Raw genomic sequence first — 236,075 nt, forward strand, 5'->3', positions numbered from 1 at the left:
GACGAAAGCACGTTTTAAAACTATTAATATTATATAAACAAAGAAGAATAAGAATTGAATCATCCTAGGTTGGATATTGCAGTTGCTTCCAAACCTAACCGGTCCACATAAAACTGTCTGTTTTTATGTATATGAGAAAGAATATTATGACAATTTGATGAATCAAGAAAATAAAAATAAATTTATGTTTAAAAAAGTCTCATCCGCCAATGGAGTTCGACAAAGTCTCACCACTAAAGGAAAGAAGAGTCACACTTCAAAAAGAGAAGTCTTATCTCTAACAAGAGTATTTCACCCATAAAATATAAATTTTCATTCATTTCTAAATTGTTAGAATAGTTCACTTAATTAAATAGATGATTTGATTGAATTTGGGTCAAGCCCATTATTAAATTACAAAATAAATTAAAATATAAAAACTAAATACTCATAACCTAAATAAAACCGATAATAATCTAAATAAAAAGTTTTAACTCTTTATTTTTCATCCTGCATCACAATTTATCTTGGAGGATCCTTAAAGACGAGTTATAATAGTGAAGATCTTAAAAATAATCTCATGTTAGGACAATTTTATTGAAGATTTACATGTTGATGAGAACAAGACCTGGTTTGTCGATCCTTGTGGTTACCACAACAGGATCTGCTCACTTGGCAGTTGGCACTATAAGTGTTTCAACTTTTAGTGGGGACACCGCTAAACTGGGTTGTTATTTCATACGTCACGAATGACGTCATAAACACAAGAGGCATGATGGTCTCTTAGACTAAAGGAAGGAAGTCAACCGAAGGAACCCCACGTCCCACCCCCCCCCCCCCCCCCCCCCCCCCCCCAACGTGATTTGAAAAGATATTTACGTGGATTGTGATTTGTGAGTGAAAACATTAAAAAAAAAAAAAAAAAATTGATAATATAAGAATATTAAATAATGTAGAGATAATATAAGATTTAGAAGTTTATGAATGCTTGTTTTTGACATCTTTAAAAAGTGTTTTCGAAATCTCCGTATTTAGTTTAAAAGCATATCTATCAGTAATGGCTATTTTAGTCACTCAAAAATCAAAATACATAATTTTTTTTTAAAAAAAAGATTTGCTTCTTGTTTGACTCTTTATTTTTCATCCTGTATCACAATTTCTCTTTGAGGATCCTTAAGATGAGTTATAATAGTGAAAAACTTAAAAATCATGTTGGGACAATTTTATTGAAGATTTACATGTTGATGATAAAATCGTAGAAGATCAAAATGATATAAAATTGTCTAGGAATGATTTGAAGCAACCAACTTTTAGGTTTTGTTTTGTTTTTTTTTTTTTTTTTTTTGATTTAATGGTCCTTTGAAACCATGCTTTGACTTGGAATTCGACGAGTTAGAAGATACTCATACATGTTATAATGCTTATGCAATGCAAAAGGGTTTAGCATTAGGATAAATGATACTCGATGATCAAAGGAAGACAAGTTATTTATTGCCAAATGGAATAGATTATGTTTGTTTAATTAAGGGAAGGATTTCATTGTAAGAATTATCAAAAGAAAATCTATATAATTCTGAAGCCCTTAGAAACAATGATAAGATGTAAAGTAATGATGGGCTTAAAAAAAACAATGATAAAGATGGACTATATGTAATTAATAGTTCCTATTCGAGCATAATCATGACCTCCCAATTCTTAAAAGTACAAGTTTTCTTCGTGGGCATAAAGTGATAACACGTGCCCAAAGAAATCTGATAAATACATAATTAATCTGTTTTACCTCCAAGAAAAATAATGTCGGCATTGAGTAAAGAATCCGACGGTGACTATAATGTTGGTTGTATTGTTAAAGATGTTCAAACTTATTTGAGCAATACCAGAAGAATTCTTCTTGAAAAGAGAGATGCACAAAGAATGTATAATTATTTTTTTGAGAGCCAAAGCAAAAACCCAGATTCACAATCGAAGTCGATGAAAATGGATGCATGAAAAATTGCTTTTGAGGAGATACTAGATCACGAGATGCATAACAATACTTTGGACATGTTATCTTTGATGCTACCTACTTGACAAATTGCTATAAAATGCATTTTATTCCTTTGACTAGAGTTAACTATCATCACTAGTATGTGATATCTAGATGTGCTTTGCTCGTAAATGAAACGGTGAATCTTATACATGGTTGTTGAAAACTTTACTTTTTTTAAGTAGCTTACATGAAAAACTACTTAAAACACACCACTTCAACCGATGTAAAATATGTGTGATAAATGGGAATACTAAAGAGTTACATTACTCTTTCATAATATACAAGTAAATATACATGGTTACATGATAATTTTAAGAATTAATTATTCAAAAAGTGCGACTTTGTTTTGTTCATCTTTAATTTGAGGCGACATTGACTCAATCAATAGTTTTATGGGTAGTTGAAAACGGAACGGTACAATTTGATGAGCGTAATTTTTTCTTATTTTTATAAAATCCCTTAAAACAAATATTGCAAATCATTTTCGGAAAAATGATGGCATGTTAATAACAGCTAAAAAAATTGGTGCACATGAGCATGGTGACTAATAATTTAAGATCTTCATGGATTCTCAGCTGACATCATTTGATTAACCATTTTAGACAACAGTTTGGTCAAATATATATGTTGAATTTTGTTTAATCAAAGGATGTAACTCATTAATCACGTGGCTAAGCATCATTATTTCTCAACTAATCATTGATGGCTTGACATGGAACATATATACAGTTGGCAACTTGGTCGTGTATTCCCACTACTAAAAGTCGAGGAATGGAGAATAACCTTTGTGTTTTTTTTCTTCTAAAGCAAATAATTTTCTTTGTTTGACTCAAAATATCAATATATTAATCAATTATTCTGGCTGTGACTTTCTCAATAACGGAGAAGACGACTTGAATTTCAACCTTTTGTTACAGATTCAGGTCTCCGCAATCCCATATGCATGCAACTCTTAATATTCAAATTGGGTGGCCGATCATCGATCTCAAAGAGGTGGAAAAAAACAAAAGAAAAAACTAAAAGAGATTTCACCTATAAAATATAACTTTTTATTTATTTCTAAATTGTCACAATAGTTCACTTAAATAGATAAGAAAGACCGTAACCCTGATTTGATTGACTTTGGGCCAAACTCATTATTAAATTACAAAATAAATTAAAATATAAAAATTAAATACTCATAACCTAAATAAAACCGATAATCTAAATAAAACTAAAAGATTTAACTCTTTATTTTTCATCCTTCATTACAATTTCTCTTGCAGGATCCTTAAGATGAGTTATAATAGTAAAGAACTTAAAACAATCTCATGTTGTGATGATTTTATTGAAGATTTACGTGTTGATGAAAAAATGGTAGAAGATCAAAATGATATAAAATTGCCTAGGAATTTTGGCCATATTCTTAATTTCTTTGGGCCATATGCAGTAATTTTTTTATTTTTTTTTATTTTTTTTTTATTTTTTTTCAAATGCCCACTTTTTTTGGCCCTTACTAGTCTTTAGTTCATAAAAAAGGACCAAATTTTTTTTTAATAAAAAAATTCTAAAGAACCAAAGGAAAAAAAATTAGCTGACCCTCCCATAAAATTTCCTGGTTTTGTCTCTAAAGACAAGTCATTAATTGCCAATTGGAATAGATTATGTTTGTTTAAGGGAAAGATTTCATTGTAATAGTTATCAAATATATATATATATATAGTTATATATATATATGGAGCCCGTAGAAACAAGGATATGATGTAAAGTAATGCTGAGTTTAAATTGAGCATAATCATGAGTTCCTTACTCCTATAAGTACAAGTTTTCTTTGTAGACATAGAGTGATGTGCCCAAAAAATGTCTTAAAGATACATTTAATGAGTTTGTTGTACCTTGAAGGAAAATAATGTCGTCCTTGAGTAAAGAATCCAATCCGATGGTGACGTCCTTGAGTAAAGAATCCGATGGTGACTATACTGTTGGTTGTATTGCTAATGATGTTCGAACTTATTTGGGCAACCAAAAGAATTCTTCTGGAAAAATGAGATGCACAAAGAATGTATAATTTTTTTTTTTTTTTTTTTTGAGAGCCAATGCAAAATCCATATTCCCAATCGAAGTCAATGAAAATGGATGCAAAAAATTGCTTTTGGGAAAACGCTAGATCACGAGTTGCATAACAATATTTTGGAGATGTTACCTTTGGTGCTACCTACATGACAAATTGCTATAGGATGCATTTTATTCCTTTTACTGGAGTTAGCCATCGTCTGTGATATCTAGATGTGCTTTGCTTGTAAATGAAATAATAAATCTTATGCATGGTTGTTGAAGACATGACTTTTTTTTAAAAGTGGCTTACATGAAAAATCACTTAAAACACACAACTTCAACTGATGTAAAATATGTGTAATAAATGAGAATGAAGAGTTACATTACTCTTTCATAATACACAAGTAAACATACATGGTTACCGGATAATTTTAAGCATCTTAAAAGTTAGTCAATTTACCTTTCACCACAGGAGGTACAATGCACAAGTTTGCTAATATATATTGAATGCATTTATGCCCTTCGACTTGAAAATTTTGTACCAAGTGTACAGGCTGATTAAAATTATCCAATGCATGACATGAACAAGGATCAACATGGTCTGATTTCTAGAGAATATACAATTACAGACAAAGATATGTAAACTATCCAAGACACTCAACATCAAAATGAGGTGACTAAACAGGTAAAATCTTTCTATGAAGCAGACTTCTTTTTCATTTACGTTTTTCTTTTTTTATTTGTGGGTTGTGGTTGCTAGAAAAGACAAGGTCTTTTTTTTTTTTTTTTTTTTTCAAGAGACAAGCTCCTTGGACTCCTGAAAGAACAATGCCAAGATATATCTACTTGAAAGCTTTTGATGCAGCATAAAGAAAGTCCAAGAAGCCTGTTCCCTTGAGAAGACCTTTACCAGTCAAGAGTTCAAAATCTAACAATAGCAGGAAGCCGATTACAGCTGCCTTCCCATTTATAATCTCGTTCTTCCCAGTAAAACCGAAACCCTCCAGATCCTCATCAACCACCATTCTGACCTAAAACACATCATAGAGCAAATGAATCAGAAAAACATAACCCAAAGTAGAATCTGCTTAATTTCTTGCCCAAGGGGATCCAAAGGAGTTTTTAGTTACCTCATCCACATTGACATCAGATGCAGTTAGACCGGGTTGAGCCTTCCCGCTAAAGACGATCTCAGCAGATGCATCTGATTTTACACCTCCTCTCATGCTGATGTAAATATTTTCTTCATCAGTTTTCACAGGATAAACAAAAAGCTTCCTCAAAGCAGGGGTTAGGACTCTCAGCACAGGATTTTTTGGATACCATTCCTTGATTTCTCCAGTTTGGAGATCAAATGTGCTGTCGGTTGTTGGACAAACTATACAGCCATCCTGAAAAAGAAAAGAGTGAAAAATAAAATCAGCTTTTTAAGCTTTCCATCATTTTATAGTAACTGAAGACAGTTCTTTGTATATACCAACACAAACTATGGGTGTTACATGTATGTTACAGACGTTTCTAATAGTGTTGAAAGAATTCATACTACTGTATACACATTCTTTTCATGGCACATCTGAGAAACAACAGCATTCTAGAAAAAGCAGAATTCTACCAAGGCAGATGGAATGAGCTCAATCGAGCTACGATTCTCCTTAATATTATATGGCTGTTTGCATTTGTTAGAGAGAATTTTAAATCGAATAAACTTTAAATGCTCCTAAAACAAGGCTTAGCAAATCAAGGTTGCTTGGCATCATTAATGCAAGTATTTAACGAAATAGTGGAACCCCTTTCAGTAGCATAGGCCAATACCTCTCTCCAATGCTAGATTTCAAGTTGTAATGGAAATTAAAACTTCCCGCTGATAAATAAAACTAAAGACATTTTTGCATAGCTAAGATTTCTAGTAATTAATATTCAAGAATACTTGTTTAGGCATCAAGAGTTAAGGGATCTACACGGGTTGTCACAGAGGTGACAAAAGGATTGTACTCTAGACCAAGGCCTACAAGAAGATAAGAGATAAGTTTGAAATCCTGGAAGAGCTGGCCAGTAGCAGCCAAGGTGTCAATAATGCTCTTGAGGCACTGATAATAATCGGTGACGGAGGAACCACCTATCTTGGAGAGAATCTCTTCAGATAACTCCTCCCTTGAACACAGCTAATTACAACTTTCATCGTACTGTACTCTCAGAGATGAGAACAACCTGCTAAGGATCGACTGATCCTGTCAAGCCTAGGTGCCTAGCAATGAAACTCGGATTTGGGGTCATGGTGAGTGGATTGTTGATGGCATCAAAGGTGGAGAGGAACGGGCGGGGTGGAGAGACAGAGCCATCAACAAAGTGGAAGAGCTGAAACCCAAGGAGGTAAGGTTCTATTTGAGCTTTCCAAAAAGAGATTATTCTTGGTATGTTTAACGGCAACGATGTGGGAGAGGTTGGGGATTGTTAGGGTCATGGTGTGTGGCAGTTGTGTAACTTGTGTTGCTGTTTGGGTTTTGGTGGTGTGGGTTAAGGGGAAGTGGACGAAGATGAGGCACTGGCCACGGGTGAGACTAGGCAGTTTGATAAAATATGTGAAAGAAGGCAGCAGCAGCACAAAAAACAACCAAAATTGGTCGTTTAAGACTCTTATACCATACAAAAGATGAGATTTTTTTTGGTGAATTATTTTTCCACCCTTTTCATTATACATGAACATGACAATTTATAGGCAATAAGGTTACAAAAATAGTATGATGTTAGATGAGATTACACAGTAAATGTATAAGCATAAAAGGTAAGTTTTCAAGATGGATTTTGGTGTGGTTCATTTTTTCCTTGTGGAGAAGGTTTGGTGAGATTTGCAGCTGGTGTATGAGCTGGTTCCTCTCCTATGGGAAACATAAAGACATTCTCTAAGGCGACACCTACATAGCTCATAGGGGACATTTTCGTCCAATGTAGGGGCTTTTCTGACTTCAGGCACTACGGATTCCGATCAGAATTTAGTTACTGTTCACATAAAATGGCCATTTGTACTTGAATTTTTACGGTTTCCCAATTCAGATTAGGTAATATTCACATCAATGAGCAACAACCCTTTCTTAAGCAACAAGTCAATACACATTTCGAAGTCTGAAATTCGCATTTTTATGGGCTTTCAGTTCATCAAACAATTCGCGAAAATAATGTTACAGTACAGAAGTGCGAGGGTGTGTGGATAAATCCCATCTCTATAGCAGTATAGAAAAAGAGTAATTAAAAATAACATATTATATACAAAAAGAAACAGAAAGAGAGACAAAATAGAGTGAGATTTATGAAGGGAAAAGAACCTGGGTGAGCTTGGCATTGAGCAAGCCTTCAGTGTAGGCTCCTTCGGCAGGAGACCTGTTCTCAATGGCAAACACCTTGTTCTTATACCACAGCAGCAGAATGGTCTCCCCGTCCTGGACAATCACGCGCCGCTCCCCTCTCGGCAGCGCCCCGAGCGGCACCACCGGCACCCAGTTCTCTCCTCCGCCGCCGGAGGCCGAAGGTTCTCCTTCCGCCAGCGACACCTCCGTGGCCTTACATGCAGTATTTCTGCGACCGCATAGCTTAGGCGTGGAGGTCTGGGCGTAGTTTATTGCGGTGCGGTGGAGGGTGGTGGGGGTGAGAGAGTAATTTCGGTGGAATGCGGGGGCCAATGGTGAAGTGAGGTTGAAGGGTGATGTGGCGGCCATTGGAGTCTCTGGGTGAAGAGAGAAAGATGTGAGAAGAGAAGAGAATGGAAAGAGTGCGAGAAAGGGACAAAGGGAGAGAGTGCATGGCCATTGGCCGCAGTCCACAGGATTTGGATAACGAGAGAGGGAGAGAGTGGGAGAGGAACAAAGGTGTTGTGGGCTTTGTGAAACCACAATTTTATAAATTTATCTTTAATTTATTCGGGTAATCTTTTTTTAGTTTTCTAAATTTATCTTTAATTTTTATTAAAATAAAATAAAAATAAAATAAAAAAGAAGACCTCTAGGCTTACAAACAAATTTTACAAAAAAAATTTTACAAACTGTTGTGGTACAACATAATTGGATATGAGATAAATTCAAATTTTGAGAAACTTAATCATGTTGTGCCACATCAGTTTATAAAATGTGCTTGTAAGCTTAACATTTTTCATTAATATGACTCCCGGGGGAAAAATTTGTTTGCCTGTTGACACTAGCCGCATGCTATAATTGATTTTACTGGGCCCAAAAGACTGAATTTGGAGCAGTTACTTGATCAAATTATTAGGTAATGCGAGAGGCTTTATATTGAATTCACCCGTTTTAATAAGTTTTGGACTGTTTGACCACTTATTCGAAGAGGTGGGGGTTCCATATATGGTTTCTCACTTTCCCAAATTATTAGCAATTCGTGCATGTAATCGTCGTGAATCCTTATCTAGGCCCAATAGCATTTAGGGTTGGAATGAAATCCTATGATCCTATCTTCAACTTAATTTTCATTGGCTTAAGCAAGTAGTGAAGGAAATTGAGGGCTACAGTCTACTGAAATGGAGGCTTATATTTCCCACTGGCCCAATATCCAAACAGCCCAAGCGTGATTTTAGAACCACTTGCGGACCCATGAGCCCAGCAAGCACCTGACTTTAGGCACACACCATCAAAGAGATAACAAATCCACCATGACTATGAAACAACAAATTGCTCTCTTAAAAAAGGAAAGAACGCCCACCAACAGGAATCACCTAAAATAAGAATACTCCATTAAAGGCAAGGATACTCATAAGTCATAAGGAATGTGAGTGCTAAAGGAAACTCACAACATAGTCAAAGGCCCAATCAGCTAAATAAAATCACTAATTAAAGATACTTGTCGTATCGAGGCATCCCATCAAATCATGATCACATTTGTATACCGATGGCTAAAGACAAGAACCATATATGCTCTCTTTCTCTAATCTTTATTTCTTAAGCACGAAGGTGGTGTCGGCACCCTCTATTAGAATTTTTTGTTAAATCTTATCAAAATTCTCAAAATTAAAAATATCTCTGCACTCGATGGGATTTCCATGGCCGCATACAAATTGGGACCCCTAGGATTTAAACTTTACACTATGTGGCTCAGTAGTGGTAGAATCATTGATATGCATTTGACGTTAAATCAAAAACGAAATCCATTTGGTTTGGGATAAGCATGCTTTTTTTTCCTCTTCTTTTCTTTTTCATCAACGATAATCATTACTCTAAGTTGTCTCCACTCTGGAAACAACCCAGACCTAGTGGCTTCCACACCCCATTTCAATCGCAAAAACGACAACGTCTTCGATCATTCAAGTATAGATTTGACACTACTTACTTTCAAAGGCAAATTATTGTTGTATATTCCAGCTTCCAATTAGTCCGTTAATTAAAAAGTGTTCATTGCACTTAATTTCTGTAATATAATTATTAATTAAAATATCCTACTACCACACCATTATTAGTTTTTTGAATTATTGTCCAAGTAACGAATGCTAAGAAAAAAAGGTGGAAATTAAGGACCTAATATTCTCATTTTCCTTCCCTAATAATTTTATTAAACTCAAAAATGTTAAACTAATGATTAAGTGATTAAAAATTTACCTTTTCTTATCAGCTTAAGCTTTTGAGATAACTGGTAATTTAACATGGTATTAGAGCCTACTATAGGACGAATGGGGGCCCATATTACTTACTCTGTAACAATGACCAGGAAAAATACACGTGAGAGAGGGTGTTGAGAAATAGTCTCACATTGTCTGTGGACAAGATCTTGGGCATGTTTATAAAGAATGGGCAACCCTCTCTTATTGAACCGGTTTTATAAGATGAGTAAAGTCCATAAATTTCTTCATGGTATCAGAGCCAAAGGTCCTGAGATCGAACATTGACTTCATTAATTCACCCCACATTTAAATTACGTGAGAAAAAGTATTAAATTAATAATTAATTACATTTTCTTATCAATTTAAATTTTTAGAATAACTGATGATTAAAAAAAAAAAAAAAAACCACCAAAGGTAGTGGGTGGAGTCTGGGACGGCCATTATTTCTTATCCTACTCGACAAGACCTCATGGGTACATGTTTTTTTTTTTTAATCACTTAATTATTTCATTTGTGCATGTTTCACGTTTTTTGTGCCCTTTTTTTCCTTTTGTGTGTGTGTTGTTTTTAAGCATGTGCTTTTTTTCCCTTGACTCGAAAATGGAAGTCTCTCGTTTTGGAGCGAGTGGGGCTAAGTTGGAATCGTGTTAGTGGCATTGTTGTATCTTATAATCATCCAAGGCACTCACAATCCAAGAGAATATATATATATATATATATATATATATATATATATATATATGGTTGTGGTAATATTATGAAAATGATAATTCAAAAAAAAAAAATGATAAAGTTCTTGTGAATTTGCTTGAGAATTACATCAAGTCTATGCAATGGCATACGCTTGACTAAGTTAAGCCTCTTTGTGAAGCTCTATCATCTTAGGATGCGTTCGATGTTACGATTTTGCAGATCAAAAATGTGATTTTAAATCAAATCGTAAAAATATATGATTTTGGATTGCATTTTTAAATTGTGATTAGAAAACTTATAAAATTTGTATTTTCAAATCGCAAGTAATATAATGTTTTTTTGAAAATACATAATTTTAAAAGTTAAACTGCGATTTTAAAGACTAGGTTGAAGGAAGTTCCTTCCTTCCTTCAATCCAGTTTGAAAGAAAACTTTGTCTCGATTAAAATGTCTTCTTGTACACCTCTTTCATGTCAACTATACTAAATCACACTAAACTTTGACAATTCCAAATTAAATGGATTGGAAACGTATCTTAAACATTGCATGTGCTCGCTCACTACTAAACGGCACAAATTTGTGTTGACTAGGACTTGTCCAAAATTTTCAACTTTAGAAGCATTTGCGGAAGAAATCCAACAAAATGACCAAATGCTACAATTAGACCTCTTTCATGTCAACTATACTAAATCACACTAAACTTTGACAGTTCCAAATTAAATGGATTGGAAACGTATCTTAAACATTGCATGTGCTCGCTCACTGTTGAACGGCACAAATTTGTGCTGACTAGGACTTGTCCGAAATTTTCAACTTTAGAAGCATTTGCGGAAGAAATCCAACAAAATGACCAAATGCTACAATTAGGCCTTGGTGTGAACCAAAACGTCTTTGAAATGAAGAGCAACCGATTAGGCCAAACAAGAGGGCAAAATGGTCTTAAAAAATTGAAAAGACTATTTTACCCTCTTATATTGCATTAACCATTCCCAGTGTGAAATGGTTATGGTAGTACCTAATTAATGTTGGCCGGCCTATTAGATCAACTGGTGGTCCAAATGCCATTTAGGCATAATCAAGACTGTAAAATGGTGTCCCCAAGTGGCATGGTAGCTCAATCAGCTGTGAACTACACCTAATGAAGTGGAGGTCACTAGGTCGAATCCTCCCCTTCTCTTGTGTAGACATGTCAAAAAATAAAAAATAAAAAGACTGTAAAATGGTATTTCATCATTATTTTTTTATATTTTTATAACATATATATATACCGTATTGAACTGTGAGTAGTGTGTTGACAGACTCCAACAGAAAGAGATACAGGGAAAACTATATAATAAATTTAGGTTAAATAAAAAAAAGTTGGTAAACATCTCTTTTTTCCTAACTTGCCTGAAAATTGATATCGACTCAAATTATATTTTAAGGTAGCTCCAAAAAAAGGTTTGGTTGGTTTCAGAAATAATAAAGTCTAATTAATACAGAATGACGTATGATCGATGAAGACTCACCACTGCAAATTGTAATTAGGATTATCTTTTGCTAATTAATTTACGTTATCCTTCTGTTTTATTTTATTGGTTTCCCTCCCTTTCAGCTGAATTATTTATATTTATATAACTCTTTTTGTATATTTGTATTTATTTATATAAATATCTTACCTACATATCCAATGTCCATCACTCCTTGATGCTAACTATTTAATTGTTTAAAATAAACTATCAGAAAGCAGGGAGATGATGATGGATAAACCTGTCCCACCCTGCCTGATTGCCATCCCTTTAATTTCATGAATTTAACCCAAAAATATTATTTATTTATGAAATCAAATGTATATATATATGACAAATTAGTTGGCAATTACATAAAAAGCTAGAATTTTATAGAGGCATAACTCTTAGGTTATTTGGTTAATTTTAAGAATGGACAACATAATATTAATATCCAACCAAGGTTTGTAATATAGTATAATTCACAATTAATTATCTTTTAGGTAATTAAAAGGTTGCTTAGATTTGAGGTAGGTTACTTTCAAATTGCATATATACAACAATAATATTTATAATAATATTGATGATGATCATTGACTTAATCTTAGCCTTTTCTAAAGATTTTTCTAATTTGAATAATTTTTTTTTATTCTATATAGACGTATGTTGGAATATCGATCATCATAATTTGATAAAGAGAATGCTACGATTTTTTTTTGGTGTTCTCTTGATCCCATATATATATATATATATATATATATATATATTAAATGAGGGATTGGTAGAGTAATTTTTTTTTTCCTGTTTTTTTATAAAACAATATTTATGTAAGATCAAAGGAACACCGTGAAGAACCGTAGCATTTCTCATTTGATAAACTATATCACTTGACAGTTAAAACATGATTTACTATTCAGGGGTTATCTCTAATAAACTTAGAAAAATATTAATTTCCACTTTTTCCGGAGTTTTTTTTTTTTTAACGGAAATTATTGATGGTTAATTATAAACCTCCAATATTGCACTAATTATCTCAAACTATTTTGTTGTTAAGAGCTTGTTACTCTACCCCTTTATTTCCTCATGTTCCAGAGATAGAGGTGGACCAAATATGAAGAAAAAAAGATATTGACCCCTATCATTTCTCTATTAAGTTTAAGATAAAAGATAAAGATGAAGCCCTCAGCAACAAAATGAAAATTACCAAAATTAATAACAAAAAGAGAAATTACAAATTAATTAGCGGGTGGATTAAACTAAAAAGTCAATAATTCACTAAAAAAGGGCATTTGAATTTGACGCAGCAAAACTCATGAATTAATTGTCAAAAGTCTCAAATCTATTTTAGGGTTAATTAATTGCTTTTTTTTTTTTTTAATATTAAAGCTACAAAATTTTATAAATGGAAAAATAAAAATACCTCTCAATTATTATTATTATTTCCCATTTGTGACGTGGCGCGGGCCTATATATACTCACCCCAACCCATGCTTATTTTCTCGCAAGAGCCTTTTCTTTCTTCTCCGCCATTTGCTCTCTCTTCCCGTTCATGTTGTCTGTCTTCCTTGCTGAGCACAAGGAGATGGGTGTTCCTCTTGAACAGAAGGCTCTTAGCCTCGAAGAGAAATTAGTTTCTGTGTTTTTCGGTGAAGATGTCGGCGACTCATCAGAACCCGAAGAATATCTTGAATCCGACTGCAATGGCGACTCGTCCGACCCGCTTGAGAGGAACTTGTACTGGGAATCACAAGAGGCTTTGCTTCAGGTATATATTAACACAATCTTTATATATATTGAGGATTTTCTTATTTCTGAACCTATAAATTTAATTCTATTGGAAGTTTTTATGATCATAATTATCGTTGTTATAAATTAAGTAAGATTACGGCTTATATATATATATATATATATATTTTGATTTAATTAGCACTGTACTGGGATATATGGAGCTGAATTAGTATTTCTATTTAACAAACAAAATTGAATTTTGTGATTGATGCAACTAAAATAGGAATTGGCCGTTAGAAAATTATGAGATCATTTTATTACGGGGAATATAATAAATGGCTTTTTAAATTGTAATTAAAAAAAAAAAGTAATGGAAATAAAATATGGAATTTATTTTTTGTTGTGAGTTTCAGAATATCATTTTGAAGAGAAAGAAATATCTGAACAGTGTCTGGACAACAGTGGTTACCGTCGTTGGCACGACATAGAGATATTTTTTGTCGTCAGTGACTTCGTGATAAATGGTTGTATTCATGACATGTGTCTTGTTGCAAGTGTCACGTAATTAAATTGTACGTTTTGTTTTGTTTTTAATCTCAGCCTTTAGTTGACGGTCCCCCATGGAAATCTCCCGATTTAAGACCACCATATTAACGTGGTTATTTTCGGCCACATATGCAGATTACTTTCATCGTTAAATTATAAAACGACACAACGGAAATTGAAAAAACAAGAAAAATATCTCTTGCACCTCTTAATAATTATAAACTAATTTAAATTTGGAAAATAATAGTTAAAATTGATTTATTTATTTTTTTTAATTTATTCAGGAGATTTTAGAGCACTATAACTCAACAAGCTCAAATGTGCGGCAAGAGATATTCCGAATCATAGAGATTGCTGGAAAGGAGGACTTTTGCAAATGCTCAAAGCCAAGCTTTGATGGTTGCATCCACTGCTTTCGACGAGGAGTTGTCAATTTGCTTTGTGACAAAGGCTTCAGGGCCACTCTCTGCACCTCAAAATGGACACACACTAAAAAATATCCTGGAGGTAAATTAAAGTTTCTTTAAATTTTCTCTTTTATATATATATATATATATATATATATATTATAAGTAAGGAAAAAAGTCTTATCTCTTGAGCTAGTTTTTGGGGTTGAGGAGGTCCAAGACCAACCAACACTGGTATCAGAACTTAGGTTCAACTAACAAGTCTCGACCCAACAATCTATGGTAAATATGGGTTGTCTCTACTCAGACTTAGAGCCCGTTGTAAGAGGGAGAGATTATTGGAGATATTTCACATTGGTTGTGAAAAAAACTGGTGGTCAGTTTATAAGTATGAGGAAAAAGTTTCACCTCTTAGAACTAGCTCTACTAAATAATAATATTATTTAATAAACTGTTATACTATTACATGCAATTATTTGACAGTTGTATAATACTTATTGTAAATGTTTCTAAATTTGTTCATTTTGTTCTTGGGATTTAGGGTCACACGAGTACATTGAAGTGATAGTAAGCACACCCTCTCGAAAGAAGCAAATGCCATTTCTGATTGAATTGGAGTTCCGGGACCAGTTCAAGATTGCCAAAGCCTGCGACAAGTACCACAAGCTTGTGAGCCAATTGCCAGAGTACTACATCGGAAAACCAGACTACCTCAACGCCATTGTTCGTGTCGTGTGCGATGCGGCCAAGAGGTCGATGAAAGAAAAGAAAATGCATATGGGCCCGTGGCGGAAAACAAGCTTCATGCAAATGAAATGGTCAGGTTCTATTGAGAGGTCTATTTTGGATGAATCCCTGCACCACCAAGTTCCGTCCCTTTTGCTTAGGCAAGCGAGTGAGTCGTCATGCTTACGCTTCGCGGCCGCTCCAGCCGTAGTTGTCACCTAATTTCTCTGGCCGGTCGCCGTCCACAATTTTGTCTCTCTTTCCGGGCTGCTACTATATATGTTAGGTAGCATATATATATATATATATATATATTGCTAGAGTTCTGTAACTTATATATTTACTGCGGTTGATGAGACTCTAGAAGAGGTCGCAGTGCACTAGATTACTAGTGCATGTAGAATATGTACGAGTTCCTAAGGGGTAGTTTAATCGGTCGTGAACCACGCTTCATGAAGTGGAGGTTACTAGTTTGAATTTTTCATTTCCTTTCTTTGTGTGCCATTCCCTTGTGTGGACATGTAAAAAAAAAAAGGGACAATGCTTATAGAAGGCAATGAATTGAGTCTTTATATATATACATATTACATGAAGGGATTGAACATTAATTAACAACTGTTTCAAATTGTCTGCATGCATCAAATGGCTGAACTATATATTGAAGGTTTGCCTATTCTTCTTGGCTTCTTGCCATATGAAACGCGGCTGTTTAGAGAACCGAAAAAGGAAAGATATTAATTCAAGGTTTATATGTTCAGTTGGACAATGATGTTCTAAATAATTTAATTGATAATTAACTTAAATTATGAATAAATTTGTAAAAAAAAAAAAATAGCCAAGTTTACTACAAAAATGCAAAATAATTTAATTAACACAACTTACAAGACAATAACAACAAAGCATATATATATATATATAGAAGCAACATTACAATAATAATAATAATAATTCCTTGAGTACAAAATATAAAAACACAATAAGAATAATAATCACTTACAAAGCATAAAGTCAAAAACAAGCAAAGAAGTTCAATTGTGCATGAAAAAACTGCAACAACAATAGCAAGTCAGCAACAACCACCGCCAACAACAACCAACCATACGTATAATTCTCGAGTCTTGTCGATAATCAGTTAATAATAAAATGAAGCTTAACCATACCAAAAAAATTAAAAACACCTAGAATAATCAGTCATAATATTATCGGCGTTTGAACAAAACGCCAAGAATGATTTAGGTGAGCCATGTGTAAAATAATTCTCGGCGTTTCCGAACTAATTAAATAGCGATAATTGTGTTAAATATTTTTGGTGTTTTGCCTAATATGCGAACAACAGCCTCTGAAAGGAGGGTTTAATTGTTTCAAAGCTAATCAGATCTTTTGATTTGCTCAAAACACTATTTTGTTGGTGTCATTTCTTAGTTTGTTAACCAAGATCTAAAGGACCGGACCATTTTTGGCCCATTTCCTATTTATTTGTATTTTCTGCATTATATTGTTGTTTTGAGTTTATTGTTAGAGAGCCCAACCATTTTTCAGTTTTTTTTTTATTTTTTTTTTTTTTTTTATTTTATTCTTGTACCCTATCCTTATTTGCTCATATATATATATATATATATATATATATATATATCTATATATATATATATATGCCACATATTCAAAGGCGTTTTCGAACACAGGCCGCATGGCCACCCCATCCCTCAACAAAACAACTCCCCGTTCTCCACCACCTTTTTTTTTTTGTCCTATTATTATTATTAGAGAAATGCTATGGGTCAATAGAGATATGTTACACATCATTCTTTCACCCATCTTTTTTTTCAAATCTGATAGATCCACCATTGATTTGTGGACTCCTGTGGGTCTTACAAAAATTTAATGGTAGATTCACTCATTTACTATAGGGAGATTGTTGAAAGATGGTTGAGAGAATGATTTTTATAATTTCTCAGGTCAATAAGTTCATATTGAGAAATGCTAGGAGTCAATAAGTTTTCCAAGAGGTAGTTTAATCGGCTGAGACCATGCCTAATGAAGTGGAGGTCATTAGCTCGAATCTCTCTCCCCACTCTTGTGTGAACATATCAAAAAAAAATCATAATAATAAGTTCCCCATATTCCCTTATAATCAACTATTGGATTTATAGATTTATGTAGATCCTATACAAATTCAAAAGTGAATTCATTCATTCACTTCACTTATTAAAAGTTAGAGATAACTTCATTTTAGATCCCTAAATTACCACATGATTTGACAAGCCTCCCAAACTTCAGAAACCTAAGAAAATCAAAATATCCCTATTTTTTTTTTTTTTTTTTAAAAAAAACATTTTGAAATTATGAGTAAATTTAAAATTTTATAGAAAAGTCATAGGTATAAACGTCATTGTCTCATTTTTAACGTTTTAAATCTAATGGAGGGGTTCAAATTGACTGGAATTAAAAGTTCATGAGTTTAAATTAAGAGATTTTGAAGTTTGAGGGGCTTATCTAATGTTAAAAAAGAGGAGAGAGACATATTTGACAAAGGTTTTCCCCTCAGAACCCCAGTGATCTTACGCTCGACACTTTTTCGGGAGACGAATATGACATGCAACCCAATATCCAACTGGCCATCCTGTTTTTATGTTATTTTGCCAAAAATCATAGTTTAGGTTAAATAGAGCGCCAGACACGGAAAAAGTGGCAGAAAAACTTGTATCTACACAATTGTAATGATAATAAGAACTAGGGAAAAAGTGAAAACACTGAAGGGAAAAAAAATAAAAAAAAAGATATACAAAATTTTTATAATACAATAGATACATAAGATCTTGTTATAATCTTCAGGTACTGTACTAGAGTAAAAGGAATACATACTAGACGTATCTCTGTGTTTCAGGGCAAACTATCCTTAAACTGAAAGTGAAACTAACGTTAGGATCCCCCCTTAGCTTTTGACTCCCTCAAAAGAAGATGAAAGAATCCTAAAGAGCCCATCTGGGTTGTCAGTGTGTACCTGTCAAAACATCAATAGTTGATCACTACTGAGAATGCAATGCAGATAAAGCGTTTGAAAATGTAATTCATTACACAAATTGCACTCAACATTACCATTTGATGCAATGCTTGAACCCCACCAAGAAACATATGCCTTTTTAACAGTATTAACGGCATGTGCTTTTTACATACCATTAAAAAAGCGTGTGCTTCTCACGTATATCTAAACAAAAAAGTTGAACCTCCAACCAGACAGAGCAAACCATGTGTATCACCAGAAAAAAAAAAAAAAGTACATGAAAACAACATACCCAATGGCCAGCATCTTCAAGGACATGCATTTCAACTCCACCTCCCTCTTCAGAAGCAAGTTCCTCAGCAGCATGAATTCTCTGAAGATCTCCAAGAGCCCACCGATGCAAGCTTCTTTCAGCTTTCAAAAAATTAACATGCACACCTCGAGGCACCACCTCAACAATTTTCCTACAATTATTCAGAGAAGATGAAAAAGTCAATTGTGCTCAACTCATAAATGAACTTCCGGTACAAGTGGCGTCAAGTGCTAAAAGAAAATGAATCAGAGGCTACATAATGCAGCGTATCCAGAACTACATAAACTTATCCAATTGGCCCTAATTGTTATATTAAAGGCAAGTATGGATATGAATCAAACAGATGAGAAGTAGTTACAGGCATTTTATGTATATAAGGGGCAACTTCTTGATATAATCCATGACATTAAGAAAGTAACAAGAGATGAGTACCATAAATTTGTTTCTTCATAGGATTGATACATTTCAGCTATTCCCTTGAGGTCAAACACCCATGAGAAGCTTGATGATGACAATGAACCAGGAGGGCTAGTTGGTCGAAGGTTAGTTACCACCCACTGCACATGAAAAAAAAAGAAACTTATTTTATTGAGGCATCAAAAAACCCAAAAGCAATAAAAGAAATTAGGAATTAAATAAGGGATGCAAACGTAATTCTTTTTCTTCTAAAAACCCTTACAAAGCTTGTAACATGACTCTTTAACATTGTCACAATTTAAATACAATCTAAAAATAAAAACTTGCATTACAGAGAAACTAAGGGCGATCAACCTGAAAAACAAAATCTCAAATATAAGAAAACTGCATTATTAGTAAGCATGGATACTATACCAAGGAGCTCTAAGCTCTAGGATACTTGGATGCTTTCTAATATGAATCTGCACCTCTTAATTAAATACAAAACTTAGAATAAAAATTGAAAAAAGTTTCGGGTCCGTCAAGGATACTCCTGGGCACAATATAAAATACACCTTGAACATTAGAATTACAACTTTTTCTTAGTAATGAATAGAATAAGAAAGAATTGCAATAATTTCAAGAATTGCAATAAATCACAAGCTTCAATTGTCCAAACTTCAAGTTGATGCACTTCAGATATCACAATTATGTTTCCTATATACCTGTGCCACCTCTTTGGAAAATCCTTCTTGAATGAGAGCTTTCAGAATATCCCTCTTTGAGGAGACCTTAAAAAAAAAAACACTATAGCATATTAAAATCATGCTTACAAAAAGGAAAAGAAGAAAAGGGGTGGGGACGGACACTCTCTATAATGTACTCCATATGGTAAGCATAACAAGCCCAAACTTTGTTCTTGGCAACTCTAAGTATATCAACAAAATAATAACAATAAAAATAATGAAGAAACAATACAAATATATATATTGTAACAAATAATACAACCAACCAGAAAGGAAACAGCAAGCAAAGAGAAATGAAATGCAGCTTTTGTTTTGGGGGGGGGGGGGGGGGAGGTCCTTTCCACTGTCAGTTGGATAAAGAGACGTAATTGAGAAGTGATGAGAATGCTGCCTGAATGAAGTTTGGTAGCTGCCCAATGCACCACATGGTGGGCACAAAAGTTCCTGGCTTCCCACTGACAAGAGGGAAAAAGATAGGAAGTAATGTCGGAGATTATTGGAGAAATTTGCCAATCAATGGTGAGGTGTGGGTTTTTGATAGCTAGCACCACAACCTGAGAGTCCCCTTCCAAAATAAATTTACTGAAGCTTGAGAGACATGGCCAATTGGGCTGCAAGAAGGGCAGCAAGGGCTTCACCTGTATTGGGGTCATGGGGGCCCTATACTTGATCGACCTTTAATAATGTGGCTGGTAGAGTCCCAGGCAGATGGCTTTATTCTAAGTGGCACGCAAATCCTATTTAGGCTTTTCAAGGCTTATCCATGTTAAATCTAAACTATCCAAATCTGTAACCATACACAACAGATTATGAAGCTCCTAAAATAAGGTTAAACCTCATTGAAACTAGAAACATTTTTACTTCAGTAAAAATTTCAAAAAGTTAGTATGTAACTTTCTTCAATTATTCCCCCGTCTAGTAACCTCTTTTAAAGAGATTTTAGTGACAAGGTTAGATGCTTATGTGCGGTGAAATGCCTAGCTAAACCCTGTTCCAACCTATTTCTTGACAAGTGAATAAGTTAGTAAAGAAGGAAAAGTAGCATTAGAACCCAACTTGTATCTATAAGTGATCCATTTATATAAAGTGACTAAGCTTTAGAATGTCCATCAACCTCTCACAACTCCAGGAGCTAAACACAAATGATTTTATCTCCCTAAAAGTAGACAAGTAACAAGTTCTACTTGATCACTTTCACATTTTCATTTGATTGCTTCCATGAACCGAAATAAACTGAAGTCAATGTGACTTAACCCAATATCTGATTATATTAACCAAAGCTGACTTAGATCCCTCACCTGAAACAACAAGCATTGATCTGAAACCACTAACTCAATCAACAAGCAGGCCAGATGCAGCAATATTCCCAAGAAACATTATTTAACTCAAACCCAATCATATGCAAGTTCTCGATCATGAATTTCAAGTCAAACATAGTAAAGACTGATATACAGTAGATGTCATGAAAGGGTCAAAGAAGCATTCAACAATTGACTAAATTCTCACCTCCTTTGGCAATGTACTCAAGAAAGATATTAGTTCTGCTGGATGGTCTTCTCCATCTCCACCAGATCGAACCTTTCCAGGAGTAGCATCTAGAACCCAAACCTATAGAAATAAATTTGTAAGCGGAAAAGGAAGATGGGGTAAATTGGAAAAGCAAAAGGAGAAAAAAAAAAAGAAGCATAACATTCAAGAATCATGGATCAAATGTCAAAATGACTTCCAATTTTCAAATAACCTCAGTAATTTCAAAATCAAAATTTTAAAAATTTCTAGACATGAATTAAAATCCAAGAAAAATTACTTTACTAAATAAACTTCTAAGTTTCATAAACTACCATTTTTCTTGTCAAAACAAATTAAACTCCCTTAGCATATCTAGTGGATAAAGAGCTTACTCTAACTGGTCGTGCAAGAGGTTTTGCAGCTTGTTCAACCATACTCAGTACAACTGCGTAGAAAATTAGAGAGCATACTAAGCACAAGTATCAACTGGAAAATATGTAAATAAACTGCCATACTACCATGTATATATCTCAAGATGGGTATATTACAAGTCTACATAATTGACCGTACCTTTCCCTCCAAAACTGTGGCCAACTAGAACTCGGGGTGTTATTTTTAGCTGTCCAACCTAGCGAAACATTTGAAGAATGAAAATCAAAAAGGAAAATATAAAGATATGCTTACATTTAGTCAATTAAATGTGATTAAACATAACCGATTTTCTCTTTAACATACATGAATTGCTACAAATTCTGAGTGCTCATAACCATCATGCACATCAAGGATCGTACGAATATTTTCATTAAGACAGTCTGATCACCATATCTCATCTAACCACCTATCTTTTAATTTAAAAGAAAACAAAACCACCTGGCTCGTATTGATTAGCCTCACACCCATGCATTGCAATGCCAATGTTGAGGGCATATCGGATTTCTGATTTAGCTAATGCACAAAATCGAAGAGATTGTCTTCCCTAGAAATGATGGCCAATACTTAAAAAAGTACTCACTAGCTTTAAGACATCAAGAGCAGTGGATGCAACACTATGGGGACCCCTTCTCTTAATTGATGCTGAATCACCGTGACACCGCAGGTCTACTAAGAGAAACTGTCAACAAAATAATAAGGAACAAATAGGATTCTCATGATGTCATGGAGCAAATGGCTTCATCTTATCCAGTTAAAATCAACAAACTGAAGTTATTCTAGTAGAAATATGACAAATAGATTACTAACAGAAATAGTAAAAAATGACTAAATAAATTTTTCTATAGATTACAGGTAACTATGATTTATTAACAAGTAGGAAAATTAGTAGCATTAGAACCCAACATAAATTGTGTTTTACGATGCCGAAGTAGGAACATCAACAAAAACTTTTATGGAAGGAAATTTCATGTGAGGAACTTAACCCCTTACAAGCTTGAACAAAATATTTACACGTTTCACCCTTGTAATCCGTAAAAAAGAAAATAGTACCAGAAATGATGTGAAACAAGCACAAATTCACACAAAAGTACCTGCCATGTTGGAAATTCTTTGGCCAATCTCCGTGCAAAGGTACCTGTGATATTAGCCATTAACCAATTACTCTCAAGCTATTTATGTACAACAAGAACCTAAAAATTAGTTTCCAACAAACTAACTTTAATGATAGAATATGCTACAGATTGAGAAAAATTAGAAGTAAAAAAAAAAAAAAAAAAAAAAAACAATACATAAGAAAGATGCAGAAGAAAAAGGAGATCCTATTCTCCACTAACACAAAAAACAAAGCAAATGAAACATATAATAGAGGACGCTGAAGGTACCCCAAGCATGGTGAATAGTAGTGTATTGTTGCATTGTCTAGGGTTTAGGCACAAATCAAAACATGTTTTATAAACATGAATGCATCTAAGATGCACCTCGTCCACACCCAAGGATGAATACCCCCAAAGATTTTGAAATAAAAAAGGCCCCCTTCATTTATTTAAGGAGCTTATCACCTCTCCTCAGCAAGGAGTTAAATCAGAATGTGTTCCTTTCCCAAAGTTAAAACAGATTGTGTTAAGTTTGAAACTCTAGTCAAAAGAAAAGTTCAGCAGAAAAAATAATTTAGTTCCTCAGCTGGTGTACTTTTCACCATTTTATTGTTTTAATAAGCACAGTAGGGGATACAGAAACTATGATAAAATCATGGAACACCATACCAAGTTGCTCACCACTAATCAAGACATCAGATGCGAAATTGTTTTTATTTTTTCATTTTTTATTTTTTATTCTTTCTTTCTTTCTGTTTTGGAGCAAATTTAGGTGGAGAATCGAAATAATCTGCAGCTGAAACAATGTACGAAGTACCCACCCCAGTTCTTCCTGCAACCTAGAATGCCATGCAGAAAAACAGCTGTTGGCGGATCAGGTAATGATCCAGCCACAACAGAACTCCATCTTACCTGCAAACCAAAACATTTTCCATACAAAATTACACCCATTGGAAAAGATCTAAGAAAATATCCCAATGTATCTGCCGCCATATCTCCTTAACCAATAATGTTTTCTGACATTGAGATCCCATCATAACATTTGGATGCAAAAATTTTATATCAAATATTGTTAAAAGCTCTCCTAACTTCTTACAAAGGCTAATATATATATATATATATATAACTTTCTGATTAATGAGACAATAGTCTCGCATGTGAACACAAAATTGAAACAATGAGGACATATTGAGGGATAACATAGTTACAAATACATGTGAACAATTTATCGAATCAACCAATCACTACATCAGGGTTCCTCACGATTATACATAAAGGAAGGCAATATAGTTTTATGAAACTGGACCAGCTAAGCATATTGAGGCCTCGAAATATCTAGAAAATAGCATAAGTCTAAGTACTAAAGAACCAGAAATCAAGCAATCACCACTAAGGAAAGCTACAGAAATTAGTACAACAATTACCAAGACTATCGAGAGACATTTAGTTGCTCAGCAGTCCACTAATATCTAGGCAACTACTAATCGATGCAAGACAGCAACCATAGGTGCTAACAATCATTTTTTTTGATAAGTAAAGGTGCTAACAATCATTACAGAATAAACAACACAATATCAGAGACAACTAATGTCAAATCCACACTATATTAACAAAATGTGATAATTTAAGCACCTCTGCACATAGTTTGACAAATAAAAAGAATATTTGAAATTATAACCATATCTCATAAGAAGATAAAAAAATATAAAAGACTTACAAGTGCTCCTTGAACGAGATCATATGCCTGCATACAAAAACATAACTCAGCACTTTTAACAGTATCAACTATATATTACACAACAACATTAGCAACATCTGTCAAGCTTCGCCACAGCGTTCACTTTAGAACATCAGATTGGTAAAAAAACAATTTGAGTCAAAAAGACAGTTCAGTTACCAAGATTTCAGAAGGCTTGGCCACATTTCCACTTCGAGCAAGCCTCTCATCTACTAATGCCATACGTATCCTTGGAGATTTACTTGCACTGCCAGAGCGACCGAGAGCTAATTGAGGGATGCGGAATGTGTCGTTCTACAATAAGCAGGAAAGATGATACATTGAAACAACAGTTGCCAAAATCACTTATAAAGGCCATATCTCGTTTTAGCATCAATGTTAGTCGTTAGAGTTGAACAGAACCGCACACTGATCACATACACAAGAATGTCATTGATTAAATAACACAAACTATGGCTACGAAATTCAAAATGACAACATTACGCTAGCATAATTTATGTATAATCGTAAATGCTTACAAGGATACTTTTCGTCGAACAAAAATAGAATCACAACCACACCTGTCTAATTCTACGAGAGAGAGAGAGAGAGAAATCCGATTCTGAAGAGTTACCTGAAAAGGCCACGAAATCCGAGCTGTGATCCCCGGGCTCGACCGGAGCATCGAGTCCCTCCCTACAGAACTGACCGATCTCCCGCCGGAACTGCATGGTGCGAAATTCGAAACCGCCGACATTTTAAACGACGGCGATTATGCTGGAACCGTAAGATCTTCCAAAGGAAACGCGAATTGATTTGAAACAAAAGATCCAAACGATAATTTTGTTTTGATGAAGAGAGAGAGCGAGAAAGAGAGGGAGATGGAGAGGAAATAGATGGAAGAGACAAATTAAAAGATTGTGATAAAAGAAAAGGGAGGCGGAGACACCGAGAGGGGACTGCTCGGGGCCTCCCGTGGGGAAACAATTACTGTTACCCTCTCGTTCCACTTTGTGGTCGGTGCGATTGTGCGAATACTCGGTGCGCTCCAAATTGACCAAACTGCCCCCGAAATCAACGGTCCTGACTCCTGACTCCTGTCTCCCTAGCTCTATGCAACGAGTTTTCGGTTTTTCTCGACAAAAATGTCAAATGTGTAACCGTCTTATAAAATTTATTATTTTAAAAAATATGTTATTAACTCGTGAAATTCTAACATTTCTCTTTGGATTTACTTGTTAGCTAAGAGTAGTTTGAATTTGCCATGGTCCTCGACTCGTTTAACTCTTGTAAATTCACTATTGAATTTGCTATAAGCAAAGTATCATTAGACCGCCAACACCTTTTGTGGTAATGAGTTATGATTTTTTTTTTTACATGTCTATACAAGAGAAAAGAAATGAGGGAGGTGGATTCGAATTAGTAATCTATATTTCATGAGGTGTGATTTTCAGCCAGTTAAATTAAGTAATTCTAGGAGGTTTATTTATGTCCTACTAAGGATGATGTGACTATTAAAATCATCATTGGGCTTATGATTGATCATTATTAAGTTTTGATCCAAGGTCCATTTAGAATTGCGGTTTCAATAAGTGCGATTTTAAAAATAGCATTTTTGAAATTGCCACATTTTAAAATTGCAAAGGTGTTTGGTAAAACATGTTAAAAAAAACTTTTTAATCAAATATTTGTTATGTGAATTCATGATTTAATTTAAATTCGCATTTTTTCAAATAAGCACCTCCTAGTCTGGTTATTGAAATCGCAGATTTTTTTCCTATTTTAAGTTAAGTGCTTTTTAAATCGCAATGTCAAACACCTTACGTTTTGCGATATCTTTTAAAAACGCATATTATTTTTGCGAAATCGCAATTTCAAACGCACCCTTAATAGGATACAAGTAGGTCATTTAGAATTACTTAGTTAAACTACGGATTAAGGATGCTTATTAGTCCTATTGATTTCAAATCTTTTGATTATTTATTAGTTATCATTAGTTAACATGTTATATGTTTTTAATTAAAAATATTTTTCAAATTAATTTTTGTGATTTTATATTAATATTTGTATGTTGTAAATGAAAGTTGTTATTTATTTTTAATATGCTCATCTTAAACTATATAAGTAACAATATATTTTTCAGATTTTTTTCTTTTTTGGATGAGTATTTTCAGACCATTTTTTAAGTTAAAATCCGAAAATAACCGGTTTTTCTAAAAATAATTTTCGACGGAAAACAATTTGGACAAACGGTGCCTGAAGAACCCTTCCAGGCCTTTCTTTCATTGAGCCGAGAAAACTCGCCGACGAAAGTGTTCTGGTTGTTCCCGAAAAGCTCAGGAAAACTGAAGGGAGAAGCCATAGAACGAAAACTGTTAAGAATAAAAAGTTTGCATCTTTGGACAACGCATGGGCTTCGGTGAGTCTGCTTGTTGTCAATACGTTCTTTATGATTGAGACTCTCTTGGTCTTAGCGAATACTTTGTTTGGTTGCTGAGAAAAGCTAGGGAAATATTATTGAAAAAAATAAATAAATTTAGTAACCTTGTTTTTGCCACGCGTTTGCTTGCCTAAAGAATACTTGCATAAAACTGGGCGAAAATGTTGGTTACGCTAAGCTCAGAGGTGGTTGTTTTCTGTAGTTTCTAAAGTTTTTTCTACCTAACCTGTTTGGTTGCTGAGAAAATGGTTCATACAAAAAAGGAAGAACGCACAATTTTAAAACTTTTTTTTTTCTTAATTTCTTGGTGGTGATGTTTTTTTATTCTTCCATGTTTCTTTATTAGAATTACCTTGTTCATAAGTATACTCTTAAGTCTCATGCTTTGACATTTGAATACCACTGTGAGCATATGGAACTCAGAAGATTATATGTTTATTTTCTTGTCGAGAAAAGGGAAGAAAAGAAAAGAAATCTATCTCCTCTTCTAATATCCATCCCAGATATGGGAAACTCAACTGGATGTACCCAATTGAGAATTTTTTTTAGCATAATATGGGAACTAGAGCGTGGAGTGCTTGCTTTGACACTCATGGTTAACTCAGTGCTTACATCAGCTCTGTTTTTACAGGGAAATTATTGCCTTCAGTTATGGACTAGGCATTGATCCTCACAAGCAAAGATTGAGTCACTTGATAGCCAATTTTGCCGAGCCACATATTGCAAATGTGGGTGAAGCCATGCAGGCAGTTCTCACCGACCATGCTATGATGCTATCACATACATTTATAATGCATGCCGTCTTCTCCATTACGGGTTATCCCAACAGGACTCTCTATATCTCAACTTGAAAAATTCATTCCAAGAAAATGGAAACAAGGTACAAAACCATATAATAAGCCACCGACATCATGCACGTCCAATTATTCTATCCTGGACACAGACACAAGTAGTGATGAATCTATGATTAATTCTCTTTTTGCATCTCTCAAGGACTTTGTGAGCCAGGCCCATTTATCAAAAGCATTCAAAACCTTCTCTCTTATCCATTTACGTGCCTCTTCTGTTGCTTCTTTCGATGTTATCGTACATCCCATCTCTTCTCTTCTTCTATCTTGCACCAGCCTTAAATCATTCCCACAAGGTAAACAGCTTCATGCCCAGATTATTTCCTTGGGTCTTGAACAACATCCCATTTTGATGCCCAAACTTGTAACATTTTACTCAAGCTTTGATCTCCTTGTTGATGCCCGTAATATTACTCAGAATTCAAGTATTTTGCACCCTTTGCCTTGGAATCTTCTTATCTATTCTTATGTTAGAAATGGATTTTTTGGGGAGGCTCTCTCTGCCTATAAGGAAATGGTGGATAGGGGGGTTCGCCCAGATAATTTCACTTACCCATCTGTTCTCAAAGCTTGTGGCGAAAAACTGGATTTGGGTTTTGGCAGGGAGATTCATAACTCTATTAATTCTAGCTCTTCTGGGTGGAACTTGTTTGTACATAATGCCCTGGTCTCTATGTATGGGAAGTTTGGGCAACTTGATGTCGCTCGTAGCTTGTTTGACAAGATGCTAGAGAAGGATGTTGTTTCTTGGAACACGATGATCTTTGCTTATGCTTCCAGAGGAATGTGGGAGGAAGCATTTGAACTTTTTGAAACTATGAGGATGACGGGTATTGAAGTTAATATCATAACTTGGAATACTATAGCTGGTGGGTGCTTGCGGATGGGCAATTTTAAGGGAGCACTTGACTTACTTTCTCATATGAGAACTTGTGGCATTCATTTGGATTATGTGGCAATGATTATTGGTTTGGGTGCATGTTCCCACATTGGGGTCATTAAATTGGGGAAAGAAATTCATGGTTCTGCAATTCGTAGCTGCTGTGATGGGTTTCATAACGTCAAGAATGTATTAATTACTATGTATTCCAGGTGCAAAGACCTTAGACATGCCTATATTCTGTTTCGATTGTTAGAAAATAAGAGTATAATTACTTGGAACTCCATGCTTTCTGGCTACAGCCACATGGATCAATCTGACGAAGCATCATTCCTATTTAGAGAGATGTTGCTTTCTGGAATTGAACCAAATTATGTGACAATTGCGAGCATTCTTCCCCTCTGCGCTCGAGTGGCAAATCTGCAATATGGGAAGGAGTTCCACTGCTACATTACAAAGCACGAAGGGTTTAAAGACTATTTGTTATTGTGGAATGCTCTTGTAGACATGTATGCAAGATCAGGCAAAGTTTTAGAAGCTAAAAGAGTGTTTGATTCATTGAGCAAAAGGGATGAGGTGACTTATACCTCTTTGATTGCTGGATATGGAAAGAAAGGAGAGGGGCAAGCTGCACTAGAAATATTTGAAGAGATGAGAAGGTCCCAAACCAAACCAGACCATATAACCATGGTTGCGGTTCTATCAGCTTGTAGCCATTCCGGACTTGTAATCCAAGGCCAAATGCTCTTTGAAAAGATGCTATGTTTATATAGTATATGTCCTCATTTGGAGCATTATGCCTGCATGATTGATCTCTTTGGTAGGGCTGGCTTGTTAAACAAGGCAACAGAGATTATCACTACAATGCCATACAAGCCAACCCCTGCCATGTGGGCCACTCTCATAGGATCCTGTCAGATTCATGGAAATACAGAGATAGGGGAGTGGGCCGCTGAAAAACTGTTGGAAATGAGGCCTGAAAACTCAGGTTACTATGTTTTGATTGCTAACATGCATGCTGCTGCTGGCTGTTGGAACAAGCTAGCGAAGGTTAGGACTTCCATGAGGGACTTGGGTGTGAGGAAGGCTCCTGGTTGTGCTTGCGTTGATGTGGGCACGGGATTTTTCCCTTTTGTGGTGGGAGACGCATCAAACCCCCATGCACAGGAGATTTACACTTTGTTGGATGGATTAACTGAGGTAATGAAAGATGCGGGTTATGTTGCAAGTGTGGATTTTGGTTCAGAAGACGACATTATTGAGGAATTGGATCAACAATGGAACTAATACTAAACAAAGGACTACTAACAGATTTCAAGTGGATTTAGACTGCCATTGAGAGAAGCGCCAAAAGAACCATAATTATTGAACTAATTTGAAGCAGAGATATTGTTTAGAAGGAGAGTGCATAATGGGTTTAGTAAGCCGAAAGATTGTGTTTGAGACTGGAGACCTTGGTTGCACATGAACTCTTTTCATAAAAGACATCTATTTTCATCTGTTTTGATTTTGAAGCAGATTTGAGTTCATTACTTAAAGGCTTGTATTTTGATGGCATTCCAATCTTACCTATTTGCATTGCCAATTTTTGGAGAAAATGGCTAATGCACCTCTAAACGAAATCTGGTGTGCATCTCTGAACTACTAGGGCATTTTTTGTTGGTGAGGAACACCACACTACAGTCATAATGCAACAAAACTGAATGAAGGATTCACATTGTTATGTTTCAAAACATAAGAGTACAGATTTCAATTTCTTGTCGCTTTCTTATGGAAATTTTAATGCTGTGAAGTTAATAATTGGATACCACATTTTTTTAACTTGTCATGGATCAGTTACAAGGAGTTTTCCTCTGTCAGTGAACCATACAAGTTTTCTTCCTGTTGGAGTTTAAAGATCCAGTTTTTTGTTGATCAGATGAGTGCACATTCTACTGACGTTCTTTCTTCTATCCGGTATGTTAGAAAGAAGGCAACATTTGATATATTTACTGTCCATTATTCTGTTCTCCACTTTTGCAAGGGCATGGCCAGAAAGTACAACTCAGAATATCAGTCCGGAGGGAAGAGCTCAGAAGTAAGTAAATCCCCATACCAGATTCAGAATGCTAATGGGGAAGGCTTTACCACGGCTTGTTAATTGAAGCAAACATGCCAAAAAATCAGGATTGGGATGGGATGCCATAGATTTGCAAAGACTGGTGCAAGGACAAACAAATATTTCAGGTGTCAGAGCCATGGCAATTAGAGAGCCTCTGGCCAAGAAATTGTTGCTCAAGTAAGGCTTCATCCTCAGTGCCATTGCTCTGAAGCTAAATTCTAGCAGTACAATCACTGGAATCTATTTCAAGCATAAAGATGAAGATGTATTTATTCAGGACAGGAGTTGACCAAACAAGATGCTTTTAGGTGACAGCTTGGTCAAAATGAGAGATTAATTCCAAAAGAAACTGAGATTACACAATTAGTCTATTGATAACAACAGGGCATTTGGTCTAGTGGTATGATTCTTGCTTTGGGTGCAAGAGGTCCCGAGTTCGATTCTCGGAATGCCCCAAAATGAACAAATCTTAACGCATGTCTTTTTGTTATATCATTTTCATTTCATTTCATATCGGTGCCGCAATGCCGTTCTTCATTTTTAAAACTACCTCCCCTCTCTCTTAAAAACTCTTAACCTTCCCCCAGTCAAATCTCAGTCAGCGCTCTCCCCACAACCATTATGATTTATTTTTTCTACCATCTCCTCTTTGTAACTTTTTTTTTTCTTAAGTATTTTTAGTCTTTTGTTTGGTTTAGATGATAGATCTACTCAAAACCCATTGCCTTCATCACCCAGGACCTTCTTCTCTGTCGCTGGCTGCCGCTGCCACTCATCCATCCACCAGCCCCCTTCCTCATGCGTGTACCTCACTCGCCATTGTGGCGTGCATAGGTTATACACGCCGCCACTTCTTTTGTTCTCTTGTGGCAAATCTTAATCACAACACTTTTGGCTCTCTTTTGTCGAGCTCTTTTGATTCACAAAAAATTTCAAATTTAGATCTACATCTCAAAAATATTCGATCTTGGTAATTCTCTATCCCAATGCCTCAAGTGGTATCTCATCCACCACTATACAATTACCTCTTAGTCTCACGATGTCCACTATGGGTTTCCTTTGTTGATACCCACGACGTCCACTATGGGTCACTACAACCAGCTTCATTGGCAGCATTTCTAATTGCTTTCTCTACCTTTGATGATCCCTATGAAGCTATAGCCGGATTGCTCTCAAGATTAAATTTTCTTTTTGATTTTTATATTTTGAATTAGGTAATTTATTGTTTTTGTAATTGTGCTTTTTTATTGTACTTGTCCTTACTCATCTACAAAAATAAATAAATAAAAACTTCATTCTACTCAAAAGACAATATAAGTACTTATCTGTAGTACTGAAATGGTAACTGCATATGTTATATGCCATTACAGATCAATATAAGTATTCTAATTAGAAGACAATATATAAGTATTGTTCTCTTTAACAATACAAGGAATCAGTCTAAAGGGTGTGATGATTTCTATCACATCCATTACCACCACAATTAGGAAACAGCTGGCGCTGCTACCCATACCCAATATAACTACTTTCCTTCCATTTCTACAAAGGGGGAGTCAATTGGATACCATTGCAGAGATGCATATACTATAAAAAATGTCTATGCTCTCAAAATGCATCTAAAGATTATAGGAACTTTGCTATGGAAACACAAGGCTGCACAAAAAAAGTTGTTGCAGAAAATCAAAGCACAAAAAAAGCTTCAGTAAGATGGAAGACAGTCTGTTGAGGACCACATGGTTATATGCCATTACAGATCCCAACACTCAACAGTCCTTCAACAGCTCCAGCGACTAGCAAAACAAACCACCTAAAAGTCAAAGGCTGTCGGCGCACAAGCAGGAGACTATTCCATGCTTGTTTAAACGTTCTAAATTTCACTACTCCAATCACTGGAATCTATTTCAAGCATAAAGATGCAAAAATTTCTGCTGCTCATTGTAGTTTGTGTTCATATGCTGTATTTTGTAGCCACAATGTTATTTTTGTATAAACACATTAGATAACTTAGAAGCAGGAAATACCAAGATGTGTGCCAGCACGCATAATCAATTGTTCAAACTAAAAATGGGAGAAAGTGACTCACACACACACACACAAAAAAAAAAAAAAGGGGGGGGGGAAAGTGAGAAAAGGATAAGGGGGCATTCCGAGAATCGAACTCGGGACCTCTCGCACCCAAAGCGAGAATCATACCACTAGACCAAATGCCCTACCAGTAGTGATTATTAACTCATTATGTAAAGTCAGTTTCTTTCGGAATTAATATCTCTCATTTTGAACAAACTGTCACCTAAGCATCTTATATTCAGGAGTTGACCAAGCAAGTAAGATGCTTAGGTGACAGTTTGGTCAAAATGAAAGATATTAAATCCAAACGAAACTGACTTTACATAATTAGTTAGTAATCACTACGGCAGGGCATTTGGTCTAGTGGTATGATTCTCGCTTTGGGTGCGAGAGGTCCCGAGTTCGATTCTCGGAATGCCCCTATCCTTTTCTCACTTTTTCCCATTTTTGCTTGAACAATTGATTATGCTTGCTGGTACACCTCTTGGTATTTCCTGTTTCTAAGTTATCTAATGTGTTTATATAAAACGAACATTGTGGCTACAAAATACAGCATATGAGCACAAACTACATTGAGCAGCAGAAAATTTTTCACAGTAATAATTTAGTTGAAGAAATGTAGCAACAAATATTGATACATATAAAATAAACAGCACCATAAAGAATAAAATCCATCATTTACTTAAATTTTTCTTCAGCAGGGGCAGAATTTACCATACAATTTGGATATTTATCAAACTTTATATAACAAATAACTATTTCCACTAAAGATGGAAGGAAAAATAGCTCAATGGCTTCTATCATAACCGGTCCGCCAGCTGTGAAAATTGTTGCAAAAGCCATGTAACACCACTAATAGCGACCTATAGTCTCATAAAATTTAACTCAGACCAACAGAATTGAACTCGGGACCTCTCGCACCCAAAGCGAGAATCATACTACTAGACCAAATGCCCTACCTATAGTGATTATTAACTAATTATGAAAAGTCAGTTTCTTTTGGAATTAATATCTTTCATTTTGACCAAACTGTCACCTAAGCATCTTATATGCAGGAGTTGACCAAGCAAGTAAGATGCTTAGGTAACAGTTTGGTCAAAATGAAGGATACTAAATCCAAAAGAAACTGACTTTACATAATTAGTTAGGAATCACTACAGGCAGGGCATTTGGTCTAGTGGTATGATTCTCGCTTTGGGTGCGAGAGGTCCCGAGTTCGATTCTCGGAATGCCCCTATTCTTTTCTCACTTTTTCCCATTTTTGCTTGAACAATTGAGCATAGCACACTTCTTGGTATTTCCTGTGTCTAAGTTATCTAATGTGTTTATATAAAAAGAACATTGTGGCTACAAAATACAGCATATGAGCACAAACTACACTGAGCAGCAGAAAATTTTTCACAGTAATAATTTAGTTGAAGATATGTAGCAACAAATAAAATAAACAGCACCATAAAGAATAAAATCCATCATTTACTTAAATTTTTTCTTCAGCAGGGGCAGAATTTACCATACAATTTGTATATTTATCAAACTTTATATAACAAATAACTATTTCCACTAAAGATGAAGGAAAAATAGCTCAATGGCTTCTATCATAACCGGTCTGCCAGCTGTGTAAATTGTTGCAGAAGCCCTGTAACACCACTAATTGTGACCTATAGTCTCATAAAATTTAACTCAGACCGACAAAATTGAACTCGGGACCTCTTGCACCCAAACCGAGAATCATACCACTAGACCAAATGCCCTACCTATAGTGATTATAAACTACTTATGTAAAGTCAGTTTCTTTAGGAATTAATATCTTTCATTTTGACCAAACTGTCACCTAAGCATCTTATATTCAGGAGTTGACCAAGCAAGTAAGATGCTTAGGTGACAGTTTGGTCAAAATGAAAGATACCAAATCCAAAAGAAACTGACTTTACATAATTAGTTAGTAATCACTACAGGCAGGGCATTTGGTCTAGTGGTATGATTCTCGCTTTGGGTGCGAGAGGTCCCGAGTTCGATTCTCGGAATGCCCCTATTCTTTTCTCACTTTTTCCCATTTTTGCTTGAACAATTGAGTATGCTTGCTGGCACACTTCTTGGTGTTTCCTGTTTCTAAGTTATCTAATGTGTTTATATAAAAAGAACATTGTGGCTACAAAATACAGCAAATGAGCACAAACTACATTGAGCAGCAGAAATTTTTTCACAGTAATAATTTAGTTGAAGAAATGTAGCAACAAATATTGATACATATAAAATAAGCAGCACCATAAAGAATAAAATTCATCATTTACTTGAATTTTTTCTTCAGCAGGGGCAGAATTTACCATACAATTTGGATATTTGTCAAACTTTATATATAACAAATAACAATTTCCACTAAAGATAAAGGAAAAATAGCACCCAAAGTGAGAATCATACCACTAGACCAAATGCCCTACCTATAGTGATTATTAACTAATTATGTAAACTCAGTTTCTTTTGGAATTAATATCTTTCATTTTGACCAAACTGTCACCTAAGCATCTTATATTCAGCAGTTGACCAAGTTAGTAAGATGCATAGGTGACAGTTTGGTCAAAATGAAAGATATTAAATCCAAAAGAAACTGACTTTACATAATTAGTTTGTAATCACTACAGGCAGGGCATTTGGTCTAGTGGTATGATTCTCGCTTTGGGTGCGAGAGGTCCCGAGTTCGATTCTCGGAATGCCCCTATCATTTTCTCACTTTTTTCCCATTTTTGGTTGAACAATTGATTATGCAGGCTGGCACACTTCTTGGTATTTCCTTTTTCTAAGTTATCTAATGTGTTTATATAAAAAGAACATTGTGGCTACAAAATACAGTATATGAGCATGATCTACATTGAGCAGCAGCAAATTTTGCACTGTAATAATTTAGTTGAAGAAATGTAGCACCAATATTGACAAATATAAAATAAACAGCACCATAAAGAATATAATCCATCATTTACTTAAATTTTTTCTTCAGCAGGGGCAGAATTTACTATACAATTTTGATATTTATCAAACCTTATATAACAAATAACTATTTCCACTAAAGTTGAAGGAAAAATAGCTCGATGGCTTCTATCATAACTGGTCTGCCAGCTGTGGAAATTGCTGCAGAAGCCAAGTAACACCTCTGATAGCGACCTGTAGTCTCATAAAATTTAACTCAGAATGACAGAATTTATGGACAAGCATGTAAACTATTTGCCTTTCAACAAAAAAATTATTTTGATTTCAATTGGTTGCCAGGAAAACCATAAGAAATCTGAAACCTAACAAATTGGCCTTTTGCGAGTTATCCAAAAAAAACAAAAGCCACCTTGCAGAGTACATGGGTTATCAGCAGAAATTATGAGTATTCAATGGTGATATACAAGCAGTCTCTTTCCATTTCTTTTGTCCATTGGGTGTGCATGTCTCTTAATTCATGCAATCTCAAACCACTTAGTGGAGTTGAGCATGGTTTGTATTGGAAATACAAAGAATACACAAGTCAATTTATCTTCATTTTCTTTTTCTTGTTTTGCAGTCTCTATGTAAGACATTATTGTATGACTTGTCAGTTGTCATCTGAACAATAATATGTGCACATGCACAATTCACTAAATTACATACCAGAGCCGTCTCCCCAGGTTTGATCGCAGGTTCTACACTGTCTCTCCCATAACTGTTTTTTTTTTTAAGAAAAAAAAAGATCAGTCTCCCAACAAATATGTGCATTCCTTGCAGATTGCTTGCATGGTACATAAAAGTCATAAGCATCTCTTCAACTAAATAAACTGGTATTCTTCAGATGAAATATGGAGATTATGATGGTAGTTTATTATTGAAACAAGTTTTGAGCATTAGTGAAAGAGTTGCTCCTCATACGCAAGTATGTTGTAGAATTTTCATTTTAAATTTGCAGCTAAAAATTCAGTATATAAGCTTTCATAACAGAAGCAAAAATCTAGCTTTCCTTCATTTATCTTTCCTACTTTTTTTCCCCCTTTTTTAATTAAGAAAAAGGGGGGAAATTGTCCATTAATGTAGCAGTATTACCCTGATCATGTTCTAAATTTCTCATTCAAAGAAGAGATTTGCACCCTTGAAACTAAAATGGAAAATCAGAGTGAGATCATAGCCACAAGAAGTGTATTCTGAACAAAAAACATGGCTTCAAATGTTCAGCACAGATCATAATGCAGTTTTCTTTTTCATTACAGACTAGTTCATCAAGCAATATGATTAAAATTGTAGCTTAAGTTATTCAATGAGAAGGCAAGCACCACTGAAGTTCTAAAGCACTTAACCAGAGAAAATTTTCAAGTAAGTTTTCCTCTTAACTTTTAATCGCTTAGTGAGAAATATTGGACTCTCACAACCAACAACTTATGTTTTCAACCCGGAATATTCATATATTTGCAAAGAAAAACTTTAAAATTAAGGCTTAGAGAAATTATCTGAAGGCAGATTCTTTCAACAAGGTTTAGATAATGCACTGCTAATACTTGTAAACTATAGATTCAACAAAAAATTTTCACTTACACTATTTGCCTCTTATTATTCTCGACCTCCAACCGATAAAAGCTGCATCCTTTGCTAAAAGGAAAAGGCCTTCTCTTCCATTCTGAAGTTATTTCCTATATATTAGTCATGTTGAAAAAAAAACAAACAACAAACAAAAACAAAAATCTAAACAGGTAACTGATAATCACTATATAAGAAGATGAAAGGGGTTAAAAAGCATAGAATAGTTTCTCAACATACCTAAATGCCATGTCACCCCAACTGCTGAGGAATCCTCAGTAGACAAATCATCAATAACAAATTGGAGGTCTCTGCCAACAGAACCAATGAACTTTTTGAAGAACTGCAGGATTTCCTGCATAATAATTGAAGCACAAACCAAATTATGAGAGACATAAATAAACCACTTTTTCATAGCAACTTGAAGCCATGCATGAAATTATGATATTGTTGTGCTTGTTAAAAAACACCAGATATTTCAAAATTAAAAATTGGGAATTTAATTATTTACTCAATATTCTAGGACCCACGTAGAAAAAGTTGCGCCCAATTGAGCGTATTTGAGACCCGAATGAAACCGTACCTTGCGACCAACGAAAGGACGAGGAAAGATAAGGTCCTCGTAGACGCAGTTGTCGGCAATGAGGTCCTCCACGGAGGCCAAATCGCGGCCGTTGATTCCCGCGTAGAAGTTCCTCACAACGTCCGCCGCGGATTCTACCACCACACTCTCATCATCACCAACAGGTGGCGGCGGCGGCGGCGACGATGCAACGGCTACCGTCGGATCGTCTGACGATGAGACCCTGGTAACGGTCAGTGGAAGCCATGTTCTTCTACTAGCTCTTGCGTTCCTAGTAACGAATTTTTGATTGGTTTTGGTTGTGTGGCAAGGAAGAAGAGGTGAAGGAGAAATGTGAGATAAAGCAGAGTTCGTAAGCATAAGCATGGTGGTTGGTGGGTTTGTTGGTCGGTTGATTTAATGTTTATTGCTCTTTCAGACCTTTGGTTGATGTTTTAAATTTATTTTAAACAAATAAATGTTTTCTCACTTTAGTATTTACAATATTTAAAAATAGTATTAAGTCGTGATAAATATGATAAACAATAAATTCGTTACTTTCTCTGTATTCTTAATCACATTCCCCCTGCATATCTAAAATATTAACAATTATATTTGATTAAATAATTAAATTCATTATTTTAATTTTCCATTAGCTTAATACATTAATTAAATTGTATATATAATAGAATCTAAATCATTTCATTGAGTTATGAAATGACTTAAAAATATACACATTTAGTTTTTTTTTTTTTTTAAAAAAAAAAACAGGGTTTATTTAAGAACTAATGAATTTTATAAATCAGTTTTGTGAGAAATTTGTATGGTATACAGTTTTATTCTATAAATTATATGTATTCTCTTAAGATAAAAATTAACTTAAAAAAACAAAGGATCCTTCTCCTTCAAGGTGGCTTGCTTATGCTATGTTATCTAAAATAACTTTTAGCTATGAGCTTAGTGCACATCTCTTGGTATTTCCCGATTCTAATAAGTTATCATAAAGCTTTGCAAAGCTCTCTCTCTCTCTCTTCAAGAGCATGAGAATTATGGGACTTCTTTCAAATGATTGCAGGAAGGGATTTCAGTGCAACAAGCAAGCGAACTCTTATCTGAAATGGCAGGCAACAGGTTTTAAGCCACATTGTCTCACCTTCTCTGCTTTTGTCCGAATTAAGTAGTCTATTGATCTTTAATCAATGGATTTGCAGAGTCCGGCAAAGTTGAACATGCTCTTCAATACTTCCGCCGGATGGAAAAATCTAAGATTTCAGCAAATCGAATAGTAGTGACATTTGGAGGATCATATTACACATTAACAGGCCTCTAAGGCTAAGTAAGCCTAAGATATGTTTGGATCAGATCGAGTGGCTAAGTCCACACCAGGCTTAAAACCAGCAGTTAGATGCACTTTCATCTCCATGAAATGCACCATAGAGTATAGACTATTCTCTCTATGGCCTAGGGTTTTAGGTAAGGGCGGCAACCGCAAAATTGCCCGAGAGCTTAGGGGTATAGAAGTCCCCAAAAATTTTAAAATCTTATGGCTGTAGAATAGGGGTGTCCCAAAAGCTTAATCTTAGTTAGAGATAAAAGCCCCCCTCCAGAGCACCACCGCCTCAAGGAAGGAGGGATGCCCGTTGCCTGCATCCCTCCTCCCCTCGACCTCTCCTCTTCGGGTTCTAGTATTTTACTTGATGTCCCTAGTCCCGGTGCCCCCTCTCTTCCCCCTCCCCGCCTCTCCTTTCCCCCCTCTACTTTTTCTCCCTTTTTGCCTCTGGTCTTGCCGCTCCCCTGGCCGCTCTTTTCCCCGCCATCTCCATCTGCAGCGCTCCCTGCTTGGGTTGAAATGGGTTGACTGCTGGATCGGCTTGCCTTTGCCCGATCCTCCGTCCTCCACCTGGCTTCCCCCGATGCTTGCCCACCTCCTTGCTTTTCGGTTCTGCTGTGCCCATCCCATCTTTTGCACGGGTTCCGTCGATTCGGCTAGGTTTGTTTTTTGTTTCTCCCTGATTGTGCTTCTTTGCTTTCATTCTTTGATTTTGCTTCTTTGCTTCCCGGTTTTGTTTTTAGGCTTGTTTCTGTCTTTGGTGTTTTTTGTTCTGTTGTGATTGTGTTCCCTCTCGGTGGGTACTGTTATTGGGGATTTTCACTCAAACTCTCCCCCTCCTTGTTTGTTTGTGTGTGCCGTCGATCTCCTCCGTGCCTGCTTCGCCGCTCACCGCTCACTGTCAGGTCTTTTCACGCACTCCTCCCGCGCCAAGCTTTTTGTTCTACCTTCCGCGGTAGTTTCTGGCCAGCTCGCGATCGGCCTCCTCCGGTTGCTGTGACCCGCTTTGTGTGGTTTTTTCGCGTTTATTTCCTTGCATTGTTGTTTTTCTGTTTTGTATTTCCTTTGAGTTTCCCTGTATTTTGTTTTCTTTGCTATAATTTCTTTTTCTACATTTGTTTTGTTGTTCCCTTTATTTTCCTGTATGGTTTTTCTTTTTGCTTGTAATAAGGCTCTCTCCTCCTGTTTTGTTGCGCCCGGTTGCTGCCCGTTATTACTGGTCCAAACTTTTGGGTTATGGATGTGAACTTTATCCTGGCTTTCGGGTCGAGGAGGATGAGTATCGACTTGGGGGTTTTGCTCTCAAGGCCGAGGAATAAGTGCTACTTATGCATTAGATGGTGTCTGTTTGATGCAGATCTGATTTTTAAACCTAATGATTAGTCATAAGTTAGCGGATGCTTTGTTATGGTTGATTTGGTCTGTTATTGTTGACTGTATCTTTAGCTTTGGCTATGATTTATTTCAGAGTTTTTTGCTCTGTTTGTAAGAGCTTTATGCTCGTGACTTTTATCAATGAATGAGTATGGTATACTTCAAAAAAAAAAAAAAAAAAGTTAGAGATAAATTTAATCACTTAATTTAAATGGTGGGTAATTTGACGAAGTAAATGTTTGATCTCATGACCTTTTGACTCTGATACCATGTTAAATCACTTAGGCCTCTTTTGGTTCTTGAAATGTCTAGTCCATTGGAAAATTAATAGCTACTACTAGGAAAAGAATAGTGTGTAATAGAATGATTATTCCTATTCCTTAGTTTGGTAACAACACACATGCAAAAATTGGAATTGAATCAAAATTACGAAAAATCCCATATTATTATTATTTTTTCAAACTCATATTAAAAAAAATAAAAAATCCCTAAAATAAAACAGGTGGCCACCTCTGAAGCAAATCCGCCACCCCAAAATGCGATGGGGGGTGGTCCTCCGAGGTGTTTAGGGGTGGTGCGACCACCCCCAACCTCTTCTGTGGAAGCCACCCACTTTATTTTTCATATTTTTTTTATTTTTTTTATTTTTGTTTTAAATTTAAAAAAATAAAAACTTATATGGATATTTTTGAAAAATGTATTACATTCCTTAAGGATTAGCTAAACCATTCATTTTAGCTAATCCTATTTTTGAGTGGCTTAGCTAATCTTGAGTATATGAGTTAGTAGTCTCATAAAAAATTAAAAATAAACTATTCCTAAGAATAGTATGTTACCAAACAAAGGAATAACTATACCTAGGATTAGCTAGTCTATTCCAATAGTCTATTCTGCAAACCAAACGAGGCCTTAATTATTACTTTAACATTTTATATTATGACAGAAATTTCTTCCAAACGAGTTTGGAGAAAATATCTTTCAACTCATTTTTAAAATAGTATCATGTGTCTATAAACATTTAAAAGGCACATTAAATTTAGTCTAAATTAGTAAACTGCTATTAATAACGTTAAAAATTTAATGTGCCTTTTAAATGTTTATAGACATATGACACTGTTTTAAATGAGTTGAAGAATATTTATTTCAAATTGATTTGGAGAAAATTTATGTACTTCATATTATTAACTTAGTAATTATCATAAATCAATAATATTTTAAGAGTTATATATGTTGAATGGCAAAACTTTATTTATTTAATTTAAAAACATTATTTGACATTTTTTAAGAACGTACGTACGCGCAAAATTTTAAAATCCTTATCACAGATCCTAATCTTATAAAACCCACTATATAATCAAGCGGATAATAAACAAACACGAATACCCGATTCCCATTCTTCTCGTCAGATCCACACAACTCAGTGTTGTGTCCGAAACGACACATCCATGGAAGGCACAATTTCATGGACTCTACCTCTACACCTTCACCTTTTCCCCTCAAATCCCTTCACTAACAACCACCGCCACTTCAGAACCAAAGCCTCAGCAAAATCCCCACCAATTCGAACCCATAAACCACCGCCACCGCCAACCAAAAACACCCGCCGCCACCAAAAAACATCTAAATTTCTGGCGAAAAGAGCTCCGAAACCATTTGGCCAAAAGGATGCATTCCCAGAATCCTTACCACTCCACACCAAAAACCCACATGCCATTTACAAGGACATCCAGAGATTCGCTAGGGAGAACAAGCTCAAACAAGCGCTCACCATCTTGGACTACTTGGACCAACAAGGCATCCCTGTTAACCCCACCACATTTTCCGCTCTCATCGCCGCATGTGTTCGAACCAAATCCTTAACCGAAGGGAAACAAGTCCACACGCATGTACGCATAAACGGGCTTGAAAAAAACGAGTTTTTACGTACGAAACTCGTGAATATGTACACGGCTTGCGGTTCAGTCCAAGATGCACATCAGTTGTTTGATGAACGTTCTATAAAAAGTGTGTATTCCTGGAATGCATTGCTTCGAGGCAATGTGATATCGGGTAAGCGGCATTATGGTAATGTGATTTCGACTTATATGGAAATGCGAGAATTGGGGGTCGGATTAAACGTTTATACTTTCTCTAATGTCATCAAGAGCTTTGCAGGCGCGTCAGCGCTTTGGCAGGGTTTAAAAACTCATGCCCTTGTGATAAAGAATGGTTTTATTGATAGTTCGATTCTTCAGACGAGTTTGATTGATATGTACTTTAAATGCGGAAAAGTTAAGCTTGCCCGTCGCATATTTGAAGAAATTGGAGAGAGAGATGTTGTTGTTTGGGGAGCGATGATTGCGGGTTTTGCACACAATAGACTGCAAAAGGAAGCTTTGGAGTATGTCAGGAGGATGGTAGAGGAAGGAATAAGACCGAATTCAGTTATACTTACTACAATACTTCCTGTTATTGGAGATGTTTGGGAACATAAACTAGGCCGGGAGGTTCATGCTTATGTTGTAAAGGCGAAGAGTTATTCAAGGCAGATTTTCATTCAGTCTGCCTTGATTGACATGTATTGCAAGTGTGGGGACATGGGGTCTGGGAGACGGGTCTTTTATGGATCAACGGAGAGGAATACTATTTGTTGGACTGCTTTGATGTCGGGTTATGCCTTGAATGGGAGGCTCGAGCAGGCTGTGAGATCAATAATTTGGATGCAGCAGGAAGGGTTTAGGCCTGATGTTGTGACAGTTGCCACTGTTCTTCCAGTTTGTGCAGAGTTGAGGGCTCTAAATCAAGGGAAGGAGGTTCATGCTTATGCTTTGAAGAATTGGTTCCTACCTAATGTATCTATTGTTTCCTCTTTGATGGTAATGTACTCAAAGTGTGGTATCTTGGAATATTCTTTAAAATTGTTTGATGGTATGGAACAGAGGAATGTGATCTTGTGGACAGCCATGATTGATTCATACAGAGAACATGGTAATCTAAATGAAGCACTTGGTGTGTTTAGGTCGATGCAGTTGTCAAAGCATCGGCCAGATTCAGTTACAATGGCAAGGGTATTGAGTGTTTGTGGTGAAGTAAAAATTTTGAAGCTTGGGAAGGAGATTCATGGACAAGTCTTGAAGAAGAATTTTCAGTCTATCCATTTTGTTTCTGCTGAACTTGTGAAAATGTATGGGAGTTGTGGAGCAATTGATTATGCAAAGTTGGCTTTTGATGCAATCCCCGTTAAGGGTTCAATGACATGGACTGCAATTATAGAGGCATATGGATATAATAACCAATATCAAGATGCAGTGGATCTTTTCGATCTGATGAGATCGGGTGGCTTTACTCCAAACCATTTCACTTTCAAAGTGGTTCTATCTATTTGTGATCAAGCTGGATTTGTTGATGAAGCTTGCCAAATATTTAATTTAATGCATCGTAGATATAAAGTTAAGGCAGCTGAAGTACATTATTCTATAATGATTGGACTTCTTACCCGTTTTGGTCGCACCAAGGAGGCTCAAAGATTTGTACAGATGAGTTCTTCCTCATTATAACTAAGAGGCGAATGGGGCCTTCACTCTTTTGTTTAGGTTCATAAGGTTCGTTCCTGAAACTTGCTTATGAATAACCCATATTCCATAACACGTTATAATGTGCAAATGTATAGTCCTGTTGTAACTTAATGTATGGCATTTTTATCTATCAGTATCCAATGAAGCAAGATGTCATTTTATCTTTTCTGAAAATATAAGGAGACATTTCTGAAAAAAGAATATATTTTGTGTATGTAGCATGGATGAATAAGAAGTTTGAATCTCTCCATCCCTCTCTTCATCTGACCTGTAGACAATTTGGGGTTTTATTTATTAGCAAGTGTATTAATTTCTATATTATTATAAGAATAATGGAGTGTGTGTTGTAAAATTAAAGAAAATAACAAGACAAGATAAAAGATTGCAATATATGAAACTAGTTCTTCAGGAACTATGTATTATTCTTCTCTATTATTGTGTGATCTACATACAACTCAATACTCCCTTTTATAGGCATGAAATCATAATGGGAGGTTAATGAATATGAAATGGGGAATATGAAACAAAAGGGTTAATCAATTTATTACATGGATGTTATAGGAATTCTAAAAGATGACATGAATGTGTAGAATTCCAAGAGATGGAACTAAATGGTCATCCACCTAATGCATGAATGCATTCATAACACTCCCCCTTGGATGACCATACACTAAGAATATGCCTCGTTAAAACCTTGCCAAGGAAAACCCAGTGGGAAAAAACCTGTGGCGAAGGAAAAAGAGTACAATATTCTTGTGTGCCTTCGTATGCTTTAAGATTGCCTCATTAAAACCTTGCAAAGGAAAACCCAGTGGGAAAAACCTTAGCGAAGGAAAAAGAGTACAATCAGCATAATCATTTTACTCCCCCTCATTAGCATGAAGAGCTTCAATTGTTTATGATGAAAGATCCTTCAGTCGGCGCATTCCAATGTTATTCACCAACTTCTTAAATGTTGCAGTTGGTAATGCTTTGGTAAATAAATCTGCCAAATTGTCACTTGATCGTATCTGTTTAACATCAATATCACCACTCTTCTGGAGCTCATGTGTATAAAAGAACTTTGGTGAAATGTGTTTGGTTCTATCACCCTTAATATATCCTCCTCTGATCTGTGTGATACAAGCAGCATTATCTTCATATAATATTGTCGGGCTATCTTTGATTGTGGATAAACCGCACTTTTCTCGAATGTGTTGAATTACTGATCTTAGCCATATGCATTCCCGACTTGCTTCATGAATTGCAACAATCTCTGAGTGATTTGAAGAAGTAGCAACAAGTGTTTGCTTGACAGATCTCCATGAAATAGCAGTACTTCCACTTGTAAATAGATATCCTGTTTGAGATCTACCTTTATGCGGATCAGAAAGAAAACCCGCATCTGCATATCCAATTAATTGTGAATTTGAACCTTTTGAATAAAATAATCCCATGTCAGCTGTTCCACGAAGATATCGTAGAACATGTTTGACCCCATTCCAATGCCTTCGAGTTGGTGCAGAGCTGTATCTTGCTAATAAATTAACTGAAAATGCTATATCAGGTCGTGTGCAATTTGCAAGATACATCAAAGCACCAATTGCACTAAGATATGGTACTTCAGGACCAAGAATTTCTTCGTCATCTTCTCGAGGGCGAAAAGGATCTTTTTTCACATCAAGTGACCGAACAACCATTGGAGTGCTCAAAGGATGAGCTTTCTCCATGTAAAAGTGCTTCAGGACTTTTTCTGTGTATGTTGACTGATGAACAAGAATTCCATTTGGAAAATGTTCAATTTGTAAACCAAGGCAAAATTTTGTCTTTCCAAGATCTTTCATCTCAAACTCATTTTTTAAATACGTGGCAGTTTTTATGAGCTCTTCTGGAGACCCAACAAGATTTAAATCATCTACATAAACTGCAATGATAGCAAATCCGGATTCTGATTTCTTAATGAAAACGCATGGACAAATTGGATTATTCTCAAATCCTTCTTTCAATAGATATTCACTAAGACGATTGTACCACATGCGTCCGGATTGCTTTAACCCATATAAAGATCTTTGTAGCTTGATAGAATAAATACTTCGGGATTTCGAATTATATGCTTCAGGCATTTTATATCCTTCAGGGATTTTCATGTATATATCATTATCAAGTGATCCATATAAATATGCTGTAACCACATCCATTAAACGCATATCCAAACTTTCTGTAACTACCAAGCTAATCAAAAATCTAAATGTAATTGCATCCACTACAGGGGAATATGTTTCTTCATAATCAATACCAGGTTTCTGCAGGAAACCTTGTGCAACAAGTCTTGCTTTGTATCTCACAATTTCATTTTTCTCATTTCGTTTTCGTACAAATACCCACTTGTATCCAACAGGCGATACACCTTCAGGTGTTTGGACTACAGGTCCAAATACTTCACGTTTTGCTAGTGAGTTCAATTCTACCTGAATTGCTTCCTTCCACATTGGCCAATCATTTCTACGTCGACATTCTTCGACGGTTTGTGGTTCAATATCATCATTACTTCTGGTAATGTCAAATGCAACTTTAAATGAAAATATGTTGTCGACAATAATTTTGTTTCTATCCAATATTTCTCCTGTACTTACATAATTTATTGAGATCTCATTATTTTCAGGTACCTGTTCCTCTTCAGGAGGTAACTCTTCAGGAGATTCCTCTTCGGGGGATTCCTTTCCAGGAGAATTTTGTACAGAAAGTTTGGATGGATCAATTTTTGTTGCCTGTTTTGTGGGTAAGGCCTCTTCAGGAGCGCCGATTTCATTTCCTTGTGCTTTTCTCTTCCGGGGAATCTTATCCTTTGCACCAATAGGTCTTCCACGCTTCAGGCGCGCCTTAGACTCATTTGCTGCTGTATTAATTAATTGTCCTACAGGGACTTCTATCTTCGCTGGAGTATTAGCAGCTGGAATGTGAGACTTAATTATTTTCTTATTGTCAGTAAATGCATCTGGCAATTGATTTGCAATACTCTGCAAATGAATGATCTTCTGAACTTCTAGTTCACATTGATTTGTACGAGGATCAAAATGAGATAACGTCGAATTATTCCAAGTGATTTCTTGTCGTGCTTTTGGCAACGACTTTTCTTTCCCTAGTGATGGGAATATGTTTTCATCAAAATGACAATCTTCAAAACGTGCTTTAAAAACATCACCAGTTAAAGGCTCAAGATATCTAATGATAGAAGGAGAATCAAAACCAACATAAATTCCAAGTCTACGTTGAGGTCCCATCTTAGTGCGTTGAGGTGGCGCAATTGGAACATATACAGCACAACCAAAAATACGAAAATGAAAAATATTTGGTGGTTGACCAAATGCAAGTTGCAAAGGGGAATATTTTTGGTAAGCTGTTGGTCTGATCCGAACTAATGATGCAGCGTGTAATATTGCATGTCCCCAAGCAGAAACAGGTAATTTTGTTTTCATAAGCAAAGGTCGAGCAATTAACTGAAGTCGTTTAATAAACGATTCAGCTAAACCATTTTGAGTATGAGTATGAGCAACAGGATGTTCAACATTGATTCCAATTGACATGCAATAGTCATAAAATGCTTGAGATGTAAATTCACCCGCATTATCCATCCGAATAGATTGAATTGGATAATCTGGAAATTGTGCTCGTAATCTAATTATTTGAGCAAGAAGTCTAGCAAATGCAACATTACGAGTAGAAAGCAAGCAAACATGTGACCACCTCGATGATGCATCTATTAAAACCATAAAATATCTAAATGGTCCACATGGAGGGTGAATCGGCCCACATATATCTCCTTGAATTCTTTGTAAAAATGATGGAGATTCAACAATTACCTTAGAAGGAGATGGTTTGATAACAAGTTTACCTTGAGAACATGCAGCACAAGGATAATCACTTGGTAAAAGAATCTTCTGGTTCTTTAAGGGATGCCCATGAGAGTTCTCAATTATTCGACGCATCATAATTGTTCCCGGATGTCCAAGACGATCATGCCAAAGCATAAACATCTTTGGATTAGAGCACTTCTGGTGCATCACAACATATGATTCAATTGTTCTTATTGTTGTATAATACAACCCGGAAGAGAAAGCAGGCAGTTTTTCCAATATGAGCTTCTGGCCCGAAATTGTTGAAGTAATATAAAGATATTCATCACTGCCTTCATTAGTGGTTTCAACATGATAACCATTTAGACGAATATCCTTAAAACTAATTAAATTTCTTCTAGATTTAGAAGAATACAAAGCATCGTCAATACAAAATTTTGTTCCTTTTGGCAATATAATATTCGCTCTTCCAGAGCCTTCGATAAGGTTTGATGAACCTGATATTGTATTGACACTAGCTTTGTTTAATATCAAATATTGAAAATATTTCTTATCTCTAAGAATTGTGTGCGTTGTACAACTGTCTGCTAGACACAAATCTTCACCAATCATTTTGGAATTAATCATTCCATCAATATGACCCATACCTCTATATATAAACAAAATATATATTAAAATTTCATTAATCAAAAAGAAAATAACAAAATACAATGAAATTTGACAATGTAAACATACTATAATTAAGACATAAAGAAAACATATTAATTGTTATAGACATATTCATCACCAATCAGAATATCAGTATTTGTGTTAGAGTCTACAAAGAAATCAGAAACATCAAGATGAGTGCTACCCTCTCCATTTAGAGTATCAAGAAAAATTGGAGAATCTTCAGGATTATTGTGATTAGCAAAATTCATTTCAATCCCCTTTTCTTTTATGGAGGCTTGATATAGATCTACCAGATGTTTAGGCGTACGACAGGTACGCGACCAATGTCCTTTCATACCACACCTGTAACATTTATCTTCGTAGTTCTTTGTAGGTTTATTCTGTAAACCTTTGTTTTCATTTTGTTTTGCCTCAGTGTGGTTCCACTTCTGGTGGTATGGGGTATTTCTTTTGTAAGAATTATGAGTACGTTCCCCTTGACCTCTATAATTTTTTCTACCACGTCCACGTCCACGACCACGGTTTCCTTTATTACCATGAAATGAGGTTCCATTTGCTTCAGGAAATGAGGTTCCATTTGCTTCAGGAAATGGTGTAGAACCCGTTGGACGAGATTGATGATTTTTCATTAATAGCTCGTTGTTTTGCTCAGCCACTAGAAGACAAGATATCAGTTCAGAATATCTTGTGAAATTACGCTCTCGATATTGCTGCTGCAGGAGCACATTCGAGGCATGAAATGTGGTATATGTTTTTTCTAACAAATCCACATCAGTGACTTTTTCTCCACACAATTTTAATTGTGAGCTGATTTTAAAGAGTGCAGAGTTATAGTCACTGACACTCTTAAAATCTTGCAACCTCAGGTGCATCCAATCATAGCGAGCTTTTGGGAGGATAACTGTCTTCTGGTGCTCGTATCTCTCCCTTAAATTATTCCACAAGGTCAAGGGATCCTTTACTGTAAGGTACTCAATTTTTAATTCTTCATGCAGATGATGGCGAAGAAAAATCATTGCTTTAGCGCGATCCTGCTGGGATGCTTGATTATCTTCCTTAATAGTATTTCCAAGATTCATAGCTTCAAGATGTATCTCAGCATCAAGGATCCAAGATAAGTAATTTTTGCCAGAAACGTCAAGAGCGACAAACTCAAGTTTTGTAAGATTTGACATTATAATGAATTGAGAATAGCTCACGGATAGCTTTTGATGTTGAAGATCAAAAGAACACAACAATTGGCTAGAGCTTCGTGCTGATAACGTGTTGTAAAATTAAAGAAAATAACAAGACAAGATAAAAGATTGCAATATATGAAACTAGTTCTTCAGGAACTATGTATTATTCTTCTCTATTATTGTGTGATCTACATACAACTCAATACTCTATTTTATAGGCATGAAATCATAATGGGAGGTTAATGAATATGAAATGGGGAATATGAAACAAAAGGGTTAATCAATTTATTACATGGATGTTATAGGAATTCTAAAAGATGACATGAATGTGTAGAATTCCAAGAGATGGAACTAAATGGTCATCCACCTAATGCATGAATGCATTCATAACAGTGTGATTGTATTAATGCAATAGTTGGAAGATTAGATATTTTATTTTTTTTAATAAGTCAACGAAAATTCTTTATATTTTATAGGAAAGTAAAAAATAGTTTTGTTACTTTTAAAAAATAAAAAATAAAAGAAAGCTGCTCTCGTGCGGACAGCCATCTGCTCATCCCACTTGTTTTTTTTTTTTTTTTTTTTTTGCATTATTGACCATGCTTTTCCTTTTGCTTTGTTTAGACCCACGCACTACTCTTTTTTTCTTCATTTTCTTTTTCCTTCCTTTTCTCTTTCGGCCAACAGCCTTCCTTCCTTCTTTCTTTATCTAATCGCTTTCTTCTCTCCATCCAATTTAGAACAAAGATAAGATAGAATGAGCGTGACTGTGAGAGAGAGAAGGAAAGGGAAAATCTGATAGAGAGAGAGATACCTACGGAGAGAGAGTGAGACCGTAAGAAAGAGGGAACCGAAACCCATTCTCTTCCTTCCCTCTTTTTTTCTGCACTTCGTACCTTTCCCTTTCTCCTCTTCAATGAACGAGAGAGAGAGAGAGAGAGAGACGGACTGAGTGAGATTCGGAGGAATCAGTGGGTTCGGCTGGATGAATCGACTAGGTTCTTCAAAGGTAAAATTTATCCCTTTTGCTTGTGATTCTTGATTCTAGTTAGGTTTTCAAAGGGTTGATTTGCTGAAGGTTTGGTCGGTTATGGGTACTCTAAGTTGGGTATTTAATTTTGGTAATTTCCTGGTTAGATTTCTTGAGGCTTAGCCGAATGGGTTGTTCTTGGGTTTGCTGGGTCTCAAACCGAATGTGTGTTGATTTGTAGATTTGAAATGGTTTTGCTGGGTATTAAATTCTGGAAGAAACCGTGAGTAATGTTTTGGGGGTTTGGATTTTTAGGTCTCATTATTGGTTGATTTCTTGGGTAATTTAGTTATTAATTTAGTTATGGTTATCCAGAGTGGAACAACAAGATGATTTATTAACAGTTAAAGGACTACTCTTAGCTGCAGGCTAGAGGTAACTAACTTCTATACCCCTTCTAAAAATATTTCATGTCTTGCTATTTATATATTTTGTATCAAACTGTAAATAATTATTTTATTTACATATTATGGAATTATATAACATGCATGACAGATTTCTAAAAGAAATTTTGAGAAAATGATGATTATAAGAAATAAGAATAATGATAAACCCTCGTACATGTTGCCCTAAAATGTATTGAGAGAAGTATAAGAAATAGGATAAAAGTTATCAAATGAGGGCACATGTATGGACGAGAATATTTTTGGCCCCAAGAGAACCAAGAAAGAACAGAGATCGGTATCGATGCTAAGGATGAAGGCACAACCACTAAAAGAGAGAAGGTGATATTCTATCATTTTTGCCATATTTAGTGCACCTAGAATTAATCGACCAAGAGGACGGGACTGTGGCCACACTCTCTGCAAGGGTCGCAAGGGCCGCACAACCCTAGAACACGGGGGTAACAGTGTACAAGGGCCCTATTATGAAATAATGACTATAACCAATTGATGTTGATGATTTATGATGTTTTATTACTAGACGCACCAGTATGCATATGTGATTGGTATGGGACGGATGCATATGTATATTGTTATGGCTGGTTGCATATATATTTTGATTTGCTTTATAATTTCAAAATAAAACATTTTTTCAGAAAACAAAAAGTAAAACTATTTATGATTGTGGATTTACTTACTAGGCCCCCTTTGGACTCATTCAGTTTTACTTATTGTTTTCAGGTAAAGAGCAAGCTGAAATAGAAGGCCGGAATGGGGGCATAAATAATTTATCCAATAAAATTGTATTAAGTACTCTGATAACCTTATAAATTTTTGCAATTTCTTTTGTTGTAAAAGAGGAAAAGTGACAAACCTAGCATTATCGTGTTGGGGGTGTTACAAACAACAACAATAGAGATTTTGCTACAAACTCAGTACTGCATGGGAGAGCCAAACACCAGCTCCAGCCATGGCGCTGCCAAGTCTACCTACAGAGGAGTGCACAAGCGAAAAGGGGGCAAATGGGTGTCTGAAATTCGCAAGCCCCGCAAGAGAGGCAGAATTTTGCTGGGGATGTTTGAGACGCCTGAAATGGCTGCTGCTGCTTCTGATGTTGCTTATTTACACTTTCGAGGACGTGACGCACACCTCAATTTTCCTGAATTGATCAATAGCCTGCCGTGCCCAGCAAGTTCGGATGCCAAAGACATTCGGGTGGCGGCTCATCAGGCGGCGTTACGGCTACGATGCCCAGCAGGATCGGGTGAGGGCGGCGGTTCCGGGTCGAACATGGTGCCGGTCACGGTGAGGCTGTCGCCGGTCACGGTCTCGCCGAGCCAAATTGAGGCCATCAACGACGGGTTGGGGGTGTTGCAAACAACAACAACAGAGATTTTGCTACAAACTCAGTACTGCATGGGAGAGCCAAACACCAGCTCCAGTGGCGCTGCCAAGTCTACCTATAGAGGAGTGCGCAAGCAAGAAGGGGGCAAATGGATGTCTGAAATTCGCAAGCCCGGCAAGAGAAGCAGAATTTGGCTGGGGATGTTTGAGACGCCTGAAATGGCTGCTGCTGCTTATGATGTTGCTATTTTACACTTTCGAGGACGTGACGCACACCTCAATTTTCCTGAATTGGTCAATAGCCTTCCGCACCCTGCAAGTTCGGACGCCAAAGACATTCGTGTGGCGGCTCATGAGGCGGCATTACGGCTACGATGCCTGGCAGGATCGGGTGAGGATGGCGGTTCCGGGTTGAACATGGTGCCGGTCACAATGAGGCTGTCGCCGAGCCAAATTGAGGCCATCAACGAAGTCCCGTCACTACAAGAATAAGGAGAATTAGGGTCCTTTTTTTTCATGCCTTTCGATCAAAGTTGTAGATTAACCACCTTTTTTAATAAAATGACTGTATATACACTTTAAATAAATGACTCTAAAAGCAAGAAGTATTGTGTCATTTTGAATAGAAAGTTTAGAAAGGTATGTGCTCTCTACTTCCTCTGTTTTACCAGCTATGTGGAAGAAAATTTGGAATATTCAAGGTTCACGTGTGGTTAAAATTTTCCTTTGGAAAACTTGTAATAATATTTTGCCTACTAAGGAAAATTAATTTCATAAGGGAATTGTCTCTGATCCTAAGTGTCCCATTTGTGGTTTGGAGAGGGAAGCTTTAGGCCATATTCTTCGGACTTGTCCTTCTGCAAATGATGTGTGGATTTAATGTAATAAGAAATTTCGTAAGTGTTCTATTGTTTCTGACAACTTCTCTCATATTGTTGAAATTCTTTGCGAGCTGTTGGATGATGAGGAAATGCAAATTTTTGCTGTTGTGGCTAGACAACTTTGGTGGAGACGAAATAACTGGTTTTGTAAAGCTCAACTGGGATGCTGCTCTTAGCACGACAGAGCAAAAATTGGGTATGGGATTTATTGCAAGGGATCAGACTGGACGGGTTTTAGTTGCTCATTGTGCTTCAAAACTATTATATATCTCGGATCCAGGTATAGCTGAAGCTTTGGCTGCTTGGAAAATGGTAGAAGTTACTTGCTGCCAGCCTGGGGTATCGTCATGTTATCTTTGAGGGGAACTCGTTGGAGATTGTCCAAGAACTCAAACGTGCAGGTGATTGCCGGGGACGTTATGGGCCGGTGATTAATGAAATTAAGTTTCAATCTTGGAATGTCTGTCATGTGAAACGTGTTTGTAATAATGCTGCACATGGCGTCGCAAAATTTGCTCTTACTCTGTATGTGGATCAGCTTTGGAGAGATGCTTATCCTAGTTGTATTCAGGATATTGTATTGGCTGAGAAACAGTCTATTTGATTAATGTTATGTTTGGATGTTTTCAAAAAAAAAAAAAAAAATTATATTTGATTAAATAATTTAAATTCATTATTTTAATTTTCCATTTGCTTTATATATATATATATATATATATATATATATATCATTTCGAAATGACTTAAAAAAATTACACTTTTTTTTTTTTTTTAAAAAAAGGGGGTTTATTTATTTATTTATTTTTTCTATTCAAAGTGGGGAAGGAAAAAGGGAAATTACAAGAACACAAACAAAAACGATAGAGAAATATTAGTAACAGTAGGGAATGGGTCAAATAAATGACCCGGCCCATCAAGCGAACCAATATGGCCTAAATAGGCTGTTCAATATGGCAACGACCATCAGTAGTCGGAAAAGAAGAACAAAGCCGACCATTAGTAGTTTTTTTTTTTTTTTGAAAATCAAACTTGATAATCTTTCATAAAATGGATTATTGATAGAGCAACTGCTCTGTCAATATAATATCTCTGATACAAGATGGACACTCCTCACTCCATCAAAATCTTCCACCGCAAAGCCCTTCGAAGATCCAAGGTCTCCCCTCCAATACTCGTTATTTGTCCCATGAGTGCTCAAATTCAATCAGGAATAGATTGTCTCTCAGAACTTTAAACGATAAAGAACCTGTTGGTCTCCACCCCTTAATTATTTTCGATTTGATTATTTCCTTGCTCACCAATCTTTTAGACACCAGTTTGCCCACCAAACATAATTGACCCCGATTCATAGAATTTATCATAGAATGGGGCTGAATCTCCATCTCTGTACCTACCTCGTCAGATAGGGAGAAACTCCCCCACATCTTCTGTAGTGCCCCAGAATTTTCAAAGCTATTTAAATAGATTATTTTGATAATGGTGTTATTTTAATATCCATTGTAGCTAAGGATTTTAATTCTTGGGAAATTTATGAGAGTGGTAATTAGAGAATGGTAATTGGTGAAATAATAGGATAGTAAATGGTAGGTATAAGGATGGTAGAATAAGAAGGTAGAATAGTATAGGGTAGGTAGAATAGTATAGGGTTGGTGAAATAGTATAGGGTTGGTGAAATAGTAAAATGAGGGTATAATTGTAAATTGAAGGTAGAATAGTGTTTGATTTTCTCCTATAAATAGAGCTCTTCTCCTTCACAATTTTCACCACTCATCTCCTTTCCCATCTCTTGCATATATTCTTCCTTCTTCCGCTTTTTACTCGGTCTTTCTTCTTTCTAAGAGTGTTTACTCAGAACAGAGAGAGAAAGGGCGAGACCAAGCGCTACAAGAAAGAAAGAACACAAGAGATAGCGGACTTTAGAAATTAGTTTCAAAAGATATACTAGTGGTGTTAGTCATATTGGAGCAACTAGATTCCTTCATACCACTTTTAGCTTCAGTCTAGAGGTAAGTAAATTCACTACCCCTTCTAAAGTTACTTCATGTCATGCTATTTATTCATTCTTTAGTAAATTGTAAATGATTATTTTATTTACGTATTATGAAGTTATGTTGCATGCATGAAAGATTTCTAAAAGAATTATCTAGAAAGTTTCTATTTATTTAAACGCTTTCTAAGTACAACAAGTTTATATTTGAAAAGGTTTCCATTTTGAGAAAAGAAAGTTGAGAAATGATGATGATTATAATAAAGAAAAATGATGATAAACCCTCCTACATGTTGCCCTAAGATGCATCAAAAGAAGTACTAAGAAAAGTACAAGAGATGAGATAAATGTTTATGAAATAAGGGCACATGTATAGAGGAGAGTATTTTTGGCCCCAAGATAAGTAAAGATGAGAGTTCGGTACCGATACTCGGATGGAGGCGAAACCACTGAAGGAGGCTATGCCAGAAGGTGGTATTCCATCAACTAGACCGTTGAGTGCACCAAGAAAGAGTTAATTGACGGTCGGGCATGGCTGTGGCCACAGTTCAGTGCCATGGTCACAGGACCCGCAACCCTCGTGCACAGGGGTAATAGTGTACATGGGCCTTATTATGAGAAAATGATACTATATTTTCAACGAAGATATGCTAAGATGATTTACAAAGATTATTTATAATGATGCATTATGATGATGATTTATAAAGATGATTTACAACGATGATCTATTACTAGATGTAATAGTATGTATATGTTACGGGAGATTCAACCGTACGTACATATATTATTATGGCTGGATGTATATTTATTTGTGAAAACGATTTTCAAAACTGAGAACAAGGAGTAAAACTATTTATGGTTGTGGATTTTACTTGCTGGGCCCCCTTTGGGCTCATTCAGTTTTATTTCTTGTTTTCAGGTAGAAAGGATGCTGGAATAGGAGGCCGGAATGGGGTGGGAATAATTATTAATTTTCAAAGTCTTTTCATATAAGTTATTGTAATGATATGATATTCCGCAACTAAAATCTAATGTTTTCTAATTTCGCTTGTAATAAAATCTCTTGAATAATGTTTTACGCATTTATTGTATCCTTTAAAATCAAGTACTCTGATAGACCTTATAGATCTTTGCAAGAACTTTTGTTGTAAAAGAAGAAAAGTGGCAAACTCAGCCTTAACGGGCTGGGGATGTTACAATTTTGGTATCAGAGCAAAGGTTATAAGGTTCTGGCAGACTTTTCAAAAAAAAAAAAAAAAAATTTGGAGGGTTAATGAGAAGCCACATTCCGGCCAAGTAGAGTGTGCATTGTTGTGTGGTCTCTAATAAATGATGCATGAGCATTTTTCTAATGGTTAATTTTTTTTGTTAAAAAAAAAAAAAAAATCATCTTAGTGTGATTAATTTGGAGGATTTTATTATTGTGATCAAGTTAATGACAGAGATGAATTTTTATTTTATAGATAGATTGTGATCTATAGTATCTGCCTATTTGGATTTGCGGCAGTTTTCTAGAATATCGATTGATAAGGGTATATTTTAAGGTGTCTCGAGGATTTAGAAAAGATTATTGATCATGATTTAAAAATCGTATGATGATTTTATAGATTTAGGTTGCGAGCTAATTTGTGAAATTAATTTGGTGACAAAATGGTTTTATTGATTTAGGTTGTGAGACAAATGATGTAAGTGACTTAGTAACGAATGGTCTTATGGATGTCGGTTGTGAAATGATTCTTGAACTGAATTAATGATATAAGAGTTTATATGAGTTTTTGGTAATGGCTAAGGTTTGGTCGATGACAATAATGATACTATGATTGATGTTATAATATATGGATTGATGAATAAGGATTACGTAGTGGCATGAAGTGAATGCCTAAGTATTGCAGGGATAAATGCAAATAAGGTATACCCTAGAATCTATAAGATATTTTGAGATATAAAGTTGTGGTTTAAGGATTTTGATATTTTCAAATGATTGTGATGACTTTAAGGTACAATTCACGAAATCTTTGAGGTGATTCTTAGAATTTGAGGTGCTAGGTTTTCTGTAATCGAGGTAAATTATATTGAAGTGATGCTTAAAGTTTTGAGGATGAATTAGTGCTCCTAGGTTGTGGATAATATTTAAATTTTGAGGCATTAGTGGATATGAAATTATGAGAAATTTTAGTTATATGCCAAAGCTTTTGATATAATTTTCTTTTACTAAGTAAAGATAATGGATTATTATTCTTGAGGTAAATTGAAGCATAAAGGTAAGAGTTGAAAGACAATATAATATAGTGATATAATATAGTGACATGATCTAAATTTTCTCTTATAAGATATATGTTCAATGATATTAAGGTATTTTAGAGGTTGATAACATGTGATGGTGCATACTTAGATGTTTTATTGAGTGATTAACTTTTTAAACAGATTGTTTGTTTAAAGGAAGTTATTACAATGACAGAATGATTTCATAATGAATATTGAATGAGCACTGAATGATTACGAAAAGAAATGTTTGGAGAACAAGCTCCTTATAATATTACATACCAGTGTCCATAAAAAAAAAAAAAAAAAAAAAAAAGGGAATTTGTTGCATAAAGAGACACGTGGTAATGATGAGCAGATGATTCCTCAGAGCTGCTCCAGGAAAATTATTTCTGCATAGAGAAAACCTAGTATGAGCAGAATCGTATATATTTATATAATTGAATTATCAAAGAGAATATTTATTTATAATGAGGTACCTGACTAGAGCGTGTGCGGAGAGACTTGCAATACCCCTGAACATCGACCCGGAGTTTTTCGTGCTGTCGCTGGAGACGTTCGGTATTCTTCTCCATTTCTAGCATCTTTGGTCCCCAGTATTCTGCGTAAGATAACATCATCTTTTTCAGCTGAATATTCTCCTGCTTCAAATCCACGTGTTTTCGTTTGTAGTATTTGAGCAGTCGCTGTAAGACCCCGATTTGGTTTCTTGAGACTTTCAGCTCAACATTTCTGGCACTCAAACGTTGTGCCATGTCAGAAACTGAAGCAGCACCTTGTGTAGCAACCCAGATTTTTAAAGTTCTTATTTTAGAGATATTAAATTGATGCTATGATTATATTAATATTCATATTAGGTAATGGCATTTACTTTGAGGTTGAGATATTTATTGATGATATTAGGTAATAATATTTATTCTTGAGGAACTTATTAGATCTTATGAATATTATTGGAATGAATATTGATTTGAGGTTATTATATCATGATGATGATTTTATATTGATTATTTTATTGGGAGATTTAAGAGATATGATAATTGATGATTGATTGGTATAATTTGGAGTGTGATTGTAATAATTGGTGATTGATTTTATGAGTAAGGAATTTGTGGGATTCAGATTATTAAGGGAAATTAGGTGAGAATAATATTTAATATTTTATTAGATCTGTTTTTAATATATTGGAGTGAAACCTAACTTTCACGCCTACTTTTCCCCATTTTTTTTCTTCACAGCAGCCCCACACCCACTTATTCTCATACTTTGAATTATTAACTGATGCTTGTTTTTTCTTTATTCATTTTTCACCAACCCAGCCGAACAATGATCCCACCTTTTCTTTTTTTTTATTCTTTTTATTCAAACCTAAACTTTGAGTTCACACTTAAACTTCTTTCTTAATCCTTTTTATATTCTTATTTTATATTATTTTATTCTTATTATATATTTTATTCTTTCTTCTTTCTTTTCTTCCCCGACACTCTCACTCACCTACTCCCACTTTTTCTTTCTTATTACTATTTTATTCATATTATATTATTTTTCTTTTCTTCTTTCTTTCCACTTGCCGAACAACACACCCACTCTTTCATTTATTTAATATTTTTTTCTTTCCTTTCTTCTTCTTTCTTCATTCCATCTTACTTTATTTCGTATATTTAATTCCTCTCCCCTGCTCAACATATTGCTTAATCATAGAATTTACGTGAGTAAGAGAGGAGAGAAACCGAGAGTGAGATGGAATTTAAGACAGAGAGCTGAAGAGGAAGAAAGAGAGTTTAGGCGAGAGAGAGACAGAGAGAAAGTCAGTGAAGGGATTGTTATGGGTATGGATCAACTGCAGCAGAACGGGTTTCAAGAAATTACCTTTGATGATCCATTCATGTAATCCACTGTAAGTATTCTTACTTACTGAGTATGATATTGATATCCAATAATACGGATTTTTGTGGTTTTATAACTTGTCTAGCATTTTACTATATATGATTCAACAATGATTTATATTATCGGAAATCAATTTGTAGTGCCCCAGAATTTTCAAAGCTATTTAAATAGATTATTCTGATGTTATTTTAATATCCATTGTAGCTAAGGATTTTAATTCTTGGGAAATTTATGAGAGTGGTAATTAGAGAATGGTAATTGGTGAAATAATAGGATAGTAAATATGTAGCACCTCAGATTTTGAAAGTCTTATTTGAGAGATATTAATTTGATGCTATGATTATATTCATATTAGGCAATGATGTTAATTCTTGAGAAATTCATGATATTGTATGAATGGTAATTGGAAATTGGTAGGTAGAATAGTAAGTGGTAGGTGGAATAGTAAGTGGTAGGTGAAATAGTAAGTGGTAGGTAGAATAGTAAGTGGTAGGTGGAATAGTAGGTGGTAGGTGAAATAGTAAGTGGTAGGTAGAATAGTAAGTGGTAGGTGGAATAGTAGGTGGTAGGTGAAATAGTAAAATGAGGGTATAATTGTAAATTGAAGGTAGAATAGTGTTTGATTTTCTCCTATAAATAGAACTCTTCTCCTTCACAATTTTCACAACTCATCTCCTCTCCCATCTCTTGCATATATTCTTCCTTCTTCCGCTTTTTACTTGGTCTTTCTTCTTTCTAAGAGTATTTACTCAGAACAGAGAGAGAAAGGGCGAGACCAAGCGCTACAAGAAAGAAAGAACACAAGAGATAGCGGACTTTAGAAATTAGTTTCAAAAGATATACTAGTGGTGTTAGTCATATTGGAGCAACTGGATTCCTTCATACCACTTTTAGCTTCAGTCTAGAGGTAAGTAAATTCACTACCCCTTCTAAAGTTACTTCATGTCATGCTATTTATTCATTCTTTAGTAAATTGTAAATGATTATTTTATTTACGTATTATGAAGTTATGTTGCATGCATGAAGGATTTCTAAATGAATTATCTAGAAAGTTTCTATTTCTTTAAACGCTTTCTAAGTACGACAAGTTTATATTTGAAAAGGTTTCCATTTTGAGAAAAGAAAGTTGAGAAATGATGATGATTATAAGAAAGAAAAATGATGATAAACCCTCCTACATGTTGCCCTAAGATGCATCAAAAGAAGTACAAAGAAAAGTACAAGAGATGAGATAAATGTTTATGAAATGAGGGCACATGTATGGAGGAGAGTATTTTTGGCCCCAAGATAAGATAAGATGAGAGTTCGGTACCGATACTCGGATGGAGGCGAAACCACTGAAGGAGGCTATGCCAGAAGGTGGTATTCCATCAACAGACCGTTGAGTGCACCAAGAAAAAGAGTTAATTGACGGTCGGGCATGGCTGAGGCCACAGTTCAGTGCCATGGTCACAAGGACCCGCAACCCTCGTGCACAGGGGTAATAGTGTACATGGGCCTTATTATGAGAAAATGATACTATATTTTCAACGATGATATGCTATGATGATTTACAGAGATGATTTATAAAGATTATTTATAATGATGCATTATGATGATGATTTATAAAGATGATTTACAACGATGATCTATTACTAGATGTAATAGTATGTATATGTTACGGGAGATGCAACCGTACATACAGATATTATTATGGCTAGAATTATATTTATTTGCGAAAACGATTTTCAAAACTGAGAACAAGGAGTAAAACTATTTATGGTTATGGATTTTACTTGCTGGGCCCCCTTTGGGCTCATTCAGTTTTATTTCTTGTTTTCAGGTAGAAAGGATGCTGGAATAGGAGGCCGGAATGGGGTGGGAATAATTATTAATTTTCAAAGTCTTTTCATATAAGTTATTGTAACGATATGATATTCCGCAACTAAAGTTTAATGTTTTCTAATTTCGCTTGTAATAAAATCTCTTGAATAATGTTTTATACATTTTTCGTATCCTTTAAAATCAAGTACTCTGATAGACCTTATAGATCTTTGCAAGAACTTTTGTTGTAAAAGAAGAAAAGTGGCAAACTCAGCCTTAACGGGCTGGGGATGTTACACAATTGACTCACTACTTCACAGTTTTTGTAGTGCTTGCAGGAATGGAAAATCAAGGTAATTATGCAGTTGTGATTAGAGATTCATATTGAGATGTACAGAGATTCCAAGTTGGTTAAGTTTTGTCTAGAGTTTAGACTGTCGGATAGATTTGTATAAATGCCTTGTACGACATAGCTTTGGGTATTTTTGTATAAAGAAAAGTATTTTAACAGTATTTTTTTTTGTATTGATAATTACAGTTTTTTCCGCTATATGAGATGAGGTTGTTACAAAAATGGTATCAGAGCCACCTAGTAACGCCAGGTCATGTGGTATTGAAGCACTGCATGACGTGACCCGGTCCCATATTGGGAAGATGAGAAGAAGCCCACATTGAGTGGGTAGTTTATAGAGATAGTCATGGGTGCTAAGTCCCACATTGCCTAGTTACTAGGTGAAACTGGGCTAGAAATATTGGGATGTTACAAATGGTATCAAAACATTACCCAGCCTGAGATGGTGGGAGTTTGCACAAGCCTATGAGGGTCGCTAGTGGACACACGTTGGTGATGCCAAAAGTGGGTTATATTATAATGGTGTCAGTTAAGACACAATGAAATGTATAAGGGCCAAAAGTTAAGGGCCGAGAATGAAGAAATTCCCTGAGGATTGCCAACGGTGACACTGGTGCCCAAGAAGAGTGCTTGTAGAATCTCACATCGCCTGGGTATGGAATATGTTATGATATTTATTTATGAACAGATTGAATTTAAAAATTTTTATAGTAACTTGAGTAAGTTATGGTTCAAGTGTGATTTGTTTTTAATTTGGGTTGCTCAATTTGGAGATAGGTGGTAATTTATGAGCTTTAATTTCGAGGACGAAATTCTAATAAGGAGGAAAGATTGTAGCAACCCAGATTTTTAAAGTTCTTATTTTAGAGATATTAAATTGATGCTATGATTATATTAATATTCATATTAGGTAATGGCATTTACTTTGAGGTTGAGATATTTATTGATGATATTAGGTAATAATATTTATTCTTGAGGAACTTATTAGATCTTATGAATATTATTGGAATGAATATTGATTTGAGGTTATTATATCATGATGATGATTTTATATTGATTATTTTATTGGGAGATTTAAGAGATATGATAATTGATGATTGATTGGTATAATTTGGAGTATGATTGTAATAATTGGTGATTGATTTTATGAGTAAGGAATTTGTGGGATTCAGATTATTAAGGGAAATTAGGTGAGAATAATATTTAATATTTTATTAGATCTGTTTTTTATATATTGGAGTGAAACCTAACTTTCACGCCTACTTTTCCCCATTTTTTTTCTTCACAGCAGCCCCACACCCACTTATTCTCATACTTTGAATTATTAACTGATGCTTGTTTTTTCTTTATTCATTTTTCACCAACCCAGCCGAACAATGATCCCACCTTTTCTTTTTTTTATTCTTTTTATTCAAACCTAAACTTTGAGTTCACACTTAAACTTCTTTCTTAATCCTTTTTATATTCTTATTTTATATTATTTTATTCTTATTATATATTTTATTCTTTCTTCTTTCTTTTCTTCCCCGACACTCTCACTCACCTACTCCCACTTTTTCTTTCTTATTACTATTTTATTCATATTATATTATTTTTCTTTTCTTCTTTCTTTCCACTTGCCGAACAACCCTCCCATTCTTTCTTTCTTATTACTATTTTATTCATATTATATTATTTTTCTTTTCTCTTTCTTTCCACTTGCCGAACAACACACCCACTCTTTCATTTATTTAATATTTTTTTCTTTCCTTTCTTCTTCTTTCTTCATTCCATCTTACTTTATTTCGTATATTTAATTCCTCTCCCCTGCTCAACATATTGCTTAATCATAGAATTTACGTGAGTAAGAGAGGAGAGAAACCGAGAGTGAGATGGAATTTAAGACAGAGAGCTGAAGAGGAAGAAAGAGAGTTTAGGCGAGAGAGAGAGAGAGAGAAAGTCAGTGAAGGGATTGTTATGGGTATGGATCAACTGCAGCAGAACGGGTTTCAAGAAATTACCTTTGATGATCCATTCATGTAATCCACTGTAAGTATTCTTACTTACTGAGTATGATATTGATATCCAATAATACGGATTTTTGTGGTTTTATAACTTGTCTAGCATTTTACTATATATGATTCAACAATGATTTATATTATCGGAAATCAATTGACTCACTACTTCACAGTTTTTGTAGTGCTTGCAGGAATGGAAAATCAAGGTAATTATGCAGTTGTGATTAGAGATTCATATTGAGATGTACAGAGATTCCAAGTTGGTTAAGTTTTGTCTAGAGTTTAGACTGTCGGATAGATTTGTATAAATGCCTTGTACGACATAGCTTTGGGTATTTTTGTATAAAGAAAAGTATTTTAACAGTATTTTTTTTTGTATTGATAATTACAGTTTTTCCGCTATATGAGATGAGGTTGTTACACCTTGGATACTGAATGCCAATGAATTATTAATAGCATCAGTATCCGACCTATCAGCTAAGAACGTTTGATCCCGTGGAATTACGAAACCTTTGGCCACTGCTACAGCAGTAGAATCATGGAGCATAACAGAATCGTGAATAGTGATAGGACGATTGTCAAAGACAAAAGTTGGCTGCCATACATCAGGATAGGTAGCAAGTTCATTAGGGTGTGCAACAGGTACAACGGGAGGTATAGCAGGCACTTCAGGGGGAACAACAGGCACTTCCGGTTGCACGTCAGGCATAACAATGGGTTGTGCTGCAGGAGCAACATTCAAATCGAGGTTGTTAACGGATGATGATGATGCTCCCATATTTAGGAGAGTAAGGAAAAATAGTTGAGAATACGAAGAAATTGGGAGAGATGAAGTACTGAGAAGAGACTAAGCGTTAGGAACTGAAGAAATTTTTGTGAAGTTTCTGGAAGCAGCAGACGAGTGGCTTTAAAGGAATTTTTCACTTCAGGTGAAATAAACAGTAAACAACAAAGCGTTAGGCGACCTCGGGCCGCGATGGAAATTTTGTCAAAAGATCCCGTGGAAGTAGGATCTTGTCTCCTGTCATAAATTCGACTGAGCTCATTTTTCAAACCCACTGTTCAATCAACGACTTCGAATACCATGCGTGGGCAACTGAATGAATTGTCATGCCAACGCGCACCACGCGCTCGTTCATTACCAGAAATCTTTCCTATAAATTCCCACCTCTTTCTCCATTGCAACACATGCCTTCTGATCATACCCCTTCGCCTGAAATCTTCTGTTAATAGCCTTCCATACAATGAAAGCTCGACTTTTCTCCCAGTTGAGCATATCCTCAAGAGAGAGAAAAATGCAAGCATCACGATTTGATTCACAAACCCAACACCTTATACTCTCAGTAGTAAACCATTGAAGCAAGATTATCGTTGATCATGTCCTGAGGAAGCAAGATTATCCTTGATCATGCTTCTCAGGCTAAATATCTCCCTTTTCTTCTCAGTCTCCATACATGACAGAGGAGAGGGAGCATCCGATGTGGGTATTTTGAAAGTCTCACATCAATGCCATGTCCTGAAATGCTTTTCAAATCTTCATTTCTAGAAAGCAACAGGACTATCTTTCTCTCTTTTCTCTTCTTGACCTTGCAAGACCCAAGGGAGAGAAATTATAGCATGTGTACTTTGGAACTTCCAGCCTGGAAACTTACCCATATCCTACTTTGCTTGCTTATCAATTTCATCTCTAGAACGCAGCAAGCACAATATGTATTAGTCAAGAATGGATGAGAATCTTACATTTGATGTAATCGTGTATTTCGTTTGAGTTGAAATCATAATTACGAGTTTCTATTGTTGAGTTATGATTTATCAAGTAAAGATGTAGTATTGAAAGATTTTCGCTGATATTGTAGCATCAACACAAAAGTTGGGATGAGAAAATAGAAACGGTTGTGTATTTAGAATGAATCGAATTATGATGTCACTTCTGAGGTATATTGTAACATCCCCAGTCCGTTAAGACTGAGTTTGCCACTTTTCTTCTTTTTCAACAAAAATTCTTGCAAAGATCTATAAGGTCTATCAGAGTACTTGATTTTAAAAGATACAATAAATACGTAAATCATTTTCTTCAAGAGATTTTATTACAAGCGGAATTAGAAAACATTAGATTTTAGTTGCGGAATATCATATCATTACAATAACTTATATGAAAAGACTATGAAAATTAATAATTATTCCCACCCCATTCCGGCCTCCTATTCCAGCATCCTTTCTACCTGAAAACAAGAAATAAAACTGAATGAGCCCAAAGGGGGCCCAGCAAGTAAAATCCACAACCATAAATAGTTTTACTCCTTGTTCTCAGTTTTGAAAATCGTTTTCACAAATAAATATAATTCTAGCCATAATAATATCTGTATGTACGGTTGCATCTCCCGTAACATATACATACTATTACATCTAGTAATAGATCATCGTTGTAAATCATCTTTATAAATCATCATCATAATGCATCATTATAAATAATCTTTGTAAATCATCATAGCATATCATCGTTGAAAATATAGTATCATTTTCTCATAATAGGGCCCATGTACACTATTACCCCTGTGCACGAGGGTTGCGGGTCCTTGTGACCATGGCACTGAACTGTGGCCACAGCCATGCCCGACCGTCAATTAACTCTTTTCTTGGTGCACTCAACGGTCTGTTGATGGAATACCACCTTCTGGCATAGCCTCCTTCAGTGGTTTCGCCTCCATCCGAGTATCGGTACCGAACTCTCATCTTTACTTATCTTGGGGCCAAAAATACTCTCCTCCATACATGTGCCCTCATTTCATAAACATTTATCTCATCTCTTGTACTTTTCTTTGTACTTCTTTTGATGCATCTTAGGGCAACATGTAGGAGGGTTTATCATCATTTTTCTTTCTTATAATCATCATCATTTCTTAACTTTCTTTTCTCAAATTGAAAACCTTTTCAAATATAAACTTGTTGTACTTAGAAAGCGTTTAAATAAATAGAAACTTTCTAGATAATTCTTTTAGAAATCCTTCATGCATGCAACATAACTTCATAATACGTAAATAAAATAATCATTTACAATTTACTAAAGAATGAATAAATAGCATGACATGAAGTAACTTTAGAAGGGGTAGTGAATTTACTTACCTCTAGACTGAAGCTAAAAGCGGTATGAAGGAATCTAGTTGCTCCAATATGACTAACACCACTAGTATATCTTTTGAAACTAATTTCTAAAGTCCGCTATCTCTTGTGTTCTTTCTTTCTTGTAGCGCTTGGTCTCGCCCTTTCTCTCTCTGTTCTGAGTAAACACTCTTAGAAAGAAGAAAGACCGAGTAAAAAGCGGAAGAAGGAAGAATATATGCAAGAGATGAGAGAGGAGATGAGTGGTGAAAATTGTGAAGGAGAAGATAGAATAGGGTTGGTGAAATAGTAAAATGAGGGTATAATTTTCACCACTCATCTCCTCTCCCATCTCTTGCATATATTCTTCCTTCTTCCGCTTTTTACTCGGTCTTTCTTCTTTCTAAGAGTGTTTACTCAGAACAGAGAGAGAAAGGGCGAGACCAAGCGCTACAAGAAAGAAAGAACACAAGAGATAGCGGACTTTAGAAATTAGTTTCAAAAGATATATTAGTGGTGTTAGTCATATTGGAGCAACTAGATTCCTTCATACCACTTTTAGCTTCAGTCTAGAGGTAAGTAAATTCACTACCCCTTCTAAAATTACTTCATGTCATGCTATTTATATATTCTTGTATTAAATTGTAAATGATTATTTTATTTACGTATTATGAAGTTATGTTGCATGCATGAAGGATTTCTAAAAGAATTATCTAGAAAGTTTCTATTTATTTAAACGCTTTCTAAGTACAACAAGTTTATATTTGAAAAGGTTTTCAATTTGAGAAAAGAAAGTTGAGAAATGATGATGATTATAAGAAAGAAAAATGATGATAAACCCTCCTACATGTTGCCCTAAGATGCATCAAAAGAAGTACAAAGAAAAGTACAAGAGATGAGATAAATGTTTATGAAATGAGGGCACATGTATGGAGGAGAGTATTTTTGGCCCCAAGATAAGTAAGAATGAGAAGAGTTCGGTACCGATACTCGGATGGAGGCGAAACCACTGAAGGAGGCTATGCCAGAAGGTGGTATTCCATCAACTAGACCGTTGAGTGCACCAAGAAAGAGTTAATTGATGGTCGGGCATGGCTGTGGCCACAGTTCAGTGCCATGGTCACAAGGACCCGCAACCCTCGTGCACAGGGGTAATAGTGTACATGGGCCCTATTATGAGAAAATGATACTATATTTTCAACGATGATATGCTATGATGATTTACAGAGATGATTTACAAAGATTATTTATAATGATGCATTATGATGATGATTTATAAAGATGATTTACAACGATGATCTATTACTAGATGTAATAGTATGTATATGTTACGGGAGATGCAACCGTACATACAGATATTATTATGGCTAGAATTATATTTATTTGTGAAAACGATTTTCAAAACTGAGAACAAGGAGTAAAACTATTTATGGTTGTGGATTTTACTTGCTGGGCCCCCTTTGGGCTCATTCAGTTTTATTTCTTGTTTTCAGGTAGAAAGGATGCTGGAATAGGAGGCCGGAATGGGGTGGGAATAATTATTAATTTTCAAAGTCTTTTCATATCAGTTATTGTAATAATATGACATTCCGCACTAAAGTTTAATGTTTTCTAATTTCGCTTGTAATAAAATCTCTTGAATAATGTTTTATACATTTTTCGTATCTTTCAAAATCAAGTACTCTGATAGACCTTATAGATCTTTGCAAGAACTTTTGTTGTAAAAGAAGAAAAGTGGCAAACTCAGTCTTAATGGGCTGGGGATGTTACATGTTGCTTTCTAGAAATGAAGATTTGAAAAGCATTTCAGGACATGGCATGTATGTGAGACTTTCAAAATACCCACATCGGATGCTCTCTCTCTTCTGTCATTTATGGAGACTGAGAAGAAAAGGGAGATGTAAATTGAAGGTAGAATAGTATAGGGTTGGTGAAATAGTATAGGGTTGGTGAAATAGTAAAATAAGGGTATAATTGTAAATTGAAGGTAGAATAGTGTTTGATTTTCTCCTATAAATAGAGCTCTTCTCCTTCACAATTTTCACCACTCATCTCCTCTCCCATCTCTTGCATATATTCTTCCTTCTTCCGCTTTTTACTCGGTCTTTCTTCTTTCTAAGAGTGTTTACTCAGAACAGAGAGAGAAAGGGCGAGACCAAGCGCTACAAGAAAGAAAGAACACAAGAGATAGCGGACTTTAGAAATTAGTTTCAAAAGTTATACTAGTGGTGTTAGTCATATTGGAGCAACTAGATTCCTTCATACCACTTCTAGCTTCAGTCTAGAGGTAAGTAAATTCACTACCCCTTCTAAAATTACTTCATGTCATGCTATTTATATATTCTTGTATTAAATTGTAAATGATTATTTTATTTACGTATTATGAAGTTATGTTGCATGCATGAAGGATTTCTAAAAGAATTATCTAGAAAGTTTCTATTTGTTTAAATGCTTTCTAAGCACAACAAGTTTATATTTGGAAAAGTTTTCCTTTTTTAGAAAAGAAAGTTGAGAAATGATGATGATTATAAGAAAGAAAAATGATGATAAACCCTCCTACATGTTGCCCTAAGATGCATCAAAAGAAGTACAAAGAAAAGTACAAGAGATGAGATAAATGTTTATGAAATGAGGGCACATGTATGGAGGAGAGTATTTTTGGCCCCAAGATAAGTAAAGATGAGAGTTCGGTACCGATACTCGGATGGAGGCGAAACCACTGAAGGAGGCTATGCCAGAAGGTGGTATTCCATCAACAGACCGTTGAGTGCACCAAGAAAAGAGTTAATTGACGGTCGGGCATGGCTGTGGCCACAGTTCAGTGCCATGGTCACAGGACCCGCAACCCTCGTGCACAGGGGTAATAGTGTACATGGGCCTTATTATGAGAAAATGATACTATATTTTCAACGATGATATGCTATGATGATTTACAGAGATTATTTATAATGATGCATTATGATGATGATTTATAAAGATGATTTACAACGATGATCTATTACTAGATGTAATAGTATGTATATGTTACGGGAGATGCAACCGTACATACAGATATTATTATGGCTAGAATTATATTTATTTGTGAAAACGATTTTCAAAACTGAGAACAAGGAGTAAAACTATTTATGGTTGTGGATTTTACTTGCTGGGCCCCCTTTGGGCTCATTCAGTTTTATTTCTTGTTTTCAGGTAGAAAGGATGCTGGAATAGGAGGCCGGAATGGGGACGGGAATAATTATTAATTTTCAAAGTCTTTTCATATAAGTTATTGTAATAATATGATATTCTGCAACTAAAGTTTAATGTTTTCTAATTTCGCTTGTAATAAAATCTCTTGAATAATGTTTTATACATTTATCGTATCCTTTAAAATCAAGTACTCTGATAGACCTTATAGATCTTTGCAAGAATTTTTGTTGTAAAAGAAGAAAAGTGGCAAACTCAGCCTTAACGGGCTGGGGATGTTACAAATTCTTGCAAAGATCTATAAGGTCTATGAGAGTACTTGATTTTAAAGGATACGATAAATGTATAAAACATTATTCAAGAGATTTTATTACAAGCGAAATTAGAAAACATTAAACTTGTTGTGCTTAGAAAGCATTTAAACAAATAGAAACTTTCTAGATAATTCTTTTAGAAATCCTTCATGCATGCAACATAACTTCATAATACGTAAATAAAATAATCATTTACAATTTAATACAAGAATATATAAATAGCATGACATGAAGTAATTTTAGAAGGGGTAGTGAATTTACTTACCTCTAGACTGAAGCTAGAAGTGGTATGAAGGAATCTAGTTGCTCCAATATGACTAACACCACTAGTATAACTTTTGAAACTAATTTCTAAAGTCCGCTATCTCTTGTGTTCTTTCTTTCTTGTAGCGCTTGGTCTCGCCCTTTCTCTCTCTGTTCTGAGTAAACACTCTTAGAAAGAAGAAAGACCGAGTAAAAAGCGGAAGAAGGAAGAATATATGCAAGAGATGGGAGAGGAGATGAGTGGTGAAAATTGTGAAGGAGAAGAGCTCTATTTATAGGAGAAAATCAAACACTATTCTACCTTCAATTTACAATTATACCCTTATTTTACTATTTCACCAACCCTATACTATTTCACCAACCCTATACTATTCTACCTTCAATTTACAATTATACCCTCATTCTATCTTCAATTTACAATTATACCCTCATTTTACTATTTCACCAACCCTATACTATTTCACCAACCCTATACTATTCTACCTTCAATTTACAATTATACCCTCATTCTACCAAAGCTATGTCGTACAAGGCATTTATACAAATCTATCCGACAGTCTAAACTCTAGACAAAACTTAACCAACTTGGAATCTCTGTACATCTCAATATGAATCTCTAATCACAACTGCATAATTACCTTGATTTTCCATTCCTGCAAGCACTACAAAAACTGTGAAGTAGTGAGTCAATTGATTTCCGACAATATAAATCATTGTTGAATCATATATATCAAAATGCTAGACAAGTTATAAAACCACAAAAATCCGTATTATTGGATATCAATATCATACTCAGTAAGTAAGAATACTTACAGTGGATTACATGAATGGATCATCAAAGGTAATTACTTGAAACCCGTTCTGCTGCAGTTGGTCCATACCCATAACAATCCCTTCACTGACTTTCTCTCTCTCTCTCGCCTAAACTCTCTTTCTTCCTCTTCAGCTCTCTGTCTTAAATTTCCCATCTCACTCTCGGTTTCTCTTGTGTTCTTTCTTTCTTGTAGCGCTTGGTCTCGCCCTTTCTCTCTCTGTTCTGAGTAAACACTCTTAGAAAGAAGAAAGACCGAGTAAAAAGCGGAAGAAGGAAGAATATATGCAAGAGATGGGAGAGGAGATGAGTGGTGAAAATTGTGAAGGAGAAGAGCTCTATTTATAGGAGAAAATCAAACACTATTCTACCTTCAATTTACAATTATACCCTCATTTTACTATTTCACCAACCCTATACTATTCTACCTACCCTATACTATTCTACCTATCCTATACTATTCTACCTTCTTATTCTACCATCCTTATACCTACCATTTACTATCCTATTATTTCACCAATTACCATTCTCTAATTACCACTCTCATAAATTTCCCAAGAATTAAAATCCTTAGCTACAATGGATATTAAAATAACATCATTATCAAAATAATCTATTTAAATAGCTTTGAAAATTCTGGGACACTACATATATTCATGTAATGATGTTTGAATGATGGTGCTATTTACTTTTACAGGTTTATGATGGTGAGAAGTTAATAATTATTAGAGCATCATATTAAAATTTCGTATGCATGATTTGGAATACTGAGATACTAAAGAGAATATAGGCAGGGAATGATTTTTTTTTTACACCTTTTTGATAAAATTGATTAAATTAGATCGAGAAAATTATTGCAGGCTTGAAATGAGGACTATGATGTTTGGAGGTATGAACTATTGATCACATGATTTATTAATTTGATGTTTAAACCTTGATTGTAGACTGTTGATGAATAACTCGATTGTTGTTATTGAGGTTGGAAAGAAACAATGGAAAAGATTTTGAGGTAAGATTTTAGTGTGAATTGATGAATGATTGCAGAAATCAAGACTTTAGACTGTGAATAAGATTTACTCCTAGTAGAAGGAGATAAAATTTCAATATGATAAAAGAGAGTAGGCTTTGATGAAGGATTGAAAGGAATATTTTAAATCTGAATCCCTCAACTTGAAGATTGGACGATAATATTATAGGTTTTAATTTCGAGGACGAAATTCTAATAAGGAGGGAAGATTGTAGTGCCCCAGAATTTTCAAAGCTATTTAAATAGATTATTTTGATAATGGTGTTATTTTAATATCCATTGTAGCTAAGGATTTTAATTCTTGGGAAATTTATGAGAGTGGTAATTAGAGAATGGTAATTAGAGAATGGTAATTGGTGAAATAATAGGATAGTAAATGGTAGGTATAAGGATGGTAGAATAAGAAGGTAGAATAGTATAGGGTAGGTAGAATAGTATAGGGTTGGTGAAATAGTATAGGGTTGGTGAAATAGTATAGGGTTGGTGAAATAGTAAAATGAGGGTATAATTGTAAATTGAAGGTAGAATAGTGTTTGATTTTCTCCTATAAATAGAGCTCTTCTCCTTCACAATTTTCACCACTCATCTCCTTTCCCATCTCTTGCATATATTCTTCCTTCTTCCGCTTTTTACTCGGTCTTTCTTCTTTCTAAGAGTGTTTACTCAGAACAGAGAGAGAAAGGGCGAGACCAAGCGCTACAAGAAAGAAAGAACACAAGAGATAGCGGACTTTAGAAATTAGTTTCAAAAGATATACTAGTGGTGTTAGTCATATTGGAGCAACTAGATTCCTTCATACCACTTTTAGCTTCAGTCTAGAGGTAAGTAAATTCACTACCCCTTCTAAAGTTACTTCATGTCATGCTATTTATTCATTCTTTAGTAAATTGTAAATGATTATTTTATTTACGTATTATGAAGTTATGTTGCATGCATGAAAGATTTCTAATAGAATTATCTAGAAAGTTTCTATTTATTTAAACGCTTTCTAAGTACAACAAGTTTATATTTGAAAAGGTTTCCATTTTGAGAAAAGAAAGTTGAGAAATGATGATGATTATAATAAAGAAAAATGATGATAAACCCTCCTACATGTTGCCCTAAGATGCATCAAAAGAAGTACTAAGAAAAGTACAAGAGATGAGATAAATGTTTATGAAATAAGGGCACATGTATAGAGGAGAGTATTTTTGGCCCCAAGATAAGTAAAGATGAGAGTTCGGTACCGATACTCGGATGGAGGCGAAACCACTGAAGGAGGCTATGCCAGAAGGTGGTATTCCATCAACTAGACCGTTGAGTGCACCAAGAAAGAGTTAATTGACGGTCGGGCATGGCTGTGGCCACAGTTCAGTGCCATGGTCACAGGACCCACAACCCTCGTGCACAGGGGTAATAGTGTACATGGGCCTTATTATGAGAAAATGATACTATATTTTCAACGAAGATATGCTAAGATGATTTACAAAGATTATTTATAATGATGCATTATGATGATGATTTATAAAGATGATTTACAACGATGATCTATTACTAGATGTAATAGTATGTATATGTTACGGGAGATGCAACCGTACGTACATATATTATTATGGCTGGATGTATATTTATTTGTAAAAACGATTTTCAAAACTGAGAACAAGGAGTAAAACTATTTATGGTTGTGGATTTTACTTGCTGGGCCCCCTTTGGGCTCATTCAGTTTTATTTCTTGTTTTCAGGTAGAAAGGATGCTGGAATAGGAGGCCGGAATGGGGTGGGAATAATTATTAATTTTCAAAGTCTTTTCATATAAGTTATTGTAATGATATGATATTCCGCAACTAAAATCTAATGTTTTCTAATTTCGCTTGTAATAAAATCTCTTGAATAATGTTTTACGCATTTATTGTATCTTTTAAAATCAAGTACTCTGATAGACCTTATAGATCTTTGCAAGAACTTTTGTTGTAAAAGAAGAAAAGTGGCAAACTCAGCCTTAACGGGCTGGGGATGTTACATCTTCGTAAGATCATCAGCCATTCTCCACGTACAGGATTCCCCCACAGACTGTCAAAGGCTTGGGATTTTGTTTTCTTCTCCTCTAGGGTTTAGAAGCTAGAGAGAAAATCTTATTTCCGACCATTAGTAGTTCGAAAAGAGAAGAAGAACTCTGTCAAAAATAGAAAAGAAGGCCAATTCAAGAAACTAGCCAAAAAAGGAAGCACAAAAACATAAAGTTACATGAAAAAAATAAAAAGACAACAAATACAATAAAGCGACAGCGGCACAGGCGGAGGACATGGCGGTGGAAGCCACACGTCAACGCGTGGCTTTCCATTTTAATAAAATCTTATCTCACATGTTAAGATCAATTCTCTATAAAAGTTATCTTTTAAACAACTTTCCATTTTAATAAAATTTCACCATGCAATGTTATATATATGACAGCATTGAATTAATACATTTATTTCCATCATTGATCAAATTAATTTATTCTATTTACTTCAAATATATCTTTATAATTTTCAAAAGCACTTTTTTTTTTTATTAGATTTTTCTTTTCCATTAAAACTCTAGCTTCTGAATGTCACTTTCATATAAATAGTATGATGTCTCTTTATAAATGAATAGTATAATGATTAACTCCTTATATATATATATATATATATATGGCTTGCTTATTACACTTTTGGAATCAATCTTTTCTTTCAAAACGTTTTGTATATATGGCTGCTTTAATATAATATATAGTTACTAGGAGATAATCTCCCTCACTTGTTCATTTTGACAAGTAACTTGGGTTTTGCGACAAATCAAAGGTTACATAAACTGATAAAAGACCAAAAAGAAGATGCTTTGAAACCTTCAGACCCTATTCAAAGGATATTACCCGCACCAAAAGTCACTTATTTAAAAAAGTTCATAAGTATGACCTTTAATAATGAATCAAAATATTTTACAAAGTTATTAGCTTCCAAGAAAGTGTTCAATTTTTTGTTTTCCTTTTTATTTTGGTCGTCTTTCGAAAGTGTTCGGACTCGGAGTCTGCAAGTGAAGATAGAGAATTGACGGCCAGTGTTTGGGTCAACGCTGAAAAGTTGTTTAAAGCCCAAATATAGGTTTGGGCTTGTCTCGGACTTTTCCTCATAAGCAGCCCAACTAGGATGTTCTATTCGAAATCTTAAACTAGCAAGCCTCGTAAGCAGCATGGTCTTGTTGGGTGTAATGTAGGCCCAACCAATATGTTTTAGCCCAACCATGTGAGAGACAGAGAGAGAGAGCCTCACAAGCAACATGTAAAGGATTTAATAGTAGTACTTTATATTTGGGTATTTTAGTTAGGAGAGTTGGTTAGTAATTAACCGGATAGCTGTTAGGGATTGAAAATAGTAGATCTTTCAGTATAATTCAATTCGGTTCACATTTATGAGTATAGGTTTCATCGCTAACTTTTTTTTTTTTTTTTTTGAAGATAATAGAAATTTCTCATTAAGTAATCAATCAGACGAAATAAAGAGCTCCGATATCAAAGCATCGCGAATACATGCAAGCGGCACAACTAGTAATGAATTATTCTCACAATTTTTCACAACAAACTGCGCAAGGAGATGAGCCACTGTGTTCCCCTCTCGACGAACAAATGTAACCTGCCATTGATTAAGGGTACTTAGCTCCACTTTTATATCCGCAATCACATGCCCCATCCAACTACCATCATCGCTAACTTTTTAACATTAGGCAAATGACGTCTTGATTTCTCTTTGATAGCTATATAATGTTGCCAAATAGGCGCTTTCAGATCTATCAACATTATGACTTATTTATGACGTTGTGAAATAGGTTCTTTCGGGTCTACCAACGTCATGACTTGATTCTAACGTACTAGGAGAAGCACAACAAAAGCCTCTAAATCTCATATTTTTGACAATAAAACACTTAGATGATAAAGTAGAGAAAAAATGCTAGAAGTCAATATTTTTTTTTATATTTACCCCATCTCATCTTACAAGTAAAATTTTGAACGCCTAATAATTCCAATTTTCTAGGACCTAATTAATACATATAACAAATGTATTTAACACTTAATTTACAACAATCTGGTAAATTCATACCATTACGTATTTATCATTTTTTTTTCCCATTAAATTACACTTTTAACTAGCTTCACTTCCAATAGAAGGAGTTTACAAAAAAAAAAAAAATTCCAATAGAAGGAAATTGCAAGCTAGCTTGACCATTACCATTCTAGCTAGGTTTATAGCTTAAAACCACTCGAATCTCATTTTTGTCCCACAAAAAGGTTAGTGGGTGGTCGGGTGAGGGGAAAAAGCTTAATTGATCCCCCCCTTCCCTCCTGTTGTCTTCCCTCAGGTTGTTTTAGTTCAATCTTGGTCGGTCCTTTTGTCTTCCCTAGGGTTGTGTGATGGACTGTTGGTCAAATCTTTTGTGGGGCTACAGTCACGTACAGTAGAATCTGACTCTATCGAGCCACCGCCCTTCTCAACGTTGCCCCCACAAAATCCATTAGATTGCGCAGATGGACCATTTCTCCATTGAATTCGAGTCAAAAGGAAAATAATTGGCTTTGCTACAACTTCGACACGAGACCTCCTTTTATGTGTTGCAGCTGTTTTCCTCTCTTTGTGCTGATGTTGTTGTCTTAATTAATGCTTTATAAATTACATTTTTATTTATTTATTTATTTTATAATTATTACGACTACGACGTTGATTTTGTGAAAATAGTAATAAAATAAATCAGGATTTTTATATAAGGTAATTAATGCTAAAAGTTAGTACGATAAATTGTTTGTTTTGCAACTTTGATTAAGAAGCTGACAGCTAAGCTTAAAACACAAAAAACTAATATAACTATTCACACTAAATAATTTTACTTTTCTTGACAAAATACTCATTGACAAAATCACCATAATCATAGTTTTGGTTAGTTTTGAAAACTCTAGTGTCAGGAGTTTAGAGGTGAGTGGGAGGTTTGGAGGTAGATGGTGGGCGTTGAGTTATAATGAATAAAAAAGTCTATCGAATTGATTTGAATTAAAGATTTCGGTGTTTTCATCTCTGTATTTGGTATTTTTAACTGACGTGTCAAATTTTTATTGAAAGCTGTAAAATTGAGTTTTACACAACATCCTAATATTACTACTATATTAATATTGTAAGATAATTATAAAATAAAAATGTGGTATATAATTTACACCTTTTTATCCCTAGTTTTCCCATGAAGTAGGACTGGTTCTTCCTAAGTCCTTAACCTAGATTCGAACACTTACTTTATGGTTTTATCCAAAACCTATAAAATTAATGTCGGTGGACAAAAGGATTCACTCTTCATTCAGTGAACGATGACTGGGTAAATATTGATGTGATTAGGAACCCTGAAAGTCGCACCCCCCCACGTAATATCGCATTGTTTGGCCGCAGTGTAAGGTGTCGGTCCCCATTAAGTGCAAGATCATCATAAGCTTTAGGGCAATGTGCTCAATTAATTATTTCGTGCTTTTTAAGCATTCAACCCATATTTGATCACTGGATAAGGTGGACTAGCTAGATAAATTTGTCTCTCAAATATTTCGGTAATTACAACTGAAATCACATAAATAATAATAATAATAAGTACACAGTAATAAGTTCATGTAATTTGATTTACAAGCAAGCTAGCTTTGAAATTACTGCATGCAGAAAATTTTTCACCCCCCAAACAAATTAAAAAAAAAAAACAAAAAAAGTAAAAAAAGAAAAAGAAAAGGGGAACACGTGGCTTTCACCATAATAGCTTTCTCATGTGGGTCAAGCAGCAGCTCCTGGTGAACGCGGAGGTCGTACATGTGTACATGGAGTCAAGTATAAATAAAAAAGTTTTGACAAAATATTGATGATAATGTTAATTATAAGTACGAGAAATGTTCAAGTCCTAAATGAGTATAAACTTTTTTTTTTTTTTTTTTTTTTTTGAAGGAAATGAGTATAAACTTATTCATTGGAAATTATCAAAACAATTAACAAAAAGAATAAATGCTACGTGTATCAATGAATAAGCTTAATATCATCTTAACATGCATTCACCTCTTAGTAAAAGATTTAGTATTTCTAGCATTTTTACTGTTCTTCCTCGTGTTCTTCTAGTGCTCTCTTGGTCCTACATGGATATTGTTTTTTAAAAAGGCAGAAAAAAAAAACTTACTCCACCGGTCTCTCAGATAAAAAGCAAAAACTAATATCAAGGTAGGATCAGAAGAACATTAGGAGGAACCGTACCATTTATTTACTTTGATTATATTGATTTCTTTTAAAGATGGTTTAGGCTTGAGTTAGCTTAGCCGATTTTTTAATTATAGGTAGAGATGGTTGAAGCTTAGCAAGATCCAGCTGTTCCCAAACTTTAAGGTTGAACAAATCAACTTTAAACCAAAAATAGCATGCGCTGCAGGCACATTGGAAATGCGATTGAGTTGGTGCCCGCAAAAAAACATATGGAAATTGACCAGTGAACCAAGAGTTTTGTGGGTAAGCCAATAACAACCACCAAATTATAATTCCCTAAACCACATATATTAAACAATTAACCTCTAAATTCTTGACGAATGGATTATGTCACCCACTCAAAATGGACCCTACATAATGGGCTTTCGTGGCTTAATGTTGATGGATGATATTTCAGTAAGTGTAAGAGGGGTATGAATATTAATTATATATTGAAATCATATTATATTTTGTATATATAGCTATATATTTACGATATATATATTGTTTTATTTATTTATTTATTTATAATTTAATCAATATTTTGTTTTGTATTCTGTATCCAGCTAGCCTGGAGGCTCAAATGGTTGCTCAAAGGGAAAAAGCCAGAAGCTTGCGCATGCTGTTGTTATACGTGTGTTTTCATGCAGGGGCTACGTGTTCTGATCTCCCTTTTTTTTTAAAAAAAAAAAAAAATTTTAAATCTCTATAACTCTTTTAAAATCAAATTTCATCACGTGAATATAGTATGAACAGCGAGCTCTTTCATTCACATTTTTATGCAAAATGGCTCTTCAAAACTCACTTTATCTAATTTAGCTAATGAATTTTTAAAGATCCCCTATATCTGATTAGCTATATTTTTATCTATATTATTTAAATATTATTTTTTTACTCTTTATTGGGAAAAAGTGTGAAAAGTTTTTAGAAAAAGAGAAAACATGTGAGAAATAATAAAAAATAAAATAGTTCCCTTAAAAAGTTCTGTTACATTAGCTTTATTTTTTTTGCTCTTCCAATCAAATATCCATTTTGTATTTTTTTTGGCTAATCCAATATAGGGTTTTTTACAAATTTGATTAGCCATTTTAGATAAAAGTAACATTTAATTAACTCTTCTACTGTGAATGCTCTAACAGGTCTAGTTAATTACTAAAACTTAATTATATAATTAAACTTCAAAGCATATGTTCTCATATGTTGCAATATTATTCATCAGTGAAATAATTATTGCAGATATCATCAAGCATGCATGTACATGTCCCCTTTAAGAAATATTTTCCACAACATGACAGGAGATCACACGTAGATTAAAAAAAATTAATTAATTAGAATTTTTTTCTTCTTCTTTCTAATAGATAAATAGAAAAAATAATAATAATTAATTTCCGTAGACTAAAATATTAGCATAGCACAACGCATCATTCTTATTGTATGGCTAAAGCTGAAAGTTTAGGATCCTATAATTACCTTTTTATTGAATAGAAAAAAACAAGGAAATCCGATTCTTTGTTTTTATATATTTGTTTTTTGGGGTAAACGATTAATCAATCATCTGTCGTTTCTCTCTGGAAGGAAACAAATATTAATTAATATGTTTGTTCTTCAAATCTCTCTCCGGATAAGAAAAGAAACCCTCTAATTTTGTTTCACTCATTGATGGATGAGTAAAAAGGAAGGTCTTTATGATTGAGCTTTAATTTGTTTTAACAGGCCTAGGCCTCACCAAACGGAACAAGCCAAGATATATATATATATTATTTCTTTCAACCAACCACGAACAAACTTGGAACCTAAAATTATTAGTTAATAAAATTTATTTATGAATTGCACCTTTCTTTCTTTCTTTTTAATTTTTTTAATTTTTTTAATTTTTAATTTTTAATTTTTTAATTTTTATTAAGTCACTACTTGTCTTCACCAAACACTAGTAAAGAAAGCTTTGGTCAATCAATAATTATTAAGTTTGCTATCAATTGTTTTTATTTGCAAGACTTTAGGACTTTTTGAGAGATCGATATCCTAGAAATAGGAAAGATTTATTTTGAAGTTTCAGTCTTGTTTTTATGTTTTTTTGGGGTAATGAAAACAAATTAATCCTTCTAGCTAGCTACATCTTTGCTCCACTAGGGGTTTGGAAGGTTTCTAGGGTTGGCGAAGATTGGAGTAGGGTTACTATGTTTAGGTAAAAATGATAGAGGAATACCTGTCAATTTAGGTAACTAACATAACAACAATCCACTTTCATTTTTTTTTTTTTAAGAGAGAAGTTCTCAACCTAATTAGGGTTTGAGTCTTTATTCCGCCTTGTGCGGTTGCTTGGGGGACGAGGGATCTCTTCCCTCCTCCCTCTAGATCGAGAAGTTCTCAACCTAATTAGGGTTTGAGTCTTTATTACGCCTTGTGCGGTTGCTTGGGGGACGGGGGATCTCTTCCCTCCTCCCTCCCTCCTACTCTCTCTTCTTCTTCTTCTTTTTAAGTATGATTGGCCGTGGATGACAAATCTGGATTGGAAAAGGTACAATATTACAAGTCTAAAAAAGCAAAGCAATTACAAGGGATAAATCCATAGAAGTTGTGGGCAGCAGCTCATTTATAGCATGTTTGAGATTGCAAATACATTTAGTGTTTAAAAAGCCGTGCCAAACAAAAGCTGACAAGTTTCGTAAAAAATTTCAAAAAGTATTTTTTTTTTTTGACATTTTTATTTTAAAAATGGCCAAAATGCACTTTTGGCAAAAACTTAAAAATGAAACTTTTGTCAAAAAACACTTTTGACTTAAAAGTTTTATTTCTCAAACGCAATCCCAAACAGTTTCTCGGCTAAAGAATTGGCTTTGTAATTAGCTTTCCCTCAATGATATCCTTGATAACAGGCTCTTATTTATTTATTATGAACGTCATTACCTACTAATGGTTTTGTCTAGTATTTTAAAAGAATAAATTAAAATGAAGAAAAATTAAGAACCCTGATTGTGTTTTGCATTTCTTATCTGTATTATTAAAGTTTAAGCTTGTTAATTAGCATTGGTTTGGATTTTCTTCTATTCATCTTGACCAGTAAAATAGTTATAAATTTTTAAATATATGACTCTTTTTTTTTTTTTTTAATATATATAAATTTTCTCCATTCCATCACCTCTTCTCAAATTGTCACATATGAAAATGAGTAGCATGTGTGGATTGTCACATAAGAGTTTACAGTTTAGTGTCTGACATGAGAGGTGCTACAATATTGACTATCAAGTTAGTTTGTAAAAGTGATAGGAGATACGTAGACTACCATATAACTGTCTACATCAATTTTTAAAGGATTTGTAATAAACATTATACTATTCTTAGACGCGTGCACTCGTGCGTTATTTGGTATTATTATTTTTATTTTTTTATACCATTGAAACCTTAGATGAATAAGCATATCAGAAAAAAGAATCCTTAGATCAAATCACACAGGAATCTGCAGATAAGGGTTGGATGTGATGTGATTGAAACAAACCTCTAACTTTAGCATGTGCAATAGGGAATCAAGAGCAAATTATTTGCAGGATTAAATCATCTCCATATAAGATTAAAGTATTTGGCGCAGTATTTTACAATCTGTTCTTTTGTACTTCTTCCTTCAAGTGTCCTCAACTCTTTGAAGATTTTGCAGAAAAAAATGATTGAAAATCAAAATCAGATAATTCAATCCTACCACTATTGTTTTTTGTGACTTTTTTGTTTTGTTTTATTGATTAACATAAAAACATGAAAAATAGCTTAAAATATGTCACGACAATGAATATAAAATTAGCATATGTTAGGATATTAATCCTATTTCCCAAGACCCGTGAGATGCGAAAAATAAGAAGAATGCGGAATAACAAAGATTAGGCAATCAAATCACACACGACACAAAAATTTAAGTGGTTCGGCTTAACAAGCCTACATCCACTGGCGGAGACGACCCGGAGAAATTCACTATTAAAAGATGAGTACAAGAGAGTAACAGGGCGAGAAAACCACTCAAACCCAAAGCCCCAAATACACCCAATTCTCACTTTGCCCAAAGGAAAATAATAACAAAAGGGGAAAAGAAAACACTCTCTTTCTTGCTCTCACTTTTCTCTCTATTATTGGCTCACCAAAACACAAAGCAAATATTACTTTGTTTTTCTCTGTATGTTTATGTGCTGTGGACACCCCTTTATATAGGACATAAAAGTTGGCTAAGCAAGGCTCCTCCAATTCCAAATTGTAGAAGGACTTCAAGTCCAAGTCATGCTCTAAAGGGAAAACCAATTCCAAGAGCAACTAGGAATACAAAACTTGAGCCAAAAGGATCCTCCTTTAATGATGATGGGTCCCACCAACTTTATGGTGAAAGTCACAAAACCCCAACAATCTCCCACTTGACTTGAATCCCATCAAGTTGCAACAAAGTGAATCTCCTCCGGATGTCTCCTCCGCCTATCTTCAAGCTCGAAGACCAACTGAAGCTGCGCATAGCTTCAGTTTCTCAATAATCACTCCTTTTGTCAGCATGTCTGCCGGATTCTCAGTTCCACGAATCTTCTCAAGTAGCAATTGTTCACTTTCAAGAAGAGATCGAATGAAGTGATACCACAACAGCATATTGTGATGAATATATAGGCTTAGGTCATAGACATAGACCATAATAGAGTGGTGCATGCCTCCCTAGCTATAAAAACTTCTCTGTGGTCATGAGTCACACTCATTCAAATCATATTAGCCGACTCCGTATTGTCATTTAATTGTCGATCTCTAATTGTATTTCCTTACCAAATTCCTTTAGTTTTTGTCATTTACCATATTTTAATTATGATGTATTCAATTGTTCTTTTTGTTCTTGTCATTTATGAGTTTCATCCTGATCTTATAGATCTATTATATATGATAATTAACGTCATTTTCATATTCTTTATGGACCGATTCCAGTAAAAAAAAAAAGAATGAACCAAGATTATAAACTAAAAATAATGTTAAATATTATATTTTTATTTAATATTCATTCAACAATCTTACTTAACCAATATTGAATTTATTTATTTTTAATAAAAATTAATTTAAAAGTTATATATATAAGAGTGTCATATCAACCTTATTAAATGAATATTGAATAAAATTCTAGTATTTAAAATTTCTAATAAACAAATAACGTATAATAGTAGTACCCCTAGGGTGATATAAGATTTACCTACCAATGTGGGATTAGTGGGTCCAAATTTAATGCCACCTACGATGAAACCGCGTTCGAAACAGAAAACACACTATATATGTTCCCCGGCCAATTTATATATTTGGTCTACAATTTTGGCCCCCACAAAGTTCTGTATTACCAAACGAGCAATCAAAATAGAATGCAACTGGCTTAAGCACTTCGTTGCCCCCAAAGACACTTTCAAATCCTCCAATTTTTTTTTTTATTATTTTTTATCTTTTACTTTTCTGTATTTTCTGTCTCCGTTCTAGCAAGAGTATGAAAAAAAAAAAGAAAAGAAAAAAAGAAAGAAGATAGTAAACATGCACATGATAGCATCTTTTTCAGTCGTGCAACTACGGGGAAGCTCACTTCAACCCATGTCAACTCTCCACGTTTCAATCAAATTCCACATCTATAAATACTATAACTGGATCGCACTTCCGCTAATGCATTTGCTTCAAACACCAACAACAACAACAACAGCAGATTTTGCTACAAACTCAGCACTGCATGGGAGAGCCAAATACCGGCGCTGCCTCGTCTGTCTATAGAGGAGTGCGCAAGCGAAAATGGGGCAAATGGGTGTCTGAAATCCGCGAGCCCGGCAAGAAAGCCAGAATCTGGCTGGGGAGCTTCGAGACGCCTGAAATGGCTGCTGCGGCTTACGATGTTGCTGCTCTACACTTTCGAGGACGTGATGCACGCCTCAATTTTCCTGAATTGGTCAATAGCCTCCCGCGCCCGGCAAGTTCGGACGCTGAAGACATTCGGGTGGCGGCTCACGAGGCCGCGTTACGGCTACGATGCCCGACTGGATCAGGTGAGGACGGCGGTTCCGGGTCGAACATGGCGCCCATCACGGTGAGGCTGTCACCAAGCCAAATTGAGGCCATCAATGAAGTCCCGTTGGACTCGCCGACGATGTGGATGCAAATGGCATCGGAAGAGTCTGCGCTGTTCGCCAATGAGATGAAGGGCAATGAATGGGAAGATATGCAAAGTGACTCCCTTTGGGACCCTTAATTAGGTAACGTATACCATATACTATTTAGTACATAGGATAACATGACACCATATATGTACGTTAGTCATTATTTTATATTAAATATTTTAGCTATTTTCCACGTCTATGACTAGACGCTACACAACTTTACTTACCAAAAAGTTCTAGAAAAAAAATAAAATAAAATAATGTTGGAGCTTGCTTGATAATTTTTATATGTACGTGTTCTTGAGGGAATTGAAGTTCATGTGTATTAATCTCAGAAGTGTTTCTATATGCTGTAGAAGAAGAGTGTGGTGTGATTTATTTGTATTTTAGATGTAATTAATAAAATTGGAATATATATTGGCATTGAAATGAAGTTGCTTATGTGATTGTCATCCATTATATATATATATATATATATATATATATATATATATTATATTTTGATGGGGACTAATGTTCTTTCTTCAAGAAATGAATGATTTTCTTTCTGGATTTGTTATATCAAAAACGTGACATAATTTGGGTCCACGGGGATGAAGAATTTTTAATTAATTCTTATTTAATATGATGTGGCATCTTTTCTACAACGTGATGTAAAAGACTCTTCTAGCGTCTACTACGGGTCGGTAACCCCTTTTTAATATTAAATATAATTCTGAAATAAATAGAGAAAAAATGCCAATTTCTTGTTAATTAGTCAAACATGGGTCCTGTATATATCTAGAAGCCCACCCCTCCCAGAGGGGTTTGGTTTAATTACATGCATATATATGAGAGAGAGGGGTAGTGCACTACAAATAACATTGGAGGGGTACGTACTGTACTACAAATAACACTGCTTTTCTGTATTGATTATATAATGATTAATTAGTAGAAAGATTAAATGACGTGCTACAAAAATACGATTGTTTTTGAGTCAATTGAGAGTGCTAGCTAATTAAGTCAATTGGGTTTCCAGCATGGCAAACCTTGAGTTGAATTGTTCAGATTTGCCATGGGTGGGCCTAGGGCTGCGTAACTACAACTTGTTATGTGGGGAATCAAGTCAACTTACGCAAATTAATTAACTTAATCCGGCCACCTCAAATATTAAATTCAACATGCAAAATATTGACAAATTAATAAATTAATCAAACTAATTAGCCAAAAAAAAAAAAAAAACTAACAATGAAAGCTAAAAACTGAAATTGTATACATATATATATTTTTTAAATCATTAACGTATATATATATATATGATTAATTAATAGTACTAGAAACTTAACAACAACATTCAGCCATTACAATATCAAAAACACAATATTGATGGGCTTTTTCTATATTAACCACTTCATCGCCTACAGTAGGCCGGTATTAATTTTGCAAGCATATGAGCGGGTCCATTGGCCTCCCGTTGTACGTGAGACGCCCCATTGATGGAATCTAAGCGCAAGTTAACCATAATCTTTCATATTTTAATGAATTTCGAAGTGTTTTATAATCCTAATATATATGGTTCCTCTTTACCATTTTTTATTTTTTAATAATAAAGACAATAACTGGGACCAAAATTCTGTATTGTATATATGGTATGGTCCTTCTCATTTCAGAAGTGCTTTCTCAAACCTTTTTCGCTGCAAAATTGTTAGTAAGAAAAAAACACACCTAACACTAAATCATTTGAATATGTTATTTTCTCTGCGATATTCACAAGGCCTAACTTTTTGAATAATAAATAACAAACCAAACTTTTACTTAATTACTTTCAAGCTTTTACCTTGGCCTCCCCCCACTTTGAAATATATGCAAAAAGAGTAATGCCAGGTGTACATGCGTTTACATATATGGTTAGCTTACATGCAAATGTAGCACTGTCACGTTAGAAAAATAAAATAAAATTAACACCTTCTTTAGTGGGTGCCACCAGCAACCACCACTCGGGGATGGTAGGCATTGCCAGACCCCCAAGAGATCTAGTGGTCGCAAATACTAGATTAGATGTCAGGGGAGGTCGGCTACCCTTGAGTGAGGCTATGCAAAATTTTTTGGAATGACATAACAGTGCCACATCGCCTTGCCACGTTAGCGTGTAAACTAGCCATGAATAAATTTGTCGATATGATCACAAACATTACTCTTAAGCAAAAGGGGATGACTACTGCCAGAAAAACAATAGTTGGTAATTAATGAGATTTGGTGCAGGTGCTGTGCTGTAGGTTTTTCAATGATTTATATTTAATTCTATTTTTTTTAATGAGAGAGAGAAAGAGAAAGTGAAATTCAATTCACTTTGACCTTGAATCTTATCCGTAAGGGTGAAATTAAAATGAGCTAAAATATGGGATATGAACATTGCAAAATTTGATAATTCGAGATTACAATAAAGTAAAATTTTTCAAACTATTTATCTATTGGTTTAAACTTTCCGATTGAAGCTAGTGTCCCAATGTCGTGTATTCCTCTTGAAAGAGTTCCAAAGTGTTCTACTCGATCTTCAACGGACATATATGTGATTAAATTCCACATGAACTCCATTGTCAAATCACATATATCCATTTTGGTTCTTGCCATCATCATCATCATCATTAAATCCCATTAACATGGCTATTGCTAATAGTTATTTAGCCCTATACGGCACGCATCGATCATTAGTTACAACAAGACGAATATCTAACAGCCAAGCCAGTTGAGAATATATGACCTAATAGGAAATCCAATATTATCAGGCTCAACTTGTTACACGTACGGCTCTAAGGAGCTAGCTTGTTTAGATTGTAAAATCAAAGGAAGTGGGTTTGTGCTTTAAATAAGCTTGTCCCAAGTAGAAAGACGACAAGACTTTCCTTGTGTATTTAAAGTGACATACATCCCATCAAATAAAACACGAGAAAATCTATGGACATGTGGTACTAGAACACACGGGTGATGTGGCGATTTGTTGGCACACTTGACACTTTAACATGTGGCATGATAAAAAGTAACGAATTTTCAAAAGACAACTAATTTTTGAAGGGTTGTGACTTAAAAGGTACAATCTGAAAAATCATGCATGTCCTTTCAGAAATTAAGGTGCCAATTTAAATAAAGAGTCATGCCCTTTCAATTGAAACTCTTCATTACAGGCCTGAAACAAAATGTAATTAATTTATTTCTCTCTCATTATTGTCTTTCAAATACATATATACAGAAGAAACTTCAAAATTATTGTTTCTAGTTGGTGGCTTCACAATCTCAAAAAGCTAAGGTACCATGCATGCTGACACTAGGGAGTAATAGTTCCTGTTGAGGATGGAGTAGTGAATAAACACCAGGGAGAAGGAATCCTACCAACCCTGCACGCTGAAATTGACTTTTAAGGTATTTGCTGGGGGGGTTGGGACCAAGATTCGTACGTTAGGAGGGCTGTGGACTGTGGTCGTGGTCCTCCATGCTTCCAAGCTACTTTCTATGTATCTTTTTGTTAGGTTTGCCAACTGGAATGTGTCAGCAGACAGCAGGGATAGGGAAAGGGAATCCATGGATCATCAGTCATCACCATCTTGTTGTTTCTGAATAGCCAAATCATGGCCACTAAAAGAGTGATCAGTTTTATCATGCTACGTCAGAAAGTTAGAATTTCTCATTGAAACTCAAGAGGAGGGGGGGCAGGAGTGGGATTCAAATCACTCACTGACTGGGAAAACGACATGCGCTTGAGGATAAACAATAAAACGAGATAAAAGAGAGAACGACATGTCCTTGATGAGGATAGAAAATAAAACGAGATGGTTCTCAGAACTGGTGAAAGGTAGAGGACGACTAATATAGACCGGCCACTTGGAATTGTTGTTGGATGATCGGTCGTTTTCTATCAAAGACATGGCGTTTACGTAAAAGAAGAAAACGACATGACGTTAATGCCAAAAAATGGAAACATTAATACTGTAGCCAACTGGCGTGTATATATATGTTTGTCCTATGGAAACTATATATCCCTTTCATGATGCAAAACGTTTTTTCCAAGTATTTTTTGGTTTAATAAAAAACAACGATGGTCGTCTATAAACAGTAAAGGGAACATTGGATTACTAGTTGGATTCAAATCTCTTCCAATTACTTAAAATTGGAGATTTTCATGTTACGAAATCGTGGCCGTTCATTAAATCCGATGGTCTATACTACCTCGGTAATTAAAACAACTGGCTTGTAAATTTACTATACTACCTTAGTAAAACAAAAGCAACTTAAAATCAAAATTAATGCATCAGTTATATAAAAGTAGCTGACATTTTATAGACCATCGAATTTAATGAATGAGCACGGTTTCGTAATATGAGAATTTCTAATTTTAAATAATTAGAGAGAATTTGAATCCTAGTTACTAACGGGTATGGCACAAGCCACAATTAATGCACACGATAAAGGCGATAGGATCCTTTTCATTCTCAATCAAGTGGAGATGTTTCAATCAATGGTTTAGATTCTGTTTTGTTGAATTTATAAGTGTTTATGGTCTTAGTTATTTATAAAATTTTAAACCAAATGATAATATATACATTATTAAATAAAATATAATATCAACTATGAGAAGATCTACGAGTTTCATCTTGCTATTTGACAAAGCATCTTTGATCCGATCCTTGGTGTTGTTTCATTGGGATCGCGATAAAGTGTAATGAAATATTTGTATAGCATGCAAAACGTGTAACTTATGTGAGAGGAACACCTATTCGAATATCCTCATCTAAACTGTCTAGCAATCCATCCCCATCCGTCCCATTATTGAGACTGTGAAAGTGAGAGTTGAAAATCAGCTCATCTTCTAAAGAGTAAAGATCACTGGAAATTTGGTCTGTCAGTCGTGAGGTCAAGTCAATGGGATATCTAAGGTGTGACAAAAGAAATCCCAACCCTTATTGAGAGGGTGAGGATGCATGTGATAGCTTGTTGGGATCCTCATCAAGCTGAATCTTGCCCCCTACTGGATGCCAATGTGTACAGTTGATTTGATACCGATGGCTCTGTGTGTGTTTTTTTTTTTTTTTTTTTTTTTTGGGAGAGTACTGGCTGAAACCGAAAGAGAATGGTGAAGAATTTTTTCTTAACAATTACCAAAGGATGTGACTTTCACACCATGAAATATACAAATGTATGTTTTGGAAAATTGTATCTACTTTTTATTTTATTTTATTTTATGAGCAATAAACTTGATGAGAAAGCAGTTCACTTCGCAAACTAATATGCTCTAATTAAAGTTGGAGCTTTTGGGTCCAACTTTAGAGAAATTGGTGCTGCTACTGAATTTCTTTAATAATAGGTGCAAAGAATATTCATTCTAATTTTTTTTTTTTTTTTGGCTTTATATCAAGTCAAAATAATGATGAGTAAGTTCCCTCCTAGCTAGCTAGCATTAATGTTTTTTGTAGTCCTCCTTCGAGATCGATCTTTGAAGGCTAACTTTGATGTAGTCATAAGGCATAATATGGCAGTTGTAGTTGCGGTCCTCAGTGTATGGAATATATATCAAAATATGCAACAAAAATTTTCAAGAAAAAACGTTAAGATAGAGAGCATAATATTAGATTATTCAAAACAAAAAATTTAAAGGTAGAGATATTATATCAAAAAGTCGGCTACTCGGTGTTTTTGGTGCTGAATTTATCACTTTTAAAGTTTTAAAAACACTTACCTTAATATATCAAACTTTAAAAAATTTGTAATGTCACCTCTCTAATTATGATTTAACCGAAAATCCTAACCCCCTTGGAAATTTCTAAATAACTTTTTTTTTTTTTAAATTAAAAAAATTATTTCATTAAGGTAATTATGTAATTTTATAAATTTTACACTGGTATAAAAATCATTTCACCTATTGGTCGTAAAATTTAACTCCAAACCCGATTGAAATGGGTGATATTGTATACTTTTTTAAGTTTTATACACTAAATTGAGGGTTATTTTTTTTATTTATTTATTTTATTTTTAACTTTAGATGGTGTGATTGCAAAATCGATAACAATTTGATGGTGTTAACTCTCTTGATGATCAAGAGAGATTGAAGTGTATTTATAAAGTATATGATGTATAATACAAAGATAACTCTATAATAACTAATCGCGCATGCATTATCTTATCACTCTGACCTTTAACTATATATATAGTTTGATTTTGACTGTCATTGTTCCTGATTTTGGTAACTTTTCTAAAGAGGATAATGGTTTTTTTTTATTATTTTTTATTTTTTATAATGTGAAGTGACATAAAAGTAAAATCAATTTTGAGTTTTTTTTTTTTTTTTAAATGTCTTGAATAAAGTTGTTTAGTAATGTTTTAACTTTTTTTTTAGCAGAAATAAAGAATTTAGGAAAAAAACGACAACATTGGGTAATCAACTCTCATAATTTTTTTCCCTTAAGTCTACTAATTAGTACATAATATTGAGTTTACATTTTATTTCACACAATAAGAAAGGTGAAGAAGAATTTATTTTGAATGTTGCATGCTTCTAATCATGGAAGAGCAATGGGCGACTCTGCAGATTGTTGCAACTTCGATCTCTACAGAAAGCATAAATCATAGTTGTTGGTGTTGTAGTTTAACTGACATGGGCCATCACGTCTAATCTTCCAAAAGCAATTATAATCAATGCACCGGAGATTATCTCTATTAAAGATGTAGATGTCAAACCGCTTCAATTCACTACCATTACACCGAAAGCCGCAGAAGTTTTGTATAGTCCCCCAAAAGTTTGGTCGAAAGTCGAATATATAGAAGCCATTTGGATACCGGATTACATGGAGACCAAGATCCTCATTCCAGGATTTACAGTGAAGGGTAAGATCCAAACCGTCACCTAAATCATTAAAAATTTCGACGCATACTCGTTTGAGTTGATCGATAGACTGTCCAAAAACAATATTAAGCCCCGTCAAAGACAACATAAGCCACATTAGTAACAACATCACATTTCTACTCAAATGGATCATGATGTCGTTTGTTTGTAAACTATGCTTTTTAGAGTCTGTTTGGAATTGTGTTCGAGAAATAGGGCTTTTAAACAAAAGTTTCTGTTGAAAATAAGATAGGCGTCCACAAAGGCACGCCTCTACGTGTACAATGCCAAGTGATACAACACTTGGCTTGTAAGTAGGAAACTGACATTGTCAGTTATTCTAAAAACAAAACTGCTATCTTCATCTAAATGGGTAATAATATAAATACTCTATTATTGAATGGTTTGAGAGACATATGAAAAAAAAAAAAAAAAAAAAAAAAAAAACAGAAAACAACTCTCTTTCAATATATTTTTCATTGGTGCTCTTAGACTGTGGATTCTGTGAATATTACTCCAGTAATTTCTGGTAGTATATTCCATCACTGGGAAAAGGAAGAAATTCATTGGAGAATTTGATTGCAGTGCAAATAAGGTACTGTTCCATTCCGCTATGCATATTAATTTTCTAACAGCTTCATTTTCAAGCTTTTACTAAAAGTGCTTTTTGGTCATTTTTAAATTTTTTGGACCTTTAAAAGCGTTTTTAATTTTTTTACCAAACGAGTACTATTTTTTTAAAAAAAAAAGACTTCTTGAGTGTTAAAAACACTTTTAGATTCCTCAAACGCAATCCCAAACAGAACTTTAGTGTGTGAATTTGGTGTCGTGCATGCATGTCATTTTATAGGCCATATTAGGAGTCCCTACACATTCTTTAGCATTAATTTGGAAACATTGAGTACTTGATAGGTTTGTTTGTTTGTTTGTTTTTTTTTTTTTTTTTTGAGTAAAAGATCAAATTTTCATTAAAATCAATGAACCAGAGCAAATTGCTCCAATAACAATAAATCACGTATACAATCCAGTGGTACCTCCCACGTTTTGTCCAGAACATGCCGTGAAGCATGCTTAGCCAGAACATGGGCTGCGTTATTACCTTCACACTTGATAAAAGACATCTTCCAGTGGGGAATAGATTGGACCTCCATCTTTAGATCGTCCAACACATGGCCCAAGCGACTCCTATCTGCTCCGGCACAAGTGATTGCATTAACAACAGATTTAGCATCTCCCTCCAAGTGGACAGGCAGGAAGCCCCGTTCCTTGCTCAGCTGAACCGCCATTAATGCCGCGAGAGCTTCTGCAGTTAACGGTGAGGGACAACCCTTGCGAGACAAGCATTTGGCCACAATCAGTTGTCCTCTGTGGTCACGAATCACCACCGCACACCCCATGATGCCTCGCTGAGTTTCCAAAGATGCGTCCCAGTTTGCCTTGACCCACTCCGGGGGTGGAAGGGTCCACGAACATGGGAGAGACTCCATAGGAGTGGGTAGCGACGTTTCTCGCTGCGCCATAACAGACTGGAAATCATCTATTGCTTGGGTAGTTCGTAAGACCAACGTCTGAGGGGAAATCATTGGGCCTCCAAAAACCACTTCATTTCGTCTCAACCATATTCGTCTGGCCAACCCCGCAAATTGCACCATTTCTTCCAACGAACATTTATTGAACAGAGACTCAACCACGAACCTGAAACTCGTTCCCACAAAAGAACTTTTCTGTATCTTAGCACATGCCAAGCTCCACACGTCCATAGCAGACGGGCATTGCCACAGGATGTGATGAACAGACTCCACCGCCAATCCACACAAAGGACATGAGTTATCAGTAATAATCTTCTTATAATATAAATTTTCCCTTGTCGGCAAAATATCATGACTGGCTCTCCAAAGGAATTTTTTCTCAGGAGGAGGGATCGGCAAAGCCCACAAGTTCTTCCAAAACACGAGAGATCCCTCCTTTGAGGAGCATTCAGCCAGGTCCCTTTGAAGAACCTCCTTTTGCAGGTGATATGCGCTCCTCACTGTGAACAGGCCAGTGGCCGTGCCTCTCTAGATAAGTGTATCTGGTTGGTTGGTACAGCTCGAAGGGATTTTCAAAATCAGTTGAACTACTTTTGGAGCAAATATTGAAGCCAAGAGTTGGTAATTCCACCACTTTGACTCCCCGTCTAGCAGCTCACTAACGGTAGCATTAGGATGTAGGATAGCCGGCGGTGAACTCATCCGACCAGTGCTATTGATGGGAAGCCAACGGTCTTTCCAGATCCTTATTGTGGAACCATTCCCCACCCTCCACATCGACCCTTCCTGAAGAAGAGCGCAAGAGCTGTGTATACTATGTCAAGCGAACGAGGGTCGTCGTCCAACTATTGCCTCCAAGACTGACGTATCCGAGTAGTATTTTCCCTTCATCACTTGGGCCACTAAACTATCCGGGTTATTCCAAAGTCTGCAGCTTTGCTTTGCCAAAATCGCTTTATTAAAACAAGTGAAGTTGCGGAAGCCCATCCCCCCGGAAGATTTAGAATTACCCATGCGACTCCAACTCATCCAATTAATCCCATCTTCTTTCCCATATTGTCCCCACCAGAATTTCCGTATATATGTATTTATTTCAACACATAAAGCTTTTGAAAGAAGGAAGATGCTCATGCAATATGTGAGGATAGCATGAATCACCGCTTTAAGTAAAATCTCTTTTCCGGCCTGTGATAGGAACTTTAGTTTTCAATCCTGCAGACATTTCCGCACCCTATCAATAATACCCCGGAACGCGGCCGTACGGGATTTCCCCACCAACGCCGGTAATCCCAAATAAGTGTCATACCTTTGCGTAGCTGGGATAACTGCTTCTTCCAAAATTGCGACCTTGCTCTCTGTCAAAGTATTGCTACTAAAATATATGGAGGTCTTGTTAGTGTTGAGATGTTGACCCGAAGCCAGCTCATACCTTCGTAACACCTCCGTCAGAGAATGCCATTCCACCATGCTAGCTTTGCAAAACAAGTGGTTGTCATCCACAAAGAAAATGTGACTGATTCTAAGCCCCCTTTTCGAAGTGGGAACCCCTGTCAATACCCCATCTTCGTTTGATTTGACCACCATAGTGCTTAGTACCTCCGCACAAAGGAGGAAAAGGTAAGGGGAAATAGGATCCCCTTGCCTAATACCCCTTCCTGGTTTGATAGACCCACAAACCTAGCCATTAACAAGAACGCCATAGTGGACAGTCGTGACACACATCATAATCAAGTCAATGCACTGTTGAGCAAACCCCAATTTTCTCATCACAGCCATAAGAAAATTCCAATCCACCCGGTCACATGCTTTGCTCATATCCAATTTAATTGCTATAAATCCTTGCTTACCCCTCATTCGAGCATGCATCGTGTGCAAAGTCTTATATGCCACCAAAACGTTATCCGTAATTAAACGGCCGGGTATAAATGCACTTTGCGTCTGAGAAATAATATGGTCCGACCCCTCCCGAAAGTTGCACCATGTATATTTGGGGCCTTTGAACCCCAAATCAGATAAGTCACAGCTTGCTAGTGCCGACTGAAAATCAATCATTTGGCTAACCGAGCGTCCATTGCCCCCCCTCCCCCCCACTTCTCCGACGCAAAAAGGACCTCATTAAAATCCCCAATGCATACCCATGGATCAGGGGGTATTTGTTTCAAGTGTTTAAGCACGGCCCAAGCTTCGTGCCTTTTGGTTGGGTCCGGGTGTCCATAAAACCCCGAAAACTTCAATGGCATTGTCGTCTCAGCCGAACATTTAACCATGCCATTAATATGGCGTTGGCTAAAATTCTGGATATCAACTTCAATGTCATCTCCCCACTAAAGTGCTAGACTACCACTCCGTCCCAAACACTCAACTACTAACATGTTTGGGAACCCCAATCTTGATCGGATGGTTTCCATTTTAATTTTTCGTAACTTAGTCTCCATGAACAAGACCATAGAGGGTTGCTTTTGCTTCACCAACCGGCAAAGCTCTTGAACTGTCTGAGGGTTCCCAAGCCCTCGACAGTTCCAGCTTAAAATGTTCATTGCGGTCGGCGGCGCTGTTCTACAGCCACTGCCATCCCCGATCCACTTGTGTCGTCAACATCATTCCTTCTGGTACAATTAGTGAGATTCAAAACCCCATTACAGTCTTCCCCCCTGGGTTCCCTTTTTTTCCTTTGCCCTAGAGAAAGCCGCCATTTAGCCTCGAGGTCCCCAGAAAGCTTTTCTTTTCCACGATGTCACATTCTTCTCAGACTCTTCCACATCATGCCCCATACGTTCGATTTCCCCCACTTGAGTAACCTGCAATGTTTTCTCCACCTCAGAAAAAGTGGGCCAGAATACATATTGGGCATCCTTGGGCTACTAGCCAATTTCCCCCGTCCCATATAATTGCTATTAGTCCGGTCTTCATTCAAACTTGACCCATTATTTGAGTCCATCACCAATGCCTTAACAACGGCTGGATTGACCAACTTGCCTTTACGAGCAGAATTTAATTTTGAACCGTTAGATCTCACGAATGATTCTCTAGCTAGCACACTACCATCTTCCTTAAAGGCATCTTTTTGAATAAACGGGTTATTCCCAAAAACAAATCCCCCCAATCCGCCATGATTCTCGCCCAAATCCACATCTTTCCTATTTTGAGAATTAGGGTTTTCTGTTGCCGGTGAAGCTTCCACAGCGCTGTCAACCCGATCAGGCCCACCACGACCGGTCGTTCTCACGTCAATCTCTGGAAAGCCCTTCTCCAAGTCCTTTGCTTGTCCCTGAACCATTTTCGCTTTGCTTGTATTTTTTTCCATTCTCCGTATAGGGGACTCTGCTCGTAACCATGGCCCATACTGAGGATCTTGTTGTCGAAGCGAGCTTTTCTGCGGACACCCGCTTTTGTCATGGCTGATAATCCCACAAGAATAGCAAAACTTGGGCAGACGTTCGTACTGGAATGGAATCCAGACCAGTTTTCCTTGAATGTTGATTTTCCTTCCTCTTGGTAAAGGTTTCGTTAAGTCCATAAGAATCTTAGCCCTTAGAAACTTCCCCCACCCCATCCCATTTGCATTTGTGTCCACCACTTCCACTGTTCCTACGGTTTCTCCAATCCTTCTTCCAATAGCCTGCCCCATGCAACCCAATGGCATTTTGAACATACGGACCCAAAAAGCATCTTTGTCAAAAGTATAATCAGATGGAGAAGTAAGGCCATCGAAGTCTTCAAGAAGAAAAAGGCTTCCTTCAAAAACCCAAGGTCGTCCCTCCAGAGTGCGTTCCTTATCCTGACTGTTCGTGAACTCAATCAAGAACAGGTTATCGCCAAGGGCCTTGAACGACATTTTCCCAAGTAGTTTCCACCACCTGCGAAGAGTTGCTTTGATCACCTCCATACTAATTAGTCGATCTGCAACCAGTTTTGCCACAAGACAGTTTTTTCCATAGGAGACTACTTCTTGGAATTCGCCAATGGGAATTGTAACCTCCGCATCTTCCTCTTCCGTAATCGAAAAATTCTCTAATAAAAGGGATAAGTCTTCCGCCATACTGGCACAGATTTTTCAATCACAGCTTCCTCTTTCGCGATCAAAAAAAGCTGGAGAAAACGTTAACAATACTGGATCGGTAAAACCAGAAAAACAGTATGAACAAAACAAAAAGTCCTTGGTTAAAAACTCGTAGGCTTACGAGTCGGCCAATACCCTCTTCCACCTTCTCCCTAATAGATTACAGACAAAGCAGTAAGCGCCACCTCAAAGGCTGCACCAACTGTTGCCCCCATTAGGTTCTTCGAAGATAGGGAGCGCCTAAAAGTCAATTTCTTCACGGGTTGTGTAAAATTGGTCACCAACATGGAATAACTTTTATTAAAAACTCATGTGCATCTCACATGTTATTAAAAAAAATGACACATATCATTTTTATAGACTACATTGAAGGAAAATCCTTCCATTGGAATAAAACTTTGCCCTTTATAACACACGACCTAAATAAGCCTTAATGAAAGATAAAACATTAGAAACCATGCATTAAGGGCTTCAATTCATGAGTGCAATGACATTATCCATTGGTCTTTTATGCATTATTCGATTAGCTTTTCAATTTCAAAAAGGCAACAAAAGAAGAGAAGAGAAAGATTAAAAAAAATTGGAGAGAAAACTACATTTACCATCTTCAATCTACCACCTTTGTTTCAATGTCCCCCAATCTTTCAATTTGATTAATTTATCATACCAACCCCTAATATCCCTCAAAAAGATAAAATACCTCTAAAATATTTTTTTAAAAAAAACCTAACCCACGGAGTATGCGCTCGTTGGACCAGACCCACTGTGTTTCTTGACTCTTGAGTGGGTTAGGTTTTGTTCTTGAATTTTTATGGGCATTTTTATCTTTTTGGGCATAAGATGGACTTTGCAACCACAAATGAGAGGTTAACCAAATTGAAAGATTGTAGGAACATTGCAACTAAGGTGGTACGTTGAGGGGCCGGGGTAAGTGTAGTTTTCTCAAAAATATAACTCTAAAAGATTTATAAAAAAAAATAAAAAAAATAAAAAAAATAAAAAAAACCCTCAAGGATTGATTCCATCAATTTTAAACCTTAAAAAGCGGCTTAATAAAAGATAAAATATGAGAGACTACTGAAGTTTGTTTTGGATTGAGTAAAGGTCATGGATGAGTCTAAAACTAAATTTCATCCAAACCAAAAATTGGGAGGCCAAGCATCAGCAAAACCCTTTGATGCTTCGCATAAATTATCACTATATAATGTGAATGCAAGATAACTCATAAATCGTTAAAAACATGGATATATAAGTGAAATAGCGAAAGAGTGGAGAAAATTTACAATTTATACCAATTCAAAACTAATTAATTAAAGAAAATCTAAAAATATTTTTAAAATCGTGTATTTTTCAAAACGCACCCCATTGCTTTGTCTGTTACACATTTCAGATAAAAATTCCCTTTAATTTATCCTTACCAATTGTCCTAAGGTATTTTTCCTATCGACAGAAAAACTATGTTGTTGCATATTATCATTTTCAAAACTCTAATTGAAATATGAGAGGGAAAAAAAAAATCTTGACTCAAAAACATTAGATCATAAAAAATATTTAACCATATACTTTGAATTATTTAACCAATTAATTTTTGGGTTTTGGCCCAAGGGGTGGCCGAACCATCCTTGGGGCCATGGGGTGGCTTCGGCCACCCCCAACCGGCCCGTGGGGTGGCTCCGGCCACCCCTATGGCTCAGCTAGCCACCCCATATATATTTAATTTTGTTTTATATTTTATTTTTAGAATTTAAATAATAAAATATTATTTTTTAATTAGTAGGACACGTGACAGCTTGTAAACCCTTTGATGAGATTTAATGGCCAGAATTTTTTTTAAAAAAAATTGATGGACAATTTTTTAATTATTGCTGAGGATCCCAATCCCTTCCGAAAATTAGATCTTTTGGAGAAAGCGACGACAAGGCATCACTTGTAAAATCAATGTGGCCACGTAAGACTGCGTTGAATATCCCCTGCTCCGATTTTGTCAAACCCAAACTTTTTCTTAATTAATTTCAAGTTAAATATAATAATACCCAAGAAAGTAATTAATTATGAGAGAGCCAAAAAAGAAAAAAGAAATACTAGCCCACAAAGGAGGAACACCGCATAAAAGAATATACAACATGACCCTAACACTCCAAATATCGACTTTTGGATTCTGGTCCATATCTCCTCTTCAAGACTTCAGGTGCAATGTAATATCAAATATGCACTATCAACAATATCTTTTAATAGTTCTGCCTATTATTTGATGTTGTAATATTGGTAAATAATTAATCCATAACAGAAACATCAATCTCATTATGGGTCTATTTGTTAACATTGTTAAAGTAATTATTAAGTGAATAAATTTATTTATTCTTATTAACTTAAATTGTTGAGACAAATGATAATTTAACATAGTATCAGAGCCAAAGAACATGAAATCGAACCTTAACTCCATCAAATTATCTCCAATTTAAATTAAAAATTTCACGTGTTGGGTATCGACTATTAAAATGGAGCTTGAGCCCATATTAAAGTAATGATTACAAGTGATTAAATTTATTTCTTCAAGTTGGCTTAAGCTTTTGGGATAAGTATTGATTTAATAAATACGTTAATTTTGAGATGTGTATTTTGTATTTTGTATAAAAAAATGTTTTGACTAGATATAAAAGTGAAAATTGTTTTAACATTTTTATGACTATTCTGTGTTTTGGTTATTTATTAATGTTTGTCTTGAGAAGAGAAAACAAAAAATTATAACGGACCCAATAAATTTAATACACAATTAGTGAAAAATGTAATTTTGAAGATGCAGTTAGACGTTTGATAAAATTGCAATTCGATCGGCCTTTAAAATCGTATTTTTCAAAACGCATCCCATTGTCTATGATTTAGAACCATTTTTTTTTTCCATTTTCAAGACGTTCTTATTCATTTTTTTATTTTTTAAATGAAATTTTGTTGCTTTGTCTGTTACACCTTTAGATAGATGATTGGGTCAGTTTTGGATAGATGATTGGGTCAGTATTGGATAGATAATTGCCTTTTAGACTAACTTTGCTTTTTAGAATTTGTCTTTGCCCTTCATTTTTGTCTTGATCATTAATGTGACTCTTATATATAGTTGGAGAAAGTGCCTTATCACTAATTATTTAAATTTAATTAGAGAAATTTAATCTCTGTATTTTCAATTTTGTAATAGATAGGGCTAAATTCACTTTACCCCTGAAATTTCAGGAGTTTTTCAATTCGAACCCCAATATTTAAAAATTGGCAATGTAACCCCCTAATGTTTCAAAAATTTTCAATTCAGACCATCCGTTACTAATTCTCGTCTAATTAAACAGAAATCATCTCACGTGCGTCTCACGTGAGATTTTAATGCTTTCTATTTTAATTTTTCCCTCATTAAAACCCATGAAATTACGTAATTGGAGTGCTCGATGCAAAGATAATTTCAGAATGATGCATGGATGTTCACAAACAACGGGCAATCTGTTGTGAGAAGGTTTTAACGAGGCTTCGTGCCTTTCTTGAAGGATCACCGAGGAAGAAATCCGCGGCTGTGGAAGCGCTATACAAAATTGGGTGGATGAAGAAGGGCAAAGTGGAGGCTAAAATTGATAAGAAGTTTTTGCAAGTAATCGGAAAGTCAGTGAAAAAAATCAATCGGATGCACAATTAGATGACGAGAATTTGAGATGTGTGACACAAGTACTCGTAGATATATTTGTGTTTCTTTGTTTGGATTTTTTTATTTTTTATATATATCAAAATTAGTTACTTCTCATTAGAAAATCAAATAACTAGAGCAGGTTGCTATAGTAATAACGTGTCATGAATACAAGCAAAGGCATATCATGCCAAGTTTCAGTAATACAATTTGTCAAAGCAAACTTGGCTAAGTCGTGGGCCACTTTGTTGCCTTCGCGTTTCACAAAGGTAAGCTAGCAGTGAACAAACACCTGCAGCTCCACTTTAATTTCTTCAATCATGTGTCCCATGAAACTCCTATTAGCATCCTTGGAGTTTACCACATCAATAACCCCTTTGGCATCACCTTCCAAATGAATGTTTGAACAACCCAACTCATGACAGATACGTTTTGAGATTACTATTATATCTTTGTTTTGATTTGAGATATATTAATATGTTCTTGAGATGTAGATATTCATTTGCATTAATTACATACATTTTGAGATATACATATTGTAACATCCCCAGCCCGTTAAGGCTGAGTTTGCCACTTTTCTTCTTTTACAACAAAAGTTTTTGCAAAGATCTATAAGGTCTATCAGAGTACTTGATTTTAGAGGATACGAAAAATGTATAAAACATTATTCAAGAGATTTTATTACAAGCGAAATTAGAAAACATTAAACTTTAGTTGCGGAATATCATATCATTACAATAACTTATATGAAAAGACTTTGAAAATTAATAATTATTCCCACCCCATTCCGGCCTCCTATTCCAGCATCCTTTCTACCTGAAAACAAGAAATAAAACTGAATGAGCCCAAAGGGGGCCCAGCAAGTAAAATCCACAACCATAAATAGTTTTACTCCTTGTTCTCAGTTTTGAAAATCATTTTCGCAAATAAATATAATTCTAGCCATAATAATATCTGTATGTACGGTTGCATCTCCCGTAACATATACATACTATTACATCTAGTAATAGATCATCGTTGTAAATCATCTTTATAAATCATCATCATAATGCATCATTATAAATAATCTCTGTAAATCATCATAGCATATCATCGTTGAAAATATAGTATCATTTTCTCATAATAAGGCCCATGTACACTATTACCCCTGTGCACGAGGGTTGCGGGTCCTGTGACCATGGCACTGAACTGAGGCCTCAGCCATGCCCGACCGTCAATTAACTCTTTCTTGGTGCACTCAACGGTCTAGTTGATGGAATACCACCTTCTGGCATAGCCTCCTTCAGTGGTTTCGCCTCCATCCGAGTATCGGTACCGAACTCTCATCTTATCTTATCTTGGGGCCAAAAATACTCTCCTCCATACATGTGCCCTCATTTCATAAACATTTATCTCATCTCTTGTACTTTTCTTTGTACTTCTTTTGATGCATCTTAGGGCAACATGTAGGAGGGTTTATCATCTTTTTTCTTTCTTATAATCATCATCATTTCTCAACTTTCTTTTCTTAAAATGGAAACTTTTCCAAATATAAACTTGTTGTGCTTAAAAAGCATTTAAAGAAATATAAACTTTCTAAATAATTCTTTTAGAAATCCTTCATGCATGCAACATATCTCCATGACAGGTAAATAAAATAATCATTTACAGTTTGATACAAGAATATATAAATAGCATGACAAGAATATATAAATAGCATGACATGAAGTAATTTTAGAAGGGGTAGTGAATTTACTTACCTCTAGACTGAAGCTAGAAGTGGTATGAAGGAATCTAGTTGCTCCAATATGACTAACACCACTAGTATATCTTTTGAAACTAATTTCTAAAGTCCGCTATCTCTTGTGTTCTTTCTTTCTTGTAGCGCTTGGTCTCGCCCTTTCTCTCTCTGTTCTGAGTAAACACTCTTAGAAAGAAGAAAGACCGAGTAAAAGCGGAAGAAGGAAGAATATATGCAAGAGATGGGAGAGGAGATGAGTGGTGAAAATTCTGAAGGAGAAGAGCTCTATTTATAGGAGAAAATCAAATACTATTCCACCAACCCTACACTATTCCACCAACCCTTTACTATTTCACCAACCCTATACTATTCCACCAACCCTACACTATTCCACCTTCAATTTACGATTATACCCTCATTCTTTCTTCAATTTACAATTATACCCTCATTTTACTATTTCACCAACCCTATACTATTTCACCAACCCTATACTATTTCACCAACCCTATACTATTCTACCTTCAATTTACGATTATACCCTCATTCTATCTTCAATTTACAATTATACCCTCATTTTACTATTTCACCAACCCTATACTATTTCACCAATTACCATTCTCTAATTACCACTCTCATAAATTTCCCAAGAATTAAAATCCTTAGCTACAATGGATATTAAAATAACATCATTATCAAAATAATCTATTTAAATAGTTTTGAAAATTCTGGGACACTACACATATGTTTTGAGATTACTGATCATATGCATTTTGATTTGAAATATATTGAGATATAGTTGTTTCTAAAATTTACGATGGGCTTGTTATTGTTAATTTTTTTCTAATTTATTATTGTAATCTTATATTTTTTAGAATTACTTAATATGTTCATTAATAATAATAATAATGAGAAAATACTTTAGGATTCCAGATTATGTTGATCAAGTAATATGTATTACATGGATGATAAAGTAGTTGCAAAAATAAATCTAGATTGAAGGTTTCATACGGTATTAAGATCTCGAAAAATTATAAATTAATGAAAATGATAAATTAATTGCCAAGAATATCTAAGGATTAAATAAAACCAAAATTAATTTATTTATCAATTAATTGGCAATTAATTTATCGTTTTCATTAATTTATATTTTTTTCGAGATCTTAATGCCATATGAAAACTTGCCAAAAAAACTTAAGGATTAAATAAAACTAAAATTAATTTTGTTGGTTCTAATGACCAACACATGGTCTGCACGCTAACCAATCTTGGAGTCGTCTCGAAGTTGGCCGCGGCTCTCAACAATGTCCAACAACAAGCTCATTCAGAAGATGGAGGCCTCCTAGTCCAGATGACAGAGGCGATCGGCAGCCTCATATGGCCATTCAACTTCAATGTAGCCGGCTCCTTCTGGCATTCTCTCACCCCCTCCTCATCCATCCAGATGAGACGGTAACTTATTTCTATTAATTGTGCTTCATTTACGTCTTGAATTTTTAATTAATTTCTGTTTTGTTTATAGGTTAAGGAATCGGTTGCCTCTTATTTGCTAAAGATGTGCGGAAAAGAAATTGTAGGTCACAAGCAAAATTTTAAAAGTGGGGAAGATGTTGATTCTGTCGTGACTTTGATGGAGAGCGATAGTGGAGCATCGGAGTGCTCGGTGCAAAGCAGAGGCTAAAATTGATAAGAAGTTTTTGCAAGCAATCAGAAAGTCAGTGAAGAAAATCAATTGGATGCACAATAAGATGACGGAGATTTGAAATGGGTAACACACGTACTCAGATATATTTGTGTTTCTTTGTTTTGATTTAAGAAATGTTAATATGTTTTTCAAATGCAAATATTTATTTGCATTAATTGCATACATTTTGATATATACATATGTTTTAAGATACTGATCATATGCATTTTGATTTGAGATATATTGAGATATAGTTGTTTCCAAAATTTACAATGGGCTTGTTATAGTTAATTTTTGTCTAATTTATAGGGGTTTCAAAAATTACCGGAAAACCGGAACCGGAACCAAGAAACCGGGGTCCCGGTTTGAAAATTCCAAAAACCGAGTACCCTGGTTCAGGTACCCGGTTTTTACCGGGAATACCGGCACTGGGTTTCCATTATATATATATATATATATATATATATATATATATATATATATATATATATATATATATTTACACTTAGGTTTAGGTTTAGGGTATTTTAAAAAATTAAATTTTTATTTCTAAGGCCCAAATAGGCAAAAACATTGATTTTTTAGGATTTTTGGACTTTTTTAGGTTTATTTTTTAATTATTTGGAACAATTACAACAAAGTTCCTCTAATTTAGACAAACAGACTAATAGATTTTTTTAAAAATGGGCCAACTTATGAAAAAAAAAAAGGGCTTATTTTAGGCCCAATACCTAAAATAAGCCCAAAAACAATTTTTTTTAAAAAAATCGGTTACCGGACCGGGTAAAACCGAAACCGGGACCCCGGTTTAACTGGGGTCCCGGTTTCTCAAAACCGAGAACAGGGGTACCCCGGTTTAACTGGGGTCCCGGTTTCTCAAAACCGAGAACAGGGGTACCCCGGTTCCGGTTCCCAGTTTTGGCAAAAAATCGGGAAACCGGACCGTGCTGACACCCCTACTAATTTATTATTGTTGTCTTATATTTTTTAGATCCCTTCATATATTCATCAATAATAATAATAATGAAAAAATACTTTAGGATTCCAAATTATGTTGATAAGGTTAGCATTCTAGATTATGTCGATCAAGTGATATGTATTACATGAATAATAAATTAGTTACAAAAATAAATCTAGATTGAAGGTTTCATATGTCAATAAGATCTCGAAAAATGATAAATTAATGAAAATGATAAATTAATTGCCAAAAATATCTAAGGATTAAATAAAACCAAAATTAATTTATTTATCAATTAATTGGCAATTAATTAATTTATTTCATTAATTTATCTTTTTCGATATCTTAATTCCGTATGAAAACTTGCCAAAAATATCTAAGGATTAAATAAAATCAAAATTAATTTATTGGTACTGATGACCAACACACGGTACGCACACTAACCAATCTTGGAGTCGGCTCGAAGTTGGCTGCGGCTCTCAACAATGTCCAACAAAAAGTTCATCCAGAAAACACAGGCCACCTAGTCCAAATCTGTAGCCTCATATGGCCATTCAACTTCAATGTGGTCGGCTCCTTTTGGCATTCTCTCATCCCTCCTCACCCATCCAGATGAGACAGTAACTTATTTTTATTAATTGTGCTTGATTTGTATTTTAAATTTTAAATTAATTTATGTTTTATTTATAGGTTAAGAAATCTGTTGCCTCCTGTTTGCTAAAGATGTGTGGAAAAGAAATTGTAGGTCACAAGCAAAATTTTAAAAGCAAAGAAGACGTTGATTTTGTGGTGACTTTGATGGAGAGCAATAATGAGAGCATCGGAGTGCTCGGTGTAAAGATAATTTTAGGATGCTGCGTGGATGTTCACAAACGATGGCTGTCTGTTGTAAGAAGGTTTTGACGAGGCTGCATGCCTTTCTTGAAGAATGACCGACGGAGAAAGATGCGGCTGTGGAAGCGCTGCGTAGAATCGGGTGGACGAAGAAGGGCAGAGCGGATGCTGAAATTGATGAGAAATTTTTGCGAGCAATTGGAAAGTCAGTGAAGGAAATCAATTGGATGCACAATAAGATGATGGGGATTTGTGATAGGTGACACACATACTCGTAGCTATATTCGTGTTTCTTTGTTTTAATTTGCGATTTGTTAATATGTTCTTAAGATGCAGATATTCATTTGAGATATATTGAGATATCATTGTTTCCAAAATTTACGATATACTTGTTATAGTTAATTTTTGTCTAATTTATTATTGTTGTTTTATACTTTTTAGATCCCATTAACATGTTCATCAATAATAATAATAATAATAATAAAATACTTTAGGATTCCAGATTATGTTGATCAACTGATATGTATTACATGGATGATAAAATAGTTGCAAAAATAGAACTAGATTGAAGTTTTGAATTAAGATATAGAAAAATGATAAATTAATGAAAATGATAAATTAATTGTCAATTAATTGATAAATAAATTAATCAATTAATTGATAAATAAATTAATTTTGGTTTTATTTAATCCATAATTTTGGCAATTAATTTATCATTTTCATTAATTTATCCTTTTTCGAGATCTTAATGCCATATGAAACCTTCAATCTAGATTTATTTTTGCAACTAATTTATCATCCATGTAATACATAGCATTTGATCGACATAATCTGGAATGCTAACTTGATCAACATAATTTGGAATCCTAAAGTATTTTCTCATTATTATTATTATTGTTGAACATATTTAGGTGATCTAAAAAAAGTATAAGACAACAATAATAAATTAGACAAGCCCATCATAAATTTTGGAAACAACTATATTTCAATATATCTCAAATCAAAGTGTATATGAGTGAAACACAAATATATCTCAAAAAGTACGAATATGAATTATTCAAAGTAGGTGTGCCACCCATCTCAAATTCCCTTCATAAACATCCGATTGATGTCCTTTACTAACTTTCTGATTACAAACTTTCACATAACAGACAAATGTCAAAGTGCAAATATCAAAGCAGAAATTCAAATCAATAGGGGTGTCAGAAATAACCGAGAAACCGGAACCGGGACCGGGAAACCGGGGACCAGTTCTGGTTGCCAAAAAAAAAAAAAAACCGGGACCCCGGTTCCGGTCCCGGTTTTTGGCACACGGTAAAAACCGGGAAAACCGGAACCCGATCTTATTTTATATATATATATATATATATATATATATATATATATATATATTGTCTTTATAATATGTTTGTGAACTATTTTTATTGTGAGTGTATTTCTTTTTATTGGTAGATTATTTAAATACTTGTTTTATTTTTTTATTTTTTTGGGTTTTGAATTGTTGTAGTAAGGGGTATTTATTTCTTGTGCATGTTGGTTTATTTACATGTTTTTACTTTTTATTGTTTTAATGTTTTCTTTATGTATCTAATTTAAAATAATTTTTAGGGTATTTTAAAAAATTTGATTTTTTATTTCTAAGGCTCGTATAGGCAAAAACATTGATTTTTAAAGGATTTTTAGGCTTTTTTAGGTTTATTTTTTAATTATTTGGAATAATCACAATAAAGCCTCTTTAATTTAGACAAAAAGATTAATAGCTTTTTTTTTTTTTTTTTTTAAATGAGCTAACTTATGAAAAAAATAATGGGCTTATTTTAGGCCCAATACCTAAAATAAGCCTCAAACACTAATTTTTTTCAAAAACCGGTTACCGGACCGGGTAAAACCGGAACCGGCCGGGAACCGGGACCCCGGTTCCGGTTCCGGTTTTGGCCAAAAACCGGGAAACCGGACCGGGTTGACACCCCTACAAATCAAACATAACCACAGAATTTCATGAGACTTTTAAGGTATTAAAAAGTTTTGGATTGCTATAATTTATGGATATGTTGTTGGCGTTTGAATGAAGAAAATTTTAAGTCAAATTTCGTATCATTTGGATTTAAATTGAAAGAGTTATGATTTTTCTAAGTTTCGAAGGTCAAGTTATCAAACATTTAAAGCAACTTAAAATGTATGGAACATTTGAGTGGGTTAATGATCACATTTGGTCACGATTTTTGGATATGTTGTTGACCTTTGAATGAAGAAAATTTCAAGTCAATATATGTTGTGGGCCTTTGCATGGTTAGTATATGGTATAAGGGTTTTTCGAAAATTTTATGTGTTTGTTTTTCGAGAAACATGGATTGAGATTAATTTTACATGTTTGGTTTTTAGTAAATGGTGTCGTCTTTTTAATTCCACTAGTTTGGTTGCTTGTAAATGGTGTGATATATGGTATATAAGGGTTTTTCGAGAATTTATACATGTTTGTTTTTTGAGAAACAGTGATAGAGATCAATTTTACCTGTGTTGTTGCTAGTAAACAACGTTGTATATGGTGTATAAGGGTTTTCCAAGAATTTCTACGTGTTTGTTTTCTGAGAAATGGTGATTGAGATTGCAAGTAAATGGTGTCGTATATGGTAGATAAGGGTTTTTAGAGAAACATCAATTTTACCTGTTTGTTGTGTTTGTTTACCGAGAAACGATGATGGATATCAATTGTATGCAATAATTTTACATGTTTGGTTTATGGTAAATGATGTCATTTTTGCATGATCAGTATATGGTATAAAAGGTTTTTCGAGAATTTCATGGGTTTGTTTTTCAAGAAACGGTGATTAAAATTAATTTTAACTATTTGATTTTTGGTAAACGGTGTCGTATATGGTAGGTACATAAGGGTTTTTTAAGATTCTTTACATTTTCATTTTCCGAGAAACGGTGATGAAGATCAATTTCACCTTTTTGGTTGCTGGTAAACAATGTGATATGGTATATAAGGTTTTGCAAGAATTTCTACTTGTTTGTTTTTTGAAAAACGGTGATAGATATCAATTTTACATGTTTGATTGCTAGTAAACGATATTGTATATGGTATATAATGGTTTTTCGAAAATTTCTACATTTTTTTTTTCTTCAAAAAACAGCGATGGAGATTGCAGGTAAACGATGTTGTATATGGTAGATATGGATTTTTCAAGAATTTATACGTGTTTATTTTCTGAGAAACTGTGATTGAGATCAATTTTGCTTGTTTTGAATGTGAATATCAGCACAAGAATGGAAAGAATTGAACGTAATATTTGAATGTTATTTTTAGAATAATATATTATTTTACTTTCTCCTCAACTTTAGGGATATTTTTATATTTACTTTTTTAAAAAAAAAAATAATACAAATATCCGTAAAGTTAGGTTTGCATTATTGTGAATTAAATTTTGAAGTATCAATTAAATTTAAGATATAAGGAACCATTGAAGAAGGTTGAGAGCTTATGTGTCAAGGAAAAGAGGAAAATTGAACAAATTTCAGGATACAATCCACAAGGTGTTTATGTATCCCTCCTAACGGTGGACAGAGCTACTCAAGAATGAGACTAAAGATGATGATAAGACTGAGGGTGCTGCTTAGTTGGAAATCATATGGAGCATTATGAAGGAAGTAGAAGTAGGTTTAGAAATTCAAATGGCAATCAAGTGGTAGAGAAATCGCATGTCTCAAAAGGTAAATTTGTTCTTTTATGTTCTCTCATGTATAACTTTATAGGAGGCTTTACTCGTATAACTTTATAGAAGATTGAAGTTCACTCTTTATTAACTCAATAGTATATATGAAACAAAATATTGCACAGAAGATTGTAGTTCCCATTAATGGCACAATGTGGTAAACTCTTAACAATTAGCCATCAACTATCTAGTTAATCACTGTAATCATACAATGTAATGAATGTATCATACCCCTAACACACTTTAGTCATCAAATACATTATTTAACACCACATAAATATGTAATCGATTTGAAAAAGTATATAATCAAGAAGAACCACATAACACATAAGATCTTGTTAAATTTCCAAATAGCATAATGACAAAGTTGGGAAATCTTACTTGGGAAAAAATTGTCTCTACAATAAGATACTAATATTTGAAAGGCAATGGCAGGCCAACCATGAAGGAAGCACATTCCTTTTGGCTAGCTTTGCATGAACCAAGAAACCTTAATAATAAAAATTAAGGTAATTATATCATAAATCTTTGGGTCAACGTGCCAAAATTCTTTTGTCCTTAAGTGTTTTTTTTTTTTTTTTTTTTTCGAAAATTTACTCCCTAGGTCAATGGAAATGCCAATAAAATCCTTGTCGTCAAATTTTTTTAACTTTCATTAATGCCATGTCAGCATAATAATTTTTTTATTAATTTAATTTAAAAATTAAATATAAAAGTAATAAATTTTTTAAAAAAATTCGAAAGCCACCCCAAACCTTCACTGGCTTGCATTCTGATTTTGTTTGATTAATCACAAATCCTTAATTAAGCTCTTGTCCAACGATTTCAGATGGCAGAAGTCGAATTTTTTCCATTTTGCTTCAGACTTCAATTGCCTCAGTCTCCTCAGCTACCAAACACGTCCTTTTCATTTCCAACATTTTCTCGGGACCCAAACAGAAACCACACTCACGCAAAGTAAAATAAGAATTTCGAGAAAAATCCAACCGTTTCAGTTTGCTTCGGCGGATTCGACGGTCTTAGCGAGAGTAGTGCAACTAGCTCTGAGCGCGTCAAAGATAAGGAATATAGGTTCTTCTTGGTTCTCGACGATGAAGCCGGCGGTGGTGCGTGAAGAGATGTGAGAGGTGAAGATGGAATCGAATTTCTAACTAGATTATGGATTGAATTTGAGGAGATGAGAGCTTCCCATGCCCCGATCAGAATGAATCCACTACCTGCCATGGTGTGCGTGAACAACCCCATTGTTGAATTTCTCTATTCTTTTACTTTCTCTCTTTACCAGGTTTCTCCCTATCTCCCTCTATGAAGATCTTGATCTAGAGATTTGCCTTCTGGGATGGTGAGGTTAGGGTTGTTGAAAGGTCAGATTGACTTTCTTTGATTCAACAATGGGGATCAGACCGTACCTTGAACTTTCCAAATCAAAGAATAAAATTATAAATTGAAAATCAAAGAATAAAACGATCTTGTTTGATTTTGTAATTTGTGAAAGATGGAAGTGATGATTATTTCCCCAAATGATCGAAGCTGATTATAACTGTGCTACATTTTGTAATTCTCCTTTTTAGGAGGATCCAAGAGCTTAATTAAGGATTTGTGATTAATCAAACAAAATCAGAATGCAAGCAAGTGAAGGTTTGGGGTGGCCAGGGGTGGCTCCAAGCCACCCCTCGAATTGTTGTTTTTTGTTTTTTTAATTTTTTAATTTAATTTAATTTTAATTTTATTGTTATTTTATTATTTTTATATTTAATTTTTAAATTAAATTAATAAAAAATTATTATGCTGACGTGGCATTAACGAAAGTGAAAAAAATTTGACGACAAGGATTTTATTGGCATTTCGATTGACCTAGGAAGTAAATTTTCAAAAGAAAAAACTTAGGGACAAAAAATTTTTGATGCGTTGACCTAAGGATTTATGATATATTTACCCTAAAAATTAATATTAAAGGCCAAAGGTTAAAAAAAAAAAAAAAAAATAGAGGATAGGAAAGTTCACCCGCATAAAGTAAATTAAGGAGCATAAAAAAGCAGCAAGATAACAGATCTAGACCAAACAAATTAAACAAGAGACCAGATATAATAATTAAAATTGAAACTATAAGCAAAACAATATACAGCATTAACAAACACTAACAAGTTGTATAAGAAAAAACATTCTAGGGTGTACAAATCTCTTTCTGGTCCAGCATTCAAACCATAGCGTGGCTAGCACATTGCTTATGAACTAACCTCGGTAACAATATGGTCCAATGAATTTTTTGCTTCTTAATTAGTTATTTGATTGGTACATTACACACATCTAGTGGTTCTTGAATCCATAACCTCATCCTCAACAAGAAGAGGAGGTGCAACTTCTTCAATGATTCTTCTTTAGCCTGAAAGCTTTAATGCTTCTGTGTCATAATGCTATTATTTTTCAAAAAGAAGTCAAGTAATGCTTTACGCGTGTTTCAGACTCATCTAACTCTTTAAGTACCATTAAAAGTCTTCGAATGCACTTGATTGAAGATCCAACTATGTCCCAAAACTTACAGAGGAAAAGGAGATATTGTTAATATCTTCTATTAAGATCCAACTTAATAGAAGATATTGCTATGTAAAGATTGAAACATTTGCTATGATCTAGAGTATCATTCTGTTGCTGAGTTGGTGTAGAAGATAATGTCTTGATACTCACCATGTCGAGTGTTGCGTCTTTGTCAACTTGATGCTATAATCCTAGCAACTCTTGTTGCTCGGCAGACCAGGACGCAAACTGGGTTGGTACGTATGTATGTTTGACTGTCGGTTTGCTTTGTTGCCCATGTTGAAGTCACTCATGAAGGTTTGTATTGGTGTTTTCTTGAATGTTTTTGACTACCTTTATTTTTTTATTGGCTACTGTTTTGAATTTTTTTGGGATAAATCTTTTCTTTATAGGCGAAGCTAGAGGATCTGGTCAACAAAGAAAATGCAGCAGCAGCAAATGCTCTGTTACTGTTAGCATAGCTTGTTCATGATGCCATGAACAGTGACAAAAATAGGAAGATTGCCGGTCATGGTTGTAATTTCACTTTTAAAAAAGATCACTGTAACTTCACTTTTAAACCTTGCCGGTCATGGTTGGTGAATGTAAACATGAAGACGTACTCTATTTTTCGGTCATGAAGGAGATTGACTTATCTATTGCATTTAGTAAAATCGTAGTTTCACCTTATTAAGTGGTTTTTAATTAGTATGTTAAAACAAACTTAGTTAACTGATTGATCTAAAAACTTGATTTAAAAAAAAAAAACAGTTAAAGGTTTGAAAAAATCACAGCTTAACATTTAAAATCGCAATTTCACCTTTAAACCTTACCAATCACGTACGGTTTTAGAGACTTAGGGTTTGTTTGAGTTTGCAATTTCAAAAAGTGCGATTTAAAATGAAAAATTTAAAACATACTATTTGAAAAACCTAACTTTTAAATACACAATTAAATATTTGATAAAATGACCTTTAAAATTGCGCCTTTTTAAAAATGCACCAGTCATGATTCATTAATTGTTGTAACCGTTGGTCAATGTTAGCGTGGACACTTAGAGCATGTTTGAGAAATAAAACTTTTTAGTCAAAAAATTTTTTTTGGCAAAAGCTTCATTTTTAAGTTTTAGTCAAAAGTATGTTTTCCCTATTTTTAGAGTAAAAAATTCAAAGAAGTACTTTTGAAATTTTTTTACCAAACATACCCGCTCTTGTTTGGTACAACTTTTTAGGTACTAATGGTACTTTTTAAGCTCTTTAATGCAATCTCAAACATGATATTGCATTTGAGAAATAGAGCTTTTAAGTCAAAAAAATACTTTTGAGAAAAAAAAATTCATTTTTAAGCTTTTGACAAAAGTGCATTTTGGCCATTTTTAAAGCATGTTTGTGATTGCGTTCGAAAAATATAGCTTTTAAGTCAAAAAAAACGTTTTTTGGCCATTTTTATAGTACTTTTGGAAATTTTTACCGAACATGCCAATTTTTGTTTGGCACGGCTTTTTAGGTGCTAAATATATTTTTTAAGCTCTTTAACGCAATCTCAAATAAGCCATTACTCTGTGTTTTCGGTCATGAAGGAGTTTGACTTATCAATTTAGATTCATTTATAGGATGGATTCCAGAAAGAGTTAGACTTGTTACCTTTGTTATTTTCTTATATTTGCTTATCATGTATTTAAGTGGGGAATAATTCAAAGAATATTGGCTAATGACCAGTAATGTATATATGCTATTACCTTTTACAAATTTGCCCCAAAAGAATTCTGATATTTTAACACAGCGGAATAGCAAAACCATATTCAACATAAAGCTAAGCCCAAACCCATTTTTCTTTGACATTCGTGGCCTAAAAATTTCTAAGGTTTAATTATCAACAGCATCCTCATAAACTATCATGATTGTTCATATTAATAACAATACCATTAATTACTTAGTATGACTACGCAACAGTGAATATCAGCACAAGAATGGAAAGAATTGAACGTAATATTTGAATGTTATTTTTAGAATAATATATTATTTTACATTCTCCCCAACTTTAGGGATATTTTTATATTTACTTTTTTTTTTTTTTTCTAATAATACAAATATCCCTAAAGTTAGGTTTGTATTATTGTGAATTAAATTTTGAAGTATCAATTAAATTTTCGTCTTTTAGAGTTATTTTTCTATTTGCTTATTTGGGGCAACTAGAATATTTCTCTTCTTTATTTGTTATTTCCTTTCTTCCTGAATTCGGAGCCAATGAAGTGTGGTGAAGGGTAATTGACATCAGGTGGAGCATGAGGAAGGAAGAGGCACCGCTAGAATGAAGCCAATGAAAGGAAAAGATAGGTTGGGGTTTCTGGTAGAAAGAATGTTTTTATATGGCTTGTTTTTTCGGGGCAAGGCAGGTCGAGAACTCAATAACTTTAAAAACTATTACTAAATTCCAACACATACATGTCAGAATTACAAAAGAATCACTGTCCTTTTTCAAGCAAGGCCAGATCAGGGATATCAGGTTGGGCGAGTTTGAGCAAGTTTTGCCCTCCCTAATGGATGTGAAGAGCTAAGAAAAAGCACCGCATACCGTAATAAATTAAGATTAGTTTTTTGTTTCCATTTTGAATTGAAAAAAAAAAAAAAAAAAAACAAATTGTTGAAGGTGATTGTTTTGAGAAGCTACAATGTAATTTTTTAAATAAGGGGTATACGAGAGTTATAATATCACTTGTTTAGCTGGTCTAGAGTTTGTTTGCCGATATGTAAGGGAGGGTTAGGGGTTAGGAACTTGTTGAGCTTCAATCGTGTTCTCTTAGTTAATGGCTTTGGAGCTATAAGCTTAAAAAAGAGGCATGGTGGAGAGTGATGGTAAACGCTAAATATGAAAGATCATGGGGAGGGTAGTATTCTAATAATCCTTGTGGAGTGTAAGAGGTGGGATTATATGAAAGAATATCAGATGGGGTTGAGAAAAGTTTTCAAGTCTAATCGGATTTAAGGCAGGAAATAGCTCCAAGGTTAGACTTTTGAAAATGTGAATGATAACTCATAAATCATTAACAACATGGATATGTGGAACACAAGAAGAAACACATGGAAATAGTGAAAGAGGTAGATGGAATAAACTTGACGATGGATTAGGGTATTTAAAATAAATACAACAACAATAGGATCCAAATTGGCAATTGTTTACTATAACAAAGAAGAAAATTACAATTTGTAACTCAGAGAAAGTGTTAGTCATTAGTCAAAATTACATGAATTAATGATTAATTGATGTTTCTTAGAATTATTTTCATAAATCCTTAAAATTACAAATGAACCATGCACGTACATGAAAGCAAATTGACATCTCTTCTGTTTTATTCAAAAGGGTGCCAATTGACCAAATTTGACGATGGGAAACACCACACCAAAAAGAAACAAACAAAGACTTGAGCCATATATGTATTACTCTTCCCGAAACAGAGCAATTGATAGTAGAGTACCCATGTGATATAGGATTTCTGTGTCATAATCGAGCCTTGGGATATGGTGGCGCTTGTACTTTAGCAGGCCAGTCTTTGTATTATAGAAGAGGAAGTTTTCGTTGGTCACCTTCACTAGTATTTCACTATCTTCAAATAGCCCAATAACATTAAAGTTATCACCTCTTATCTCTTGATGCATCTCTTGCAGATCTGCAAGACAGATCGTGTATTCTTTGACCCACTCTTTCTTTTGATCATATTCCTTCATTACACATATCTCGATTTCCTTATAATAATATGATCCACCAACAACGGCCATTGCTAAGTCTCCTCCGAGATCAACTAAATGACAGGACTCAGACTGAAATCTGGGTGGATAAATCAACCCAAATTCCTCCTTTCCAACATCAAAATAAACAATCTTGTATTGAATATGATTATGTGTACGCATAACAAGCCAATGAAGTGCTCCACATGCATATACAGGCCTTCCCTGGATACAGTTACGACTCCTAATTGTGGTTTTAGGAGGACCTTTAACGGCTCTCCATGAGGATCGACCTCTTCCAAGAGTGTACACTTGGGCACATAAATCATCATCGCCTGTATTTTTTCCATTGAAAAAAACTCCAACAATCTTGTACGTATTTGTTGAACAATCAAACCCCAAACCATAACTACAACTGCACACTGTATCATGCACTGGAGGCCACGGGGCGCCTTTGCAAGGGGGACGTTGCAGCTCTACAACTTGTTGCCTTTGAGGATTAACCAAAAACAAAGGGCTATGGTTATAAGACCAGAAAGGTCTTGTGAAGCAAAGCAACCCATTGCAGCAGCCCTCAAGAGAATACGCTGCTTTGCCATTTACAAACCATAAGAGCCCACTCCTATCTTCTCGAAACACCGGGTCTAGCGGTTTGTGCGTGGCTTCAAGAAGTAGAATTTTGGGTTCTTCAACACGTCGGAGTCGGTGCGTGCGAGCAAGGTCTGGATCGTCGATGATGGTGCACCACAGCGGAGAGACACACCTGAAGCGCAAGAGTGTCTTGATGGGTAGCTGGGAAAAGATGTCAAATAGTACATCCAACGGAAACTGCTTTTGCTTCGCCGTCATCCCCATGGTAGCTTGTTTTGCCCGGAAGCCGTCGCCAGGGTTCATACTTTTCAGGCTGCGTTGATACTTTCTAGGGTGTAATTCTGCGCTGATACGTTACTCTCGTGTATATATATATATATATATATATATATATATATATATATATATGAGGGTTTAATTCTGCGATGATAAATTATAATAAAAAAACGAGTTTATTAAAATAGAGCTTTTAAGAGCCTGTTTGAGATTGTGTTTAAAAAATAAAACTTTTAAGTCAAAAAGAGCTTTTGAGCAAAAGCTTTATTTTTAAACTTTTGTCAAAAGTGCATTTTAACTCTTTTTAGGCTTTTTGGACCCTTAAAAGTGCTTTTACTTTTTTTTTTACCACACAAGTACTTTTTTCTTCAAATGAACTTTTTGAGTGTTAAAAACACTTTTACGACCTTCAAATACAATCTCAAACAGGCTCCAAGTCAAAAAAAAATTTTGGACAAAAGCTTTATTTTTAAGCTTTTGCCAAAAATACGTTTTAGCCATTTTGGACCCTTAAAAGTGCTTTTAATTTTTTTACCAAACAAGTATTTTTTCCTTTAAACGAACTTTTTGAGTGTTAAAAGCATTTTTAAGCTCTTTAAATATAATCTCAAACATGCCCTAAGGAGGGTATGAAAAATACACATCTATAATATAGCAAAATATACAAGATCTTTAGTACAAATCCAACAAGAAAAATGTTACCAAAGAGCAAAAATGGAAGGAACAAAAGGGAAAACAAACATATTATCAAGAATTTTTATCAATGAATTCCCCCTTTGTATCCCAAGGGCGATTTTCAAAAGATTTCCCCACAATGCTACGCTTCTCATTTATTGCCCCATCCTCACAGCGGTACTCTGGAAAGTAATCCAGGAATGTTGTGCTTCCTAGCTCATCAATTCCATTAAAGATGAAGCTCCTCAGCAACTCCTACGGAGATTACAAGTAAGAATTAGCTGCAATTATTGTTTAATTGGTGGAGAAACATTAAATTATTTTTGTTAGAATATATGGAAAATATATTATATTTTCCATATATTCCATAATTATGCTGATATTGAAATATTCTCTATTTATGGATTGATTGTAATCATATATTGAAATTGTAATCAAATCAAGGAGATTTGATTACCAAACTTGTATTTAGACATTACCCTATAAATAGAGACCTTTGTATTGTAGACAAATCAAGTTAATGAGCACAATGTAGCCCTGATGGGTATTCCTAGTGGTAGACGTATGTGTCTAACACCGAACCACCCGTAAAGTTCTTTGTGTTCATTTTCTTGATTTGTCTACAATACAAAGGTCCCTATTTATAGGGTAATGTCTAAATACAAGTTTGGTAATCAAATCCTCTTGATTTGATTACAATTTCAATATATGATTACAATCAATCCATAAATAGAGAATATTTCAATATCAACATAATTATGGAATATATGGAAAATATAATATATTTTCCATATATTCTAACAATTTTCATGAAATAAATAAATAAATACCTTTGCCATTGTCTCCCCTATCAACTTTTTCAGAACCCCATGGCCTGGATCCTGCTTTCCAAATGTTGGATACACCAAATAAGTCACGGGATAATGCAGCAGATGGGGCATAAAACTCTGAATTTGAACATGGTATATACAAGAACAAGAAGTTTTAATTCACAGTATCATTTTATTTCCATGTTGACCTTAGGTTTCCGCATTTAAAATTTTAAACTATCATTTAATTGCATTTAAAGCTTTGTGACTCCTTATGTTCCTTTTGCGCCTCTGAGACATTAGTTAACAAACCTAGCCTTAGCAGGCCGAGGCGTGTTACGTGCGCAAATGCAACCAAATAGATGACCCCAAGAGGTAGTTTCTATCACTTAAAGACCCTTATCACTGAACACTTTGAGAGCAGCATGCCCTAATGTATCAACCATTTGGATTGTACTCTAGGGAATATGTCTGACAAATGTTAAGGAACATTTGTTTGTTTGCCCTCATTCTGTGTGACTTGGAAAACCGAACAACTGATAGTCAATCACAAAGGTTTAGCAATGATGCCATGCATGAAAGAAGAACTGTGAAAGAAATTAATCACCTTCTCTGCTCTCCATGTTAGATATCTATGTTGTGCTTCACGATTGCTCATAATTTGGGACACATCTGTCTCTGCTACTGCGTGTTTTATCAGCTTAAGCCATGCCTGCAAGAGCAACAGTGTTGCAATCTTCAGTCATCCACTTTAATTAGGAACTACCAAATGAATGGTAATTCTCACTTCCAACTAACAGGAAGCAGTTGAAATATGACCACAAACACGGTTTAAAACAGGATGCAAAAATTCATCAGTTCATACCTTGTAATAATCCGTGAATGCAGAATATAAAACATCATTTTTGAGTTCGCTTGGAGTAAATCTAGTCCATATCACAATTGGTGAGAAAAATTTTAGGGACTTGCTCGTAAGCTTTCCTCCCCACGGTAAAAGCTGCATGAAATCTGTGTTCAGTCATGTCATAGATCTTAGGAGGATTAGCCGAAAAAGACGTGCACGTGTGTACACACACACATATACCTATGTATATATATATACAAGATCAGGATTTATTTAATGTCCAAGTATAGGCAATGCACTTACCTCAGCATACTTTAGGCCAAGAGGCATCAAACTTTTATAGTATCTTTCCTTATAATCTCTTTGACTGATGACATCATGCAAAGGGTTAAGGTCCATATAAATGGCCAAATTAAAAGTTTATCAAGACCTAATTCTTCCCCATATATTGGTTTCCAGCTTACAAGAATAAACTAACCAGTCATTTGCTCAGGAAAAAAAGAAAAGTCATTGACATGAGATGCACACAGGTACATGCAGACAGCCTAGCAAAGAACTAAAAAAGGAAAAGAAGAAACATGCACTCAAATTAAATGAGAAAGTGGCAAAGCATAAATTTTCTGTTAAAAGTAGTATGCACTCTTAGTCATTCGTCTGCGAAATCTCAGTGAAGTCTGGGATCAAATTGTTTAAACAAACACAACTATGCATGTTAACACCCCACCCCAAAACCTTTTTTCCAAGTGAGTGAGAGAGATTGCCATGTCCAACAGTTGCTGCCTTGTCAGAGCTAAAAGAATCCAAAAAAGGTTGCAAGTCCATAGAGCAGTTTCCGAGCAGTGGAAGTAGCAGTAAGAGAAATTTCCTTCTCAGGATCACGATGTACCATCCATCCAAAGCAAGGGGGTTAAAATAAAAAACAATTAGGACAGCCACTTCGACTAATGGGGAAGCCTTGCATAGTATGTCGAACTGAATATGGAAGAATACAGTCTCAGCTGCCCTCTCACCTTTCTCAATAATTTAAATATAAATATCAACCAAAATTCAGTTTATTTAAGATTGAAACCTTCAATCTGAATTTCAGTTGAAATACCAGAAACATTCTATACAGCTCGCTCCGGTTGATATCTAGAAAAATCATTAAAAACTAGTTATCATTGCCCATGACTTCTTCGCAAATTAAAAGAGCAGAAAAAGACAGAGGAAAAGTCAAATAAATAAATAAATAAACAAAAATACCAAAACAAGATAAAACCAGAAGGCGAGGAGACTTAAATGTCAAGGAATCATAATTGGTCAAAACTAAGAAAAACATATGAAAAGAATAGCCAGAAACAAGAATAAATGCTTGATGAAAATGTTCCCATTAAAGAATCCAACCATGGATGTTGCAGACAAGGAAAATTGTACAAATTATCATCAATCCTTTTCAAGGCAAGGATGTAAGAGTAATATAAATTTACTCATTAGGTTGCCCTAGAGAATGAATGTTTAAAATCGTTTATTAGATAGTAGCATGAAGTACCACAAACTATAATCAAACAACCAGTGAGACCCTGTATTATCGAAATTTCTGATAGTGGATAAGATTACCCATCAGAACTGTTCTTGGTGACATCTTTAGTAATATATAAAACTAGAGGGAAAAAAAATTAAATGAGTCATTGCATAAATCAAGTGAAATCTTTTGCCAGTTAGGAAGAAGTGATCTCTTACAATAGAAGCACTAGCAAGGGGATCACTATGCTTGATGAGAGAGATGATCCATCTTTCCTAACTACAATTAGAGGTTAGAGTTTTTGCACATGAGCTGGGTAGGTAGACCCTACAATGATGAAAATGTTAAGCCAGACACAAATGAGCATGAATTATATCCAGATCTACATGTATACATACATATGTGATTACAGAGGTCTATATGTCCATACATGCTCTAAGGGTTGGGAATTATTAGAAATTACATGTAAAAGATTCTACTTAATGTTGTCAAAGCAATGAAAAACCTTATCACCTTTTGGAAATTTCATGAATAGGAAAAATTTGCACGGCTCAAGCATTTCCAATGAGAAGAATTTCTCTCTAGGAATGAGTTCTCCTTGAACATTTAAAAAGTTCTTATCAAACCTTCTAAGAACAGATTGGAGGGCAGCATGTTTTGCCATTCAAGAAGAAAAGAAAAATGGGAGAAAAGTTTAAGATTTTTTTTTTGCCGTAGTTGTAGCAGTAAACGAAAAATATTCTGTTTCTCAGATGTCCAAAATTTAAAGAAAGGAGAGAGCTTACAAGACCACTATGTTTATGCTGGTGGTGGAAAAAAAGTTGGCACAAAATATGGGTACATCAAATTCTGGTTCTGGAAAGACATTAAAATCTAACACCTGCATATGAATTTTCAAAACAGAGTTAGTAGACAGAAAAAAATATATATATTGGCCAATACATTAGAGTAATATATATTGATAAAGCACAAGGTTTGAAGAGAAACCCCGCAGCTTGAGGCTTCCAAACTTCTTCACGTTGAACATATGGACCCACACGCAAGAATCAAGATCACACCAGCCAATATCAGATGAGGGAAATCAGAATTTTCTTATTGCATTTTCCTTTTTCCCCTACATCAACTTGTTCCATTAATTATTCTTCCTTGTTAATTCATCCTAGGTCAGAATTCTAGCAATGATTTTGGGAAAGTCTCCGAGAATACCATCAATTATGTACTGATATTGTTTTCCCAGTCAATATATCTCAAACTATCTTCAGATAATAGTTTTCTTTACAACAAACAAGGGGTTTGGAGGAGCATATGAACCCACAAACAGACCCATCACCCCTATTCTTATAAGGGGAGGGAGGAGGTGCAACTTGAGCTAAAGTTCATTGGCAACAAAACATAAATACTTATCAACTTCTTTTAGAGTTCATATCTAACTTCTAATTTTATGTGCATCCATAGTGCGAAGAATGTAAGAAACTCCAGCATAACAAGATTAAGTTAACCATGATGCCTTTGGTCAAGGGATTTGCATATATATGAATTGTTGCAGCCATGCCATGCCATATGATAATTGCATCCAGATAATAAAGAAGAGCATAAATCATCATAAGGAAGATTTAAATTATCTTGAAAAACTATTTGCTGATGTCATCCACCCACTCAACAGGCAGCTCTAAACTGACCAGCCTTCCTGTCGACTTTAAGTAGGTTTCCTTCTTTTTTCAAATAAATATCACAACTCCTAAAGTGGCTGATACTAACATCAAATCCAAGAGATTTTCTTGTACTGAATGGCAGTAAGAGCTTACAAGAAGCCCAAATGAGGGCAAGTTCTATTAGTCACAATAAATAATTTCAGAAGAATTGAAGTGATAACTGACTATGAGCTATTTGAAAACTTACAATATCAAGGTAAATAGCGTGAATAACAGAGAATGATACCTGCATTGCTTCAGTCTCAATGCACAAACTTCGTAGAAGTCTAATCTTGGGAGCTTGGAATGATAACATTTGAAGCTCTGATTTACCATCTATTTTTTCCTGATGACATAAAAAAATCAATATTCTCAGAATATTTCCTACTAAGTTAATAATACTAAAACATTAATAGTTGCTTGTTCTTTGAAAGCTTTAACATATTGGTAGTTGCAGCAGCTAAATAGAGTAAAATATCAACATATGTAGAAGCATTAAGTACTTGGAGCAGCTGGAGTAATTACAAAATTTTATGATGTATTATCACAAGTGATCAGTTGAAGAAATGGCTAACATGGAGTTGCAAGTATACCAGTGAAAATTTAAGTATTGACAAACTCTAACTATCTTGTACAAAAAAGTAGGAAGAAGTTCTTCTATTTTTTAAATTGTTAAGTAGAAATAAAACCAATGTACAAAAATGACTTGTTATAAAGACCATAAGTTGATAATAAAGGGCATAGATATGAAGAATGTGATTGATTCTTGATTCCATTTCCTAATATATAGAAATCAACAGACATGTAAGACTACAAGCCCCAATGAATTGATCACTCTTCACTATTCACAAGATTAGGACAACTAGATGCTAAGGTTCTTTACAACAATTCAGTACAGATAATAACAAGAAGAAGAAGCATGTGGATACATAAAAATCTAATCTAAATTGTTGATTTGTTAAATGAGCATAAAATGATTAAATTTGATGTCACAAATACCAACATTTTTTAAACTTTCACTGTACCGTATGCAAAAGTGATGTTGCATAAGTATTCTAAACTCTTCTTTTTTTTTTTTTTTTTTTGATAACATAGGAGAACTTTACTCAGATTAATTGCACGTCGCAAACGCATATTATACAACAATCCTCACCGTTAATCAAACTCCTACGGGTAACTGACCCCACCCGCCAGAATCAGTTACCAAGTAACCCAGGAGCTTTCACCCCTGACGGGCTAAACAATTTATACTCATGCCCAGGAGGCTATTCTAAACTCTTCCCTAGCTTTTAAGCAAGAATCTAAGTATCATCAAAAGAAGACGGGGGTAATGGAGAAGGGCAGTCAATATTCAGAGAGAGAGAGAGATAGGGAGAAGCAAAAAAGATAATAATAAGAATATTGATTTTAATAGTAGCCTCAAGAGTATCAAGCAGCCTGCATATCCGAAAATTCTACTTCCTCCTTGCGGATTCTTATATCCAAGGGAATGGTTAGACACGATTTGCTGACATGTTTGAAAAACAACATGTATACAATTTTGCTTAACCATTCAAACAAGATAAGCTTAAATATTTGAACAATATTATTCATCAAACAGGCACATCTCTGTGAAGAATTTTCTGTATGGAGAAAGCATATGTCTACAAAGAAAACTACTTTCACCAAAACCTTTGTCCAATCCAATCTATAAGGCAAATAAAAGTCGATCAGCCAAACTGCTGCCCATCTCACTCTTAGGAATGCTGCCAATGCCCAATTGATGGTACCTGTTGGAGGGATTGGTGATTGTTCATCTATAAATCATCGGACAATGGGAATATCCCCAACACTAGTGTTCTATTAAGCCAAAAAGGGGAGGAAAAAAGAAAGAAAATAAATAAAAGAGTCAAAATTAGGAAAAATGGAGTCCATAATCAAACAAAACTAATTCTTTTATTATTGCAACATTAACTTCTCTTTTTATGTGGAGAAGATGACACCAAAAACAAAAATGGCATCAATTATCAGACAAATTCTTAGAACTTATCACAATATAGTACTCCAGTGCAGAGGCCACTTCAAATTCAACAAACCCAGCATCAAAGCAGCAACAAGTTGAAGAAGAAAAAAGCTTAAATCATGCAAGATCTTGAATGCAAAATGGAACAAATGGGCTTAAATTAAAGTAACCCAAGTCAGCTTAGAGACAGTAAAATGCATATATATACCTGTAAAGGAGAAGGGACCAACTGGGTTTGGCGCTTTGTTTCATTTACAGCGAAGTGGATGTATTTCTGGAACGAAATTGCAGAAACTTGAAAAGAAGCTCTTTTCCTCCTCCAACTGCTGTGAGTGATAGCAAATACTCTTGCACTGTTTAGCAATGGAGGCTTTAGAGTTACGCTAAAGCTTCTCAGAGAAGAACAGGACTCCATTTAGAGAAAGAATATCACTCACTAAGAGAAAGCAACCCAAACAACACCGCCATTAATGGCAAAATTGTTGCTCTGTCTCTCGGTTTCACATGACTCTTTGAGAGCAACGACGGTCATTGAACGGCAAATGTTATTTTATTGGACAGAGTTTTACTTATCTGTTGGGATTTTTTCAACTCTAGACTATAAATTTAAGTATTTATTTGCTGTATTTTTAAATAATATGTGAGAAATTTATTTTTTAAATAACATTTTATTTCAACTTTGTTATTGTTATTCAAATGCATGTGTTTTTTTATATGTAAATAGATATATGACATTTTTATAAATTAGATCAAAGAAACTTTCTACAATTTAAAGAAAAACTCTACCTGTTATTTTCAATTATTAAAAGAAAATATATGATTTATAATTATATAGGTCAAATGGGTCACATATGACTATATGAGTTATGCGATTTGACCCGAGATTCACTAGCTCATTTATTAAATAGGTTAATTTGGGTTGATCCGAATTAACAAATATCTGACCATACAAAACTTTAATCCACTTATTCGTATTAGGTTAATGTCAAATTTACAAATCATATTACAAATTATCAGCTATAGCCACGAGCCATCTGATGCATACAATGGGGAGGCCACCTCCACTCCGAGCTCCACCCCACATACCACCAAAATGTTTACTTTGTGTTTTTAAAAAAAACCATAAAATTTTAAAAAATATTATTTTAATATTATACGACAAAAATGTTGATAACATATAGTGCATAACATGGAGTTGCAAGTATACCAGTGAAAATTTAAGTGTTGACAAACTCCAACTATCTTGTACAAAAAAGTAGGAAGAAGTTCTTCTATTTTTTAAATTGTTAAGTAGAAACAAAACCAATGTACAAAAATGTTGATAACATATAGTGTTTTCTGATAAATCCCACCAAATTTAAATATATGCCCTAACTAACTTCTGGAATCATAAGGACAAATATGCGCTAATTTTACGAAATGGACTGAAATTTTCTATAAATTGTTTTGTAGAAAATTCCCTTTACTCTAGCTTTTAAGAGTGGCATGTGTCCTTTAGAATGTGAGAATATATATATATATTTATATATTTTAAATTATTAACATGTGCTTCTCACATAATTTTTTAATAGTATCAATAAAAAAGCATGTGATTCTCGTACGTTTAAAAGACATATAACTTTTAGAGGCTAGTTTGTAGAAAACTCTTATAAACCAGTTTAATGAAAAATTTTGTCAGAGACGAAACTATATATATCTTGCTAGCTAGATCAACGGTCCGATTTTTTTTTTTTTTTTAACTTTTAAAAAAAGACTAATGATATTTATCACATTTTTTTATCGCACTCATTTCACATTGACAAGTGTGATATGTTTTAAGTGGCCTTCTTTTTACTTTGTTTAGTGTCAAACATGAAAAGTCGTTTAAACATGTCACGTAGTGTATATGAAATGAGTGGGATAAATTAATGTAACGAATATCATTACTTTTTAAAAATTAAAATTGAAAATAGCCAATTAAAATTTTCACGAAAAAGTATCATACTTAAATTAAAAGACACAATATTATGAATTAGGATCTCTTGGACCGCAGAGCAAAAAGCTCTTACAACATAAAGTATAAAGCTCTGCAAAATCATAGCCACATGCTATAAGGTCACAAAGTCATAGATACAAACAAAAATTCTTACAATCAAGTGTTATCTATGACTTCAATCTCCCGTTAACCCAAGTACAAATACAGTTAAAGAGTATATCTGCTCCGAACAGACTAGATCTAAGACACGGGTAGTCAAATTTCCTAAAAAAGTTTATTTGAACTGGCCATGAGAGATAAGCCCTCACACTGAACTATCCAGGCCAAGAGAAATAATCTCTCACACCTAATTACTCATCCTCGCTTATGAGGGCAAATCTAAAGAGAATAAACTTCGTATTCAAAACAAAAAATACAAACAAACAACTAGAAGCAGTAGCAGCGAGCCGGGGAGGAGATGAATGGCATAACACGGTGGAAGGTGGAATGACGCATAGCAGAGAAGCCAAAGTTGCTGATCTGGTCAGAGAACACCGACAAAAATAAAGACAAAAGAAAAAACCTAGAAGGGGAGAGGGAAGGTAGGAGTGGGGAGCAGAAGGGGAAAAGTCTAAGTTATTATTTCGAATTAAATGATTCAATTATTACCATCTTTAAAAGACCCTCATTTTTTTATTAATTAATTGAATCTTACTTAATAATAAATTTTGTGGAGGTAAAATCTGAACATTTAATTTAAAAAAATATTTGTCTATCTTAAGATTAAGAGGAATAAGAATTTGATTAAACGGATTATCGTCATTTAAATAATCATTAATTAAGTGAGAAAATTGGAGTTTGGTGGATTAATGAGCATTTATATATAAATATCTTGTATTGACAGAATTTGGGTGTTTTTGTTGTTTTTTTGATTGTATTGTAAGTATCTGGTTAATTACTAATTAGACAGGATTGATTGAATGTTAATTATGGTTGTATCGATAGATTTGGGTTTATTGTTTCCTTGGTGATCTAGCTTTAATGCTAGGGTGTACGTGGAGTAATTTTGTTTTGTGTTAAAATAAAATATAAAAAACAAAAAACAAAAAACTACTTGACTTAAGATATTATTCTAAATTCTAGACAACTGAAATCTGTTAATTAACAACATAAGAAAAGAAAACTACAATTTTTCCCTCAAGACTAAGGAGTACAAATTGCGAGTTTGACATTATTTTGAATGTTATATATATATATAATCATGGGAGAGTTGCTGGTGACTCTACAGCATATTGTTGCAACTTGGAATGCCAAGGAAAGCATAAATCATACTCTTTGGTGTCGTATTTTAACTGACATGCACCATTATATCTAATCTTCCAAAAGCAGTCACTGCAAAGAGGATGGTCTCTATCGAAGTCGTAGATGTCAAACCACTTCAATTCACTACCCTTCCACCGAAAACTACAAAAGAATAATGTAGTCCCCCAAATGTTTGGTTTGAAGTCGAATGTAAAGAAGCCATTTGGATACCGGATCACATGGATACCAAGATCCTCGTCTGCTGATTTACAATGAACAGTAAGATCTAAGCCATGACCTAAATCATTAAAAATTTCGACGCGTGCTCGTTTATGTTCTCCAATAGTCTGTCCTGCAACAATATTAAATCCTGTCATAGACAACATAAGCCACATTAGTAACAACATTACATTTTTGCTGAACGAGATCATATTTGTTTGTAAACTATGCGTAGTGTGTGAAAGTTGGTGGTGATCATGTCATTTTATAGGCCATATTACGAGCAGTCCCTGCACATTCTTTAGCATTAATCTGGACTCGCATTGTATCCGATAGGTTCGTTTTTCAATCGCATAAATATCATTTCTATATACCTCCACTTTCTATATATTATAATTCAAAAGAGAGAAAACAGTAAATCTTCATTATATACATGGATATTAGATATATAAGATATTATTATGAGTCCCTCTTCTTTAGAAACCAGAAAATTTTCTCTTTGGGGTAAATTTAAAAAAATATATATTGAAATATTACAAAAACCGCTTTGGCCACTATAGATAGTCATTATATTGAATGCAGCATAAAATGCAACTTTTTAATTGATTCAATTAATATAGGAAAATACCATTCAAAAATTAATTGATATCAATTAATTTAAGAATTTACCTATTACCAAATTAATTAGGTAATTAACTTAGGATGGCCTGCAAGCCCCAACACTAATATTTTTTTGGGAAAGTCCACATAATCCTCTCAAACTACCACTCAATTGACAATATTCATTCTAAACTTTTAAATTGTGACAATGTCCTCCCAAATTACCAAAAATTGTCAAATGTTTCCCCCAATGACGAAACTACCCTTAGTAAAATAAAAACAAAAAATACTAAAACTTCTAGAAAAAACCTAAAACCCAAAAAAAAAAAAAAAAACAAAGGGTGGAAAATTTAATTTTTTTTTTTAAAAAAAAAAAAATCCTTTGTATTTCAATTTTTTTTTATTATAAAAAATAATTTTTTTTATAACTTTTAAAATAAAAATTTATGTTTTAAAAAAATTAACAATTTTCGTTTAAGAAAATAGAAATTTTCTTCTTCTAAAACAATTTTTAAAAAAAAAAATGTTTCTTTTAAATAAAAATTTCCGTTTAAAAAAATATTCGTTTAAAACAAATTCGTTTTTTTTTTTAAATAAAAATTTTTATTTAAATAAAAAAAATTTTTATAAAAAAAATCATTCTTATAAAATGGAAATTTTAGTTTTTTTAAAAAAAAAAATTAAAATATTTATTTATTTATTTATTTGTTGAATTTATAGGGGTATTTTTGTTTTTGTGAGAAATACATAGGGGCGTTTTCATCTTTTTACTAGCCTTAGGGGAGACATGACAATGTTTTGGTAGTTTGGGGGGAACATTGTCACAATTGAAAAGTTGGAAAGGACATTGTCAATTTAGTGGTAGTTTGAGGGGGGTATGCGGACTTTACCCTTTATATATATATACTCAAAGAACCCAACACTAATATTAATTTACAAACAAGATAATGTTAAGAGATTTCCAGCCAAATAAATGTTTTACACATCACACCAATAGACCACAAAACATTGTTTGTTCCTTCCAAATATTTTTGGCCAAAGAAATATATTCTTATGTTAGAGCTTTGGTTCAACCACTTGCGTAAAATTAGTCTGAATCTTACGAATAATTAAGCTATTATCAATGAAGGGGACATATTAAAAGAGAATTTCTACACTAGTTTTTAGATTTTGAATTTATCTCTTTTTCTTTTTTTAAATTCACCATTAAATCTGAAAAATATAAATAAATCCCACAAATTTAATGATATATTTGTTCATCTCTATACAAAGATGAACAAGAAAGGGATAAAAAAAAAAAAAAAAAAAAAAAAAAAAAAAAAAACCAAGTATTTATAATTAATAATCAGGTGGATTCTGAGTGGAATTTCTACTCTAATTTTTTATTTTACTGCGAGTTTCTATCAGGCCAATTGGCCCACCATTTGTGTCAAGGTATGTAAAGCTATCTCGCACTTTTTCCACTTCGGGTATTATTGATGAGGAAGTGAATTTTATACACATTGCACTTATCCCTAAAACTATGAATACCAATAAGGTCTACAAATTCAGACCCATTAGTTTGTGTAATGTGGTGTATAAGATTGTGTCAAAAACTTTGGCCAGTAGATTAAAAATCATTTTGCCGAACATTATCTCTAATAATTAGAGTGCGTTTATTCTAGGGAGGTTTATTACAGATAATGTGTTGGCAGTTTATGAAACATTGCATACTATGCACTCTAGGATGTGGGGTAAAAGGTTATATGACCCTAAAATTAGACATGAGTAAGGCGTATGATCAAGTGGAGTAGGTGTTTCTTGAAGAAGTAATGCGTAGCATGGGTTTTACGGAAAATTGGATAAGGTTGATCATGCAATGTATCACAACTGTTTAATGGCTCTCCAGAGGGGTGTATTCGGCCTTCCAAGGGACTAAGACAAGGGGATCCCCTTTCCCCTTATCTTTTTATCCTTTGTGCGGAGGCTTTGAGTACGCATCTCAACCTTGTTGCCCAATCAAGGGTCTTTAGGGGGTGTCCTTACTTCCCCCAAGGGACCTAGGCTTAACCATTTATTTTTTGCAGATGATAGCTTGTTATTCTGTCAGGAAACATCACAAGAATGGCATTTGCTTACTCATTTGTTGGAAAGCTACGAACGGGCTTCGGGGCAAAAGCTGAATCGGGACAAGATTTCCATTTTCTTTAGTAGGAACACTACTTAAGAAGTCTGCAATCAGCTTATCCATTTGTCGGGGATTCCAGTTGCTCAAAGGTATGATAAATATTTGGTGCTTCTCACTCCAGTTGGCAAGTCTTGCATTAGAGAATTGCATACTCTTTCCGATAGGGTGAGGAAGAGGGTTAACGATTGGAAATCAAAGTTTCTTTCTCAAGCAAGTAAGGAAATCTTACTCAAGGCAGGTAAGGAAATCTTGCTCAAGGCAGTGATACAAGCTATTCCAACTTACAGCAAGAGTATATTTCTTTTACCTAAGACCTTATGTAAGGAGATCAATGTGATTATGCAGAAGTTTTGATGGGGTCATAAGGAGAATGATAAGAAAATTCACTGGATGGGCTAGGAGAAAATGGGAAGATCTAAAGCTCAAGGTGGTATGGGCTTTTGGGATCTATGTTGTTTTAATAAGGCACAATTAGCTAAACAATGCTGGTGACTAGTGCAAAATCCGGAGAGCATAACAGCTCAGATTCTAAAGGCCAAATATTTTTCGAAGGGTGATTTTCTTGAAGCTAAGGTAGGAAGCAAACCCTCTTTGGCATGGAGAAGTATATATTCGACTAAAAATCTATTCCAAGTATGGATGTGTTGGAGAATTGGGGATGGTAAATCGGTGCAGATAGACTTGGTAGGGACAAATGGATCCCAAAATGCTCATCTTTTCGGATCCAGACGCCCTGCCGAATATTGCGTGAGGATGCAACAGTACGTGATCTGATTGATATACAAACACATGGGTGGAATATTCCCCTTATACGTAGGGTATTTTGGGAAGAAGAAGCAGAGACTATATGTAGCCTTCCTTTGAGTAGATACAGCACTCCAGATAAGTTGTGTTGGCAAGCAGCAAATTTTGGGGAGTTTTCGGTTCGTAGTGCATATTATTTTTGAAAAGGAAAGGCTAGATTCCATGTAAGGAGAAGGTTCAAAGAAATTAGAGCTCACGACCATATGAAAGGCAATTTGGAATTTACAAGTTCCAAATGCAACAAAGGTCTTCTTATGGAGGGCTTGAAGTGATATCCTCCCTACTAAAAATAACTTGCTCAGGCGTGGGGTTGTGGTAGATGAACTGTGCATTTTCTGTTGCAATGAGGTGGAAACAGTTGCTCACGTTGTTAAAGTAATGGTTAAGTGATTAAATTTGACTCTTCCTGCTCTAATACCATGTTAAATTACCAGTTATACTAAAAGTTTAAGCCAACAGGAAGATGTAAATTTAATCACTTAACCATTACTTTAACACTCCTCCTCAAGTGTGGGCTCAAACTCCCTTTTAATAAGTGAGGCCCAACACGTAAAATATTTAATTGAAATGGAGGGTGAAATTAACAGAGTCAAAGTTCGATCCCAAGACCTTTGACTCTAATATCATGTTAAATTACCATTTATCCCAAAAGCTTAAGCTTTTGGAATAATTGATAATTTAACACACGTGTTGTGTACGTGTTCTACGGCACAAAATGTCTAGAGCGGTAGTGGACGAAATTTGCAGAAGAGCTCATGTGAAGCTATGACTTTTATTGAGATTGTTGAACATCTGCTAGAACATTGCAACAGAGAAGAGATGGACTTATTTGCCACCACGGCCAAAAGTAAATGGAATAGAAGGAACTGTGTTGTGCATGGTGGTTTTTGTAACCACCCTAGCTAATTATGTGGCTAAAGAAGCAGTGTATATGGTGCAGCAATATTGGATAGCACAGTTGAAGGAGGAGGAAATGGGTCACAATACGGGAGATGTGGATGTTGTGCACTGGAATCTCCTACCCAGAAACTGTTACAAAGCGAACTGGGATATAGACTTATGTGCAGAGAAAAAACAGATGGGAATTGGTGTTATAGTAAGGGATTTGAAGGGTTTAGTTTGTGCATCTTTCAGCCAAACCTGTGATATATACACTGAGGCAGTGATTGCAGAATCTATGGGAGCCCCAAGTGCGATTGAATTTTGCAAGGATATAGGACTACAAGAGGTGCTGTTTAAAGGTGATGCTGAAGTGGTAATCAAAGCCATCAATAATAGTAAGCCCAAGTGGTGCTGCTTGGACAAATCATTGATGATATAAAAAAGTTAGCTACCTTGTTTCAGGAGAAGGGAAGTTGTACATGTTAAAATGGGAGCAAATGGGGCAGCTTGGACTTGCAAAGTTGGCCGTAAGAGAACAAATTGATAAAATTTGGATGGAGAAAATTCCTAGAAACATTTATGGTATTGTAACTTTACAGCATTTTACTCTTTCTGTTTAGTGTTTTAATACTTTAGATTTTATTCGATGAAATGAAGAGAAGTCTTATTATAATAAAAAAAAACCTCGTTAAAAGAGAATAATATTTCCGTATCTTATCCGATTTAACATAGTGTAGAAATCTAAGGGATCGATATTATTCCTATTATGTTACTTTTTTCTTTTAAGAGATTACAATTATATATAGAAGTGTATTGGAACAAGCGTTTTAGCGGGTTTACTTTTACATGACCATTTAATGGGCCTATGACATATGCACCTGGCCGAAACATGCACAATAATACCAGGCAATTTTATGGCTACAGTTGAGATGACATAATTTTTCCAAGACTCGAAGGATAATGCATTTTGTACGGCTGAGATGAAAATAGTGACGTCCTCTTTTTTCAGGATTTTGTTGAGTAAATTTAAATATTCAACTTTTATTTCACACTCGTTAGGTCGGAGAGATGTGATTGTGTCTATCATTTATTGGATTTTTTAAAAAAAAATAAAGATTTAGCGGTGAAAAGACGAGCGGTTAGTAACTATCTGTTAACCGCTAACCGCATTAACCGTTAACCGCTAACCGCCTATATATATGAAACGATATTACCGTATGTAGTATGATATTGTCGTATTACGATAGAAATTACATCTTTTTGGTTTTTATTTTTATTTTTTAAAAACAAATTCTTAATTTTTTTCTTTTCAAAAGCGTTTAGTGGTTGTTAGAGTTACTAATCGCCGGTTAACCGCCTAGGCAGTTATAATTAGCGATTTTAACCAATAACTGATAACCGTAACCATTTCCCCCCTATAAAAGTTGGTTCAATGATTGATAAATGCTATCACATCAATCAAATAAGAAGAATTGAGCATATAGCATTACTCTTTATCAAATTATTTATCATTTAGCTGAAAAGCCTAAAATGTTCAACAAATCAACAATAAAAGATAAAGTATTAGTAGAAAGTACATTTTTATTAAGCATTTACAATAAAACAATAAAAGGTTGTTTAGACAATCCATTAGGACCAATATTGGTTGGACAATTGTTGTGTCGAGGCTTCTGAGAGGACAAAAGGCCAACTACATTCTCATATAGAAACATAGCATCTATAGAGGCGGTAGTGTGCTCAATCCGCATTTCATGAGTTAATAAGTGAGCATAAAGTTCCTCAAGGGACATTAGGCCCACACAAGTACTCACAAAATTGACAAAGTGATCAAACTCATATCCTAGTTCAACATGGAGGAACAACAGATGCTCAAAATCATTGAGTGGTTGTATAACGTTCCACATTATCTGGGTGTGGAAAAGATAATGTGTTTATATAAAATATGTTCTCTCTAAATGGTATAAGCCCTTTCGGGATAAACCAAATAATAAAATCGAGCGGGTTTAGCCCAAAGCGGACAATATCATATCAATTAGGGTAGACTGTTACATATGGTACCAGAACCATAGCCTAGCATTAGATGGAGGGAGCATGCACAAGCCCATGAAAGTCACTAGTGTGGACCTTGAGTGTCAATGGGGGTGATTGTGACGTCCTATATTGCCTGAGTATAAAAAAGATGATGTGTTTATATGGATATACTCTTTCTAAATGTGTTTCAACATTTGACCCGTACTAAAGATTATCGATAGCTGACAAAAATGGTCGGCGACTGATGCAGCGTGACTTATTAGGCTGCAGCGAAGAACATCAATAAACAACAGATAAATACTTCTAGATTTTGATTATATTAATGATCTAAGAAATCTTCTGGACAAAAGCTAGATACACTCTAGGTTTTGAAGGAAAAGAAATAAGAACGCTCAACTTTGAGGTTTCTTATTCAACAAAATCAATAATCAACATAAACTCGTCTTATATTGCCTGAGATGGAGGGAGCATGCACAAGCCCATGAGAGTCACCAGTGTGGACCCTGAGTGCCAATGGGGGTGATTGTGACGTCCTATATTGCCTGAGTATGAAGAAAATAATGTGTTTATATGGATATACTCTTTCTAAATGTGTTTCAACATTTGACCCGTACTAAAGATTATCAATAGCTGACAAAAATGGTCGGCGACTGATGCAGCGTGACTTATTGGGCTGCAGCGAAAAACATCAATCAGCAGCGAATAAATACTTCTAGATCTTGATTCTATCAATGATCTAAGAAATTTTCTTGACAAAAGCTAGATATTCTCTAGGTTTTGAAGGAAAAGAAAGAAGAACGCTCAACTCTGAGGTTTCTTATTCAACAAAATCAATAATCAACATAAACTTTTCTTCTCTGGAAACTATAAGCATATATTTATAGCCCAAAACCCAAAACCTAATATAATATGACATAAATACCCCCAAAACCCTAAACCTAATAAAATAACGGAATAAAGACTCCTAAAACTCTAACCCTAATAAAATAACAACATAAACTCGGTTTAGAAAATAAAACAAACTGACGGCTACGCAATCTACATCATTCTCCCATTGTTTGAGGGAATTCATCCTCGAATTCGGCCGGTTCTTTCCACGGTCCTTCGAATGCCCAGTCAACTCATTTCACTTGCCATTCCTCAAGATCAAGACAAAATATCACCCCACAATAAGTGTGATGCTTCTCATCATCGAAATACCTTAATTATTGTCGTGAAAGCCCCACACACCACTTTGCAATATCTTAGATTTGTCGTACTTCTCTTGTTCTTTCTCCCTTCCACGTGCAATGAAAATACTCAAGAACGGGTCAATTATTATTTCCCTTGTGAACATATAATTATCCTCATCCGCATAAAACTCACCATAATCTTTGTTAGGTGAATTTAAAATATCTTCAACACCAAGGAAATCAACATAATCAACATCTTCATCATTAAAATTAGGCAATTCACCTGGAAGGACTTCTTTAACCTCTTCATAATCTACAATGTCATCTGTGGGCTCTTCCTCTTCCGATGGGTCCTCTTCTTCTGGATAGAGACCGCCAAACATGTAAAAAAATCCATCTTTTTCTTACTCCTCCGTGGGTCTTTCCTCTTCCCATGAGTCATCTTCTTCGGGCTCCACATCATAGGTTGGTGGAGAATTCCAATCCACGAATCCTTGCAAAGGATCTTCAACATCTTCATGTCTGAACTTTTCATCAATGAACTCGGATTCCTAAAATTTGTCATCAACAAATTCCATTTCCTCCTCCACAGAATATGGATTTGGATGATGGATTTGAGGCTTGCGAATAATGGTCAAGTTGGCCTATCGCGGTATCTCCGTCTCAATCCATGCCCTCTGTCGTTGAGATTGCGCCCTACGAGCGACAGCTACATTATCTTCATTCACAAAGCATTGAGTTGTTTGATGGTGACGAACTTTAGGGACACCTTTGTTGTTAACTAGGTCATGAAGGCCTCTATTTGTTTCTGCAATATCTCCACATCATCCTTCATAAGTTGCCAATGAATCGCCGATTGATTCATCATCTCCGCCGCCTCCCTAGGCACCCTCTTTTTTTCGGACTTTTATATCTTTTCTTTTAGGGTGTCGAGCTTGACGCCTGCGTCCCGTGATATAGCATGGGCTTGTGCCGTTGAAAATTCCTTCTGCACTCCGCACCCCGCATAAAGATTTACAGGTTCACCCTCAACGATAAATTTGTTTTCTGCCCCGCATATCGTGGCCTTGGTTGACGACGACGAACGCTTGGACCATCTATGTCAGCCAAATGATCAGTAGGGACCCCGTGTTGGGTGTGTGCACGCCCCTTCTTCCAAATGGTTAGACCACCAAACCTCTCCTCCATATGCCGCAAATGAATCGCCGGCTGCTCCTTACGTGCTGCCTCCGTGCGCACTTGCACTTCGTTCATGTCTGCAAAACAGTTGCTCCCCCCCATCCATGGAAAGTAATTGAGCTCTGATACCAAATGATGCAGCACGATTTAGTGGGCTGCAGCGAAGAACATCAATAAGCGCGGATAAATACTTATAGATCTTGATTCTATTAATGATCTAAGAAATCTTCTTGACAAAAGCTAGATACTCTCTAGGTTTTGAAAGAAACGAAAGAAGAATGCTAAACTCTGAGGTTTCTTATTCAACAAAATCAATAGTCAACATAAACCCTTCTTCTCTTGAGGCTATAAGCATATATTTATAGTCCAAAACCCTAAACCTAATAAAATACGACATAAATACCCCTAAAACCCTAAACCTAATAAAATAACGAAATAAAGACTCCTAAAACCCTAACCCTAATAAAATAACAACATAAAGTCGGTTTAGAAAATAAAACAAACCGATGGCTATGCAATCTGCATCAGCGACTTTTGGCTAGCTAACACCTATAGCGAATTCTGGCACCGGCTACAATCGGAAGTCAATTCTGGCACCGGCTATAGTCGAAAGCCGATTCTGGCAAACTCTAACAACAATTAAGAATGAATTATAAGAGAGTGTCTGCAAGGAGACTCTTAAACTCGAAAAGCGAACTATGAGAGAGTGTTAGCTCTTTTGTGTACCGCTTCGTGTAGCCCTTAGAGATGCCCGAATCCTTTTTGGTTCCATTGCGTATTGTTTGTTTTCATTACCATCTATATATTGCCTTTTTCTGTTTGGGTTTTGTTGTTGGGAAGCTCACCCTATTTCGTTTGGTTTCTTCATCGTAACACTTGTCCCATTATTGAATTTAAAAATAAAAATAAAAAATAAAAAAATAAAAAAATAAAAATAAAAAAAAAAAGACGATTGGGTGAATCATGATTTTGACCCCATTTTCCAATCCATGGATTTGGAAGGTTCTTCTATGGTGATCAAGATTATTGGGATGGTAAATTTTGCTTTGATTATTTAGAATCTGATTTTTTATTTCATGGTTCTTTCTTTCTTGAATTTTGTTGATGAGTAAAAGAAAAATGATGGTATTTTCAATTTTCATATCACTCAATTTTATTGTTCAAAGTTAATGTGTTACCTTTTAATGGAGGTCACAAAAAACTTAATTTGTACCAAATCTCTGTCAAAACTATTCTCGTGGAGGATTAGATAGATACGAGGCTTAGATACATGACGTGGAAAATCCTACATGCTTTTTTAAAAAAAAAATATATAAAGTCAATAATTAAATAAGACACGTGTAATTACTGTGCTTTGAATATCCATGTGAATTACATTACCAAAGTTCCATTAATGATTGCGAGTGAAAGCAAGAACATTTGCGATAATGCTATATATATTCTGGGCTGGCAAAACAGGTACCTGACACAATCCGATTACGACCCGCGGATACCCGTTATACGATTAGCCTATACGCGAACACGACCCATTTAGCTAAACAGGTAACCGGGTCTGACACGATTATGACACAAAAATAGCCGGGTAACCCGACACGACCCGTTCTTTTAACAGGTAACCCGACCTAACCCGCTAAAAACCCTAAACCCTAAATTTTTTTATTAAAAAAAAAAAATAAATAAATAAATAATTGTAATAATAATACATGAATACCAATACAATTGTTAATAAAAACATTCACAAAATTAGCAATTTTCAACTCTACATATTAGAATATTAGATAGTCCATTTCCATAATTCCATGTAATGCAATAATAAAGGAGACTCCTTTGCTATGATGACCAGTCTAGATGTTATATATATATATATATATATATATATATATATATATAATGGTGTATATATGAAATGAATATGGATCAAATTAGATTTCCCACCACATTTCCATCATAGAAATAAAGAAAAAGATAATAATAATAATAATAATAAAGCTAACAAAAACAAAATAAGAAACAAAACTCAAAACTCAAAACTCAAAACTACATCATCATTAGATTCATTACAAATTAGGTTCTCATGAGCCATTATGCCCGGTGTTGTCCACTTGAAGTCTTAAAGGATTCATGATCCATCCCATATAATCAAATATATGAATTATGAAACACTACAAATATGCTCATTTTTTCAAATTTTTTTTTTTTTTTTAAACTGGGTATGGTGGGTACCCGTTAGACCCAGTTACTGTTCGGGTCTGGCGGGTACCCATCAGACCCAGTTAGTACCCACCAAACCCGAACAGTAACCGGGTCTAACAGGTACCTGCCAGACCCAAACAGTAATCTGGTCTGGCGGGTCGACCCGCCAAACACTAAATTAACCGGGTCTTAAACGGGTAGATCCGATTAAGACCGAAACCCGATAAGGTCAAACCCAATACCTATTTTTTCGTGTTGTTTTCGTGTCGGGTTCGCGGGTCGTGTCAAAATTGTCAGCCCTATGTATGCATCATTCTATGTAGGCAGCAGCTGCTATAATCAATATGTGGTTGTTTATTCTTGTTAATTTACAGCCATAATGCATAAATAAACTCAATGTTTGACCAGTTTACTAGCATAAATATATTCATCTAGCACCAGATTGCAAAGTCAACAGACCATGGCCAGCCCCCATGACTATTTTTTTTTTCTCTCTCTTTCTCGAGAAAGACTAATTTAAAAAGAGATCAGGCAACAAATTAATTGTTATAGGAGCACCAACAAAAATGTTATAGATTTTATATGCGACCTTCTGTTGTAATTGAATTGGGATTTAAGATTCAAGTAAATTTGAATCCCACAATGGTAATCTTCGATCATGTCTAATTAGTGTAAACAATTTTGATTTTTTTTGACGCCCTTGATATCTTGTATTGACAGATCAAATTCATTGATGCCCAAATTCTAGAATTTGGGTGTTTTTATTGTTAGTTTGATTGTATTGTGAGTAGATGGGTTTAGACTTAATTGTTTGATTCATTGTTTATTCTGGTTGCATTTATAGATTTGGTTAATTGTTTACTTGGTGATCTAGCTTTAATGCTAGGGTGTGGTGTAATTTTGTTTTGTGTTAAAAAAAAAAAAAAAAAAAAGGGAAATAAGTAAAGGAGGGCAAACTACTTGAAGTAACATATTATTCTTGAATTTGGACAACTGAAATTCTGTAAAGACAGAAGAAAAGAAAACTACAATTTTGCCCTCAAGATCAAGGAGTACAAAATACTAAGGAAGTGACGGTAAAGATAGGCTAGATAGCACTTTTATTTTGAACGTTGCATGCATGCATATATGCTTTGTAATCATGGGAGAGCTGCAGGTGACTCTGCAGCATATTGTTGCAACTTGGGATTCCAAGGATAGCATAAATCATACTCTTTGGTGCCGTAGTTTAACTGACATGCACCATCAGGTCTGATCTTCCAAAAGCAATCACTGCACCGAGGATGGTCTCTATCGAAGTCGTAAATATCAAACCACTTCAATTCACTATTCTTCCACCGGAAACCACAAAAGTATAGTGAAGTCCCCCAAAAGTTTGGTTTAAAGTCGAATGAAAAGAATCCATTTGGATACTTGATTACATGGACACCAAGGTCTACGTCCCCTGATTTACAGTGAATGGTAAGATTTAAGCCGTCACCTAAATCATTGAAGACTTCGACGCGTACTCGTTTATGTTCCCCGATAGTCTGTCCTGCAACAATATTAAATCCTGTCATAGACAACAAAAGCAACATTAGTAACAACATGACATTTTTGTTGAACGAGATCATGTTGTTAATTTGTTTGTAAACTATTTATGCTTAGTGTGTGAAAATTGGTGTTCCGCATGGATGTCATTTTATAGGCCAGATTAGGAGCAGTCCCTGCACGTTCTTTGAATCTTTAGCATTAATCTGGACACATGTAGTATCTGATAGGTTTGTTTTTCAATGACATAAATATCATTGCTAACTCCACCTTCTATATATTATAATTCAAAAGAGGGAAAAATAGTAAATCTTCATTGTATACATGATAAAGTGTTATTATGAGTCCCTTTTCTCTTTGGGGTAAAATTTTTTAAAGAAAAAGCTGCCTTGGCCACTAGAGATAGCCATTTAATGCAGCATATATGCAGCTTATTAATTGATGTGCCCATGAGATGTGTACCTGGCCGAGGAATGCTACAATGCATTCAAGGAACCGTTTACTCACCATCTCTTCACTTGCATTTTAATTTTTTTTTTTTTTTTTGGTTGGTAGAATGCAAAAAAAGCATTCCTCATACCTGGCCCAAACATGCATAATACCTGGCAATTTTATGGCTACAGCTGAGATTATATAATTTCTCCAAGGATAATGCAAAATAGTGACGTCATCTATTTGGGACATTATTTAGTAATTTTAAATATTTAACCTTTGTTTTATTCTCATTATATTGGACAGATATGACCACGCCTATTATTTATTTATTTATTTTCAATAAAAGTTGATTTAAGGGTTGATAAACGCGGTCATATCAATCCAAAGTGATGTGAGTTAAGTATGTAGGATTACTTTTTACCAAATCATTTATAATTTAGCGTAAATGCTCAACAAATCGACAGAAAAAGATATATAGAGTAATGCTAGAAAGTATATTTCTATTCTACAATTATCTCATAATACTGATGTAGCAGTCCAAACTAATATTTTGATCAATACTTGTTAAAAAAAATAAAAATTAAAGGTTGTTTGGAACTACCACATCAATATTATGGTATAGTTATGTGATAAAAATATGGTATATAAGACTACTTAAAAATATATTCAAGTAGACGTCTTTCGGGTCTTACAGAAGTTTTTTACTCTTTTATTTTAGCGCAAAATATTTCTACCCTAGTTTATGTTCAGTTGAGTCTTTTGGTTGATGAAGTTCACATTTATTTTCTTAGAAAATTTTGTAGAGTGCTCGTAAGGGAACTACAGCTAGCTTTTATTACAAACCCTTTACAAACTGAAGTGACTATCCATAATTGATAAAATAATTAAGCAAAAAATTTGACTTGTCAATTTAATTAGTTTGTGACCCGCTAACTTGTCAACCATATATATACTCTTAATCATTTCACAAATTATGGACTAGTCACATCAATTTTTATGAGAATTTTAGTAAAAGTTGTAATTCACCTAACATATTCTAATGGGAAATGCTAGACATACTACCAATTTCACTTCAATTTTTCTACAAACTTATGTAACAATTCAAAAAATGTAATCTTTAAGTTGCTAATATGGGAAAGATCATTTAAGAGCAACATAAATATGTAAAGAGCATGTTGTAAATTTTGTAGTGCTTTTGTATCATGTACATGCATGCATGTCTTGTCAGCAGAAATGCAAATCCAATTCTAGTAAGGGTGTAATGGATGAAATCTTAGCATTGATCAATAAAGTTGGATCTTGGATGCTACATAATTTATGTGGTTTATAATAGATTATAATGTTACTATTTGGAATTCATTCAATATAATGAAATACTAACAAAAATCAAGAATCCAAGCCCTATAAATAATCTACAGCAATTTTTAGTTCCTTGCTTGCAACATTTAGAGAGCTTTGGAAACAGCTTATCAACATAGGGCTTTGTCCATCATATTCAGTTCCCTCTGAAGTGATCTGAACTAAGAATCTTCTCCCTCAAGTATCCTCTCTCTTGCTTTTATTGCCTGCAACATCCACATAAATCCAACTAAGTATAGGAAACTGGTTCAGTTTTAACAAGTTGAAAATAAAGTGCACAGAAGGGGAAAATTTTTTTCTTTTTTGAGCTAAAAAACCTGCTTTTGCCAATTGTTGAAACAGGTTCTGAGAGCAAGCAGAGTACGTTGGACAGTAGATCCTGTCACTAATCCATTCCAAAGGCGTTTGCCTCCTAAGTGTAAAACGAAAGCCAAGACAGCACCTATTGGAGTCCCAACCAGATAATGTGCACCAAGATTGACATAGGTTCCTATATGCTGCAACCCACTTCCTCTAGCAACTCCTGATGCATTGTAGAGAAATAAGTTTATGGTATTAGAATAAATCTTATAGACTTTAAGTGCCCACATGTCAAATATATTATATTTGTATAGTGTATTATATTAATAGAGTAGTTATTAAACTAAAACTTTTAGGTAATTATGAAAGGTTGTCTCTTTTAGTGTTTCATTTAAAGTAATGTCTTTTAACAGAAGGAAGCAACTATTGATTATGGATTAGGGTCTTGATCTATCTATAAATTAGCATGTAATTCTCCAGAGACGTCACCATATTGGAGAGTGACGTGTGACTTTCCACACGTCACCAATTGGTGACATGTGCAAAATCGGCAGGTCACCAAATCCAATTCTAGACCGGTGGATTAGTGCCCCGTGACCCATGTCACTAATGACATGTCATCATCCCATTAGTGACGTGTTTGGCCATTGACACGTCACAAATGCAAGTCACTAAAACTGTTTTTTTTTTTTTTTTTTTTTTGTAGTGTCTATTTGTCACAACTTTAGCAAGAGAAAAAGATAGGCCAAAAACTCTATCTATCACTTCCCATTTAGACATATTGGTGAGGGTTCTAAGATTCTAAAAATTCACAAACGTTTAATCTTGGTTCTTCAATTTAAGTATTTAATCAACAATGACCGGATACAAGTGTTATTGTTATTCTAAACTATATATATGCTTAGTGTGTGAAAATTGGTGTTCCACATGCATGTCATTTTATAGGCCATAGTACGTGCAGTCCCTGCACATTCTTTACATTTAGTATCTGATAGGTTCGTTTTTCACTGGCATATGTATCATTGCTAACTCCACTTTCTATATATTATAATTCAAAAGAGGGAAAATAGTAAATCTTCATTATATACATGATAAGGTATTATTATGAGTCCCTTTTCTCTTTGGGGTAAGCTGCTTTGGCCACTAGAGATAGCCATTTAATGCAGCATATATGCAACTTATTCATTGATGGGCCCATGATATGTGTACCTGGCCGAAACATGCATAATACCTGTCAATTTTATGGCTACAGCTGAGATGACATAATTAATTTCTCCAAGACTCCAAGGATAATGCAAAATAGTGACGTCCTCTTCTTTGGGATATTATCTAATAATTTTAAATATTCAATTTTCGTTTTATTTTCAATATTATATTGGATGGATGTGACCACACCTATTATTTATTTATTTATTTTCAATAAAAGTTTATTCAAAAGTTGATAAACGGCGTCATATCAATCTAATGTGATGTGTGTTGAGCATATAACATTATTTTGTACCAAATCATTTATTATTTAGTGTAAATGCTCAAAAAATTGACAGAAAAAGATGGAGTAATGTTAAAAAATATTTTTTTATTTTACAATTATTTCATAATACTAATGTGGCCGTCCAAACTAATATTTCGGTCAATGCTTGTTAAAAAATAAAAAATAAAATTAAGTTTGTTTGAGAATACTATATCAATATTATGAGATAATTATAATCATAATTATAAGATAAAAATATGGTATATCAAATTACTCAAAAAGATATTCCAGTAGACGCCTTTCCAGTCTTACCAAAGTTTTTTACTCTTTTGTTTTAGCGCAAAATATTTCTACCCTAGTTTATGTTCAGTTGAATCTTTTGGCTGATGAAGTTCACATTTATTTTTTTTAGAAAATTTTGTAGAGTGCTTGCAAGGGAACTCTACAGCTTTTACTACAAAAGTACAAATCCCATACAAATTAAAGTGGCTATCCATAATTGATAAAATAATTAAGCAAAAAATTTGAGTACTTGTCAATTTAATTAGTTTGTGACCCGCTAACTTGTCAACCATATATATACTCTTAATCATTTCACAAAATTATGGACTAGCCACATCAATTGTAAGAAAATTTTAGTAAAAGTTGTAATACACTAAACATATTCGAATTAAAATGCTAAAGATACTACCAATTTCACTGCAATTTTTCTACAAACTAATGTAACAATTAAAAAAAATTTAATCTTTAAGTTGCTAATATGGCAACATATATCAATATGTAAAGAGCATGTTGTAAATTTTGTAGTGCTTTTGTATCATGTACATGCATGTCTTGTCAGCAGAAATGCAAATCCAGCTCTAATATAAGGGTGTAATGGGTGGACTCTTAATTAGCATTGATCAATAAAGTTGGATCTTGGATACTACATAATTTATGTTACTCTTTGGAACTCATTCGATATAAAGAAATACTAACAGAAATCAGGAATCCAAGCCCTATAAATAAATAATCTACAGCAATTTTTAGTTTGTTGCTTGCTACATTTAGAGAACTTTGGAAACAGCTAATGGACATAGGGCTTTGTCCATCATATTCAGTTCCCTCTGAGTCTGAAGTGATCTGAACTAAGAATCACCTCCCTCGAGTATCCTCTCTCTTGCTTTTATTGCCTGCAACATCCACATAAATCTAATAAGTATTAGAAAATGGTTCAGTCTAACAATTAAGTTGAAAATAAAGTGCAGAGAAGGGTGAATTTTTTTTCTTTTTTTAGCTAAAAACCTGCTTTTGCCAATTGTTGAAACAGGTTCTGAGAGCAAGCAGAGTAGCTTGGACAGTAGATCCTGTCACTAGTCCAATCCAAAGCCCTTTGCCTCCTAAGTGTAAAACGAAACCCAAGACAACACCTATTGGAGTCCCAACCAGATAATATGCACCAAGATTGACATAGGCTCCTATATGCTGCAACCCAATTCCTCTAGCAACTCCTGATGCATTAATTGTAGAAAAATAAGATTATGGTATTAGAATAAATCTTCTATAAAGAGACTTTAAGTGGCCCACATGTCACATATAGAGTTTAACTTCAATGTGAATGGGATGCAAAGGAGATTGACACATAGGAAAAATGCACAAAATTATCATACAGCCTAAAACACTAGATTTTTCCTTATTTCTTCTTCTTCCTTCCATTTCTTCTTCTCTCCCATTTCTTCCTTCCTGTCGACTACTCCTCTCCCCTTTCTTCGTCTTTCTTCTTCTTCCTTCTTCTGAAACGCTAGCCTTGACCCATGGCTAGGTCACGGCAGCGGCTTGATGGTGATCCCTTTAGAATGATAAAATCCCTAAAGGGTTAACCTTCCCCTCTAAGATTTAGTTTTGAATCAAAAAATTAAGTTTTAAGGCATTAGAATCGATTTTTTAGGTTGCTTTTGAGTTTTCCAATTATTTTCCGGTGGGTCTCGCGGCCCACAGCGTGGGTCTGCTGGGTTCGGCGGCCAAGGGTATTTTTTGTATTTTTTTCACTTTGATTTGCTATGTTTGTTCTTATTTGGTTTTCTATAATTTTCTTAAATGGATGAGGTGTCACAAGGTGGTTGGTTGCTGCAAAATACCACTTTTGCAGCCCATCCGCATGGTAGGGGCTCTCCACATATATTATATTTGTATGGTGTATTATATTAATATAGTACTTATTAAACTAAAATTTTCTAGTAATTAAAATACAAATAACTATTAAGATGAAAGCTTGTCTCTTTTAGTGTTTCATTTAAACTAATGTCTTTTAACATAAGGAAGCAACTATTGATTATGGATTAGGGTCTTGATTTATCTATAAATTAATATGTGATTCTCCATTCGTGACAACTTTAACGTAAGAAAAAGATAAGTCAAAAACTCTATCTGTTACTTCTCATTTAGACATATTGTGAGGGTTTAAAGATTCTAAAAATTCACAAACGTTCAATCTTGATTTTTCTATTCAAGTATTTAACAATGGCCAGAGGTAGCTGTTATTGTGGTTCTCTTTTATGTTTATATGTTATTTTTCTCAACAAAATCTCTCATATGGACCTATATATGACTTCTGTATAGGCTGACACATTTATGTATTTTGAAGGAAGATATTGACATTAGGATTACCAGGAAAATATTCTAGAAAGAATATTAAATATTATATCTTCAATTGATAGAAGTTAATCTAAAGTTCTGCTCCAAAACACACAACTCTGTATCTCTCGTTGACAGTATCTCAAACCTCCTATATATATATGAGAGATGTGAGAATGTTACCTGAAAAAACAGCTTGTAAACTATCCATAATAATCGAGAGACAAATCCAAGGCCCCATATCTGCAACATGGTCCACAATTTCCTTCTCTTTGCTGAAGGCATATCCCAAAACATTGCGGCAAAAGAAGAGAATCATGCTTACAGTAACCATCTCTGCAATTGATACAAGTATTATGGCCTTGACAGCCACTTTAGCTGCCTGTGGATTCCCAGCTCCCAACTCATTTGAAACCCGAGTACTACAGAATGATTAATTGATGCATTCTTTCAAGACAATTGCTCATCATGCATAGACAGATATGTGCTTTAGAAACAGGTTATAGAGCCAACCTTGCAGTGGCACCAAATGCGTATGCCACGTAGTAGTGCAAATAAGTAATTGTAAAGCTGCATAAAATGAGACATTTGAAGCATCCTGTTAAACATTTCCAAGAATACTTGAGCAGAGAAAAATAACACTTCAAAAAGAAAAATAGTGGAGAAAAGAAGCATATACCATATCGAAAGAACTGAAGTCTCCGTTTTTGGATTTGGTAAAAGCCCCGAAAGCAAAATGAGACCCTCAAATGACCACCATTCAAGACTATAAAGATTGGGAGATAAAATATCAGAGACCGAAAACAGTAGCCTAAAAGCTGCGGAACATGATCCTCTCAATTTCATTTGAACTCGAAAATATTCAGTTAATTATATTGGAGCAATACTATTTGTATATATCCCTCAATAATATCAAGTTAGCTATATTAAAGAGGTATTTTGTCTTTTTACTCGGGACAAAAATACTAATCCAATATAATTAACTAGATATTATCCGGTTCAAATACATGAAGAGGATTCTAATTCAAAAACTGCATACTACTAGAATAAAGAGGAAACTTTACTGTTTCGTCACTTTTGCAATCGAACCGTTAAAGTTTAAAAGGTTGCAATGTCAAATTCTCATGTTTAAAAATTTTGTAATGTCATACATCTGTTAAGATTTAACCAAGAACGCCAAAATACCCCTTTTTTATTAAAAAAATAAATAAATAAATAAAAAGACAATTGAAAATTTTTCTTAAATCTTAACAGTTGTATTAAGTTCTTAAAACATAGAAACTCTGGCATTATAACTTTTAAAAGTATGATCGTAAAAGCGTGAAATTTCCTGAGAATAAAACAAAGGAAATTACCAAACCATGCCGGCAGAAGGAACAGCAAACCGAAAGAACTCCCTCATGCTGAAGAAGACATCCTTTGAGAACAGGGCACGAGTCTTTTCACAAGCAGAAGAGAACTTCATGTATAACCCAAGCAACAAGACATTCAACCAATACGAGAAACTAATGGCTAATGCTGCACCAACACTCCCTAAATTTACCTTAAAAACAAGAGCCCAACAGAGGGGTATGTGGAAACATAGAGTTGCACATGAAGTGAAGAGCATTGGGAGGATGATGCTCTGAGTCTGGAAGTAGCGAGTGAGCGGTTGAAGAATGTCGAATGAAAAGAGGACAGGGATGAGACAGAGAGAGTATTTGTACGCTATATGTGAGATTGAATGATCTTGGCCTATGAGGATTAGTAGCTTGTCGGTGAAGAGCCAGAGGAGAGATATTGGGATACAAACCAGAAGAAGAGAAATGATGGCGGTGTAAGTATAGATTCCAAGCTTTTCATATTGCTCTGCCCCGTAAGCTTGTCCACATAGAGTCTCTAAAGCACCAGCCATCCCACACTGCTTAGAACAAGTGATCACCAAATTTGAGTTAAATATTTCTCCTAAAGATTTAATTAGGAGAAATTGTACTTATCTCTAAACTACTAAGTATATTTTTAGTGGCTCCCTAAATTTTAAAATTTTGCAATGTGGGGTTCTAATCTGTCCGCCCTTTTAGTTACCTTTCTATTAGGATTTTCTCGTAAATCTTAAAATACCCAATTTATAAAATAAAGAAAATATTAAACTAAAAAAGGGGAAATGCAAAAAAAAAAAAAAAAAAAAAAAAGGTATAATCGTACTTTTAGAAATTTTATGGCATAGAACAAATAATTTACCGGATGGGGATCCCCGGCCAACAATTTTTTTAAAATTATAGATTCTCGAGTCACATAATTTAGGTTATTTTTAGGCAACGAAACGCTTGAAAAATGCTATCTATTAAAAAGGTGGTATGTTATAGAGGTAACCAAAAAGAATTTTCCTTTCAAAAGGCTTCCTCTTCACTTTTGCAGAGACACTTCTATTTCATAAAATCAAAATATAATTTTTTGCCCAAAGCTTTTACAACATAGAGAACCAAAACCTAATGAAAATATACTCAATTTTCAACTTAAACATACCACAATTTTAATATGTAATATTTTTCAAGCATTTCAATGCCTAAAGACGACCAAACTTGTGTTTTTAAAAATTTACTATTTTTAAAAAATTGTAGAGAATCCTAATCATACTATAGCCATTTAAGTTGACAAAAAAATAAACAGTAAAAGGTTGTTGAAAGGGTTAAGATCAGAATTCATATTGAAATTTTTAAAAGTTTAGTGAGATATTGAAAAATGCATGCTTGTTACTTTATAGCTAGCTAGGTAACATGCACAGATCATAAGCAAGCAGTGTACGTGATGCATGTGTTTTTGAATCAACCATATGACATATATATATGAACGGGATCGGAAAAGGAAACATTAATTAAGGAGTTTACAAGGAGACTGAAGCCGGTTACAGTGGTGAAAGAGGTGGCGATACAGAGCCCGGAAAGCGAGAGCTGATCCAGGTGTCCCACCATCATCACGGAAACAACCTGTAACAGATACTGCGAAACCGTGACAGCAACCATTGGCGCCGCCACATAGCTCACCATCTTTACCTCTTTCGCAACTGCGCTCCACTTCCCACCTCCCATTTTCCTACCTTCTAACTTCTAAGACAGGCGGTGCATATATACATGCGTCTTCAAATATGGTATATCTTACTAAAACGGTGTCGATGAGCTATGGTCTCAGATCAGCTGCATGCCTCCACCTGCCGAAGCAAAAGGAAGGAAACGAACGGATGAATTTGCCAATTTGACGGCACGTATGGATGGTGCTCACAAACAAGGCCGACAAGTGGTTGGTCTGACAGTTAAAGCTAGCGGAGAATATATAATAGACCATGAGCATATTTGAGATTGTTTTTGAGAAATAGAGCTTTTTAAGTTTTTTTTTTTATTATTATTATTTTTTTTTTTTTTTTGCTAAAACTTTATTTTTAAACTTTTACCAAATGTGTGTTTTGACCATTTTTAGCATTTTTAGACTCTTGAAAGCGCTTTTAATTATTTTTACTAAACAAGTACTTTTTTCTTCAAATAGACTTTTTGAGTATTAAACGCACTTTTAGACCCCTCAAACACACATCCAAACAAGCCTTGCATACTCTTTCTTTGTTTTATTGATGAGAAATACTATTTAGGGCGTGTTTGGGTGTATGTTTAAGGGGTATAAAAGTGTGTTTAACACTTAAAAAATCCATTTCAAGAAAAAAAGTACATGTTTGGTAAAAAAAAAAAATTGAAAACACTTTTATGGGTCTAAAAAGCCAAAAAATTGTCAAACGCACTTTTTGTTAAAAAACGTGTTTTAACTTAAAAACTCTATTTCTCAAAAACAATGTCAAACAGGCTCTTAGTAAAATGTTTTATGTAGAATAGTTATATAATTGAGATGACATTACAATGAAAATTAACAAATTAGCTTTGAAAAGTATTGATAGCCCTTGAATCTCCTTAATTTGTAGATCTTCTATCTCCTCAATCATCCTTAGACAACTTATTGATTTAGAATCAAGTGACTCTCGGAGGCTATCAATAGAGGTGGTGAGAGACACATAGCTCTCACCTTCAATTGGCGTCTTGATCATGTCTTATACATTCAAAAACATCAATTTCATGACAGCAGTGGTCAATGATCTCACCCAAGAGGTTAATCCAAACAAAAAGAATCTTGCTCTAATACTAATTGAAAAATTATGTTTAAATCCCAATTAAGCACTCACCTAGAGGGGGTAAATAGGTGAAGTGCAGCAATATTGGCAATTTAAAAATTATGCAGTACAGTAAAAAAAGAAAATATCCAACTAATGAAAAGATAGATCAATCAATCACACTTCAACACACAATTTTGATGACAAAGTGGAAATTCTTTCAAGAATATCTAAAAGGTAAAACTAATTTGGGGCAGCTAAATCCAAAAAACCAATCACTAAAAAGATTTTAGTTGTACTAGCCAATCACACCTATAACTATTTGTAATGGACTAGATATGTACGTGTACCAAACAAACAAAATAGTTTCAGAACCTTTTGGGCAATTTTTCTTCTTGATCTCCTTTATCAATACACCGGTAAACTTCAATTGTTGTTGATGATGAATATGTGCTTTGATCAACTCTAAGACAATACACAATTCAGCACACAGCATAAGTATTCTCTTGGCTCACAAATAAAAAGGCTTAGCACTCAATGAAGTAGCTCTAATGTGAATTATGCTCTAGCTCTGCTTAGCTTATTAAAAATCGTGCCTACTAAGTCCTTTTCTAGATTTGAGAGAATCAACTTTAAAACTTAAAGTCAGTTTAGGTTTTCTATGGCAGCATCCAAACAGGTAAGTGGGGCATTCGGACAATTTCAGGGTTACATGCCTTTTAACCCTTGAGCTATTCGAACATTTGCAGACGCCATTGTAGACGAGAGTTACTACTTCTCCAAATCGTCCGAACGTGTGAACACTCCAACTGTCGAAACTTTTGTTTCTTCAAAACATCTGGACATGTACCAATGAGACGAAACATATTATCTGACTAATTCATCTAAACACTTGCAAACAAAACAACAAACGGAGCCTTAACAATCTGTCCAAACATTTGGGACGAGCTTGCAAACGAAGCACTTTTCACTTAACTGAATTTCTTGAAGACTTTTTGGCTTTGTTTGGCAAGGCCTTTCTTTTTCCTTTGTTACTGTTCATTACCATTTCTCAAAAAACTCAACATCAAAACATTATAACTTTTTACACTTTTTATATCACATCATTCACTTTTTATTATTATTTAAATAAAAAAATCACGGTTACAAAACAAAATTTTTTCACTTTTCCATATTATTTTTTCACTTTTTAATACTAAACATTCTTAATTTTTTTTTTCACATCAACTACAGTGTCTAAGGAAAAGCTTTGCCAAACAAAACCGAATCAGCTCTAATTCTAAATTCAAATCTATCCTACCACAAAGTACCATTGACTAGTGAATTAACAGTAAACTCCCCATTGTCAAACAAGTTTTTTTCCCCTATTGCCTATTGGGGGTATGTCAAGCAAGTATTTTGTTCGCAAAAACAAAGATCTGGGAGGTTGTACGGGTATGTATATTTTGTTGCTACGGTCAATTACCGGCTGCCGCCACCACTACCAATTAAACGCGCAAACCGTACTTGTGTACGATGTGGGGCGGTGCCAGTGCAATCAAACTGGAAAGGTGTCTGTTAATCAAGGTTGTTGGTGACAAATGACTTGATGGAAGACAGTCTCATGAGTTGAAGCTTAGCTTGATCCAGCTGTTTTTCAATCCTACGTACGATTGACCACAACAGTTGAATGAAGCAAACAAGCTAGTCTTTTCTTTCTTATCTTTTCTTTTCTCTTGAGCGGCCAATCCACGCACACGTTTGCTCCATATCAACCTATTATTATTTCCAAAATCCATTATTTTCTTTCCATCAATCTATCGGTGAGATTACTTTTTCTTTTATCATTCAACCCCCCATCAAAATAAAATATTATTAACAACCCGGTTTTTCTTCTTGACAATGTTTGACAATTGTGAGTTTTACATTTTTCACATCAAATGTTCAAGTCATGTTCAACATAGCGTGTATATATATATATAAGATATGTGTGTCTCCATGCACGTGCGTGAGTGTGAGTATGTCGGGGCCTTCTGAAAATGAGAATGTGTTCACTGTTTTCTACTCCTAAAAACAAAGCACGCTAATTGAGGAATATGTTGTCCTCCCGTCAGGGTTTCTATTCTTTATGCTCTTTTTTTTTTTAACATAAATGATTTTATTAAAAGAATATAGGTGATTTTTTGAAGTAATTCTATAGATGTTAATGTTATTTTCTTTTTCTAAAAGTGGTCTCTTTCAAGTCGTTTCTACTTTGACTAAACGCACGATAGCCCTTGAACACCCAGAGAAATTAACAAAGAAAAACGTGCGCCCTTTGAGCATTTTGGGCGGTGCTTTTTTGATAGAAATATTTGGATCAGGTTGAATGGGTCAAGAGCATCGATATCAACCTTTGAACTGTTTCTAATCTTTTCTGCTGCGTTCATACCTTCAGAATTCTAATTTCTTCACATTTAATATATAAAAATGATTTGTTTTCAAAGAAACCCTTTCGGTTTTGCAACACTTGATGGCTTTACGTACACGTTTCTATGAATAACCATAAACTTAATTAAATAATTAATAATCTTTGTTAATTAATAAACCTAGTACCATAATTATTGATCATCATCTACTCGATCGATCTATAATTCTTCAACAAAAAAAATAAATAAATATTTTCAGTGGATCTACGTTACATGTATATTATACTGTATAAGGTCATGCAGAAAACATGGAAATGGGCAAAATTAAAAAAAAAAAAAAAAAAATCCACTAACTACGATTCTACCTGCTATATATATTTTATGAAGAGAAAATGGAAATTCTAGACGGAGAATAGTCAGTGGGCCCACCTTCTATCTTCTGTAAACCGCGTTATGAAATAGGAAACCGGTCTCATTAATAGACATCAACGATTATGGGCAAGCGAAAAGATTTCAGGTGGCCCACCGGTGAAAAAATAATTTAAAATTTCGTGTGATTTCAATAAATATAATTAGATTTTTTTTTTCTCAATCTTGTAATCTCTACAGTTTATTTTAAGAAAATATTGATTAGGATTTGATTCCTATGCACTTTAATTAAGAAAATATTAATTACATGTGATTTCCTATAAAATTATCAATCAGGCAAAACTTAAATAATTATATATTGAAAACTAGAATAGAAAAATAAAGAAAACCTAGTAAATTACAAATTAATTAGCAGCAAACATGTGGCCTGTATAAACGTGCGCATGCTCGCATTGACAGCATCTTCCCACTTACGTAAACTACTTGGAAGCTTACTTGGAAGCTCCTCTCACTGCATTCACATCAATAATTATCACATCTCCATCTCCCTCTTTATATATATATATATATATATATATATATACATATACATATATTGACGATTGCTTCACACTCTTCTTGACTGTCGAAAGTTCTCTCTAGCTCTCACTAAAAAAACAATTCAGCAATCTCTCACAAAATCCACAAGGATGGAAGAAGCATGTATGCAAAATTTGAATGCTCAGAAGTATAAGGGTGTTCGCAAGCGAAAATGGGGCAAATGGGTTTCTGAAATTCGTGAGCCGGGGAAGAAAACCAGAATATGGTTAGGGAGCTACGAAGCGCCCGAAATGGCAGCCGCGGCCTACGATGTGGCGGCATTGCACCTGAGAGGACGCGGGGCGCGCCTCAACTTCCCTGAGCTACTTGACAGCATGCCGCGGCCGAAGAGCTCAAGGGCCGAGGACGTGCAGTTGGCGGCGCAAGAGGCAGCATTGCGGCTTCGAAGGCCGGGACCGGCGTCGGTAGACGAGGGAAGCTCAGGGGGTAATGTCGTACCGGTTAGGGTGGGGCTCTCGCCGAGCCAAATTCAGGCCATAAATGAGTCGCCTATGGATTCACCGAGGATGTGGATGGAGTTGGCAATGGGAGCACTTTTGTTGGAGGAGAGTGATGATATGGTTTTGTTTGATAACGATGTTGATCATTTGAGCGAGTGGGAAGAAGTGCAATATGAGTCAATTTGGGACTCCTAGGTAACATATATACATAGGACAAGAAATAATCAGTAATTATAAAAGGTAAAAACCTCAATTTCATCAAAAAAAAGATTAAGAAAACTAACAAATAATAATTATAATATATATAATAGCTAGCTTTAAACTAATTCTTTTAACTCATTTACTCCTCTATAAGCTTATTCATTCAAGGAGGAGAATGGGGTTCAAGTTTAAGCTTCTTGATGTGCAACCTTTTAAGGTACACGCAGAATGTTTTTCTGGTTGAGAGATAAAGAGAGGGAAAATTATGAAGGGTTTGTACTCTTGAAGCATAAAGTTAGGGGAAATTCCTGTTGCTCTGGCACTCTCACATGGTACTAGAGGTTTTTCAGCTGTGGGTTCTTTTTCTTTCTTCCCCATTGCAGTCCTGTGCTACTATCTGTACGTGGAGCTGTCAAAAGAGTAATTATGCAATTTGTTTTAATATTTTTGTAAAAGAAGTGGTTTGCATTTAATGATCTATCAGAGCATTTGTACTTCATTCCATATCTGCAGATTGGCTTGTCTGCTTCAACAACTTCTCTTAATTATGATCACCTACTGGCAATCATATGTATATTTATTGATAAATATCATATTCCAAAAAATATGAGATAATATTCCATCTTTCATTTAATCACAATCCAAAAATCAATCTTATCCCCGCATGCCAGGAATCAATTCTGATCGATTGGGACCATTCAAAAACAAAAGCCACCGACTCAATCCCTTGTACGTGACCACCAAAATTAAGACATGCGGCATGGAGGCCCATATTATTTTGTCCATTATTGTGAATTATGTTGATTGAGTTTAGGACCATGTGTACCTCGTGGGGCTATATTTTTCTAGTACGTACTATGTACAATTGTTTTTTCCTTTTGTTAAAAAATAATAATAAATAAATAAATATATAGTAATTACTTTTTGTCCCCCATAAACTACAGAGTTGACATTTTTTTTCTTGAACTACCAACTATAACACCTGACCCCATCAAACTATCATCTTATAACAAAAAACTCTATTCCGTCAGTCAAAAGGGTTAAAATTGACGGTCAACGGTTATGTACAAGTCATGTGCTATTTTACTTTTTTTTTCCACTTTTGCCCTCATTTTAAATTGTTTTCATGTGTTGGATTAGGGTTTAGGAGGGTATAAGCGTAGGCAAAAGTGGAAGAAAAAAATTAAAATGGCATATAACTTGCACATGACCATTAACGGTCAATTTTAACCCTTTTGACGGAATGAGGCTTTTTGTCATAAGATGGTAGTTTGATGGGGTCAAATGTCGTAGTTGGTAGTTCATGAGGAAAAATGTCACGACACTGTAGTTCATAGAGACAAAAAGTAATTACCCCTAAAAAAAATTAGGGAAAAGTCTCAATACCCAATTTACAATGTCCCTCTTAAATTTTCAATTGCAACAATATCTTTTTCAAACTACTAAAAATTGTCAATGTCCTTCTGATGATGAAAATACCCTTAATACAAATAATAATAATAATAATAATAATAATAATAAAATTAATTAATTAATTTAAAAAAAAAAAAAAAAAAAAAAAAAAAAAGCCTTTAGGGTCTTTTTGGCTTGCCTTGGGAGACATCGGCAATTTTTTGTTAGTTTGGGAAGAATATTGTCTCAATTGAAAATTTGGAAAATATTTTGTAAATTAGATGGTAGTTTGAGGAGATATATGAACTTTTTCTAAAAAATTAAATAGTAATTTTCCCAAATATAAGCATAAATTATTGGGTAGAAATTTCATTTGATTGGATTATATTATAAATAAAATAATGGTACTTTATTTTTTTATTTTTTTAATCCAGCTTTATATTGAGTTGGACTTTGACTCGCCGCCCAAATCTTGATTGGGGGCCTACTGGCGATGACTTTAGGTGAAAATTGTAAGTCATTAATTGGTCTATCTCACCTAGTCATTATCTTCCTTAAGCAAAGGCTAATCAAGGCAGGGGGTTCTCAGAAAGTCCCAAGATGAACCTTTTCCCTGGCGTGCATAAATGTGTTTAGAATTAATACAAATTTTGCACATGCTTTGTAGCAAGAGCCAATAGCTGTCACCCACAAACTCTAACCAACCACTCATGACTCATGGGGGGTGAAAAATTCTAATGCGTGGTTGCTTACCTTGAGTTGACAAGACAACCATGGATTAAAGTAAACATGTTATACAATAACTTAGTCAAGCCATGCTGATTCATGGTCTTTTTCAATAGGATTAAAGTAAACATGTTATATATACAACAACTTAGTCAAGCCATGCTGATTCATGGTCTTTTTCAATAGGATCCGAGCCTAGCAACTTTTAAGAGTATTTACATTTTTTTTTTTTTTTTTTAAAAGAGATACAAACACAAACGGAGCAAAAACAACAAGAAACAAAACTAACAGGGGTAGATCCTTCCCACTACAAATGGAAAAAGGGGGGTAATGGAATAAGTGAGTGGAAATGCAGCCGGAGTGAGCTCTAACTGCGGCCCAATAAGCCATATGACAGACATAAAAGTTTGTACTTCTGTGAACTTTTCTTTCCTTCCAAAAGAAAGATGGGGAATCATAGCAATGGAATTGGCAATAATGTTCTCAATTTTTCAATCTTGAACCAGGCACGATGTTAGAGCGTCATGATGACTGTAAGAGAGTCACCTTTCAAAATAAAATTTGAGATGTTGAGACAGATAGTCAAAGAGTCTGCAAAAGACATGGCCAAAGCCTCCCCATTAGACAAAAAGTTATTTTTGACTAATGATAAAAAATAAATAAATAAAAAAACTTCACATTCAACTAACAAAAAATATCAATATAAAATATATATTGTTGACCCACAATGCTTAAGAATGTTGGCACTTTAACAGCTAAACAAATCTTTAACTATTTTGACTATTAGAATGTAAAGTTCTTTGGAAAAAAAAAAAAAAAAAAAAACAGAACTAGTCAAAATAATATTTTAGTTATTTGGGCCAGCCCGAATGCCACCCTTAGTTCTCATTTTTTAATCAAGTGGGATGTGAGATGGTTTGGGTCATTGTCACTCAAACCTCCCTATCAGTTTAAAACTTCAAATGGCTTGGACCAAAACTATTGGGCCAAGCCCCAACCCTCCAATCTCTTATTGCAAGCCTTTTTTCTCTCCCTCTGAAAATAATGTTGGCTAATTTACTGGCAGTCTTCACTCCTCCTATAAGCCTTCTGAAATTTTCTCAGTTTGTCATTTGTCCTTTTATTTTTGAATACGTAAGAAAAATTACAGTTTACCCCTTAAAGTTGACAGTATTTTTCAATTCGAACACTAAAGTTTTAATTTTTACAATCCACTCCCCAAAGTTCTAAATTTTTGCAATTTGACTAATTGTATCCAAAACTTCCCATATTACCCCTAATTTTTATTTTATTTATTTTTTATAAAAAATTTTAAAAAAATTTGGGGTGTTTGCAGACCCAGATTTATTTATTTTTTCATAAAAAATAAAAAAAATAATAAAAATTAGGGGCAATATGGGAATTTTGGGATAATATTGGTCGAATTGAAAAAAATTGAAACTTTGTGGGGGTAGATTGCAAAAATTAAAACTTTAGTGTTCGAATTGAAAAACGGTGTCAACTTTGATGAGATAAACTGTAATTTTTCCTTATACTTATTATTACGTTTTAAGACTAATGCTACACACTACACCCACCCCAATACACCTCTTTTTTATGGAAAAAGATCTGCTCGATTTTAAATTCTCTCAATTTCCTTTATTTAAAGGTAATGCATTTAGTGCACTACTATCATTCAATTTTTTGGACAACATTACCATTTAAAATGCACTAAATTGAAAAAATAGAGAAAATTTGAAATGGAGAAAATAATAATAATAATTTAATTGCCAAATCAAACCCCTATGAGACAAGGGTGAAATAGGGGGGTTAACTCATGTTTTAAACCCAACATCTCTTTAAAAATAGAAGAACTATTACTTGGACAATTATTAGGATTTTGGTAAAATAAAATAGGATTTTGGCTCTCATGTGATCATACTAAATATCTAAGTAAACACTTTCATAGACCAACTCATACTTTATTTTCAGTAAATAAATTCGATCACTGTAAATATGTAAACTATCTAGTGTTATCCAGATGCTTTTTTTTTATTGGCATCAATAAATATAATTATGAATAGAAGTACGAATAGTAGAGGTTTTGTTTTTTTTTTTTGGTTTTGTTTTGTTTTGTGTGGCAGGACCTAATGAATCTAGATTCCTGATGATAATGATATTTTGTTACTAACTTTTGATGATCCCACGCTCGTATCACGTGGGCCTTTATGGGAGGCCCATCTTATTAACCTACTCCCTCCACGTGGGCACATACCCACCATTGACAGAGTTCGAAAAAGTAAACGAAAATACTAATAAATAAATAAACTCGAAAAAAATAAATAAATAAATCAGCCTTCTTATAATATAATAAGAGGTGGCATTTCCTGTAATAAACTAGACGAAGTAGGGGTCAAACTATAGCCAAGGACATTTGCGGCCAGAAAGCAAGCGGGCAACGTGGCGGCTGTAGGACCTAGATGCAAAGAAAAGTGGTTGTGAAGCATCGCACCAAAGCCACGTCAGTAACCGTAGAGGAGGTTTGGCTGCTGTTGCTTCCCCTTTCTCAGTCTCCACCATCTTCTTCTCTTCTCACTGTCACAAGCAGAGCAGTATATAATAACCATTAATCTTCTCTGTCTCCACCATTTTCTTCTCTTCCCTAACCTCTAAGAAAGTATGATTATCAAGCGGTAACTCTTTACGTATTTCTGTTGGACATTTTGGGATCTGGAAGCTTCTGTGCTTGAATCTCTGGTTTGGGGAGTAACCGGAAAATGGCGACGGATACCGATCATCATCATCATTATCACCATCATGACCAGAGCTACTGTAGCAACAACTGGTCAAGGTCTGAGATACTATCAGAGACGGAACAGCCTCAGGTACACTCTTAACACTCCTCTTTTCACCTCCTTTTTTTCTTGATAATCATGGCCCCTTGCTTTCTTTTCTTTTCTAAGACTATCAAACACTGGTCCATCCAATCACCTTTGCTTCTTTTTCTTTTTTTCTTTTTCGGAATGTCCATGGCATTTAAACATTGTTTAGAATTTAGAGTAACGCTAGGGGTACAGACAAAGCTTACTACAATTTCGTTACCAATTTTGTCGTGACTATATATTTGTGGTGGTGACAAATTTCACCACTATTTACGCTCTCCATGCACGAAGCTCGTCGGAAGAGTTTATTGGTGTTCTACTTCATAGAGTAGGGTTTGACACCAACCTGATTGGTGTCGGAATTGATTTATTCCGACTTTCGACCTGACAATGGGCAACCTCCGCTGGAATTCAGTGACCGCTAGGCTCAAACAGACAGAGAGAGTGAGGAGGCAGAGCGGCTAGGGTTTCTTTATATATATATATATATATATATATATATATATATATATATATATATATATAGGGTGTGTCGGGTCGGTTTGTCCTAATTCTAGCAACCCTATTCCGACTTTCGACCCAACATTGGTCGGAAATGTAATAGGGCTTTGTATCACTGAGACAACCCCTGTGGAAGGCCAACTGATCAGGTTGGCTCAGGTGCGAGCGGGTCGAGTGGGGGATGGGTTTCTGAACAGCCCTATGTAGAGTTCTTGAAATTTCAACTGATATGTAAGATTTTTCCATTTGAGCATTTATAAATATATTCTTAATTTTTTAATTCATTTTTACCACATGCGGTAAAATGTTGAGTTGGATTATTGTAAATGCTAATGTGGTAAAATCGCAACAATTTAATTTGAAATTGAACTGTTCAAAACTCTCTATCTATGGATGCCTGCATTCAACAGTTCTCGCTTTACTAATTTCCAAGAATTTTTGGATTTGTGTTCTTTTTCTTTTCCGTATTTGGGTATCTCGCTTGTATACTCTATGTACTCGGGTCGCATCCCTTTGTGCTTTCTAATAAGATTGAATTACTTATCAAATAACAATTGCCTAGGTGCCTCATACTCCTCTAATCCTATAAGACAAAAGCATCAAGAAGGGCAGAATTGTTGTAGGATGTGTATTAATATCATTGTAATGCAAAATGAAAAGTAGTGGGAGGGTTTCCAACATGAATTATGATCTGCTTTTCCAAATGCTTGCTCTTTGGGACCACTTTTGTCAGATTCATAATTGGACAAATCTTCGGAATAATGTTTCCCTGCAGATCCCTGTTGCTGGGGTCAGTTGTAATAGCAAGAAAGTTTCTGGATTGGTATCAGATGTTGAAGCTAAGTTAGCTTCTACTGTTGTTGCGATGTTTAGTCAACCAAAAAACTTTTCAGTCAACTGTTTTGTTTTGTTTGTTTTAATGTAAAATGTTTTTTACTATTTTCGGGTGTTTAGTTGCACCTGGAAAACCTGATCAACCATAAAAGATATTTTAAAAATAACCCATCATCACTAATTGTATACAAATAGCAACAACTTATCATTTTTTTTTTTTTACAAAATTAAAATAATTGGCAATGAACAACACATCGTCGCTAAAACTCATTCAACTCCATATAGAGGATGGTTTGGGGTGGATGTGGGAATTGGGGTTTTCCATTGGGATGAGGAGATATTGGAGTTGACTTAATTGGTGGTGGTGGTGGAAAGTCTGAGGTATTAGTAGAGGTGAACGAATCCTTTCAATAGGTGATCTACTTGTTGAGTCATCTGGTACTGGTGATTTCAAATTTGTATGGAAGCCAATTTTGGCGATGGTTCACATGGTTTTAGCATTGCTGGAAATGGCTTAGAAAAATTGAAAACCAAGGGGGTATCATTAGAAAGGACTCAAATAATAAGGGGATGTAAGTGTACCTTAGCCCTTTTTTAATGTCCACCTTTTCTTGTTCTCTAGCTTTTAGAGTCTAAAGACTTTAAGTTATAGATTGGATTTCCAGATGGTCCAAAGAATCTTAAAAATAAATGTGTTTAAGATGTTTCTCGTGCTTTCCTGGGTTTTGTAATTAACATTACTGCTGTATGATTTTGTTATTTTATCGAATTACACTTGATAAGCAGGTTTTATCCATCTCCGATATTTTGGATCATGGTTCAATATCATTTGGAAGATTTGCTGTGGAGTCACTTGCATGGGAAAAGTGGTCGGTTTTCTCCCACAACAGATGTCAGGAGGAGCTGGAGAAGTTCAAGGCCCCTGGATTTGTCGCTCAAAAGAAGGCATACTTTGAAGAATATTACAAAAGAGTTAGAGCTATGAAGGCATTACAAGCGGAACAGCAACAATCCACCCATCCCGATTCTTGCCTAGTTGCAATAAGTAACACCACAGAAGTGGAAAATGCTGTTGATGCTGATTTGATGAAAGAGGAAAAGAAGCCAATCAATGGCAGTGAACTGAAGATCTTAGAGAATGATGTGGCTGGTAACCCGGACTCATCTGAGGGAGGCATTCTGGATAGATCAAAAGAAACTATCAAAGAAGAATTAAGTTTCTGTGATAATGACAATGACAGGGCTAGCATGGCAGGTGAAACCAGTATCTCCTTATCTGCCATAGATCCCAAACATTCTGTAAAAGAGACTTCCTCTTCGTCAACTTCATCAGTCAATGAAACTACCCACCGTGACTGTCCTGTCTCTGTCACAGCCAAGCATGATACTAACAAGCAAAAGAAACAAGCACCTATTCTAAAGGCTAAGGTAAAATATTGATTTCTAGTTTATTTGTCTCATTCCCCTAACCCAAGCTATAAAAAATCATCTCTTTGTGAAGAGTTTCTCACTTTGCTATGTGGACTATTTACCAGTGATCCCTTTTAGTGGGTAGTTGGTTGAATTAATCTATAGAACTGAAGATGTCATAATATTGACCTTGGAGGTCATTGCACTATTTGTATGTATCGTAAAGTTGCAAGGTGGTTGCCGGTTGCTGATCCTTAAATTGAGGGTCTCTTATTCTTCAGTTCTTTTAAATTGTATAGAGAAAGATTGGAAAGGGGATAACAAGTCTGGAAAATGCTGCGGATAAAATGATGTAAGATGCCAAGTTTAACAATCTCATAATCATATGAACAACTGCCCAAAAGAAAAATTTCCTTGTGTGTTTAGACCCAATTAACAATGATAGTTGTTATAGTGCTGTACGTACTGTTATGTTAATTTGGGACTCTCGTGCTGCATCAAGCATATGGCTCCATTAATATCTCTGTTGCACTTGTGGTTACGTTGCCAAAGTTTGCATTATCAATGTGCATTAGATGAATGATTTTCTGTCACTCAGTTTTTAGTTGTTATTTCTACCAGGCGAGAGTTTCTTCTAGTGAAAACAAAACACAGTTGGACTGTGGAATTGCAAAAGGCGCCGTTAAGCCATCTGAGAAGCCGAAACTATCTCTTCATAATAATATTACTGGCAAGAAAGATAACAGTCTTGTTTCAAGCAAAAGGACACCTAAGACTAGAAATTTTAATTCAAACTATGTTTCCTCACATAGACAACATACTGAAGTATGCTCTAGCGCCAGTGTTCTGCACAATTCCTTGGCAAGGGACAGGTCAGTGACATCTCCTATTAGCATAGCTGGTGAGGTAAAGGCAAATTCAGCTACCAAAGGGTTGTTAGACAATGTGCCGACAAATCTACCTCGTCATGCACGAGCCTATCAGGTAGACATCTTGGTCATTTTCATATTGGAGCTTCAGTTAGCTTCTGTACTGATGGTTTCTCCTACGGGTCACCTATTTATGCAGAGCACCGTCAAGGAGACTGCTGTTTCTGGCGGTTTGAGAAAGAAGGCTCTAGATAACAGGAGGTCTGGTTTCACTGATAAAAAAAACTTAATACTTCTGTCTCCCTCCCTTCCCCTCTCTCTCTCTCTCTCTCTCTCTCTCTCCCCAAAACCTTCCTCACAAATTGGAATTGTTAACTTGGATTATTTTCAGGAGCTTTGGTGGAGATGGTATAAAGCCTCTAGAGCCTAGTGAATGCCAAATAAGACCCAAGGGTCAAGTGACTAAGAACCAGAGACCAAAAGTCAAGTAATGCGTTATATCATACACTTGTTTTCCTTAGATATTATCACCACCATTTTTTTTTATCGATTGTTATTGTTTGTGATATTCTAATGGTTTGAAATACAAAAGGTCTATGAACCTTCCTGTTCAGAATAGCTTAAATCAAAACCATGGAGTTGAATTTGGGCAAAGGAGTTATGTCAAAGGACCACAGAAAAAGGTAACTCCAAACCAGATATGATTTGGTTATGCATGCTTGCTTTTGCATATGTTGGTTTCTACATTTTTAAGAAATGTTCGTTTATATAACTTGGTCCCTTTAGGAAGCTTGAACCATTGAATTAAGAATCATCCTAATTGCTGTCTTCTGTTAGCCTGAACACAATGAAATGGTCAAATTATCATACATTTTACTAGGAATCCAAGGATCTCAGAAGACTCTGGTTGTGAGGATTGCATTTACAAAGTTAATGCATGAAGTAGCATTTTAAATTATTTCATTATGTATCCATGATGTCTTAATCATTACTAGGCTACTAGCTATATGTAAGGTCTCCAATTTTTTAAGTTGGGTACCCTTTTTTAATTTTGCCAAGTTCGCTTTCTTATCTATTGTGAGTAATTTAGCTAGGGACTTTGTATGACTGAGAGCCTGTTATGCTTCCATCACCTGGACCACACAAGCAGCCTACCATGGCGTCAATAGAATGAGTTTGAACAATTGAGATGGTTCCTGGTAGAATTTTAGGCTCATTACTGGCATGGGCGTTGAAATGTAGCTTCATGATCTGATAGGTTGATAGTAGCTATCATAGTTTTTATTATTATATTTGAGTATAACTGAATCTCTGAGACTAATACCTAAGCAGTGACTATTTTATGAAACCAATTATTTCTGTTATGTTTGGTTAGAAGAGATTTGCTTTGATGATGAATCCCCTTCTGTTTGTTATTATATAAACGGAGTTTCAGAATTAAGTGAGCAGATTATGTATGGATTTTCTACGTGTGCAGGAAGAACTGAGAAGCAATGCTGAACTTGGAAAAGAACCAAAATCTGCCTCATCTAACTTGTCCAGTATTCACAAGAGCCCGAATCCAAAACTGGCATCTAAGGTCATATATCTTTCTCAATTTTTATTGTGTGCATATGGTTTAGAAATTACTGCAGCGTATTAGGACGTGATTTTATTCCTCAATAAAATATAATAATGAAATTGTATTTGGTTGACCTTAATAATGTAATATGAAATTGTATCATCATATATCCATGTTGTCTCCAAATTCCCCAATTTTCTTTTTCTCATTCTTTCTCATGAATAACTAAAGCATCATGAAAACTATGTGATCGACAATTTCAGATTCCATTACCGCAGTCTGCAGACCTGAGACATGCACGAAGAGAACCAAGGTACAACATGCTCTGTTTTACTTTCAATTACAATTCCCCTACTAGTTCCTAAACTGAAATTATCTACTTGCTAAATTTGAGCATCCAATCAACAAGATCATGATTTTCTTTGGATATACATGCTTGCATGTGTGCAAGATTTTGTCACCTCATGGCTTTTTTGGCTGTTATCGGAGTAGGCACAGATCGGTAAGTGTATGCATTGTGATTATGACTTGTGGCTTGCTTGCAATGCAGTCCCATGATGCCAAGTTGGCGGTGAAAGTGAAACTGAAGGGTGGTCGGGAATTATCATAGCCCGCTGATTTTTTGGTAAGTCTATGCAATCGAAGTTATCTGCGCAAGATTTATGAATTCAGGCAACAAGTTGCAAACAGGCACAAATTTCAGATACAAAAAATTGCAATACCTCAAAATGAGAGGCTGAAGAGGGGTAATTCAAGCATCTGAGATGCGTATTTCTAGAAGTGGATACAAAAATGTAATCTTTAGGATGGGAGGTTCATGCTTGTTTGGATCAGTATCCAATGCTGTCATTGACTTCAGATGATAGACCTAAAGTTTTAGAAAGTTGATTCTTATTCCAAAATAAAAAGAGGCCGCAAGCATGTCTAAGCTTCTGGAAGCCCCTTATCTATGTTGAGAGTTAATGCAAAGCCCACTCTTTGTCTTATTATGTATTCCTTCTTTTTTTCTTTTAATTTTCTGTTCATTTTTTCTTTCTAGTTTAAACCAAGAAGGCTGGTTGTCAATAGCGTGATAGTCCCACCGAATTCTATTTGTTTTTATTTTCATGATTGGTTCGGAATAACACATGTTTTAGACTTTGGACCATCAAGATGGGAATAACTATGAATAGTTATTGAAATGGTTATTTCTCTAAAAAAAATGGTTAGTGTAATAGCTCTAAAAATCATATCAAATCATATGACTAAACTGATAGTTCTCTCTTTCTGCCTGTGACTTGAAAATAGAATCATAAAACTCATAAGAACAGCATATTTTTTGGGTCAGTAGCATATGTTTATCATTACCAGAAGTGGAACCTAAAAATCAACATAATTCTATTTTTTTTTTTTTTTTCGAAAAAAGAAAAAAAGAAAACAAGGCATACATGAAAAGACCAAGAGCGAATCAACTCTAAAGCTACAGTACTTATTCGTTCAAAGTTCAAAAATAAAATTCTTGGCACTTAGCTGGAAACTCTATAATCTGCTAGTTTACAGAGCAGGAGGTAACAAAAAACAACAGACTCAACAAAATCACCCATTTTCTGTACTGGACAGTAAACTCAAAGAAGAGAACCTGCTCTTTAATTCTGTGGCCAAGTCTTCCCTGCCTGACTTCTTTAGGTGCTTCAAAACTCTCATATACACTGCAAAATTTGGTCTAAGACCCTTCATAATCATTTCGAGAAGAATATTTCGGGCAACTACAACGTTTCCTTTCTTCTGATGAAGGCTTGCAAGCAAGCTGTAAATTGAATTGTATGAGCACTTATACTTAACAACTGACTCAACCACATACTTATATGCTTCCTCATATCTCATCGAATTGATGTAGCCCTTGACAAAGGCAGCATGTGTGGTAGAACGAGGTTCAAGACCAATTGAAACCATCCTATCAAGACTCTCGGATGCAAGATCGAACTTTCCAAGCCGACACCAGTAACAAATAAATATTTCAAAGGTCAATGCATCAGGAAGACAATCCCTTTCTCGCATTTCTTCAAGCACTTGACATGCTTCGGCAACCTTATCACTCATACATAAACTACTAAGTAGATAATTGTAAGCATTGACAATTTCAACGCAACCTGCTCGCCTCATCTCATCCAGCATTTCCCTAGCTCCTTCGAAATCGCATCTCCGACACTTCTCCCTAATCAAAATATAGTAATAACTCGCCTTCCTCTCCGTTATCTCTATCACAAACTCCGCCATTTCAAAGGAACCCAAAGTGCCGAGCATTTCAATCAAGGAGTGAACCCCAGAGGTTCGACATGACCCCCCAGCTTCATTCAACACCTCTACCACTCTTCTCACAGAATGCATAATGGAATCCTTGTTCGAAACCAAAACAGGTAAGAACCCAAATGCCTTCTTGGACAGACAAATTCCTTTCATCCTAAAGTCATTCAGAATACAAAGCATGGCCTTGTAATCATCTAACCATCCGCAATTATCAACAGCCAAACTACAAATATCTGAATTACAATAAAGATCCGGCTTCGAACCTCTAATCCAAGCAAAAAAACGCAACGCGGACACTCTTTCGAAATTCAAAACCCTAAAAACCTCGGTAATTGAAGCAATAGATAAAGAAACGTTCATCGAATCCAACTTGGACTCCAAATCGTCATCATCCCTCTTAATTATGCCAATCATTTCTGAAACTTGCTTCGGAGTAGCATTCGCCCTAATCCCATCAATACCCATCTTTCCAACTTTAACATTTTCAGTAGAATTCATCATTTCTAATCCAACTGAATCCGAAAAGAATCGGAAGCATCTATTACTATATGGTTTAAGCAAACCTAGATTCAAGATTTGATGTCTCAGCTCATTACTGTTATATCTATAGCAATATAAAGATTGTGAAGATTCAGGAAGTGGGTGTGATGCAGCAAAAAATGAGGATGACCCATTTGAGGAAACCAGTGGATACAGAGAACTAGCAGTGGATTTTGTGTTAAAATGATTGGAATGGAAGAAAAAATTTGGCGAGGGTTTGGGTGAGACTAGGGTTTTAGGAGAAAGAAATGGGTGTGGGGAGTTAGAGAAGAGAGAGTAGAGAGATTGAGAATTTGAGAAGTACCTGAGCTTCTTGCAGATGCTTGGGATTTCCATGGTAGATTATGGTCTTGGATTTGTCATTGGCTGAGCTCACATATAACACACACAGAGGAAGGGTTTTGTGAGAACGGAGAAGTGTACTGAGGCAAATGAAATGAAATGTGGTATATTAATTGCAAAATAACCAAAGTTTATGTTTAAGAGGATCTTCAAACTTTTCCTTCAAACTGGATAATTCTTCCAATCTAATTTATAAAAGTAATATGTATTCATTTTTTAATAACATATGAGATGTACATATGTTTTTAATAAAATTAATTTCAATATATGCATCTCACATGTTCAAGGGACACATATTATTTTTATAGACTAAGTTAAAGGAGATTCTTAGTTTGAAAAAAACTTTGTAGAAGTTTTTTCTTTGTTATTAATAAAATAAATGGTTAAATATCTTATTCACCTATGGTTTAACAACTTTATTTTGTATCCCTTATGGTTTAATTTTTATTACAGGAAGTACATGTGATTTACATAAAAACGGAGATGGTATATTCGTCTAAATTTCGTCCAAAATTTTATGGAATGCAACGTAAGCATCATTAACAAATTGACACGTGTTCATATAATTAATTAAAATAATAATAATTTTTTAAAATAAAAAACATTAAAAAAGTATATTTATTTTTAAAAACAAAAACAAAAACAAAGTTTGGGGGTGGAACCGTGGAAGGGCAATTTAGCCATGGGAGTGGCCTGGCCACCCCCATCTGGCCGGGTGGCTCGCCACCCCCAAGGCCTATGGGAGTGGTTCAGCCACCCCAATGGGCCAAATGGGGGTAGTCGAAACTAACTCCAAACTCATTAGTAGGCGTGTTAAAAAAATACCGGGAAACTGGGGAACCGGTTAAAAAAAACGGTAACTGGGAACCGATATATATAATAATATATTTTAATATTTTATATATGTATTAATTTTTTTTTTTTTTTTTTTTGGCTTTTGCTTTTACTTTAGGAGGTTTATATTTGCTTTTGAGTTTTGATTTAGGGTGTTTATATTTGTTTGTTTGTTTTAGAGCCCCTCGTTGCCCTCTGCCTCTCTGTCTCCTCTTGACTTCTCCTTATCTTTCTAACTTGGTCAATCTCTCTCTCTCTTAATCTCTCAACTTTTGCGTTAAAGAGAATGAAAGAAGAAATAAATAAGGGGAAAGTCCACATAACCCTCTCAAACTACCACTCAATTGACAATGTCCTCCCCAAACTTTCAATTGTGACAATGTTCCCCCCAAACTACCAAAAATGGTCAATGTTCCCCCCAATGACGAAATTACCCTTAATAAAATATAAACAAAAATACTAAAACTTCTAGAAAAAACCTAAAACTAACAAACAAAAACAAAAAATCCAAACTTGGCCAATTTTTTCCTTTTTAAAATCAATTTTATAAGAAAAAAATTAAAAAAACTTAGATTTTTTTTTTTATATATAAAAATTGAAAATTTTTCGTTTTTTTATTTTATTTTTGTTTTATAATTTTATTTAAATACAAATTTACGTTTAAAAAAATTAAATTTTCGCTTAATAAAATGAAATTTTTTGTTTTTAAAAACTAAATAAAAAAATAGTTTTTTAAAAAAATAAAAATTTCCGTTTTAAAAAAAAATAAAAAATTTTGTTTAAATTTTTTTAAAAAATATTATTTTTAAATTAAAATTTTTCGTTTTTTTTTTTAAATAATTAAAAAAAAATTTTAATTTATAGGGATATTTTTGTCTTATTGATAAATCTATAGGGGCATTTTTGTCTTATTGCTAGCCTTGGGGGGAATATTGACAATGTTTTGGTAGTTTCGAGGGGACATTGTCATAATTGAAAGTTTGAGGGGTACATTGTCAATTGGGTGATAGTTTAAGGGACCCGTGGACTTTACCCAATAAATAAAGATAGGAAAGAATGAATGAGATGGTGAAGATGCGTTAAGCAACAGGGGGGAAAAAAAAATGGAGACGATGAAAACCATGGGCATGAAACAGGGGGTAGAGAGAAAAGAAAAAGAATAAGAAGAGAAGAGGAAGTGGGGAGCAAAAATAAACCCAAAATACAAAAATTTAAAAAAACCGGTTACCCAGTCTAGATAACCAGGTACAAATTGGAACCAACCGGTTATTGTATAATCGGTTAACCGGGAACCCGTTACCCAGTTCCAGCTTTCCAAAATCAATAACCGAGGTACCTCGATTCTAATTCCCGATTTTGGCCAATAACCGAGAACCGGAATTGGATTGACACCCCTACCCATTGGGGGTGACTCGACCACCTCCATATGGCCAAGCGGGTGGCTATGGTTACCCCCAAACTTTTTTTTTAATTAAATATAATTTTGTAATGTTTTTAATTTTAAAAATTATTATTATTTTTTAATTAATTATATAGACATGTGTCAAATTGTTAATGGTGTTGACGTAGCGTTCCATCAAATTTTGATCGGAATTTAGAGAAAGGTACAATCTCCGTTTTTATGTAAACCATAGGTACCTCCTGTAATAAAAATTAAACCCTAAGGAGCAAAAAATAAAGGTATTAAACCACATGAGGAATAAGATATTTAACCCTAAAAAAGAAAATTTTCACTTAACTTAAAGTTTCATCTTCCATCCGATATAATTTTTTAAGTCCTCAGCAGGGATGTGAATTCCCAAAATACTCTCATTTAAAAAAGAAAAGAAAAAAGAAATAGGGTAAAGTTCACTTAACCCTCTCAAACTACCACCATAATGATAATATATCCCTTGAACTATCAATTGCGATAATTTACCCCCCAAACTACTAAAACAATAACAATGTACTTATGTACCCCCGATTTTAACAAAATGACGAAATTACTCATACTAAAATAAAAACAAAAATGCTAATTTTTTTTTTCAAATTTTAAGGGTATTTTTGTCTTATTAAAAATTATAGAGAGGTAATTTCATCATTTTGCTAACATTAGGGGGTACATTATCATTATTTTGGTAGTTTGTGGGGTAAATTGTCATTGGGTGGTAGTTTAAGGAGGTTAAGTGGACTTTACCCAAAAAAATATTATTTCACCCATTTTTTGTCTAATTTAACTCTAAATCCTAATGGAAATATGACATTGTAAAAAATTAAAAGTTTGATAAACTAAATTGAGAGTTTTTGAAATTTGATATGACATTGCAAAAGTGATAAAAGTTCAGAGAGTTAACTCAAGTTTCCCTAAAATGAATTACCATATTAATGACTTTTGATTCATTTAGGATATGTTTGGAATTGCAGTTTCAATAAGTGCGATTTTAAACATTGCGTTTTTAAAAATTGTGTTTTTGAAATCGCTGTTTTTAAAAATCACAAAGGCGTTTGGTAAAATATTTTTTTATCAAATACTTATTATGCAAAATCGTGATTTTGATTTAAATTCGCACTTATTCAAATAAGCACCGCATAGTCTGCTTATAGAAATTGCTGAATTTTTTTCCTATTTTAAATTAAGTATTTTTTAAATCGCAATGTCAAACACCTTACCTTTTTGCAATATATTTTAAAAACGTAGATTATTCTTACGAAATAGCAATCTCAAACACACACTTAGCTAGGTTAATCTATACTCTAAGGTTGCAATGTCACACCGAACCACCCCAAGCACCTAGGGGTGGTTCGATATCCTCCTCGCCTTTTGTTTTTTTTTGTAAGTTTTAATTTTGTTGTTATTTTATTTTATTTTATTTTTAAGTCCACATACTCTCCTCAAACTACAATCTTTCCTCCCCCAAACTACAATAAATGGTTGATGCCCCCCAATCATTATTGAATTTTAATTTATTACTGATTTTGAAAGACACGTCACATTTATGATAACTCTAGTAAGCTCTTAGTAGTCTCTAAAAAATCTTTAATTTTAGAGGTAACTTAACTTTAAATCCCTAAATTATCAGGCGATTTTAGAAGGCTTTCCCAAACTTAAAAAACTCTCAATTTTGACTCATGAACTTCTAATTACAATCAATTTAAACCCCTCAGTCAGATTTAACTGTTAACTTCTCTGATTTACCCCTAAAATGACCAAAATATCCTTGATTTTTTTAAAACTTTTTTTAAAAAAATTATTTTGGAATTAAGGATAAATTTGAAATTTTATAAAACGGTCAAGAGTATAAACGTCATTGTCTTACTTTTAACGTTTAAAATCTTACGGATGAGTTTAAATTGATTGTAATTGAAAGTTCAGGGGTCCAAATTGAGAGGTTTTGAAGTCTGTAAATTTTTCAAATCGCATGGTAATTCAGGTGTTTAAAGTGAAGTTATCCTTTAATTTTATCTCATTGAGAGGTATATGCCAAAATTTGAACTAGTAAATGAAAAATAATGATTAATTTTTTTAAAAACAAAATCTAGTTTTTGTTTTTAAATCTAAATCTAGAAGCATGTTTGGAATTGTGCTGAAAAGTAGAGCTTTTAAAGTCCAAAAGGAGATTTTTAGGAAAAAAAAAAAGAAAAAGAAAAAAGAAGCTTCATTTTTAAATTTTCCAAAAAATGTTTTTTTTTTTTTTTGCAATTTTTAGAATAAAAAAGTCAAATAAATACTTTCAAAAATTTTACCAAGCATGCCAATTTGTTGTTTGACACAGTTAGATATTAAAAGTACAGTTTACTGATCTCCTTAACGTAATTTCAAACATGCTCTAAGAGATGTTTATGCCATATATTTAAGTTGAGAAATACTATAACATCTACTCGTCTTTTTCTCGTTCTTCTATAATTGCCATAAATCACGGGTGCAAAATTGGAAGGAAATAAAAAAGAGAAAATGATTCTTCATATTCCCTTATTTTTCTCTTATTCTTTTTGCGGCACTGTCAATTAATGCTTAAATCAATTTTAATTAATTGAGACATCTCTCTCATTTAATTTTTCAAATTTACTATTTTATTTATCATGTGGGTCTTACAAATTTTTTTTAAAAAAATTATCAAACAGAAATAGATAGAAGATAAATGGAAAATGAATAAATAGTAATAATGACTGAGAAATTGACAATTACACATCAGGGAATTATAAGAGTAAAACAAGGAAATAGGAAAGAGCATTTCTCAATAAAAATCTTGTAATGTAGACTGATGAGTAATTTTAGAAGTCTTTTGTGTTTTTTTTTAGTCTTTTTAAGAATGATGTGGTTATTAAAATCATTATTTTATCAAAATTTAATAATAATCAATCATAAGACAAATGATAATTTTAATAATCACATTATTTTTATAAGAACTTAAAGAAGAATATAAGAAAAACTTGTAGTATTACTAGTAAACCAAGCCTGCTGCCTTAAAAAAAAAAAAAAAAAAAAACAAACAAACCTGAAGCCTGCTTAATAATGCCTTTAATGATCCTTTCAATCTCACAAACAAAACCTTGACTGGGCCACTAGAAACTCGCCACGTGCTTAAAAAGAGCCACGCGCTTCGAATTTTCCTTTGCAAGAAAGACACCAATGCAGCGGCCTGTGGCACACCACGTTCCCTCTTCTCGAATATTCTTCCGCATTCGTGCTTCCTAGAAATTTCAGCGTCTCTGCCGAACAACCTTTTAGACCCAAAAGCCCGTCTCTCGCTCGCCTGCTCTAAACTTTTCTCTGCAAACTCTCTCGTCCTCTACACAAAAAAAAAAAGAAAAAAAAAGGAAGCGAAACGGTAGACAAATGGCGTCGTTCAGCGAAGCTCCTCCTGGCGATCCAAAGGTGGGAGAGAAGATCTTCAAGACCAAGTGCGCTCAGTGCCACACCGTCGACAAAGGCGCCGGTCACAAGCAAGGTAACTCCATCATCTCTCTCTCGCTCTCGCTACTCCTTTGTGTTTACTTTCTAATTTCTTGTGTGATTTTAGAGATATATTATCGTAACTGTGTTTGATTGGATTGCGATGTGTTTGGATCTGATGGATTCGGGACTCGTTTCTCTTAGCTTTTAGTACACGCATTTTTATTCTTTTGTTTAGCGCTATTTGTGCCGTGTTTGGATCTGATATGTTTTAGGCCTATTTCGATTTAGGTGAAAGAATTTTCTCAGATCTGACTTTTTTTAGTCTTATAATATCTCCGAGGGGAAGAAAAAATTAAAAATCTGAGGTTTTGCTTCCGAACTTAAAGAACAGAATTCTAAAAAAATTACTTGATTAAGCTGAATTACTGAACTAGGTTTGCTGGATTTTAAAATATAATTATACCTTTTCTTTTTGTTCTTGTCTGGATTATGATTTTTCGCATTGAGGGGTACTAAAAGCTGAAATCAAGCTTTGTAGGGAATTATGAGTTTGTTTCAAAACTCCCTATCATTGCTATTCAATATACACACACACGCATTTGTTTTAGTAACAGAAGATTGTTATAGATGTTATAGATCCTTTTCCATCTTTACTGTTATGTGGCATAAGATTGGTATTCTTTTAATGATAAATTTACTCATACTTATAGTTTAGCTTGATTTTTTTGGCTTATAAGAACCAAGACTGTCAGGATGTTACAGTATTTCTGTTTTTTATCAGGGCGAAACCAAGATGTTTATCTAGGGGGCCAAATATAATTCTAAAATTATATTTTTCTAACAGTTGATTTTTGCGAAATTTTCAAGTTTTTACACAAAAATATGCTTTATTTAGTAATATTGAATTATAATATAACTCAAAAACACATATAAAAATACATGTTGGTCAATTTTAAGTTCATATGTAAAAAATAAAAAAGACAAAAAATATTCGAGGCTCCTTTAATGAATAACAATCATCAATTATCATATCCGTCAATCTTTCAGGAATTTCCTTCTCTAAACAACCAGATAATCTTGAAGAAAATTCATCCTCCATTTTATTTTGAAGTCTTGTCTTGCCTTCTCATTAAATTTATTATTTAAATTTTGTAATTATCATTCTTTTTTTTTCTTTTTTTTTTTCTTCATATTTCATTAACTATAACATTTAAACTTTTTGAACAAAAACTGCAGTTTGTTTCAACTGAAACTCCATAATGGAAAAATGTTAAAAAATTGGACATATCATTATTTTATTCATAATTATTATAGAAATTCTAACTGAAGCTTTACTTTTATTTTTCCTGAGCAATTGAAGCGTTACTTGTTTTATTATTTTATTTCTCTTTAATTGAGTCAGTGTAATAATATAATAAAGGTTTGGTGTACATGAAGTGGCCATGCTTTGGAGGGGTTTCTTGTTATGAAAAAAAATAGTAATAATAACAACAATAATAAAGGTTTGATCTTACACGTTGTTATTTTTTCTTACACGTTGTGATTTTATCACGTGGTTTAATGTGTGAGTACTACACATCATCCTTTATGTGATTATTTATTTTTTTATTCTTATTTTCTGCTGAAAACAAAGTTAAAATTGTTTTGAATGAAAACAATGCTTTCAATTGTTTTGAATTTTTTTGGGTGGGGGAGTGGTCAAAATCTTTGTGGGGGACCCCCCCCCCCCCCCCCCCACAGTAGCGCTGTCCCTGCTTCTGATGATGTGGGTGTTGTGGCCAACAAATTTTCCATTCTGGAGATTCTCACTCAAGTAGAGCAGGGATGGCGTGTATCAGCATTGTGCTATGATCAGTGCACTCTGTTTCCGAAAGAGTTTTTTGTGAGATCGATTGTATTCTCAACAATCATCTTCCCCCAATCTCATTTTTTCCTTGCATCTATTACTCATAAAAAAAAAAGAACAGATTCACTCAAGAATGTGCGCGCTGGGACAACCCATTATTTCTCTTGAAGAAAAGCTTTCCAGTTTATTTATCAGTTCAAGATAATATGCTTTGGAAATTTTTGCGCCTTCTATTTCTTTTTCCTGCTTTTTTCTTGTTTGAAGTTTTGGTCTTGACTACATGAACTATATGAAATTTTCAGGGCCCAATCTGAATGGCCTCTTTGGAAGGCAGTCTGGTACTACACCTGGGTACTCTTACTCCGCTGCTAACAAGAACATGGCTGTGAATTGGGAGGAAAAGACGTTGTATGATTACTTGCTGAACCCCAAGAAGGTATGAAAAAATAAATCTACGCCACTACCATCACATAGAGAATGCAGTGATCTAGTATGGTGGTATTTTTTTTAATGTTTTCCTGCTTTTAATATGAATTTAGTAGCCACTCCTCAATGCCTCAAAATATCATCTACTTTGAAAGTTTGATGAACGCAATTTTGTTTACTTTTCTAGTTTACCCTTTCTTTGACTTGAAAAGGAAAAACAACCCTTCTAGAATTTTTTTGTATGAGTTTAAGTTAAGAAGGATAGTTTGGGAAAACTGTGCTTCTTATTTAAAAAATAATGCATCAAATGATGCCTCCTAGACATTTGGATTTTTTACACAGGACCCACACTATTGGATGAAGAGAGTATTAAATTTTGCCTTGTGGCATGGGATAGGTTAGGATTCAACAGGAAAATTTTATTCGGTCCTATGTGATTTCTATAAATACAAAAGAGGCATTGTTATGATGATACAGTGATAGTGGAAAACTAGGATATGCTATAAAAATTGCAAATCTAGTTAACTCATGTGGCAACAATTTTTTGTGCAAATAATCAAACAAACACATCAATGTCTTATGATCCTGTTTGCTTGCTTTTCTGAAGCGTATGAAGTAAGGACTTGTTCTAGATCAGTTCAAGGGGAAATAATAGGACAAATTCACGCACATGGATGGGAGAATGAATAGGTTTGGAATTGAAGTATCATGCTTTATTCAAAGGTTCAAGAATAAGCATTGTATGTTTTCGAATTACTAGTAAACATGAAATAAGGGTCTTTCACTTGCACTCTCAACACTATATTATATGTGTGCTTGTGCCTGGTAGTAGAGACTTCTACAATTGCACTACCCAGTGACCCTTATAATTTGTAGAATGGTCTTACAGAGAACCCTAAATGTTTCTTAATTATCACCTTGGATAGGGTCAAATATTTCTTTGGATTCTTTAGATATATCACCTTGGATATTTTAGGGGACTGATTCATTGGTGTGGACTATTTGTCAGATATGACAAGATCACTTTTATGCCTCTGTTTTTCAATTTTCATTACTGAATTTTATTTCCTTTTCTTTTGTGCAGTACATTCCTGGGACTAAGATGGTATTCCCCGGACTGAAGAAGCCGCAGGACCGTGCTGACCTTATTTCATATTTGAAGCAATCTACTGCATCCTAAATACTTATCCAATACTTGTAGTTCCCCAATTCCATTTTGCAGTTGTTGGAGATTAATTCTCACCACCGTGCGGATGAAGTACTATTTTTTACCAATAAATTAGACCAACTAGGTCTGCAATGCTGTTTTGTTAATTGATCATTGCATCTCAAGAGGTTGCCGTAATTGGCAAATGCAACATCCAATTCAATTAGCCGTTTGTGACTTATCTCATGAATATTTGGGGTGGAGGAACAGTTTGATAATGATTATTTTTGTTAGCTTCTTGATGATAATATCCCCACATGTTGTTTCACTACTGGTTTCTCTGTGTTCCTTTTCCTTGCAACCGAAAAAGGTTATATTTTCACATGAATATATTGCTGTTGAGAAGGGAGCAATAAGTTGCTTTTGGAGACCATGACCATCATGGAGAAAAGGGGAAACGATTTATAGTAAAAGCAAAACAATGGCACTTCACCCTCTCGATTGTTTATAATCGTTGGTTGGAAAAACTGTGAATTATATTCTACTTTTGAAATTGGTGATCAAAAAGTTGTCAAGGCTGTTAACGATCCAAAACTGAAAGAGCAAATTTTTACTACCAAAGAAGAAATATAGAAATAGAAGTACCTTAATGTCCTCGTTGGAAACACCATGAACGAGATTGGATATGTAGAGCTTGGTCTCCTCGGTCTCTATGGGAGAGGCTCCACCCAAGTTCTCTTCCATGTACAAATTCTTGCTGTAAGTTTATTGGGAGGGGGAAGTTTTGTTGTCATCCAAATCAAGTGATTTAAGATGCTGTACGTTCTTTAAAAGAGTACAAGGATGCAAATGCTCGAGAAGGGGTTCAAGCACATTTCACCGCTACAACGGTACCTTAGAAGTGGTAACCTCTTTCATCAGGAATGTACAAGGTAGATTGGGATGTGTCAATTGATTCTATGAATAAACGTATGGACATTGGCATCATTGGGAGAGATTGTGTGGGCCAGGTGAGTGCAACAAAAAGTAAGACTATATATGTAGTATAAGAACCCGTGGTAGTAGAAGCAATAGCGGCATTGAGTGCTCCAGAGTTTAGTCAAGATTTGGGGTTACAAAGTATTATCTTACAAGAAGATTCATTGCAAGTGGTTAATGCACTAAAAGCTATGTGACCAAATTGAAGCAGATATGACCATATGGGCAAATAGTAGTAGATTCTAAGGGCGTTCAAAATACATTGGAGCTGGCATAAAAAAAAAAATTAAAAAAAAAAAAAAAAAAAAACTTTTCCTTGAATGATTCTATATCATGACCATAAAGAAAACAATAAGAGTCAATATCTAAGATCTGTCGCCTGATTTTGGTTGGCAAAATGGAATTCATATAACTTTTTTTCTTTTCAAATCGGCATTGAAAGCTAATTCAAAAGAATTGTATCTTGTGAGCCAATTTTGTCACAAATGAAATCTATAAATCTCTACTCATTAAACGTAAGGGACGACTTTGAAGCATCTCCCGCTAAAGATAGGGTCAATATAATATACCGTATTTTCAATTGCTTTTCTTGGACCGTTGGGGCACCTTCTACTGTAATTCATGGTACAGATTTTTTTTTTTGTTGAATTAGTCATGGTGGTATAGGGCAAAAGTTCCATTTTATATCACTTGTTAAATCTCCTCATAAAATGCAGAACCAATTAGGCACCAACAATGTAAGATTCCATTTATATCCTCGTGGGCTTCAGCGGCTATTAGAAATGAAGACGAAAATTCTATTTACAACAGATAATCAAATACATACAACGTCAAGGGCTTGATTACTCACCCTTAACGAAGAGATACAAAGTGAGAATTAAAAAAAAAAAAAAATTAAATGCACAAATTATATTTCTTTAAATGTGATAAGTTTCAATCTCTGAAAAAATTCAACCGTAACAGAGTATTGGAACAATTAATCATACATGTTTTCAATAACCTTTTATTAACAGCACTTTAGGAGGAAAGCATAGAAAAATAGAAGCCGGTTACTCCAGATCAGTTACATTGAAATATTGGTCCAAATCGAAATCATCTTCACTCAGTCCGGTTGTGTTGCCCGGATATCCCAAGTCTTTGTGAGTTGATTCAAGTGCGGCTTCAATGGCTTCAGCGTTTCCATCATGACTGATATCCTGCAAAATCCATAAACCAGTTACATATTATTAGTAAAGATTAGGACTTTAAAAAATAAATAATCTACAAGCAGAAGAGAATAGTTTTTGACAAGGAAAAGAAAAATAAAAGCCTATTCTCTTATCAAAATATGGTACAGAAAGTAAAATATAAAAAAAAATTACATTGTATTCTTTCAGGCCAGTTCATCTCTATACACAAACTCAACTCCAGAATTTCCTCCGACATATACCAACCTAATTTGAAATAAATTACCAACTTAATTTCATCCAATTATGACAAAACCTATGCTTAAACCCATTTGCAATAAGCAGTTATAACTTTCTGATAGCAAACAATGTTTCAACTTTCAAGTATAGATGCATTAAAGGAAATTAAAATGGCAACTACCAAGATTATTTCTTGTTCTTTGCTTTCAGCAAATAGTTTATTGTTAAAATTTTGCTGGCAAACAAAATTTGTAAAGAAACATGGTACATTAAAAAATACATGTTAAAGGATCATTCTATAATAATGAAATCTTATTGCTTTAGCTCCAGGTTAAGACCAAATTTCCAAGCACATCAGAATTTCAGACATTAAAATACCAAATAATGATTTGTTGGACACATATCTAAGATAAAATGGATATAATAAGAAAATAAGAACAGCAAGATTGAAAGTTAAACCTACAACACAGATAGTTGAATGGGAACAAGCATGTGGTACACCGCTTAGCCTGAACTATGGAAGGAACAATATAGATTTTTTTTAAAGCTAAAAAAAGAGTCTACAAATAATTTTAAAGATTGTTTTAAAAAAATATTGAATGTGATAAGGTAGTCAAGTCAATTGATATATAACTGTTGGCTAGTTTGCTCAAAATTTTATAATCTATTAAGAGTAACTTTAACATTACTTTCCAAATTGCCTTTCAAAACAGGCAAAGAACGGAAAGGTATAAAATGAAATTTGGATTGCCAAAATTAGCATTCTCTATCATATGCATTATGCATTTTGGATCAGCTATCATCAAGATCATGGTACCATTGTGAATTTAGGAAACTCTAAAATATAATGCAACTGAATAACACTTGATGTAACTATCACATCGTAAAACATGAGATAACTGAACAATGTGCAAAGCTCTGGGTAAGTCCAAAAGCCAATAGATCAGAAACGCAATTGTAAGAAAAAAATGATAAAGACGGTTACAAACCTTATTCTTGCCATCTTCAATTGAAATCAAATTGTTGTCTTCCGTGAAGGGTTCAAGCAGTGCAAGAATATCATCATAATTATCAACAAGCGCTTCTGGAAGAATATCACAATCACCCGAAGCTAGATTAACAACATCATTACTGCCAGCCATTGTAAGCCCCTCACAGTGGGCTGGCACAGTTTGAGATAAGCCTGAGCATGACCCCAAAACTAAGCCACCAAAAATCGAGGAGTCAATAGCAACTGAACTGCTACAGTTATTAGGCAGTGCATGAGTTGGGGTAGACAAACCAGCAGAAGGGCCAGCTTTTACACAGTCAACTTCATTATCATCATCCCAGTCTTCCTCCTTAAATGGTGCTCCGTATTGAGCACTATTTTTTGGGCCTACACCTCCCTTTTCAAATATCATACAAAGAACATATGCGTTCTGCAAGACAAAAAAAAAAACATTTTGATAATGAATTCAAATCTTTACAGGCACCAGAACACCATCAACTGGTCTATATGCAGGAAAAACAGATGGAAATAACTTATAGAACATGCCCAAACATGCAAAAACCCAACTAATACAGTAGCAAAAATGAAACGTCTACATATTGGAAAGATTGACAAATAATATGGATCAAGAAAGCACACGCACAACTATGATGGGTTTGGCAAATTTTTTTTTTTTTTTTTAATATATATAAGTAATCAACCTCAAAGGGAGGGAGAAAAGGAGATTTGAAGGCATGGTCACTAGCCAGTTGAGCTACCTCTTGGGATGAAGTTTGACAAAATATTCAATTAGCTAGAAGCATTCAAAGTCGAGATAATGGTTGTCAAGTTGCTGTGCTATGTTTCTAAAGCATTCGCAATGTATGAGCTGGATGACACATGCAAAAAGACTAGCTGTGTGAATATAAAGGACAAAAACAGAGACCGTATTACCTATATTTGCAGCATTCCAAACAAATTGGGAAAATATTTTCTCCATTTTATAATATGACTGACATGTTCATCAACAAAAAGTAACTTTCAGGCAGTGCAAACACCAGAGATAGAAAGTATATTTCTTTTGATTCTACAGGAATAGCATCATACCAAAATATGATAAATAACTAGGCATTACCTGAACAACTCCTTTTTCTTCCAGATTTTTATCCTCAAGTTTGTATTCATGCATGACCCAATCAGTTCGTTCACCTCGTGGTGCTTTTCCTCGGTGAAAAATCAAAGTTTTTATAGACCCCACCAACTTTTTATTATAATTAACAGGTCTATCCTTTCCAGTGGTTTTCCAGTACCCAAATTCAGTTGCACGATTCATTCTAGCCCCACATGAATACTTCTTCTCCACATGGCAAAAGAAGTACCATTTCAGATCCCCATCTTTCAAAAGAGACTTATCTGATGAAGGAAAAAAGCACACTCCAGTAAGAAACACAAAGAAAAAGTACAATGTACCAATCATGCAAACAAAAGAATGTATATAAGACTTCTTATGTACCTGGAAGGTCCCAAGGAGCAAACTTGTAAATATCAACCTCTGCAATGGCTTCAAAACAAAGCCTTTTCCCCATTACTTTCCTCTTTAAATAGTACATAACCAGCTCAACATCAGTGGGGTGAAATCGGAATCCAGGAGCCAGGCGCGATGCTTTCCCCATCAAGAAATTCAAAACAAGACTAAACACTACCGTTTTCTATAAAAACAATTTCTAAGCTCTACTGTGGAATGCAATGAGAATTATGCTTCCCACAAAAACAAAACAAGCAATTTGTCAAGTCCAATGCCGAAACAAGATCTTCCACGACCACCGGAGCCTTCCCCTATTCATGAAACTAAAATTGCACCGAACAAGTGACCAATGCTTCCCGTTGATGTCAAAAGACATTTGGTGCGCAATGATTACCTGTTACCAACATTATTAGGCACACAACCCAACAAAACCCAAGAACGAACGGCAGACTTGAGAACATAAACTAACCAACCAACAATCAAATTTATAACTTTTTTTCAAGTGCGAAAGGTACACAGAACTGTATATAGTGGATTGCCAAAATAACCTGAAACAACGTCTCAAAACCCAAAATAAGAATCGAAATTTACCGTGAAAGAACGCCTCAAAACCCCAAAATACGAATCGCAAACTTATTGTGAAAGAACGCCTTAAAAGTAAAAACCCCAAAATAAGAATCCGCCAATTAAGTAAAAATATAAAGAAGCATCACATCTTTCACTCGATCAAACCAAACCCAAACAAAATGAACATGCAAGAGGCACATAAATCAGATAACTACTCCCATAATACAACCTCAGCTCCAAGCCTCGAATGAACAGAAATCAAAATTTGTTTTTTTCCGTATTCTGATCAAATCAAAGCGAACCCAGGTGAACCAATCAAAATTCCATTACTTCTAATCGCATAAACCCAAAAAGCCTAAAAAGAAAGAAGAAAAACCCAAAAAATCTAGCATGTGAAATAAGATGACAGTCAAACAGGGCCAAAAGACAACAATAAACATCAAAACAAAAATCCTAAAACCTAAGCGAAACCAAAAGCAATAATAGAAAACAATGAGAGAGAGAGAGAGAGAGAGAGAGAGAGAGAGAGAGAAACCCTAGAGATGGTACCTGAAGCGATGAAGAGCCTCAGAAGAGAGGATTTTGAGCGCGGTGGTGTGGTGTGGTTGTGGTGTGGTGTAGAAGACAATTTTGGGTGGTTTTATAAAAGAAAGCTGGGAGAGAGGGAGACTGTGTGTGTGGGGCCGGGTCTTCAATCTTATTGGCTACGAAGGTCACTGGAAATTCACTCTCTTTATTGGTCAGCTTACTTCACATGGTTAGTGCTTTATGACGTATAACCAAGAGTTGTGAGAGACAAGAAATGCACTTTAGCACTCTCACGTATAAATGAGTTGAAGCTGCCACCTGGTAAATAAATCTCGGATCCTATTGACACTATTGCCTTTGTAAGCCTTACATTTTTAAAGATATTTGTAGATTACTTATAAAAACAAAATAAAATAACAAAATTCAACTCTCAGCCTGCTCCTATATTATTGAACTAATTAGTATTGTCTGTTCATCCTTTTTTTTTTTTTTTTTTTTTTTTTTTTTTTTTTAATAAAGGTTAATTTAAAAATTTATGAACACTGTTGCACCAACTCAATTATATTGAAGCGAAATAAAAGTTGAATATGTTGCAGAACCAAATTATTATATCGAGCAATCATTAAAACATATTGAGATGGATTGATTAATTATTTAATGAGATTGATTAATTATTTAATGACCAATGAAGGAAAAATGCATTTTTCCAATAAAAATAGTGAATTTATATTATAGATCTTGAAAGACAAACTTTTGGTGAATAATTATATTAAAAAAAGAAAAAAGAGCACTATAAATGAAGTACTGGTTTGTTTTATTAAATGGTCCATCCATAATGGAACGATGTTTTATTCAATATAATCTTAAATAAATTAGGTGATATAATGTATCAAGACCGTGTACAAAAGATACTAAAATATAAAGGATAAATTCGATATTTTTTGTAATAAGAATATAGAGTTACTGAATTTTTTGTTCGTACATTTAATACTATTTATTACTCAAATTTAATTAAGAATACAAATGATTTACTCCAACTTAAGCAAAATTTATGAAAAAACTACATTTTTAACCCGTACATATATTTAATCCATTTAGATTTATAGATGATTTGTTGATGCAATTAGGACTATGGACATTGCCATGGTCCTTATTGGTTTTAAAAATTCCCCAACACCCCCATAGGCTTATTTGGATTTTCACAATAGTGGTTTGTTCTTTTATGAAAATTTGGATTTAGATCTCGTACAATATGGTTGTCACGATGAAATAAGACAACTCATGTGACTTTAGGTTGTTCGAACACTTGTATGAATATGTGAGACTCGAATAGGTTCTCACATGAAACAATCTTATTACAATGTAATAAGACAACTCTATTGTACGAAATCTTTGTCTCGAAAATTCTTAGGTCATTTGTAATAATTTCGCATTAAAAATTCCACCAAACACCCACATTTAAACAATCAACATTACAGTGTTTAAAGCACACCACCAATCATGACTCATAGTTGAATGATTGCATTGAACTTATTCATTCTAATCTTTTGTTAACAAAATTCTTGACTTGTTCCTAACAATTTTCATTTGATAACATTTCAATACAATGGCATGGAGTAAGTCAACATAGCATCCCCCATTCTTCTTTCATGTGGGGCTACATTACCGACAACATTTAATGCAAGGGGAATGCATTAAATGTTGTGGGGAGTACAGCCACATAGAATTGGAGAGAAATAGAGAATGAAAGAGACATGGGGAGAAGATTTACGCAATAGCATGACAGGCATCTTAATTGCGGATAATTAACTCATGGATTCATATCCACTTTTACGATAGTGTTTTTATGAGTGTAGACATGAGAATAATAGAAAAAGGACATGTCATTTTCAGTTTGATGTTAACATGTCAGCCATATGCGACCCAAAACACCTCCCCCATGAATTAAAAAAATAAAAAAACAAAAAAAAAAAAACAAACCACATCAAAGGCCTAAGAAAAGGGGTAACTCTCTAGAGAATAGAGAGAGAAGAGCACAAACACTGTTCTAAGGAGAGTTATTTTCTTCTATCGGAGCTGGAATTAAGGTCTGTTATTGTTTAAGCTTTGGTCTCTCACAACTCTTGGTTGAGCTAACATTATGGACTGTTATTGTTTAAGCTTTGGTCTTTCACAACTCTTGGAATTAAGGTCTGTTATTGTTTAAGCTTTGGTCTTTCACAACTCTTGGTTGAGGTAACATTGTGGATGCCGCACCAAGTAGACAAAGGCTGTATATTGTAAATATATATATATATCACATTTTTATCCAACAATTATCCTACAACTATCTTACACTGCTCATGTTATAATCTCAATCAACTCTTGAGACTGTAACATTAGCATTGTGAAATAATTATGACATAAAAATATAGTCTCTAGCATTACTCTAAGTAAATTATTTTTGAATTCGTAATTTGTTAAATGACTTAAATAATTAGCTGTAGGGTATGAATGAGGATCAAGACACAGCCTCTAGCAAGGAAAACCGCAAAACATATTTACAGAAGATTTGGGACATCTCAGAAAATGCATGTCCTATCCTATACAGCATTTTGATCATTATCTGTGACTTCATTATCCACCCCACCCGACCAACATAGAAGTTTAAAAATAAAATAAAATAAACCACCCCAAAAAGGCCTAGGCCATTATACCACCCCCAAAAAAACGCCAAAGCCATGACATCAGTCCATTGTCGCTTACGGGTTGTTCATCGTATGGTTTTCCATCCGATTCAAGGTTGTGACTGGGATGGCCGACGGAAACCTGGTATCTGCAACACAATTTAGTCATATGAATTAAGATGTAAGATACTTTATGTACATGCAATTATGGAAAAATTACATAATTGAATTGCAGAATTTTATCTTTCAAACTTGAACAATGAAAAAGAAATCTTCCAAACCTGAGCACTGCTCAAAAGTTTTTTGTACAGTTAGTGCAATAAAACTATGTACTGGAAAAATACAGTGCAGAAGATGGGAGGATGATAAAATCTTCATAAATTAGCTACACATTCACATTGCATTTGTTTCTAACTAAAAGCAAAGAGTAATGTTACCTTTTCACACTCATTTAATACATTTATTTCACACCAGTTGACAGAGCATGTTCAAGTCCCATGTCTACCACTTAAAAAGAAAACAAAATGAAAGCCACTTAAAAACACGCTAATGGTAACTTGATCGGTTGGGAACCATGTCTCACAAAGCGGTGATTACTAGTTTGATTCTCCCCTTGAGATAAAAAAGCAAACTTAAAAAAAAAAAAAGAAAAAAAGAAAGAAAGTTGCAAATGGTGCAAGCCACTAAAAGGCCCTAGTTTAAGAGGCATTTGTAACACCTCCATGTTACTCTAGAACTTGGAAGTAGTTTGAACCCTTGCTTGACAAAAAATGAAGGGGTGAATCTTGGAATAGATGGTAATCAGGAATGTCAATACAAACAACAAGTAATGGAGCCAAAGGAAGCCCCTCAAGGTACAAAGCATGTGTCTCACGAGAACCTCAAACTTTGGAGATAGAATCCCTAAAGTGATGTGCCATGCCCCATGGTACACAAAGCCTGCTTCTATGTGAAGCCCTGAAGGTTAACAACATCTCTAAGATGGAAAACCTACTCAGGCCTTGAAGAACTTGAACAAAAATCAAAGTTTGTGGAATACCATACTCCCTTTCTTGGACACCATACAAGAATATTTGGTAATAGTAGATGGATACCAACCTCAATTCCATGAGGGCCTATGCGATTACGAGTGATAAAATTCTGTACCAGAGTAGAAAACTCTTCAGGTGCATCTTCCTGCAACAATTTGTGGTATAAAAGTTGGGACTTTTCAGACCAATGAATAATGGAGAAACAAAATAAATGCACTGTGAAAAAATAACAGATATGGACCTGTATAGCATGCCCAGTGTGTCTGACAACCACCATTTGAAACTTTCCTTGCATTTGACCAATTGTGAGAGCTCTGTCACAAAACAGTGTAAAGAAAGTTTTCAGAAAATCAACCTGACCAATTTCAAGTTTACAGAGATCAGCCTCCCAGGTGTTAGTAAAACGGAAGAAGAAATGGGCTCAAATTAAAATCTAAGGAAATTACCAACACATTTTCCAAGTATCAAATCATGATAAATTAAAGCGGTGCATAAAACAAAGTGTAAACAAGTAAGCTTTATGACAATATGCACTTCAGGAGCTATGATTCCAGAACCCCATCCACGCTGTAGTGATTCTTGCTGAAAATATAGTTTCAGTGGGTAACTTATCAATGAAAGCACCCTATCACTCTTGATTGGGTCATCATTCAAATATGTTTTTTGAATATATAGAATTGTTAATAAAATAATCATATAAGTTCTTCATATATATATATAGCCACTGTTTTCATATCTTTTCTTCTAGTGTTGCACCTGTATTGTATCTATGTCTGTAATATAGAGCTTATGAAAAAGAAAAACGAGAAAAATAAACCCCACTTACTGATGCAAATAATGATATACCCCATGCACCCATGAAGCCCACAAAATACATGAAAAAGTTTGGAATGGATTGCCCAAATTCAAACTAGATTTCCCAAATTTAGTTTCGGTGAAACTTTATCTTATTTTCTATCTTTGCATAATGAGCTTTGAATCTAGACCTACATCAAGCTCACCTTTTATCACTCCAGCAAAAGCTCAAGCGGCACAGTGAAACTTCATTTGAGAATCAGGATTTGGTTAAATCGCCAGTTTTATGGTTAAATTTGACAGCCTTTTTTTGCCTCCTCAATTTCCCTTGGTTTTATATTCTTTTCCCTTTTCCCATAACTTTTTAAAAGGAAACTTCTACCCCTTTTTTTTTTTTTTTGGCTAGATTCCTGGCCATACGACCAGATATTTCAACCCAAGTTAACACATTCAACTTGGCATCTTGTTCAAGTATGATTTCGTTCACTTTAAACATACTATAGAATTTAGTAACATCATGCATGATATAGTTTCAAATTATTATTCTAGCACTACCACCCTTTTGTCCACCATATTTTGATTATTTTCCTTTCCCTACATATGTAGAAAAGGTTGATTTACCATGTGCATTCTTATCATCTCTAGATCATATTCTCAACTATTACTGGAAGCATAAAAGTCTCTGAATGTTGTGCAAATTGCAGAATATTAGCACATAAGATATTCAGCTTCATGCTAGTCATTGTAACCAACTTTTTCTTTGATTATACAGTAGTGTCATGACATATATATATATAATGATAATGATGATCTTGCTAAACTTGTATAGATTAATTAAAGCAAATAGTAATACCTGTCCAGTCTGTCTGTTCCTGCTAACAGCAAGAGCTTCGGAACAGGACATGACAGAAATTTATCTGAAAGGCCTTCATACCTGTAAATAACTAATTTCAGTAGTTGAATTAGAGCAAAAATGCCTTATGTAATGAAAGCTAGCGCTGCTATATGCTATGGTACTTCACTAGTTTTTTATCAAGAAGCTAATATTGTTACACGCCTTGATGTAGCACTCAAACAGTTCAACCAGAATATCCAACCACGCCTAATGAGACATGTTATCCCATATATGAACTGAAGAGTTGGATTTCAAATCTAATTTCCACAAGCAACAGATTTGCCTTGTCACAGGGACATATAGATATGCATACTAATGACAAATATTTATTCATACCAGCCTCTCCAATATTGTTCCGTCTCTTCTAGACGTGCTCGGTAAGTATAACTGCAGCACAAAATTAGAACTGTGCCTGTCAGATGCAGGACTATCCACGCTGAATAAATTCAATACACGACAACTGATCATGCAAATGAATAAAATTCTGGAATCCAGAACCTCTGAAAATATTCAAAAAGAAAATGTACAGTTGTAGCATAATAGAAGCATTTACCATTTCTTGGAATCATCATATTTTAATGTGGTAGGGATGGATACACGAGCTGAATCCACGTTTCTCAAAGAGCCTCCTTTCACACTCCATTCAATCTACACAAACAAACTTTCAAACTCATGATGACAGCCTAACTTCACCAGTGAAAATAGGTTTACACAGTGGCGCGCACACATATCATTTCAACTTAGAGCTGCCTATGTTAAGACATTGTGTGAGAAATTATATTGGCCCATGAAATGACAGATCACTGTATCCTCAAAATTTGTTTTTAGTCCACTGCTAAAACGAAATTAAATCCTCTTGTTAATCTTGTGAGTGATAAACCCATTAAAAACAAATGTGTTGCATGAAGAAATTCTAAAGCTACAATATTATACTAGATGAAAGGTACCGCTTTTGCAATGCCTGAAAAATACTTCATCCTGCTTGATAGGACTTTCTGCATATGCATTAATGAAGCCATAGCTGTTCCCTGAAATTTTTAATGATTGTCAACATAGCTTCAATATGCCACTGACAAGCGAACAAACACAAGCAACTCCAACAAGGTCATACTAAGCAACCTCTACAACATCCACAACAACCAGCCCGGCCAAGCTAGGCAATGATTTCTTTGCAGCAACGTGCACGGCGACAGAGCCTCCCATGCTGTATGATGATTACAAAGTCCAATCAATAATGGTTAAGGCAGTAAAAGTAGAATTAAACCCCCCCAAAAAAAAACAATTTAGTTAGGTTTCAGTTTTGTTGATGAAGGCGAAGAGAAATAAGTACGAATAATCATGATTAAACTCCACTCTTCATAGAGAATTTTTAGGGAAATGTAAAGTGAATATTCAGAAAATAGACATAATAGCATATAAAAGCTAAGCAAATTATGCAATAAGAGATTATAACCCATTAATTGCTTTGTCCCTAGAGATCTCCAGTGTCCAAGGTAAAATCTAAAATTAATACAAAACCTCCCTTATGCTTTATTCAATTGCTTTCTCCCTGGAGGTCTCCTGTCTCCAAGGTAAACTCTAAAATTATTACAAACCCTCTTATGATTTATTCAATGAACATTGTTGGAAAACCTTATCTCCACACCAAAAATATCTGTCCTGTAATAGTATGTTTTTACCACTTTACATAGTTTAATGACTTTGCTTCCTCCAACTTTCACCCTTTGATTACAAATTATCTAATACCCCCATACTCCACCCCAAACAATTAAAAAAAATAGAATTTCCTTTTTGTTTTTGAATGTTTTATAAAACTAAATATCCCCTTTCCCTCGACCAACTCTCTAGAAAAAAAGAAAACATCTTGAGATATCTCGAAATGAATCCACTTTCTTCTTAAAAACATGAAATTCCATCACCAACCAAACATTGAATTACGAAATTCCTATCTCTCTATCTCTTCTAGTATGTGTCTGCATGATTAATTGCTTACAAAAGAACTACAATTTTTTAACATTATAAAATTTAGACAATACAACAAGATCATAGTGAAGAGGAAACAATTAGACCAAAACAAATGAATTTATGACTTGACACTTGAAAGCCTTAAAAATAGATTTCTACTAAGCATGAGAATTATTACAATACAACAAGAACATAAGGGGAGGAGCACCACCTGTGGCCAACAAGTACAATTGCAGGAGGGGAATCTCCATACATTGATTTCAAAACAGCCAAAACATCATTGCACATAGTCTGCACATAAAAGATTACCAGTTTATGAATAGCCAAGGAAACTGCACTGACAAAAATTATACTGAAAGAAAAAAGACCCTAAAATACAAGATTTGTGGAATAAATTTTCGTTTGTCTATATTTGTACCTCAATAGATAGGTCAAGGTCATTTTCTGATGCTGACTTTCCATGTCCTCTCAAGTCCATTGCCACTACCCGAGCTTTCTCCTTGATCTTACTTGCTGCCAACGCAAATGAAAGCCTGCCCAAAATGTACCACACAATATCATTACGTCATATAACCAGAGTTTGGCTAGCAACATATATACATACACCCATTTTCATATCATACATTACAAATCATAAACTATACAAACATGTGTATATGTATATGTGTATCTTACGCAAAATAGGGATTTCTGTGATGTCATTACACCACCGAACATTCAATTGCATGGTGTGAAAGCCCTCTGAGGTATTTGATCGAACAGTTGGCACACACACACTTAGGTGATCAACTTGTGTACAAAGACACAATCGGTTAGGCACCACACGCACACACACACACACACTAACCCCATTAATTAAAAACAATCAAAAGCATGCTTTGACATCACTTGTTGGAAAATAAACACATTTTCAGCAGCACCTCAGCTCAAAAGCTTGAGCACGGATTTGAGCTCAATTATGTTATGTCAACTACTGAGCGTAGTTATGTGATATTATGTGATCAACTACTCATTCACGAGACTAAGTCCGCCTATACTCTAACATTAGCAAAGCTTAGAGTGAACGCATCAAAATCGCAGAAATGGTTCCGTTTGGAGGTGCATTTGAAAGGAAAAAAAAAAAAAGTGGAAGCGCCGATTTGTTAACAGCAATACAAATGAATAATAACAATAAGAAGAAAAAAAGCATCGCCGTTAAAGAAAAATAATGAAACAAACATACCCAGAATAACCACCTCCATGAAGACAAAAAACAACTGGCCCTTCTGTTCCTCCCAAATATACATGAAACACCTGAATCACAAAGCGTGTTAGAAAGAATTATAACCAAAAACAAAAAAAAACAAAAACGGCTTGTATCCGGAATAAAATTGCCCACTACTAACATCCTCTGTATCCGGAATACGAATATCATCCTCTCGATCAAAATAGCCCGACCATTCCAACGGTGAGTATTTCTGCAACGAACTCCTATAATAACAACAACAACCCATAATAAACAATAATCATAATTTAAGAAGAAAAAAAAAGCAAAATTGTGAAAGAGTGAAATCTAATTGGTTAGAGGGCTATGAGCGAGTTTGGGAAACTCACTGAGTCGCAGGGCGATCGGGTTTGGAGGCGAATGCAGAGGATGGTTGCTGGTTTTGTTGCTCTGAGGTCTCATCTTCGGGAAGAGTAGTGAGACTTGAGGAATCCATTTTGGCTCTGATCACTTTCTCTAAAGAACAAAATTTTATGAATATGAATTATATTTGTTGGTTAATAAATAAATAAATAAATAAAAAGGCATAAATGTCTTGTGTGGGCTTGGGCCAACATGTGGACTCAGATAGACTTGATCGGAACTTGAAGCCCAAAATCCTTGCTGGATTGGGCTAAGAGTAGAGATTATATTTTTATTTTATAAATAATCATTTTAGTTTCAATTAATCATTATTAATTATTTGATATATATTTTTATCAAATATATATCAAATATATTTGATAAAATATATTTTTATCAAATATATATCAAATATAATGATATAAAAATATATCATTATATATTTAATTATATATTTTTATTTTATAATTAATCATTTTAGTTTCAATAAATTTTTATTTTAGTTTCAATTAATCATTTGATATATATTTTTTATAACAATGATTAATTCATAATTGGAACTGTTACATTAATATTATAAGATATTTATAAAATAAAAATGTGATATATAACATTTACGGTGGTATCAAACTTAAGCTTGCTACGCAAGGAGTAGCTAAAAGTCTAGTTCATTAGCATCTAATTTCCTCCAATTGGTGGCCTTAATAATATATTTCTCTCCTATTGAGATAGAGTTGATGAGTGTTTTTTTTATGATATCTAACATTAGAAAGCATTTTGTGTTTTGAAAAGTATTTTGTATTAATTGTTTGTGAATCTTTTGGAGAAAAATATACTTTTGGTTTCGCGATAAGAAAAATGTTTTGAAATCGGTTTCCAAATGCGATCAAACAGACTGCTTTAAGATTGGCAATGTTTTGCAAAATGCTTCATTTTTCCAAAAAAAAATAACATTAAAATATACTCACCTTTTTTTTTTTCTTTCACTTTTATATTATATAATTTACTTTTATTACTATTCAAATAAAAAAATACAACAATTTTTAATTTTTTTTTTACCTTTCAATATAAAAATTTCAAAACTTTATAACACATTAATTCACGTAAGCTATTAACAAGAGGATAAAAAATAAAAAATTGCCAAACACAACATTATCTTCCGACTTTTGGAAACATGACAAATCTCAAAGCCAGCAAAACCAGCCCAATTCCCGGCCCAATAACTCCACTTATAGCCCGTCTTGCGGTTTCCTTAGCATCTTCGCTTAGTCTTGATCGCTTTATTCTCGAAGGAGATTCTTAAGTGATTATCCTAACTCTCTGTCAGCCAGATTATTCTCAAAACTAGAGGATCTCCTCTGTAATTTATGACATTATACACTATATTCCCTTTGCTTCCTCTTGGGAAGCTATAAAAGTTAACCGAAGTGCAAACTTTTGTGCCCACTATTTGGCACGTTGGGCCGCAACCAGATCTCACTCTGGTAATATTCCCTTTTCCTCTTCCCCTTTCAATTCTTCTAGGATTGTTAGCGGGAAGGACCATCCTTTTTATGTTTGTTTGTTGTAGTTTTTCTGGTTTGTAATGTACTTATAAAAAATAATAATAATAATAAAAAATAAATAAATTAAAAAATTAAATTTTTTTTTAAAAAAAACTCCACTTATATAAATAGCCTGTACAGTCCCAAGGCGCCAGGGTCCAGCCCTTTAAATAAGGGTGTCAACCTGGTCCGGTTTCCATATTTTTGGCCAAAACTGGAACTGAAACCGGGGTACCCCAGTTCTCGGTTTTGGAAAACCGGAACCGGAATCGGGACCCCGGTTAACCGGGGTCCCGGTTACCGGCTGGTTCCGGTTTTACCCGGTCCGGTAATCGGTTTTTGAAGAAAATTAGTTTTTAAGCTTATTTTAGGTATTGGGCCTAAAATAAGCCCTTTTTTTTTTCTTTTTTTTTTTTTTTTTTTCATAAGTTAGCTCATTTATATATATTAGTCTTTTGACTCTTTTTGTCTAAATTAAAGAGGCTTTATTGTAATTGTTCCAAATAATTAAAAAATAAACCTAAAAAAGCCTAAAAATCCTAAAAAATTAATGTTTTTGCCTATATAGGCTTTAGAAATAAAAATTCAATTTTTTAAAATACCCTAAAAATTATTTTAAATTAGGTACATAAAGAAAATATTAAAATAATATAAAGTAAAAATGGAGAAGTGAAAGGAAGAAGAGGATTAGAGGAGAAAATGGAGAAGAGGAGGGGCTTGCGGCATGATGTGAGAAAAGAAGTTGAAGGGGACTTAGGGGAGAAGTGAGAAGTGGAGACGGGAGACTTAAACCTAAGCGTAAAAAAATTAAAAAATATTAATATATATAATATAATAATATATAAATATTATTTAATAAAATATAAACCCGATTCCGGTATTCCCGGTAAAAACCGAGTACCAAAAACTGGGTATCTGAACCCAAGTACCCGGTTTTTAGATTTTTCAAACCGGAACCGGAACCGAGTTCCCAGTTTCCTGATTTTTCGGTTCCGGTTCCGGTTTTCTGTTAATTTTTGACACCCTTACATTTAAACACCGTTTCCCGCACATTTCCCACGCGTTCCTGACAACGGAACAGACACTCTCCGACTCCCACCTTTCCGTCACTTCCCCCAGAAAATGCGCCAGAAGCGTTGGGTCCCTCAGGTCCTCTGGCGCTTATTCCGGCACCGAGCGCGCACGCTGGCGAGTGCGATCGCGGCGCTGCTTCCTCCTCCGCCCACCACGGCGGAGTGCCGGTACTGCAAGGGCTCGCGATGCCTCCTCTGCAGAGCCGGCGCCGTCGAAGTGATGTCGTTCCTGGTCAGGCCTGACGACCCCTCCGAATACTGCAGGCTCTTGAATCGCTGCTTCGTTGTTGTGTCCGACGATGCGCCTCCTCTCTTGGATTTCGATCCTCGCTCTCGCTGGTCCCAAGCGCAGGTCCGTACACCTCCTTATATGTATATACACATACAAATGTATGTATGTATGTATGTATGTATGTGTATAATGTTGCACACACGCGTATAACTTTAATACATACATGTGTACGTGTTCGTGTATATACGAATAAATATATACACGCACAGCACAAGCACGCATATATGCACAAACAATGATATGATTTCAATGCACTACGTCCACTCCCAAGTGGTTCTAGGTTATTGCTTACCGGGCCAAGACATTTGTACATACGTAGAAATCCTTTACCCAACTGAGCTTAAAATATTTTTGTAGGTTTTTTTTTTTTTTTTTTTTTTTTGTGTTTTTTATGAATTACATGGATTAATGATGGTGATACTAATTGTTGTGTAGGTACTTTTTTTTTTCCCCCTCATATCAGTTGTCTCATTAAATTCAATTAAATCTCGATAGGGAATCCTTTTGCACATCTAATTTGTAAATTACTACTTGTTATGTTTTCAGATTGTTCCAAGGACTATTGAAATGATAATGTACGAGCAGCCCATGTCTTCCAATGTAATATGCAACAGTTATGATAAGGCAAGCATTTTTTACTTCATGCACTCTATTGCTATCACTATTGTCCATCATCATCCATATTATATAGGAAATGGAGTTCGCTGTGTGTAGTATTATGGCCCTTCCACATGCATAAGCAAAATGACCCTCCACGTCACTCAGTACAACTTGTGTATCATATACGTTAGGAATATGTGGCTCCTGGTTTTGCATTTTTTTTATTTGTACTACTAAAGCTTCTGGTTCAGGGGTAGGGTTGGTTCTGTTTAGTTTTGGGAATGGACCCCTCGGAGAATGCATTTCTATGGGGCTTAACCGGGGAAGGGAAAAGGACAATCTCCATCTCCATATTGTAATAGACTTTTTGGTATCCTATAACTTGTGTCACTGTACTTGCAATCCTTTTTAGATAGAAATTTCCAATTGAATTCCAAATACTTTATCATCAGCATTCAAAGTAAATTTTGTGCAAAGCCTTGTCAAAAAGTATGCATATCTTTTGATGATTAATATGAGGCCTTCTGCATGTATCCATGTTTCATGTGCCGCTTTCATTTTCCCATCTGTTTAGTATGGGGAGATAAGGATGTAGAATTGCGTGGAAGCCATATACTCATCCAAGGATTAAAAGTAAAGACTATTTGGGAGCCACAAAATATTTAAAGCTTTTTAGTGCGTTTGATCTGATGTTCTCAAACATAAGAGTTGTTAAAGCCACACACTTATCTATGAAAAAGTGCAACCATTGTTTATTTAAATTGCTAAAATGCTTGTGTATCTAAATGTTATTCGATCACGTCATCTATAACATAATTAATCACAGTTTCAGTTATTGAAAGATATTCAATTATATGTAACAGAGTAATCACTCAAGCCCCATTATTGAAGTTCTATCTTCTCCAGCTTGGTCTCTTCTCTTAGAAAGGGTATGTTTTGCTAAGCTCTTGTCTGTCAGTTTCTTGAACTACACCGATATGTTTTTGTTTTCTGATATAGTAGTGACTGGAATTAGGTGAACATTGCTTGTATGCAGGTTGGGGATGATGTCATGGTTTATCTTCTAAAGTATACATCCATCTTTTTACCTCTTCCTCATAAGGAGCACCATCAAGTGGCAGGTCCTCCTATAAGTAATTTATGCCTCAAGTCGTTGAAGCAAACATCTGAGTCTCAGTATCAACATACTTCACTCGTTCAATTTGGTAATTAAGAGTTTTTGAGTGTAGAAGCTCTGTAAACCTGTTTCACTTGCATCACATTCCCTTTATGATACCTGGGAAAATAATGTTACATAAATATGCGGTTAATTTGTGTATGTGTATATATATATCTTTGTATATTTATTTATTTATATTGGCAAAAGTGCCATTTAGTTTTGCAAAATGCTTTTTGAAAAATGAATTTTAATGAAATGGCCTGCAAGAGGCCCGATTTTTGAATTAAAATCCTTCTAAATTCCAAATATTATTTTAAAGCAACCATTTAGAAATTACATCTATTATACGATCATGTCAAGAAACACAATATTGATTATACTAAATTGAAATAAATAATAAATAGAATTGATAAGTTAACTACATCTACTTTATGTGCCTTTGACGTAATGTCCGTAGTCTTCGACACTTTGATGTTCTGCTCTGTAGTATCTTTTTGACATTAAGTAAGGTTCTGCCCTGACTTGTTGCTGTCTTTTTGTTGATGCTCATTTCTAATAGATCTTTCCCATTTCTTGCTGTACTTAATTATTTTTGCTTTGTAGCTATTAGTTTTCATTATAACGTTTAGTCATGTATAACATAATTGATACAAGCCCATGCAAATGGTGATTCAGCCACCACTTTTTCTCAGGATCCAAAAAGAAGAGGCCGTTCATTGGCAATGTCAACTCAATGTTAGATATACAGAAGTTCAGCAGTTCATTTAGCATTGATGATCCCTCAAGTTCCATACGCTGTGTGGGTTCCAATGATGGGACTAGTCTAAGAACATCTAGTCAGCTTCATCGAGACAAGCACTCTCAAATGAGTTTATCTGAAGCAGGTACACCAGTAATTGGAACTGGTATCAATAACACTGATGGAGATCCAAATGAGGAACTTCATGAAAGCACAAATCAGATTTCAGCACAGTTTAGAAAGCGTTCAAGGCCGTTTAGTTGGCAGCGTCGAAGAAAGCGAAGGCATTTAGATTTTGAAAATACTAGGGTTAAGACCTCTTTTGCAACAATTCTTACTGATAAAGATAGCTTATCCAGGGGGCTCCAGAGTGGTGCGAATTCCAGCTCAAGTCCTTGTCTCGAAATGTGCAAGGAACAAGAAGAATATGCTGTGGGTTAACTTTAACAAAGAGGCTGAAGTTCGTTTTGGATGCTTCCTCCTTTTCTTATATTAAAATATATGTAAAATCCTGCAATAATCAAGCATTGCTAGGGTCCTGAAATATTTTACACTACCAACAAACTAAGATTTGGTTGACATATACTAATTCATAAAAAGGAAAAAAAAAAAAAAAGAGAGAAAATTTTGGTTGACATGTAGTCATAACAAGAAGATTGAATGACTTTATGCCTCCCACTGTTGAACATTTTGATTTCTTTCAATGCAATGATTGACATTTTCACTCTGCTATTGCGGTTTCTGCAGATGCCATGGCATTGCTCTTGTTTTTTGGTATTGCAAGCTCCCCAGTCCCAGGCTGTCGCCAAAGGGGTTTATATTAACAGGCAATCAATGTTTTATGACTTGGAATGTTCTTCATCAGTTTTTCCACGAAATCGTATCCTTCAATTCTTAAACATATATGTAACTAATTTATCATCTCCTCATTTTAGAGTTGCTTGCATTTTCTCAATCAGCAATAAATGATTGATATGCTATCCTTTGGTAGTCAGTCCCCTGTGTATTTATTTTATTCTAAATACGTTATTCATCTTGTGTTTTGCAACTATGCATCTTTTTTGCCTTATATTATTCGTCAGAGAGACATAGTTTGATATTAAATGATGTTGAGCTTCTGTTTCCTTAATAATCCCCAGATATACTAAGTTCTTTAAAGCCCAATCTTTCTAGTGCAAAGTTTCTTGTTGATGATATCTTTGGCTTATCTGAAGTAAATGCAAGTGGTCAGTCAACGCCATGCTTCCAGAGGAGTGGCTTTTATCCCATCGGATCTGCATGCCAGTAAGTTGCACAATCAAGTTATTTGCATTTCAGAGTACTTTTTAATTGTAAGATACTTAAATGTGATTTGGTGATTTGTCATGGTACAAATATTGCCTTTATTTTTATTTTTATTGTCATGCATATTGTTTTCAGTTTGGTCTCTGCAATCCAAATTTCTTATCTCTGTACATAGCTCTAGCTCCTTTGCTAAATAGAATAATAGGCGAGTTATGTATCAGATGGTTTTTCCAATTACATACTAATAGCAGTGGTTCTCTCTATAAGTGTCAAGATTGCAACATAAAAAGCTCTGGAAAGCATTAAGTTTTAAAACGGACCATAACGGGGCAGTGGAATCTCTTTGTACTAGAATCTTTTTTTTTTTTTTTTGGACGAATCTCTTTGAACTAGAATCTTACAGCCATTTTCAACTTGTTTCCCCTTTGGACAGTCCGCTGGATAGAAATTATGATTGTTATTACCGTGAGATTCTTTGGAAGGGACTTCTACTGTGTTTTAGAGCACAGATGCACAATAAACTTTTATAGAAGTACAAAATTGAGAGGACAAATCTGGCAGTGTTTCAATCACAGTAGGGCTACTAATATTGCACTCGGCCAATATACTAGTTTTTTGTCCTTTTTAAAAAAAAATTAAAATTTTTGGTTTGTTGTGCTTCTACTTAACTGCTGTGTTTTTGGTTCTGCAGGTACCTCTCACTTGTTAAGTTGCTTAAAAGTCTCATACTCAGGACACAGTGTTGCCAACATTTGAGATTATTGGATAAGCATTGTGTTGTTCCAGCATTTGACAGATATGCTACTGGAAAATCTAGCACTATTTTTGAGGTCAGTATTGGGGCATTTGTGAGGTTTGTATGAAGTTGTGGGAGATTTAGCATTCACGTGATGAGGTTACACCTTGCACAGATTTCCATTCATTTTTAACACCTTGGGTGTAGTATGTGGACACCTAAATAATGTGCAAATTGAAATCTGCTAGCATGTACACAGTTTTTCTTTTTCTTCTTGCTGTGGGGAAGGGTGTTTAAATGGGAGAGCTCATTATGGAATTGCACAGTGTAATCCACATTCCATATGCTACCTTACTAATTTAATAGTGTCTTGCTTCCTCTAAGAAAAATATAATACTTCTGAAGTTTTCATTTCAGGGGAATCAATCAAGGAAAAATGCTTTTGAGAAATCACATGCTTTCAATATTGCAAATTGCGAGGAAACTTCAGAAACCATTCAGCCTCAGTTTGAGGGAAATAAGTCTTATTGCTTGAGAAGTCAGGTAGTGTCGTTTATATGGGCTGTTATTAGGTCTATAGTTCCTACAGAGTTGTTAGGAATTTCTTGTAACTGGAGAATGTTAAGGAGAAATATTGACAAGTTTATTCGGCTACGAAGATTTGAGAAATTCTCATTAAAGCAATGCATGCATCGATTGAAAACATCGAACTTCCCATTTCTGTCAACTCAACATTCGTCGTGCTTCTTGAGTAATCAAGGGCTAAAATATACCACGAGGCAGAGTGTAGACATGCATACGGAATTTACAAGATTGAATGATGCGAGACATGTTTTGAAACATAAACATTTGCAAAGCTGGATTTTTTGGCTTTTTTCATGTCTAGTGGTGCCACTGGTGCAAGCAAACTTCTATGTCACTGAAACTGAGTTTGGGAAACAAGATGTATATTATTATAGAAAGCCAGTTTGGGAGAAGTTGACAAATAGGGCCATCACTTGCTTGAAAGATAGGAGCTACCATGACTTGGATGCTGCAGCTGTTAGAAATATTATAAGCAAAAGACCATTTGGTTTCTCAAAGCTCAGACTTCGTCCAAAAGAAAATGGAATGAGGATGCTTGCAAATCTAAAGGCATCGTCAAGATTGCCTGCACAAGAGTCCAGCTTGGAAGATCAATCTCGTGGAATGCATAGAAATGGAAAATGTCGTCCTAAGAAAGTTAAATTTAATCATTTCAAGTCTGTAAATCTTGTTCTTCGTGATACGCATGCTGTTTTAAAAGGTCTACAGTTGGAAGAACCAGAGAAGTTAGGATCATCAGTATTTGACTACAATGGTGTCTATAGAAAGTTATGTCCATTTCTACTTGGTCTTAAGGATAGACTGAAAACCAGGCCTGGTGTATTTGTTGTTGTTTGTGATGTACTGAAAGCATTTGATTCTGTTGATCAGGATAAACTCCTTTGGGTAATGAAAGAAGTCATACTGAAGGATGAGTATCTTCTTAAACAGTCTGACCAAGTAGTCTGCACAAAGAAATCTTTGTGGGTTCATAAGAACCTTGTATTGATGGATCAAAATATCAGCACTACTAGAGTCACATCCTCTACTCCCTTCTGTTCACGGCATATTGTCCTTGTCAATCAGGTACTTTTTTCAAGTCACCTTCAAAGAAATTTTCTGGTTGTATTTAATTCTATAGATCTTTTCTATTTCCACTGAATAGACCAATAATTACTGCATTTTTTATCAGTTAAGTCACTTAGTGGCCAGCTTGTACTACATGTAGTAACTTTTTATTATTATTATTATTATTATTATTATTATTTTTTTAATTTTTATGAATAATAATTTTATTGAAAGAAAAGGGCAAAGCCCTCGTAAATGAAAAGTATACAAGTGAAATCACCCTAAAGGCATCTACAATCTAAAAAACTAACAAGATTTAAAAGATTCGCTGAGGAGAAATTAAGGACATAGACTACTGCCCAATCCAAAACAGATCTAAAAAAAGAACTGTAGTAACTACTTCCTACATATGCAATGCTTATTTCTGTCTTATGTTACCTGCAATACGAAATTGTCTTTGAGCACCTTTAGCTTTGCTTTGAGTTCAACCTTTAGGCTTTATATCCTTTTTGTCACTGGTTTTGCAAACTAGAGTTCTGATGTTCAGAGCTATATGTTAACAAAGAATCATATCTGAATGCGCCTTTTTCATTCACTCATTTTAAATGTAATCGTTGGTATATTTGAATAGATAAATGCAGCTTAATTCAGAGCAATTGATATTACAATATCTTCAACCAAGAGATATTGCTTGATGTTCTAAGAAATTAAAAGTCAAACCATCCCACTGGAAAAGTGAAAGAAAAAAAAAAAAAAAAAAGAGGATATGCTCTGCTCTGAATTTTTGATACTTGTCAAAATATTATATCTTTTCTTCATACAGGAGTGGAGCAGATGCATGAAAAAAGAAGAGCTATTTTTTACACTTACGGAACATGTTAAGTACAATGTGCTGCAATTGGACAAAAAGTTTTACTTGCAAGGTGTAGGTATTCCTCAAGGAAGTATTTTGTCATCTCTGCTTTGCTCATTATACTATGGACATCTGGAAAGGAATGTGATCTTTCCATTTCTCGAGAAAATTTGTGAGCCTACTGCTGAAGATATATCTAGAAGACATATTTCCCATGATGCTTCTGCACATGAAAGCAGTGACGATAAGTTTAATTCTTCCCATAAATATATTCTTCTTAGATTTATTGATGACTTCCTTCTCATTTCAACTTCAAAGAAGCAAGCTGCTAGCTTCTTTTCCAGGTTGCGAAGAGGATTTCGTGATTACAACTGCTACATGAATGATGATAAATTTTGTCTCAATTTTGATATCGGACACACATCAGGGATTCCATCAAACAGGGTTTATGTGGGTGCGGATGGTATTTCATTTCTTCGATGGAGTGGATTGCTCATCAACTGCTCAAGTTTGGAAGTTCAGGCAGACTACACAAAGTTAATTTTCATATATAGTTTTGATTTACTTTATTATCATTCTTCTTGCCCAGTTTATCTCATGATATTTTATTTGGAATTTTAAATAGTGCTCCTGTGGTCTGTGCATTTTTGTTTATTGGTGGACTATACCTTCAGATGCTAAGATTTGGGACCAAATCATTCAAAATAACAATCATATTACCATGTTACGCATTAAGCTTTGCATCACTTGAAAATGTACATTATCTATAGTTCTACAAATTATTGATGTGTATCATGGGTGTTGTCATTAACATTTCATATGCTAACACTGGTAAAGTAGCTTACGTATTTGGTTTTACCTCTCTTTGTCCCAAACAATTTTACTTTAGTTTCTTCTAGAGGTTGCCTTAATTTTTTATTTTTATTGGTCCGAACTCTTATCGAGTTTCCAACCAGAATTTGTCAATACCACATTGTTAGCAACTTCTTCAATATGTTGTCTGAGTTAAAACCTTAAAATCTGCAAGCAGTAGTCAAGTGATGTCCCAGCCCTCTTTCGAGCTTAATTAGTTTTTTTTTTTAATTTTTAATTTTTAATTTTTTATTATTAAATAGGTTTTATTTAAGGTAGCACTGTGGTCTTGCTACTGGAGTGATCCTAGGTCTATTTGTTTGCCTCACAGTTTAGAGTTTTGGCCTTCGATTTTGTTGATATTTCATTGGCTTGTCATCGAAGCTCTGCATGTCACAGTTGGATCTGATTTTGTAAAGATTGAGTGTACTATTTTCAGTTTTATGAAAGTTCAGATTCTTCCCTGAGTAACTTTCTCTATATACTAAACAGGTATCTGAATAACCATTTAAGGTCGACTCTTACTGTCTGCTGGCAAGGTAAACCAGGCCGTCATCTGAAGCAAAAACTGTGCCTCTTTATGAGACCTAAATGCCATCCCATATTCTTCGATTCAAATATAAATTCCGCAGCTGTGGTCAGATTGAACATATATCAAGCTTTTTTGCTATGTGCAATGAAGTTTCACTGCTATATTTGTGACTTGTCGTACTTGTGCAAACTTCGCACGGGATTCTATCTATCCATTATTGGAAGATCTTTGAGGTATGTGTGTGATTCTTGTTCTTTTATCAAATAGTGTGTGCTGTTATCAGACTTGCTTATTAAGCTGCAGTTTTCCTGCGCTGATTTTAATTGATATTTTAGCATTGGTGAAGCCCCATGTGCAGTAGACACTAGACATGTAAACTTATTGAATGGTCTGTCTATGCTTTGATACACAATCTTTTGATTTAACAGCCATAAAATTTTATTATCAAAAATTAAAATCACTTCTTTTTACTCTTCCTTTTTCATTTTATTGTTTTTTTTTTTTTTTTTGATTGATTTGTTAGGTATATGTATGCGCTCATAAAGAAACGGAATCGTTCTGCATACCATGGATCTGATTTCCAGCCAATTCTTGACGTGGAGGAGGGAGAAGTTCAGTGGCTTGGATTATATGCATATATTCAAGTACTGAAGAGAAAAGAATCAAGGCATAAGAAGTTGCTATCTTCACTAAGGTTTAAGTTGGAACATAGAACACCTGGGAGTCTGCCATCTCAACTAAAGTATGCAGTTAATGCTTCCCATTCCTCTTTGATTTGGAAAATTAAGTACTGAACTCAGAGGTATGTTTCTAGTAGTACAACGATTGAGCTTTTTTCTTTTCATTTTTTGCATCACCTGTCCTATCCAAATGTGCATGAGGACTAGATTCAAGTTTATTTCTTTTTGCTCTGGCTTAGTAAAAATAGACAGATATGCTAGAGTCTTCCATGTTATGTTTAGATGTTTATTAGAAAGTCTGCCATGTTTGGATAGAATGATAATTAGTGTGAGTTACTTAAATACGTGCTATACTTCTTTCATGTTTTTCTTTTTTAGTAAATAATAAATTACTTGGCTTAGTACATCTTATATTTTAGTTAGGAAAAATTACTAAATTGGACCCTCGTTTTTGACGTTTTATCAAATAAATACGAGGTCTAATCTCAGGGATCAATTTAACAATTTTCCTTTTTAATTATTCGGTTAATTTTTTCCTGTTCGTTCAAATATTTAATGGATATGAATTTGCATATGCTTACAAAACAGCATCTGAACTTCTGACACATGCTTATGCGCCCTGTTTGGAGAACTAACACTAGTGTACATTCAATTTATAAGGTGTTGTCATTATTCAGTCCTATAAAGTTATAAACCCCACAACTTTTCCCTTTGCTTTGTTGTTTTCTTGTGCTTCATTAATTCACAAAGTAGCCATTAATGAATTTAATGTTGTAATTTGAAAATCTTCTATTTGGCCATTTACTCCAGCTGTGTTTTTAATAATTGTTGTACGATAATAATGCCCGTGTTTGTTATAGGGCAAGGGCGTCTGAGACCCGATGAATCCACACGCTTCTTATTGTGAAACCAAAAATTTGGGCTTCTTATCAATGATCCCTCCTGCTAAACAGTAGCCTTTCCTTTTCTTATTTGTACTTTTTCCTTCACTCTACTTTTTTCTGTTGATGATTTCATTCATGGTGTACAAATCAATGCAATTTGTGTAAAGAACTTCAGGGTCATGAGTATCGTGGATGGTCTTCTTCACTGGTAGCATGATAGTTGCCTGTAAATTCGTAGAATTTTAATTTAATTATGAGGAGCGTGCTGTTCCATATGAGTGGGTTTTAGGTACATACAATTAGCAAACATTTTAGCTCTTGATTGGTGGACAAGAGCTAAATCATTGTTTATGTATATTTAACTTGAACAATTCTATACCTCCTTGTAACCTTTTCCCGAATTTGATTAAAAAAAAAAAAAACTTGAACAATTCTATCAAAATTAATCGTTTAGGGCGAAGCCCCAAATGTTATATGTATCATGGCTGATAATTTTAGACACAATCCGCGAATCTAACACAAATCTAACACGAAATTAAATGGTTAGGGTTGAGGAGTCTAACCCGTTTAATTATATAAGTCGGGTAAGAGTTGACCTGTTTCGACATGACCCAAACTTGACATACAACATAATAGCAAGCAATTTTTAACATGACTTATGAATTTGACATGAATTCAATACAAAATTATAAGGTTAGGTTGAGAAGCTTGGTCCGTTTAATTAAATGAATTGAGTTAGGGTTAACTTATATAATTTTATATATATACTTCAACACAATTCAAATTTGACATGCGAACACGAATTTGCACCATTTGGTTATATCTTCAACATAAAATTAGCGGAGATTTGACATACCTTTCTTCTCCTTTTTATTTTTTCAACTCTAATAACATATAGTCAATAAACTCAACGTCATGATAGTATTATTATTATTTTTTAATTAATTCTTTTCCCCTGTCGTAATTAGTACACCTCCTATAAATAATACCTTACTCTATCCATATCCATGGTAGATGTGAATGTGATTTATGCTTCCTATAATGTCAAAGAATCTCTCATTCCTCCACTAGAAAACAACAAAATAGCAACGTGGCAGATGAACATATAGAAAACCATATCAATTGGTTCAAATCTCTGTCATGACTTGTCAAATAAATGACCAAATGAATGATAAAGATGTGTATTCACTAAGTACGTGTTCTGTGGTCCAAATTTAGCCCAATGGCTCCTGATTGATCCAAACTATTAAAATTTCGGGCCCACCCCCACAAAAAAACGTGAGATTTCTGGCTTTGTTATGACTTAGAAAATCAAAGTCTAGCTGCTCTATTCTTGTCGTCTATCTACTTTTAGGGCCAAAAAAGAGCTGTGTCTTGATGCTCTCGTATGGGGGAAATATCCATTGAACAGTGCTGAGCAATTTATGTGGTTGCCTAAGGAACCTATTTAATAATTATATAATCTTTTTTTTTTTTTAAATAAAAAAAAAAATTAGGGCTTCCATATGATAAAAAGTTAATAAATAATCTTTAATTAAGACTCTTTAAAAAAATAATTTTACTGTCAAAAAATCTCTAGACATGAAAATCATAAATTATTGAGTCTAGGGATGTCATAAAGAATGAACTTTCCATGAAAGTTAATGGACGTACCATTTTGCCTTGAACCACACAAAAATCGAAAGAACAAGCTTTTTGTCTGGTTTGTAGTCCTCTCTTGCAAGACTTCCGCTTCGATTATTTTGGCGTAAAATAATTTTTTTAAAATGTTTTCCTTATTTTTGGGCATTTGGTGCTAAGAAAAATAATAGTCAATAAAAATATTTTTGGGTCAATTAAAAACCTTCTTTAATTTATGTAAAATAATTTCTATTTTTTAAAACTGTAAACTATTTTTTAAGCTTGGTCTTGTTTGGCAACCATTCTCATCCATTTGTTATTGTTCATGCATACTTTCTCCAAAAAGAAATCAACATCAAAATATTTCAGCTTTTTTAATTTTTTATATTATATCATCCACATTTTATTACTATTTAAATAAAAAATCACTACAAAATATATATATATTTTTTTACTTTTTTCATACAAAAAATTTAAAGTTTTATACCATATCAATCATTTTTTTATTACAATGGGAAAGACAAAACCATTTGCCAAACAAGGCCGGTAACATTTTGACTCGTACCACACACAAATAGATAGAATAAACTTTTGTCTAGTTTGTGGTCCTTCGTTGCAGTACTTAATGAAACACGGAAAACGGTTTAGTACAAATAAACAAACTTTTGTCTAGTTTGTGGTCCTTTGTTGCAGTACTTAATGAAACATGGAAAACAGGTTAGTACAAATAATTAAGCCTCAGATTAAGGGTGTAGGATTCTCTCTGGTCCAAAAATAGACCGAAAAATATTTATTTTATGGCTAGAATTTCTTCTTAAAAGTGCTAAAGCTACAAATAGGACACGTGTCCTCTAACTAAAAATAATAATAAAATATTATTTTATATTTAAATAAAAATAAAAAATAAAATTATAAAATAGCGGTTTGGGGTGGCTCTGTGGCCCTTGAGGGTGGTCCGGCCACCCCCAATGGCCAAATCTAAAAAAAAAAAAAAAAAAAATTCCATTTGGTCGAAGCCACCCCAGGCCCAACGGGGGTGGTTCGGCCACTCCAAACAATTTTTTTTTTTTTTTTTTTTTTTTTTTTTAAGATTTGGCCCTTGGGCCATGGGGTGGCTTAGCCCCCAATTGGGGTGGTCCGGCCACCCCACAACCACCCCTTAATATTTTAATTTTTAATTTTTAATTTTTATTTAAATATAAAATAATATTTTATTATTATTTTTTATTAATTGATAAGTGTCTTATTTGTGGCTTTAAGATTTTTAAGAAGAAATCTTAACCATGAACTGAATATTCTCCCGTCCATTTTGGACTGAAGAGAATCCTTCTTCTCGGATTAAGTCGGTAATCAAAACAACGAATGGTTACGAATTTAGATGTCTATTTTCCCAATAAATGTGGCATACGAAAGACATTTATGGATTGTGACGTGATTTTCTTAGGCATCTAAGGTATAATATTAAAGACAAAAATATTATGGTCTGGTCCATGTAACTTGGGGAGAATCTTTTGCAAGATATGTTGATTTGAGTAGCATTGCTCTATGTACTGTAGAGCTTGTTGGTTCATCAACGAATTCGTCTTAATATTTCTTTTCGTTACACCCAAGGAAATTTGATTAAAGAACTATGAAATCAGTCATTTTCAAGCCACCTGCCAAGAGAAGAAAATTAATAAAGAATAAGGCAAACTTTTCAACTTCAACGCAACAGTACATAGGAGTTTTCAACAATTGAACCTTCAAAAGCCAACCAGCTTTCCCACTTTCTATCAGAGCTTTCGACCAAACAGGGCTTTCTTGAACTCAGAGCCTGTGTGTGTGTCAAAGGAGTAGTTCCACCCTTCCAGGTTAGGATGGTCTGATCACCCATTTGTTCTGCCTTTTGGTTTTACTTTTTTTTTCTTAATTGATGATTCTTTTGTTGTTGTTGTTGTTGATGGTGTGTGTGTGTTTTTTTGTTGCTTTCTGAGAATGACATCCATAAATTTGGGTGCTCATTGACTTTTAGTCTTCATATATATATATATATGCAAATCTGAAAAGAATTCTGATCGAAAGGAGATACTACTGTATCATAACAATGCATATATGTACTGCCTTTTGCAAATATGAATAGAATATTTGCCAAAGATTGGTAAAAAGAAAAATTGATCAGTTACATTACTGGTCAATGTTTGAGGCTCTTTTGTCGATGGTCATATCCAGATTCTGCTAAAATTGGATGGATTCATCTTTATTCAGTTAACTTCAGGGGAAGCCCAAAAGAAAATAAAGAAAAAGAAGAAACAAAAAGTTGTAATGAAATCAATTTATCTTGTTTACCTTGGAGAAGATTTTTGATGATAGTAATGTAAACAAAGCCAAGGAAAAAGATCAGGCAGTTCATGCCATGTTTCATGTTTTGAAGGATATGTGCACAAGTAAGGCATGTCAAATTTTTGCTCCACATGTTTGATCATAGTCTTAGTCCATGGAATGTCAATGTTTTTAGTCTGGGAAACATTGTGGACCAAAAAAGCAATGCAATGAGTTCTGTGGCATATGATCTGTTCCTATTTAGTTTTCTTCTATTCTGTACTTGCCAAGTTTCTGGTATAAATTCTGAGAGAGAGGGAGAGGGGGTGCATGTTGGTCTGTTAATGGTTGGAAGATGATGTCATATACATTGTTGTTTTCCTACCTAGTCCTATAAAAATTTGTTGCTGTCCAATTTCTATATATGGATTTTTAAGCTGCCATATCGACTCATATCCTACCAATTTTTCTCATATTTCTTAGTCAAGATGGAAAATGGTTTCAAACAAGAAGGTGAAACGGAGCATTCTTCCAGTTTTCCGCAACACAAGGTATGGTATTTGATGATGCATAACACAAACATACTACACACGTACATCAACACTGTTCAATCAATCATGCAGTGAATCGAATGTGCAACTTCCGTTCTCACATGATGTCATGAGGTTATCTCAAAGCATTCCGATCGACATTTTGTTGACTTGTTTAATTTGTCTATTCTTAATCAGTGTTCAGGCAGTATAACCATAACAGTAATGACTATAAAATGTTATTCTCCACAGCATTTCTATATTGTGTTGGGAATCATGATTTGATCAACCTAGAATTCTTTCTACTGTTACTTTAATTTTCGTTCTATTATTAGGTTGACCCCGGAAAACCAGCTCAACTGACTTGGCAGCGGAAGTTAAATTGTCAGGGAAATGTGCCTTCAGAGTTCACAGTGGGGTTTCAAGAGAAAATGCTTCTGGTATGTCTGTAAACGGTAACCAATTTTTCACCTTCCAAAAATTTATAAACAAGATGTTGCCCAACTATAAGCTGAAAGTTGGGCTTGCGACACAAGTGACAGAACAGATTAAGAGCTGAGATTCGAAGCATTAATGTTGCCTTCGGAAAAGATATCTTTGAATCAATTTTGAAATTTCTTTCTGTCAGAATGGACCGTATGGTTACAGCAAGAAAAAATGGAGAAGCATTTGCTACATCTTTGATGCCCATAAATGACCTAAGCATGCTTAACTCACAGTGAGAGTTCTCAAAATGAAAAGAGTTGGTGTCAATAAAGTTATGGCAGTTTGAAGTAAAGGTGATCTTGGCATGCATGAGTCACACTCTGAAAAGGAAGACATTGGCAGCTTAATCAGATTGGAAATGATCTAATTCATTTGGTTAACCATTGCCTTTTAGATTACTGTTTAAAGGATCCCATAATCTTTACCAATATTATAATCTGGTTTTTTGAAGGCTCCAATGGGCATTCGACTATGGCGTTATTCCAAGGAAGAAGCGGCAAAAGGAAGGGTAATACATCTCACCTAAAATTATTTCTCCTTTTTCTACTTTGGTGAATTGCTTCATCATTTAAATATTGCATTCAGCTCCTTTCTTTTCTCTTCTCTCTTTTCTTTTTTCCCCCCTTTCTTACAAGCTCTTGTCCTTCTCTCAGATGCCAATATTTGATTTTTTCAATAGGCGCAACTTCACGTTCCAGCATGGTGTTCCTTTAGGTGGTATTGGGTAGGTATTTCAAATTTAAAAACTGAAAACAGACTTATGCTGATTGGTCATAGTGGACTGGACATTTTTTTTATATAATGGATCAGAATTTTCTTAAGCTATTATCGTGTGAAACGAATTGCAACTATCTAGTAGTAAGTAGTTCAAGCATATCTGAAAACTTTGAGCTATATTGGTCGCCACACCATAACACTCTGAGGCAGAGTACTCAAGAGTAAGCTCTATGGCTGGAACCTTCCCACAGCAGGTTGGTTAGAAAGAATGTGACTCTACAAAGAGATGTGTCTCCGACTTCTCATCGACTAACTGTTGTTCTTATGATTATGTCTAATTGGTACCTCTTGGTACATTATAAATACACCCAATCACTCCCCTTTCATTTAATTCAATTCACATGTAACCTCAAACTAAGTTCTCACTGACAAATGTTTCTAACCATCTTGCTGTGTGAGACCCAGTCTAATGACAGTCACATAGCCAACCCCTCACACATCCCTGAGACCAATAAAAGCACTATTATGGTGATATCTTTAGGTACCGTTCTTATGTTTAAAAGCATGAATTCTAGTGCAGGAAGCATTGGAAGAAGCTACAAAGGCGAGTTTCAACGTTTTCAGCTGTTCCCTGGACGCTGTGAAGAAAACCCAGTTTTAGCAAATCAATTTTCTGTGAGTTTACATATGCTGAAGCCATATCTCTTACTTATGCCCTAGGCAGTGGGAAACTGCTCTATCACCACAACAAGTGTTCACACACACACACACACACACATATATACATGGGTGAAACTGAACATTGGTATCAACGTAAAAAGGAGAAGAGGAATTCATTTTAGAGCTCCATCACAGTTCTAAGAAACTGCCTAGAGAAGTGCTACTAGATATTGTACATTCTTAGCCGGTAATTTGGTCACTTGGAAAAGTAAGAAGCAAATAGTAGTGATACGATCTAGCCCCAAAGCAAAATGCAGAGCAATGGCTCATGCTGCTAGTGAGTTGACGTGGTTACAACATTTTCTCCAAGAAATTGAATTCTCAACTCCTACTCTTATCCAATTGTTTTGGGATAATTAGGTTTCTCCACATATTGCCTGAAGTTGATTGTCATTTTATTCGAGATAATATACTCAGTGAAATATATCTATAACATTCGTGAAGTTTGTAGACCAAGTTAGCTGACATGTGTACAAAATCCTTGTATCTTTATTTGTTCAAAGCTGGGCTTATAGCCTTATATAACTTTGTTAGAAGAATATGTTGGGGTTAAAAGAATAAGTTGGTTACAGGATTTTGTTACAGGGATATTTTGGACATTATATTAAATATTACAACATATATAGATTGTGAGATGAGAGAGGCATGGCATGAACGTATCCTCATCTTTCACTATTTTCTCTCCGTGCAAATCCTACAACATGTATCAATCCATTTGCACCTAGGTATTATTTGTGTATGTGTCTTCATCCATATTTTTTGGTGAAGGGACAGGAACTTTTCTTTGCAGTTTAAGACCATGCTTTCAAATGTCATTTTGAACTAAATTTGTTGACCTTTTTGGGCTGAGAAGAATAAAAATATTAAAAATTAATCTTTACAATACCTTTTGAAGCAATTATTGATCTCTAGATTTCCCTTACACATAGGTTTTTGTTTCACGCCCCAACGGTAAAAAATTTTCAACTGTGTTATGCACTGGGAGCCCAGAGGTATCCAAGTAAGTCAACATATCATGCACTATCTGAGTTTCTAAAACCCCTGAGGGAAAAATAAAATTTTGATTTGTGAATCATTATGCAGAGAAGGAAATGCTTCTGGGACTGAAACTTGGGATTGGAATTTGAATGGCGAGAAGTGTACTTACGATGCTTTGTTTCCAAAGGCTTGGACAACCTATGAGGGTATCAAATTTACTACCTCTGCGAAATAGTTCAAACTTGTGATATCCTTGACAAATTTCTAAATTTTGTATTTATTTATCTAAGCAGGTGAACCTGACCCAGAACTTAAAATTGTTTGTCGCCAAATTTCACCTTTTATTCCCCACAATTATAAGGAGAGCAGTTTCCCTGTATCAGTATTTACATTTACGGTAGGAAAGGAAGTCTGAGAAATTTCATTTTTATTAGAATTTCTTACCTTTAGAATGCCTAAGCTCTAAGTGGTTGCTTTATACCTTTTTCAGCTATCTAATAAAGGAAGAACTTCTGCAGATGTCACCCTGCTCTTTACATGGGCTGTAAGTGAAGAATTTCCTGCTGCATATTCCATTTGACCTTTTTTTTAGGTGCTTTCTTTTAGTAGGTTCTGTTTTCCATAGAAGTTGAATAGGGCAAAGTTCTTTGATATTTTGAAGAAGAAGTCTGAGTCGTTAAGCTGACACCATTACATAATGTAACATATTTTTGTGATACTCACAACCATCATAAATGATATTTATATTATATTTAAATTTCCAGACTGAATTCAAATGTCTTCGAAACTATTTTCTTTGCCCTTCCCCTCAATATGCATTAATTATTTCTCACTGCATATTTCCCCACCTAATCTTGGGATTCTCCAGACCGTACTATAAATTGTGTGTCATTTTTTTATGTAGAACATGATTCAAAAGGCCTGTAGTTAATCACTATAGATTTTTCTTACAACTTTCTATAGTCTTTGTAATGTAGGGAGTACTCAACCAGTTATAAAATTGGCATGTCTCATGAAAATTGTTGATGCATCTTACCTGAACTTCCTATGCTTGACTTTTCAGAATTCCATAGGTGGGATCTCTGGATTTTCTGGGGATCACTTCAACTCAAAGATGGTGTAAGGACATAATACTGGACTTACATTAATGTCTGAGTTTTAATTATAAGTTGCTTTTGTATAAAATGGGATTTTGTTCTTCTGGCATAGGAAACTTCCTACTCTAATACACACCCATTATTTAGTGCTATTCTACTTAAATTTTAATTTGTTTTAATTATTTATTTATTTACCAATATTGAACTCCTACCAGGACAAAAGATGGAGTACGTGGAGTGCTTTTACACCACAAGTAAGTGTTTCCATTGATTTGAGAAGCTAGTTTTGCTCTATGCTTTCATAAGTGGAATTTTCCCTTCTATACGACCGACATCATAGCTGGATGTGTTATTTCTAAAGCAAAGTATGAATTTTCAGGACTGCAAATGAGCTACCTCCGGTTACTTTTGCTATAGCGGCTGAGGAAACGGGTGATGTTCATGTCTCTGAGTGTCCTTGCTTTTTGATTTCTGGTGATTCCCAGGGTATCACGGCTAAAGATATGTGGCATGAAATTAAAAAGGTTAGCTGACCTTATCATTTTGGCATTAATGTGAAACAGAAAGCGACATACAGATATCATGCTGACATAAAATTTGTTTTAGGATCTCCTTTTTCTTGTTAGCTTGATGTGCAGCCAGCCAGAAGAGTACTTAAAGAGTTATATTTTTATTGTTCATAACCACTCGATATTGCTGCAAGTTTTTATCAGTATGAAAGCAAAGATTCAAGTGTTTCTGTCAGATACAACTGTCCAAATTTGTAACCATTATCTCAGTACAAGAAGTATGCATACATTTCTGACCTTCAACAGGGGTTTAGTCTAAATTGAATTGGATTTGGATATCGAGCATTATTGACATGCGAATTTTTGTTTCAATAATGTTGCTTCAGTACTATTTCTCTTTAAAAAAGGTTCAAATGTATATTAAATATTATAGAGGCTACCTGTGGTCATACTAAAATTTTGTGTAACTCTCACTTTCTATATCATATCTTTACCTCATCAGAGCTGTTGTTGCTAAATAGTATTACATAATGTGTATAGTATTAGCTAATGAGAAATGTGTAAGATGGAATGTGGTTCCTTTCCTGTAAAAGCTTCTATTAGGTTCCTAAGCACATCAAGACATGGATGGGTTATTTGTCATTCCAGAAGAGACCAGGGGGCACTTTGTAATATGCCATTTTCCTTCAATTGAAGTGAGAGAGAAATTATTTTTCCTTGATGTGGTTTTTGTGATTTTTTAACCTTGAAAACCAAAGATTACATGTACTAGAGAGCAGAGAGACGTGTATGATTTTCCATGAACACAGATCTACTATAGGCTAAAATTCAATTTCAGCATGATCATAACATTTATGTTCTCCAATAATAATTGGTCCCATTACTTTAATTCTTATAGCATGGGTCATTTGACAACCTTGGCCGCTATCAAACTCCAATGACTTCAAAACCAGGATCATCTATTGGAGCAGCCATAGCAGCCACTATGACAATTCCTTCTGATTCTACCCGTACTGTCAGTTTTTCATTGGCATGGGACTGCCCAGAACTGAGATTTGGTCAAAAGACTTACCACAAGTGAGTTATCTCAGGCCCCAAACACTTATGTAAAATGCTAGTCCCTAAGGGATACTGACCTTGTGTAACAAAATATTTTAATACCAGGCGCTACAGCAGATTTTATGGCACTCATGGGGATGCTGCAGCAAGCATTGTGCGTGATGCTATTCTTGGTATGTCTACATAGTTTCATTAATATGCTTAACATAAATATGCATTCTGTAGGGAACATCTTACCTTTCTGCTGATGTAATTAGAGTTTTTTTGTTTTTCGGGAAAATACAAAGGCTTTGTTTGACCTTTTATTATGAAAATAGTCTTTGAAGTTCATGAAACATTAAATTCTCTTTTGTGGGAATATTCACTAACCAATAGTATTTTGCCGTTGCCATTAAGAAACAGAGTATATCTCTTCCCTGGAAATGTCTGATACAGATTATGTTGCGGATATTGCAAAAAAAAAAAAAAAGACAATGGTAGTGTATTTTTCAGTGAAGTGAACACCTTTACTCTTCTTTTTAACTAGAGCATGCCCATTGGGAATCCCAGATTGAAGCATGGCAAAGACCAATTCTCGAAGACAAAAGGCTTCCTGAATGGTGAGACCAAATGAAACTTGTGCTAAAAAATGAATAAAAAATCTTCCCACCTTTTGACAAATTCTAAATAATTAGAGGTTCTTCTCCAGGTACCCAATCACTCTCTTCAATGAGCTCTATTATCTCAATGGAGGGGGGACAATTTGGACAGGTATTTGTGGAGCTTAAAATGTATTTGAGGAAATCTGCTTTAATATTTTTATGGAAGTTCACATTTTATTCTGCAGATGGATCACCTCCAATGCAAAGTTTAGGAATCATTGGCAAGAGGAAGTTTTCCCTTGATAGGTCCAGAACAGATCTTAAGAATGCGGTTGATATGTCCTCTCAAAATGACACTGCTGTTGTTATCCTTGAAAGGATGGCATCCATACTTGAGCAAATCGATACTCCAGTAGCATCAAATTCTGCTTTTGGGCCGTATTTGCTCCAGAACGGAGAAGAAAATATTGGCCAGTTTCTTTATTCTGAAGGAATGGAATACCTCATGTGGAACACTTATGATGTCCACTTCTACTCATCTTTTGCACTACTCATGTTATTCCCAAAACTTGAACTTAGCATCCAAAGAGACTTTGCAGCAGCAGTATTGATGCATGATCCTGATAGGATGAAGACTATGTTTGATGGAAAGTGGGTTACACGAAAGGTTCTTGGTGCTGTTCCCCATGATATTGGGCTCAATGACCCTTGGTTTGAAGTAAATTCTTATAATTTGCATAATACAGATAGGTGGAAGGACTTGAATTCTAAGTTTGTTCTCCAAGTTTACAGGGATATGGTTGCTACCGGTGACAAAAATTTTGCACAAGCTGTTTGGCCCTCAGTCTATGTTGCGATGGCTTATATGGATCAGTTTGATAAGGATGGAGATGGGATGATTGAGAATGAAGGTTTCCCTGATCAGACTTATGATATATGGTCTGCTAGTGGTGTGAGTGCATATTCTGGGGGGCTTTGGGTGGCAGCCCTCCAGGCTGCTTCAGCCATGGCAACCGAAGTAGGCGATAAAGCATCTGCAAATTACTTTTGGGTTAAGTATCAAAAGGCAAAAGCTGTATATGACACGTTATGGAATGGTTCTTACTTTAATTATGACAACAGTGGTGGTGTTTCGAGTGCATCTATTCAGGCTGATCAATTGGCTGGACAATGGTGAGTACATTATCTTATATGTGAAGCAAGCTTATACAGAAACATAAAGGAAAAATATCATACTGGTGATTGCATGATATGTGTGAGCTGTGGTATTAGCTATATGATTGGTATCACAGGGTAATTTCAACCCTAAACTAAATAGAACACAGATTATTGTTTCTCTGATGATTCTCTTTGTAGATGAGGACTTACATATATAGTGTAGCATGGCAATGGCATTTATTGGCTGTTTTTTTAGGAAGGTGAATGTTGGGAGGATTTCCTGCAATGTTCACTTTCCATGTGTGCTGAGTGTGTTGTCTTGCCTTATTTGTTGCCTTGGTGGTTAATGAATATGTTAGGAAGAGAAGCACCAAGGGAATCAACAAAGAGTAAGCTAATGGCATTTATTGCCTTATCCTTCACATGCTCTATAGACCATTCCTCTCACTGCTCCCCCCCACTTGACTGCATCTTGCACACCCCGACCTGTTATTCCTATTGGCATCATTGATGGTCCGTCTAAATCTTTGTAGTCACTTATTTCTAATTTTGGTTCAGTTTGTCAGTTTTTTATATTGCTTTTCTATCTTTATCCCAATCTTTCTTCTTAATCAACTAATAAGCTCAGCTTGCTACGATTATAATTATGATTTATGAACCTTTATGTTTGCTCATATTCTGCTTTATAAATCATGGCTAATCCACCACTGGCCTCGTGCTCTGATGTGATCTATTTTATGGAGAAGTTTTGATGGTTCGAAGCCCTTGACTGTTGGCTCGAACAATTACCACATGGTTTACAGATCATCTTCAAGGTTGACCAAAGAGCTCATAGCTTGTTTTACTTACCATTAAATTTGGTGGGAATCTTTTCTCTGGTTTTCAAGAAAAGTGTCCAGGAATAATAACTGCTACTTCCATTACTGTTGTGCTTGTAGCCTTAGTTTATTAAAGAGAACTTTCCACTACTTATAAATGTCAGAGAGAGATATCATCTCCACTGGTATAAGACTGACTATACCAACCCCATTCAAATCATGTGAACTTTTCAATGGCATGTATTGCCTGATCCATTTTGAGGAGTTGTCTGGTCTTTCTCCCAACCCGGGGAAGAGCAGTTTATTTACTTGTGGTGTTGACAACAATACTAAGGATTCTTTGTTGGGAGTCCAGGGGTTCAAAGAGGGGTCTCTTCCCGTGAGGTACATTGGGGTCTTCTCTTTCATAATCAAAACCAACAGGGCTGCAAATATGTGTCTCCTTCAAATGTTATGGACTTCACTACAAAATTATTGCATAAGTATGATCAAATTCAATGCTCATTCCAGCTAAAAAATATGTTACACCAAGAAGTGAATCATTATCACAGTTTTCTTTTTCTTTTTTTGAACGATTGTGATATCAGCTTCTTTGAAATTAGGCATGGACTTATTATTACCTAACATTATAGGTATGCTATAGCATGTGGTCTTTCTCCAATTGCCGACGAAGACAAGGTAAGGAGAGCACTTGAGAAGGTCTATAATTTCAATGTCTTAAAGGTGAAGGGAGGGATGCGTGGGGCAGTGAATGGGATGCTGCCTGATGGAAGGGTTGATACGTCAGTATTGCAATCAAGAGAAATATGGGCTGGAGTTACATATGCTGTTGCTGCTGCAATGATTCAGGAAGAAATGGTGGAAATGGCATTTCAGACTGCAGTAGGTGTCCATGAAATAGCCTGGTCCCAACAAGGTTCTGGGTAAGTTAAGTTTTCTTCTTGAGTTGCTAACTCGTTCCTGATATAAAGTAGGAATTTTTGCTTCTGCTCTATCTACTCAACATTATATAAAGTTTTGTGGGAAACTAGTATTTGGAATGAGAAAATCAAAAGAAAATGTGAAAAAATAAAATCCCCCATCTTTCTTTCCTCCACCCATCAATTTTTCAGTACCAATTAGAAACTTGATAACGCAATAGAAAGGACAATCCTAGCATACCTCAGATTCCCATTCAGACGCCCACTTGGGCTGTAAAACCCATGGTAATCCTGCTTCTTGGGAAAGGAAGATTTTTATCTCTTTTGCAAAGTAATTCCAACCTCAATGGTTCATTCTATTTAACAAAAGATACCCATGATTAGTAGTTCTTCTTAATGGAAAAAGAATGTGTACCTGCCAAGGAAAGTAGTATTAATGCATTTTTCATTTAGACAAGCCATTGTCTCTTTGTACACAACCAATAATTTGGAATTTTTTGCTACATCTTAAAATACTATCAGATGGTCCGATATCTTTATATGTTTAATGTCTACTTTATGAAGCTATAGATGGTAACAGCATGGAGTCTATAGCACTTGAGAAGTAAATTTTGGTCTGGAGTATGCAAAAGGCAGTTTTGTAGGACAGAATTTCACAGCAATAGCAGAGCTGAATCAGCTGATAAAACAGCTTGTTTAATATCCTTTTCCAATACTGTAAATCAAACTGACAAGTTATTCTATACATATATTACTTTTAATCAAAGCTTTTTCTTATGTTCATATTATCCTTCGAAGTTAAACATGGCAAAAATGTGGTTACAGTATTACTTGTGATTCAATATATAGTCTTATTCTCAACATAGAAATCAATTATAAGATACATAAATCAATGATGCTCATATTACTACCTAGAACATAAATTCTAGGCAAGAACACTGCAGAGATTGGATCTAAATCTGTTCCTTCCTTATCCTCAATCTATGGATCTCCCATTTGCAGTTGACTTACACTTATTTCTGGTCACAGTTTTTCTTTTCAAACACCAGAAGCCTGGACCACCACCGACGAGTACAGATCTCTCGGTTACATGCGGCCGCTGGCCATATGGGCAATGCAGTGGGCGCTGACAAAGCCAAAGCTCTTTAAACCAGAGCTCATACATGAAGAAGTAAGTGAGCATGGCCATGCATATTCTGGGCACCATGCAGGGTTTGCACAAGTTGCACGCCTTCTAAAGTTGCCCAAGGAGGAAGATGCTAAGAGTTTGCTACAAGTTATTTATGATTTCACTTGCAGGAGATTCTCATTCTAATTGCAGAAAATATTTCCCAACTCGAGATTTGATTAAAAGTGGTGATTATATATTAATACAAAACTGATTGGGGTGTGTATATCAAAAGGTTATAGATATGTAATTATGATCAAAGAATGATGAGAGAGGCTGATTTCAAGTGGAGAAAGAAAGGAAGTTGTATCAGACGAATATTTATGGTGTATGTTGTTGGATTTTATTGGAAGCATTTTTTGGATTTTGTTGAATCTGTAAATAAATAAAAAAATTTTAAAAATTAATTTTCTGTCAAATCATCAAGTTAGTTGTATACAAGTAGTATAGCAGTCTATTAAATAATATTACACTTAAGAATAATGTTGTATACTCAATTCTCATCACACTTTCATACAACTGGATTGATATGACAGTGCCTATAAGCTCTTGCATCAGCCTTTATTAAAAAAGAGAAAAAAAAAAAATCTAAGGATTGACTAGCATTGGAACATTAACCCAATTGTTATTTAATAGTTAACCACCCTTTAGATAAGCACTTGTTAAAAAAAATAATTAAGAGCTGTATTTCACTACCATATCAGTACATCATCAACTGTCCTAAAGGAATAGTTCAATCGGCTGGAAACTACACCTCATGAAATGAAGGTTACTAGTTTGAATCCCTTTTCTTGTGCGGACATGTAAAAAAAAAAAATATATATATATATATATATATATATATATATACATCATCAACTTTTATATAAGTTTTATAACAATATATTAAATAACATTACTCATAATTTTTGAACCTTATATAATACACAACACTCCCACAAAATTTTGGGAGAATTTAAAGCTTTTTCATTAATTTGCAAGTCGTGTCTATGTTCAACTCGAGTACTCGACATACAACAAGTTAATATATTACACTTGTTTAAATTGAAAATTTTAAATTTTAAATCACTCAAATTTTCAATTTAGCGGTTCATCTCTACGCGACATGAAACTAGTAAAGACATAATTTTGTTATTTAATTATTTAAGTTGTTTGACTTTCCACACATGTTGCCTTTTCTTCTTTGCTCCATGCAGTACTTCCTTCCTCGCTTGATTTCTCCTCTGATCAATCTACTTGCTCCTGGAAGTTTAATTAACACCCATTAGCACTTACAAGTTTAATTAACACCCATTGGCCAAAGCTGGCTAGACCACTAGGCGAGTGAGAAGCTCGCTTAGGGCCCCCGGACTAATAAGGCCCCAAAAAAAAAAAATTATTTTGCCCAATTTTTTTTTTTTTTTGTAATTTAAGGCCCTTCTTTTTTTTCTTTTTTTTTAATAAAAACTTAAGGTCTCTAATCATAATAAGTAATTTAAAAAATGTCTCAATTTAATAAGGTCCCAATATAATAAGCTCATGGTAAAATAAGACCAATTAACCAAGAAAAACAAATATCTTTATACTTAAAAAAAGCCTATCTACCTATGTATCCGAAATTATTTGATATTGAAAGATCATTTTAACCCTACTTAACCACTCATTTTCTTTCCTTTCTTTTTCTTTTTGTCTTTTCTTCTCTACTGCCGACGGCCTCTCCTCTTATCTTCTTTTTTCTCTTTCCTTAGTTTCACTCAAAACAGAATGTGATGGAGAGAAAATAAGTGAGAGAGAGAGAAACATGTGAATCAATGAGGTAAGGATTCATAAAAAATAAAATTGATTTTTTTTTTTTTTTGTAATGTTTATTTCTGTGCTTGATTTTTCTTGTGGGTTTTGTATGAATTTTTGTCAATTTTTTTGGTGAGTTTTGTTTGAAAAAGGTGTATCAAAGAGGTAAGAATTTATTAAAAAAAAATTGATTTTTTTTATTGTTGTGTTTATTTTTGTAAGGATTAATAAAAATGAATACTCTAAATATAATAATAATATTAAAATAAATATTATTTAATTAATATATAAATATTAAAAAAAAAAAATAAGTCCCCATTTTAAAGTATCGCGACCCCAAAAAAACATAGAGCCGGCTCTGCTCACAGCAGTGTCATTCTTATGTGCACATCAAAGGGGAAAGCAAGAAACTCACAGTAAAGGCACTAAATAATACTTCTTACTTGCCACGCTACCGATATGTCCAATCTGTTGGTCCCAGGAAAGTGAGAGATATCAAGCGCAACGCAGTGAAGATAACCATAGGGTGAAAGATAACTATCTGATGTAGTTTGCAAGAGGCAGAACCTCTGATTCTCTAAATGGAAAAGGCGAGGAAGTGAGGGACAGCATTCATCATCAACCAACGAAATTTCGAGACCCTTAAGAGCATCTCTAGCAGTAAGAGGTACTACTTAGCTAAAAAGTATAATTCTCTATTTTAGCTACTCATTTTTTAATACCAACTCTAACACATTCTTTATATCATTCTCTAGCCGCACATCCAAGTCTAAATCGCAAGCAAGATGATCTCATTATTTATGCGAGTGCTTGTGACCCAGTAGAAAGTATTATGTAGAGTAACCGTCCTTTGAAAATCCTCTGTAAGGTAGTCACGGTGGATGATGCGCTCAGCAGGCTCAAGCATTTCCCAATATTGATGCTGCACATTATATGTAAAAAACGTTGCAGTGTATGAACGCAAAGCAGGGAAAGCTACAACAATCCTGTTTGAATTCTCAAGAGCTGCAGAAATTAGTGTACATCTTCTCGAATCATAGGCAGTACGAGGTAAGGCTTCATAGGGATAGGGAGGATCAGGTAAGGCTTCCCATTGTGCATTATTATCGGCCGGATCAAAAACCTCACCCCACCAGGTGATACGCGAAATATGGCTACCCCATAAATTTTCTAGGTGACCAGAAAAAACATAAATCTTCCCGTCAAGAACAACATGGCGAGAGCGGAATCTGGGAGAAATCATCGGAGAAACAGTGTCCCAGCTGTATGCGCAACGGGAGGGGTAGCGTCTAATTTGGAGACGTCGCGGAGACAGAGTGGAAACGACCGCCCACCAAAACAGTACACGATGGAGCCTAGGGCTTCAAAGCCCTCGGACACGGGTAGTGAGCCATCCCAAAACGAAGTGATCGGGTTCAAGGCAGGGTTAGCCATCCCGGAAGAGTCAACAAGATAATTAACGCTGTACCACTCATATGCGATGGTCCATACTCGATCCGACGACCCCTCCAGACTCACACAGAAGACGAAGATGTAATTACGAGGGTATTTTCGATTGCATCTGATGTACATGAATCCAGAATGGGCATGTGGAGAGCTCAATTTCATCAAGGGCCAGATGAGGAGACCAAGGTTGCAAAAGAAGGAGAGACCCACATATATTCCAAGGCCCTTGTTGTAGTATACGTCCACATGAGCTTGGAGTTGGAGAGGCACTGTGATAAGGAATTTATTTGGTGCTAGCACTTCCAAAGAAAGTGGAGCAGCAAAATCCCAGACAGATATCATTGTAGCCCGAACAAGTTGAGAGTCCAGTGGTTTAAGTGCGGCAAGTTTACCTATAAGAGCAAACCCCTCCTGGTGTGTGTGGTGGGGCTTCCGGATAATTCCAACCAAGGGCTGCAATTTCGTCTATTAGTGCTTGTAGAGAAGGATCCATTAGGTAATAGATATGGTTAAAACAGAGAAAAAGTATGGAAGTGAGGATATCGATGATGGTGGATAGTGCTCTGAACAGGGTACTATTATGGCTTGATAGACAAAAGTCTGGAGGAAGGAGAGGGCAGAGGCAGGGAGTTATATAGGGAGAAAAAGGGAGGGAACGGTAAGATTTAATTGATACGAGAGAAAAAAAATATATATATATATATTTTGTATAAAAAAATGAAAAAATTTATTTTGTAATGATTTTTTTATTTAAATAATAAAAAAAAAATTTATTAATGTGATGTAAAAAGTAAAAATATTAAATTGATTTTGAGAAGACTTTTTTTAATTTTTAGGTCCGGTTTGGCCGGCCCTTTGCCAAATATAGCCAATCTTATTCCTAGTCTCACTAGGAATTGGAGTCTCCAATTCCTAGTGATACTAGGAGTCAGAATAAGCCCAAAAAGAGGAATTTGGATCCCCTCCATTAGTGGGAAAAGATTCTTCAATTGTGAATCTTGTTTATCCCATCCAATCTCAACGGCCTACAGTCTTCATTAAAATATATATATATATATATACTGTTTAATATTATATATAATATTATAACATTGACGTGCACACTCTTCATGCAAGTCAGTATTCACTAAATCACTACTATGTACACAACACTCCCACTAAATTTTGGGAGAATTTAAAGCTTTTCATTAATTTCGGGGTCTTGTCATTGTTTGACAAAATGTTCATCCCCACATAGAACAAGTTTTTTTATTTATTTATTTTCCTATTTCTAAAAGTTGAGTTTTGAAATTTATCGGGAAAAATTCACTTTTATCTCCTGAAATTTCAGAGGTTTTTTAATTTGAACGTCAAAATTTAAAAATTAGCAATATATTCCCTTAATATTTCAAAATTTTTCAATACTAACCCTCCGTTACTGATTTTCGTCTAATTTTCGTTTTTTTTTTTTTTTAAAAAAAAAAAAGCATCGAGGGTAGTTACGTAATTTCAAAAATTTCGTCCAATTTGATGGAAATTAATAACGGAAGGTCTTAATTGAAATTTTTTGAAACATTATAGGAATACATTGTCAATTTTTAAACATTGAAATTCGAATTGAAAAATTCCTGAAACTTTAGGAAGTAAAGTGAATTTAACCCAAATTTAAACGAACTCATAACCATATTTTTAACTTTTGTTTTTTTGGCAACTTAATCATTTTTATATTATTTTAAATTGTATTTATCATATATTTTGTATACATAAGAACATAATATATATTATATAATCAGAAAAAAAAATATTTTATTATTACATTTCAATTCGGCCACTTAAAAATAATTTCCTCTCAAATTCGTACAGGAATTATAGTGACGATTGTGCAGCCGTCCAAATTAAACTGACGATTCAATAAATCACAAAATTGTATCCTAAGTCGTCTTATGCCGCCTTAACAGATTTAAGGGTCGCGGCAACAATGTTAACGGCTTTGTAAAATTCGGAAATGCAGAAACCACGGCGCTTCCCTTGAAACTTGAAACTCAAATGCCAAAGATTTACGTTAGACAAACGTATCGTTGATCTTCCACAGAATAAACAGAAGAAGATGCAGGACGGATCCATTGAGTCGAATCCCGAGTTCCGAGTGGGCCAGCGAGTCCACTCGGTCGGCGATCCACGCAGAACCGGGACGGTGAAATACGTGGGACCCATCCAGGGATACTCGGGCACGTGGGTGGGGGTGGACTGGGACTCCGGGGACGCCAAGCACGACGGCTCCGTCAACGGATTCCGATACTTCCGTGCCCGGTCGGACCGGTCCGGCTCGTTCGTGCGGGCTCATAGTCTGAGCCCGGGAATTTCGCTGCTCGAAGCTCTCCAGCTAAGATACCGTGGCCACTCCACCAAGGAAGAGGAAGGTATGCTTTGGTTTTCGTTTGTTTGTTTGGTTGCTGAGAGATCAGTGGAAAAGAAGGGAAAATGAGAGATGAAGAGAATTGATTTCGTCTGCTGGTTTCAAATGCGAAATGAGAATCTTGGTTTAAGTTGTTCGATTGTACAGGCGTTCTTGGTTGGACCTAGAATTTTTGTTTGGTTGCTGAGAAAATAGTGACGTAGAGTGGAAAATGAGAGAGAAAATTGATTTTATTTTGGTTTCGAATTCGAAGTTACATTTTCGTGTTGTGCAGTGTGCGAAATGAGGTTCTTGGTTTAAGTTATGGCTTCAGTTACATTTGCATTATGAATTATGATACAAACGAACTCACATTCGAAAATCGGTTTACAAGGGAAGGGTGCCCAAGAACTTATATACATATGATCGGGATCGCTTAAGCGATGTGGGACACTTAGAATCGTAACATACCACTACACTTCCTAGCCAACGTCCACAACTGCCCACTTTATCGACATTGACTTGATGGTAGTAATTTATCTTTTGCTGATTCCACTCATTTACCAGTATTTAATGAGTTTAACACTATGGCCATACATAGTCTCAACAAGTCGCGCCCAATCCCACACTCGATGCGGTGGCTAGCTATTAAACTAAATGATCAAACCTTGGGTACAACTCACCTTTAAAAACTGACTTGCAAGGGGAAGGTGTCAAAGAGCTTATATACACACGGTTAGGATTGTACTTTAACCATGTGAGATACTTAGAATCATAAGAAATTCTAGGTTGCATTTATTGGAGAAAAAAAAAAATCATATAAAGAAATATGGCCTTAGTTTCTATTTGCTTTTTTTTTTTGGTGGCTGAGAAAATGGTACAAAGTAAGCCTAATGAGAGGTAAAGTTCTATTTTTGTTTCAAATGCATGTGGAAAGTATGAGTTCAAGTTATTTCTAGTTATTTGTTCAGCATGGCCGGAGTTCTACACCCCGTTTGGTTCACTTTCTACAAGTGAAAATTAAAAAAGAGAAAAAGAAAAGAATAGAAAGTTATAATACTTCCTCTTGTTTGGTTACGAGGAGAAAATGGAAGGAGAATAAAAAGAAGAGAAGCGAAGATACTTTTGATAACTTCTTGTAACCAATTTTCACTTCAGATGTCACCTATTTTGAAGAGAAAATTTTGGTGGCCTCTAAGGAATTTTTTTGAATTGTTTTCCTCTCTCTTTTGTTTCCCTGCCCTTCTCATTTACTGGACAAACAAAGGAAAGATGTAAATTTTCAAAATTTTGTCTTCTTTTGCTTTCTTTAGTGGTAAACCAAACATAGGAGTAATTATAGAAGTCTCACTCGTGTCACTCTTGTGTCCCTCAAAAAATGAGGTGGCTTTTAAAATTACAATTTGATTAAAATCTAATAATGATCAATCACAAGTCCAATGGTGATTTTAAGAGCCACATCATCCTTGGCGGGACACAAAAGTGACACAAGATGGACTTGTCGCATTACTCCAAGCATAGTGCTAGAAATACAAAAAAAAAAAAAAAAAAAAAGGGGAGGATAGGAAGTTCATGTTTTTCTTAATCAACAATTTGTTCTTTCTTCTGTAGTGCTGTTAGTATGTGAATACAGTATGAACTTGTAGTACAGTTTTTATGTTTAAAATTTCTTAGCATTGATTCTAGTTCAAGTTTAAAGAATTGCTCGAACTTTTTTTTTAGTACGGAATGTTTTATAAGATTTTAGTAATTTTTAATTTACTTCATAGCAAAATTCTTAAGGCTTAAATATTTTAGTAGAATTTGCAGTACAAATAATTTTCTTGGTGTAATTATTGAAAAATATTGGAAGTACCACTTTTCTGTGTCTAGATTTTTTCGTTAAAGTATTTAATTGAATTTTTTTCTTGTGTTTTAGATTTATGAGTCCAAGGTTTCGAGTCCAAGGTGGATTCAGATTTGTACTTGCAGGATATTTAGAAAATGTATCTGATATGAAGTATTTTGTGAAAGTTTAAAGACCTGATTGGTCAATGTTTAGTTGGATATAAGTATTATTTAGAAAACTTTGGAAATTCTATTTGAATTTTGTGTTGATTGCTGTGCTGCAGATGATATGTATGTCCTATCAGCTAGCAACAAGCGTGTATCGATTCAACTTGTTGGTAAAGATAAAATTCAGGACAAGCTGAGTAGATTTGAGGAGTTAACCGGGGCATCACTATCTTATATGGGTGTTAGTACTCCTGGAGTTCCATGTCAGATTGGTACAACCGTGCCAAGTAAGTTGGTTTTATGTTTCTTGCCCTCAAATATATCTTCTCGGGATATTCTGTTATCATCCTCACTTCCCTTCTTATAATTATTTTTTATCTTTTAGTTAAATCTGAATGGAATTTCATTTTTCACGGAGTCATTATGGATTTAACTAAATAAGGGTTGACCGCATTAACAAAATTGAGGGTTGACCAATAAGCAAGACAGCAAATGAAACCCACATTTATGAGAATATTTATTTAGATTGGTCTAGCCACATCAGGACACACTCATTTTGACTTTTCAGATTCAGATGCCCGCAGTGAAGAAATAAGGAGATCGCAGTGAAGAAATAAGGAGATCTTTCTATATTTAAATATCAGTTGAAAAAATCATAGGCAAATTCCTGGATTACCCAGTAAGAATGTGGAGAACAACCAAAACAGAATGGTTCCACCTACTCAAAACTAAGAGAGGGATGCTGCCTACTGCTAAAATCCTCAGTTCATGTCAGCCAATGAAACCCACACCCATGATCATAATTATACTAGTCACTTTTGGAGGTAGTCCATCATAATTATATTGGGTCTTGAAGCCACTTTCTTTTCTTGCTATATAAACTTAATGCTTCCCTTTCTTTTGTAGCTGAGGATTATATAAGTTAGATCAAATTACTATTCAATATATTAAAAATGCATGTGTGCATCTATTTGTGCATCTACTCCTGCACAGGAATGGGTTGGTGAGCCTAGTGATAGGAGACTATCTAGCTTGGTTTGGAGAGCATTTGTTGGGTTAAAGATTTTTTGTTGTTGAATGCTACGGCCTTAATGCTACCCTCTCTCTTTGAGAGGCAAACATTTTCCCAGGCAACTTTATCTCCCACAATCAAAGATAAGATTGAACGGAGTGAAACGCACGTAGTGGTCATTATAGCAGTTCCTTCTGATCCTAGAAAACAGCCCGAAAAACCTGGGGCAAAAATATGATAAGTAGATACATAGTTTTGATTTGCTTAGTACTTTAAAGTAAGCTAAATTGCCAATAAACTCACTTTTTAGCATAGAAAAGTTTTATCAGGTCTTTTCTCAGCTCCTTTCTTATTTATCCACTAGTAATGGACCATAAAACCAATCAATTTATAAACATCTGTCTTTGGGCCTTTGAGCTCGTGTTGTTGCATCATTTAGACATGCAGTTTTATTCTGTGCTGTTATTAAATTTGTACTACTTTTATCTCAGAACTAAAGGAGCTTGACTTGACTGGAAATTTGCTTTCAGAATGGAAGGTATATTCTTCAAAACACTGATTAAATAACCATTTTGTCCTAGCTAAGGTCAAATTTGATCATTTACACACAAAAAAGGGTTAAATTTGAGTTCCTAGAGCTTTCTAGATTGACCCAATTTGTCATTGCATATTACAGTTTGTGTTACCAAGTAGTTTTGTTGTACATGACTACGTTCTGATGCTTATTGCTACTTCTTCCATGTTTAGTTAGTGCTACTTGAATTTGGTTTTGGACCTCATGTGGGGTATTATTTTGCTTATGATAAAATTCATTATTTGTTAATGCCTGATTAGTGCCGAGTAACCATTTATCTCCTGCCTGGATGGATCTTTTATTGCAGGATCTTGGCACCATCTGTGATGAGTTACCATCCCTTGCAGCCCTGAATTTATCTAATAACTTAATGCTACTTGAGATTTGTGAGCTGCCACAGCTAAAAAGCATCCGCATTTTAGTTTTAAATAATACTGGCATAAATTGGAAGCAGGTTCCCTTCTTTCCCTACCTTTTTTAGTACTCTTTTGTTCCCTTAACGTGCTATATGTTGTCTCGTTGACTATGGCAGATTGAAATACTTAAAGATTCACTACCAGCAATTGAAGAGCTTCATCTGATAGGGAATACTATAAGCGCAATACTGGTACATTATTTTCCCTTCTATGTGTTATATGTTGTCTCACTTATCAAAAACAAAATGTGTTATATGTTGTCTCGTTGAATGTGCTCAAAATTCTAGGCTTCAACAGGATTTCCATGCCATATTTTGGACACTATTAAATTATTGTACTTGTCACCGTCTATGATAAATGTTTCTGTGTTGGGTTATGATTTTGAAGGATACTGAAACATGGTACACACTGAATGTAGTTGCAAAAAAAGATAGAATATGACGAATAAGAAATGTTACGAAAGGAAATACAAATTATGATGCATACTTTATAGTTAGACTTACGGTATGTGGAATCAAAAGAAACATAAAATACAATACAATACAATATAGCTATGTGTATTCTCTGTGAAATCTGAAGCTAAGACAGTTTCAGATTTGTTTGCATCTTACACTTTATCAATCCTGAAAATTTTCACCAAGAACCTTTTTTTTTTTATGAATAATAATTTTATTGAAAGAAGTTGAGCTTGGTAACGCAAGCTTATAACCAAGTGGGACATTAACGCGGCTAAAGGTATTACTTATCAAAAATAATAATAATAATTTTATTGAAAGAAAAGGGCAAAGTCCTCATACACGAAAAGTATACAAGAAAGACAGAGAATTCTCCTCTTGTGCGAATCTTTAAAGCCATTTACCAAGACAAGCTTTATTGAACTACATAATATTTTTAACACCCTAAAGGAAAATGTTTTCCCTCACTTGCAAGGAATCTATACATGACTGAAGAGAAGGAGAACTAGTTTGTGATGCATGGAATGTTTAGTTAATCACATCTTAACTCTTTTGGTTTTGTTGCTTTTGTAGTCGTATAATAGGGGTGGGTATTAAGGGATTCTATAAAATGTCTAATGTTGTGTGATAGTGTTGATTTTCTCTCTCTGATCAGGATTCCTAGCTTATTCCTCTTTTTATTTGTATGCTTATATATCCAGATTTTGTTTTGTTAACATTAAGAAACGGGGAGAATGCAATTGCATAGCTTGGCATGAATATGATCAAGATTGCCACCTTTAATCACCTCCAGTAACTGCAGAAGCATCTCTCATAAAGTGATTATGAATCCTGTAGTCACCTGAAGATACAATGGCAGATTTTTTTCAACCTTTCTGTATTTTTTCTCTTGAAAAAAGAAAAGCTTTTAATTGTAGATAAGATATTTCAAATTTAATGGCTGTGAAACTTAGAAAGGTTCTGATACATCAGAGATTAACAACCCTTCCAAGTTGTCAAAATTAGCTTTAAATCTATAATTTCCTAAACTTCAGTAAGCTAACTTATGTATTCTTTGTTGGTTTATGCCATACCGCCTCTTATAGCAACTTTTTTTTTGTCAGTTTTGTGTTCAACTTTTTTATTTCTCGATGATTGCTTTATGTTTTCACTTAACTTCTTGAACAATCTAACACTACGGCCCTGTTTCAATTTCCATTTTGTTTTGCAGCCTACATCGTCCTTTGTAGTTCGGGGGTTTGATTCTCTGCGGCTTCTGAATTTGGATGATAATTGTATAGCTGAATGGGATGAAATCTTGAAGCTTTCTCAGTTAAGAAGGTAGAGCAAAATTTGTATTCTCCTATCAGGACTATATACCATCTAAATTTCTGCTGAGTTACCATATTTTCATGGGAATTGTTACAATGTGGAGCAGCTTGGAGCAGCTTTATTTGAACAAGAACAATTTGAATCGCATCTACTATCCTAATAAAAATAGAATGCTTGAATTTCTCGGTGGTAATGAATTACAGAAAGAAAGTCCTATGCCATTTGAAAATTTGTGTTGTCTTCTTCTGGGTAATAAATTTAACTTGTATGCACATTGTTCCTACTTTATTTTTGCTGTCGTGTTAGTGTTTTTGTTTTGTTGACTTACTCATTCCATGCTTCAGGAGGTAACAATATTGAAGATCTGGCCTCTGTTGACTCGTTAAATACATTCCCTAAGTTGGTGGTAAGATTATGTTATGTGAATCACTATTATTCTAGTAAATATGGCTAAAATCGGATTAGGTGCGTTTGACATGCTGCCATGCTGCACTTTAAAATCTGTGACTGTTTTAATCCAGTTATGGATGCACAAATGGTAGACCTCACATATTTTAGTTCTCTGCTGGACCTTTCTAGTTTCTTGTTCTATATGCTCCAGGTCTTCTAACTGCTAAATGTAGCTATTAGATTCTACTAATTACTGGAAATTTTTAATTTAGCACCATAACCAAAAGCAAAATTGCAATTCTTCCTTCCCTTCTTTCCTTTCTTCTTTCTTGCTGCATACTTATCTTGATTTTTTTTTTTTTTGAAGTGACTTATCTTGATTCTTGAAGCTTGGTGCATAGAGAAAAGTTGTAATTTGACATGGTTCAGTGAATAAAGTGCTTCCTTTTTCCACCTCCCATCTCTTTAAGAAATGAGGGTTCTTACTGGCTTAGGGACTTGAGCATGAAACAACTGTGGAGTCATTTTACTAAGTGTCATGATATGAATAGATTTAGCTTGTCATTCAGCTTTATTATTACTTGCAACTTTTTAGTTGTGTCTCTGTGTGCAATGACTAAGCATATAAAGAGTCTTTTTTACTGAGTGTTGGGATATGAAACAAATGCTGGGCTATTTAATCTCTTGTTGGTAACTCGAAACTAGGTCTTAAGGTGATTTGAAGGACCAAATGATTTGCTAAAATTAAACTATGATGCTGATTATAATCAACTCCAAAATAAATTATAGTCTTAATGATTTACTTCAAAATCCAACCCCCCCCCCCCCTCTGGGGTGGTGGTTGAGCTCCTTTCTGATCACTACTTTTGTTTCTGATTTTTTTATTACTTAATCATTTTAGGATATCAGGCTTTCTGAGAATCCAGTGGCTGATCCTGGAAGAGGTGGTATTCCAAGATTTGTTTTGGTTGCACGCTTAGCAAAAGTTGAAATACTAAATGGAAGTGAGGTAAACTGTGGAAGTTTTATGCTGTCAACATTTGCTTTCATTTCAAGGTTAAAGTGAATCTGATGTACTCGTCTAATTCACTTTTCAGGTAAGCCCTCGCGAGAGGAAGGATTCTGAGATTCGGTATGTTCTTCCCAACCATTCCTTCATCTTATCTTTTCTGCATTATAGGCATGCATTTACATAGGCAATCATTCTCACCATCGCATTCCTGCATTTTTGTAACAGGTGCTCCCTCTGTTATTGTTTTGGGCTTTAGGGTCTTTGAATGTCTGCTGCTTTTATTTTTAGAAATAATTGCTTCTTGGAGAACCTGTTGTCTACACTTAGTCACATAGAGTTCACTTAAGGGTTTGCCACCAGAGCTCAAATAGCATGCGGTTTTCTCTTTCTTATGTTTTTTTTTTTTAGAACACTTTCACTTTCATTGAGCTTAGTGTAATACAGTTAGTGGAAGAAAATGAATTGCTCTATGATTATAAGTTCCACTACTTTTAAGAGGAAAACATTATAACAGTTCTAGTTTTTGCCATCTGGAATGATGATTATTAAAGCCATTTAAGTTCTGGTTCCTTAAGCATTGTTACAGAGTCAGGAAGGGACAACTTTTTACATTCTAAGCTGGAAGGGATTTTATCTTCGTTTTTTTTGGGTAACCTTGTTATGTATTGATTTTGAAAAAATTTCTGAAGGCCAGAATCCATTTTCACTTTAACAAGGTTACTTATTATGCTCTAATTGGCGTTCCATAAAGGGACATTCACATAATTCACAGTTCCAGAATTTTGGTATATTTGTGGTGAGAGAGGCAGAGATTTCATGGTATTCTAAGCTGTATGGCAGATCATTTATTCACATATTAGATGATTTTGACTCATGATCTCTATTGCAGTTATGTTCGGTTAATTATGTCAAAGTTGCAAGACAATCCTGAAGAAATCAAATTGCTGCATCCCAGGTAAATTTACTCCAGTTAAGTGTTTGGCCAGTTAAGCTTCGCAGCAAAACTTTGCATGGTTTTGATACGAGCAGGGTTGTAGATAAGTACGGTTTACTTGAATTTTTTTTTTTTTTTTTCTCACGTGTCCTAAGATATAAGCTTGGGATTGAGCTTAAGATCACTTTGTTTTGCAACAGTGTCATGGCTTTCATTTTGAGTTTAGTTGTGTGTAGAATAGTAAACTCACTGCTTAAGGATGTAGTGGGAGTCCTGGATTTCACACATGTTTCATCAGCTTGTTTGAACTTTTACACATATATAGATGGTTTGTATTTTATCAGATGTTAGGGTATTATTAGCATCTTTTAAGCAAGGTACTAGCCTTTAGTTTATGCACAGTGGCAAGAACTTTTGTTTTAGAAATCTTAACTTATTGTCATAAATGAATAATAAAGTAATTTAGAGGGTTAGGAGAAGAGCAGTCAGTTGCCATGTCTTATTTGTAATGTGCTTTTCTTCACCGGTAGGAAAAATAATAAAGGGGGTGAGTTGAAAGTAATCCTTCATCTATTAGATTTTTTTTTTCTTTAAATAAAAATGTAATGTGTGTAAGTATTTAGAAATCTATGAAGCTGTATTTAGAAGAAAGTATCTAGAAAATGTAATGGGCGGAAGTATTTTGTTCGTATTTCATTTCTTTTTCCAAGCCAAACCTTTCTTAGAAAGAACTCACTCAGTTACTTATTAAATCTCCAATCTCTCTTGATGCCAAAAAAAATTTATCTGTCTAGGTCGATCATAGGTTTGGCTTGACTGTGGGACCCATCGCCATGGAGACCTCCATGGCCTCTCCATTCATGGCCATGGGGGCTGACCAGCCATAGAGGTGTGAGTTTTTTTGTTTTTTTGTTTTTATCTAAGGGATTTAATTGTATTTTCACAACCAGTCTATTATCTATTTGATGGAAAGTCTAATGGAGGTGAGAGGTAGGTCTCGATTTACAAATGTCTAAAGCATAGGTTTAAACATCATCAAATTTGAGACTGAAGTCTCAAAGTAAAAAAGCGATATAGTGCATAGGAATTGTTGCACAGAAGTAAATTCCAGGGAAGCGTGACCTTATGGGCATCACATTTTGATATGATTTTGCTTGGGCTTATAGATCTGATTTCTGTTTTGACATTTGGATTCCATCGGTGAACTTATGAACCTAAAATTACAGGTTTGCTGAGCTTAAAAAATCTCATGGGATTGAGGATGAAAAGCCATTGGTTGGAGCAACAGGCCCACAAAAAATGGCTTCAGGACTCTTGTGTATGAATCTTACATTCTGTTGTCAATTTCTCTTTTGCATTTACATCATCTATAATCAATCATTATAAACATTTTTGCAGCTATCACTTTGAAATGTGTGGGACCATCTATTGGTGAGAAGCCCCCATTGACAAAGAAATTGCCAGCAACCACTACAGTTATATTCCCAACCTTTTCTCTAGAATTCTGTCTGGTTTGATGAATTTTAAGATCACTTACTAACTTTCATTTTTTTAGGTTGGTAAGCTAAAGATTCTTTGTGAAAGCTTTTTCAAGCTGAAGTCTATCAAGCCGAAATTGTTTCTGCAAGAAGAGGTTTGATTTTTCCTTCACTTAGTTTATGAATGTTGATGATAATAAGATCCCCATAAGTTGCAGTTGTTGCGAAGTCACACAGTTGGAATATGATTCTTAGAAGTTACTCTAATATGTTGAAAATTGACATTTTCAAAATGTCAATATCATGCCTAAGGTGGTTCCCCTGGTGCTTCAAAAGCATGTGAACAAAGAAATTTGACTAGATTAATTATTCAGTACCCTAGAGGAACGTTCTGGGGAGGGGTTACACCTGCAATTAATATCTCTTTCTAATAAGTTATTTGTCCCTGAATTTTCAGGGTTCTCCTTTACCAATGTTGCTCGAGGATGAAATGGATTCTTTGATGGACCTCGGAATTGGAAATGAGACAACCATTCTTGTAGACGAAGAGAGTTGACAGAACTAAATCCAAAAGTTTTTGAAGAAGCACTATTTCAAAATTATGATTCCTCGACAAATAATGTGTGATTTTGTGCAATTTCTCTGCATGTGATGAATTATGTTTGTTCTTGACATTTTATTTGTCCTTTTCCTAAATGTTCTGATTATGTAATTGAGAATTTAGATCCTCATTATAGGTTCTTTGTGCAGCAGATCTACTTAACCAGGCAGAAAACTGATTTAGATCTCTGCAGAAATTGGTATTGTGGTGTTCTATTGTTATCGTCAAAATTACGAGTGTCGCCCCCGCCCACCCCGGCAGACGGGGTCACCGGACAGCTGTTGACAGTGATCAGAAAGAAGTGACTTTTTGAGTTTGAATTTAACTGTGTATTGGTATGTGGACCATTATGAACAGTTATAAGCCTTGGTTTGGAAAATGATCAATGAGTAGATGCAGGGCAGATTCACAAACACAGACTACACAGTTGCTTACGCAAACACTTGCCTGTCTTGAAGATCAGCCTGGTCAAATAGTATGTCACCCAACAAATAAGTTTCCCTTAGAATTATTAGCTACGTTTGGCAAGGGGAGGTCCAGCACTGTAGCTGGAACGGTACTGTTCCAGCTACAGTGCTGGCTGACACCAATCTTGACTTTGCTATTTTTTTTTTAAAAAAAAATCAAAGTATTAAAAT

General features: G+C 34.7%; 20 protein-coding genes, 8 non-coding genes and 3 pseudogenes across 33 annotated transcripts; 18 read left to right on the forward strand and 13 right to left on the reverse strand.

Moving 5' to 3' along the window:
- Nucleotides 1-4,523: 4,523 nt before the first annotated feature.
- Nucleotides 4,524-7,885, reverse strand: LOC132182415 (Rieske (2Fe-2S) domain-containing protein). The gene is made up of 3 exons (XM_059595653.2): nucleotides 7,363-7,885; nucleotides 5,173-5,433; nucleotides 4,524-5,073 (listed from the first exon to the last, which is right to left on the reverse strand). The coding sequence occupies exons 1-3, from the start codon at nucleotides 7,750-7,752 to the stop codon at nucleotides 4,885-4,887; spliced, it is 840 nt and encodes a 279-aa protein (XP_059451636.1). The 5' UTR covers nucleotides 7,753-7,885; the 3' UTR covers nucleotides 4,524-4,884.
- A 5,448-nt stretch (nucleotides 7,886-13,333) lies between these two features.
- On the forward strand, nucleotides 13,334-15,799 carry LOC132181524 (uncharacterized). The gene is made up of 3 exons (XM_059594781.2): nucleotides 13,334-13,583; nucleotides 14,377-14,599; nucleotides 15,041-15,799. Exons 1-3 carry the CDS (start codon nucleotides 13,368-13,370, stop codon nucleotides 15,445-15,447), a joined length of 846 nt encoding a protein of 281 aa, XP_059450764.2. The 5' UTR covers nucleotides 13,334-13,367; the 3' UTR covers nucleotides 15,448-15,799.
- A 2,194-nt stretch (nucleotides 15,800-17,993) lies between these two features.
- LOC132182957 (alpha/beta-Hydrolases superfamily protein) lies at nucleotides 17,994-25,475 on the reverse strand. Its single transcript, XM_059596331.2, has 13 exons — nucleotides 25,068-25,475; nucleotides 24,614-24,748; nucleotides 24,434-24,460; nucleotides 23,538-23,628; nucleotides 22,714-22,757; nucleotides 22,203-22,301; nucleotides 21,761-21,818; nucleotides 21,583-21,635; nucleotides 21,188-21,289; nucleotides 19,661-19,726; nucleotides 18,972-19,096; nucleotides 18,519-18,690; nucleotides 17,994-18,226 (listed from the first exon to the last, which is right to left on the reverse strand). The coding sequence occupies exons 1-13, from the start codon at nucleotides 25,188-25,190 to the stop codon at nucleotides 18,158-18,160; spliced, it is 1,164 nt and encodes a 387-aa protein (XP_059452314.2). The 5' UTR covers nucleotides 25,191-25,475; the 3' UTR covers nucleotides 17,994-18,157.
- Nucleotides 25,476-27,668: 2,193 nt separating this feature from the next.
- Nucleotides 27,669-29,919, forward strand: LOC132180297 (pentatricopeptide repeat-containing protein At1g71490 pseudogene; annotated as a pseudogene).
- Nucleotides 29,920-31,085: 1,166 nt separating this feature from the next.
- Nucleotides 31,086-31,157, forward strand: TRNAP-UGG (transfer RNA proline (anticodon UGG)). Its single transcript has one exon. It is a non-coding gene; the product is annotated as a tRNA-Pro (tRNA).
- A 1,683-nt stretch (nucleotides 31,158-32,840) lies between these two features.
- On the reverse strand, nucleotides 32,841-32,912 carry TRNAP-UGG (transfer RNA proline (anticodon UGG)). Its single transcript has one exon. It is a non-coding gene; the product is annotated as a tRNA-Pro (tRNA).
- Nucleotides 32,913-33,118: 206 nt separating this feature from the next.
- TRNAP-UGG (transfer RNA proline (anticodon UGG)) lies at nucleotides 33,119-33,190 on the forward strand. The gene has a single exon. It is a non-coding gene; the product is annotated as a tRNA-Pro (tRNA).
- A 742-nt stretch (nucleotides 33,191-33,932) lies between these two features.
- On the forward strand, nucleotides 33,933-34,004 carry TRNAP-UGG (transfer RNA proline (anticodon UGG)). The gene has a single exon. It is a non-coding gene; the product is annotated as a tRNA-Pro (tRNA).
- A 723-nt stretch (nucleotides 34,005-34,727) lies between these two features.
- Nucleotides 34,728-34,799, forward strand: TRNAP-UGG (transfer RNA proline (anticodon UGG)). The gene has a single exon. It is a non-coding gene; the product is annotated as a tRNA-Pro (tRNA).
- Nucleotides 34,800-35,411: 612 nt separating this feature from the next.
- TRNAP-UGG (transfer RNA proline (anticodon UGG)) lies at nucleotides 35,412-35,483 on the forward strand. The gene has a single exon. It is a non-coding gene; the product is annotated as a tRNA-Pro (tRNA).
- Nucleotides 35,484-35,720: 237 nt separating this feature from the next.
- LOC132182681 (Nuclear transport factor 2 (NTF2) family protein) lies at nucleotides 35,721-38,276 on the reverse strand. The gene is made up of 5 exons (XM_059595993.2): nucleotides 37,874-38,276; nucleotides 37,531-37,645; nucleotides 37,309-37,390; nucleotides 36,397-36,448; nucleotides 35,721-35,925 (listed from the first exon to the last, which is right to left on the reverse strand). The coding sequence occupies exons 1-5, from the start codon at nucleotides 38,237-38,239 to the stop codon at nucleotides 35,863-35,865; spliced, it is 678 nt and encodes a 225-aa protein (XP_059451976.2). The 5' UTR covers nucleotides 38,240-38,276; the 3' UTR covers nucleotides 35,721-35,862.
- Nucleotides 38,277-41,950: 3,674 nt separating this feature from the next.
- On the forward strand, nucleotides 41,951-44,315 carry LOC132182405 (Pentatricopeptide repeat (PPR-like) superfamily protein). The gene has a single exon (XM_059595643.2). It carries the CDS (start codon nucleotides 42,002-42,004, stop codon nucleotides 44,090-44,092), a length of 2,091 nt encoding a protein of 696 aa, XP_059451626.2. The 5' UTR covers nucleotides 41,951-42,001; the 3' UTR covers nucleotides 44,093-44,315.
- Nucleotides 44,316-50,439: 6,124 nt separating this feature from the next.
- LOC132181440 (uncharacterized) lies at nucleotides 50,440-53,340 on the forward strand. Of its 3 annotated transcripts, none has more exons than XM_088516318.1 (3): nucleotides 50,440-50,802; nucleotides 51,139-51,198; nucleotides 51,948-53,340. In XM_088516318.1, exon 3 carries the CDS (start codon nucleotides 52,149-52,151, stop codon nucleotides 53,040-53,042), a length of 894 nt encoding a protein of 297 aa, XP_088372444.1. In that variant the 5' UTR covers nucleotides 50,440-50,802; nucleotides 51,139-51,198; nucleotides 51,948-52,148; the 3' UTR covers nucleotides 53,043-53,340. The 3 variants fall into 3 exon arrangements, with proteins under 3 accessions (XP_088372444.1, XP_059450637.2, XP_088372445.1); XM_059594654.2 differs by having other exon boundaries at nucleotides 52,065-53,340; XM_088516319.1 differs by lacking the exon at nucleotides 51,139-51,198.
- A 31,032-nt stretch (nucleotides 53,341-84,372) lies between these two features.
- LOC132183249 (Integrase-type DNA-binding superfamily protein) lies at nucleotides 84,373-84,885 on the forward strand. Its single transcript, XM_059596652.2, has one exon. It carries the CDS (start codon nucleotides 84,373-84,375, stop codon nucleotides 84,883-84,885), a length of 513 nt encoding a protein of 170 aa, XP_059452635.1.
- A 26,412-nt stretch (nucleotides 84,886-111,297) lies between these two features.
- LOC132183495 (small nucleolar RNA Z103) lies at nucleotides 111,298-111,403 on the forward strand. The gene has a single exon (XR_009440458.1). It is a non-coding gene; the product is annotated as a small nucleolar RNA Z103 (small nucleolar RNA).
- A 4,350-nt stretch (nucleotides 111,404-115,753) lies between these two features.
- On the reverse strand, nucleotides 115,754-116,935 carry LOC132182045 (F-box protein At3g07870-like). The gene has a single exon (XM_059595253.2). The coding sequence runs from the start codon at nucleotides 116,933-116,935 to the stop codon at nucleotides 115,754-115,756; it is 1,182 nt and encodes a 393-aa protein (XP_059451236.2).
- A 603-nt stretch (nucleotides 116,936-117,538) lies between these two features.
- Nucleotides 117,539-124,950, reverse strand: LOC132183158 (phytochromobilin:ferredoxin oxidoreductase, chloroplastic). The gene is made up of 8 exons (XM_088517019.1): nucleotides 124,639-124,950; nucleotides 122,676-122,774; nucleotides 121,524-121,617; nucleotides 119,540-119,634; nucleotides 119,258-119,389; nucleotides 119,000-119,104; nucleotides 118,414-118,464; nucleotides 117,539-117,838 (listed from the first exon to the last, which is right to left on the reverse strand). The coding sequence occupies exons 1-8, from the start codon at nucleotides 124,843-124,845 to the stop codon at nucleotides 117,656-117,658; spliced, it is 966 nt and encodes a 321-aa protein (XP_088373145.1). The 5' UTR covers nucleotides 124,846-124,950; the 3' UTR covers nucleotides 117,539-117,655.
- Nucleotides 124,951-127,643: 2,693 nt separating this feature from the next.
- LOC132182046 (S-protein homolog 5-like) lies at nucleotides 127,644-128,229 on the reverse strand. The gene is made up of 2 exons (XM_088516834.1): nucleotides 128,187-128,229; nucleotides 127,644-128,056 (listed from the first exon to the last, which is right to left on the reverse strand). The coding sequence occupies exons 1-2, from the start codon at nucleotides 128,227-128,229 to the stop codon at nucleotides 127,644-127,646; spliced, it is 456 nt and encodes a 151-aa protein (XP_088372960.1).
- Nucleotides 128,230-140,072: 11,843 nt separating this feature from the next.
- On the reverse strand, nucleotides 140,073-141,147 carry LOC132182047 (S-protein homolog 5 pseudogene; annotated as a pseudogene).
- A 1,271-nt stretch (nucleotides 141,148-142,418) lies between these two features.
- LOC132182048 (protein DETOXIFICATION 14-like) lies at nucleotides 142,419-149,709 on the reverse strand. The gene is made up of 7 exons (XM_059595257.2): nucleotides 149,509-149,709; nucleotides 147,997-148,541; nucleotides 147,321-147,407; nucleotides 147,155-147,211; nucleotides 146,825-147,063; nucleotides 145,313-145,518; nucleotides 142,419-142,463 (listed from the first exon to the last, which is right to left on the reverse strand). Exons 1-7 carry the CDS (start codon nucleotides 149,707-149,709, stop codon nucleotides 142,419-142,421), a joined length of 1,380 nt encoding a protein of 459 aa, XP_059451240.2.
- Nucleotides 149,710-154,160: 4,451 nt separating this feature from the next.
- On the forward strand, nucleotides 154,161-154,761 carry LOC132183172 (ethylene-responsive transcription factor ERF022-like). The gene has a single exon (XM_059596572.2). The coding sequence runs from the start codon at nucleotides 154,216-154,218 to the stop codon at nucleotides 154,759-154,761; it is 546 nt and encodes a 181-aa protein (XP_059452555.1). The 5' UTR covers nucleotides 154,161-154,215.
- Nucleotides 154,762-159,383: 4,622 nt separating this feature from the next.
- On the forward strand, nucleotides 159,384-165,865 carry LOC132180817 (uncharacterized). Its single transcript, XM_059593784.2, has 9 exons — nucleotides 159,384-159,749; nucleotides 161,868-162,509; nucleotides 163,113-163,475; nucleotides 163,560-163,621; nucleotides 163,752-163,847; nucleotides 163,953-164,043; nucleotides 164,838-164,939; nucleotides 165,185-165,234; nucleotides 165,472-165,865. Exons 1-9 carry the CDS (start codon nucleotides 159,642-159,644, stop codon nucleotides 165,494-165,496), a joined length of 1,539 nt encoding a protein of 512 aa, XP_059449767.2. The 5' UTR covers nucleotides 159,384-159,641; the 3' UTR covers nucleotides 165,497-165,865.
- Nucleotides 165,866-166,375: 510 nt separating this feature from the next.
- On the reverse strand, nucleotides 166,376-168,183 carry LOC132182049 (uncharacterized). Its single transcript, XM_088516284.1, has one exon. The coding sequence runs from the start codon at nucleotides 168,081-168,083 to the stop codon at nucleotides 166,497-166,499; it is 1,587 nt and encodes a 528-aa protein (XP_088372410.1). The 5' UTR covers nucleotides 168,084-168,183; the 3' UTR covers nucleotides 166,376-166,496.
- Nucleotides 168,184-173,591: 5,408 nt separating this feature from the next.
- CYTC-2 (cytochrome c-2) lies at nucleotides 173,592-177,549 on the forward strand. Its single transcript, XM_059594341.2, has 3 exons — nucleotides 173,592-173,851; nucleotides 175,948-176,081; nucleotides 177,156-177,549. The coding sequence occupies exons 1-3, from the start codon at nucleotides 173,740-173,742 to the stop codon at nucleotides 177,249-177,251; spliced, it is 342 nt and encodes a 113-aa protein (XP_059450324.1). The 5' UTR covers nucleotides 173,592-173,739; the 3' UTR covers nucleotides 177,252-177,549.
- On the forward strand, nucleotides 175,615-175,708 carry LOC132183522 (small nucleolar RNA snoR135). Its single transcript, XR_009440480.2, has one exon. It is a non-coding gene; the product is annotated as a small nucleolar RNA snoR135 (small nucleolar RNA).
- A 1,533-nt stretch (nucleotides 177,550-179,082) lies between the features above and the next one.
- Nucleotides 179,083-183,311, reverse strand: LOC132183030 (NAC domain-containing protein 82). Its single transcript, XM_059596421.2, has 5 exons — nucleotides 183,214-183,311; nucleotides 182,086-182,491; nucleotides 181,708-181,985; nucleotides 180,592-181,023; nucleotides 179,083-179,392 (listed from the first exon to the last, which is right to left on the reverse strand). The coding sequence occupies exons 2-5, from the start codon at nucleotides 182,243-182,245 to the stop codon at nucleotides 179,246-179,248; spliced, it is 1,017 nt and encodes a 338-aa protein (XP_059452404.2). The 5' UTR covers nucleotides 182,246-182,491; nucleotides 183,214-183,311; the 3' UTR covers nucleotides 179,083-179,245.
- A 2,396-nt stretch (nucleotides 183,312-185,707) lies between these two features.
- On the reverse strand, nucleotides 185,708-192,271 carry LOC132183431 (esterase/lipase/thioesterase family protein). The gene is made up of 13 exons (XM_059596867.2): nucleotides 192,138-192,271; nucleotides 191,930-192,014; nucleotides 191,767-191,837; nucleotides 190,963-191,077; nucleotides 190,756-190,835; nucleotides 189,699-189,783; nucleotides 189,527-189,607; nucleotides 189,133-189,227; nucleotides 188,916-188,966; nucleotides 188,538-188,618; nucleotides 187,131-187,203; nucleotides 186,957-187,034; nucleotides 185,708-186,007 (listed from the first exon to the last, which is right to left on the reverse strand). The coding sequence occupies exons 1-13, from the start codon at nucleotides 192,242-192,244 to the stop codon at nucleotides 185,969-185,971; spliced, it is 1,041 nt and encodes a 346-aa protein (XP_059452850.1). The 5' UTR covers nucleotides 192,245-192,271; the 3' UTR covers nucleotides 185,708-185,968.
- A 2,507-nt stretch (nucleotides 192,272-194,778) lies between these two features.
- TERT (telomerase reverse transcriptase) lies at nucleotides 194,779-205,215 on the forward strand. The gene is made up of 13 exons (XM_059596784.2): nucleotides 194,779-195,119; nucleotides 195,606-195,683; nucleotides 196,523-196,588; nucleotides 196,696-196,864; nucleotides 197,511-197,989; nucleotides 198,305-198,437; nucleotides 198,697-198,841; nucleotides 199,533-199,671; nucleotides 199,995-201,227; nucleotides 202,033-202,598; nucleotides 203,407-203,679; nucleotides 203,970-204,248; nucleotides 204,987-205,215. The coding sequence occupies exons 1-12, from the start codon at nucleotides 194,817-194,819 to the stop codon at nucleotides 204,238-204,240; spliced, it is 3,855 nt and encodes a 1,284-aa protein (XP_059452767.2). The 5' UTR covers nucleotides 194,779-194,816; the 3' UTR covers nucleotides 204,241-204,248; nucleotides 204,987-205,215.
- Nucleotides 205,216-208,338: 3,123 nt separating this feature from the next.
- On the forward strand, nucleotides 208,339-220,036 carry LOC132180902 (uncharacterized). 2 transcript variants are annotated; one of them, XM_059593890.2, is made up of 20 exons: nucleotides 208,339-208,480; nucleotides 209,412-209,479; nucleotides 209,794-209,898; nucleotides 210,396-210,452; nucleotides 210,598-210,668; nucleotides 211,237-211,336; nucleotides 212,311-212,381; nucleotides 212,465-212,565; nucleotides 212,653-212,756; nucleotides 212,850-212,903; nucleotides 213,423-213,478; nucleotides 213,672-213,710; nucleotides 213,836-213,980; nucleotides 214,864-215,042; nucleotides 215,130-215,197; nucleotides 215,551-215,623; nucleotides 215,713-215,774; nucleotides 215,851-216,778; nucleotides 218,214-218,504; nucleotides 219,531-220,036. In XM_059593890.2, exons 2-20 carry the CDS (start codon nucleotides 209,417-209,419, stop codon nucleotides 219,814-219,816), a joined length of 2,853 nt encoding a protein of 950 aa, XP_059449873.2. In that variant the 5' UTR covers nucleotides 208,339-208,480; nucleotides 209,412-209,416; the 3' UTR covers nucleotides 219,817-220,036. The 2 variants fall into 2 exon arrangements, with proteins under 2 accessions (XP_059449873.2, XP_059449876.2); XM_059593893.2 differs by having other exon boundaries at nucleotides 209,417-209,479.
- Nucleotides 220,037-222,143: 2,107 nt separating this feature from the next.
- On the reverse strand, nucleotides 222,144-223,227 carry LOC148585932 (uncharacterized; annotated as a pseudogene).
- Nucleotides 223,228-224,882: 1,655 nt separating this feature from the next.
- PFI (tubulin folding cofactor E / Pfifferling (PFI)) lies at nucleotides 224,883-235,652 on the forward strand. 3 transcript variants are annotated; one of them, XR_009440310.2, is made up of 16 exons: nucleotides 224,883-225,284; nucleotides 227,371-227,541; nucleotides 228,758-228,804; nucleotides 229,148-229,294; nucleotides 229,373-229,447; nucleotides 230,922-231,031; nucleotides 231,129-231,271; nucleotides 231,367-231,428; nucleotides 232,314-232,421; nucleotides 232,510-232,544; nucleotides 233,314-233,379; nucleotides 234,585-234,676; nucleotides 234,757-234,833; nucleotides 234,914-234,991; nucleotides 235,294-235,457; nucleotides 235,587-235,652. XR_009440310.2 is itself a non-coding variant. In XM_059595712.2 (15 exons), exons 1-15 carry the CDS (start codon nucleotides 224,972-224,974, stop codon nucleotides 235,390-235,392), a joined length of 1,623 nt encoding a protein of 540 aa, XP_059451695.2. In that variant the 5' UTR covers nucleotides 224,883-224,971; the 3' UTR covers nucleotides 235,393-235,652. The 3 variants fall into 3 exon arrangements, 1 of the variants encoding a protein (XP_059451695.2); XR_009440311.2 differs by having other exon boundaries at nucleotides 235,590-235,652; XM_059595712.2 differs by having other exon boundaries at nucleotides 235,294-235,652.
- The last annotated feature ends 423 nt before the right edge of the window (nucleotides 235,653-236,075 follow it).

Source organism: Corylus avellana, chromosome 5, assembly GCF_965113065.1.
Source record: "Corylus avellana chromosome 5, dhCorAvel1.hap1.2, whole genome shotgun sequence".
NCBI classification, from domain to species: Eukaryota; Viridiplantae; Streptophyta; class Magnoliopsida; order Fagales; family Betulaceae; genus Corylus; species Corylus avellana.

What these genes read in the sequence shown, in the direction of transcription:
- LOC132182049 (XM_088516284.1), bottom strand. Translation starts at nt 168,083, where the DNA reads ATGGAAATCCCAAGCATCTGCAAGAAGCTCAGGTACTTCTCAAATTCT.
- LOC132182048 (XM_059595257.2), bottom strand. Translation starts at nt 149,709, where the DNA reads ATGGGAGGTGGGAAGTGGAGCGCAGTTGCGAAAGAGGTAAAGATGGTG. An exon ending in GCATTTGGTGCCACTGCAAG is followed by an intron (nt 147,064 to 147,154) that starts GTTGGCTCTATA and finishes ATCATTCTGTAG; the next exon opens with TACTCGGGTTTCAAATGAGT. An exon ending in TTTACAAGCTGTTTTTTCAG is followed by an intron (nt 145,519 to 146,824) that starts GTAACATTCTCA and finishes TTAATGCATCAG; the next exon opens with GAGTTGCTAGAGGAATTGGG.
- LOC132183431 (XM_059596867.2), bottom strand. Translation starts at nt 192,244, where the DNA reads ATGGATTCCTCAAGTCTCACTACTCTTCCCGAAGATGAGACCTCAGAG. An exon ending in GAACAATATTGGAGAGGCTG is followed by an intron (nt 188,619 to 188,915) that starts GTATGAATAAAT and finishes AGTTATTTACAG; the next exon opens with GTATGAAGGCCTTTCAGATA. An exon ending in ACACTGGGCATGCTATACAG is followed by an intron (nt 187,035 to 187,130) that starts GTCCATATCTGT and finishes AAATTGTTGCAG; the next exon opens with GAAGATGCACCTGAAGAGTT.
- LOC132182415 (XM_059595653.2), bottom strand. Translation starts at nt 7,752, where the DNA reads ATGGCCGCCACATCACCCTTCAACCTCACTTCACCATTGGCCCCCGCA. An exon ending in TCAATGCCAAGCTCACCCAG is followed by an intron (nt 5,434 to 7,362) that starts GTTCTTTTCCCT and finishes TTTCTTTTTCAG; the next exon opens with GATGGCTGTATAGTTTGTCC. An exon ending in CTGATGTCAATGTGGATGAG is followed by an intron (nt 5,074 to 5,172) that starts GTAACTAAAAAC and finishes GATGTGTTTTAG; the next exon opens with GTCAGAATGGTGGTTGATGA.
- PFI (XM_059595712.2), top strand. Translation starts at nt 224,972, where the DNA reads ATGCAGGACGGATCCATTGAGTCGAATCCCGAGTTCCGAGTGGGCCAG. An exon ending in CTGGCATAAATTGGAAGCAG is followed by an intron (nt 229,295 to 229,372) that starts GTTCCCTTCTTT and finishes TGACTATGGCAG; the next exon opens with ATTGAAATACTTAAAGATTC. An exon ending in AGGAAGGATTCTGAGATTCG is followed by an intron (nt 232,545 to 233,313) that starts GTATGTTCTTCC and finishes TCTCTATTGCAG; the next exon opens with TTATGTTCGGTTAATTATGT.
- LOC132181524 (XM_059594781.2), top strand. Translation starts at nt 13,368, where the DNA reads ATGTTGTCTGTCTTCCTTGCTGAGCACAAGGAGATGGGTGTTCCTCTT. An exon ending in CACAAGAGGCTTTGCTTCAG is followed by an intron (nt 13,584 to 14,376) that starts GTATATATTAAC and finishes TAATTTATTCAG; the next exon opens with GAGATTTTAGAGCACTATAA. An exon ending in CACTAAAAAATATCCTGGAG is followed by an intron (nt 14,600 to 15,040) that starts GTAAATTAAAGT and finishes CTTGGGATTTAG; the next exon opens with GGTCACACGAGTACATTGAA.
- CYTC-2 (XM_059594341.2), top strand. Translation starts at nt 173,740, where the DNA reads ATGGCGTCGTTCAGCGAAGCTCCTCCTGGCGATCCAAAGGTGGGAGAG. An exon ending in AGGCGCCGGTCACAAGCAAG is followed by an intron (nt 173,852 to 175,947) that starts GTAACTCCATCA and finishes TGAAATTTTCAG; the next exon opens with GGCCCAATCTGAATGGCCTC. An exon ending in ACTTGCTGAACCCCAAGAAG is followed by an intron (nt 176,082 to 177,155) that starts GTATGAAAAAAT and finishes TCTTTTGTGCAG; the next exon opens with TACATTCCTGGGACTAAGAT.
- TERT (XM_059596784.2), top strand. Translation starts at nt 194,817, where the DNA reads ATGCGCCAGAAGCGTTGGGTCCCTCAGGTCCTCTGGCGCTTATTCCGG. An exon ending in TATGCAACAGTTATGATAAG is followed by an intron (nt 195,684 to 196,522) that starts GCAAGCATTTTT and finishes TATATGTAACAG; the next exon opens with AGTAATCACTCAAGCCCCAT. An exon ending in CCCATCGGATCTGCATGCCA is followed by an intron (nt 198,842 to 199,532) that starts GTAAGTTGCACA and finishes TTGGTTCTGCAG; the next exon opens with GTACCTCTCACTTGTTAAGT.
- LOC132183030 (XM_059596421.2), bottom strand. Translation starts at nt 182,245, where the DNA reads ATGGGGAAAGCATCGCGCCTGGCTCCTGGATTCCGATTTCACCCCACT. An exon ending in AAGAAAAAGGAGTTGTTCAG is followed by an intron (nt 181,024 to 181,707) that starts GTAATGCCTAGT and finishes TTTGTCTTGCAG; the next exon opens with AACGCATATGTTCTTTGTAT. An exon ending in TTGAAGATGGCAAGAATAAG is followed by an intron (nt 179,393 to 180,591) that starts GTTTGTAACCGT and finishes TGGATTTTGCAG; the next exon opens with GATATCAGTCATGATGGAAA.
- LOC132183172 (XM_059596572.2), top strand. Translation starts at nt 154,216, where the DNA reads ATGGAAGAAGCATGTATGCAAAATTTGAATGCTCAGAAGTATAAGGGT.
- LOC132182045 (XM_059595253.2), bottom strand. Translation starts at nt 116,935, where the DNA reads ATGAACCCTGGCGACGGCTTCCGGGCAAAACAAGCTACCATGGGGATG.
- LOC132182681 (XM_059595993.2), bottom strand. Translation starts at nt 38,239, where the DNA reads ATGCTTATGCTTACGAACTCTGCTTTATCTCACATTTCTCCTTCACCT. An exon ending in AATAATAAGAGGCAAATAGT is followed by an intron (nt 36,449 to 37,308) that starts GTAAGTGAAAAT and finishes AAAAAAAAACAG; the next exon opens with TTATGGGAGAGACAGTGTAG. An exon ending in AACCTGGGGAGACGGCTCTG is followed by an intron (nt 35,926 to 36,396) that starts GTATGTAATTTA and finishes ATGAGACTACAG; the next exon opens with GTCGCTATCAGAGGTGTTAC.
- LOC132182046 (XM_088516834.1), bottom strand. Translation starts at nt 128,229, where the DNA reads ATGCGAGTCCAGATTAATGCTAAAGAATGTGCAGGGACTGCTC. An exon ending in AGAATGTGCAGGGACTGCTC is followed by an intron (nt 128,057 to 128,186) that starts GTAATATGGCCT and finishes TGTCTATGACAG; the next exon opens with GATTTAATATTGTTGCAGGA.
- LOC132182957 (XM_059596331.2), bottom strand. Translation starts at nt 25,190, where the DNA reads ATGTCGGCGGTTTCGAATTTCGCACCATGCAGTTCCGGCGGGAGATCG. An exon ending in GGATTTCGTGGCCTTTTCAG is followed by an intron (nt 24,749 to 25,067) that starts GTAACTCTTCAG and finishes TGCTTATTGTAG; the next exon opens with AACGACACATTCCGCATCCC. An exon ending in TGAGTACATTGCCAAAGGAG is followed by an intron (nt 19,727 to 21,187) that starts GTGAGAATTTAG and finishes TTTTTTTTTAAG; the next exon opens with GTCTCCTCAAAGAGGGATAT.
- LOC132182405 (XM_059595643.2), top strand. Translation starts at nt 42,002, where the DNA reads ATGGAAGGCACAATTTCATGGACTCTACCTCTACACCTTCACCTTTTC.
- LOC132180817 (XM_059593784.2), top strand. Translation starts at nt 159,642, where the DNA reads ATGGCGACGGATACCGATCATCATCATCATTATCACCATCATGACCAG. An exon ending in TCAAAGGACCACAGAAAAAG is followed by an intron (nt 164,044 to 164,837) that starts GTAACTCCAAAC and finishes CTACGTGTGCAG; the next exon opens with GAAGAACTGAGAAGCAATGC. An exon ending in ATCCAAAACTGGCATCTAAG is followed by an intron (nt 164,940 to 165,184) that starts GTCATATATCTT and finishes CGACAATTTCAG; the next exon opens with ATTCCATTACCGCAGTCTGC.
- LOC132181440 (XM_088516318.1), top strand. Translation starts at nt 52,149, where the DNA reads ATGGGAGAGCCAAACACCAGCTCCAGCCATGGCGCTGCCAAGTCTACC.
- LOC132183249 (XM_059596652.2), top strand. Translation starts at nt 84,373, where the DNA reads ATGGGAGAGCCAAATACCGGCGCTGCCTCGTCTGTCTATAGAGGAGTG.
- LOC132180902 (XM_059593890.2), top strand. Translation starts at nt 209,417, where the DNA reads ATGGAAAATGGTTTCAAACAAGAAGGTGAAACGGAGCATTCTTCCAGT. An exon ending in TTTTAGCAAATCAATTTTCT is followed by an intron (nt 211,337 to 212,310) that starts GTGAGTTTACAT and finishes CCTTACACATAG; the next exon opens with GTTTTTGTTTCACGCCCCAA. An exon ending in GGAGTGCTTTTACACCACAA is followed by an intron (nt 213,711 to 213,835) that starts GTAAGTGTTTCC and finishes ATGAATTTTCAG; the next exon opens with GACTGCAAATGAGCTACCTC.
- LOC132183158 (XM_088517019.1), bottom strand. Translation starts at nt 124,845, where the DNA reads ATGGAGTCCTGTTCTTCTCTGAGAAGCTTTAGCGTAACTCTAAAGCCT. An exon ending in TTGAGACTGAAGCAATGCAG is followed by an intron (nt 121,618 to 122,675) that starts GTATCATTCTCT and finishes ATTCATATGCAG; the next exon opens with GTGTTAGATTTTAATGTCTT. An exon ending in CATTCACGGATTATTACAAG is followed by an intron (nt 119,105 to 119,257) that starts GTATGAACTGAT and finishes TTGCTCTTGCAG; the next exon opens with GCATGGCTTAAGCTGATAAA.